Source organism: Pseudorca crassidens, chromosome 12, assembly GCF_039906515.1.
Source record: "Pseudorca crassidens isolate mPseCra1 chromosome 12, mPseCra1.hap1, whole genome shotgun sequence".
Lineage (NCBI taxonomy): Eukaryota > Metazoa > Chordata > Mammalia > Artiodactyla > Delphinidae > Pseudorca > Pseudorca crassidens.
Window position 1 is genome coordinate 91,869,450 of NC_090307.1, and position 288,358 is coordinate 92,157,807.

General features: G+C 43.6%; 5 protein-coding genes and 1 pseudogene across 33 annotated transcripts; 4 read left to right on the forward strand and 2 right to left on the reverse strand.

The window, feature by feature from the left end:
* The first annotated feature begins 5,591 nt into the window (after nt 1-5,591).
* Nucleotides 5,592-100,661, forward strand: LOC137204017 (zinc finger protein 26). 12 transcript variants are annotated; one of them, XM_067701334.1, is made up of 7 exons: nt 46,486-46,546; nt 47,047-47,282; nt 48,056-48,113; nt 51,264-51,450; nt 65,598-65,724; nt 66,552-66,647; nt 68,803-74,614. In XM_067701334.1, exons 4-7 carry the CDS (start codon nt 51,436-51,438, stop codon nt 70,785-70,787), a joined length of 2,223 nt encoding a protein of 740 aa, XP_067557435.1. In that variant the 5' UTR covers nt 46,486-46,546; nt 47,047-47,282; nt 48,056-48,113; nt 51,264-51,435; the 3' UTR covers nt 70,788-74,614. The 12 variants fall into 12 exon arrangements, with proteins under 12 accessions (XP_067557439.1, XP_067557437.1, XP_067557435.1 ...); XM_067701333.1 differs by having other exon boundaries at nt 46,509-46,634; XM_067701345.1 differs by lacking the exon at nt 46,486-46,546 and adding an exon at nt 99,006-100,661 and having other exon boundaries at nt 46,715-47,282; nt 68,803-70,780.
* Nucleotides 100,662-100,747: 86 nt separating this feature from the next.
* On the reverse strand, nt 100,748-126,881 carry ZNF891 (zinc finger protein 891). Of its 5 annotated transcripts, XM_067701363.1 has the most exons (5): nt 126,747-126,881; nt 110,508-112,894; nt 106,764-106,830; nt 105,680-105,745; nt 100,748-104,150 (listed from the first exon to the last, which is right to left on the reverse strand). In XM_067701363.1, the coding sequence occupies exon 2, from the start codon at nt 112,777-112,779 to the stop codon at nt 111,142-111,144; it is 1,638 nt and encodes a 545-aa protein (XP_067557464.1). In that variant the 5' UTR covers nt 112,780-112,894; nt 126,747-126,881; the 3' UTR covers nt 100,748-104,150; nt 105,680-105,745; nt 106,764-106,830; nt 110,508-111,141. The 5 variants fall into 5 exon arrangements, 4 of the variants coding, with proteins under 4 accessions (XP_067557464.1, XP_067557466.1, XP_067557465.1 ...); XM_067701365.1 differs by lacking the exon at nt 105,680-105,745; XM_067701364.1 differs by lacking the exon at nt 100,748-104,150 and having other exon boundaries at nt 105,423-106,830; nt 110,508-110,672; nt 111,103-112,894.
* A 118-nt stretch (nt 126,882-126,999) lies between these two features.
* Nucleotides 127,000-191,503, forward strand: ZNF10 (zinc finger protein 10). Of its 13 annotated transcripts, XM_067701332.1 has the most exons (11): nt 127,000-127,202; nt 138,024-138,110; nt 139,620-139,746; nt 140,092-140,187; nt 144,484-144,670; nt 146,902-146,904; nt 154,059-154,140; nt 167,956-168,156; nt 180,261-180,387; nt 180,682-180,768; nt 187,183-191,503. In XM_067701332.1, exons 1-11 carry the CDS (start codon nt 127,125-127,127, stop codon nt 189,657-189,659), a joined length of 3,552 nt encoding a protein of 1,183 aa, XP_067557433.1. In that variant the 5' UTR covers nt 127,000-127,124; the 3' UTR covers nt 189,660-191,503. The 13 variants fall into 13 exon arrangements, with proteins under 13 accessions (XP_067557433.1, XP_067557430.1, XP_067557431.1 ...); XM_067701320.1 differs by lacking the exons at nt 127,000-127,202; nt 138,024-138,110; nt 139,620-139,746; ... (1 more) ...; nt 144,484-144,670; nt 146,902-146,904 and adding an exon at nt 153,564-153,599; XM_067701323.1 differs by lacking the exons at nt 127,000-127,202; nt 138,024-138,110; nt 139,620-139,746; ... (1 more) ...; nt 144,484-144,670; nt 146,902-146,904 and adding an exon at nt 153,566-153,903.
* A 13,646-nt stretch (nt 191,504-205,149) lies between these two features.
* ANHX (anomalous homeobox) lies at nt 205,150-218,735 on the forward strand. Of its 2 annotated transcripts, XM_067701446.1 has the most exons (9): nt 205,150-205,398; nt 207,579-207,706; nt 209,642-209,765; nt 210,650-210,863; nt 211,284-211,404; nt 212,557-212,849; nt 216,193-216,340; nt 218,003-218,087; nt 218,348-218,735. In XM_067701446.1, exons 1-9 carry the CDS (start codon nt 205,150-205,152, stop codon nt 218,432-218,434), a joined length of 1,449 nt encoding a protein of 482 aa, XP_067557547.1. In that variant the 3' UTR covers nt 218,435-218,735. The 2 variants fall into 2 exon arrangements, with proteins under 2 accessions (XP_067557547.1, XP_067557548.1); XM_067701447.1 differs by lacking the exon at nt 212,557-212,849 and having other exon boundaries at nt 216,212-216,340.
* An 8,666-nt stretch (nt 218,736-227,401) lies between these two features.
* On the forward strand, nt 227,402-228,787 carry LOC137204074 (zinc finger protein 384-like; annotated as a pseudogene).
* A 769-nt stretch (nt 228,788-229,556) lies between these two features.
* LOC137204075 (zinc finger protein 26-like) lies at nt 229,557-240,755 on the reverse strand. The gene is given in 5 exon segments (XM_067701399.1): nt 229,557-229,954; nt 230,168-230,662; nt 239,190-239,424; nt 239,506-240,032; nt 240,201-240,755. Coding segments are annotated over 5 exon segments (2,166 nt in total). The 5' UTR covers nt 240,712-240,755.
* Between the last annotated feature and the right edge of the window lie 47,603 nt (nt 240,756-288,358).

Below are 288,358 nucleotides of genomic sequence, written 5' to 3' on the forward strand. Positions count from 1 at the left end.
TCCGAGAAGAAGAAGAGAAAGAAAGGACCCGAGAAAATATTTGAAGAGATTATAGTTGAAAAATTCCCTAACATGGGAAAGGAAATAGCCACCCAATTCCAGGAAGAGCAGAGAGTCCCAGGCAGGATAAACCCAAAGATAAACACACCAAGACACATAGTAATCAAATTGACAAAAATTAAAGGCAAAGAAAAATTATTAAAAGCAACAAGGGAAAAATGACAACATACAAGGGAACTACCATAAGGTTAACAGCTGATTTCTCAGCAGAAACTCTACAAGCCAGAAGGGAGTGGCATGACATATTTAAAGTGATGAAAGGGAATAACCTACAACCAAGATTACTCTACCCAGGAAGGATCTCATTCAGATTCGATGGAGAAATCAAAAGCTTTATAGACAAACAAAAGCTAAGAGAATTCAACGCCACCAAACCAGCTCTACAACAAATGCTAAAGGAACTTCTCTAAGTGGGAAACACAAGAGAAGAAAAGGACCTACAAAAACAAACCCAAAAAAATTAAGAAAATGGTAATAGGAACATACATATCAATAACTACCTTAAACATGAATGGATTAAATGTTCCAGCCAAAAGACACAGGCTCACTGAATGGATACAAAAACAAGACCCATATACATGCTGTCTACAAGAGACCCACTTCAGACCTAGGGACACATACAGACTGAAAGTGAGGGGATGGAAAAAGATATTCCATGCAAATGGAAATCAAAAGAAAGCTGGAGTAGCAATACTCATATCAGAAAAAATAGACTTTAAAATAAAGAATGTTACAAGAGACAAGGAAGGACATTACATAATGGTCAAGGGATCAATCCAAGAAGAAGCTATAACAATTATAAATATATATGCACCCAACATAGGAACACCTCAATACATAAGGCAACTGCTAACAGTTATAAAAGAGGAAATCGACAGTAACACAATAATAGTGGAGGACTTTAACACCACACTTATACCAATGGACGGATCATCCAAACAGAAAATTAATAAGGAAAAACAAGCTTTAAATGACACAATTGACCAGATAGATTTAATTGATATTTATAGGACATTCCATCCAAAAACAGCAGATTACACTTTCTTCTCAAGTGTGCATGGAACATTCTCCAGGACAGGTCACATCTTGGGTCACAAATCAAGCCTCAGTAAATTTAAGAAAATTGAAACTATATCAAGCATCTTTTCTGACCACAACGCTATGAGATTAGAAATCAATTACAGGGCAAAAAAGATAAAAACCACAAACACATGGAGGCTAAACAATATGTTACTAACTAACCAAGAGATCACTGAAGAAATCAAAGAGGAAATAAAAAAATACCTAGAGACAAATGACAATGAAAACATGACGATCTAAAACCTACGGAATACAGCAAAAGCAGTTCTAAGAGGGAAGTTTATAGCATTACAATCCTACCTCAAGAAACAACAAACATCTCAAATAAACAATCTAATCTTACACCTAAAGGAACTAGAGAAAGAAGAACAAACAAAACCCAAAGTTAGTAGAAGGAAAGAAGTCATAAAGATCAGAGCAGAAATAAACGAAATAGAAACAAAGAAAACAATAGCAAAGATCAATAAAACCAAAAGCTGGTTCTTTAAGATAAAAAAAATTGATAAACAATTAGCCAGACTCATCAAGAAAAAGAGGGAGAGAAGACTCAAATCAATAAAATTAGAAATGAAAAAGGAGAAGTTACAACAGACACCACAGAAATACAAAGCATCCTAAGAGACTACTACAAGCGACTCTATGCCAATAAAATGGACAACCTGCAAGAAACCGACAAATTATTAGAAAGGTATAACCCTCCAAGACTGAACCAGGAAGAAATAGAAAATATGAACAGACCAATCACAAATAATGAAATTGAAACAGTGATTAAAAATCTGCCAACAAACAAAAGTCCAGGACCTGATGGCTTCACAGGTGAATTCTATCAAACATTTAGAGAAGAGCCAACACCCATCCTTCTCAAACACTTCCAAAAAATTGCAGAGGAAGGAACACTCCCAATCTCATTCTACGAGGCCACCATCACCCTGATAACAAAACCAGACAAAGATACTACAAAAAGAGAAAATTACAGACCAATATCACCAATGAATATACATGCAAAAATCTTCAACAAAATACTAGGAAACAGAATCCAACAACACATTAAAAGGATCATACACCATGATGAAGTGGGATTTATCCCAGGGATGCAAGGATTCTTCAATATTCACAAATCAATCAATGTGATACACCATATTAACAAATTGAAGAATAAAAACCATATGATCATCTCAAGAGATGCAGAAAAAGCTTTTGACAAAATTCAACACTGATTTATGATAAAAACTCTCTAGAAAGTGGGCATAGAGAGAACCTACCTCAACATAATAAAGGCCATATACAACAAACCGACAGCAAACATCATTCTCAATGGTGAAAAACTGAAAGCATTTCCTCTAAGATCAGGAACAAGACAAGGATGTCCACTCTCACCACTATTATTCAACATAGTTTTGAAGCCCTATCCATGGCAATCAGAGAAGAAAAAGAAATAAAAGGAATACAAATTGGAAAAGAAGAAATAAAACTGTCACTGTTTACAGATGACATGATACTATACATAGAGAATCCTAAAGATGCCACCAGAAAACTACTAGCACTAATCAATGAATTTGGTAAAGTTGCAGGATACAAAATTAATGCACAGAAATCTCTTGCATTCCTATACACTAACAACAAAAGATCAGAAAGAGAAATTAAGGAAACAATCCCATTCACCACTGCAATAAAAAGAATAAAATACCTAGGAATACACCTACCTAAGGAGGTAAAAGACCTGTACTCAGAAAACTGTATGTCACGGATGAAAGAATCAAAGATGACACAAACAGATGGAGAGGTATACCATGTTCTTGGACTGAAAGAATCAATATTGTGAAAATGACTATACTACCCAAAGCAATCTACAGATTCAATGCAATCCCCATCAAATTACCAATGGTATTTTTTACAGAACTAGGGAAAAAAATCTTAAAATTTGTGTGGAGACAGAAAAGACCCCGAATAGCCAAAGAGGTCTTGAGGGAAAAAAACGGAGCTGGAGGAATCAGACTCCCTGACTTCAGACTATACTACAAAGCTACAGTAATCAAGACAATATGGTACTGGCACAAAAACAGAAATATAGATCAATGGAACAGGATAGAAAGCCCAGAGATAAACCCACGCACCTATGGTCAACTAATCTATGACAAAGGAGGCAAGGATATACAATGGAGAAAAGACAGTCTCTTCAATAAGAGGTGCTGGGAAAACTGGAAGCTACATGTAAAAGAATGAAATTAGAACACTCCCTAACACCATACACAAAAAAAACTCAAAATGGATTAGAGACCTAAATGTAAGACTGGACACTATAAAACTCTTAGAGGAAAGTACAGGAAAAACACTCTTTGACACAATTCACAGCAAGATCTTTTTTGACCCACCCTCTAGAGTAATGGAAATAAAAACAAAAATAAACAAATGGGACCTAATGAAACTTAAAAGCTTTTGCACAGCAAAGGAAACTATAAAGAAGATGAAAAGATAACCCTCAGAATAGGAGAAAATATCTGCAAATGAATCAACAAAGGATTAATCTCTAAAATACATAAACAGCTCATGCAGCTCAATATTAACAAAACAAACAACCCAATCCAAAAATGGGCAGAAGACCTAAATAGATATTTCTCCAAAGAAGACATACAGATGGCCAAGAGGCACATGAAAAGCTGCTCAACATCACTAATTATTAGAGAAATGAAAATCAAAACTACAATCAGGTATCACCTCACACCAGTTAGAATGGGCATCATCAGAAAATGTACAAAAAACAAATGCTGGAGAGGGTGTGGAGCAAAGGGAACCCTCTTGCACTGTTGGTGGGAATGTAAAGTGATACAGCCACTGTGCAGAACAGTATGGAGGTTCCTTAAAAAACTGAAAATCTAATTACCATATGACCCAGCAATCCCACTACTGGGCATACACCCAGAGAAAACCATAATTCAAAAAGACACATGCACCCCAATGTTCATTGCAGCACTATTTACGATAGCCGGGTCATGGAAGCAACCTAAATGCCCATCGACAGACGAATGGGTAAAGATGTGGTACATATATACAATGGAATATTACTCAGCCATAAAAAGGAACGAAATTGGGTCATTTGTAGAGACGTGGATGGACCGAGAGACTGTCATACAGAGTGAAGTAAGTCAGAAAGCGATAAACAAATATCGTATATTAACGCATATATGTGGAACCTAGAAAAATGGTACAGACGAACCGGTTTTAGGGCAGAAATTGAGACACAGATGTAGCGAACAAACGTATGGACACCAAGAGGGGAAAGTGGTGGTGGTGGTATGATGAATTGGGAGATTGTGATTGACATGTATACACTAATATGTATAAAATGGATGACTAATAAGAACCTGCTGTATAAAAAAATAAAGTAAAATTCAAAAATAAAATAAAAATTAAAAAAATAAAAATAAAAAAATCTCTTCCTAATGGTAAAAGTTACCAAAACAAATAAATAAATAAATCTCTTCCTTATGGTAAAAGTAACAACAACAACAAGAAAAAGCCCTGAATTCCTTAACTTGAGATGTGTGGTTTTCTTTAATCAACAGTAATCTTTTGATGTTCCGACTACCTGCTCTTTGTTGCAAAAACTCCTATAATATCCTGGCTTCCCCATTTGCCTCTTTGGAGCAGCCCCTCAGAGCTAAGATGCTGTGTCCCAAGATTAAGTCCTCAGTTTTGGCCATAAAATAAAACATTAAGTCTCAACGTTTAGGTTGTGCGTTTTTTTTCAGTCGGCTATTGTTTGCTCTGTCTCGGACGGAGAGTTAGCATGTTCATGTCTCCCATTAGTGATGTACTTCTATTTCTCTTTTCATCTACCGATATTCACAACTGTTTTATAACCCTGTGCACTGCAGCTTGCAGCCTCACACGGTGTTCTTCTCCGCTGTGCCCTCCGGTCGGAACTCTACCCGGTGTGGCGTCCAAACCCGAGCGCCAGCCCCTGCACGGAGAGGGACTCTGCCCGGGAAGGCGCTGGCAGGGAGGAACACCGGGCTCTTGCAAAGCCAGCCAGCCCGCCTTTCCCGTCAGCCTCCGCCGCTCTCCCCAGGCCCTCCGCCTCCTCCGCAGAGTGTTCTGGGAGATGTCGTTTTCTGCCGGCCGCTCCTGGTCGCGTGACGTACTTCCGCGTGCGCCGCACCCCCGCCTCAGCGGAGTACGCGCCTAGCGGGCTGCAGCCTGCGGGGCGACTGTGCACAGAGGCGGGCCGGGGACATACTGTTTCCTTGGCCGCGGAGCTGGCGGAGACGCGAAGGTACCCTGGCCCGGAACGTCTTGTGCGCACCAGGCTCTTGGCCGCCTGAACCCCCACGGTCGATCCGGGCGTAGAGGCGGCCAGCCCGGCCTCGGTCCCTCCCGCCTCACGGCTGCGGAACGGTACAAACTCATCGCCCCGGTTCCCCCCGCCCGGTCCCGGAGCCCGCGTCCCTGCGAGGGACTCAGCCCCGACGGGCAGGTGCCTGGTGCCCGCGGACCCTCCCTCCGTGGGGCGCGAAGCCCCTGCTGGGTGGGCGGGGTGGGAGCAGCCGGGAGACCCTGCACGAAACAGCGCGGGATGGCCAGCAGGTCCCGGACAGCTTCGTGTTGGGTGAGTCGGGACTTTCTCCCTTGCGCAAGCTGACTGGGCCGTGAGCGTAGCCGTGTTCATCCCGTGACGGCCACGCCAGGGCCTGAACTCGCGTGTTCGCCGCCGTCCGCCTGGGTCTCCAGGAACGTTCCTCGTCTTCGGGCATTTTGTGTCCGGTGCCCTGTCCTTCGGCAGGTACCCTGTTTTATGGTCTACAGCGGCCCCTGAATTCTGAGGGCAGCGAGGGTCCTCGTGAAGGAAGTGATCCTCTGTCGTTTCAGGTTTCTCACACACAAGTACGGAGTTGTCTTCGTGTCCAGCCCTTTCGGGCCCCATCAGGGAAATTAACCTCCTCTTTGTTCATTCACTTGTTGAGATGCTCATACACCGAGTGTCTTTGTGTGCTGACGCTGAGACTGGCGCTGGCAGTGCGAAGAATTACGTACGTTTCTTGCTTTCGAGGAGCTGCGGTCCCTTGTGGAGGGTGGTCGCTGGGCAGGGTGGCGGGCGGGTTCGAGGGCTCAGAGCCGGAAGGATCCGCGTCGCGAGGGGAGAGGGCCAGTGGACCGAGCCGTTGGCGCGCTGCTCGTGTTTCCGGCCTGGAGAACACTGTTGGAAGAGGTATCCGGGGGCCGAGCGGGCTTGTAGGTGTTCGAAGCGCAGTGCCTGTCGTCGGGTCTGTAGGCTTGGGTAGGGGTTTTCAACTAACATGTGCAGATTAAAGGCGCCTGTGTTCGGGGGAGCGCAGGGTACGACGAGTAGAGCCCCAGGAGGGACCAGTAGAGGACTCGGGGGCAACCAGGACGGCGGTGCCGAAGGGCTGGGGTGCAAGGGAGGTGACAGAACATTTGGAGAGTGGTTTCTTCCGCTGCAAATTTGAGAAGAGAGCTTCCTAGAAGCCATGATACGAAATGCCTCAGAAGTATTTCATGAGGCCGAAAGGTGCCGCCTGGACTTCAGAATGTGGGTCTTAAGCAGCTTTTCCAGAGCAGAGAGAATGTCGGGGGTGGTGCAGGTGGTCAGTTCCTGAGAGGCGAAGGGATTGCATGCGACTGTGGGCAGCAGGATGTAGAGAAGCGATTAGTAATAGTATAGACACTTTTTCAGGTGATCAAGTGTGACAGGAAGAGTTTGGGTGTCAGGGGAGAAGGGATTTCACCGGGGCGGCCGGAGGGGTACAGTTAACCTCAAAATCAATGAACTTTTTGCTTTTAAACAATAACTATACAGAGAGTACAACGAGAGAAAACGTATTTGCAATAGCAATTGGAAAAGATAAAATAAGTGACCATAAGGGTACAGGACCTGAAAAAAGAAGACTTCACAACTGTTGAATAATATTAATAGGCACCACTCTTGGCCTAGCCACTTTGTGTGTGTGATGTCATTAGCACCTCACGGCCCTGTGAGGCAAGTATGTCCCCATTTTACAGCTGAGGAAACTGGGGAGCCTGCCAGGTCCCAAACTAGTAAGGGAAACAAGGACACGAGGGTGGCAGAGCTGAGATTCAGACCCATGCAGAGTGTCTTCAGAGCCTGTGCTCTTATTGCCTCTTAAGACCTAAAAGACTTGAACAAATGTAGACAGTATTTCCTTGTTTTTGAGTGCACGTGTTTAGCAAGCCTTTATTGACTATTATGCCAGGTAATTTTCTAGGGCATGCAGGGGTGAACAAGACTGACAGGGCCCATGACCCCGTGAAGGGTATGGGAGACGGTAAGACATACCAGGGGAACACCATGAACAAAGTTGTGGATGCTCATGCACTGAGAGGCTGGGTGGCTACTTCAGACTGGCAACCTTGTCTTGAGGCAGCATTTAAGCAGAATCTGAATGACAGCTGGATAATCGTGGGAGTATGGGGGCACAGAACAGGAAGCAGCTAAGTCAGTGGCCTTAAGGTGAGAACCAGCAGGTGCCCTGTCTAGTGGAAAGAAGGCGTGCGGCAGGAATGGGGAGGGAGCGTGCGAGAGCAAGGCCAGATTGTGTAGGGCCCTTTCAGTAGGCAAAGGATCATCTGGAAAGCCCTAAAGTTTATTACATTTTATGTTTTATTTTGAAATAATTTCCAAACTAGAGAAGTTACAAGAATAGTATAAAATAATCTGTATTGTATTAAAAAAAAAACACACACCCTTCACCCAGATTCCCCAGATTAGCTCTGTCATTCTCTCTTTACTTGTGTGTGTGTGTACATGAATTGGTATAAAGGGAACAGCCACAGAGACTGAAGTTCAATGTTACTTTCTACCAGAGCCTCTTTCCCCTCTCCTCTGTTGTGCAGTTGGGGAGTGACTGATCACCTCATCTAAACAGACATTGAGCTGGTTTGGGGCTGGGGTGCTGCTTTAGTTCGACTCGGTTCACCTGTATTTTCAGCGGGGTGTGCCGATCGCAGGCTCCTCCCTCGCAGTACTTTGTGTCCTAAGTGCCTTGAGACTATGGGAGAGTCAGTCTGCCATTCCCGCCCAGTTCCTGTACTGACCGCACTCAGAAAATGCCCCAGGGGGACAGCCTGCTGTCCAGGGGGCATCGAAGGCTCCACTGGTTTCTCTTTCTCCTGGTGTCGTCCTCTGTCTCAGCTGACCCCGTCCCACCTGTTCTCAGGCTGGACAAATGCCCTTGGCGAAGTAAACAGCCAGCCAGCTCTTAGCTCACCTGGAAAGAGCTCTCCTCTCTCTGAAATTTGGTTCATTTAGTCCTCCTTGCTTCCGTGGGTCTCTGATGTTCATGAGGATTGTACTTTACCATTAATTTTTTAGTTGTAGCAGCGGTAGTCCAAACGTATGATTTTATTTATTGTGAATAAGTGTTAGAAAAGAAATATCTTCTTAGCATTTTGATTGAGAATTCATTGAATTTATAAATTAATTTGTTGAAAATTAATATCTTTATACCACATTGAGTGTACATATCATAAATGTTACTCGACTACTCAGGCCTCTGTTTTTTTTTCTTTTTTTAAAAAATATAAAAATGTTTGAAATTTAGTTGATATACAATATTATGGTAGCTTCAGGTGTACTACATACTGATTTGACATTTACATACATTATGAAATGATCACTGCCCCAAGGCTGGTAATTGTCCCAGTACAAAGTTATTACAGTATTATTGACCATATTCCTTATGCTGCATCCCCGTGGCTAATTTATTTTATAGATGAAGGTTTGTACCTCTTAATCCCCTTTACCTATTTCACTCACCCTTCTACCTCTGGCAACCACCCTTTTGCTCTCTGTGTCTATGAGTCTGTTTTTGTTTTGTTTATTTGTTCATTTAATTTTTTAGATTCCACATATAAGTGAGGTCATATGGTATTTGTATTTCTGTCTGATTTATTTCACTTAGCATAATACCCTCTAGTTCTAGTTGTCACAGATGGCAAGATTTTGGGTTTTCCTTAATGGCTGAGTAATGTTCGTGTGTATGTGTGTGTGTGTGTGTGTGTGTGTGTGTGTGCTTGTGTAGCACATATTCTGTATCTATCACTGGACACTTACGTTGCTTCCATATCTGGGCTATTGTGTTTTCTTTGCCTCTGCATTTATGTATTTTATCACATGTGTATTTTTCGTTGTTTTTCTCTATTTTTAAGCTTTATTCCTGAGTACTTTCTAGATTTGTTGTGGTTCTTATTACATTTTCAAGTTGGTTACTGTTGATGTATGAAAGAGCTGTTACATGTTGATTTTTTTTTTTTTTTAACTGCCACCCTGCTGATGTTTCTTATCGGTTCTCATGTTATGCCAGCTGTTTCTGTTAGGTTTTTTAGTCAGAAAATCAGATGTTTGTAAATAATGACAGTAGTTTCTTCTCCTTGCTTAGTGTTTATCGCTGGCATTTTGCTTTGTTCCTGCTGTGCTGGGTCCTCTGGGACAGTGCTGACTAGCAGAGTTGATGTGAGCGTCCGTGTCTTGTTCCTGATTTTAGTTTCACACAAAGTATGATTTTTTTTATAGGCTTAGGGAAATTACTTTTACCTGTAACAAACTGAATTCCGATTTTTAAAAGCGTTAAATTTCCTCATAGTACTTTATTTCATCTATTGAGATGATTGTCCTCCATTAATGTACTAACGTTACTTATTTCTTTGATACGGTTGTGTTTTGTTTTTTTAAAGTTTGGACTGTCCTTTAAATTTCTGGATAAACTTCATTCATAGTTTGCTATGTATATATGTACAGGATTTGTTTTACTCTATTAGTGTCTTTATCTAGGTATTTTTAATAAATGAGATTGGACTACAGTTTGTGCGGTCCTTGCCTGCTCTGTAGGGTTATACAGGTTTTGTGTGATGGGTTTCCTATCATTTCCTGGCTCTACATCAGGTTAGATATGGGAGAAATTTTCTGTTCCTTGGATGCTGATAGAACTTACTTTTCAAGATAGTGTGGGACTGTTGTGTTTATGGAGAGGGTATACCTTTGATTACTGTTTCAGTTTATTTTATGACCATGGGCTAGTCAGTCTGGTCTTCCTAATTCTTTCTGGGCAAATTTTGGTTACTTTTATTTTCCTAGGAAATTTTCCATTTCTTCTAAGTTTTCAAATTTACTGGAAGAAATTTGTAAATACAGTCAGTTCTGCTATCATGTTTGCTTTAAGGATGTAAATTTGTTTCAACATGATTGATATCTTAGGGAACAATGTGAGCTTTCTGACTGATTTCAGGCAAGCCTCTTTTCACCACTTTGTACTAACCTACGGCCCTTCTGACACCCAAACGTCAGGCGTTTTTCAAGGTACAGTGCCATATTTATGGTAGTATTTCTCAAATCAAACATGTATAAAACTGCTACTGTTTTTATTAAGGTTCCTGATTTTCTTTTTTCATGTGTGCTACAAAGGTGTCACACCCCAACCCTGCTCTTCCCATAAGCCGGAGACTTTGCATAGTGGTGATTTTTTTTTTTTTTTTTTTTTTTTGGTAACATCACATTATAGCAGAACTGCTTGTGTATAGTGATCGTTTATGAATTTTAAAATCCCTTTTCTATCTTAGAGTTATGCACCCTGTCTTGGTCATTCCCTCTTTTCTTTCTTTTCTTTTTTTAAAATTTATTTATTTATCTTTTTGGCTGCTTTAGGTCTTAGCTGCGGCATCTTTCATTGTGGGGCAGGCTCTTCCTTGTGGCACGCGGGCTTCTCTTTTTTTTTTAAATTTTATTTATTTATTCATTTTTGGCTGCGTTGGGTCTTCACTGCTGCACAAGGGCTTTTCTTTAGTTGCGGGGAGCAGGGACTATTCTTCATTGCAGTGCGTGGGCTTCTCATTGTGGTGGCTTCTCTTGCTGCAGAGCATAGGCTCTAGGCACACGGGCTTCAGTAGTTGTGGCACACGGGCTCAGTAGTTGTGGCTCACGGGCTCTAGAGCGCAGGCTCAGCAGGTGTGGCACACGGGCTTAGTTGCTTCGTGGCATGTGGGATCTTCCCCGACCAGGACTCGAACCCATGTCCCCTGCACTGACAGGCGGATTCTTAACCACTGTGCCAGCAGGGAAGCTCCCGGGCTTCTCTCTAGTTGTGGTGCGAGGGCTTCAGGGCACGCGGGCTCTGTAGTTGCGGAGCTCGGGCTTAATTGTCCCACAGCATGTGGGATCTTAGTTCCCCGATCAAGGGTCGAACCCACTTCCCCTGTATTGGAAGGCGGATTCTTTACCACTGGACCACCAGGGAAGTCTCCTCATTTCTTGATTATGCTTGCCCAATTAAATTTTTTTGTAGTATTTCCTTTGTATTTTGTTTTTATTCTTATCAAGCTTAAAAATAGCAAAAGGCTTAAAATAAAATACACTCTCTGCTCTACCCCTTTCTTCTTCCATCCTGTCTCTTTGGTCTGTGTTTGCTCTTGTGGCATCTGCCTCAGGCCTTGCTTCCTGTTTCTCCTCCCCCCTGCATGAATGCCCTGGGCTTGATGTCATGGCTTCATTTTTCTCCATCACGACCTCAGACGTGCCCTGTCAGCTGTCCCTCCCCGGCCCTGGCAGTCATCTTGGCAAGAGCCAAGTATTTGGATGTCAGTTAACTTCGAGGCGTTGGAAAGTCCAGGCTACACTCCAACCCCTCTTCTTCCCCGACTCAGGCTGTGGGAGATGGGAGGCTCTTCTCTTTATTCCCACTTCACTTTTTGTCCCTGTGGGAGTTCCTCGTGGGTTGGGATGGGAAGCTCCTGTCATCTGGCGGTCAGTCCCCAGCACGACAGGGATCGCTTGGAGCCTGTGACAGGGCTCTACCCTGTATTTCCACTGGCCTCTGAGGCTCCCCCAGAGTTGCACTCACTGTGTCTTCCCCGGGGTCCCCCTCGCTGCAGGCAGCGCTCTTGGGGAGGAGCCTGTTAGGGCGTCAGTCGGGGCTCCTCTAGCTGCTGCTTCCTTGTCTTCAGCCCCCATCCCTCCCTTTCTCGTCCTGCAGGCTTCCCAACCTGTAGAGGGCAGTGTCTTCCGTTTGCTTGGCCAGATCCTTGCCTTCTCCTCGACGTCCTTCTCTCTTTCTCTGCGCTGTCGTCTCCACCGGGGCGTCTCTGCCTCTGGCTTCACTGGATGCCTGGGACCCAACCACGGCTCCTTACCCCAGTGCTCTTACTCCAGCCCCAGGGACCTTCATCTTTCACTGGAACTAGGACCCCTGCCCTCTCCGTGGCAGTCAGAATGGTCTCAGGTGGGGGTCAGAGCACACCACCCTTTCCAAGGCCTTCCGGGGGCTTCTCCTCCTGTGGAATGAAATCCAAGTCCTTACCACGTCCTTGAGCCCTGCAGGCCTGTGCCTTTGTTTTCATGCTGCGTGGAAGGCTCTTCCCGAAGAAATCTCAGAGCTCGTTCTCACACTGCTTGTGTTTCTGCCCAAATGTCGCCTCAGCAGGGGGCTCCTGATGACCCATCTGAGATAGCGCCTGTGTCTTCCTCCCCGCCTCTCTCCCATGAAGCTGCTGGAGGCCTGTCAGAGCACTGTCACCGCTTGCGTGCTAGGTGGCTGTGTGTTTACTGGCATCTCCCCTGCAGGAATGGAAACCCACTGAGGACAGGGACTGTGTCCACAGTTGGTGCCTAATAAGCACTTATTGAATGATCCCCTGAGGGTCTGTGGCTTCCTGCTATCTTTTGGTCCTGTGAGAGGAATTTATTGTGAGTACACTGGGTAGTTCTCAGAGGCATCAAGCACCAGTCATGCAGGCTGCACGGCTGACACTGCCGCAGGGCCACCTGGTAGGACCCGCGCACCTCGGGGAGCAGACCCCCCTGCACTGGTTTGTGGCCTGTGGCTCCGCGACCTGGGCTTTAGGTTCACAGTCTGTGCTGGGTGTCCCCTGGTTGACTCGGTTGTGGACCACTTATTTTCTTGGAAGAAACCTGGGAAGTCACCTATTTGACACGTTTTCTTTTCTTTCTTTCTTTTTTTAAAAAATTTATTTATTTTTGGCTGCGTTGGGTCTTCGTTGCGGTGCACAAGCTTTTCATTGTGGTGGCTTCTCTCGTTGCAGAGCACGGGCTCTAGGAGCGCGGCTTCAGTAGTTGTGGCATGTGGGCTCAGTAGTTGCAGCACGCGGGCCCTAGAGTGCACTGGCTTCAGTAGTTGTGGCATGCGGGCTCAGTAGTTGTGGCTCGTGGGCTCTAGAGTGCAGGTTCGGTTGTTGTGGCGCACAGGCTTAGCTGCTCTGCAGCATGTGGGATCTTCCCGGACCAGGGCTCGAACCTGTGTCCCCTGCATTGGCAGGGAGATTCCTAACCACTGCACCACCAGGGAAGTCCCTGGAATGTTTTCTTCATGTGCTCGCTCCCACTGAGACTCAGGTGGGCTGAGCAGCCGGCCAGATGGCAGGCACTTCCGGAGGGTCAGACCTGTGTGTCTGGTGCCTGTAGTTTGAGTCGTGCTCACCACCCCGTGCAAGGTCTCCCTGAATAGGTTCTTATCAGACTGGAAACACCTTATTTTGTCTGCATGCATAGCTGTTCATTTCCCTCTACAAGACTAAAAGCTTCTGAAGGCCAGAGTGGGCTTCACTCATCCTGAAGTCTTCAGGACCCAAAAGAGTATCTAGCACACGGAGGCTCACTTATTATTATTATTTTTTAATTCTCTCTCAAAGCAAGTGGTGGGTTCAGGATGCAGTCTGTGGAGGGACATTCTCCTTTCCTGGGTCCTCTACATCTTTTCCATGTCTCCCAGTATAATTGCAGCCTGTGGAATGGTGTGTGTATTGTTACAGGGATTGTCGTCATTCAAGGATATATCTATGGAGTTCACCTGGGAAGAATGGCAGTTATTGGATTCTGCGCAGAAGCACCTGTACCGGGATGTGACTCTGGAAAACTATAGTAACCTGGTGTCTGTGGGTAAGTACAGCTTCTCTTTTCGGCTCAGGTCGTGAGTCATAAGTTGCCACTGCTTTTTCTTTTGTTGTTCTATCCCGGGGTCTCTGAAGTAATTAATGATTATGGACTTGAGCTCTGGAGGTCATACGTTCTTAGTCCCTATTCTGTCTTCACCCCCTCATTGTAATCTTTCTGCAAGTGCAAACGAGCTGCTTCCTTTCTGAGCTCCTAGCTTCCTTTTCTAGTCCCCAGCAGTTTGGCCCACATCCTTTGTGATTTTCCCTTAACAGGGTATCATGGTACCAAACCTGATTTAGTCTTCAAGTTGGAGCAAGGAGAAGAGCCATGGATAATAAACGCGGAAGTTTCCCGTCAGAGCTGTCCAGGTGGGTGAGCAGAAACCATGGAGAGGGGAGGTCTGGAGTGAACCGGGGCTGGCACTCAGGGAGTGTTGTGTGCGCGAACTGTTCTTTGAAGTCCTTGAACCACCGGGTGGACTCGGGATGAGCCCGTGAGTCCTCAGGTAAGGATGGGGCCCTCGGTTTCCTCCCGTGGCTCTGAAAGGTTGCTTTCTGGGTTAGTTTCCTTCCTTCTGGCACCTTTTTTCTCTGCCTTCCTTCCCGTAGTCAAGGGCCTTGTTTTCTCTCTTGCCTCTGCAGTTAAGTCCCTTGACTTTACCCATAGTTTTTCATTTCATTCTCTCCCCTTGACTGTTTTAGGAGATTTCATTGCTTCCTTCTCTCTTCTCACACCAGTCACTTGGAAATTACATCTGTTACTTTCTTGGGCACTTTTCTTTTTCTTTTTTTGGCCACACCGCACAGCACGTGGGATCTTAGTTCCCCGACCAGGGATGGAACCCATGCTCCCTGCAGTGTACGTGCAGATTCTTAACCACTGGACCACCAGGGAAGTCCCTTGGGCTCTTTTCTTAAAAGAATTCTGAAACCTAGCCTAATCTCACCTGTATCTTAGGTGGTTTTTATTACCCTGCTTTTATTTCCCTGACCCCGCTTACTCTTCCCTTTTGAGTTGTCCAAGTTTGGGCTTCTCTTCTATATTGTAACTGTGGAAAGGCTCTTCTGTCCTGAAAATCAAAGCTTTTTTCCTCCCAGTGTTGTAACAGCAGAATCGCCATCCTCCTTCTCCTTTCCTCGTGTGCTCTGGTCCCAGCTTTATATGCTTGCAGGAGAGTGCCCCTGGGCTTTCCCACTCTGCATTCTCAGTGGCAGAAATGGGAAGGCACTTCTGAAATTGCTCTTCTTCCTCCAGTTTCCCACCACTTTGGGGAGAAAAGTGTTTAGCAAGCAGTCCTGAGAAAGCAGGACAGCTACTGAGGCCCCCAGCACAGCAGTCGTGTACGGGGGTGACTGAGGCTATGTGTCTGACGGGTGCTGACACACAGACAGTGTGTACGGGGCCTTGCCTAATCTGGTTCCTGCCTTCACTCTGTTCACTCAGAGTCACTCTGTTCACTCAGGGGGTCTCAGCTGTCCTGGCCTTTGTTCTGTTCCTTAACCATGCCACGCAGGTTCCTTCCCCAGGAGCTTTGCACTTGCTCTTCCTTCTGTTTGGAATGCTTTTGCCTTACTTTCCTTATGGCTCACTCAGTCTCTCTTTTAATGTCTCTTTGTACCTACCTACAGGTCATGCCTAGCTATTCTGTATCCTGTGAATTAACTTTATGAGTAAACTCCTGCAATAATAAAATTGGCATAAATAGTTGGCATTGGCTTCTAAGTGCAGGCTAAATTTTTTAAACTTCTATTTTTAAAAAAACATTTTTGATCACTGCTAATCGGCTACCCATTTCTGTAAAGGGACTTATTTTGGTTTGATTCACTTCCCCTTGCCCTCATGCTTGGTTATGTGATGTGTGTGCACTTGGCAAGTGTTTCTTTTGAACCAGTGTGTCAGAGGCCTGGACCAAAAGAAAAACACTCATTACATGGCAGTTCTAAAGCCCTTTAGTTCTATATTCGGTTTGTGTTATGATTTTAAATATATGGTGTTTTTTTTTTTTTTTTTCTAGAAGGTTGGAAAGAATGGTACCAGAAAAATCAAGATGAACTCGAAAGTGTTGAGAGAAGCTATGCTTGTAATGCATTTGGAAAGCTTCATCTGAGCAAAAGCCACATTTCTTCAAGACAAAGTCTCCTTAAATATAATACACTTGGAAAAAGCTTGACACAAAACTTAGCTTCAGCCAGAAGCTATCTAAGACAGAATCCTGATCAGTTTCATGGGTATGATGAATCATATTTTCTTAAGCATCAAAGAACTCATAGTATAGAAAAAAACTGTGTATGTAACGAATGTGGGAAAGCTTTTCGTTGTAAATCACAGCTCATTGTACATCTCAGAATTCATACAGGAGAGAGACCATACGAATGCACTAAATGTGAGAGAGCCTTCAGTGCCAAGTCAAACCTCAATGCTCATCAGAGAGTCCACACAGGAGAGAAGCCCTACTCCTGTATCGAGTGTGGGAAAGTCTTCTCATTCAGGTCACAGCTCATTGTCCATCAGGAAATTCACTCAGGAGGGAAACCTTATGGTTGCAGTGAATGTGGGAAAGCCTACAGCTGGAAATCACAGCTGATTTTACACCAGAGAAGCCATACAGGAGTGAAACCCTATGAATGCAGTGAATGTGGGAAAGCCTTTAGTCTGAAGTCCCCATTCATTGTGCACCAGAGAACTCACACAGGAGTGAAACCCCATAAATGCAGTGACTGTGGGAAAGCCTTCAGGAGTAAGTCGTATCTCCTCGTTCACATCAGGATGCACACGGGAGAGAAGCCCTATCAGTGCAGGGATTGCGGGAAGGCCTTCAGCATGAAGACACAACTTGTTGTGCACCAGGGAATTCACACAGGAAATAATCCTTATCAGTGCAGTGAATGTGGGAAGGCCTTCGGTAGGAAGGAACAGCTCACCGCGCATCTGAGAGCTCATGCGGGAGAGAAGCCCTATGGGTGCAGTGAGTGTGGGAAAGCCTTCAGCAGCAAGTCATACCTCGTTATACACCGGAGAGCACACACAGGAGAGAGACCCTATGAGTGTAGCTTCTGTGAGAGAGCCTTTTGTGGGAAATCACAGCTAATTATACATCAGAGGACTCATTCAACAGAGAAGCCCTATGAATGCAGCGAATGTGAGAAAGCCTATCCTAGGAAGGCGTCACTTCAGATACACCAGAAGACTCATTCAGGAGAAAAACCCCACAAATGCAGTGAATGCGGGAAAGCCTTCACTCAAAAGTCGTCTCTCAGTGAACATCAGAGAGTTCATACAGGAGAGAAGCCATGGAAATGCTCTGAATGTGGGAAATCCTTCTGCTGGAATTCAGGGCTTCGTATACATCGAAAAACTCACAAGTGAGAAATCAGAGCGGAGTAGATGTTAGAATCATTCTCACAGAAGCTGATCCACAGGAGACTTCAGAGGATAATAGAGGCAGGAAGTCCTAAAAATACTCTTTTATCAAATTAGTCATACGAGAGAGAGGCCAATCATATTTGGAATGAATGTGCAAAAGCTTTCAGAAGTAAGTCATACAAATCTTTATATACAAGAGAATAGTTGCAGGAGTACAGAGCAGTAACTGTATCAGAAGTGGTAGCCTGATTATGAAGATTTAACATGGGGAATCATATTGAGAAACCCTTGTAACTTTAATAAATCAAGAAAGCACTTCCCGTGGAAGCTGTGTTACATGGGGAGTCGCATTCCAGATGTGGTGCTGAAGAAAGTCTTGGTAGAGAGTAAAGTTGTTTTTTATTTTAATATGTATCTAGAGTAATAGCAGGAAAATGGCAAGGAACATACTCTGAAGGTTAAGGGGTATGGAGTGTGACTTTCCTGAGTAACACTGAATAGTGTTTTAAAAATTTTTGGTATTTTATTTTAAAATGTAACTTGTTATATTTGATAGTTTGTGGAATAACACCCTCTAATATTCTCCACATTAAATGCTAAGGATCAGTGTTGTCTCTTTATTTCTTAGCAATATAACTAAAATAATATAGTTTTTAATAAATGAAAGGATTCAGTTCTCATTCCAAATGAATTTACATATCCAGCAAGTGGGTCTGGCAGTTGTTAACAGGGGTGCTTCCTAAGAGCACTCACCATAATGAACATTGATTATATTTACCAGTTCAGTGTCTGTTCTGCAAGATTTGTAAGAGCGGCTTAGATCTCTCTGGAGAAATACCCCTCCTGTGTGTGTGCACCCTTGCGGTGGGTCTTTCAGGGTGTCCTTTCCACCAGTCACAGGTGAGCACTCTGCCGTTGTTGGGAAATGGGAGCCTCTTTTCCAGGAGTTTGCATCTCGATTTCAGTCTCCCATGAACCAGCAGGGAAATATTGGAACCCATTCTTGTCCCAGAATTCTACTGAGACCATCAGTTAGTTCTTGCTATTTTGATTTCTCAGAATAACTTTGGATACAGCCCCTTTTGAACCTGGTTTTCTGGTCTTCTGTGTGCTTCCTCATCTTTTCAATAAATATTGTTTTCTGCTGAAGTTAAGTAGAATGAGTTCCTATTTTTTGTCACTGAAGGGCTTTAACTGGTAAGTCGTTGTTCTGGAGTAGCTGTAGGTAGTAAACTGTTGAAGAACAGCTGGGTGTGTGGTTTAGGTTTTTTCCTGAGACAAGAAGAAAGTCTTTCCGATTCCTGTTTATATTCCAAGGTGGATACTTTTTAGTACATAGTATGAAATAGTGTTATTGCTTGTGTACACCAAGAACCTTGTGGCCCCTGTTGGTAAGATTCTGGGAATACTGAGGAACTATTGTCCTAGAAGAGTTTTAAATTAATGAGGAAATCTGGGGCAGGAGATGAGATGGCTCATTCTGGTTACATCGGCTCTTAAACACAACAAGGACAGACTTGAAGGCCTGGAATCTCATCTCAAGGCAGAGTACTGAACTCAGCCATGCTCTGACATTGCTGAAATAATTGCTTACTCAGAGCTGTAGCGTTGAGATGGTGGACACCAAATACACAGTTGGCTTGCTGAATTAGAGTCATCTACCTTAAGTGCGCACTAATCCCTTATGTAAACATGCATTAGAAAAGTTGTCTCTTGATAATTGATAATTGGAGTAGCGATATCTGAGAAGTATCCGAGGACTCAGCCTAGCAAACTCGTGGTATACTTTGCACTGTATGCTCTTCACTCGGGGATATGGTCTAGATGTTGGCAAACTACAGACTGCAGGCCAAATACAGATTGCAGCCCATATTTGTATGGATGGCAAGTAAGAAGCTTTTACATGTTTAAATGGTTAAAAAGAGCCAAACTTTTATGAAATGAGAAAATTATTTGAAATTCAAATATCAGTGTCCATCCATCAAGTTTCCTTGGACCACAGGCAGACACAATCTGTGTATTGCTGTCCGGCTGCTTTTGCACTGCAGTGGCAGAGTTGAATGGTTGAGGCAGACACGGTATTACCCACAGAACCCACTAACTCCTGATGTAGAGGCCCTTCCCTTCAGTGAAAAAGTGAACCATACCTTGTAGGAGGCAGCTTATTCTTGCAGTACCCCATGCCTCGCTGTTACCAGCTCTGTGTCCAAATTTCCTGTTCTTTTAAGGATGCCAGTCATATTGGCTTAGTTCTCACCCTGTGATCTAATTTAAACTTGATTATCTCTGTAAAGACCCTGTCTCTAATTAACTTCTCATTCTGAGATACTGGGGGTTAGGAATCCAGCATCTTTTTTGACAGGATGCAATTCAACCCATAACAGTCTGCCCTCCTGCCCCTCCCCACCCCACCAAATTCATATGCTTTTCACATGCAAAATACATTCACCCCTGCCCAACATCCCCCCAAATCTTAATCCACTCCAACATCAACTCTAAGTCCATAATCTCATCTAAATCAGGTATGGGTGAGACTTGGGATATGATTCATCCTGGGGCAATATTCCTCTTCATCTGTGAATCTGTGACACCAGATAAGATATCTGCTTCCAAAATACAATAATCAGATAGGCATGGGATAGACATTCCCATTCCAAAAGGAAGAAATCAGGAAAAAGGGTGTTATGAGTCCCAACCAAGTCCAAAAACTAGCAGGGTAAATTCCATTAGATGTTAAGGCTTGAGAATAACCCTCTTTGGCTAAATACTCTGTCCTCTGAGCCCACTGGGGTGGTGGCCCTGCCCCTTCAACCCTGGATGGTGGGCCAGCCCTCTGGAATTAAAAAGGAGGCTTCACCTTCTGGAACCAAGGAAGTGGCCCTGCCCTCAGGGTCATTCTTCCCTTTGCTTTAAGGATAACCTATGTTCACAGCCTGTTTCCAGCCTGTTTCCTGCCTGTAGAATCTCAGAAGTTTGACAAAGTTCCTTCATTTCAACCTTGCTCTGTTCCCTTCAGTCCAAGTTGGTAGCATTTCTGCTGAGATGATTAATTGGATTCACAAGCCATACACCCATAATCTCTTGAGCAAGCAGCGTCTGGCCACATGCTTGGTGTTCTCTCCTGAGCTTGCTTTCTCGTTTTTTGCGATATGAGTAAGCTGAGAGTCTTCCAGATCTTCATGATCTAGTTCCTTTATGTTTAACAATACATTCTCAGAAGAAGTTAAGTCATGCCTTCAACACTTTGCTTAGTAATCTCTTCAGCTAAATATCCAAGTTCATCACTCACAAGTTCTGCCTTCCATTAAACACTAGAACACAAGTCAGCCGAGTTCTCTGCCGCTTTTCTCTGATTTCCAATAACACGTCCCTCATTTTTGTCTGACACCTCACCAGTACTACCTTAACATTCGTATTTCTACCAACAGTGCCCTCAAGGCAATCTGGGCTTTTTCTATCAAGTACCTCAAAACTCTTCCATCCTCTACCAATTCCAAAGCCACTTCCACATTTTTAGGTATTTGCTAAAGCAGCACCCTGTTTTCCAGCCAAAATCTTCATTTGTTTGCAAGGGCTGCTGTAACAGAGTACTACAAAATGAGTGGTTTAAGTAACAGAAATTTATTTTTTATATTTTTCATAGTTCTGGAGGTCACAAGTCTGAAGTCAAGGTGCCAGCAGGGTTGATTCCTCCTGAGGGCTGTGAGGGGAGAATCTGTTCCAGGATTCTCTCTTCAACTTCTAGGTCTCCGTCTTCTCCCATTGTGTCTTCACATCATTTTTCTCCTTATGTGTGTCTATTTCGTGTCCAAATTTCTCCTTTTTATAAGGATACCAGTCCTATTGGTTCAGGGCCCACCCTAAAGACCTCATTTTTTTTTTTTTTCTCTACGCGGGCCTCTCACTGTTGTGGCCTTTCCCGTTGCGGAGCACAGGCTCCGGACGCGCAGGCTCAGCAGCCATGGCTCACGGGCCCAGCCGCTCCGCGGCATGTGGGATCTTCCCGGACCGGGGCATGAACCCGTGTCCCCTGCATCGTCAGGCGGACTCTCAACCACTGCGCCACCAGGGAAGCCCCTAAAGACCTCATTTGAACATAGTTATCTCTGTAAAGACCCTGTCTCTAAATAAGGTCAGATTCGGAGGTGGGGGTTTAGGATTCCAACATCTCTTTTCGGGGGGAAACAATTCAACCCATGACATTCAGCAAGGAAACAGGCAATTTGAACAACACTCTAAACCAGCTGGACCTAGCAGACATGTGGAGCACTCTACTCCACTGCAGCAGACTCCCCAAGCACACATGGAACTTTGTGCCACACAGAGCACATGCTAGGCCACAGAACAAGCCCCAAAGGACACTGCAAGCAGCTCTAACACACTGGCCAAAACTGGGACCAAATAAATAATGATAACAGGTTACAACCCAAAGAATAAAATAACAATCCATATATCCATAATGATATATAGATATATAAATGTATAAACAACTAGGGAAGAGGGGGAAACTCTTTTAAACAGTTGAATATCAATAAATACGAAAGGAAATGACCATTTGGTAGCCAGCACAGTAATACTTGTTTTAGGCAAGAATCATTAATGAATGCTAAAACTGGGTGAGTGACAGTTTTTTGGGTTTTTTTTTTTTTTGAGTGACAGCTTTATGAGAGGTTATTTTATTAGGTTCAGAACATCTGCCCACAAGACACTTATTAATTACAGTTGGAAAAAGAAATCTGGCATTTACCACCTTAATTAAGCAATCAAAACTAATATTGCCACTACTGGTACAAACAAATATCAGGGAACTGTTGCTGTAATTCTCTGAGAAGGACACAATGTCACTTCTGTAGTATTCCTGCCCCAAATGCATAACCTGAATCTAAATTGTGAGGAAATATCTAGCAAACAAAAGTTACGGCCATTTACCATGAAAATGGCATGCACTTTAAAAAACGTTGAGGTTGTAGAAGAAAAAGGCTGAAAGGCTGCTCCAGTGAAAAAAGAGCTAAAGAGACAGGGCACTGCACACCAAACACAAATTTTGTTTCTTAGACATTATCTGGGCAATTGATAGAATTTGTATAAGTTTTGTGTATTAGGTAATAGTACGACATTTATGTTAATTTCCTCAATTTGATAATTTTATGGTCACTAGATAATAGAATGACCTTGTTGGAGATACTGAAGCACTGGGGAGTATAGAGGACTCACATGTGCAACTCATGCTCGTACCTTTCACGAAAAATATGTTCTTTTATAGAGAAAGCAGATGTGGTAAAGCAATAAAATTGGGGAAGTATAAGTAAAGGGTATTTAGGAATTCTTTACAATTCTTTTTTTTAAACTTAATTTTATTTATTTTATACAGCAGGTTCTTACTAGTTATCTATTTTATACACATCAGTGTATACATGTCAATCCCAATCACCCAATTCATCACACCACCACCACCCTCCCCCCACCACTTTCCCCCCTTGGTGTCCATACATTTGTTCTCTCCATCTGTGTCTCTATTTCTGCCTTGCAAACTGGTTCATCTGTACCATTTTTCTAGATTCTACATACATGTGTTAGTATAAGATATTAGTTTTTCTCTTTCTGACTTACTTCACTCTGTATGACAGTCTCTCGGTCCATCCACGTCTCCACAAATGACCATTTTCGTTCCTTTTTATGGCTGAGTAATATTCCATTGTATATATGTACCACATCTTTATCCATTCATCTGTCGATGGGCATTTAGGTTGCTTCCATGACCCGGCTATTGTAAATAGTGCTGCAATGAACATTGGGGTGCATGTGTCTTTTTGAATTATGGTTTTCTCTGGGTGTATGCCCAGTAGTGGGATTGCTGAGTCATATGGTAATTCTATTTTTAGTTTTTTAAGGAACCTCCATACTGTTCTCCATAGTGGCTGTATCACTTTACATTCCCACCAACAGTGCAAGAGGGTTCCCTTTGCTCCACACCCTCTCCAGCATTTGTTTTTTTACATTTTCTGATGATGCCCATTCTAACTGGTGTGAGGTGATACCTGATTGTAGTTTTGATTTTCATTTCTCTAATAATTAGTGATGTTGAGCAGCTTTTCATGTGCCTCTTGGCCATCTGTATGTCTTCTTTGGAGAAATGTCTATTTAGGTCTTCTGCCCATTTTTGGATTGGGTTGTTTGTTTTGTTAATATTGAGCTGCATGAGCTGTTTATGTATTTTAGAGATTAATCCTTTGTTGATTCATTTGCAGATATTTTCTCCCATTCTGAGGGTTATCTTTTCGTCTTGTTTATAGTTTCCTTTGCTGTGCAAAAGCTTTTAAGTTTCATTAGGTCCCATTTGTTTATTTTTGTTTTTATTTCCATTACTCTAGAGGGTGGGTCAAAAAAGATCTTGCTGTGAATTGTGTCAAAGAGTGTTTTTCCTGTACTTTCCTCTAAGAGTTTTATAGTGTCCAGTCTTACATTTAGGTCTCTAATCCATTTTGAGTTTTTTTTGTGTATGGTGTTAGGGAGTGTTCTAATTTCATTCTTTTACATGTAGCTTCCAGTTTTCCCAGCACCTCTTATTGAAGAGACTGTCTTTTCTCCATTGTATATCCTTGCCTCCTTTGTCATAGATTAGTTGACCATAGGTGCGTGGGTTTATCTCTGGGCTTTCTATCCTGTTCCATTGATCTATATTTCTGTTTTTGTGCCAGTACCATATTGTCTTGATTACTGTAGCTTTGTAGTATAGTCTGAAGTCAGGGAGTCTGATTCCTCCAGCTCCGTTTTTTTCCCTCAAGACCTCTTTGGCTATTCGGGGTCTTTTCTGTCTCCATACAAATTTTAAGATTTTTTTCTCTAGTTCTGTAAAAAATACCATTGGTAATTTGATAGGGATTACATTGAATCTGTAGATTGCTTTGGGTAGTATAGTCATTTTCACAATATTGATTCTTTCAGTCCAAGAACATGGTATACCTCTCCATCTGTTTGTGTCATCTTTGATTTCTTTCATCCGTGACATACAGTTTTCTGAGTACAGGTCTTTTACCTCCTTAGGTAGGTGCATTCCTAGGTATTTTATTCTTTTTGTTGCAGTGGTGAATGGGATTGTCTCCTTAATTTCTCTTTCTGATCTTTTGTTGTTAGTGTATAGGAATGCAAGAGATTTCTGTGCATTAATTTTGTATCCTGCAACTTTACCAAATTCATTGATTAGCTCTAGTAGTTTTCTCGTGGCACCTTTAGGATTCTCTATGTATAGTATCATGTCATCTGCAAACAGTGACAGTTTTACTTCTTCTTTTCCAATTTGTGTTCCTTTTATTTCCTTTTCTTCTCTGACTGCCATGGCTAGGACTTCCAAAACTATGTTGAATAATAGTGGTGAGTGTGGACATCCTTGTCTTGTTCCTGATCTTAGAGGAAAAGCTTTCATTTTTTCACCAATGAGAATGATGTTTGCTGTCGGTTTGTCCTATATGACCTTTAGTATGTTGTGGTAGGTTCCTTCTATGCCCACTTTCTAGAGAGTTTTTACTCATAAATCAGTGTTGAATTTTGTCAAAAGCTTTTTCTGCATCTCTTGAGATGATCATATGGTTTTTCTTCTTCAGTTTGTTAATATAGTGTACCACATTGATTGATTTGTGTATTTTGAAGAATCCTTGCTTCCCTGGGATAAATCCCACTTGATCATGGTGCATGATCCTTTTAATGTGTTGTTGGATCCTGTTTGCTAGTAATTTTTTTTTTTTTTTTTTTTTTGGCGGTATGCGGTCCTCTCACTGTTGTGGCCTCTCCTGTTGTGGAGCACAGGCTCCAGATGCGCAGGCTCAGCGGCCATGGCTCACGGGCCCAGCCGCTCCGCGGCATGTGGGATCCTCCCAGACCTGGGCATGGATCCATGTCCCCTGCATCGGCAGGCAGACTCTCAACCACTGCGCCACCAGGGAAGCCCCTGTTTGCTAATATTTTGTTGAGGATTTTTGCATCTATATTCATCAGTGATATTGGTCTGTAATTTTCTTTTTTTTGTAGTATCTTTGTCTGGTTTTGGTATCAGGGTGATGGTGGCCTCATAGAATGAGGTTGGGAGTGTTTCTTCCTTTGCAATTTTTTGGAAGAGTTTGAGAACAATGGGTGTTTGCTCTTCTGTAAATGTTTAATAGAATTCACCTGTGAAGCCATCTGGTTCTGGACTTCTGTTTGTTTGCAGATTTTTTTTTTTTCTGGCGTTACGCAGGCCCCTCACTGCTGTGGCCCCTCCCGTTGCGGAGCACAGGCTCTGGACGCGCAGGCTCAGCAGCCATGGCTCACGGGCCCAGCCGCTCCGCGGCATGTGGGATCTTCCCGGACCGGGGCACGAACCCACGTCCCCTGCATCGGCAGGCAGACTCTCAACCACTGCGCCACCAGGGAAGCCCTGTTTGCAGATTTTTAATCACAGTTTCAATTTCATTATTTGTGATTGGTCTGTTCGTATTTTCTATTTCTTCCTGATTCAGTCTTGGAGGGTTATACCTTTCTAAGAATTTGTCCGTTTCTTGCAGGTTGTCCATTTTATTGGCATAGAGTTACTTGTAGTTGTCTCTTATGATGCTTTGTACTTTTGCAGTGTCCATTGTAACTTCTCCTTTTTCAGTTCTAATTTTATTGATTTGAGTCCTCTCCCTCTTTTTCTTGATGAGTCTGGCTAAAGGTTTATCAATTTTATTCATCTTCTCAAAGAACCAGCTTTTAGTTTTATTGATCCTTGCTATTGTTTTCTTTGTTTCTTTTTCATTTTTTTCTGCTCTCATTTTTCTGATTTCTTTCCTTCTACTAATTTGTGTTTCCTTTGTTCTTCTTTCTGTAGTTCCTTTAGGTGTAAGGTTAGATTGTTTGAGATTTTTCTTGTTTCTTGAGGTAGGATTGTATTGCTATAAACTTCTCTCTTAGAACTGCTTATGCTGCATTCCATAGGTTTTGGATCGTCATGTTTTCATTGTCATTTGTCTGTCTCTCGCTGTTTTTTGATTTCCTCTTTGATTTCTTCAGTGATCTCTTGGTTATTTACTAACGTATTATATAGCTTCCATTTGTTTGTGTTTTTTTATTTTTTTCCCTGTAATTTATTTCTAGTCTCATAGCATTGTTGTCAGAAAAGATAATTGATATGATTTCAATTTTCTTAAATTTACTGAGGCTTGATTTGTGACCCAAGATGTGATCTATCCTGGAGAATGTTCCATGTGCATTTGAGAAGAAAGCATACTCCACTGTTTTCAGATGGAATGTCCTATAAATATCAATTAAGTCTATCTGATCTATTGTGTCATTTAAAGCTTGTGTTTCCTTATTAGTTTTGTGTCTGGATTATCTGTCCATTGATGTAAGTGAGGTGTTGAGAGTCCCCCACTCTTATTGAGATACTGTTGCTTACCTCTTTTATAGCTGTTAGCATTTACCTTATGTATTGAGGTGCTCCTATGTTGGTTGCCTATATATTTATAATTGTCATATCTTTTTCTTGGATTGATTCCTTGATCATTACGTAGTGTCCGTCCTTATCTCTTATAACATTATTATTATTATTTTTTTTGCAGTACGCGGGCCTCTCACTGTTGTGGCCTCTCCCATTGCGGAGCACAGGCTCCAGATGCGCAGGCTCAGCAGCCATGGCTCATGGGCCCAGGCGCTCCGTGGCATGTGGGATTTTCCCGGACTGGGGCACGAACCCACGTCCCCTGCATTGGCAGGTGGACTCTCAACAACTGCGCCACCAGGGAAGCCCCTCTTATAACATTATTTTAAAGTCTGTTTTGTCTGATAGGAGTATTGCGACTCCAGCTTTCTTTTGATTTCCATTTGCATGGAATATCTTTTTCCATCCTCTCACTTTCTGGCTGTATGTGTCCCTAGGTCTGAAGTGGGTTTCTTGTAGACAACATATATATGGGTCTTGTTTTTGTATCCATTCAGCAAACCTGTGTCTCTTGATTGGGGCATTTAAGGTAATTATTGATATGTATGTTCCTATTACCATTTTCTTAATTGTTTTGGGTTTGTTTTTGTAGGTCCTTTTCTTCTCTTGTGTTTCCCACTTAGAGAAGTTCCTTCAGCATTTGTTGTAGAGCTGGTTTGGTGGTGCTGAATTCTCTTACCTTTTGCTTGTCTGTAAAGCTTTTGATTTCTCTGTCGAACCTGAATGAGATCCTTGCCAGGTAGAGTAATCTTGGCTGTGGGTTCTTCCCTTTCACCAATTTAAATATATCATGCCACTCCCTTCTGGCTTGTAGAGTTTCTGCTGAGAAATCAGCTCTTAACCTTATGGGAGCTCCATTGTATGTTGTCATTTTCCCCTTATTGCTTTAAATAATTTTTCTTTGACTTTAATTTTTGTCAGTTTGATTACTGTCTGTCTTGGCGTGTTTCTCCTTGGGTTTATCCTGCCTGGGGCTCTCTGCACTTCCTGGACTTGGGTGGCTATTTCCTTTCCCATGTTAGGGAGTTTTTCAACTATAATCTCTTCATATATTTTCTTGGGTCCTTTCTCTCTCTCTTCTCCTTCTGGGACCCCTATAATGTGAATGTTGGTGTGTTTATGTTGTCCCAGTAGTCTCTTAGGCTGTCTTCATTTCTTTTCATTCTTTTTTCTTTATTTTGTTCCATGGCAGTGAATTCCACGATTCTGTCTTCCAGGTCACTTATCCGTTCTTCTGCCTCAGTTATTCTACTACTGATTCCTTCTAGTGTATTTTTCATTTCAGTTATTGTATTGTTCATCTCTGTTTGTTTGTTTTTTAATTCTTCTAGGTGTTTGTTCTTTAATTCTTCTAGGTCTTTGTTAAACATTTCTTGCATCTTCTTGATGTTTGCCTCCATTCTTTTTCCGAGGTCCTGGATCATCTTCACTATCATTATTCTGATTTCTTTTTCTGGAAGGTTGCGTGTCTCCACTTCATTTAATTGTCTTTCTGGGGTTTTATCTTGTTCCTTCATCTGGTACATAGTCTTCTGCCTTTTCATTTTGTCTGTCTTTCTGTGAATGTGGTTTTTGTTCCATAGGCTGCAGGATTGTAGTTCTTCTTGCTTCTGCTGTCTGCCCTCTGGTGGATGAGGCTATCTACGAGGCTTGGGCAATCTCCCTGTGTTTCTCTGGTAGGCAGAGCTCTGTAAAACTTTAATCTGCTTGTCTGCTGTTGGGTGGGGCTGAGTTCCCTCCCTGTTGGTTGTTTGGCCTGAAGTGACCCAGCACTGGAGCCTACCCAGCTCTTTGGTGGAGCTATTGGCCGACTCTGGGAGGGCTCACCGCCAAGGAGTACTTCCCAGGACTTCTGCTGCCAGTGCCCTTTTCCTCACGCTCAGACATAGCCACCACCCGCCTCTTCAGGAGACCCTCCAACACTAGCAGGTAGGTCTGGTTCAGTCTCTATGGGGTCACTGCTCCTTCCCCTGGGTCCCGATGCACACACTACTTTGTGTGTGCCCTCCAAGAGTGGAGTCTCTGTTTCCCCCAGTCCTGCCAAAGTCCTGCAAGCAAATCCCGCTAACCTTCGAAGTCTGTTTCTCTGGGAATTCCTCCTCCCGTTGCCAGACCCCCAGGTTGGGAAACCTGATGTGGAGCTCAGAACCTTCACTCCAGTGGGTGGGCTTCTGTGGTATAAGTGTTCTCCAGTTTGTGAGTGACCCGCCCAGCGGTTATGTGATTTGATTTTATTGTGATTGCACCCCTCCTCCTGTCTCATTGTGGCTTCTCCTTTGTCTTTGGATGTGGGGTATCTTTTTTGGTGAGTTCCAGTGTCTTCCTGTCGATGATTGTTCAGCAGTTATTTGTGATTCTGGTGCTCTTGCAAGAGGCGGTGAGTGCACGTCCATCTACTTGAACCAATCAGACATTCTTTACAATTCTTTAAATTCTGTATTTCTGTGACATTTTTTCAACTTTTCGGCAGCATGAAATCATTTATAAATAATACAGTTAGGAAGAAAAAATGAATTTAGCAAGGTCACTGGATGTCAGGTCCGTATATCCAAGTCAGTTCTACTTCTACACACCAGAAAAACTTTATAAAATAGGATTTAATAAAATGAATTCATTTTCAAAAGTATCAAATTACACAATAAATTTTCTGTGTGTTGGAACTGTTCTGTATCTTGACTATAGTCATCGATATATAAACATACACAGGTGATAAAATCAAATAGAACTTGATACATATACACATACAACTGTGTGTAAGTAAAACTGGGGAAATCTTAGTAAGTCTTGTGGATTGTATCGATGTCAGTACTCTGGCTGTGATATTATACTGTAGTTATGCAAAATGTTAACGCTGGGGGTAAACTGGGCAAAGTGTATTAGGGATCGCTTTGTATTTTATTTTATACTGGAGGTGAACTTGCAATTATCTTGATAAAATTTTTAATTAAAACAAAATAAATCTAATAAGGATGTAAAAGTAGAATGAATAAACTATTATATACAATCAATAGAATACTATGCTATAACTATGAAATAAACTACAATTGAATAAACAACATGTTTACATCCTAGATACATAGTATTGAGTAAAAAAAAAAAAGTCATTCTCAGAAGACTGTATATAATATAATACCATAGTTAAAGACCAATAAAGTGAAATGGATTATATATTATTTAGACACACATGTGTAGGTGATAAGATGATGAAATGAAAAAGCAAGATAATGATAAGCAAAATATTTAGGATAGTGTCTACCTCTGTGGAGAAAGCAGTGAGTTGGAAAGGAGGAACAGCAGACAGAGACTGCAAGTGATTTGTAATTTTCTGTTTCTCAGACTGGGTGATAGATTCATGGACATTCATGAGAAAGTACTTGTAACTAATATTAGATAAAAAAGGGGACATAAACACAGATAATTTAGATTTTTTAATTATATGAGAATACTAAGAATAACCATGTGCCACTAAATATGAAAATTTAGATTAAAATTTTCAATTTTCTTGTAAATTATACATTACCAAAATTGACCAAGCAGGAAAAAGTGAGATTGATTAAATCAATCACAAATAAAGAAACTGAACTGTAGTCAAAATCCCCTCAATGAAAGAAAAAAAAAAAACCCTCAATGAAATGTAACAAGCCTAGATTGTTGAACAGTAAAATTTTACCAAACAGTGAAGGACTTGATCATCATTATGTTATACAGCAGTGCTAGAAAAATGTTAAAGGATAGATTACTCTCAAATTCATTTACAATCCTGTATAACCTTCACACCGAAATTGGATAGACACAGTAGAAAAAAAAGTAGAGGTCAATCTAATAGATGAAAAACTGAATAAAATGGAATCCAGGTTTCTTCCCCCACACATTTGTATATGTCTGTATTAGGTGGAACTATATGAAATCAACAATGGACCCGTTATTGACACATGTGGCAGATTTTGTTTTCCAAAGTTGACTGTGACAACATGTCCCAGCTGGCATCCTCTTCTACAATGTGACTGTGACACTCCCCCCACCGAGAGTCCTGTTGGCTGGTTACTTGTTTGTAGCTAAAAGAATGTGGAGAAAGTGCTTCTGCTTTCCTTGCTTGAACACGTGTTCTTGAAGCTTTGGCGGCCCTGTGAGCAGCCTGTCAGGCTGTGGTGCTCAGAGAGAAACCGCAGAGAGTGCCGGTGGAGAAACTATGTAGAGAGGCTCTGAGGCTCCATGGAGAAAAAGAGATGCCCATCCAGCCCCACATCTTCCAGTGCCACCCTTTCCAGCTCCAACCACCAGGGGACAGCAATTGCACGAGGAGCCCTGAACCAAAAACCAGCAGCCAAACCCTCCAGGGACTCCTGACCAACAGAAACCGTGAGAGATGTAACATCTTTGTTGTTACATATGCTATAGTTTGGGGACATGCTTTAGGCAGCAGTACTGACTGGAATAGAAATTTGGTCTTGGAAGTTGGGTGCTACTTCAACAAAACCTTAAAACATCTGCCACTGGTTTGGGCACTGGGTGGTGAGCAGAATCTGGAAGACTTTTGAGGAAAATGTTAATGAAATCCTGAAGGGCCCTTAGGAGGGGTGTTAGCAGAGCCTGAAGGTCATCAAGGAAGTTGTTGATGGGGGCTTGAAGGGACATAAGGAGAGTGTTAGGGGAACATGGGCAAAAGGAGACTTTGTTATGAGTGGCAGAAAGTATCTCAATACTGTCGCCTAATGGACATGGAAAAGAGATACGCACCCAATCGTAGCCCGGCAGGAGCCTGTGGGACCTCCCAGAACAGGACAGCACCCCGACCAGTGTCCTGCCTACCTCTTGTCTGTGCAAAGCCTTTAGCCTCCTAGGCCTTCCCCAAGTTCCAGAGAACAAATGCAACCAGAGAAGTGAGAAAATGCAGAAAGGAGGGAAAACAGTCAAGCAAGACAAAATAATAATACTTTAGCTGTTCAAGTCAAAGGTCTTTAGTTCCTCCTCAAGGGCTGTAGATACTATGCTGAGCCGTGTCCTTGAGCTGCTCTGCAGATACTGAGACCCCCACCAGGTGGGAGAAGTTAACTGTCTGCTGCCCACAAGTACGCAGACCCCAGAACGGCTGGAACCTGAAGGTTGACGATGCCGACTCCTGATTACCTCACCACCAACCGATCAGAAGAAGGTCCACGAGCTGATCACACCCCACAGCCCCCCTCCCTCATCCCGTCTTTAAAAACCTTACCCTGAAAGCCATCAGGGGTTGGTGTCTTTCAAGCACTAGCCAACCTTGCTCCTTGCTTGGCCCCATGTTGGGCGCCTGCAGTCAGCGCTGCCCTTTCCTTCACCACAACTGGTGTCAGAAGATTGGCTTTGCTGTGCGGGGCAAGTGGACCCAAGTTTGATTCGGTAACATAATGACCTCAAATGGTAGAGCTAAGAGTTTTCTTTCTTTTTTAAAAAATTAATTAATTAATTAATTAATTTTTGGCTGTGTTGGGTCTTTGTTGCAGTGCGCAGGCTTTCTCTAGTTGTGGCGAGTGGGGGCTACTCTTTGTTGTGGTGTGTGGGCTCCTCTTTGCAGTGGCTTCTCTAGTTGCGGAGCACAGGCTCTAGGCACGCAGGCTTCAGTAGTTGTGGCACGCGGGCTCAGTAGTTGTGGCGCATGGGCTTCGTTGCTCTGCGGCATGTGGGATCTTCCCGGACCAGGGCTCGAACCCGTGTCCCCTGCATTAGCAGGTGGATTATAAACCACTGCGCCACCGGGGAAGTCCCAAGCTAAGAGTTTTCTACGCACAGTGTTACTGTGCTACCTGGTTTATTCTCACTGCTTATAATAAAATGAGAGAGGAGAGAGAGGAGCTAAAAAATGAACCAGTCCATGAGGAAATGACAGTGGCCCAGTACAGTCTTTTCAGCCAGTTAAAATGTTCTCAAAGTGAGAAAAGTCCTCAGGGACTGTAAAATCCTTAGGCAAGGTTTCAGAAAGACCTAAGGGGATGCCTCGTGTACCCCTTCAGAGAAAAGAGAAACCTTCTAAGTACCTTATGGGAAAGCCTCTGTGAATGCTCTCATAAAAAACAGAGCTTCTGTCAGTGTTAACACAGAACCTTCACAGAGAGCCCAAGGCAGACAAAGTCTTATCTTTAAGAGATATTTTGAAGATGTGGCTTTTGCCAAATTGTTATATTAAAAAGCGCACAAAAATTTCCCCCCCATTTCCTATGTATCCTCCCAACAACTCATGTGTACATCCATGAAACTCCTCAAATACTCTCAAAACAGAAATTTGGGAGCTTCGTCTTTAAGAATTGAGGTAAGTCAACAAGCTCTCAATGAGGCAAACTGTGGAGTCAGCTGGTGAATTGTAAGGTCCCAGTTGCAGATCTGGAGAGAACCATTTTGAGGAAAGTCTCATTATAGCCTCAATTCCCAAGAATATTTTCCATTACTTGAGGTTGCAAGCATGCTAACTAAAGAGATAACATGAGTGTCTAATAAAGAAAAATGGTGAAATTGGGACATGTTTGAGTAGAAAGGAAAATACAGGACAAAATTAGGATAGAAGCATGGCTAATTGTAGGGTTCCCAGCAAGAAGTGGGAAAAGTGAAGGCTACTTGTAAACTGAAAGATAGTATAAACACATATATACACACCACAAAGTTTAAAACCAGCCATAATTGGAGAGGGTGTGGAGAAAAGGGAACCCTCTTGCACTGTTGGTGGGAATGTAAATTGATACAGCCACTATGGAGAACAGTATGGAGGTTCCTTAAAAAACTAAAAATAGAATTACCATATAATCCAGCAATCTCACTACTGGGCATATACCCAGAGCAAACCATAATTCAAAAAGACACATGCACCCCAATGTTCATTGCAGCACTATTTACAATAGCCGGGTCATGGAAGCAACCTAAATGCCCATTAACAGATGAATGGATAAAGAAGTTGTGGCACATATATACAATGGAATATTACTCAGCCATAAAAAGGAACGAAATTGAGTCATGTGTTGAGATGTGGATGGATCTAGAGACTGTCATACAGAGTGAAGTAAGTGAGAAAATGATAAACAAATATCGTATATTAACGCATGTATGTGGAACCTAGAAAAATGGTACAGATGAACTGGTTTGCAGGGCAGAAATACAGACACAGATGTAGAGAACAAACATATGGACACCAAGGGGGGAAAGGGACAGGGGGTGGGGTGGTGGTGTGATGAATTGGGTGATTGGGATTGACATGTATACACTGATGTGTATAAAATTGATGACTAATAAGAACCTGCCGTATAAAAAAATAAATAAAATTCAAAAAAAGAATATATGTATGAATATGTACATATAGAGAACAGTCACTTTGCTGTACAGCAGAAATTAACAGGACATTGGAAATCACTATACTTCAATAAAATAAAATTTTTATAAAGGTCTCAATGAAACTAGGAGATCAGGGAGGGGGGCAGGTGCAGAGCAGAGCCTATAAAAGACACGAAATACAGTCTTGACGTTTTGCAGGGATTTCGCATGCCTGTCACCACAGTTGGACAGAGGGTGCCCAGGAAGCAAAGGAGGTGGCTACGGGGCTGAGGTTCAAGGGTCAGGGTTCTGAGCTCTCCAATAACTCCTCCTTTAATCCCCCCATCTACTCTGTAACACTGCAGTGAGCAGGTCTTACAAAAAATAAATAAAATAAAATATACTTTGTAAAAAAAAAAACCCCAAAACAAAAAAAAAACCCAGCCATATTAACTTGAAAAGACAAACCCTGGACAAAATAAAAAGAGCTCTTTGGGCTCCCAACGTCGTCTGGGCAGGAAGGAGGCTGAGAAGGACACTCTGGCAAACGTGGATGTTTAGGATAAGGAAGCGTGGCTCAGCAGAACCAAGCCCCAAGGTGCCGCTAAGAGGTACAGAGAGCTCCACGCGAGCAGGACCGGACCCTAAACAGGTAACTGGTAACACGTACCCAACAGGATTTGGAATTTCTGTGGACCAGCGGCTGCTGTGTGAGGACTCATGTTGTCCCCAGTTTGGAATAGGAATATCTATAGAAGTCTTCCTCTGTCTGCCCCACTATCATATTTCAGGTTTGTAAGACAAAGACTGAGAATAGCACGTAAAGAGCGGTACCCAGGGGAGCAGTCCTGAGGACCCTCACCTGCCACAGGGCCTGATTTCCAGAATGAGGTCTTGGACTTCAACCTTACACCGCAATGGAATGAGACGTTTGGGGTCTTGGGGCAGGAGGTGGTTATGGTTTGCGGAAGTCAATGGTCAAAGCCAGAGGGCGGTCTGTGGTAAGTTTTGTTTCCCTAAGATGGCTACAAGAACACCTCGCACACAGCATCCTCTTCTACAAGGGGCAATGTGATTTTGCCACTCCTCCCACAGGGAGGAGAGGTCTACGCACCCTGCCCCTTGAATCCAGATGGGCTGGTGACTTGTTCACAGTCAACAGATTGCAGCAGAAATTAAGCTGTGTGGCTTCCAAGCCCAGGTCATGAAAGGAAATGCAGCTTCACACGTGGTTCTCAGAAGCTCTCCCTGATGAAGATTGCAGCAGCCGGGTAAGCAGTCCAACTGCCCTGAGGCTGCTGTGCTGTGATGAGGTTCAAACAGCTCACACGAAAAGACCAGTGAAGAGGCCTGAGGCTACGGCAAGAGCAGGAGCCGCCTACACCACCCGGATGTTCCAGCTCCGGCCATCACCTGACTGCAACCACATGAGAGACCCCCAAGACAAAACTGCCTAGCTGAGCTTGTCTTGAATTTCTGACCCAGGAAACTCTGCGATATAATAAGCCATTAAATTGTCATCTATTATGCAGAAGAGGAACTGGACCAGCCCACAAAAGGACAATTTCATATTGTTCAACCTTATAAGTAAATGAATAATATGTTCAAGATAATACTAGACTTTATTAATGTATGCATCATTTTAATCTTAACGTAGAAATCGGTTAATAAAGAAACATAACTACCTATGTAGCTAAAGAAAAATATTCAGTACATTTCAGCAATTCTTAATAATCAAGTCCTTAACAAACTCAAAATGGAAACTAACTTCCTTTTAAGATAATAAAGAATAGCTACCAACCCCTACAGGAAACATCGTACTTAAAGTAAAACTTTAGGAACATTATAAAATCAGGAACAACTGAGTTGACCCCCCTACTTCTCATACTCTTAAGCATTGAACTGGCACCCTAATCAATGCACTAGAAGACAAAAAACGAAAATTAAGAATTATACGGACTGGAAAGAAAGAGGAAGAATTGTGGTTATTAGAAGCAAGATCTGAAAAGGGATTTAGCACTGTTGCTGGGTACAAATCAGTTCTCTTCCTGTACACCATCTCTCTTAGTCTGATCTGGCTCCTGTGACAAAATGCCACAGACTTGGTGCCTTAAATAGCAGAAATTTATTTTCTCACAGTTTTGGAGGCTACATATCCAAGATCAAGGTGCCGGCAGGGTCGGTTGGGTGATGCCTCTCTTCCCGGCTCGTGAATAGCCGCCACCTCCTCACTGTGTCCCCACATGGGTTTCCTTGGTGTGCGCGCCAGTGAGGCAAGAGACAGACGGACCCCGAGCTACGCGTTTGCAACTGGCCCCCCGTTTACATTTCATGGGGCAGGAAAACGTGGCCTTCAGGCCGGACACTTACAACTAGCCTCCTGTTCGCAGTTCCTGAGATAGGAGATAGGTGGGCTCCAGGTTAGACATTTAAAATCAGCCTCCTGTTTGCTCTCTGAAATGGAAGTAACAACAGAAACCGGGTAAACAGCCAGGCTTCGTCTCCTGTGGACGCCTTAAGATAACAGTCGTGGCAGGAACAGAGAGGGGCTAACCCCTGTTTGAGTAATAGATCAAGAGGTCATACATTTCCCATCCTTGGGACAAGGGAGACACTGCACATGCACAGAAAGCCTCCGTGGGTGTCAAAAGGAGGGGGCACCACCCCATAATAGGTGATGTTAAGGCCGTCCCATAGGCCTCTGGGCTAGAATCCATGTTGGAAAGAAGCTGCGCACACATGCTGGGGAGGGTCCTAGGGCAGGGCAGGTGTGGAGAAAGAAACCAGATAATTGGCCAGAGGTGAACAGAGACCTGGAAGACCTGCCCTATATAAGTGACTTTACCGCCTCTTTACTGGGCTTCTCCTTGTTAGGGGGGACGACCACACCCTTGCTCTCCGGGTGTGCGTCTCTGCCCTACTTCTGTCTTAACTGAACAAGCTGTTTCTCTGTGTGCTCTCCCACTTGTTGTACTGTGTCTCTAATAATAAACTTTGCACCTGTTTTTACAGTTTTGCCTCCATGAGAAACGCGTCTTTCACTGGGGCCAAGAGCCAGGGGGTGTGGTGGCTGGGATTCCTGTTATATATTTTTTTAAATAAATTTATATTTATTTATTTATCTATCCATTTATGGCTGCGCCAGGTCTCTGTTGCTGCGTGTGGGCTTTCTCTAGTTGCGGCGAGCGGGGGTTACTCTTTGCTGCAGTGCACGGGCTTCTCATTGTGGTGGTTTCTCTTGTTGAGGAGCACGGGCTCTAGAGCTCAGGCTTCAGTTGTGGCACACGGGCTCAGTAGTTGTGGCTCGCGGGCTCTAGAGCGCAGGTTCAATAGTTGTGGCGCACGGGCTTAGTTGCTCTGCGGCATGTGGGATCTTCCCGGACCAGGGCTCAAACCCACGTCCCCCACACCGGCAGGCGGATTCCCAACACCTGCACCACCAGGGAAGTCCAGGATTCCTGGTTTTCATCCAGGCTACCCAGGTTCAATTACTGGGCAGGGAATTAAGATCTCGCTTCACACCACCACTCACTGCTGCCTCTCTGAGATTACCAGGAGAGCCAGCTCCCTGGTGTTTCTTCTTATAAGGACATTAACCTTATGGGATCGGGGTTATGACCTTATGACCTCGCTTAAGCCTCATCTCCAAATACCGCAACATTGGGGGTTACGGTTTCAACAAATGAATTTTGGAGGGACACAAACATTCAGTTCATAGCACAATTAATAGGCAATAAGAAATTATACTGGGGGAAAAAAGCTTGTCTTCATAATATCACTGGGAATGATAAACTACTTAGGAATACATCTGATACAATGTTGAATTTAAAATTAGAACTATCTAGGAATAAATCTTTAAAAAATATTTATTTATTTATTTACTTTTGCTGCACCTGGTCTTAGATGTGGCATGCGGGATCTTTAGTTGTGGCATGTGGGATTTAGTTACCTGACCAGGGATTGAACCCCAGCCCCCTGTATTGGGAAGGCAGAGTCTTATCCACTGGACCACCAGGGAAGTCCTTCTAGGAATAAATCTTTAAAAAACTATATAAACTGAGAATTTATTAATAAAATAATAAAATTAAAATTCTATAAAAGTTCATAAAAAACTGAAAATTGAAAGATATAGTATCTTAATGGAGTAGAGTCAATATCGTAAAATATTAATTATTATACATATATATTTAATATAATTTAAATCAAAACAAAATATTTTTTTCTTTAAATGTGATAAACAAATTCTAATATTTACATTAATGTTTACAGGTCTCAGATATACACGACAATAATGAACATGCATAACAATCAGTGGAGCTTTCCCTCCTAGATACAAGAGGACAAGAGGTTTTTATTAAGCTAGAATAGTAAGACAATGTGATATTCACATAGAACTTCTCAGACAAGCAAAAACTGAAAGAGTTCATCAATACTAAAACGACCCAACAAGAGCTGTTAAAGGGTCTTCTCTAAGTGGAAAAGAAAAGGCTAAAACAAGAAGTAAGAATTTTATAGGCAAAGTAAAATTCCACTGGTAAAGGCAAATGTATAGTAAAGGCTGAGGATCAACCACTTAAATAAGTTAGTAGGAAGCTTAAAAGACAAAAATTGTGAAATCAACTGTAAGTACAGTGAACTGTTAAGGGATAGATATGAAGATGTAACATATGACATCAAAAACACAAAATGTGGGGGAAGGGAGTAAAAAAATGTAGATCTTTTAGAATGTGTTGAACTTAAATGACTATCATTTTAAAACAAGTGGATATCATTATAGGTAACATATATGAACTCCATGGTAACCACAAATCAGAAACCTACAAAAGATAACAAAAACTAGAGAGAAAGGAACACACGCATACTACAAAATAAAATCACCAAACCACAAGGAAAGAAACTAAAAGAAAAAAATACAAAATAATTTGAAAAACCAGAAAACAAATAACAAAATGGGAATAAGTACAGACCTATCAATAATCACTTTATTTTTTACTGTTTGTTTATATTTTTGTTTCATTATGTTTTGTTTTTATTGAGATACATTTGATTTACACTATTACTTTAGTTTCAGGTGTAAAACATAGTGACTAAAATTTTTTGTAGATTATACTCCACTTAAAATTATTATAAAATATTGGCTGTATTCCCTGTGCTGTACAATATATCCTTGTAGCTTATTTATTTTATACATAATGGTCTGCACCTCTTAATTCTCTCCCCCTATCTTGCCTCTCTCCCCGCCCTCCCACCACTGGTAACCACTAGTTTGCTCTCTGTATCTGTGAGTCTCTTTCTGTTTTGCTATATTCATTCATACTTTAGCTTCCATGGATAAGTGATAACATACAGTATTTGTCTTTCTCTTTCTGACTTATTTCACTAGGTATGATAATACCTTGTATTTCCATCCATGTTGTTGAAAATGGCAAGATTTCATTCTAATTTTTATGGCTGAGTAATATTCCAGTGTATATATCACATCTTCTTCATCCTTTTATCTACTGATGGGCACTTAACCTTGCTTCCATATCTTGGCTATTGTAAATAGTGCTGCTATGAACATTGGGGTGCATGTATCTTTTCAAATTAGTGTTTTCCTTTTCATCAGATATATACCAAGGAGTGGAATTGCTGGATCATATGGTACTTTTCTTTTTAGTTTTTAGAGGAACCTCCATACAGTTTTCCATGCTGGCTGTACCAACTTACATTCTGACCAACTGTGTACAAGGGTCCCCTTTTCTCCACATCTTCACCTACATTTGCTATTTGTGGTCTTTTTGATGATAGCCATTCTGACAGGTGTGAGGTGATATCTCATTGTTGGTTTTGATTTGCATTTCACTGATGATTAGCGATGTTGAACTTCTTTTCATGTGTCTATTGGCCACCTGCATATCCTCTTTGGAAACATGTCTATTCAGGTCTTCTGCCCATTTTTTTTTTTTTTTCTGCCCATTTTTTAATTGAGTTTTTTTTTTATGTTGAGTTTTACAAGCTGTTTATATATTTTGGATATTAACTGCTTATCATATCATTTGTAAATATTTTCTCCCAGTCAGTAGACTGTCTTTTCGTTTGATTGATGGTTTTCTTTGCTGTTCAAAAGATTTTAAGTTTAATTAGATCTCATTTGATTATTTTTGCTTTTGTTTCCTTTGACTTAGGAGACAGATCCAAAAGAATATGCTATGATTTACGCAAAAGAGTGTTCTGCCTATGTTTTCTTCTTGGAGTTTTATGGTTTCTGGTCTCACAGTTAGGTCTTTAATCCATTTTGAATTTATTTTTGCATATGGCATGAGAAAATATTCTACTTTCTTTTATATATAGCTGTCCATTTTTCCCAGCACCACTTATGAAAAAGACAGTCTTTTCCCCATTGTATATTCTTGCCTCTTTTGTCATAGATTATTTGACCATAAGTGTGTGGGTTTATTTCTGGGCTTTGTATCCTATTCCATTGATCTATATGTCTATTTTTGTCCCAGTACCATACTGGTGTTTTTGTTTTTATTTTTTGAGGGGCGGTGGGAGCTACGCTGAGTAGCCTTGACCAGGGATTGAGCTGGGCCCTCAGCAGTGAAAGTGTGGAGTCCTAACCAGTTGACTACTAGGGAATACCCTACCATATTGTGTTTTTTTTTAATTAAAATTATTTATTTATTTTTTGCTGCATTGGGTCTTTATTTCTGCACACGGGCTTTCTCTAGTTGTGGTAAGCGGGGGCTACTCTTTGTTGTGGTGTGTGGGCTTCTCATTGCAGTGGTTTCCCTTGTTGTGGAGCACAGGCTCTAGGCATGCAGGCTTCAGGAGTTGTGGCACGTGGGCTCAGTAGTTGTGGCTCATGGACTCTAGGGCGCAGGCTCAGTAGTTGTGGTGCATGGGCTTAGTTACTCTGCAGCATGTGGGATCTTCCTGGACCAGGGCTTGAACCCATATCCCCTGCATTGGCAGGCGGATTCTTAACCACTGCACCACCAGGGAAGCCCTACCATATTGTTTTGATTACTGTAGCTTTGTAGTATGGTCTGAAGTCAGGGATCGTGATTCCTCTAGCTCCATTCTTCTTTCTCAAGATTGTTTTGGCTATTTGGGGTCTTCTGTGTTTCCGTATACATTTTAGGATTATTTGTTCTAGTTCTGTGGAAAATGTCATGGATATCTTGATAGGGATTGCATTAAATCTGCACTGTGTAATGTTAACAGTATTAATTCTTCCAATCCATGAACACAGGATATCTTTTCATTTTTTTGCATCCTCTTCAATTTCCTTCATCAGTCTTTTATAGTTTTCAGCGTATAGGTCTTTCACATCCTTGGTAAAGTTTATTCTTAGGTATTTTACTCTCTTTTTTCTTTTTTTTTCTTTTTTTTGTGGTACGTGGGCCTCTCACTGTTGTGGCCTCTCCCGTTGTGGAGCACAGGCTCTGGACGCGCAGGCTTAGCGGCCATGGCTCACGGGCCCAGCCACTCCGCGGCATGTGGGATATTCCCAGAGCAGGGCATGAACCTGTGTCCCCTGCATCAGCAGGCGGACTCTCAAGCACTGCACCACTAGGGAAGCCCTACTCTTTTTGATATAATTTTATTTTATTTATTTATTTTTTTGGGCTGAGTCAGGTCTTATTTGTGGCACGCGGGATCTCCGTTGAGGCATGTGGGAACTTTCGTTGGGGCGCGCAGTCTTCTCTCTAGCTCTGGCGTAGGTTTTCTCTTCTCTAGTTGTGGCATGCAGGCTCCAGGGCACATGGGCTCTGTAGTTTGTGGCACATGGGCCCTCTAGTTGAGGCGCATGAGCTCTGTAGTTGTAGTGTGCAGGTGTAGCTGCCCCGCAGCATGTGGGAACCTAGTTCCCTGACCAGGGATCGAACCTGCGTTCCCTGCATTGGAAGGTGGTTTCTTTACCACCGGGCTACCATGGAAGTCTCTTGATATAACTTTATTTTATTTTAAAATCTATTTATTTATTTATTTATTTTTGGCTGCGTTGGGTCTTTGTTGCTACACGTGGGCTTTCTCTAGTTGCGGCGAGCAGGGGCTACTCCTTGTTGCAGTGCACAGGCTTCTCATTGCAGTGGCTTCTTGTGTTGCGGAGCACGGGTTCTAAGTGTGCTGGCTTCAGTAGTTGTGGCACGTGGGCTCAGAAGTTGTGGCTCTTGGGCTCTAGAGCACAGGCTCAGTAGTTGTGGCGCACAGACTTCGTTGCTCTGCAGCATGTGGGATCTTCCCAGACCAGGGCTCGAACCTGTGCCCCCTACATTGGCAGGCGGATTCTTAACCACTGTGCCACCAGGGAAGCTCCTTTGATATAATTTTAAACAGGACTGTTTTCTTGTTTTTCTTTCCAATAGTTAATTATTAGTGCATATAAAAGCATCAGATTTTCTGTATATTAATCTTGTCCTGCCACTCTTCTGAATTCATTTATTAGTTCTAATAGTTTTCTTTTTTTTTCCTTCAAAATGGCAAGGGAGGTGGGGGAGGCTAGAAATAGGTGAGGGAGATTAAGAGGTACAAACTTCCAGTTACAAGATAAATCAGTCATGGTTATGAAATATACCGTGTGTGGAATATAATCAATAATTATATAATGTGCTGTATGGTGACAGATGGTAGCTAAACATATTGTGGTGATCATTTTGAAATGTATAGAAATATAGAATTGAGACAGGCTGGCACCTGGGATCTGGGACCCTTTGCTGCAGTGCTGGCACCTGGACAAACATTTCCTTGAGCAACAGATACAAAGAAACCATAAGGAACTAAAAATAACTGCATGCATGCACAATTGGGGCAAATTATGAATAAGACACTAAAAGGCTAAAAACCACCTGATGCTTCTGAGGTGCAGTGAGCAAAAGCAGGGTACTGTGCATGATCCCTGCACCAAGGGGGTGGGCAGACCACCTATGCCACTCCTCTGGCCCGACCCACTGATCTGCCCCTACCCTCACCCTATTTAGGGGACAAGCTTGCCCCACCTCAGAAAGCAAGCAAGGGCACCTGTTTCTTGTTTTGCAGAGTCCCAGTAAAGCCTTGTTTGTGAGTTGTTCTTGTTCTTGTTTGTGAGTCCCAGTAAAGCCTTGCCCGAATTCCTCCTCTGGCCACTTACCAATTTCTGTTTATTAAAGTGTCCAAGGACTGAAGTCAGTAACAGAATCACTGTGTTCTGTAACAGAAACTAACTTATAACTTCCAGTTATAAGACAAATAGGTACTAGGGATGGAATGTGTGACGCGGTAAACAGAATCAGCACCGCTGTGTGTTGTGAATACTGCTCCAAGTCGCTAAGAGAGTAAAGCCTAAGAGATCCCATCACAACGAGAACAAATTTCTTCTATTTCGTTAAATTTGTATCTATATGAGATGATGGATATTCACTGAATTTATTGTGGTCATCATTCCATGGGTTAAGTAAGTCAAATTATTATGCTGTACACCTTAAATTTATACTGTGCTGTATGTCCATTATACCTCAATAAAACTGGAGGAAAAAAAGAAGAAGAGATTAGGACGCAGACATGCACAGAGGGAGGACCATGTGAAGACACAGGGAGAAGACGGCCACCTGCAAGCCAAGGAGAGAGACCTTCGAAGAAATCAAACCTGCCAACACCGTGCAATCAGACTTCTAGTCTCCAGAATTGTGACAAAATACGTTTCTGGTGTTTACCCCACCCAGTCTGTGATATTTTGTTATGGCAGCTCTAGCAATTGAATGCACTTGGGATGAGGAAATTGGCTTCCCATGTGGAAAGAAAATGAAATTACAGGGACTTCCCTGGTGGTCCAGTGGCTAAGACTCCGAGCTCCCAATGCACCGGGCCCGGGTTCAATCCCTGGTCAGGGAACTAGATCCCAGATGCCGCAACTAAGGGTTTGTATGCTGCAGCTAAAGATCCTGCATGCTGCAATGAAGATCTTACACGCGGCAGTGAAGATCCCATGAGCCGCAACTAAGACCTGGTGCAACCAAATAAATAAATATTTTTTAAAAAATGAAATTATATCAATATCTGCACTACATGCACACAGACAACTTCAGACAGATTCCAACTTAAATATGAAAGCAAAATGCTGAAACTATTAGAAGATAATACGTGGAAATCTTTTGTGATACCAGGATGTAGAAAGATTTCTTAACAAGACACATAAGTAAACCACAAATGAAACCATAAAGGAAAAGCTAGATAAAATTTATGTCAAAAATAAAGCCTATGGGATCAACTATTTTATAAACAAAGTTCAAAGACCAGGAATAGACAGAAAAAAATTAAAATATATATTGCATACTGAGGATTAGTAAACAATATACATTCGTCTCCATGAATAGATAATACAATAGAAAAATGGCAAAGATAATTGACAATTTATGGAATAAAACCCCCAAATGGTGTAAAAATGTGTCTACTTCAGCAGTGATCGTTGACACACATCCTTGTATCATAGGGAAGAACAAATCTGACTCCATATTTGATCTGTTTCTTTTACTTTAAGCTTTATATTCTATTGCTTTTGCCATAATACAAGTTAAGAGTGTGGCCTATAGCCTGAAATTTACAGGATAACCCTTTCTCAAGGTTCTGAGAATTAAGAGTATAACATTGCTATACTTATTAAGAGTGTAACACTGTTCCATTCATATAGAGATAAAAAGTTGCAGAACAGAGAATAACATTTGTCTTGTTGGGGGTTTAAAGGAACATTGTGACTGGACCTAGGTGGACAGCTGCAAGAACAAAGGATTCGGGCACCAAGAAGTTTGCAGCAACCAACCACACTCCTCCCCTTTTAGTATAAAAGAAGCCTGAATTCTAACTCGGGGAAGATGGTTCTTTGGGACACTAGTCCACCATCTTCTCCATCTGCTGACCTTCCAAATAAAGTTGCTATTCATTGCCCCAGCAAATCACCTCTGGATTTACTGGCCTGTCGTGTGGTGACTGGCATGAGCTTGGACTCGGTAACACTTGTGTTCTGCATTTTAAGTATTAGTCCATTTTATTTGTGTGTTTTTGTTTTTGTTTTGGCTGTGCTGCATGGCCCTGGGATCTTAGTACCCCGACCAGAATTGAACATGTGCCCCTGCAGTGGGAGTGTGGAGTCCTAACCGCTGGACCGCCAGGGAAGTCCCAACGTTAGTCCAGTTTTAAAAATCTTAATCCTTGGTATTAGTACCTTGTTCCTAACTCCTCCTTATATTCCACACTTAAGCAGCATACTGGCTTCATGGCTGAAGTCTGTATCTTTCATAAGGCTAAATTAGGAGACAACTTTTTCTGATTTTTTAAAGTCTAGAATGTATTTTTTCAGTTAAAAATTTTTTTCATTTTATTGAGGTAATTCTATTTCCCCTTATTTATTTATATTAACGTATATCCTGATCACCCTCATATTTCTAGAATAGAATCCACTTGGTTTCTATTCTACAAAAATATTTCTATTTCTACAAAATATTGCCAAATAGTCGACAAAAATTATCCGTTGATAATTTCTCAGTATTTTTGCATGGCCAGCAATAATCAAGTTTTTTCTGTGCTTCTTTTTCAAATTATACATCTGTCCATTTTGGTGCCTTTATGCTATTACATAAATAGAAGATTTCCCTTCTAATTCCTCTGTAACTATTTAAATACGAGTTCTCTGATCACTGGATGTTTGAAAGAATTCACTGGAAACTCAGCGAACGATGCTTTTCGGCGGAGAATCTCTGACATTGTCTTCATTTCCATTCACGTTTGGGTTTTTTTGTTTCTTGGGTCGAATTTGACACATCTACCCTTTAAGAATCATTTGTGTCACAGAGAATTTCGAATTTATTAACACAAATCGGATTTTCATTCAATCTCCTATGTATCTGTGATTGTTCCTCTTTTTTCATCCTACCCTTCACTCTCTTTTTAAAAAAATTAGAGTGACTTATAATAACTCCCCCCCCAACCCTTGAATTATAAATTAACGTCCCTTTTTTTCTTCTTTACTATCTGCTTTTTTTTGTTTTCTTCAATTGAATTATTAAGCCAATTCTCTATCACATCTGTCTACATACCTACCTATCTCTTATCAATCTCCCTGATTTGGATTCCCGGTCTTTTAAAAATCCCGGTCTTTTAAAAATCTTTACGTTTCCCCCGAACGCGCATTCCCACAGCTCGCTCTGGCTGCGGCCGCCCGGGTCTCTAGGCGACCAGCGCTCCTACGATGCCGCACGCCGCGTGCCGCGGAGCCTCCTGGGAAGTGTAGTTCGGAGGCTCCTCCCCTTCGCGCACGCGGAGCGCACGGAGCAGGTTTGGCCCTTCTCTTTGTCCACCGCCACGTGAGAGGCCAGTGGGCGCGTGTCCGCGTGCTCGTGCGCGCGCGCTGTCCCCCAGCCCAGCTCCGGGCCGTTGGGATCCCGCGGGTCCGCCCGGGTCGCGCAAAGGCTGGGGGCGGGGCGGTCACGTGGGTCCCGGTCCCGCGCGTCCGTGGTTCCGAGGCCTTTTTTGCAGGTTCCGGGGCTGGATTCCTGTGGGGCGGGCGGCTGGGGCTGAGGGAGCCCGCGGGGGAGGGGCTGGGGTCGTGCCAGGGCCGCCAGTGGGCGTCAGCGCTTGGGCCGGGGTCTCCGCGGCTGGGGTGCGGTGGGCACCGGTGGCCCCCGGGGTCGGGGGGAGGCCCTTCGTCCGCGGCGGCTGGTGCTTGTCGCGCCGGGGCCTCTCCTGCCAGGCCGGCTTGGAAAGGCGGTGCCTCCCCACGCGCGTCCCTGCGCGTCCCCGGCCGCGAGCCCTGGGCGGGCGCGGTCGGAGCGTCGGGACCCACGGCGGGTCGGGGAGCGTCCGGAGAGTGTCCGCGGCGTGACCCGGTTGCAGGGCCTGTGTCGCCCCTCCACCCTGGCTCGACTCAGCTCGCCTCTGCCTTTATCAGGAGGGTTTTTCCGAGGCTCCTCCACTAACGAGAACCCCCAAACAACTTCGACAGTAGCTGGCGGGGTGGGCACCGCGTTGGCTCAAGGCCTTGTCTCTGACCTGGACCCACGTCTGCTCCTTGGAACAACAGCCCACTCACGATTTCTGGGTCTCAGGCTTTTCATCTGAAAATGAGGGAATGGAAAGAAGTGACCTTTTCTGCCCTAGTCCGGTGGATTTTGCTGTCATCAAAACGTACATTAGTTTATTTTATTTATTATTTACTGTTTACTTTGTTTCAACCACGTGGTGCTGGACTGAAACTGCTCTGTTTGCCTGTTTTCTTGGGTTAAGGACTTTAAAATATGTTCACTGTAGTTAATTTAGAGTATCTTGATAAACAGATTCAAATGAAAATCATTCATGATCCCATCAACAGGAAACAGTCACTGCTAACATTTTGTGCATTTATTTTAGTCAAGAAACGTGTGTATGTTTTGAATACACCTTACGTGTTCCCTTAAAAAAAAAACAAAATTGGGAATATGCTGCAAATCCTGCTTAAAGCCCTTAGAGTATATCACAGATATGTTAAGTTGAAATATTTTGTCCCAAGTGGGCAGTTTAAACTTACCAGGGGAGTTTTTTTCAACTTGCCCCTGAGAACTTATCTTTCTCTTGTTATTCTCCTTAGTCTGCCCTGGTGCCGTCATTTCTGGACAGGGGACTGTGTCATGCATGTACTGGGACTATAAACAGGGACTCCCAAGGCCTTTGCCCACCCCTCCCAATACAGTTGTTGAGGGCCTGTGATCACAGGCTCTGGAGTGGGCTGCATGGGACCACTTCCTGTGTATGTCATCTGTTTTTGGCATGTTATTGAACTTCTGTGCCTTATTGCTTCTTCTGTGATGAGAACTGAATGCATCAAAAAAGACAGTACGGTGTGTAGAACATCTGGCACATAGTAGGTGTAAGTTAACGTTATTTTTTTCATTATTCTTTCCCTTTCCTTTACAATTCCACAGAATTTGATGCTGAGTGGGAGCTACAGGATGATGATGAAGGTGCCCCTTCCCCCTGCAGGTAAATGTGAGTGCGTGGCAGGGAGAGCTGCAGTGCTCTGCAGGAAACTGCCGAGGTAAAGTCACACCCGTGAAGTTAAAAGGGGCCAAATTGTACAACGAAGGGCGGGCATAGGCTTCCATTTGCTGAAGGGACACATAAGAGTCAAGTGTAAGAGCATTCAGGGAGAACTTCTCCCTCCAGGGCCAACTTGCAAAAACATTTGTTTAAATTAAAGGAAAATAAGGTCCAATCTGTACTGTGCTGAGCAAGTAACATATCAGAAATATTTTAAAACTACCACACTGATGGCGTGTCACACTCTGTCCACCTCACATTCTCAACTCTGTGTTCTCCGCAAAATCTGCCTCATTTTGACATAAGTGTCTCTACTCTTGATAAGTTTTTGCTGAAATCCAGCTAAACTTTACCAAATAGTTTTTGACAAAGCTACAAAGGAAATTTAAAAATCACACTGTGAATTTGGCTGTCTGCTTAAGGAAATAGTTTGAATGTAAACGTAGTTTTATTTGTCAGAATGCCAGAGTTTTTATTACATGAGATGACGTGAAAGCATAATGCAAAGGAAATGACATATTCACTGTAGGTATATTTTCCTTGTCTGGGGGGTGTGTGTGTGTGTGTGTGTGTGTGTGTGTGTGTGTGTTATGATTGATTTTTCTTGAACCACTCAGAGTTTATTATGTTTTTTAATGGTTAAATTTATTGACTTTTTAAATAAAATTGTATGGCTTTTGCCTTTGTATCATGTGTTGGGGAGACATTTCCCCCCAAATTATACAAATATTCACTTGTGTTTTCTTTAGGTACTATCATGGTTTCCGTTATTTTAAATTCTGATCCATCTGGAAGTACAGTTGACCCTTGAACAATACGGGTTTGAACTGCATGGGTCCACCTATATGCAGATTTTTTTCAATAAATACTACAGTACTATACGATCAGAGGTTGGTTGAATCTGCAGATATGGAACCTCTGATACAGAGGGCCAACCATAAAATTAATTATATGAGGATTTTCGAATGAGCGGGTGGGTCGGTGCCCCTAACCCCCAAGTTGTTAAGGGTCAACTGTAGTTTGTTGTAATGTATGAGATAGATAACTAGCTTTATTTTCTCTCAAGTGTTAATCACTTCTGTTCATTAAGTAATCCAGTTTTACTTTGCGTGTGAAATGCCACATTTATTGCATGTAAATCCTGACATATTTGGACCATTATGCTTTATTTATCTATATATCTTTTCTGGAGGCAGTGTGAAATACTTTTTTGATAATATAATTTTATAATATATGTTAATATTACATGGGCCTGTTTACACTCGTTATTTTGTATTTCCAAAAGTGTCCAAAGCTGTTCCTGAACCTTTTTTTTTCCAGGTGAACTTTAGAATTGCTTGTTAAAGAAAAGCTTTTTGAAATTGTGATTGGAGTTGACTAAAGATATAAATCATTCGGGGCTGACTTCTTTTTAGTGTATGAAATCTTTCTGTCCCAGGACAAGACCAAATTGTGCGTGTACGAAGTCTCTTCTTACAGCCCTCATTGGTGTTTTTAGTTTGTTTCCTATGAACCTTACATATTTCTTGTCAAGTATATTTCTGCATGTTTTATGTATTTTTTTCTGTTATGCGTAGATTTGACTTTCTACCTTTTTATTTGTTTAAATAAGAAAGTTGTTGATATTAACAGAACTATGTCTGTTGATCTGGAAAGATGCTTTGCATAGCGGGAAGAAAACAAAAACAGTTTTTAAATGTGACCATATACCTCTTAAGAGTGGTTATGTGTGGTCATAGGTTATAGTTGTTTCTTTTTTAGCTTACATACATTTCTAAGTTTTGCCGTCATGTTTTACTTTTGTAATAATAATTATGGCTTATATTTGTTTAGTGCTGATGTGCACCAGCTCCAGTTCTAAGATGAGTATATTTTCACAATTTAAGATATATAAAGGAATCATTTCTTATGTAACCGGGAGGAACTTCAATATATGTTTCTGAGTTGGCACTGAAGGTTGAATCACAGGAAGACATGAAAGGGAAGAGCTTGGTGTTTTAAGTGCTGCTTTTTAGTCGTAGGGATGAGCAGGCTGTTCTTCATTTGTATTTCTGTGGAACTAAGGGGACCGAATGTCTGCATGGAAATAAGAGCTAATTCCAGGATATATGGTGTGTGTGTGTGTGTGTGTGTGTGTGTGTGTATACATATGTGTACATGAATACACACAACTGACATGATTTTGGTACTAAATACCTTGAACAAGAGGTAGCAAGAAAGAGAAATAACATTCCATTTCTGATGTTTAATAATTGTGCAATTATGGGCACATTCTAAGTCTCAGTTTTCTTTCTATAAGATGGAGATTTTGTTAAATGCCTTTTGGGTTGCCTGTGAGGGTTAAATTGTAAAGTGCTTAGTATTTTGTCTTATATATAGAAAGCACTCAGATGTTAGCTATTATTATTACAAGGAACTAGTCACTTTGCTTTTAATATCTTATTTATTCCTCAGAATCCCTGTGGCATTACATAATGATTAAAGAGTAACCCTCCAGAAGTATATAACCTCTGTGCATCAAACAACATAGCTTTAAGCATACAATCAACAGAATTGCAAGGAAAAACTGACCAATCTGTAATCATACTGGGAGAGTTTAACACACTTCCTTCAGAAAATGATAGGATTGGCAGACATAAATTAGGAAAGTTATAGAAAATTTTAATAGGAAACTAAGGCTCAGAAAAATGAGCCTTAGTTTCCTATTCGTTTTCCCCCAAAGTCACAAAGCCAGCAAAGGGAAAGGGTTGATTGAAACTCAGATCTGTTATAATACAAATCACATAAGCTTTCCAAAATTCCATCAGCCTAACACAGAGCTGTCATGTCCTTCACAGCACCTGTTCCGCACTGTCCTCAGTGCACACTGACTGGATCTCAGAATTACTTACTTCTGGTCCTTCTTTATTTGTGTGTAGAGACTTTTGCTGTTCTTTTACGTTACATTCTGTTTCTGTCCCTGGTAGTCCTGTTTCAGTTATATAGGAAACACAGTCTGGCCTTAGATGATCATGAATTCCTAGTTCCTAGTAAGAGAGGAAAGGATTTTTGGTGCAGCGTGAATATACCAGTTGAAGTTCGTTTGTCCCCAAGTCCACAGATCCTGGTTCCACACAAATAAGGCTGCTCGTGTGAGATAAGAAACGCGTTCCCAGAAGCAGAAAGTCATTCCTAGTGTAAAAGACCTCACACCAGAGCTTCAGGGCAGAAGCAGAGGCTGCAGGACAGAACAAATCTCAGACTTGCTACTCATCTTGCAGCAGAAATGACCATGTTACAGGTGAGTTCATGTTTATTTCTCATTATTTTTCCAGGGAATTAGAAGAGGTGTGTAAGACCACTAGTGAAAAAGGAAAGAATAAATGGTTAAGAAATCAGGGGAAAATACCCTCAGAATGGAAGATCCAAGTTGGGACAAAATTGAAGCAAAGATATGTTAACTATAGGGCCTCGAGAAATTCTTTTTTTTTTTTTTTTTTTGCGGTACGTGGGCCTCTCACTGTTGTGGCCTTTCCTTTTGCGGAGCACAGGCTCCGGACGCGCAGGCTCAGAGGCTATGGCTCACGGGCCCAGCCGCTCCGCAGCATGTGGGATCTTCCCGGACCGGGGCATGAACCCGTGTCCCCTGCATCGGCAGGCAGACTCTCAACCACCGCGCCACCAGGATAGCCCGAGAAATTCTTAAAGTTTCAATTTTTATAAGCCTTACTGTCCTACATAATTATTGAATTTGAGCTGTAAACCTGGTTCTCAAATTTTTGACAGGTGTAATGAGTATGTTTATATGAATTGCATTATCCAAAGAAAAAAACAAACTGATTTTTCATAGAAAGTAAATGTTTCTTGGTCATTCCTTGGTGAAGCCTTTGAATAAATGATATAGTGGGTAATGTTCTTAGGAGAAAGATTGTAATAGATACATGGTATTATAGCCATTTTTCATAGTTTTCCACAGAGTGTGACCCACGGGGAAAATGCCAAAGCAGAATTTAGTCCCCGTAATTATTTAAATTATTCATTTACCTCTTTAGTTGTGAAGCAGAATTCACATGGAGAAAAGTTCATAAAATGTAAAAGTACAGCTTAATGTATTATCAAATGAATACCCATGAAGCCACCATTTCATTTCAAGAAATAGAGCATTCCCAGCCCAAATGAGGCCCTTCCTGTGCCCCCTTCCCAATCACAACTTCTCCCTCCTGACAGACGGAGCCAGGACTCCATCTTTTGTAACGATTTCCTTGCTTTTCTGTATAATTTTACTCCTAAGTGTTTATCCTTAAACACTGCCATTTGATTTTGTCTGCTGTTGTGTATACTCATTTGTGTTTTGCTTCTGTCACTTAGCAATTGCAGCCTTCTCTCCAATTGAGGTAGCTTCTCAATATCACCAAATCCAGCCATTATCAAATTTCCAGTTGTCTCATAAACTGTCCTCTGTTTGAATCAGAATCTAAGTAAAGTTCATACAGTGCAGTTGATTGATCTGCCTCTGAATCTTGGCTCTGCCTATTTTTTTCTGTCCAAACTATCTGTTGAGGAAGCCAGGCCGTTTATCTGTAGTTTCCCACGGTCTGAAGGCTTTGACTAAGTGGCGTGGTGGATAATGTCCTCGTTTGACTGATTAAACCCCCCAGTGTTGTTGGTGTGTTCTGCCATCTGTGTTTCCTGTGAATTGGTAGATTCAGAGCTGCGCTTTCCAGTCCCGAAGCCACCGGCCACATATGACTGTTTGAACTTAAGTTAATTCAATGAAATCCCTTTGTCACAGTTGCCACGTTTCAAGTGCTCCGTAGCCACAGACTGGACAGCCACGAATTAGGTGGCACAGGTAAAGAAAATTTCCATCACCACAGGAGGTTCCACTTTGAGGCTTGATCAGATTTAAGTGTGACTTTTTGGCAAGAGTGCTTCAGAGGTTGTGGTTGTACTTCTTTCAGGAGGTGCATAAAGCCCACTTGTCTCTCTTTGTCTTGCTGATGGCTTTATTCTCCTTATTTTTTTTGGTTGTGTTGGGTCTTAGTTGTGGCACACGGGCTCTTTGTTGAGGCATGTGGGATCTTTTTGTTAGGGCGCTCGGTCTGATCGGGTTTCTGTCTGGTTGTGCTGGGCAGGCTCCAGGGTGCGTGGGCTCTGTAGTTTGCAACATGAGGGCTCTCTCATTGAGGCGCATGAGCTCAGTAGTTGTGGCGCACGGGCTTAGTTTCTCCGTGGCACGTGGGATCTTAGTTCCTCGACCAGGGATCGAGCCCGCGTCCACTGCATTGGAAGGCAGTTCTTTACCACTGCACCACCAGGGAAGTCCCTTGTTGATGGATTTAAATGATCGTTGCCCAGATGGATTATTTCATTAGGGGCTGCAAAATAGTAACACCCTCCTTGTAACATTTCTTTATTAACTAGAATGCAGCTTTCTAGCATGCCAAGATATATCAAGGGTCAGTTTGTACATTTTCTGCCCCAGAACTGCAATTAGTATCTTAAAATTTAGTCATTAGTTTTAAAAGTGTTTGTTGCCAAAACATGGAAATATACTAGATTTTTGCATATTGACTTGGTATTCAGGAACTTTGTAAGCCCATTTACTAATTCTAATAATTCTTCTTTAGATTTGTTTAGATTTTCCATGTTTATAAAAATATCAGCAATACTTTTTTTTTAGTAAAAAGAAATTCCACTGACTTCCTAGTTTGATGAGACTTTCTATAACAAATAATTGTTGATTATTTTTCAATTTTTGGTGTGTTCATTTGTTCTTTGTTTCATCTGTTTGTTCTTTTTCATACTTTTATATTCTTATGAAATCTAGTCCTTCTTTTTGAAAACTGTAAATGTGCTTTTTAATCTAACTCTGTTGGATTTTTCTGTTATCTGTAGTTCTTGTTATATACATTCTTCCATTTACAGATATGCTTTATCTGCATCTATCGAGGTGATACTATGTTTTTTCTTAATCTGTTAAAGTAGTAAATATCTGTGACTTTTTAAAAAAATGTTAAATCAACCTTGAATTTTTGGGATAAACTCCAGCTTGGGCTTGATATATTTTTTTCTTTATGTTTTGCTTAATATAGTAGTTTGGTAACATTGTTTAGGATTTTCACATCAGTGTTCATGTGTAAATAGGCCTTTGCTTTTCCCTTCTTGCAATACCCTTATTGGATTTTGTTATCAAGGTCATGTTAGTATCGAAAAGTTTATCAAAAGTTGCTTCCATATTCTATAAGAGTTTAGTAAAATTGGAATTATTTCTGCATTAAATGTTTACAGAATTAACTGGTAAAGCCATTTTTTTATGAGAAGATGTAAACTCAGGGAACCAGCGTTTTCCACATGACCAATGCATGATTTATAAAATCATTAGTGGGTAAATGATCCATTTAAGGAGGAAGATAAAACAATATATTTTAATGTAACAGTGTGAGAAGTTCATTGATATAGTTGAAGGTTCTACATTGTAGCTTATCTTTGTGAGACCAGTTGACTAGTTTTGATGTTTATGAAAGAAGAATATCCACAGTTAACTAATTCTAATTGTTTTAAGGTCTTTTGGATTTTCTTTATGCAGTCATACCATCTATGACAGTTTTACATCTTCCTTTCAATATTTATACTCTTTCCTTGCATTATATTGTACTGACCTCCTGGCCAGTACTGTACCTGCAGTACCTTGTGGACTAGAGGTGGCGTTGGGAACACCCTTGCCTCGTCCTAGGCCTGCACTGTCCACTGCATAGCATATCACAGCTGCTCACCTCTGACACCAGTCACCTGGAGTTAGTGCAGACTCTGCAGGGTGAGGGCACCATCCCCAACAAGAGTGCTTTCACTTCAGTTGCCAGCTGTAAGTTTCGGGGTCCCCAGGCCACCTGCACTTCTGACCAATAGGCTGCAAATTTGAGGGGTTCCTATGACCCCCTCAGGTTCACTGGAATTGTTCACAGAACTTAGGAGAGTGCTATACTTAAAACTGCATTTTTTTTTTTTTTTTTCTGTACGCGGGCCTCTCACTGTTGTGGCCTCTCCCGTTGCAGAGCACAGGCTCTGGACGCGCAGGCTCAGAGGCCATGGCTCACGGGCCCAGCCGCTCCGCGGCATGTGGGATCTTCCCGGACCGGGGCACGAACCCGTGTCCCCTGCATCGGCAGGCGGACTCTCAACCACTGCGCCACCAGGGAAGCCCCTGCAGTTTTATTATAAAGGACACAAGTTGGGATCAGCCAAATGAAGAGACACACAGGGTGAGGTCTGGCAGGGTCCCAAACATGGAGCTTCTGCGCCCTCTCCCCATGGAATCAGGGCACATCGCCCTCTTGGCCCATGTCTGTTTACCACCCAAGAAGCTAACATGAGGCAGCAGTATCCAGAGTTTTTACTGGGTATTCATTTTGTAGGTGTGATTGATAAAATCACAGCCATGTGACTGAACTCAGCCTCCAGCCTGGAGGTTGGGCTGATAGCGTCTGCCTCAAAGCCCCAACCCTCCAAGCAAATGGTTGGAACTTCCAGCATGGGCAGTGCCCACCTGGAGACTCCAGGAGCCCACCATGAGTTATGTGTTCCGTAAACTCAGGAGGGGCCCACCACGAATTACAAAGGAAGCTCCATCGCAGGAACCTGGGACAAAGACCAGACAGTCTTTATTATCCAACAGGTAGCCATTAGCTACACATGCTCTTTACATTTAAATTAATTAAAATTAAATAAAATAGAAAAGTCAGTGCCTAGTCACCTTTGAAGTGTTCAGTAGACACTGGTGCCTAGTGGCTACCGTATTGGATGGTGCAGATATAGAGCATTTTAGTCGTCACAAGAAATTCTGCTGGACAGTGCTGTTCTGGTCCTCAGAGAGCAAGTACTCAGTGTTTTACCATAAAGTATGATGCTACCTGTACGTATTTTGTAGATTATGATTATCAGATTAAATTTCTTTCTATTCCTAGTTTGTTGATAGTATTTTACACTGAATAGATTTTTACCGTATACCTTTTCTTCATTTTGAGGTGATAATGGCTTTTCTCCTTTATTCTGTTAATATGACAGGGATTTCTGAATCGGTATCTTGCACAGCTGAAGGAACCCTCATTTGGTCAGGCTATGTTATACTTTTTATGCATGGCTAGATTCAGTTTGTTAATATTTTGTTAGGAATTTTGATTCTATGAGTTATTTGCTTGTAATGTTCTTTTCTTGTTGTGTTCCTATCTGATTTGGGATTAGAGGTCTGCTGGCCGTATAAAATGAGTTGAGAAGTTTGCACTCTTTTCTCTGTTCTCTAAAAGAATTTATGTGAGATCATTTTATTTGTTCCTTAAATGTTGGGAAGAATTCACCTTTGAAGCTATCTAGACGTTGAGTTTTCTTTGAAGGAAGGTTTTAAAATGTGAGGGTTAATTCCTTTAACAGTTACAGACTAATTCAGACCTTTTTTCTTGTGTCACTTTTTTTTTTTTTTTTTTGCGGTACGCAGGCCTCTCACTGTTGTGGCCCTTCCCGCTGCGGAGCACAGGCCCCAGATGCGCAGGCCCAACGGTCACAGCTCACGGGCCCAGCCGCTCTGTGGCATGTGGGATCCTCCCCGACTGGGGCACGAACCCGCGTCCCCTGCATCGGCAGGCGGACTCTCAACCACTGTGCCACCAGGGAAGCCCTCTTGTGTCACTTCTGAGTAGACTATTTTTCAAGAAATATATCTGTTTCATCTAAGTTGTCAAATATGTTGGCATAAATTTATTAATATTATATTATCTTTTTAACGGCTTTATTGTACTATGATGTCAGTAGGATCCACCTATTTTAAGTGTACAATTCAGTGATTTTGTTTTTTTTTAGTAACTTTATGTTGTGTAACCATCATCACAATCCAGTTTTAGAAGGGTTCCATCACCCCAAGAGGATCTTTGTGACATTTGCGTCAGTTCCTCTTCCCATCACCAGCCTGAGGCAGCCACTAATTTGCTTACTTTCTATATAGGTTTTCCTTTTGGGCATATCATATAATGGATTTATATAAATGTGTAATCGTTTTGTGTCTAGCCTCTTTCAATAAGCATAGTACTTTTGAGGTCCGTCTATGCTTTAGCATATGTCAGGAATTCATTCTTTTTATTGTTGAATAGTATCCCATTGTAAGGATATACCACTTTTTATTTATCCATTCACCACTTGATGGATTTGGAATATTTACACATTTTGTTGGTTTTTTTTTAATTGAAGTATAGTTGATTTACAATGTCGTCTTTCAGGTTACAGCAAAGTAATTCATTTATACGTATTTGTGTATATATATTCTTTTTCAGAATCTTTTTCATTATAGGTTATTACAGGATATTGAGTATATTTCCCTGTGCAATACAGTAGATTCTTGTTAGTTATCCATTTTATATATAGTAGTGTGTATCTGTTAATCTCAAACTCTGAACTTATTCCTCCCCTCCTTTCCCCTTTGGTAACCATAAGTTTTCTATATTGGTGAGTCTATTTCTGTTTTATAAATAAGTTCACTTGTATTACTTTTTTTAGATTCACATATAAGTGATATCATATATTTGTCCTTCTCTGTCTGACTGACTTCACTCAGCATGATAATCTCTAGGTCCATCCATGCTGCTGCAAATGGCAGTATTTCATTCTTTTTTATGGCTGAATAGTGTGCCACTGTGTGTATATGTACCACATCTTCTTTATCCATTCATCTGTCGATGAACATTTAGGTTCCTTCCATGTCTTAGCTATTGTAAATAGGGCTGCTATGAACATAGAGGTGCATGTATCTTTTCAAATTAGAGTTTTCATCTTTTCTAGATATATGCCCAAGAGTGGGATTGCTGGATCGTATGGTAACCCTGTTTTTTGAGGAACCTCCATACTGTTCTCCATAGTGGCTGCACCAATTTACATTCCCACCAACAGTGCAAGAGGGTTCCCTTTTCTCCATACCCTCTCTATCATTTACTCTTTGCAGACTTTCTGATGATGGCCATTCTGACTGGTGTGAGGTGATACCTCACTGTAGTTTTGTTTTGCATTTCTCTAATAATTAGCCTTTTTGAGCATCTTTTCATGTGCTTTTTGACCAGCTGTATGTCTTCTTTAGAGAAATGTCTATTTATGTCATTTGCCCATCTTTTGATTGGGGTGTTTGTTTTTTTTCAGATGTTGAGCTGTATGAGCTCTTTGTATATTTTGGAAATTAAGCCCTTGCCAGTCACATTGATTGCAAATATTTTCTCCCATTCTGTAGGTTGTCTTTTTCTTTTTAATTAATTAATTAATTTTTGGCTGTGTTGGGTCTTCGTTGCTGCACGCAGCCTTTCTGTAGTTGCAGTGAGCGGGGGCTACTCTTCATTGCAGTGCATGGGCTTCTCATTGCAGTGGCTTCTCTTGTTGTGGAGCACTGGCTCTAAGTGCGTGGGCTTCAGTAGTTGTGGCACACAGGCTCAGTAGTTGTGGCTCGTGGGCTGTAGAGAGCAGGCTCAGTAGTTGTGGCACATGGGCTTAGTTACTCTGTGGCATGTGGTATCTTCCCAGACCAGGGCTTGAACCCGTATCCCCTGCATTGGCAGGAGGATTCTTAACCACTGCGCCACCAGGGAAGTCCCAGTGGGTTGTTTTTAATTTTGTTTCTGGTTTCCTTTGCTCTGCAAAATCTTTTACGTTTAATTAGGTCCAATTTGTTTATTTTTGCTTTTATTTCCATTACTTTAGGAGGCAGATCCAAAAAAATATTGCTGCGATTTATGTCAAAGAGTGTTCTGCCTATGTTTTCCTCTAGGAATGTTATAGTATCTGGTCTCACATTTAGGTCTTTAATACATTTTGAGTTTATTTTTGTATATGGTTAGAGAACCTAATTTCATTCCTTTACATGTAATTGTCCAGTTTTCTTAGCACCACTTATTGAAGAGACTGTCTTTTCTCCATTGTATATTCTTGCCTCCTTTGTTGTAGATTAATTGACCATAAGTGTGTGGGTATATTTCTGGGTTTTCTATCTTGTTCCATTGATCTATATGTCTGTTTCTGTGCCAGTACCATACTTTTTTGATTACTGTGGCTTTGTAGTATAGTCTGAAGTCAGGGAGCATGATTTGTCCAGCTCTGTTAAAGATTCTTTACTGGCTATTTGGAGTCTTTTGTGTTTCCATACAAATTTTAATACTAATTTGTTTTACTTCTGTGAAAAATGCCACTGTTAATTTGATAGGGGTTGCATTGAATCTGTAGATTGTCTTGGGTAGTATGGTCATTTTAACAACATTGACTTCTCCAATGCAAGAACACGGTATATATTTCCATCTGTTAATGTCACCTTCAATTTCTTTCATCAGCATCTTATAGTTTTCAGATTACAGGTCTTTGACCTCCTTAGGTAGGTTTATTTCTAGGTATTTTATTCTTTGTGATGCGATGGTAAATGGGATTGTTTCCTTAATTTCTCTTTCTGATATTTTGTTGTTAGCATATAGAAATGCAAGCGATTTCTGTGTACTAATTTTGTATCCTGCAACTTTACTGCATTCATTGATGAGTTCTAGTAGTTTTCTGGAGGCATCTTTAGGACTTTCTATGTATAGTATCGTGTCTTCTACAAACAGTGACAGATTTACTTCTTTTCCAGTTTGGATTCCTTTTATTTCTTTTTCTTCTCTGATTGCCGTGGTTAGACTTCCAAAAGTATGTTGACTAAAAGTGGTGAGAGTGGGCATCCTTGTCTTTTTCCTGATCTTAGAGGGGATACTTCCATCTTTTCACCATGAAGTATGATGTTAGCTGTGATTTTTGTCATATATGGCCTTTATTATGTTGAGGTATGTTCCCCCTATGCCCACTTTTTGAAGAGTTTTTATCAAAGTGAATATTGAATTTTATCAAAAGTTTTTTCTGTGTCTGTTGAGATGATCATGTTGTTTTTATTCTTCCATTTGTTAACGTGGTATATCACATTGATTTGTGGATATTGAAAAATTCTTGTATCCCTGGGATAAATCCCCCTTGATCATGTTGTATGATCCTTTTACTGTTTTGTTGGATTTGGTTTGCTAGTATTTTGTTGAGGATTTTTGTGTCTATGTTCATCAGTGATATTGGCCTGTAATTCTCTTTTTCTGGTGACATCTTTGTCTGGTTTGGGTATCTGGGTGATCATGGTCTCATAGAATGAGTTTGGAAGTGTTCCTTCCTCTGAAGTTTTCTGGAATAGTTTCAGAAGGATGGGTATTAACTCTTCTCTAAATGTTTGATAGAACTCACCTGTGAAGCCATCTGGTCCTGGACTTTTATTTATTGAGAGTTTTTAAATTACTGATTCAATTTCATTACTTGTAGTTGGTTCATATTTTCTATTTCTTCCTCGTTCAGTCTTGGGAGATTGTACCTTTCTAAGAATTTGTCCATTTCTTCTATGTTGTCCATTTTATTGGTATATAGTGGCATGTAGTAGTCTCTTATGATCCTTTGTATTTCTATGGTGTTGGTTGTAACTTCTTTTCCATTTCTCATTTTATTGATTTGGGCTCTCTCCCGTTTTTTCCTGATGAGTAATTTTATCTTTTCAAAGAACCAATTTTTAGTTTCGTTGATCTTTTCTATTTTTTTTTAGTCTCTGTTTTATTTCTGCTCTAATCTGTATGATTTCTTCCCTTCTACTAACTTTGGGTTTTGTTTTTCTTCCTCTAGTTACTTCAGGTGTAAGATTGGGTTGTTTATTAGAGATTTTTCTTGTTTCCTGAAGTAAGCTTGTATAATTATAAACTTCCCTCTTAGAACTGCTTTTGCTGCATCCCACAGATTTTGGGTTGTCGTGTTTTTATTTTCATTTGTCTTTATGTATTTTTTCATTTCCTCTTTGAATTGTTCAGTAATCCGTTGACTGTTTAGTGGCATGTTGTTTAGCCTCTATGTGCTTGTGTTTTTTTGCTGTTTTTTTCTTGTAGTTGATTTCTAGTCTCAACAACATTGTGGTTGGAAAAGATGCTTGATATGACTTCAGTTTTCTTAAATTTACCCAGCTTGTTTTGTGGTCTAGCATGTAGTCTGGAAAATGTTCCATGTGCTTTTGAAAAGATTGTATATTCTGCTGCTTTTGAACAGAATGCTCTGTATATATCAATTAAATCCATTTGGTCTAATGTGTTCTTTAGGGCCAGTGTTTCCTTATTGATTTTTTTAGTCTAGATGATCTGTCCATCGATGTAAGTGGGCTGTTAAAGTCCCCTACTATTGTTGTGTTACTGTCGATTTCTCCTTTTATGTCTGTTAATATTTGCATTATATATTGAGGTGCTCCTACGTTAGGTGCATATGTATTTACAATTGTTATATCTTCTTTATGGATTGGTCCCTTGATCATGATGTAGTGTCCTTTTTTGTCTCTTATAACAGTCTTTATTTTAAAGTCTATTTTGTCTGATATAAGTATTACTACTCTGGCTTTCTTTTGATTTCCATTTGTGTGGAATACCTTTTTTCATCCCCTCACTTTCAGTCTGTGTGTGTCCCTAGATCTGAAGTGGGTCTCTTGTAGACAGTATGTATATGGGTCTTGTTTTTTTATCCATTCAGCCACTCTGTGCCTTTTGATTGGAGCATTTAGTCCATTTACACTTAAGGTAGTTATCAATATGTTTGCTCTTATTGCCATTTTGTTAATTATTTTGGATTTGTTTTTGTAGGTCTTTTTTTCCCCTTCTTTTGTTCTCGTCTCCTGTGATTTGATGACTGTCTTTAGTGTTATGCTTGGATTCCTTTTTCTTTTTTGTGTGTGTATCTATTATAGATTTTTTGGTTTGCAGTTACCATGAGGTTTTTGTATATCAGACTGTATATATATGGGATTGTTTTAAGTTGCTGATCTTTTAATTTCCAATGCATTTTAAAAACCCTGCATTTGGGGGCTTCCCTGGTGGCACAGTGGTTGAGAGTCCACCTGCCAATGCAGGGGACATGGGTTCGTGCCCCGGTCCGGGAGGATCCCACATGCCGTGGAGTGGCTGGTCCTGTGAGCCATGGCCGCCGAGCCTGCGTGTCCGGAGCCTGTGCTCCACAACGGGAGAGGCCACAACAGTGAGAGGCCCGTGTACCGCAAAAAAGAAAACCACCCTGCATTTGTATTCTCCTCCCCTCACGATTACTGTTGTTGATATCATATTTTACATCTAATTGTTTTATGTATCCCTTAACTGCTTGTTGTGGATATAAATGATTTTACTACTTTTGTATTTTAACCTTCCTACTAGCTTTGTGTGTAGATGATTTCCTCCCTTTACTGTGTGTTTGCCTTTACTGGTGAGCTTTTTTGTTTGACAATTTTCTTGCTTCTAGTTGTAACCATTTCTTTTTCACCTAAAAATGTTCCTTTTACATTTGTTGTAAAGCTGGTTTGGTGGGGCTGAATTCTTTTAGCTTTTGTTTGTGAAGCTTTTGATTTCTCCATCAAATCTGAACAAGAGTGTTGCTGGGTAGAGTATTCTTGTTTGTAGGTTTTTCCCTTTCATCACTTTAAATATATCATGCCATATATGACCTGCTGAAAAATCTGGCCTGCTGAAAAATCATCTCATAGTCTTATGGGAGTTCCCTTGTATGTTATTTGTTGCTTTTCCCTTAATGCTTTTAATATTCTCTCTTCATCTTTATTTTTTTGTCAGTTTGATTACAGTGTGTCTTGGTGTGTCCCTTTTTGGGTTAATCCTGTATGGGACTCTCTGCACTTCTTGGTTTAGGTGACTGTTTCTTTTCCCAGGTTAGGGACATTTTCAGCTGTTATCTTTTCAAATATTTTCTCAGGTCCTCTCTCTCTTCTCCTCTGGGATCATGTACAAGTTTTTGTATGAGCGTGTATCTATTTGTCTTGGGTACACACCTAAGAGTGTAATTGCTGGGTTGTATGGTAAAATTATATTTAACTTCTAAAGAAGTTGCCACAGTTCCAGTGTCTGAACATTTTATATTTCTCCCAGTATGAAGTTCCAGTTTCTCCACAACTTTTTGAACACTTGTTATTGTGTCTTTTTGATTATAGTCATTCTAGTGAACATGAACTGGTGTCTCATTGTGGTTTTAATATGCATTTCCTTAATAAGTAATAATGTTGGTCATCATTTCATGTGCATATTAGCCATTTCTATATCTTCTGTATTAAAATGTATTCAAATATTCTGCCTGTTTTTTAATTGGGTTACTTATCTTTTATTATTGAGTTTTTAAAATAAGCTCTTGAGTCAAGTTCTTTATCAGAAATAGGATTTACAAATAATTTTTTTCAGTCTGTGGCTTGTCATTTCATTTTTCAATTACGTTGGTTGAAGTGCAAAGTTTTAAATTTTATTTTGCCACTTCAATAGGAATGTAGAAACCTCACCACTGTCTAGGCCCCTCACCCTCTTTCCTTTATATCGTAACTGTGTTACACAGTTACACCTGCATACACTGAAAACTCCATCAGAAAACATTACGATTTTTGCTGTCAACTATGAAACATATTTAAAGAACTGAAAAGGAGAATAGTGTATTTTATTTGCTCATATATTTGCCATTTCTGTTCTTTCTTCATTCTCGATTTTTTTAAGTTGCCTTCTGGTATCATGTCCATCTGAAGATTTTCCATTAGTAAATCTTTTAGAGCAAGTCTGCTACCTTTGAATTCTCTTAGTTTTTCTTCATAAGAAAGTATTATCACACTATTCCTTTTTCTTAATAGAAATTTATTTATTTTACTTTAGTTATTTATTTTTGGCTGCATTGGGTCTTCGTTGCTGCACACAGGCTTTCTCTAGTTGTGGTAAGCGGGGGCTTCTCTTCATTGTGGAGCTCAGGCTTCTCATTGCGGTGGCTTCTCTTGTTGTGGAGCACGGGCTCTAGGTGCTCGGGCTTCAGTAGTTGAGGCACACGGGCTCAGTATTTGTGGCACACGGGCTCAGTAGTTGTGGCTTGCAGGCTCTAGAGCTCAGGCTCAGTAGTTGTGGCGCATGGGCTTAGTTGCTACACGGCATGTGGGATCTTCCTGGACCAGGGATTGAACCCACATCCCTTGCATTGGCTGGTGGATTCTTAACCCCTGCACCACCAGGGAAGTCCCTGTCGTACTATTCCTGATGAATATTTAAGCTGGCTACAGAATTGTGGCTTAGCAGGTCTTTCCTTTCAGCACTTCCTTCTGGCCTCTTTGCTATTTAATAAGACATTTGCAGTCATTTGAATCACTGTTCTCTATAAGTGATGTGATTTTGTCTTCATCTTGTAGCAGTTTGGTTGTGATGTGGTTGGTCATGGATTTCTTTGTTTATCCAGTTGGGGGGTTCACTGAGCTTGTTGGATTTGCAGGCTTATATCTTTTGCCAAATTTGGGGGAGGATTTAGCCTCATTTAGCCCATTTCTTGAAACTTTTTTTTTCACCATGCTCTTTCTTTTCTCTTTCTGGGACTCCCATGACATGCATTTGCTTTGTCTTGCAGTGACCTGAGCTCTGTCCATTCTCAAGTTTTTCTCTCTTGGTTGCTCAAAATGGATACTTTCTATGGACTGTCTTTCAGATTCCCTTGCTACTCTCAAAGTCTGTGGTGTGCTGTTTCTTATTTTCTGATGGTATTCTGGATTTTTAAAAGAGTGTTTGTGCTTTCTTGTCGTCTTAGGAGACTTTGGGACAGAACTCCATCTTGATCTAAAATCCAGATACCTTTCTAAAAGTTAAATTTGGTTGTATCACTTCCATCCTGTAAAAGCTCTAGTGGCTAACTGTCGGCAGCAAGAAGGTGGTGTGGTCACCACGTCTGCCCTGCCTCCACTGTGGCCTGCAGTCCAGTCACTACCCCACGCCCTGTGACCTTGTCTGACTGAACTGTTTGTATCACCTCAGCCCCAGCAGTGCGGGGCCCCATATTGGAGTTGCTGTCTCTCAGAATGCTTTTGCATCCCCTTTTCTGTAGAAAGCACTACTAATTTCCTAAAACTCGTTTCAAGCTTCACCTCTTCAATAGAGGCTGATGTGACCACAGGTGGAGTGCCATGCTCCCTGCTCCTGACCCATGTCATGTCCTCCCTGTCTTTCTGTCTCAGCTCTTAAAGCAGTTTCTTTTATTTATAGGTGTACATGTTTGCAGCTGTCTACAAACTGAGCAGTTTCTTAGGATACTATTTTATTATCTGTCTTTCACTGCCATCTCTTCTGGTGCCAGATTTGAGGTTCAGTAAATATTTTGTTGGTGGTTTGGAAGATTTAAAGTCGTGTATTTCAGTTCTCATGTAAGTGGAAGGATGAAAGAATGCATAATGGCATTTTATCTCACAAAATAAGAGTGCAAAAGTAAGGACCCAGTAGACATTCTGTAACTTGCCTTGGTGAGAATGATGTGCTCAAGCTCTGGTACTTCTTTCCCACATCACCTAGTGATACCTGCTTCTGATTCACTGGGATTGTGCTCTTACAGGGGTCGTTCTCATTTGAAGATTTATCTGTGGACTTCACCCAGAAGGAATGGCAACTACTGGCCCCCTGTCAGAAGGACTTATACAAGGATGTCATGTTGGAGAACTATAGCAGCCTCGTGTCACTAGGTAAGAGAAGCTGCCTAGGAATTCCCTGGCAGTCCAGCAGTTAGGACTCTGTGCTTTGACTGCAGGGGGCAAAAGTTTGATCCCTGTTTGGGGAACTAAGATCCTGCAAGCCGTGAGTGTGGCCAAAAAATGGGGGAAAAAAAAAAAAAAAAAAGGAAACTTGCCCAGAGGACCTCATATTGTGTCTAGTACCTGCTTGTTCTTTTTTAGTTGCTGAGAGCTCTGGGACTTCCAAATTTTTTAATGATTTTGGACCTAAATTTAGGAGATCAAAATTCTTGGACTGTGACTCCAGGGAAAGTATTTGGATCTCACCTTCCAATAATGAAGTCTTAATTTCATTGTGCAGCCTCTGAAGCTAATAGTAACTGGTAGTGGTAGCTCCTGAAGCATGTAATTAACTGCATTTCACATATCGTGCATATATTAGCTCACTTAATCATAAGAGCAATCCTATGTGGCAGGTGTGTTACTTTCCTTGTTTTCTTTCTTTTATTCTAATGAGGAAATTGAGGCAAAGGAGGTTAAGTAACTTTTGCAAGGACTGACAGCTAGTAAATGAAAGAGCCCGGATTTGAACCCAGGCAGACCGGCTACAGAGTCTCTGAACGGTGTATGGTTTTGGACTTGAATTATAGAAGTCAAAGATTCTTAGACCTTATTAGCCACTGGGAAGACCATTACCTTTCCTCTGAGAATTACTTACTCTGTTGGTATTCAGATGGGTGGCTTCACTGGGTCAACTAATGCCAAACCTTGCTCATTCTTCAGAGGCCCCAGAGGTCAAGCAGTTGGGGGCCAAGGACTTTGTGATTTCCCCTGAACAGGGTATGAAGTTATGAAACCTGGTGTCATCCTCAAGTTGGAGCACGGAGAAGAGCCGTGGACAGGAGATGGAGAAATTCCAGGTTCAGACTCTTCAGGTGAGTGTTTGAGGACCAGACCGAGGGGAGAAGGTGGAAGTTCAGTCTCAGCTGGGTACGGGTCGGTATCTTTGAAATGTGCCTTAGAGAGCTCGTCTCAAAATCTCCAACCTTTGATGGCGATTCAGAACAGTTGATGTGAGCTACTCAGGTAAAGCACATTTACATGTGGCTTCTTTGCTCATAGCTTGAAGTGAAATATTTCCAGCTGGTCTGGGCCATGATGTTATTCCCTGTCTGTCACATCTGGGACTTTGACTTCTCGTTAGGTGTTCTGTCCCCTGATGTGGTTAAGCTTCTTCTGTCCTCCCTCCTTCTGTGATCAGAGACACCTGTGCTTGTCCATCGGGGCTTTATTTTCCCTCACTTTGGGCATCTCTGGCATGAAGCGCTCTCTGTTCAGTCTCATTATGTCAGAAAATGGATTTTCGTTCCTCCCAAACCATTGGTCCATTTCTTCCCCCTTTTTTTTTTTAAAGGAATGTAGCACAATCATTTTTTTTATTTTTAAATATTTTTTAACAAATTTATTTATTTGTTTATCTTTGGCTGCGTTGGGTCTTCATTGCTGCACGTGGGCTTTCTCTAGTTGTGGAGAGCGAGGGCTTCTCTTTGTTGCAGTGCGCAGGCTTCTCATTGTGGTGGCTTCTCTTGTTACGGAGCACGGGCTCTAGGTGTGCAGGCTTCAGTAGTTGTGACATGTGGGCTCAGTAGTTGTGGCTCGAAGGCTCAGGAGTTGTGGCACACAGACTTAGTTGCTTAGTTGATCCCATGGCATGTGGGATCTTCCCAGACCAGGGCTCAAACCCGTGTCCCGTGCACTGGCAGGCAGATTCTTAACCACTGTGCCACCAGGGAAGTCCCATCTTCCCTTTTTAAATTAGGTTCCGGTGTGCTTTTTCTGTGGCTTAGACACCATGGAGTACCTGGAATTATCTCTTCCTAACATGTTTTCTTATTATTTAAGTTTTTTGCCCTTTGGAAAATATCTTTTTAAAGATTTCTCTATTCCCACTTAAAACTGTGCCTAGGACTTCCCTGGTGGCGCAGTGGTTCACAGTCCGCCTGCCAATGCAGGGGACATGGGTTCGAGCCCTGGTCCGGGAAGATCCCACATGCCGTGGAGCAAGTAAGCCCATGCGCCACAACTACTGAGCTCTCATGACACAACTACCGAAGTCCGCGCACCTAGAGCCTGTGCTCTGCAACAAGAGAAGCCACTGCGATGAGAAACCCACACACCGCAAAGAAGAGTAGCCCCCGCTCGCCACAACTAGAGAAAGCCCGCGCCGCGCACAGCAACGAAGACCCAACGCAGCCAAAAATAAATAAATTGGTTAATTTAAAAAAAAAAAAAAAAAAAAAACTGTGCCTAATCTTGAACTTCCCAAATTGCTAGATAGATCCAGGTTCTCATCTCCTTTTGCAAGTTGTCTTATGTGGCACCACCAAGCATCCAGCAGTGCTCTGAACAGCTGTACCTCCCTCCTCTTTCCCTGCTGTGATATTGACTTACTTCAAGGTCCCTCAAAAACAGACCCTGAGATACTTATCTGAGTGCAAGAACTTAGTGGGGCTGTGACCCCACAGTGTTAGTGGGAGAAGGGGAAGTGAGATGGGGCGGGGGAGGAATGCACAAAGGGTGTGCTGCTGGGAACCCTCTGAGGGACCAGGAAGCTGGTATCACCGTAACCCTCCTGTCTCTCAGTGACTGAGCACTGCTGCAGGGAACATTAGGGCTCCAGAGTGTTTAGCATGCCTGCACACGGCCCAGACGTGCACTTGCAGCCCATGGAAGGTCTTGGTGGAGAGATGTGGGCACCTGGGGCGGGCCCCACAGTCAGCCCGAGCTGCAGTGTCCTCTGAGTGTAGCTGAGGGAGTAGGTGAGGCTGAGGACCCACGGAGTGAACCCATGTGGCCTGTTCATCTGTTTCCTCCTTCCCCCCCAAGTTGGTGGTTGAGTCCATTCAATCTACTGTCTGCTTTCTGTTCTTGTTTACAGCATTTAAATTTTTTTCAGTACCTAGAGGATAGACATTGTATTCAGACTGGGAAACTAAGCTTTAAAAGGCATTCATTCCCTCAGATAGCATTTCTAGGTTTTATTCAGTAAGCACAACTATAGAAGGGTTCACAGGGTTTTTTTTTTCCTAGAACAAGTCTTGCAAGTAAATGGTCACATCACTTGGCACAAGGATAACCAAGAGAAGCTTAAAAATATGAAACAAGATCAAGAATGTGATGCACTTGGAAAAAATTTCAATCTGAGCATGAACTTTGTTCCTTTAAGGAAATCAAACAGTGAAGGTGATATAGGTGGATTAATTTTAAAACATCATATAGATTTACTTATTCCAAAAGCAGATTATGGAAAAACAGAACCAGCTGACTTAAATGTATTTGATAAATTGTTTCTCCATACCAAGACTGAGGAAACTGATACTTGGTTAAAATACTATGAATGTGATAAGTATGATAAAGCTAGCTGTAAGAAGTCACAGATTATCATATATCACAGAACCCATTTAGGGGAGAAGCTCTATGAATGCAGTGAATGTAGGAAACGCTTCAGTAAGAAATCAAGTCTCATTAAACATCAGAGCAGACACGTAAGAGAAATAGCCTATGGCTGTGGTAAATGTGGCAGAACCTTTCCCCAGAAGTCACAGTTCATTACACATCACAGAACGCACACAGGAGAGAAACCTTACAGTTGCAGCCAGTGTGGGAAAGCCTTCTCCCAGAAGTCACAGCTGACATCCCATCAGAGGACACATACAGGAGAGAAACCGTATGAATGTGGTGAGTGTGGGAAAGCCTTCTCCCGGAAGTCACACCTCATATCACACTGGAGGACACACACAGGAGAGAAGCCCTATGGATGCACTGAATGTGGAAGAGCCTTTAGTGAAAAGTCAAATCTCATCAATCATCAGAGGACTCACACAGGAGAGAAACCTTTTGAATGCAGAGAATGTGGGAAAGCCTTCAGCAGGAAATCACAGCTCGTCACACATCACAGGACCCACACAGGAACAAAACCCTATGGATGTAGCAATTGTAGAAAAGCCTTCTTTGAGAAATCAGAGCTCATTAGACATCAGACAATTCATACTGGAGAGAAACCCTATGAATGCAGTGAGTGTCAGAAAGCCTTCAGAGAGAGGTCCAGTCTCATTAACCATCAGAGAACACATACAGGAGAGAAGCCTCATGGGTGTGTCCAGTGTGGGAAAGCCTTCTCCCAGAAGTCACACCTCTTATCACATCAGATGACACACACCGGAGAGAAACCCTTTGTATGCACTAAATGTGGGAAGGCTTTCAGTAGGAAATCCCAGCTTGTCAGACATCAGAGAACTCACACAGGTGAAAAACCCTATGAATGCAGTGAATGTGGGAAGGCTTTCAGTGAAAAATTAAGCCTCACTAATCATCAGAGAATTCATACAGGAGAGAAACCCTATGTGTGCAGTGAGTGTGGGAAAGCCTTTTGTCAGAAGTCACATCTCATTTCACATCAGAGGACTCACACAGGAGAGAAACCCTATGAATGCAGTGAGTGTGGGAGAGCCTTTGGTGAGAAGTCAAGTCTGGCAACTCATCAGAGAACACACACGGGAGAAAAACCTTATGAATGCAGGGATTGTGAAAAAGCCTTCTCCCAGAAGTCACAGCTCAACACTCACCAGAGAATTCACACGGGAGAGAAACCTTATGGATGCAGTCTTTGTCAGAAAGCTTTCTTTGAGAAATCAGAACTAATTAGACATCAGAGAACTCATACAGGAGAAAAACCTTATGAGTGCAGTGAATGTAGGAAAGCCTTCAGGGAGAAGTCAAGTCTCATCAATCATCAGAGGACACATACAGGAGAGAAGCCCTTTGAATGCAGCGACTGTGGCAAAGCCTTCTCTCGGAAGTCGCACCTCATACCACATCAGAGAACCCACACAGGAGAGAAACCTTATGGTTGCAGTGAATGTAGGAAGGCCTTCTCTCAGAAGTCACAGCTTGTTAATCATCAGAGAATTCATACCGGAGAGAAACCTTATCAATGTAGTGAATGTGGGAAAGCCTTCTCTCAAAAGTCACAGCTCATTAATCATCGGAGAACTCATACAGTAAAGAAGTCCTAGGAATGGCATTAACACTAGTTTTTGACAGAGATCTTAACTGCATTGTACTTCAGAGGATGCAGTTATGGTAAATCTTCCAGGTAATAGTCGCATCATGTTACATGTCTGAGTCCCCGTTTAGGGAAAGGACTCTAAGTGAGGTTCAGCAGATTAACGTGTTTATTATTACATGTTAAAATGCATAGAGGAGAATGACCCTATGAAATGCAGTGGATTTTAAAAACCTTTCAAACCATACTCAAACCTTACACAGCAGAGAACTAACAGCAAAGAAGAATGCTGTGAATATCAGGAAGGCTTCCAGAGATCAGATCTCATTAGCTGTCAGAAACATCCCCACTGGGAATGAATCCTAGTCCAGTGAGTTAAGGAAAACTTCATGAACACAGCAAGTGAGGTAATATTTTCATCAAGAAATGAAGCTCATTGTACACAAAAAGATGCCCTCAGGAATGAAAATCGATGAAAATACTAAATATGGGACAATCTTCAGCAAGTAACCCCACCATATTGTATTCTGTGGGTAAACCTAACAATTTAAAAACATTAGGAATATGTGCCCCTAGAAATAATGCTATAATGGAAAGCCATGCATTCTTTATAGACATGGGTACCAAAAATACCCAATTCTAAATGATATTTAGGCAGAAGTATGTTTTTAAAAATATGTGACTAAATTGAGTCACTGGAATATCTAAATGAGAAATTTCTCCGTGGTATGTAATTGTGGCTTATTTTCCTGTGTCACATAATGTGTTTTGTATTTAGGAATTGTGTATGGTAATGTAATTGGGAGCATGAGATGCACATGCCTTGTAGTGCCTCTGATGTCTTTTAAGACACACCACATACCACTGGTTTTTCTATTTTAATGTTACTATAAAAATAGTAACTCATACATGTCTTGTTTTTCAGTAAGTAGCATGGGTAGTATCACCACATTTCCTTTTCCTTATGATTTGTTGGTTTATAAAAGGGTCTATTGTTGTTACTGACCTTTCTCTTTAGTAACAAAAGCCAACATTATATAAAGTCTTTTGCATCCCCAGAGTCTGAGAAGCAGTTTATACAAAAACCTGGTTAACAAGTATTCAAGGGCAGAACCGCAGAACAGCACAAGTGACTCGTGAGCAGAGGAGAGGAGGTGTGTGGACTCTGCGCTCACCCTAAACGGTGGGACCCTCTCCTCACAGAGTGCGGTGCCCCCTGGTATCGTAAGTGCCATGTCACCCAAGTACAACTTGTATTTTAACTTACTGTGATGAAATAGCATGGATACTGTGTGCTGCTATTATGTTTTTTGTGTTCTGTAAAATATCTTGTAAAAGAATTAGATGCAGAAACCAGTTATTTGAGAATTTTGTGGTGAGAAGTATATTTTTGACGTATTCAAGGAAGCCTATTTTGCCTTCCTGCAGATTTCTGTGATTAGTGGACAAGTATTAGGAAACAGGTTTTTTATTATTTCATCATTTGAAATATTTGTGTTTCACTGGCCTTTCACCTGTTACATCATGCACACGGGAAAGTTACCATTGCTATAAGTGTGGTTCCTTTTGAAAATGCATGAACTATTCCTGAGCTTATTTAGAATTTTGTAGTAATCTCTCTATAATGTTGCTTGACAAAGTCAACTGTATTTTTTGTGTGATGGTGAAATTCAGAAAAGTCCAGGATTGGCCTTGTTTCCAAACTTGTAAAAATCAGGCCTTCTCTCATGCATAAGTTGTTTTATCAGTGTGGTGTATGGTACCTTTGATTCTAGCAGTATTTTCCCCTCTAATTACCAATTTTACATCATGGTTGGAAAATTCGGACTTTTAATAAATGATAATAATTTTGTGACCCATTGTTCCAGAATTTCAACAGCCAGATTATCCTTTTTTTCCACATGGTAATTTTTAAAAGTCCCATTTCCCAAATTTTTATTCATACTCAAATTTATGGACTTCCTACTTTTCTCCCTAATACCTGAAGGTCATTTTACCAGGTGGGGGAACAAGTAGTTACACTGTGGTGTCTTACTTTGTGGTTTTTTTCCATTTTTTCCTTTCCATCTATCCTGGGTCTCTTTCCTCAGCCTAGAGGTTGATTTGTTAGGTCTTGGATTGAGCTCAGGAGTCTGTTGTCTAAAAACTTTCTAATTTTGCTCACTCCTATTCTAGATTATTCTGTTAACTACTAAGTACTTAAGCTTAGAACTTCCTTTATGAGTTGATGGAACTTCAGCACTAACCTCTTGATTGAATCCCAAGAGCAAATGTGTTTTCTAAGGGTCTGTTGTTAGTCATCAGGAGGGCTGATGTTGGCAGCAGAGGTTTTGTTTATCAAAGTACCTGAGGTGGAGACCCAGGTGTGCTGTGTAGAATTCACTGGGAGCTCTCTCTTCTGAAGGGTCACAAGAGGGCTCTGATTCTGAAATTGGAGATTCTTAGTGTCGTGTTTTAAAATTACCTTGGTAAACCAGAAAAAAATGTGTCTCCACATTTCCTGTCATTGAGTCCTACCACAAACTCCACATCAAGAGGAAAGTCACTTTTAAAGTTAGACTGGATTTACTTGCAGTTTCATGAAGCACAATAAATTACAGTGAGATTGAATACATGAGGGGGAGCATCTCCTTTCCTTTCCTCTTTCACCACCCAGTTCCCTCCACTGGCCTGGGGACGATCCTGCAGAGCACAATTTCTCTTGTATCCCTTTTACTAAGTAGTGGATCTTCTGGAGGTCCCATCTGTGAATTTTGAGACCTGTCTCAGGACTGCCTTGTGTTCAGCCTTTCTTTGTGGGCTTTGATATCTTCTGACAGTTATCTGTATGGGTCCATGTGTTCCTGACATTTTGGTTTCAAGAACAGCACTTGTAGAGCCCCGAAATAAAATGAACCTGAAGAATGCCAGATTTATCTACCAATACCTGTATTACATAGCAGAATACACATTCATAGACATTTGGATTCCACACTTGAGACCTCAGTCATCTGGCCATTTATTCCAGCAGCATGTGCCCAGGATGTCAATTTCAATGAGTTTGTTAGTCTACAAACATGGTACCAACAAGCTTTCAGATGTTGAGCACCTAGTCCTGGCCTACATGCTGATAAACTAACTCAACCATGACCCTTGCAGCTGTATGCATATTTTTTGCCCCTTTACTTTCATCCTTTTTTAGTCCATTTTCCACACTTATACATAGTAGTTATTTTAAGATGCAATTCTGATTATATACTCCTGTGCTGAAGTGTCGTGTGGCTAATTGTGGACTGAAGGTGTAATATCCTGTGGTGCATGAGGACTTTTACCCATCATTTCTGAATACTTCATCTTTCCTCTTACACAGTAGTTTTTTGGCTTTCTTGAACTACTCGCAGTTCCTTGAGACTTCTACAATCTCATCGTATGCTTTTTGCAAATCTACTGCCAGTGAAATGCCCTTGTTACTTGTTAATGCCTATTCAGCATATGTGAACGTGTACATGTATTTGTCACTGGTGATATTATCATTACATGTTTTATCTTTTCCATTAGAAAGCTTCTGGAAAGCTGGGACTATCTTGTTTGTCTGTATAATTTTAGCAACTGAAGCTTTAGTACATAAATGTGGGTGGTGTCAGTGGCTGTGTTTTCTACCACATGGGGAAGTGTAGTCTGCAATGAGAGAGAAGAGTGAAGCCACCATGGAAGCAAAGTCATGAGCACCCTGGCTGCGCCCCAGGATCTGGTTCTTGTCTTGATGTCCGGGTTCATCTCTGCCCTTTTTCCTGCCTTGGTTGTTGGATTGTCCTGTGAGATATCCCAAACATCCTTCTAATAAATCCCCATGTTTGCTTCAGCTGGTTCAAGTTGTGTTTGTTACAACCCAACTAACAGCGAGGTCAGGCCGTGTTGTAAGTTTGGGCTTCTGGAAGCAGATACTGAGATGAAGTTTGGGGTGCAAGATGTTTATTGAGGATCAACATGAAGTGATGGGAGAATAAAAAGGAAAGGATTGGTCAGAGGAAGAAGTGACACTGCACTGCAGGTTGTGGAGACCTTGGCCAGGCCAGCGGGGGTGCTGAAGCAAGCATCACTTGTAAGAGCATCTCACATTTGGCCAGGATGCTCAGGCCCTTACAGCCCTGAGTGGTCAGTCAGCAGAGGCAGGCTGCCCTGGGAAGGGAGTGACCTCAGATGAAGCGGCTCTTTTCCCCCTGAGGCCAACTCTGGACGCACTGGCGAGGGAGGAGGCGTCCCTGCCGCTGAGCAGAAGGTCGTTCCCTGAAGAGGGACCTGGGTGGTGCATCTCCATGACTGCACAGAGCATCCCTTCCCAGTGCTGGGCGTGTCTAAAGAGGGACGAACAAAAGGGAGATCAGGACAAACTACAGCTCTCCTGTTGCAGTTGTTTCCTCTCATCTGTTACCCATTCCAGATTCTCACACAGCTACAACCCATGCTGGCGTCAGCATGAGCCAGGTCCTCGAGAATCTGAGGGGCATCTGAGGCCTGGTCACCGTGCCCTTCTCATATCCCAGCTGCTGAGTTTCTCCAGGTACCTTCACAAGTGGGCAAGGAAGCCCCAAGAAGCCCCTCGGTGGGTCACCCGAGTCCACTCAGACTCCTCTTGGCCCAGCTGTAGCAGCAGCCTGTTCTCCCCATGGTGTGTCACACACCCCTGCAGAGACCACGGCTTCACTCACCTGATGGTCCCTGGGTACAGGCACACAGTCCCCAGGTCGGTCATGGGCTTCTTATAATTAAGTGGAAGATGCTCTGTCCCTGTGAAAAGTGTGTCCCTTTTGGGGTTCAAGACCTCTAACTCTGCAGAGCCCGGAGTGGACGGTACTGGAAGCACAAAGGCCCCTGGAGGGTCGTTGGTAGCGGTGGTAGGTGAGGCCTACCCTCACTTCAGCACCCAGACCCATGGGTTCTTCTACTTTGAGGACACAGCACCGTATAAAGGGCTTTTGTCCAGTTCATAGGCTGCACTTTGAATGGTGGCACCCTGTCCTGACAGAATATTGCTTCTGAGCTGGGGCTTCAGCTGTGCTTTCACTAGGCTGTTCCAAAGCTCTCTTGCACAAGCAGCTACAGGTGCACCCAGTGGGTCCTTTTGTGCTGGGCATAGTCTTGCACACCCTTTGGCTGCAAAGTGGGTCCTCTGGTCTGATGCAGCGTATGTGGGATCCCATACTGGCTGATCAGACATTTCATAAGCCTCTGGATAGTGGTGCTGGCTGAGGCCCTGTGGGCAGGAAAGAAACCACATACCTGGAATATGTGTCTCTCCTATGAGAAACACACCAGCCTTTTGAGGGTCAACATAGTCAAGTGCCAGTTGGTCTCCCCAAGGAATGGTGCTGTACTGGGGCTCAGTCTTGGTCTCTTATTTTAGACACTCTGTAGTGGCCAAATCAGCCATGGTGAGAGAGGCTCTGTGCTGTTGGACGGGGTGGACATTCTTGGCAATTAGAGTAACCCTTGCATTGGATCCCTGGACTTTGGTTAAGGGCCACCATGGTGGGGAAGGCCAGATGGATGGCTCTGAAACTTACTCCCCAGATAAGATAGTAAATAAAAACAATACTGGGACTTCCCTGGTGGTGCAGTGGTTAAGAATCCTCCTGCCGACGCAGGGGATACGGGTTTGAGCCCTGGTCCAGGAAGATCCCACATGCCGTATAGCAACTAAGCACGTGCTCCACAACTACTGAGCCTGCGCTGTAAAGCCCGCGAGCCACAACTACTGAGCCTGTGCTCTAGAGTCCGCAAGCCACAAGTACTGAGCACGCGTGTCACAACTACTGAAGCCCACGTGCCTAGAGCCCGTGCTCCACAACAAGATAAGCCACCACAATGAGAAGCCCGCGTACCGCAACGAAGAGTAGCCCCCACTCACAGCAACTAGAGAAAGCCCACGTGCAGCAACGAAGACCTAACTCAGCCAAAATAAATAAATTTATTATTTTTTTTAAAAAAAACACTACTGCCTTCCAGGTAGGGGCTGAGAGAGAGGGTGGCAGAGATTAGTGCTGTTCTTAAAGACCTGAAGGGTGCCTGGGGGGGTGTCCCTATCATGTCCCTGTTTGGTTCGGTAGCATAGCCCGGGTAGAAGCCCGATGTATCCTAGAGAATGGCTACAGGCTAAACACTAAGCTAGACCATAGCCAACTTGCACACATGGCCTTGTTTCTATAGCAGATTTACGTGCCCTTGGGTACATGGCATGCAGCCTTTGATTTGACAAGAGCACTCTTTTTATCCTGCTCAGGAAAAAGGATCAGAAAATGTTTGCATTACCATGGAGCAGACAGCATTACACATTCACAGTTTTATCCCAGGGCTGTCATAGTATAGTCTGAAGAGATCCAGACTATCTGGACGTGCATAGAACATCAGCGTGCTCCACTGAGGCAGTGAAATCACTCCAGTCAAGCAGGATGCACATGAGGTGGCCAGCAGCCTGGGAACCTGATGCACTACACGCATCCCAGAGGCTGTGCGATGCCCTGTGAGCGGTTAGCAACTTACCACAAAGGTAGCATAGGACTCACTTTGCTACACACTACTTTATAGATTATTCAGGAAGTTTGGGGAGGCTGGTTTTCTAGTCATTTACACATTTATTGACATCAAGTTACAGGTATTTTCTTACTAATTTTGGAATCTTTGTATCTAGTTATGTTGATTTTTCTTTTTGAAAAATTCCTCTTTTTTTTTTTTTGGCTGCGTTGGGTCTTTGTTGCTGCACACAGACTTTCTCTAGTTGCGGTGAGCAGGGGCTACTGTTCATTGCGGTGTGTGAAGTTCTCACTGTGGTGGCTTCTTTTGTTGCGGAGCATGAGCTCTAGGCGTGTGGGCTTCAGTAGTTGCGGCACGCGGGCTCAGTAGTTGTGGCTCATGGGCTCTAGAGCACAGGCTCAGTAGTTGTGGCGCACGGGCTTAGTTGCTCTGCGGCATGTGGGATCTTCCTGGACCAGAGATTGAACCTGTGTCCCCTACACTGGCAGGCGGATTCTCAACCACTGCGCCACCAGGGAAGTCCTGAATTTTTCATTAACAATATTTGTGAATTCCCTTTTATTCTTGTTCCATCTTGGCAGAAGTTTATTTATTAGCTTTTACAATGAACAAGATTTTGATGTCGTTGATCTGTCAGTACCTTTGTTTCTGTTCAGTTAATTAGCTGAAAGCTGGACATGGTAGAGGCCAATCCTAAGGCAGCAGAAATTCCTTGCATAAGTATTTAAAGAAATATGATTGTTGATCTAGATTTATCACGAGTAATTCACTCACCAATTCCTCCAATTTTGACCCCCAAGAGGGACCAGAAGACACTTCTTTTACCCGGACACTGAGACACTACGGGGAGATGGGAGTCCCAGCATCCTGTAACAATGTGCTTGTTTTCCAAGCCACCCCCATACCAGCCCTAACCACGCATCTGCTTGCTTTAACGTTATGCCAGGTCTAGAATTTTTGATAAATTGAATCTTATAAAAGAAAATGTGCTTATCGGCTAAGGGAGAAGAGGGAAGATGCTGCCGCTGAAGTGAGACCCCTGCTATCAGAGGGGAGTGTAGGATTCTGCGAGGGAGCAGTCCTGGTAGCAGAATTTAGTTTTGAGAAGCCAGGTGGGCATGGTTACTGTGTCACCAAACATAAGTCAATGTACCCGACAGCACAGTGAGGCCAAACAATAACAAAACGTCAGAATTTGGAGCAGAGGAAGGTTTATTACAGGGCCAAGCAAGGCGACGGGTGGCTCATGCCTTAAAAACCCTGAACTCCTGGAAAGCTCTCCCCAAAGCCCTTTTACAGGAAAGGTGAGGGAGGGGCCTGGGTAGCTGTTGCAGACTTCTTGGTGTCAGACCCTTTGTTCTTGAGGTCAGGTCACCGTCAGGTCATGATGTTCCGGTAAACTTCTAACAAAACAGAAGCTAGCTAGTCTCTGTTCTGTTTCTAAGCCTCCTGGCGGCTTTTAACCCTTAACAAATCCCATGAGCAAAGCAACATCACTATCCCTCGTTTACTTGTTCAAAGTCCCAAGGCTTGACTTTCGCCCCCAAGGCCCAGGTCCTGCCTGTGAGCAAAGGGTCCCTGCACGGGCTGGTCACCCTGCCCTGGCGTGCTCGTCCAGCACCCGGTCTGGGTCCTCCCGCCGGTACCCAGGCCCGGCTGAAGAGGCAGATCTCAGCTGGTGGCGCCCTCAGGGCCAGGTCCCCAGACCCTGCCCAGCCATCATCACCGAGGGAGCCAGGCTCCCAGGACCCAGCTGGCCCTCAGCTCACCCACCAGCCCCAAGGCTGGAGGACCCGGAGAGCCCTGGGGAGAAGGCTGCGATCCACCTCTCACCGCACTCTCTGACCCATGACCCCTGCGCGTCTGACTGTTGGCCCAGTGGGACCTCGAGCCGCCAGGCTGACGGTCCCGAGCTAAGGGTCTCTCCGTTACGGTCATTCGCTAATGGCTGCTCCCCCACCCCGCCCCTCTTATAACTGCAGTGGGTTCAGGCCATGATGGTAGTCAGAATTGCTGGACCTATAGAGACCTTTGGAAGTGGTTAACTGATCATGGGATCTTAAGGTCCAAAATAAAGGGACAGCTTATGAAGGTCTTATCTTTGTAATAAAAAGTGTAGAAGCTGGATATCCTTGAGGATAGACCCTGTCATTGGGTCACAAGTACATACTGTAAAACTTAGGAACTGTCCACAGGCCATTTTACTGACTTTCTGTGTAAGCAGATAAATGTTAATACTGGTGGACTTACCCGTGATCACCATCCCATTATTACACTATCTTTGCTTAAAATGGGTCATTGGATCTGCACAAGATGAGTCACCCTGTCCCATTTTCTTTCTCTGCCTCTTCTCGGCATCAGTGTGAAACACAAAACCGCACATGCTTGATGTCCACGAGCAAAGTGCCGAGCTCAACCACATGGCCTTTCCCTCATATTTCCTTGTCCCTGCTGTCCCAGTTTTGTTCCTGTTGGGATTCTAACAACCAGCTGAGTCAGTTACTTCTACCAAGCAATTGGTCCATATCCACGTTCCCAGCCACCCCTCCTCCTCCATGAAGCACGGTTCCAAGAGTCCTGCTCACAGCTTTGACCACTGGGAAGTTTTCCCTTAAAACTGTCCTTTAGGGTCTTCACAGAATGGGGGCTGCACATCAGTGGTCCCTTCAGATGGTGCTGATGCATCTGTGAGCCAGGCCTGAGTTGTCTCCTCCTCGGCCAGTGGCCATAGGGAGCCCCCCCACGAGGGACACAGGGGTCTGGACTCCCCATTTAAACCTTTTACTTTTGGACTTTCCAGGGCCCGATCCCAAACAAATCATTTCCACAAAACGATGAATTGCAGCAGCAGTCCACGAACCCGATAATCCACCTGAGGATGGCCGTCACTGGTCAATGACTGCACAGCAGTGAGGCTTGGTGTCATTAGAGCATGCCGACGTGGCATGCCGGAATCTGTTTCTCCAAGGCAGAGTCGTTCTCTGCCACAGAAGTCATGGCCTTGCTACTGAATCCGAGGGTTTTGTAGCTCTATTGGAGACTGAAGAAGACTCCTCACAGCATCCCATCTGCCTCGGGTCCTAACACAGCAAGAGCTGCGGCATCATGTGGCTTCATCTGGAGGATGAGGCCCTGGGCCTTGCTGCCGAGCTCTTGCTCTGGGCTCCGCTCAAAACTGGAAGCATTCCAAGATACCCACAAATTATTCACATAGAATTTCCAAGCGTGTCCCCAACTGCCTTCCACATTCAAAGTGTTGTGGTGTGGGGTTGTGAGTATTAGTACCTCATCCCTTACTTTAGAGGGCTGTCCCAGCATTGCTGGTTCACTAAACTTCTAAAAACGTCACTGATATCAGGCTCCTAAGTCTTTGGGGGCTTTACCTCCCACCTTTTGGGGCATGTGTGCATTATCAGGGCATCTTGGGTACTTGCTACCTCTTATAAAACACGATAGATCTGTCCTCCACAGGGCCCAGGCTCTGATCAATTGCTGCTTTCTACGGGGTTAGACCTGCTATTTTAAAGATTGTCCCTTTAACAAATTTTAGTGTATCCATCTTCATTCTTTCTTCAGAACCACATTTTTAAAATAAATTTTATTGATAAAGTGTACCTATTTTAATGTAGAGTTCAAGTTCCATGCTTTTTTGTTCTTTTTTTGCTGCACCACGTGGCATGCAGGATCTTAGTTCCCCGACCAGGGATCAAACCCGGACCCCTTGCAGTGGGAGTGCAGAGTTCTAACCACTTGACCACCAGGGAAGTCCCAAGTTCCATGCATTTTGATAAATATCTGTGCCTGTATAACCACCACTCCCACCAAGATGTAGAACATTTCCATCACTCAAAACGTTCCCTTATGCCTCTTCCCAGTCAGATCTCACTCCCACCGCTGACCCCAACGATTGATCTCTCATCCAACGCTGTAGATTACTTCTGTCTTTTCTAGAATTTCATATGAATGGAACTATACAATAAGTAAGCCTTTGTGTCATCCTGATGTGTTTTTTTTTTTTTTTTTTTTTTTTTTTTTTTTTTTTTTTTTTTTTTTGCGGTACGTGGGCCCCTCACTGTTGTGGCCTTTCCCGTTGCGGAGCACAGGCTCCGGACGCGCAGGCTCAACGTCCATGGCTCACGGGCCCAGCCGCTCCGCGGCATGTGGGATCTTCCCAGACTGGGGCACGAACCTGTGTCTCCTGCATCGGCAGGCGGACTCTCAACCACTGCGCCACCAGGGAAGCCCCATCCTGATGTTTTTGAAATTTGTGCATGGTGCTGTGTGTATTGGTAGTCTGTTTTTTTTGTTTCTTTGTTTGTTTGTTTTTTGTTTTTTGCGGTACGCGGGCCTCTCACTGTTGTGGCCTCTCCCGTTGCGGAGCACAGGTTCCAGACACGCAGGCTCAGAGACCATGGCTCACGGGCCCAGCCGCTCCGCGGCATGTGGGATCTTCCCCGACCGAGGCACGAACCCGCGTCCCCTGCATCGGCAGGCGGACTCTCAACCACTGCGCCACCAGGGAAGCCCCGGTAGTCTGTTTTTTAATTGCTGAGTAGTCCACTGTATGGTTATGCCAGTTTGTCCATCCATTCACCTATTGATGGACATTTGGATTGTCTCATGTTTTTAGAAGAAACAATTAAGCTGAGAATGGCCAGACATAAAAGACTCCAGTACAGAGTGTTGGCAGTGATGTGAGGAACCAGAACGCTCATACATCGCTGGTGGGAACGTAAAACAATGTACAACCACTGTGGAAAAGAGTTGGGCAGTTTCTTAAAAAGTTTAATGTGTACTGACCACAGGATTCAGCAGTATATGCCCAAGGAAAATGAAAACATGCGTCCATAAAAACGTGTACACCGTGCTCATAAGGTTTGGTTTGTCTCTTGCTTCTGATCCCTGCTGCTGAAACTATGGCCATAGAACAGGAAAAAGTTAGTCAATAAAAGGAGAAACCTGAGGGGGATATATTTATATTCTTATTCTTAAAAAATATGTTCAAAAGTTAGCTTCATGTGACAGAGTCTGGGAGCCCGTTTGAACAGAAGACTTCTGGTTTGTCCCTATGTGATCTCTGGGCCACTGAAGAAATTTGATTTAAAAATTAAGAGCAGGATGTTTTATTCAATACATGTTTTGGGGACCTACAACCAAACATTTTGGACAAAACAATAACACAGCATCCCTACATCACACTAAAAAATAGAAATTCCAAAAGGGATAATTTTATAATTGCAATATAAGAAACAATAAAAGCATCATATACAATTATATGAATACTTTTAATATCATGGATGAAAAAGATTCTTCAAACATATATTGAGATCAACTATAAAGCATAGATTTCACCTCATAAATTTAATGTTATAGATTATAAAATTGTCTTGTTACTTGCCTATAGTTTTATTTTTAACATTTAAGTCTTTTATCTATTTGACTAACCTATGATAAATTGATACAATGCAAGCATGCACATTTACAAAGATACTTACTGAATATATTCAGTTATGCAAAAAATATTTTATGAGCCTATACATACCATGTGCTACCTATCATGTACCACAGTTTTAGGCAATGAGGTAAAGGTCCAAATAGGTTTCTGTTCTCAGGAGCTTATATTCTAATGAGGGGAGGTAGACAATAATCATTAAAAAATTTTTAAAAGAAGAAGATATCTAGTAAAGATAAATACTATGATAAAAACAAAACAGGCCAATATGATGTAGAATAACTTGAGTGTGAGAGAAGCTGCAATTGGATGGAGTAGTTCTGAAAGGACTTTGTGAGAAGATAATTTGAGTGGAGACCCTACAGAGTGCTGTAGGCAGAGGAAAGAGTAATCAGTGAGAATTTTTAGTACGTTTGTGAAAGAGAAGGAAAAACAGCAAAAAATATATAGTATAATCACATCTAAATAGGTGTGTGTACTGTTTCTGTACATGAACATACGTTGGGACTTTTTACAATTTTTGTTTCCTGTTTCTCATACCTCTTCCATTTTCTTGCTTTTCTTTGGGTTACTTGAACATTTTTTAGAATTCTATTTTTAATCATTCAAAGTATTTTTGAGTGTGTCTCTATGTATTGTGTGTGTGTGTGTGTGTGTGGTTTCACTAGGTATTACAATATACACACCCTACTTAACACAGTCTACGGGTATTGACATTTTACCATTTTGACTGACGTGCAGAAACCTTACCTCCATTTAAGTCCCTTTACCCTCCCCATGCATTAATATAACTGTCTTAAGTTCCACATCAGATGGTATTATAATTTTTTGTTTCAACCATCAAATGTGATTTTGAAAACTCATGAGAAGGACAGTCCATTATGTTTACCCTTATTTCCACTGTTGTTTTTTCTTTTGTTACCAGTTCCTTTATAATTGTAGAACCTCTTTAGCCAGTCTTTTACAGTTAGGCCTTCTGGTGACAAATTCCTAGCTTTCCTTCATCTGAAAGTCTTCATCATCTGGACGTCTATGTTTTCCCTTCATTTCTGAAGAGCATTTTTGCTAGATAGAGAATTAGGGGTTTACAGTTTTGCTTTTTTCTTCAGCATTTGAAAAATGTTGTGCCATCTCTTTCTGGCCACCATGGTTTCAGATGAGAAATCCACCGTCATTCAGTTGTCCCCTTATATGGAATGCATTGTTTCTGTCTTCAGATTGAATAGTCACAACTGAATTTCTAGTGAATTTGCATAGGGAATTAGGCAAGATGATTCTAAAATTTACCCAGAGAGGCAAACTCATAACACTAACCTAGAAAAATTAGAAAAGAGAAAAAGAGGGTACATGCCCTCCCAGAAAGCTATAGTAATTAAAACCATATGATATGTACAGGAATAGAAGAACAGATCAGTGGAACAAAACAGAGGAAAGAGACCCAGATATAAGGGGATTTAGTATTAGAAGAGTATAGGGTGTATTTTAAAATTTGGTATGTGGATACCCTTTCTAAATAAGAGAAATTCAAAAGTCAGAAGGGAAAAGACTGATAGATTTGACTGCATAAAAATTTCAAATTACTGCATGTACACACACACACACACACACAACCCCAAAGGGAATATACAAGGAATGACTTTTGAGAATATGCTGTATCTGAAACATACATATGAAAGTTATAAAATCCCACCACACTAAGAACTCCTACAAATCAATAATAAAAACACAGGGATCCTAATGGAAAAACAGGCAAAGGACATGAACAGGTATTTCACACAAGATAAATAAGACCTAGTCAATAAACAGTTGTTTAGTATCGCAAAAAGTACATTAAAGCAAGATATTTTCACTCACCATGCAACAATATTAAATTTTGGTGCTGTCCATTTGTCATTCATTGAGCCCTCTGTGGCAAGCAATGTGCTAGCTATGGGTGTATCTCATAGTGCTTATAAGCTAGTGAGGAAGATAATTACTAACAAATAATCATAAATACACATAAATAATTACAAATACAATTGCAAATTATTGTAAATGATAAAGAGAATAAGTATAGGATTCAAGGAGAGTTTACAGTCAAAGGAACCTTATTCGGAGATCACACTGGGATCAGAGAACACTTCTCTGAGTAAGAGTTGCTTGAGCTGAAATATGAAGGATAAACTGAAATGTACTAATTATGTTATTGTATGAAGGGATAGATAACCTTTTCAGGGTTAGAGAAAATTAACATGCTCAAAGGTCCTGCGATGTATAGTATATAGGGAAAGAAGGTTAGCACAGTCAGAGAGGAGGGAAATACCATAAGAAGAGCTTGACAAGACAGGGGTAAGATCATGCTGAGTACTGAGGACCATGTTAGGGACTTTTTCCTTTACTTCAGACCAATCAAAAGCCATCGTATTATATTAAGCAGAGGAATATATTTGGAATTGCTTTTATAAACGTGAGGCTGACTTCTGTATAAAGAAAAGATTTGGAGGAATTTGATGTGAAGTTATAGCAAGATTGCAGGTGAGAAATAATATTTTGGACAAGATTAGTAGTTAAGATTAAACACGGACACGCTGATCTCAACATGTCCCGAATGAATCCATTTCTTCTATCCTAAACTTGTCTTATCCTGTGTTTTATCGTCATAGTGAAATACGATGATTAACCAAAATATCTGGGCAAGTTGTATAAGTGGAAGTTGAAGTCATGAGAGTGGATAACAGTGGTAGAAGCGGTTTTAAAGAATGTACTTCTGGAAGCATTTCACCCAAGCAAGAAACCTAGTTCCTCCATGTATCCAATTCATTACCAGGTCCTTTACAGTCTTCTTTTAAATTGTTTCCTGAATCAGTCTTCCGTAGCCCCAGTTCCCGGGCCCCAGGATACAGAAGCACTGCCTTCAGTGGCCTTCCTGGCTCAAGTCCTTCTTCCTGTTGGTTCACCCTTACCACTCTGCACCACACTGCACATGAGACGTCACAGCCTCTTTAAAACTCTTCATTGTCTTGTCACTTCACAGCATGAACATTCCTTCACAAGGATGCTTACTTTTTCAGTCTCTTCCTTTCATGCCACCTCTCCTTTGACCTTTTTTCACCAGGCCAGTGAATTTCTTTCTTCCTTTTTTCTCTTCCAGCTTTTATACTGGACTGTAACCAAGCAGGACCCCATGGGGCCTTCCCAGGACAGACTCTCCCCGCCCCACCTCATTCTCCACCTGCCTCTTATTTGTAGAAAAACTTTAGCCTCCTAGGCCTTCCCCAAGTTCCAAAGAACAAATTTAATCAGAGAAGTGAGAAAATGCAGAAAGAAAGGAAAATAGTCAAGCAAGACAAAATAATAATAGTTTAGCTATTCAACAAAGTCAAGGAACTTTAGTTCCTCCTCAAGGGCTGTAGATACTATTCTGAGCCGTGTCCTTTGAGCTGTTTTGCAGCTCTGAAACCCCTACCAGCTGGGAGAAGTAAACTGTAGGCTGCCCACAGTAGACCGAAGAACAGATGGAACCAGAAGGTCAATGATGTTGACTCCTGATGACCTCCCCACCAACCAATCAGAAGAAGGTCCAAGAGCCGATCACACACCCCACAACCCCCCCTCCCTCATCCCGTCTTTAAAAACCTTTCCCTGAAAGCCTTCTGGGAGTTCAGGCCTTTTAAGCACTAGTTCCCTGGACTCCTTCTTGGCGCCTGCAATAAACGCTGCACTTTCCTTCATCACAACCCAGTGTCAGTAGATCGGCTTTACTGCGGGCAGGTGAGTGGACACAAGGTTTGTTTGATAACACATTTTCCTTTGTTGTCTCTAATCTTTTTTTCATAAACTCATAAACTGTTGGCTCCACTTAGAACAATATTCCATGATTCAGCGGGCCCAGTCTCTCTCCTAACCCTTCCATTTCAATACAAAGCTTGCACCCGGCCTCCCATCCCTTGGGCTTGGAGCTCTGTAGGTGCTTAGTCCCCAGACCTCCCCCGTGCTCGGGACCGAGCCACCAGCGCAGGGAGAAGGAAGCCCCCAGGAATCGCGGACTCCCACGGCAGGGCTGCAAGGGGAGCCCGGCTGCCTCCTCTGCTCATGCGGACAGGTCGCCAGTCTGGCCTCAGCGTGCGGGCGGTCGCCGTCCAGGCCGCCATGGCTGGGCCGCCCCGCGGGGCTCCAGGCTCTGAGAGTAGTGACTCCTCAGGGCTGCGTGGGCTGCTACTGCCGTGGCCAGGGCTGTAGGTCCTGAATGGAACGGCTGGGGCCGCAGTCGGTTCTGGGAGTTGTAGTCCGAGCGTGGACGGCTAGGCCTCAGTTTGAGGCCGCAGTGGACCCTGGGAAGTGTAGTTGTCTGAGACCCCCGTTCTCCCTGTTACGGGCGCGGGGTGTCCTGGGAGTTGTAGGGAGTGGGGCGGGCACTCTGCCCGCGACGCGCCGAGGCCGCGGTGGGTCCTGGGAAGGAGAGGTGTCTGAGGCCCGCGGCCTGGTCGCGGTCGGTCTCTGAGGCTCCGGAAGGCGCAGTTTGCGGGACGCTGGTTCGGGGTCCCCGTCGCAGAGCCGAGAGCCTTGCTTGCGCGGGCCGAGGTAGGGGAAGGGCCCGCCCTGCCCGAGCCTGTCCCCGCCGGGGCCCGGGGGGCCGGGGGCGGTGGTCCTGCCCCGAGCTTGGGAAGCCTTGGTTGCCCGGCCAGCAGCGCGGAGGAGACGCCCCAGCTGCGGCTCCGTTAAAGGCAGCGGCGCTGGGGGCGCGGGTCGGGCCCAGGCTCGGAGCCCCCGCCGCGGCGGGGAGGGAGCTGTCGCGGGCGTCCCTGACCCTCGTGACGAGGGCGGTGGATGCGGAGCCCGGGCGCCGGCCCGCGCGTCAGCTTGTCGCTCTCCCCGCCAGCTCCGCCTTCCACGCTCGGTTCTCCGCGGGCCCTGCCGTGAGCCATGTCTCAGGTGAGCTGGTGTTTCCTTTCTTCCTCAGCGCGACTGTGTTTTCCGGACAGGGAACACAGGCTTTCCTCCCCCTGCCGCCCTTCTGGCGCCTAAGAGGACGTGGGAGGGCAGGCGGGGCCGGTCGCGGGGCGGGCGCTGACCGGGCGGCCGGGTCTTAGAGCGGGCTGTCCTGCGCCTCCTTTCCCCGGAATTGGAACGTGGAGGGCTTCACTCTCTGCCCTCGCCCCCGCTGCCGTTCATTCGCTGACTCCTGCTTCCGTTGGGCGTCTCCTTTCACGCCTGCATCAGCGGTCTCAGTGCGTGATCCTGGATCAGCTCTGTCGGCATCACCTGGTAACTTGCTGGACTTGGGTATTCTCGAGCCTCACCCCAGCCTTGTGAACCCGAACCTGTGCGTGTGCGGGTTGGCAGTCTGCACGTTAACAGTCCTTCCACGTGATTCTCCTGCACGGCGCTTCCTAGGTCCTGGGGATCAGCGGGGAGCAAAACAAAATCTCCGAACTCACCGAGCTCATTTTTTAGGCAAGACGTGAAGTTTCTCTAGCAAGGAACCCTGATTATTGTTGTTTTGGTGGAGGCTAAATGCGTGGCTGGCAATTGTGCTTCACAGAGGTCGGGGATAAGAAGACCAGCCCTTCCAAATTAGTCCATCTGGTTTTAGTGTCACTTCTCTGTCCTACTTTCTGTCATACTTGTCTCCAAAGCCAGAGGCACTTCAACTTTTGCTGGAAGTCCAGTTTCCTTCCGTTCTGGAGAGCCTACTGTTTACATTAGGAAACAGCTTCTTTTATTAGTCAGTAATCTATAACAGATTATAGGCACTTAAAATTTTTTTTAAACTGTAAAATATAACTCTGTCATACCTCTGGGGCTGTTACTAGCTTGGGACTTTTAAAAATCCCTGTTCATGCCTAACAGCTATGTGGGTCACTCAGGTGCTGCAAAACCAGGCTGCAAACAGGGGCTTATTACTCATCCTGAACCCAAGGGAAGAAGCTGCAGGTTCCACCCTGGGAGGCCCTTGTACTGTAGCCTTCAGCGTCTTGTTCGGCGACATTGCTAAGTATCACAGCTATTTCTTCAGAAACGGGGTTAGCTGTGGTAAACTTGAATGTGTACCCCTTAATCGGGAGCTGCTGCTGTCTGCTACAGCCAGTTGTGCCTACGAAGAAATTCTTGCCAGATCATATTAAAATAGGCTGGTATTAAGGAAAATATACTCTCCCTATTACACGTAAAGGGATTGTCTTCATTATTCATAAAGCGTGGTGAGATCTTAAGAATTTTTGCAACCAAAGCCAGAAATTCATGTTGTTCACATGTATAGTCCTTTATCTTCCACAAAATTGTAAATTATCTCAGGACAAAGCATGTATATTTTTTCGTCTTTTCTCCAATTATACAGTAAAACAAAACAACTAGTCTCTTCCTTATACTCTTAATAATTACTCAGAATCTTGAAAACTGTCATTGCGCTACTTGTATACACTGTCCACCATACACAGTGGGACTCATTTCACTCCTTGATCAGAGCCTTTGGGAGCATGGGTGCTGGTTGTGCAGATGTCTGTGTGTCATTTCAGGGGTCAGTGACATTCAGAGATGTGGCCGTAGACTTCTCCCGGGAGGAGTGGGAATGGCTCCAGCCTGCTCAAAGAGATTTGTACAGACATGTAATGTTGGAGAACTATGGCCACCTGGTCTCACTGGGTAGGTATTTCTTCTCATCTCCCCTCAGTCAGAATTTGACCTTTAGGATGGCTGTTGCGAATCTTGATTACCTGGCTGAACATTCCCAAGGGAGGTAAGTTTTTTTTGTTTGTTTGTTTGTTTTAGCTTTTCTTTTTTTTTTTTGGCTGCACTGCATGGCATGGGAACTTCCCTGACAAGGGGATCGAACCTGAGCCCCCTGCAGTGGAAGTGTAGAGTCTTAACCACTGGACAGCCAGGGAAGTCCTTTATTAGCTTTTAAGAGGGGAATTAGAACTTCACCTAATCTTTAGAAATCTTTCATACTTACATCTGGCATTTCTAATAACGGCCCCTCTTTCGTAAGGATTCAGGGACTAATTGTGAATTTATTTCATTTCCGCAAGCAGGTCTTAACATTTCTAAGCCACATGTGGTTTCCTTACTGGAGCAAGGGAAAGAGCCGTGGCTGGGGAAAGATGCGAGCAGAGGTCTGTTTTCAGGTGAGTGAGTTAGAAGCTGGTGGGGAAGTTTTTAAAATAACAACCCACCCAGTCAATGAGAAAGCAGTACTTTGTTATATGCTGGATGGAAAGTTTTCCTTTAAAGGTACCGGAGATACAGGGACTGTAAAGTCTTGCCCACAGCAAGGGGACCACTCACACCCACTTACCTGTCTGCCTTCAGTTCTCATCCTTTCCTCACTTTCTCACAGATAGATGTGTCCCTTCTTTTCATTATTAGCTCTGTCTGGACTCTGAATTTTATTTCTCTTTGGTTTCTCTTCCCTTTCTTTTTAAAAATTGACTTATATGTTTCCATTGTCTAAATTAAAAGGTATATATATTTTTCTTTATACTGCTGTTCTAATCCTCTTGAAAAAGTGATTCATTACACTTTGGTTAATTGATGGGTTTATTCTTTCAGTCATGTGTTATTTTAACAATTTTTTAAAAAGGTTTATTTATTTTTGGCTGTGTTGGGTCTTATTTTGGCATGCGGGATCTTCGTTGAGGCATGTGGGATCTTTCGTTGCAGCACCTGGGCTCATCATTGTGGTGCGCGGGTTCCAGAGTGCGTGGGCTCTGTAGTTTGCGGCAGGTGGGCTCTAGTTGAGGCGCGTGAGCTCAGTAGCTGTGGCGCGCAGGCTTAGTTGCCCCGCGGCATGTGGGATTTTAGTTCCCTGACCAGGGATCGAACCTCACGTCCCCTGCATTGTAAGGCGGATTCTTTACCACTGGATCACCAGGGAGGTCCCTATTTTAATGATATTTATTGAAGTTTTAATATTGTTAAGACTTTCTCTTAGGTGGTATGCCTCAGAGAGTAGAAGGCATGGCATAGTGAGATAAATTGGGTCTGTAAATAACTTTGTTAGAGGTCCTCAAGTTCGCAGTTCAACGATGAGAAGAAAGGAATTTCCAGTTGGTGTTATAGACCTGGGTAATTTGGATAGGGATAGTAGTAATAGAAATATAAAAGACAGGAAAAGGGTCAGTTTAAAACAAAACATGGTGAATTAGTTTGAGATATGCATGGTGTGAGTAGAGGATGGTATTTCCAAGTGAAGAGGTGCAACAAACCATTGGAATATATCTTAGAAAAAAATTCCAAGTAGGGATGTGGGAATCTTATATTAAGAAAGAAAAACAGAAGCAATGAGGTTGATTGAGAAGGGCTCTGAAAGCCTTCTTCACCTTAGGTTGAAATAAAATTGCTGGTGAAGCTCTTTAAAAATAAATACGGCCATGCACCGTGCTTGAAGATTCTGACATAGAAGGTCTTTGGAGCCTAAATTATATGTGTTTATGACAATTTCCATAAGTTCTATAGTTGATTCTGAAGCAAACCTCTAATGGAAGTATACTGGCCTTTAGGGAGTGGTCCTCTCGAGATAACAGGGGAATACTTATGTTTATGGAGAAGCAACTAATGGTAGGACTAGTGAGGGAACAGAGGATGCCTTGAAAACCAAGCTCTGGCTGTGAGAGCGAGACCTTCAGGAGGAAGGATGTGGAAAGAGCCCTGTGTGAGCTGAAGTCACGAGGTGGGACAAGTGCCCAGAGACTTCCTCGTGAAAGAATGAGTTGAAGAAAAATGTTCTTTTCTAAATGTTTTGAAAGTAATAAAACCCATAAAACTATGTACAAGGGAAGTGAGGTAAAGGGGAAACATGGAAAAATTGCCTCTAATTCTACTACTTTAATACAGCTCTTAGAATTTTTGTGTGTTTCTTCCAGTACCTTTTTGGAAAAGGGAAATAGCTCACAGACAATGCATAAAACGTAAATGTGCAGCTTAAATTATTATAAGGCACCCATGTAACCACCACTCAGGTCAGTCGACACAGCACTGCCAGGTCCCTAAGAGCTCTTCGGGTGCTTGTCCCAGTCACCCACCCCCCCACCTCGCCCCCTGCAAAGGTAATCTTTAATGGTAGTAGCTTCCTTGGTTTTCTTTATAGCTTTATCAACTGTTGGTGTTTCTAGTCACTAGTTTAGGTTTGTATGTTTATGAACTTTATATAGAGGGGATCATAATGTATATATTAATTTGCTTCTCTCAAAATTATTTTTAATATTCATGCATTTTGCATACTCATCTAGTAGTTTGTATCCATTCTGTTATTGATGGCTTTTTGGGTTGTTTGCAGTTTAGGGCTATTGTAAGCAATGTTGCTCTTGTCCTTGGGTCCTGGTACCTCCTGGCACAGGGTTCCTCTGGTTTATGTCTAGGACTGGAATTGCTGAGTCAGAGGATAATGTATCTCTTTCACACATTAGATGATGCCAGAATGTTTTCCAAAGTGCTTTTACTGACTTACACTTCCACAGACACAGTAAGGGGGTTCCTCTTGCTGCTCCCCATGTTTACCAAATGCCCTGTACTGCCAGGCATCATGCTCTTCACCCATCAGGAGAGTGTGCAGTGGTAGCTTATTCTGGTTTAAACGTGCATTTCTCCAGTTACTAATGAGGTTGAGCACCTTTTCATATGTTTATTATTTAGATACCCTCATTTATGAAGTGCTTCTTGAAGGTTTTTGCTCATTTATCTATTGGATTCTCCATCTTTTTCTTGTTTTGTAGGAGTTGTATGTTTTGGATACAAATCATTGTAATTATATTCACTACAAACACCTCCTCTTACCTGTGGCTGGCTTTTCTCCTTAAAACCTCTTTTAATGAACAGAGACTCTTAATTCTAGTATAGTCAGATTTGTCAGTCTTTTCCTTTATGATTAGTATTCTTTTTTTTCGGCTGTGCTGTGCCGTGCAGCATGCGGTATCTTGGTTCTCTGATTAGGGAATCAGACCCTTGCCCACTGCAGTGGAAGTGCGGAGTCTTAACCACTGGACCGCCAGGGAAGTGCCAATATATATATATATATTTTTGATCTGTTTAAGAAATCTTTCCCTACCATGAGGTCATGATGACATTTTCCTAGATTTTCTCTTTAAAACGTCACTTTGCATTCACATTTAGATCCATGGTCAACTTTGGATTTATTTTTGTGTGTCATGTGACTTAGTGGTCAGTTTTGGTCTCTTCTGCATGGACATCCAGTTCTCGAGACACCATTTATTGACATGTCTGTCCTTTCCTTCACTGGTTTGTCATAAGTTAAGTGTCAGTTTTTGCGCATGTTTCTGGGTTCTCTAGTTTTTGTTTTTCTATTTTTCTATCTTTGCATAAATCTATACAGTCTTAGTTATGGGTTTAATAATGGATAACATTTTACTGTATTTGCCTCACCTCATCCCTTTTTTTGCTGAATAATGTAATTTACAGATACCTTGATATTTCACTACACAGTACTTCACTATCATGTATAAAGTATAGGGATGTTTTCTACATCACTGAAATATTTTCTCATCAAAATTAAGTTTTGCTTAATTTCATTTTAATGCACTGTCCATATATAAATACTCCATAAATTTGTTTTATAATTGGATTGTCTTTCCCCTGTGGGATGATGAAATTCTTGTTTCTCTCTATGTCCTATAACTTTGACTTGTAACTTTTTTTTTTAAGTATGAAGACTTTGGGTCTTATTTAAATCCTGTTGAGATGTTAACTTTAAGCAGGCTGTCGATATGCATAAGTTGAAGCCACAGTTCTAACCTGTCTTCTGTGAATGTGGTTCCAATGACAGTCCAGTTTTCAAAGCCTTCTCAGGTCTCTCTTATTTGTCCCCATATGCACCTCCTAGTGGTGTTGGGCACTGGGTTCCCCTTAGGCAGCGGGTTCCCCTTTGTTTCAGTTCTCACAGCTTTAGGTGTGCTGTTTAGGGTCAGATCCATGCATGCACAGCTCAGGGAGGAGCCCAGAATTTCATACACAACTTTATGGGATCATCTTCTTGCGCTCCCTTTTTCACCATGTCCCCTTTCCTTTTTGGCTCCCAGGCCCCCTCTTTCAGGCCTTCTGGATAGAAAGGCAGGCCTGTAGGTTCCCCTCTGCACTTCCTGCAAGTTTGTCTGCCTCTGCAGCCATGCAGCGAGGGGATGGAGAGAAAAAGAAAAAAGGGGGGGTATTACCTCTCTGCTCTTGGGACCATTGATCTTTCTGCTGAGGGAGGAAGGTTACCCTGCCTTAGAGGTTTAATTGCCTGTATGGCCACAGCTGCTGCAACATGCTTTGGGTTTGGGCAGAAGAGAATCAGAAATGAACAAACAATAAGATTTCTCTAACCAGTATGGACTCCCCTTTCCCATTCCTAAGAACAGAAATAGAGGCTTCTCATGGAGCTCTTTCTTCTCACACCTGCTGCCCAGTTCCTGCTTTCAGGCTGCATTTGAGTTTAGGCCTGGAGAGACTGGAGGGGGGGGAAAAAACCCAAGAAACTCATCACCATTTCAGTGTTACTTTGTGTTCTGGCTTCCTTCTGCAAGCAGCTTGCTACTGTTTACTTTTTTTAAAATAGATTTTTAAAATTTTTTAATTTTATTTATTTATTGTTGGCTGCATTGAGTCTTCACTGCTGTGCATGGGCTTTCTCTAGTTGTGGCGAGAGGGGGCTACTCTTCAATGTGGTGCGCAGGCTTCTCATTGCAATGGCTTTTGTTGCGGAGCACGGGCTCTAGGCATGCAGGCTCAGTAGTTTTGGCACCCGGGCTCAGTAGTTGTGGCAGATGGGCCCTAGAGTGCGCTGGCTTCAGTAGTTGCAGTGCGCGGGCTCAGTAGTTGCGGTGCACGGGCTTAGTTGCTCCGCGGCATGTGGGATCTTCCCGGACCAGGGCTCAAACTTGTGTCCCTGCATTGGCAGGCAGATTCTTAACCACTGCGCCACCAGGGAAGTTCCCCGTTTACTTTTTAGAGTTCTCAGCTAGCTGCTTTATGCATTCTGTTCATGATTTTCACTTGTATTCAGTGGGAGAGCCAGGTTGGAGTGTACTTACTCCATCTTTACAGGACTGGAGCCATTCATATTTTATAACTGAAACAAAACCGCAAAGTTACAGCATGTATAAAGATCATACTAATAAAATGAGAGTATGAAGTTCAGTCTAGATTGAGCAAAAGTATAAAGTGTAAGGAGGAAAATGGTGGGAATTAAGGATGGTTAGGGAAAGCACTGGTCAGATCATGCAGGTGTTTTATAGGTCCTATTAATGAACGTAGAGTTCATCCGTAGGCTAATAAGGAGTCATCAAAAGATTTTAGGCAGGCAGGCGAGCATTTTAGTAAGGTCATTCTAGCTGCAGTTTGGAAAACAGATTTATTGGAAGTGAGACTAGGAAACAGCACAGCCATTTAAGAGTTGTTGCCATAACCTAGGCTAGATGTAATCATCACCTGAACCTTGGAGGTGTCCAGGGAATGGAAGAAGGTATACAGACGGTAACAACGTAAGGAAGTGGACTCAGAAAGACCTGGTGATTGACTAGATAAAAGACATTAAGAAGATTGAGGAATTGCGGTTGACACCACTCTTTTTGCTGGTATTATTAGCTCCTTAAAAAAAAAAAGAAGGATGAACAAGTTTGAAGGGGAGGGAAAGATTATATCAATTTGTGACTTACTGAGTTTTGGGTCTCTGGGATAGTCGAGTAGCAATTGAGTATCATATTCTGGTGCTTAAGAGAGATATCACAGTTCTTCTCAAAGTTTAGTCCTTTGGATCATTTTAAAATACATATCCCCAGGCCCCACTCCAGAAATTCTAAGTTACTAGGTTTGGGGTGGAACTCAAGAATTTACATTTTAACAAGCTCCCAGGTGATGCTGAGCTAAAGTAGGATTTAGGAGTTATCTGCACAGCTTCTTAAGACTTTGAATTTTTTTTGTAAAATCCCTGTACACCTGTTGTTGAATTAATTCTTAAGCAACTTTCTTCAGTTTCTTTTCTAAGAAGTTATATTGTTTTTCTATAGGGATGCTAGTGAATTTGTATATTTATATCTCTCAGTCTTTACTGTAGCAATTAAAATACTCTAAACCTTCCCTGAAAATACTGTAATGATTTTTTTAAATTAATAAACTTTATTTTCTTTCAAGCAGTTTTGGGTTCACAGCAAAATTGAATGGAAAGTACAGAGGGTTCCTATATATCCCCCTGCCCAGTCTTCCCCACTGTCAACATCCCACACCACAGTGGTACATTTTTCACAATTGATGAACCTGCCTTGACACATCATTATCACCCAAAGTCCATAGTTGACCTTAAGTTTCATTCTTAGTGTCGTACATTCTATGGGTTTTGACAAATGTGCAATGACATGTATCCATATGTTAGTATGATACAGGATAGTTTTACTGCCCTAAAAAGTCTCTGTGCTCTGCCTATTCATCCCCCTCTTCCCACTAACCCCTGGTAACCACTGATCTTTTTACTGTTTCCATAGTTTTTCCTTTTCCAGAATGTCATATAGTTGAATTCATAGGATATTTGCCTTTTTCAGATTGGCTTCTTTCACTTCATATTATGCATTTGAGGCTCATTCCTTTATATCTTTTCATGGCTTGATAACTCTTTTTTTTTTTTTTTAGTGCTGAGTAATAGCCCATGGTCTGGATGTACCACAGTTTACTTTTCCATTCTCCTACTGAAGGACATCTTGTTGCTTCTAAGTTTTGGCAGTTATAAATAAAGCTGCTATAAACTTCCACATTCAGGTTTTTGTGTGGATGTAAGTTTTAATTCACTTGGGTAAATATCAAGGAATGTGATTGCTGAATTGTATGGTAAGAGGATGTTCAGTTTTATAAGAAACTGACACACTGTCTTCCAAAGTGGCTGCACCATTCTGTGTCCCCACCAGCAGTGATGAGAGTTCCTGTTGCTCCACATCCTCACTAGCATGTGTTGTTGTCGGTGAATTGGAGTTTGGCCATTTTGATAGGTGTGAAGTGGTGTCTTATTTTAATTTACAGTTCCCTAATGACATGATGTTGAATGTCTTTTCATATTCTTACTTGGATCTGTAAATCTTCTTTGGTGAGGTTTCTGTTCATGTCTTTTGCCTGTTTTTAAATTGAATTGTTCATTTTCTTATTGTTGAGTTTTAACAGTTCTTTGTGTATTTTGGGTAATAACTTGTCAGATGTGTATTTTGCAACTATTTCTTCTCAGTCTTCTCATCCTGTCTTCTCATTCTCTTGACATTGGCTTTTTTAAAAAAAACTTAATTAATGAATGAATTTTATTTATTTTTGGTTGTGTTGGGTCTTTGTTGCTGCACGTGGGCTTTCTCTAGTTGTGGCGAGCAGGGGCTACTCTTCGTTGCGGTATGTAGGCCTCTCGCCGCAGCGGCCTCTCCTGTTGCGGAGCATGGGCTCCAGGCACTCAGGCTTCAGTAGTTGTGGCACACAGGCTTAGTTGCTCCATGGCATGTGGGATCTTCCCTGACCAGGGCTTGAACCTGTGTGCCCTGCATTGGCAGGCGGATTCTCAACTACTGTGCCACCAGGGAAGCCCTTGACATTGGCTTTTGCAGAGCAGAGGTTTTTAATTTTAATGAAGTCCAGCTTATCAATTATCTCTTTCATGGATTGTGCCTTTGGTGTTATCCCAAAAAGTCATCACTCTCTAACATCATCTAGGTTCTCTCCTTTGTTAACTTCTAGGAGTTTTATAGTTTTGTGTTTTACATTTTTGTCTGTGATCCATTTTGAGTTAATTTTTGTTAAGAGTGTAAATCTGTATCTAGATCCACTTTTACGCACGTGGATATCTAGTTGTTCCAGTACCATTTGTTGAGAAGACTGTATTTGCTCCCTTGTGATGTCCTTGCTCCTTTGTCAAAGATGAGTTGACCATAATTATGCAGGTCTGTTCTGAGCTCTGTACTCTGTTCCACTGATCTACTTGTCTAGTCTTTCACCAGGGCTGCACTGTCTTGATTACTGTAGTGCTACAGAAGTCTTGAAGTCAAGTGTCAGTCCTCTGACTGTTCTTCTCCTTCAGTGCTGTGTTAGGTATTCTAGGTCATTTGCTGTTTTGTATAAACTTTAGAATCAGTTTGTTGGAGATCTGTGAAATAACTTGCCGGGATTTTGATTGGGATTTTGTTGAATTTATATACCAAGTTGGAAATAATTTTAAACTTCCAGAAAAGTTGCAAGAATAGTGCAAAAATACCCATATGCCCTTTACTCACATTCACCCATGGCTAATATTTTGCCCTGTTTGTTTTGTCATTTGGTATATGATTTTTTTTTCCTGAAACATTTGGGAATAAATTGTATACATCATAGCCGTTAACTCCACATATTTCCTAAGAATAAAGATATGTTTTTTAAACTTTTGTATATTATAAAACTCTGTTCTCCCAAAATGATAAAATCCTTTACTAAAATTTAGCCTGGAGAAAATCCTGTGTTTATCTGTCAAAAGCATCTGATGGAAAGACACTGTTATCCCTAAATTGAGCTTCACATGTCTGTTTAGAAGTTAGAGGTAGAGTGAGGATGCTAGAAGATATTCAGAGAAACCTTTTTATTCATTCATTCAGAATAAGTTACTGTAAGATGTTCCAAAGGCACTAAGTGAACACAATCTCATTTCTTTGTGGGACCTGAGGAACGCTTGTAGTCTATTAGCATCATTATGAAATTGTCATTTTCAAGTCATTCTGGCAGCAAATAAAGTTTACCTGGAGGTGAGGAAGATTAACCACCTATCCTTTACAATTACTTATCTTCCTGATAGTTCTGTTTTTCCCTCACCTTCAGTTTCTTATTTTTAATCTTCTCCTTATTCACCTACAGCTCTCCTCTGTTTGATGTCTTCTGAATTTCTGGATCTACTGCTCAGATTTCAGAGTCATATATGATAACTGTAAAAGCAATGCAATGCTAAGATTTTTTTTTCCAATGTAATTCTCATTTAAAAATGGAGGAGTGGCTTTTATTTTACTCAACACAGAAAATAAGAAACATTTGCTTTGTTTTTTCAGCTTCAGAGTCAAATGGTGAGATCAAAGAGTTTTCTCCAAAAAATGTCATATACGAAGATGATTCATCCCAGTATTTGATAAGATCTTCAAATCTTTCATTTGAAAGATTTCTAAGCCAAGGCCTTGAGTATTCCAATTTTAAAGAAGGCTGGAAATGTGAGGGTGATACTGAGATGCTGCAGGGAAATCAGGGATATATCAGGCAAGTGACAGTTTCCCATCAAGAAGCCCTGTCTCAACATATGAATGTTAGTACTGTGGAGAGACCCTATGGATGCCATGAATGTGGAAAAACTTTCAGTCGGCGCTTTTCCCTTGTGTTACATCAGAGAACTCATACTGGAGAGAAACCATACGTGTGTAAGGAATGTGGGAAAACCTTTAGCCAGATCTCAAACCTCGTAAAACATCAGATGATACATACGGGAAAGAAACCCCATGAGTGTAAAGACTGTAATAAAACATTCAGTTACCTATCATTCCTCATTGAACATCAGAGAACACATACTGGGGAGAAACCCTATGAATGTACCGAATGTGGAAAGGCCTTTAGCCGTGCCTCAAACCTCACTCGACATCAGAGAATTCACATAGGAAAGAAACAGTATGTATGTAGGAGATGTGGGAAGGCCTTTAGCAGTGGCTCTGAACTCATTCGCCATCAGATTACACACACTGGAGAGAAACCTTATGAATGCATTGAGTGTGGGAAGGCATTTCGCCGTTCTTCACACCTTTCCCGGCATCAGAGTGTCCATACCTCCAAAACCCCCTATGAATGTAATGAATGCAGTAAAGCCTTCCGTTGCCACTCATTCCTTATTAAACATCAGAGAATTCATGCTGGAGAAAAGCTCTATGAATGTGATGAATGTGGTAAAGTTTTCACGTGGCATGCATCCCTTGTACAACATATGAGAATTCATACTGGAGAAAAGCCCTATGCATGTACTGAATGTGACAAAACCTTTAGTCGGAGCTTTTCCCTCATTCTACATCAGATAACTCATACTGGGGAGAAGCCCTATGTATGTAAGGTATGCAATAAATCCTTCAGCTGGAGCTCAAACCTTACTAAACATCAGAGAACACACACACTAGAGAACCCCTATGAATATGAAAATTCATTTAACTACCACTCATTCCTTGCTGAACACCAGGGAATTCACACTGTAGAGAAAACCTAAGAATGTATGGATTAAAAAAAAAAAAAGCAGCTAATGCCTTACTTTGACTTCAGAGAACTCTTGGAAAGAAGCCTTATGTGAATGTGCTTATTGTGATGAAATGTGGTCTCTGCTTTATTCAGTATTCTAGAGAAAAACCCAAGGAATGTATGGGAAAGCCATTAATAGCTGCTCATTCTTTTTGTAATACCAGAAGATGGAATCAAACAATACTAAGAAGACTCTTCATCTGGTAGGATTCCCTTAATCTACATTTGTAAATTCCTATCAGGAAAGGATACATGTCCAATAAATGTGAGAAAACTTTTAGAGATTAGGTCTCATTCTGCATCTGTCAGCTCAGGACAGGACAGAACACATGGGTAAGGGTGTACTTTTTCCTGGACATCAGAAAATTCATAATGAAGGAAAGTCATACAAACAATGATTTGGGAATGCCTTCATGTACCATGCAATATTTATTAAATTCTTAAATACTCTTCTAAGGAGAAAAAGCAACCCTATAAATGAACTTAACATAGAGTGACTTTCTGCAGTATTTCAAACCTACAGAATTATCCTGGGGAAAAACTACCATTGTAATGAGCGTGGCAAAGTCATAAGAGTTCTGAGAAGTTATACTGGAGAGAATCGGTGTGGGAGGATTTTTTACAGGGGGATGTTTGTTTGGGTTTTGTTTTTTTGTTTCAAAGCAAATTCAGAAAAGCTACGAATAAATCTTGATTCATGGTAAATTAATGTAGTATTGGCTGAATTTTTTTCCTACAGCATGTGTGATTCTGAATATGCAACTATCACAATATTGACATCAACAATGAGGAGTAGCATGCTTTTTTAAAAACATACAGACATTATAGAAACATCTTTAGATATATTATGGTTTTAATTTTGAGACAGAGTTTGGACTTAAGGTTATGCTAACTCATGTTTACCCTTGAATCTGACTAGATGTCTTAGTCTGAAATAAATGTAAATAAGGTACATCACAGGAAAATGTCAAGGTTGTTTACCTCTTTTGTTCCATTTTCAGTAAGAACATTTCTTCTGTAAGCACATATTTGTCCAAATAAATCAGATTGTTTTCATCTCCACATACACCTGCCCAAACTTTATTTTCCCATTGTAAAGGTTATCTTACCTTTAAAGCATCTGATTGCCTCCTTTCAAGAACTTCTCTTGCGTTTAGTACATGAAATATGTAATTTAGAACTTGAATGAGTGCCTTATTTAAGCATATTTTTTCACGCATATATAATTGTTCTTTTACAAAGTGAGAGGCTGGCATATTTCTTTTCCATTCAATGTAACAACAAAACACACAGCTGTTGCCTAATATTTACTTTTCTAGAGCCATTCAAAGCCTCAAACTATCAGAACAACTCCACTGTATAAATCCCCTCTTTCCTATAGTGGTGGCCAGTATTAATAATTTCCCTCACACCCTGTGGCAGTCTTTGGTGAACAAGAATGTATTTGTCATCTCAGAGGTGTGTAACATTCAGAGGTGTGGCCATAGACTTCTCCCAGGAGGAATGGGACTGATTAGACCCTGCCCCCAGTTTTTTATATAGGAATGTAATGATGGAGAACTATGGGACTCTGGCCTAAGGAGTTTACCAATCCTCCAAATTCAGAATCTGAATTTAGGTATCTGCCTTCTCCATAGGAAGTATCAGGGGGTGGGCTGTAAGTTGCCTGGCTGAATTTGTACTCCATGTTCTTGAGGGAATGTTTTAAAATTGGCCCAAGTAGGAAATGGCATGCATTCTTCTGTTTTTGTTCTTCGTGTAATAGCGTCTCTTCCCTAGGGTCTAGGAAAACCATAATATTTTGAATTATCTATTTTCTCCTAGTAAGCAGGACTTTTATTTCGAAAGCAAATGTGACCTCCTTAATGGAGCAGGGGAGAGTGAAGTATGATGGAGAAAAAAGTGGGAAGAGGCCTATGATCAGGTGAGTGAGGGGCACTCAGGAAAGGGAGTGCCTTTGCAGGTAGCTCACCAAATATGTTGCTTGAATCATTTTTATCAAAAATAAGAAATTTCCCCTAAAATTTACTTCATGCAACATCATTCTGAACTATGTAACTCACCAAAAAAGTCCTCTTGTTCATTTGTGGTAAAATATTTCACAAAATAACTATGCTATTATTTTTAATTTAATTAAAATACAGATAATGTATTAAATACACTACATCAAAATACAGTTAATTCCTAGGCTATACAGTAAAAGATATGTCAAAACACTGTTGCCACTGAAAAAACAAAGTGAATAGTTTGTGGATATTTTCATTTATACAGTATGCTTTCTTTGTCATAGCAAGTCAGTGCTGGCAAGGTTCATAGTTGCTTTCAGTCAATTTCAGCACACAAGTCTGTGTTATATCTTTCCGTATTTAACATTTATAAGCTGTGGCACTTTTCAGAGGTAGCAGAAGACCAAAAGTAAAGCTTCCTGTTTTTCAAGATGAAATTCAGTAGCAATAGCCAGCCAGACACATTAAGGTATAAAAGCAAACAGAATAAAGCATATGATGTACTTTAAATTACTTGTATAATACATTATTTCAGTTCCAATTGGTTTGACAAAGAGATAATGGTGATACATAGTGTGACCATCTCAATACGTGTGAAGGGCTAAACATCCAATTTGAACATTTTGATCTAGGAGTTTATAATATAAACTTACAACAAACTTATAAGGAGTTTGTATTACAGACACACAATTGTCTTAGGTTTGCATATTCAAGTTGTGAAAACTTTGTGTGAAACATAGGAAGGAAACCATCATAGCTCTGAAACAGTTATAATATTTTTATTACTCTGTTGTCATGATTATCTAATTATCCATACTAAACAGAAGGGAGAAGGGGAAAAAAGATGAGTGTAAGACATAGACATTTAGGACAAACTCAAAAGTTCTAATGTGTTTAGTTAGTCTTTTAAGAAGAGGAATGACAGAACAAATATTTGAGGAGTTAGTGAAGAACCTTGCAAAGAGATGCAAGATATCAGCCCTCAGGTTCAGGAAGCTCAGCAAGTTCCAAGCAGGCTAAAGTGGGACATCACCACAACTATGCACATTGTAACAAAAGATAAAGCCTGGTTATCAGAAGCTGGTACAGAGTAGGGGAGAGACTACTTTCACAGCAGCAACAGGAAGACTGCAAGTTTCCATCTTAAATGAAACGATGGAAGAAGATAATGAAACAACACCTTTAAAGTGCTGACAAGGAAAAAAAATATTCGACCAATCTAGATGTCTATACCAAGCTAAAAGTCCTTTAGAGATAAAGCAGAAATAAAGATGTTTCAGATAAACAAAAATGGAGGGAACTTGTGTAGCATGCCTGTGCTAAAAGAAACATTAAAGATGAGTTCTTCAGACAGTATGAACTGGTCCTAGATGGAAACCTTGCAGTGCAGGCAGTAAAGAACACAAGGGGTAAATATAAGTCAAGTATTGGGAAACTAAGGCCCATGGGCTATATCGGGGCCTGTAAGCTAAGAAAGGTTTTCACATTTTAAATGGCTGTTAAAAAGATGACTCCGCAAGAAATACAAATGAATATTGTCAACACAACAATTATAATATCAGCTGGAGTTTAAAATATACATGAAACTAAAGAAGCATGACAGTGACACTTGATAGGAGGGGATGAATGGAGTTGAGTGTAAGATTCTAGTAGCATCAGTGAAAGTACTCATTTCGTTTTCTCGATCTAGGGGCCGACTAAATAGGTGTATTCTATTTGGGGAAATTCATTAAGCTGTACACATTTCTCTATGTATTATGCTTCAATAAAATTTTTACAAGTTTCCCAAAAGATTATTACACTTCAACATTAAAACAAGAAGTTACTATAAATGCAGAAGGATAAGGAGATGGAGCAACAGGTACATTCAGTACTAGTGATGTAAATATTAGTTGTTGCAAGAACAATCAGAATTCTATATTTTCTTAGAAAGCAACAACCGGTGCTTCAGGGGACTTAAAATAAGATACCCACATAGAATTCAGGCTGGGTCAAGTTTTGTTACTGAGAAATGACCCCAAAGAATTTTCTATTGAATATTATACAATGCGTCTCAGGACAGGAAACTGTTAAATCCTTCTGAAGAGATGGAAGAAATTTCAAAGCAGAGAGGCAGCAAACCTTGCAGATTGGGTGTGAATGACTTGGAAGAAAGAGGTAACACTTTCAAAAAGTCTGCCTTTAAAGCCTGGGAGAGAGAAAAGTTAGTAAAGAAAAGGGTAAACAAATTAGTTATCTGATATTTTAAAAAAATTTTTAAGAAATGAATTTTAAGAAAAGTATTTAAGTTTTAAGAAATTCTGCATCACCAATACTCTCAATATCACAGAGAACAATATTATGTAGAAAAATGGAAATTGATCAGAAAATAGAAATTTCAGATTCAATGTGAAACTTTGCTGATGGGTGAAAAATATAATTTTATCTGTTTGCTATGCCTTAAATTACAGGTGAGTTTATGTCGTGACATTTATTAATCTGTGAATTTCCTGTTCATGTTAAGTAAATATCTCATTTTATTTGTTGTCTTAAAAGAACTCTGTATGCTAAGGAAATGACAGTTTTCTGTAATCCAAATTTCATACATGAACTGCTACAGTAGCCTCCTAAACTGGTCTCCCAAGATTTTTCTATACAATAGTCAGTGTAATTTTCAAAAAATAATCTCTTATGAAAGATTCTTAAAGAGCTTCTGATGGCTCTTCAAATAAAATATAAACTCGTGCTGGAGCTGGTAAGGTGTTTTCTAAATCCGGCCTACTCTCCAGCCTGGTTTCATATATGCTTCTCTTTACCACCTTGCCTGGCCACGTTCCAGCCACTGGCCTAGGACTTTTTTTTTAAACAAACATGTCAAGATCTCAATGAGGACTTTTGTTCTTGCTGTTGTACTTACAAAGCTCTGTGTCCCTCCACCTCTCCAATCCTCTGTGGATGACTCCTTTCCTTCAGATTTCAGCTTGTATGTCACCTTCTCATGGAGGCCCTCCCTGACTGCCTTATCGAACATATGTTCCTCTAATCATAGCACCTTATTTGTTTCCCTCATATTTTGAATTTTGCCTAGAGGTCAGTTTAGATGAAGTCTAAAAAGAGCCCAGGCCCTTTAGCAACATTTTCAAAAAGTGCCTTTAAAAAGCTGTAGATAGAAAAATTGGCTTAAAAAGTGTAAAAAAAAATTATCTGAGTTTTAAAAATGGCTAGAATTTATATATCTAACAATAGCCTGAGCAAATCTATATACAACTTTGAAGATATTAAAATCATGCTTTTGAAAATTATTTAAGTAGTTCACGATGGAATTGTTTACTATTTAAAAAAATAGACAACTTAGCTCTATTTACTATGTAAACTAGAAAATTTAGCAACAAGTAAAAAAATTACGACTCAGAAATGACCACTGATAACGTTTTGGTATATAATCTTCCAGGATATTTCAATGCACACACATACACACATATTTACAATATACATTTTAATAAAAACATGGTTATACTCTGATATTTTATAATTGTATTTAAAAATCACAGTACAGTAAGTCCCCTACATACAAATGAGTTCCATTCTGAGTCCAATTTGTTCGTTAAGTCCAACAAAGTTAGCCTAGGTACCCAACTAACAAAATTGTCCATATAGTACTGTACTGTAATATTTTTCACACAAATACGTAAAAAACAAACACAAAAAGTAGAAGTTTTTAATATTATAGTACAGTACCTTGAAAAATACAGTAGTACAAGCTACATCACTGCTGCTTTTATGCTTGCTTCCGGACATCCTGGGCTTGAAGTAAAGACACTGTTACTGTATTCTATACAGTACTGTAAAGTACACAAAAGCACAACCACTTGTAGAGGATGCATGCACGTGACAATGTACACTATATACATGAACTAATGTGATTGGATATGCGAACGTAGGTTCGTATCTTTGAAGGTTCGTATGTAGGGGACTTACTGTATATTAGATACATCCCCATTTGTCAATAAATACATAATAACATTTTAATGACCACATTACATTCCATTTTATGGTCATACATAATTTTTAAAAACCAATTAGCTATTATTGGGAATTTAGGAATTTTAGTTCTTCACTAGAGTATGAAACTCAGATGACTATTGTTACTTATACATGTTTGAATGAAGGGTTCTTTTATAAAAGCTAAGAAAATATTGCTAGGTTAAAGGTTTAGAATATTCTCGCTTTGGACACATACTGCTTACCTGTCCCCCAGAAAGATTGTGTGAATTTATGTTTCCATCAGTAGCCTAAAGAACATGGCACCCTCACCAGTACTGGGTCATTTCACTCCTTTTAATGTAATACACACTGTAGCAGCATATGAACAGTGGCCAAACAAGGTATATGAACTTGAGGGTGGTAGAGGCAGGGCAGGGTATATGAATAATTAAACCTCACTTCTCTTAACAGTCTTAGTTTCTGCATGCCTGTCAATTGTTAGAATATCTTGCTATGCTGAGTGTGACTCCAGCGCTTGGAAAAAATTTTTGATTTTATGCAATTTTTGCCTTATACAATCACTTGAAACCCAATTCTTATTTTAAGTTCAGCCTCCACTGAAATACTAAGTAAACAAATAAAAGGCACAAAAGTTTGGGAAAAACCATACATGTTTAAATAAGTACCTATTATGGGACAAGTACTAGGAATAAGATAATGAACAATTTAGAGTTCCTACCTTACCAAAGCTTAAAGTTTAGAGGGCAAGACACATAATTAACCAGGCAATACTGTGAAGGTGTGAAAAGCATGTTAAAGCAGATGTAGGATACAATACCTAAAGGATGAACAGGCCAGGTTAAGGTCCAGAGAGAGTGAAGAGATGGAGCAGCAAGGGCTGTGGCCTGAAAAGACAGGTAAGAGTTTAGCATGAAGGGTCTTGTAGAACATTTAAGGTAAAAGGAGGGAAGTCCGCTTGAGGATTTAGAAGTGAGATGTAATATAACCTGATTAGTACTTGAGACGAATAACCCTGGGAGCAGTATGGAGAACAGATGAAAGGAAAGCAAAATATATTAACAATATTGCTTATGCAGTGTTCGTTGTTATTATGAAACATCTGGAGGGGAAAATGGATTAAATGTACATTATAGTCCATCCACATAATCAAATACTAAACTATTTCAATGAAAGAATGAAACAGAACGACATATACTGACATAGAAAGATATGATTAAAAAAAGATGGAGGGCTTCCCTGGTGGCGCAGTGGTGGGGAGTCCGCCTGCCGATGCAGGGGACACGGGTTCGTGCCCCGGTCCGGGAAGATCCCACGTGCCGTGGAGCGGCTGGGCCCGTGGGCCATGGCCGCTGAGCCTGCGCGTGTGGAGCCTGTGCTCCGCAACGGGAGAGGACACAACAATAAGAGGCCTGTGTACTGCAAAAAAAAAAAAGATGGAATGAAAGTTATGACTCAATTTCTGTACAAAGAAATCTATATTTGTATGTACATGGAATGTACATAAAGTGCACTCATCCACAATATTAAATTTCTAAGGCAGGAGGATGACTTTCTCTTGTGTAGGGCTGATGTTGTTTACATTTTTTCTCATATGCATGTATTACTTTTATAATAAAAAAACACCAAGAGTAATAAAAAGTAATAGAAGGATACTGGGCTAGCTGCACAGGAAACATACTGGAAGAAAGTAAGGTCTGAGTCAGAGAAACCCATCACAAGGCTGCTGCAGTAAAAATCCAGGTGAGACACCAGGTGAGACTGCTTGAGCCCACAGCTGCTGGTGTGCCAAGTCACTGGTGAGCCAAAACTAGTGCATAAATGCCAGCGCCCAACCAAGCAGAGCACGCCCCCTTCCTGAATGCCACTCAAGATGATCTCCTCGCACAAACGCCACATGCATTTGGGATTCTTCTCTAACTGCTGCCTGCTACTGCTGTACCCTGGAGGGCCGCAAACACCTAATGAACAATGGGAATATTTGGTGCCATAGCATGACTGCAGGTGCTCCTTTCCAAGCTACGTGTGAATCTTACTAGACTAGGAATCTATCATCTTAGAACCTGCTGGGATTTAATCTAGGCTCCCTCTAAATTTTGTTTTCACTGGTCACAGCCTAGTGTCAACCCACCCTCAGCTCTGATCTTACATTCTCTGTCAGTACTGCCATCATAAAAATGTTCTGTATTCCTCATATCCCAGCCACAAACCCCAAATTCCTACCCTTGTGGAAACTGTTTCCATGGTGCCCTCTGAGATTTCCCTGAGTGACAAACTCCTTTATGTCTTCAACAACTTCCCTAAAAATTCCCATCATTTCTTTGCACTAACTTAAACTTGGCTACCCCTGGGAAAAAACCTACTCAACAGCAGTCACATCAAAGAAGGGCTGTCTATTCGCATGCACTCCATATCTATAGGTTGGCGTGTAGGATCAATGTCCCCCTTGCTCACCAATATTATTTCTAACCAATTGCAGCCCCTTGTAAAAAGAAACAGAGACTTTCTTTGAGGCTCATACCAGCTAGTTTCGACTTTCCAACTCTCTTCTTCGTTGCTATCTTATATTCAACTGGACTCTCCTTCTTATTCACTTAGACTTTGCTATTTGCTTTGCTGTCTTCACAGGAGGCCCTACCGGTAACCTGGGGGGACTTTCACATGCATAGAGTCTTCCCCAGTAAAACCTCTGACCAGTCTTTTATCCATCTTACTCTTGGCAGATAATCTTAGCATGAAACCTACAGTCTCATGTCTATATTCTGTTGGCCAAGAACAGGGGGGATGACTAATCTTGGCCATGGAGGCTGCCTGGGATAAAGAGTTTTGTAACTGGACACACTGCTACTCTAAGCAAAACTGAGGTACTATTAGTAAAGGAGAAGTAGGAAACATGTATTAGGTTAGCAACTAGCAGTATCTGCCACACTGGGCCAGAAAGTTGCTCTTAAGAAACCAAACAGGGACTTCCCTAGTGGCGCAGCGGTTAAGAATCCGCCTGCCAATGCAGGGGACATGGGTTCGAACCCTGGTCCAGGAAGATCCCACATGTCGTGGAGCAGCTAAGCCCGTGCACCACAACTACTGAGCCTGCACTCTAGAGCCTGTGAGCCACAACTACTGAAGCCTGCACACCTAGAGCCTGTGCTCCGCAACAAGAGAAGCCACTGCAATGAGAAGACCACACACTGCAACGAAGAGTGGCCCCTGCTTGCCGCAACTAGAGAAAGCCCGCGCGCAGCAACAAAAGACCCAACGCAGCCATAAATAAATAAATAATTTATATTAAAAAAAAAAAAGAGAAACCAAACAAGCAGTATTGTATAGCTCAGATACTCTTAGCTCAAGTAACTTAGATATAAGTAAATAAAGAGGTAATTAAAACCAACCCACACAGTCCTCCTTTCCTTCTGAGAGAATGGTGGAAGTATTCCTTCTTGCAGCAAACATCAGTCCTTCTATTTGTGCTCCAGATACCTCCATCCCCTTCTCAGGAACTTTATGGTACTGACTGTCCCTCTTCTTATGCCTGCACATTTAATCTCTCCATACTGGATACATCACATTAGGATTTAAATATTTTCTAGTTTTTCATTATTTAAAACATATTTTCCCTTGACCAAATCTCTCTCCAGCTACTTCCCCATCTTTCTCCTACTATTCAAGCTTGTCTATATTTACTCTTTACTTCCTCGTCCTTTATTATGAAACTCATCCTAACCTACCACCAATCCTCAACATACCATTATCTCCACCTAAGTTCAGCAATAACCTTCACGTTGCCATACGTCTGCTTTTGAAGACTTCATCTAATTTGACCTCATAGCATTTAAAACAACCGGTTTTACCTTCCTTCTTCAAACACTAGTTTGTCTTGGTTTAGTAAAACTCCATTTTTACTTACTTTAAATATAGGAGGTCTCCATGGTCAGTGGTAGACATTCTCTTTTCACACCATCCATTTTCCCTATACAATCTTACTCACCTCCACACAACCCAGTACAGTCTATCTCCTGATGTTGCTAAAATTATATCTCTGTCCTAGACACCTCTTCAGGTTCAGAACTACACATCAGCCCGTTCATCTAGATATCTCACAACTCTATATAAACAGGACTAAAACTGTGACTATTGCCTTTTTCTTCCATCATAGTTTCTTCCTTCCATATTTTGTTTCTTAATAAATTAGAGCTAATCTCATCAGTGTCTGTAAAACCAAGTAGCAAAATCTCACGGGCTTCATTCAGCATTTAAAATTGGTACTTCCCCTCTACTTGAAGACTCTTTGGTTTTCTCATGCTGAAATGTTGGGATTTTCCTCCTGCTTCTCTGACACCTGCTTTCAATGACCTCAGCTCCATCCTCTCTAGTCTAAGCACAAAAGTCCTATCAATATTCCTCTTCCATTCCTCTCTTTTCTATGTTCTTATCCAAATTTGTACACCCAACGTAAAATATTTAAGTCTACATATCTTGTGATCTTTTTCTTTTTTAAAACGAGGTTACTGTATTGACTGTATTTACATACTGCTCTTAAAAAAATCAATAAGCTTATTTTTCTCACATAAAAAGATGCACAGATATAAGCAGCGCAGTGCTGGTACAGTTATTTGAAGATATCTTTGGGAAACCAGGATCTCTTTGACACCATCCTTGTCATCCTCATGGTCACAAGATGGCTCATTCAGCTCCATGAATGCAAAATCCAAAGGGAGAAGACTGGGGAAGGCTGAAAGACAAAGTGCAAAAGGCAAAGAGAAAACACTAGATAGGTCTGTCCCAGTGATACTATCCACTCCCTACGGGGAGGGATGAACTGGATGCTTGATTGGCTACTAACGATACCTGTCACACCAGACCAGAAAGCGACTCTCAAGAAAATAACAATGAAGTAGTATCATATTGTCCAGATACCTTGAAGATAATGCAATTAACTTAGAAATCCATAAGGTAACTGAAAACATATTTAAAATAACTCTAAACAGCTATGGATCTGAAAGTCATAAAGTCATAATAAATATTAGACAACAGAGTTAAAACAAAATAAATTATCATACACCAAATGTGTTATATAACTAAAGGGGTGTTTATAGGACTATTTATAGCCTTAAATGCTTATTTTAGAGAACAAAGACTGAAATAATGAGCTTGGAATCCACCTTAAGACACTGAAAAATGCAACTCCATGTTCTTAATAGTTACAAGGTTTCTCTCCCAGTATGAATTCTCTTGTGTATAGTAAGTGAAGAATTCTGACTGAAGGTTTTTCCACATTGAATACAGCCATAGGGTTTCTCTCCAGTGTGAGTTCTCACATGTCTCCTAAGGGAAGAGGAAACACTGAAGGTTTTCCTGCATTCCTTACATTCATAGGGTTTCTCCCCAGTATGAGTTCTCACATGCATTCTAAGAGATGAGAGACCACTAAAAACCTTCCCACAGTCAGTGCATTCATAAAGGTTCTCTCCAGTGTGTGTTTTCTTGTGAACTTTAAGGTGAGAGCTTGTGTTGAAGGCTTTTCCACAGTCATTGCATTCATAGAGTTTCTCCCCACTGTGTATTCTCTTGTGCACTATAAGGTAAGAACTTGTGCCAAAGGATTTTCCACAATGATTACACTCATAAGGTTTCTCTCCAGTGTGAGTTCTCACATGAACCTTAAGAGATGTTTTTTGACTGAAAGCTTTTCCACATTGATTACATTCATAGGGTTTCTCACCAGTGTGAGTTCTTATATGTCTTCTTAGGGTTGAGGAATCATTGAAGACTTTCCTACATTCTTTACATTCATATTGTTTCTCACCCATGTGACTTCTCTTGTGCAAAATAAGATTAGAAATCCTTTTGAAAGCTTTCCCATGCTGATTATGTTCATGATTCTCTTCAGTAGGAGTTTGCTCCTGTTGCTTATGGGATGAATGATGACAAAAGGTTTTGTTTTTATTACACTCATAGGAATTCTCCCCCATATGACAATTGTTGCATATAGGAAGCATATTATTATGTTTAAAGTGTATGCCATGTTCGGAGCATGCGTACTCTTTTTGTGCTGTTTGAGTTCTTTCAAGATGCCACAGAGCTCTGTCATAGTCATGACTTTCACAGACCCTCTCACTTACAGAGTTTTTTTCATAACTGTTTAGGATTGAATTATGCTTCCAACACTCAATATCTAAGTAACACTTATGGCAATGTTTACTGATGGAAACTCTCTTTGAAAAAACAAGTTTTGATCTGAGTTTAGAGTCCTTCTTTAATTCATGATAGTCATACAATCCCTCCTGAGATGCTGCCTTCTTTTGAGTAAATGTCACTTGCCTCAAAATCCCCCCTGGGATCTTGTGCTGTTTTCTGATTTTACGGCATTCCCAGTCTGCTCTTAATGTGGGAGACCAATCATCCGTTGTGAATCTTATCATTTTCTTGCCACTAGATGATTTTCCCCAAAAAATATTCTGGTTAGAAGTTGATTCTTTGGTTTTCAGTTGAATCTCCCAGTCTAGACAGGTGCCTTGGGGAATTCTCCTTTTCACAGTTCTTATGTCTTCTTGACCCGACAGGGAGATCACAGGCTTGCATAACTGATATTCCACTAAGGTGAGATTCATATAGTTTTCCAACATTACATCTCTGTACATACTTCTCTGAGCAGAGTCCAGCATCACCCACTCCTCCTGGGTGAACTCCACAGTCACATCCTCAAAGGACACTTGTCCCTGTAACCAGGTTGCTGGGAATCCAGGCACTATCCTTTCCCCCTCAGTACTTCTCACATAGAAACAGGCAGAGTCCTGTGTAGGTAGAGCCCATATCGGGCATAGGTCAATGGCTGCCATCTTGAGAGCCTGAATGTGACATCCGCCTGCACAATAGGGCTGAGAGAGCTGGATACTTCTTTTCTTGTTTTTCTGATCCAATCAAATCAGGGATGCATTTCACTGGGTGTCCTTCCTGTAGCCAAAGAGGCAGGTTCAGGTAAAAGAAGAAAGGTGAAAATAGGGCCCCATTGGAGGCAAGGTTAAAAAAAAATTGTAGACCCTCTCTTTTACCTTCCAGCAAGGTCTCACCTGCTTAAAATATTTATTGGGATTTGTACTGACATGCAATATAGTCATCCTTGGCCCTCTACTGTTATCTTGGTTATTCATACTGGCTTCTCCTGTAGACTACTACTCAGCTCTGGGTAGAAAAAGCATGCATTATTTTAAAATACTAAAGTCAAAGAACCAGTTTAAAAAGACATAGTTGTTTGAATTTCATGCATACTTTGCTACTTTTTAGTTTAGTTTTTAGAATAAAGAATTTTTTTCTAATTACAACTGTTTTAGGTAAATTTATTTGTTGTATATGTAACTTGGTATTTACCCAAATAACCTCACATATAATTAATAGGACTGATGATTTGGCTGCTACCCTACTTAGAAATTTTATTGGAGTTGTTAAAAGTAAATATGTGACTTTGAAACAAACGTTCATTTGATTACCTGCAATTTAAACTCTATCCTCAAAGTCTGTATTTCCTTATGATGATTCATTCTATCTAAAACTTGAATGGGATCAACAAAGAGGCATGAGCTATGTTCTAAGCTTTGAGACTGAGGCCTTTACAATTTTAGATGGTATAATACTTTCCTGAATAATTTTCATAATGGCCTTAATATAAATATCAAAACAATTGACACAGTGTGAAAGAAAAGAGGTATGCTTGGAGACTTCAAGGACCACAACAAATCACGCAATAATGTATTACACTAATATTTTTACAGATCTCAATTTTTTAAGATTAGTTGATACCTTCAAATATAAGACTTCTATCTCAGTATTATACTTCAGTAGAGTTCAGGTTTAATGGACAAAATTAGAGAAATGGCATTATTATTTAGACAAAGATCTTCAACAGGTAGATTTTATGCCCCTAATCCAGAAATGTATATAAGCCTGCCACTTTAGTGTAAATCAGATGGAAATATTTGTCTGATTTGTCCACTGCTTGTATTCTGAATACCTAGAACACTCCCCAGCACATGGCAGACACCCAAAAAATGTTTGTTGAATAAACTGAATGAATCTATGGCAATTAAGGTTTTGTGGAAGAAGTATTTTTTTCACATCTATACTCTACTTATAGAAAACAAAACCCCACAAAATCAGAAAGTTAGGCTTCCTCTTCAAAAAAGAACTTAGTTTGCCTTCTGGTTAAAATTATTAAGCTGAGAATTGTACTCTGGGTTCATTTCTTCATTCCCCATAGTTTTATTTCTTTCTTAGTTACAGAACTAATAAAAAACTGGACAACTTTACCAAACAACAGGAAAAAATATCTGAATAAATGGAGAGATTCACCATTTTAATACCATTCAGTATTAAAAGATTTCAATTTTTCTCAAACTAGAATTGCATTGGGATTTTCATTAAATTCATTCCTTCATGTTCAATAGGAACTTCTTGAAACATGACAATTTGTTTTATAAGTTTTATAGAAAAATTAAGACATGAATAACAAGGCAGTTATTAAAGTAATGCTTTGCTCTACTATATTACTTCAAAATGCATTATAAATCTCTATTAATTTAAACAGAATGATAACAGGGCAAAAAGAGAAAATAAAACAGAATAACTTCATGTACTTCCCTGGTGGCACAGTGGTTAAGACTCCACATTCCCAGTGCAGGAGGCCTTGATTTGATCCCTGGTCAGGGAGCCAGATCCCACATGCATGCTGCAACTAAGAGTTCACATGCCACAACTAAAGAGCCCGCATGCCACAACAAAGGAGTCAGCAAGCCACAACTAAGACCCAGTGCAAACAAACAAAAAAACCAGAATAACTTCAGAAACAGATTCATGTGTAGCTAGACATTTAGCGCATGATAAAGGCAGCACTATTAATCAGTGGGGGAAAGGATAAACTAGTCATTAAATGGCATCAGGACAAATGGCTGTCAGGGAAAAGCATAAATCCTACTTCACACACTCACATTCCCAGGTGGATGAAAGACATAAATATGTACCTGATAGGAATTCTAGAAGAGGAAGATAGAGAGAATACAAAAAAAGAAAAAAATTAGAGAAAATGGTTGTTTTTATCCAAAGCTGAAAGATAGAAGTCCTTGATCTGCAAGTGTATACACCACATGTCACACTGAATAAATGTTTTAAATCCACCAGATACACGAGCAAAAGCTGCAGAATACCAGGGATAATGAGTAAATATTTAAAGTTACTGGAAAGAAAAGGCAAATTACCTACAAAGGAATACCAATTATACTGACTACAGACTTCTAAGCTACAACGATACAGGCCAGAAGACCACACAGTAATATATTCAAAGTACTAAAGGAAAACAATATAAACCCAGAATTCAATAGTGTGCTAAAGAGAGCAATAAAAAGACACTGACATATTTCAAAGTAACAATAGCATCCTCAAAAGATGGTCATAATAAGAGAAATGCAAACTGAAACACTGAGACATAATCTAAGGCACACCTTAAATTAAAAGAGGCCTAAACTTGCATAAGCCTTATTTGGACCATGATGTAAAGAAATTGTTTTAAAAAAATAGCCTTGTTGAAATAATAGAAAAATTTGAACACTATCTATATATTTGATATTAAGGAATTAATCCTAATTTTGTAGGTGTGATAATGATATCCTGGTTATGACTTTTAAAGGAGTACTTATCATTCAGAAATAAATTCTGAAATATTTACAAATAATGAATCATGTCCTAGATTTACTTCAACATACAGTGACAGGTACAAATGAGGTCATTATACTATTCTGATTTTCTATGTTTTGAAACTTTCATAATATAAATTTTAAAATCACCAGAGAGGTATTTCATTTGTAAAACATGATGTTTTAGGATGTTACAGTTTTTTAAATCACAAAATGAGAGTTCTTAGGAAATTTTAGAAAATTTTAAAAATTATTTATTTATTTTTTTGGCTGTGTTGGGTCTCCGTTGCTGCGTGCAGGCTTTCTCTAGTTGCGGTGAGCGGGGGCTACTCTTCATTGCAGTGCGCGGGCTTCTATTACGGTGGCTTTTCTTGTTGTGGAGCACGGGCTCTAGGTGCGTGGGCTCCAGTCGTTGCGACACACGGGCTTAGTTGCTCCACGGTACGTGGGATTTTCCCGGACTAGGGATCGAACCCATGCCCCCTGCATTGGCAGGAGGATTCTTAACTACTATGCCACCAGGGAAGTCCCAGAAATTTAAAATTTTAATAACAAAACCCAAAAAATGTTGAAGGTTTAAGGATAAAGAACTTTTCCAGAAAGCTGACCTTCCCTCCCCCAAAAAAGATAAGCAATGAGACAGAAAGGATAAGAAAACTATATGAACAATTTCAAAGGTTCAACACCAGATTATTCAGAGCTCAAGAAAGAAAAGAGAAAATGGGAAGAAGACAGAATCAAACACAGAGAAAATTCTTAAAAATAACACTATCCAGGTACTGATCCATCAAATGGGTAATTTCTTAAAAAGACTGGGAATAAACATAACATCATGAAAAATTTGAATACCAAAGATAAACTGATGAATGTAAAGGTTTCAATGATGATAAACAGGTTACATACAAAAGAACAATGGAATAGGATTTCTCAACAGTAACACTGCTCCATTTTCTACCTAGCTCTGCCAGCTTTCAAAGTTCTGAGGGAAAATAATTTCCTATCCAGGAAATTATACTAGTCCACAGTACCATGCAAATATGAGGACAAAGTAAAATAATTTCTAGTCATACACAACCTTAACATACACCCCTTGTCGGAAAGATAATAAGGTTATCATCCATTAAAAAGGGAAAATAGAAGTTTCCAGGAAACAGGAGGTCCAACACAGAGATGAGATGAGGGAATTGGTGAGGAGAAAGGGAAGTCCCAGCATGCCAGTGTGCTGCAGCCTAGAGAATAACTGATCAGTCTACACTGCAGCATGATGGAGGGCTCCTGGGGATGTGTGTTCAGGAAAAGAGAAAAATGATTAGATTGTGTGACAGGTTTGATCTTGAGGAAAATGGAATTGAGAGACATTTTACATAGGTTTAGGGAAAACAAAGCAAATAAATAAAAAGGCAATTATTCAAAACAGGAAGAGTAAAATGTATACAAGAAAGGAACTTATTACGGCTCAGCAATAGAGAATACTTATATAGTCATCACAATGGAAACACTGAACATGAATTTAGCCAAAATTTTTGAGAGGAACTACATTACAATACTTGCAACATAATCACATTGACTTAAGGATGTAGGAAGGCAGGCAGGTATAATAGTCAAGATTCTTATTTAACACCTAAGAAACTAAAAAACGTCTCAAATTGATTAACTGCTTAAAAATTTTAAACTGGTTGCCACCATGAAATTAATAAACAGAAACATGAATTAAATAGAGTTGGGAGACCAGAATGGGGAGCTCTCACGTCCTGTGATCATAGAAGAGCCCAACAGGAAGAAGACAGACTCCTCTTCTTTCCTGGCGAGGACTCAGCCAATGAAAAGCCACAGACTGATTATTTACTATCACCCTCCCAACTTCCTTTTTCCTCTCTATAAAAGCGCTATTCTTCCCTTGCTGTGGGGGATTTCCATGGTAGCTGACCTTGAATTGCAATTCTCTGCTGATTCCCAAAAAGCCATTTTTGCTGGAGAAATACATGGCAGTCTATTTATTTCAGGTCAACACTACGGAGAAGAAACACTCCTGTTTTTATTATGAGGCTTTTAATATCTAAGACTTTTTTAAAATGTATGTACACATTTTTCAAAAAGTAAATAAGTTACAGAGAAAGTAAATAAAGCAATCAAATCAAGTAGAAAAATAGCAAAAAGGAAAGGAAAATTTAAAAATAGAGAGCAGGGCTTCCCTGGTGGCGCAGTGGCTGAGAGTTCGCCTGCCGATGCAGGGGACATGGGTTCGTGCCCCGGACCGGGAAGATCCCACATGCGGCAGAGCGGCTGGGCCTGTGAGCCATGGCCGCTGAGCCTGCGCGTCTGGAGCCTGTGCTCCGCAACGGGATAGGCCACAACAGTGAGAGGCCCGCGTACCGCAAAAAAAAAAAAAAGAGAGCAAATGTTACTCTAATTGAAAACCAAAAACAAGGAACATAAGACAAAACCAAAACACAGCACAGATTACCAAAACAACCCAAATCTGCTTCTTTGAAAAGATTAATGTAGATGTATATCTTGCAGAGCCAATCAAGAAAAAAGATGGCCCTAATAAATATTAAACTCAAAAAAGAAAAGAATATCTACAATTTGAGCAGTGATTTTAAAATATCACTAACAAACAGCAATTTAAAGAATCACCAGAAGGGAATTCCCTGGTGGTCCAGTGGTTACGATTCTGCGCTTCCACTGCAGGGGGCATGGGTTCAATCCCTGGTCAGGGAACTAAGTTCCCACATGCTGCACAGTGAGGCCAAAAAAAGCAAAAAAAAAAAAACACCAAAAAAAAAATCACTAAAAAAGAATAGTATGAACAACTTTATGTCAACAAACTTGAAAACTTAGATGAGATGAACAATTTTCTAGAAAAAAATGTGCCCCAAATTGACTCAATTAAGAACTACAAACTGAAATTAATCACTACCATTTAAAATGGAATCAGAAGTCAAATATCCACCCCAAAAGATTTTGAGCCCAAAACTTTCAAGGGAAAAATTATTTTACCAGGTAGAAGAAAAACAGTTATGCTTCCCGAATTACTCATGAGACTTGTAAAATCTTGCAAGGATAGTACAAAGAAAGATTAAGATGCAATCTTAAGTCTGAACACTGAAAAAGTCCTAAGTAAAATATTAGTAAATTGAGTATGGCAGCGTATTAAAGTAATAATACAATGTCATATTCAAGCAAGGTTTAACCAGGAACGCAGGATGGTTAAAAAGCAGAAAAACTATTACTGTTATTATAATGTCATGGTATAATGAACACTCTTGTATCCATCACTCTATTTTGAAACAGATCTGGGAATGATGTATTAAGGTTAGCCTTAGAGAAATGATATCTCATTACTGTGATGCAATCCATTAACAGATTAAGGGGTGCAGACCAAGAATGTCGCCTGCCATATCAGTAAAGGATGTTGTGGCCTTCAAGCCACCAGCCACTGCAGCCACTCCGGACTGTGCACCCTGAGGGGATTCAGGATGCAGAAAAGCAGAATATGGCCCTAGATAGTTAAGATGTGTATCAAAGGAATGATTTCAATGAGCCCAGACTCTTGCATTTTCCCACACATAGAAAAGTGCTAAACTCATTAATCTGAGATGCCTGGTTCTCTTTAATGAACAGTCATCTCTTGATGTTCTGACCACCAGGTCTTTGCTGCAAAAACTCCTGTATATCCTGGCTCCCCCATTATGGTTTCAGAGCCGTCCCTCAGAGCTATTCAGAAAGTCCACTGAATAAAACACAATTCTCAACTTTCAGGTTGTGTATTTTTTTTCAGTCGACAGTTTTGGCAAACAACGAAGGGACCCAGAGCTGACTTCGCTCCTTCGCATGAAATCTACAATGAACCAGAGCCTTGGTAGAGGCCTCCTGCATCCGTCTGCCTCCTCAGACAGTTCAGATGAATTTGGGTGAGTCTCTCCTGGATCTTGGATCTCCCAACTATTGATGGATGATCCTGTGTTTTATTTGGTGGTGTATAACAGGTGCTTGGCTCCCCAGGTGACAGATTCTGGGAAAAAGAACCCCCTCACAACAGTTGAAAGACACTGAGCGGTCTGGGCTGAGTGGTTAGGTAGGAGGCTGACCTGGCATTCTTCTTCAAATGGCTATCTTAACAAGAATTTGTCGGGATAAAAGTGAAAATATTACATGAGAGCTTTCAGCACTGAAGAAGGGAATCTCATGGCCAGCAACGGCTTTTTTCTCAAGTTTCTCAGAAACTTGCAGGAGTGGTAAAGGCAAGTCCTCATAACATGCAGCCATCCCTATAAGGAATCCCACTCAATTTAACTTAAAAAAACTTGCTCTGCTTGGGACACAAATAAGAACTGGCCACTCTGTGATCCAAGCACCCACGATGGTCTTATACTACCAGAGGGAGAACCTAGACACATAAGACGAGCTGAAAAGACTCTAGGGTAAAAACCTAGAGAAGTCAAGCTCACAAGCAGCACACTGGGCCACCATGCAATTTCACTAGTAAATTTTATCCCCAACGAATTCAACTTTAAAATCGGAAATAGATTCTCTCAGATAAACTAGGGGCATCAGAAAGCCAACCTCCGACGAACACCCCAGCCAGGTGCATGTACGTATAGAGCTCATACTTGCAAGGATCTACTTAATTGGGAATTAAAGGAAATCTCACCCTGAAAATGACTAAGATGGGGCTCTTTTACTGCATACACAGTTAAGTTAGAGAACACTAGCTTGATAAAACATCTTTTCAGAATTCTGATCTTAAAGAAACAAAAGCCCTTCTGGGGGAACTTGCATTTCTCTTCCTGTGCCTTTGAAATGTAAATGCTCTGCCTGATCTCCTTGGGTATTGTGTGTGTGTGTGTGTGTGTGGTTTGAGAACTTGGTCTCTGCCGTCCAAAAGGTACACATATTGTGTACATTTGGATGCAATCGAATAGACTGGGATTCTGAGCAGTCATTTGTCTGACTATACCAATTCGCAGGGTCTTTTTGCCACCTTAACCTTCATTGTGTCAGCCTGTACAAACGAAGGCCTTTACTTTCTTAAACTATTTTTGGGAGTAAACTTTCTGGGTCTTGTTTAGGTGGCATCCTTTGCACTGTCTTGTGGGGAAGCCTCTTGCATCTTATTGGTTTGAGTCACTAGTATGATATATCTCATTAATGGCCAGATGATGGATCCTTCAAATGGGAGAAACTTCTAAATTGGTAAATTTTTAGAGAGCATTCATTATAAACAGCTGTTTTGTTGGTACCTATGGGGGGGAAAACATATTAAACAGTGGAAAAAATATATATATATAATGGTTAATCTAAGAACTCCTTTAATTTAAAACAAACAAAAAACTGGCTTGGGAAGTCTTATTTGTGGTCTATGCTTCCCCTCAATGGGTCTTACAGATGCTAATAAAAACATTAGAATAATTAATGTTAATTAGGTTGATTAGTAGGGAAATTAAAAAAAAAACTGAAGGGAAAGTCTAGAGATTTTTTCCCAACCAGGTGGAAATTTTAAAGTGACTCATCCCCAAAAGATAAAGAAATCTCTAGATGGTTATTAAGAAATGGGATAAATAAAACAGATGTTAATAGGATTAAAACAAAAGGTTTTGGTACAATACTACCTAAGGTTGGATGGGCCAAAGGGACCCATACAAGTCCACCCTATTTACCCGAGTTAAAATATATATGTTTAAAGGGCTAAGCCATCCCTGGTGGCGCAGTGGTTAAGAATCTGCTTGACAGTGCAGGAGACATGGGTTTGAACCCTGGTCCAGGAAGATCCCACATGCCATGGAGCAACTAAGCCCATGTGCCACAACTACTGAGCTTGTGCTCTAGAACCCGGAAGCCACAACTACTGAGCCCGTGTGCGACAACTACTGAAGCCTGTGTGCCTAGAGCCCATGCTCTGCAACAAGAGAAGCCACCGCAGTGAGAAGCCCGTGCACCTCAACGAAGAGTAGCCCCCACTTGCCGCGACTAGAGAAAAGCTTGTGCACAGCAACGAAGACCCAATGCAGCCAAAAACAAATAAATTAATTAAAAAATTTTTGTTTAAAAAAATAAAATAAAGGGGTGGAAGAAAATTACACTGAGATAGCTGACCAACAATTACTTGGGGCAACAGTTAGGCCAATTAATCAAGTTAAAAGACTGACAAAAGGGCCTGAGTCCCTTGGTTCAACCCCTCACTGGGGACCCCAGAGCATTTTATACAAAATAGATAAAATGGTTGAGGGATAAATGAAAGGAAACTTTCTAGGACTCCTTATAAGACCAAGACTTGTTGATAGGAGTCCTTTAATGTTGGTAACCAATGAGTAATGCTTCCCCTGCTTGGTATTGGTATTATAAGACAAAGCATGTAGATGTGCCCCTCAGGAAATATTAATTAAACATACAAAAGGAGGGCTTCCCTAGTGGCGCAGTGGTTAAGAATCCACCTGCCAATGCAGGGGACACAGCTTCAAGCTCTGGTCCAGGAAGATGCCAAATGCTGCAGAGCAACTAAGCCTGTGTGCCACAACTACTGAGCTCATGTGCCACAATTATTGAAGCCCATGCGCCTAGAGCCCGTGCTCCGCAGCAAGAGAAGCCACCATGATGGGAAGCCCACGCACCGCAACGAAGAGTAGCCCTCACTCACCGCAACTGGAGAAAGCCTGCACACAGCAATGAAGACCCAACGTAGCCAAAAATAAATAAAATTAAATCTTAAAAAAAAAAAAAATACAAAAGGAAACCAATAGAGCCGTACAATATAAAGTAAAATCTGGGAACAATATTCAGGGGCTAATAAAACTAATAACCGAGATTTTGCTCTGGGTCTAATCTGTGCAATCAGAAAAAGGGCCTTTGTTGAATGCCTTATACAAGCCTTTGAAGATATGATAAACTGAACCCTAAACTTCTGGTACATAGAACTCTTAATTTTCAGTTTAGTTGGAAATCTTCTCTGATATAAAAAAGCAAATTAAAGAAAATATAGTTGGGCAAATCAATCTTTTAATATCGTTTAACTGACAAACCAGTTTTTTTGAGAATTAAAAGCAGCTGTCTTTGTCTTGCAAATCTCTACAAATCAGAAATATAAATACAGCCCACAGTGACCTGAGACTGAGCCCAATTAACTCACTCAGGTAAAACCTGAAACAAGTGAATAAACAAAACAGAAGAATGGCCTTTTTAAACTCAAACCACTGGAAAGGCTCCCTCACCCAAAATCTAATTCATAACCTACTTAAGGACAAATAGAAATTTTTTAAAAAAAATAAATTTATTTATTTATTTATTTTTGGCTGCATTGGGTCTTCATTGCTGCACGCAGGCTTTCTCTAGTTGCAGCGAGCAGGGGCTACTGTTCGTTGTGGTGCGCGGGCTTCTCATTGCGGTGGCTTCTCTTGTTGTGGAGCATGGGCTCTACGCATGCAGCCTTCAGTAGTTGTGGCGTATGGGCTCAGTAGCTGCGGTGTGTGGGCTCTAGGGCACACGGGCTTCAGTAGTTGTGGCACACGGGCTCAGTGGTTGTGGTGCACGGGCTCAGTGGTTGTGGTGCACGGGCTTAGTTGCTCTGCGGTATGTGGGATCTTCCCGGATCAGGGATTGAACCTGTGTCCCCTTCATTGGCAGGCAGATTCTTAACCACTACGCCACCAGGGAAGTCCCAGACGTCGTAGTTTTATTGTACTTGCTTTACCGAAGGTCAGTGTGTTCACGTTATTTCTGTTGCAGTTTGTCAGCAAAAAATTAACTTGGTATGATGATATTTTCATAACTTATAAAATAAAGGTAAATGAGATAAGAGTTTTCAGGTGAACTCTTTAGGAATAATTATGTGTTGGGTACGTCTATCTAAAATAGGTTCTCCAGGGACTTCCCTGGTGGTCCAGTGGTTAAGACTTCACCTTCCAATGCAGGGGGTGTGGGTTCGATCCCTGGTCAGGGAGCTAAGATCCCACATGCCTCATGGCCAAAAAAACCAAGACATAAATCAGAAGCAATATTGTAACAAATTCAATAAAGATTTTTAAAATGGTCTACATCAAAAAAAAATTCTTTAAAAAATATAGGTTCTCTAGATTTTTGGTAACTTGAGTTTTGCTAAGTTAAGTTAAATTATGGGAATTCATTGAACATCCAGGTTATTTCAAATAAGATAAAATACTGGACCATTAACTGCTAAACAGGTCTAAATTTATCTCCTTTTGTCCCCTTACAAGAGGGAAACTAAAGATGTGTGGGTTTATTAGACACACGTCTTGCACCACAATGAAGAAAGAAGTCAGAAGGTGTATGTTACTAGGGGTTATGGAATATTCCTAAGTTTGCCAACCAGGAAATGCTGGTATGACAAACAGTTCACAACTACTTGCTGCTTGTCAGTTTTCACTAGAGATTAAGGTTTTAAGGGTTAAAACTGTAATATGTAATTAAAGCTACTAAAAATATTAAGGGAAATATTTTAATGTGCAAGGAAGGTAGGATGTATGTTTTCAGTAAAAGAAGGTATGCAGAATAGAAGTGAATTTGTTGGGAAAATAAGGGTGATTTTTGTCCTAGAGCTGGCTATTTCCAGATTAAAAATAAGGGACAAACTAATATGGATACAGAAAGTTTTGTAAGTTTGTAGAAAGGGAGCCCTGAAAAAGTAGTTTTGTACATGGTTAGGATTGGATTAAATTTAATTAGGTAAATGGATTTTGTTATTAAAAATAGGCTGGTGCAAGACTTGATTTGGTTCCTCTCTGTTAAGAGAACAAAGTTTTCTTGGAATAGTGCTTTTGGTAACACATTGCGTGAATTTCTTTGCCTTTAAGTGATCTTTATTTGTTTTTGTAATCTTTTGTCACTTTGGTTAAGTGAATAAGTATTGTTTCACAGTGTCCTATGATCCTATTTGACCAAGTGCTTTGAAAGCTTTTTGATATTTTTGACAAACTTCCCAAATATCAAATTCTAACTAAAGTTCTTTTGACCTTCAGCCAACTCTGGGATGCTTCAAAGGAGCCCTGAGACAACTCAGAGAGGAATATTAAACTAATTAGTCTTATTTGGTATGTTAAATTACTTGAGAAACATTGTCAAGTGTTTGGAGATAAACCTTAGGTTATATTGTATGGATAAATGTCATTAATATAGATATTCCAAAATTTATACGGAATTCCTAAAAAATGTGATCTGTCCTTGTATAATGTTATCAGTCACAATTCTAGTTATTATCTTAAAATGTTGTATGTCACAGAAATATCCAAGTTTCTTGTCAACTGCCTTGGAATCAGATCTTTGACCATGTCATTTTAAGTCTTTTGTCATTTATAGACAATCATTATTTTATACTGATGCTTTCATAAAATGAAGATCTTCAAGAAGATTCATAAGAAGGATTTTTGACAAATGCAAGTATAACTTTTAAATCATACCACTGAAATGGGTAAGAAATTACAAAACTCTAATGGAAAACCTGATGACTTCATCCAGAATAACAGGAATTAATTACATGGCTGAATGAACTGATAAATATGATTCATAATTTTATGACATTTTAATGAAATATACTGGCTTTTAATCTTCGTTTTCCAGAAAAAACTTTCCTTCTATGCTATGCCCTACAAGTTGATAAGTATGCCTTTGTAAACAAAGATGAAACATTTATCTTTTTCTTTCTACCTGATCCTTCCAGATTTTGGCTTCTCCAGCTGGCTGCACTGTGGACTTGATGGCCTGTGACCAGATTACAACTAGTTATACTAATCATTATTTTAATTTGCTCTCTCTCATTTTCAAATTATTTATGCCTCGTTTCTCTCTCCGCTACACTATAACTTTATTAATGTTACCAGCTGTCATATTCTGTCTGTTTTCTAAGATTGTTGGCTCTTGAATTACCCAATGTGTTAGCAGGCCTCCAACAAAATTAATGATGTCCCAAGAAGTTAACCATATACTTAACTCTACATAGAATAATTGTAATAGTACAACTCTAAATACGGTTAGAAGCAACAAGGAAAAACATCTACTGGATCATATAAACTAGTAAGACAAGCGATCCAGAGAATTTTAGATTCTCAACAGGGCCTAATCCAACAAACAAACAAAAAACAAACACAAAAAACCCAGCGCATCGAATGGCCTATCAACAGAAACTTTGCCTGATCTAGGAACGAGCCTTCCTAGTGCCATGGGACAAAACTGGTCATGGGCACTTCCCTGGTGGTCCAGTGGTTAAGACTCCGCGCTTCCACTGCATAGGGCACGGGTTCAATCCCTGGTTGGGGAACTAAGATCCCGTACGCTGCAGCGCAGCCAAAAAAACCCCCCAAACCAAAAACTTGTTATGAAATGCCTCCCAAATATTAGCCAAATTTATGACCAAGAGGAGGCACTGTGGAACAAGAATGTCACCTGCCACATCAGCAAACTAAGGATGTTTGCAGCCTTCAAGTCATCAGCCACCGCAGCCTTCCTGACTACACCCTGAGGGGATTCAGGGTGGAGACAGGCAGGATACTGGCCCAGGAGAGTTAAGATCCTTATCAAAGGAATGACTTCAATGAGCCCAGACTCTTGCATCTTCCCACACACAGAAAAGTGCTAAGGTCATTAACTTGAGGTGTTTGGTTCTCTTTAATTGACAGAAATCTTCCGAGGTTCTGATTACCTGGCTTCTGTTGCAAGCCTCCTGTATACCCTGCTCCCCCTTTACCTCTGGGGAGCGGTCCCTCAGAGCTCTGGGAGAGGCTGAGCCCGGGCTACGGCCTCAGAAAGTACGCACAACGTAATGGAATCGTCAACTTCTGGCTTCTGCTTTTTTTTTTTTCATTTGACCGGGGTTAAGACAGATGCAAGAACAGGTCCTGGATAAAGTAAGACGTACAAGCAGGGCATCCCTCCTCCTCTCACTCACGGGGTAGAGTCAGATTCCCTACCTGCTCCTGGCCTGCTCACCCCCCGGCGCCCGCTCCGCCCCAGGGAACCCACGGCCCCAGGAACACAGCTTCCCGCCCCCGCCCCCGCCCGCTAACACCCACCCCCAGTTGGGGAGAACTCCGAGGAGGACCCACCGCTCGGGTGCACGCTCCCCTCGCCCTCCCCCCTCCCGCGTCTCCTCAACGTCCGCGCGCCTGCGCGCTCACCTGTCCTCGGGGTGCCTGCCTCTCGCGTGGGAACGACCGGGCTGCAGCGGGAAGGGAGGCGAGAGCGCGCGGAGCAGGCGGCGGCGCCGAGGGCCCTTAGCTGGGAGGCGAAGAGCAGAGCCGCGCGCTCCCCAGGCCCGCGGAGCCAGGGCCGGGACTCCACTTCCCAGGAGCCTCCGCGCCGCCCCGCGGAGCGATTCTGGGCTTTGCGTCCGGCTGCGCTTCTCGGCGGGTCGTGAGTGGACGTGGAGCGCGTGCGCGTGCGCGAGGGCCCGGGGCGCGGCGTGGGCTGTGGGGACCGGGTGGGCGCAGGAGGCCGGGCGGGGACCGAGCTGTCGCCGCCCGCCCTGCGGACCCGCGCGGGACGCGGAGGCCCGGATGTGGGCGCGCTCGCCGAGCCGCTGCCTTTGTGACGGTGCCGCCCCGTCGGCGACGCTCCCGGTGCTGCGCCTGCAGGTGCCGATCGCAGGTACACGCGAGAGGGCTGGATGTGGTTTCTTCCTAGCGGGAGGCGGCGGCGCCGCCGTTTCCTCGTCTCCTCGCCGAGGCGGACGGTTTTCACCAACAAATGGTTTTTCTTCCCTGTGGTCTCCCGGCCTGAGTGATCCCCACTGCCACTTGGATTCGCTCGCCTTCGCGTTGGTGGGACGGGACCCTGACGCCCGTACGCGCCGGGCGGTGGTGGGGAGTTTGAACCACATATTCTCAGCGATGCAAAATAAGATTTCTTCTGTTCCTGTTTTTTTTTTTTTTTTCCTTCCCAACTGGGGCCAGATGTTTAAAACTTTGCATATGGCCTTTCCAGCATCTGCTAAACGTGATCATGCTCTTTTTCGTTAGAGTAGGAAATTTCTTTACAGTAAATGTCCTAACGTTCCTAAAAGACATCCAACGTGGTTATACTGGTTTTAAAAAATATATACTTCTGGATTCTATTCCTGGATATTATAGAAGTTATATGCTGCAGACATTGATGAAGTGGGTATACTTTTAAGAAGTTTGGTGGCAGAAAGGGCTGGATTGATTTCTATTTCTGGCTCCAGTCTAAAAATATTCATTAAAAAAACTTATTACTTATTGAGACTTATTTTGGCAGTTATTTTCCTCAGAATTGCCTGTCTTATCAATATTTTCAGTGTTTAAGATCCAGCAGGTTCGGCATCTCTAGCTCCTGGCTTCCTGATCTTCAGTTGTTGGGTTTTCTTTTTTAATCAAATAGATTAATTGAGGGTGTGTGTGTGTTTAACCAGTTTGACTTTTCAGAGATAGCTCATAATTATTATATTTTTATTTTCTCTTGACAGTTAAACGAATCAAATTTGTACATAATCTAACACCTGGTATGAATGTGAAAGATGAGGTTGACATCAAAATTACCTAGATCCCACCCAAAGTATATGGAGAAGCAGAAGAATTTAAGTTCTATCTTTACTTCATATACAGAATATACTGTTAAAGAAAAAAATAAGAAGTAAAAGGGAAGACAGGTTGTCATCCACAGTGCTAGCTAAAAAATATTAGTCACCTTACCAGTGTTGACTAACGTTAACCTGGGACATAAGTAGCACAACCCCTTCCTGCCCCTTTTTAAACTACCTCAATACTGCAGTAATTTTCTTCGGCGACCTAACTAATCTCCTCTTCTCTTGTTTCATTAAAATTGTCCCTCTGTCTTGCAAAGCCTCCTGGACAAGTGGATGGCACACATTCCTGCCCTTCTTGAAAATTGTTCATTTGTTCTTTCATTCCCTCTCTCAACACATATTTCTTGAGCTCTTAGCATGTGCCAGTCACAGGGCCAGTATTTGAGATATATATCATAAGTTAAATGATTAAGTCTGTTTATCAGTATTTTATATAAACATCGCAAACTTTTGTTTAGGACAAGATATTAATAGTGTTTACATAGATACAAGGTGTACCTTCTGGAAAAGAGATGACAAAGTATCTTATTAATTAACTGCATCGCCAGCATGTACAAGAGATTTAGTTAATATCAATGAGTTTAGTAAAGGGACTGGAAAGAGCATATATATTAACAGATTGCTTAACTGTCCTCAGTAACAAATTTGCAAATACCTTTGTAGAAGAAAGTCTGTTCACAACAGGAAGAAGATACCTAGTAATTTTAGCTAGAAATGTATCTGAATAATAAGAGAAAACTTTAATATAATCCTAGAGTCATAAATAAGAATAAAGATTGAGTAGGAATGAGAGCAGTTCTGTTTATGGATTAAATGCACTTGTCAAGAAAATATTATTGGGATTGTTTTTTTAAAGAACCCCATGCAATTTGTTCTTTCTTTTATGTCTCCATCTTCTTAAAAATGTTATGAAAGTGACTCCTTTTCCTTTTAATTAGATGAGAAAATGTTTCTGTTAAAGGAAAAATACTCCTAGAAATGATGAGTTCCCTTGGTTTTCATCACATAATTCAAGCACTGAAAGCTTAGTAGCATATAGTTTAAAAAACATTTTAGTTTTAAAAAATTTTTGTTTTAAGGAAAAAGACGTTTCATTGTGTGATATCTCCGTTTTGCTTACAATAGACTTTCACCTGTAGTTTTCCTTATAGCATGACTCAGATCAGCCAGGGTCTTAAATCTTCTGGCTCTGAAGCAAGGTCAGGACTGGTGTGTCACCGGCTGTATATGCATCTCTGGCTTAGAACCGACACCAGGAGCATAATTTTTGCCTCTTTCCACACAATACCTTTCTGCTGTCTCATCCTTACCTTTTCTGGTCAATATTTTATTATGAAAAAGTTTGAACATACAGCTAAACTGAAAGAAGTTTACAGTGAATACTTGTAACCTCCCCTCCTAGACTCTACCATTAACATTTTACTATACTAATTTGAACATATATCTGTCTGCCCCTTTCTTCATCAGTCCCTCTTTTTTGGGATGCATTTCAAAGTAAATTGCAGCCATCAGTATGCTTTCCTGAAATACTTCTGAATGCATGTGCATTGTTAACCAGAATTTAATGTTTGTTTCGCTTATGCTTTTGATGTGAAATTTACATAAAATGAAATGCACAACCTGAGAGTGTCCGTTTGTTGAGTTTTCACAGATGCACAATCTTTGCGGAGTATGGCTTTGCTGTCTCTGCTGCTGGGTCCTTTTGCTGATGATCCCTTGTCCTTCACAGATGCCAAATACCAGTGAACTTATTCAGAACCTTAAGAGATCTGTTCTCTTTTATTAAGAATTACACACTCCATATGCCCAAGCAAAACGCTATCCCCTAGAAGGTCTCGCCGGTCCCTGGGCTCTGGTCCTCAAGCACTGGGTCTTCCAGTCTCCACTGCTTGCCCTGAGGGCAGACATCTGTACAAACCACAGGTTATCGCCAAGTGTTTGACAAGTGCCGGAGTGAACAAATACAAAGCACTGTGCTGGCCTCTTTCCAGGTTTTGGAGTGAGGTTATCCCAGTTCTCAAGAAGTTCTTCATCTTACAGGGAGGTGGGCAAATGAGCCGGGCGTTGAAGTGCTAGGAGCGTGGGCAAAAGGCTCCAGGGATTTTCTCTGGGACGATGGGAAGGCTTTTGGAAAAGGTGGCATGTGAATGAGGCTTAGAGAACATGGGGCAAGTGCAGTAGGATTGAAGGTTGAAAGGTTGTCAGGGCCCAGAATGTGGATGGTTGTGATCAGAGCTGTGCCTGGAACCTCTGTGCCTCATATGGTAACTTCCATAGCCTTCTTGCTGGTGCTGGAAGCTTCTTTCAGGCCATCTCTGCCCTGGTGGTTTGCAGAATAGCAGCTCTCAAAAGACATCTGAGTCCTAACTGCCAGAAGCTGTGGCTGTATCAGCTTATTGGCAACAGGAACCGTGTAGATGTGATTCAGCTGAGCACCTTGGAACGGGGAGCCTGCCCTGGGTTATGTGGGTGGGACAGGGGGGCAGAGGGTGAGGGTCGGAGGACTTGTGACATCGGAGGCAGCAGGGCACAGGGGGCAGTGACCTTGCTGCTGCGGGCTTCCTGCCTGCAAGTCTGGTCCCTCCCTCCGAGCTGTTGAGCCCACCCCTGCCCTGCTTCATGCCTACAGACACGCCCAGGTCCGCATTTGATCCTACGGCCTCTTCTAGCTCCGCCCTTTCACTGCTGTTCTCGCCTCCAAACTTTTCAGCCCTATTGTGGAATTTGTCTGCTGTTCCCGCTTTAGCGAACCTTCATCTAGCCAGTCAGGGCACTAGAATCCCTAATTCATCTGAACTCTGTTAATCCTCCCTTCCTTGAAGTTCTCCCTTCTGGCTTCTGATATACATCTCTACAGCTCTTCTACAGATCTGTCTGTAGATCTTCTCATTCTCTGGTGGATCTTTCTCTGCTTCCTTTTTGGGCTTCCTTTTCTCCTCTGTTTTCTTCCTAGATACTAATTTATCCCACAATTTTTTTCCCTTTTAGATCCCCATGATTTTTTAAGATTAATTAATTTATTTTTGGCTGCGCCAGGTCTCTGTTGCTGCGCGCGGGCTTTCTTTAGTTGCGGCGAGCAGGTGCTGCTCTTCCTTGTGGTGTGCAGGCTTCTCATTGTAGTGTCTTCTCTTGTTGCGGAGCACGGGCTCTAGGCGCACGGGCTTCAGGAGTTGTGGCACGCAGGCTTCAGTAGTTGTGGCTCGCAGGCTCTAGAGCACAGGCTCAGTAGTTGTGGTGCACGGGCTTAGTTGCTCCGCGGCATGTGGGATCTTCCTGGACCAGGGCTCGAACCCATGTCCCCTGCATTGGCAGGAGGATTCTTAACCACTGCGTCACCAGGGAAGTCCTATCCCACAATTTTCTGGTCCTACAGTTTATTTTACTCTCCATGGTATCTTTGGTTGATTTTATACACTGCCATGGTGTCATCTGATAATGCTGTTACCCAGCTTTACCAGATGTTCTGTCTCCTGGTGAGCTTTATAGGAATCATGGCGCAGGGATGTATAATCTCCCTTAGACCCCATCTGTCTCCTTCACCTGCATCAGAGTAGATGAATACGTCACCCCCAAATCTGTGACTAAAGATCCACCCCCACTCCCCGCAAGAAGTTGTTCTGTTTGAGAATATAGCTGTGCAGCTTGAGTAGATCCAGGTAGAGCAGAAATGTGGATGGCGGCTGATACAGCTGGATAACCCTCACAGCTAAACGTGTCCTTCTCCCTCTCCCTTCTCTGGCTCACGCACCGTGTGCACAGCCAATCCTACCCCCAGACATTATTGTCCATTCTGTCACCCAGAAACCTGGGGTCACCTTGAACCCTTAACCTGTATTCCCATTCACATCTAATCAATTCCATTGCTGCGCTCCTTTGTGCTCCTGTATTCTGGATCACAGTTTCCCTCCTGCCTGGTTTCTTTGCAGGTGTTTCATCCCCCTCTAGTCCATCACACAACTACCTCAAAGGCAGACACATCTGTTGTCATTGCCCAGCTGACAGCATGTGGGCAAGAGCCTGTTTCTGAGGACGGCACTTTGGGCCTCTGTGACCTCGACCTGGCCTGTTTCTGGCTGCTCCCTGCCCTGCACCACATTCGACGGCCACACTGAGCTTCTCCCCCTACGTCACCGTCGAAAGCCCTGCTTTTGTTCATGATTCCCCACCCTCGCTTATCTGCCTGAACTCAGACGCGTTCTGGACTCAGCCTTAGACCCCCAGCTCCTGCTGGCTGCTGTCTGTGTTCCATGGAGGTTGGTTTCTTCAGCTTGCCTTAGCTGCTGAGGGCAGGGATAAATGCTTCGCTCACATTTTATCCCCTGGGCGTGGGACACAGCCGGGATCATAGTAAAGTGTTCAGCAATGATTTAGAAAAATGACAGAAGATCACAATAGTTATCAGCTTACCTGCTGTTTCCCTAAATACAAATGAAAACCCATCCTGGTGTCCCTCCCCTGGCAATATCGGTTGTTACGTTAGAGAAGTCAGTTTTGTTCAGTTGCATAAGAATATCCTTTGTAAATCTGGTGTCTGATGGAAGGATCTGATTACCCCCAAGAAATGGTAGAAACTGAGAATTAAATAGACTCCATGACAGCTGGGGTCAGTGGCTGCCAACCGTGGTGCACGTCGCACGTCAGAAGCACCTGCAGTGCTCCCTCCCCAGGGAGTTAAATGAGAAGCTCTTGGTGGGGGAGGGTGGCGTGGGACCCAGGTATTAATAACTTATTAATATAGGGGGAAAGGCCAGTGTGCAATCAGGGCTATAAACTGTCAGTTTAGATAAAGTTTTAAGTAAATTATCTAGAAGTGGGCGTTAAGGGAAATTAGGGTGACATAAGACTATTTGCTTTAAATCATAAAACAGGAGAGTCACTGGAATGAACCTTAGATGTCCATGTAAACTGGAGGCTGTATATAGTTGTTTTTTTTTTCTTTTTAAATAAGATCCTATTCAAAGTTTATCAGTGACCAGAAATTTCCTGCCTCTTTCCGTGACCTGATCTGTTACCAGGTGTTGTTTGATTAATGGTGTCTTATTATTGTTGACTTGTAATTGACTTCTTTGTGACTCCACACATTTCTCCTAATTCTGCCCTCTGGAACAACTCAGAATAAATATTATCCCTGTGGACTTCCCTGGTGGTGCAGTGGTTAGGAATCTGCCTGCCAATGCAGGGAACACGAGTTCGATCCTTGGTCTGGGAACATCCCACATGCTGCAGAGCAACTAAGCCCGTGCACCACAACTACTGAGCCTGAGCTCTAGAGCCCGCGAGCCACAACTACTGAGCCTGCAAACCACAACTACTGAGCCTGTGCTCTAGAGCCCACGAGCCACAACTACTGAGCCCGTGTGTCACAACTACTGAAGCCTGCGCGCCTAGAGCCCGTGCTCCGCAACAAGAGAAGCCACCGCAGTGAGAAGCCTGTGCACCGCAACGAAGAGTAGCCCCTGCTCGCCACAACTAGAGAAAGCCCACACACAGCAACAAAGACCCAACGTAGCCAAAAAAAGAAAACATAAAATGTTTAAAAATATATATATTATCCCTGTTCCACAGGACCTGTAAATGTGTGAAGACCATTCTCTTGCTTCACCCAAGTAATTTCTTATGCAGGCTGGACGTCCGTGGTTATTTCAGCCTTTACTCACCTGAGCTCAGTGAGGGAGGGGCCTGTCTGAACAGCTGTTGCTCTGGGCTCAGCCCCTGGAATAGTACTTGGCATGTGGTTCATGAGCCCTTGGTTAACATCTGGATCAAGAAGGTGTGAACAAGGAACACACGCGTTCATCCCACCTTTCCATCCTGCTGACTGGATTCTGACTCCTGGAAATGAGCCTGTGCTCCTCTGATGATACCCCACAGAGAACACGTGTCTGCTTCTGTGTCTTAACTCCCACAGCTGGTGTGTTCAGCTAAAATTACTCAAGTTTCTGGGGAAGGGTTAAAAGAAGTAAGGACGGACCTGTGCCTGGCATCAGAGACCTCACCCCAAGCAGACATGACCTTGGGCAGGTAGCTGTGCTCTCTGGCTGTACTTTTGTTCAGTTCATGTTGCTTCCTGTCCTAGGGACTGTGGGAGCACAGAGGTGAAAGAACTAAACCTTCCTGGAGAAGTTAGGGAATGACACAGGAAAGGGTGATGTTTGATCTTGCAGGATGGGTAGGATTTTACCAAGCGGCACGAAAGGGCAGAGCCTTCCTGGCCTAGGACTAGGGCGTGTGAAGAGGTTGGGCAGTTCAGGTGGTGCAGCATGGATGGGTGGGTGGGGGGGTTGTAGTTTGATGGGACATTTAGGGCTAGTGAGGGAGAAAAGGGCCCGCCACAAAGAACCCTAAATCCATGCTGAGGACTTGGTCCATTTTCCTGTGAGTACTGGGAGATCAGCAGAGAATTCTAATCAAGAAGCGCAGCTTACGTGTTTTAAGAGATGATGCTGATGTGGACACTCATCGGAGTGAGAAAGTCCGGAGGCGGAGAAGCCAAGCCCGAGCCAAGGCCGTGGGATCTGGAGGGGTGGGAGCTAGAGAAACGTCTAGGAGGGGATTTACAGGCTGTAGTAACTGATTGGATGTTAAGAGGACAGGGTCTAGAAAGATACTTGTGTTACTTGTCCCTAGATATCGTGTATGTTTTTAATTAACAAGCAGATAATCCTTACCGTGTGTCAGGCACTGTTTTCTGTGTTTCACAAATATGGACTCATTTAAGTCTCGTAATAACCTATGGTAGGCACTATTTAGTCCCCACTGTACAGATGAAGAGACCGAGATACTGAAAGGTTAAGAAGCCACCTGTGAGCAGTGGAGCGGGGTCTGAACCTAGGCAGTCTGGCTGCAGAAGCCATGCTGTTAACCACAGTTGGGAATATTCAGTTGAGGTTGGGGAAGACGTAGGGGCAGAGGACAGAGTGATCTGTTCATTCCAGCCCAGCACTGAGCCTGTCGTGAGCCAACAATGGGATGGACCATGGGGTAAAACGAGTAGGTGTGCTCTGTGCTCTGTAAGTGCCCAGGGGGCCATTGAAAGGGCGGAGACTGGGAAAGACAGAGAAGCAACAAAGGGTGACCTACATTTAAGCTAATCATAATTTTAAATTTTTATTAGTATTTTTAATTTTTAAAAGTGGATGTATAGTTGATTTACAGTGTTGTGTTAATTACTGCTGAACAGGGAATTCCCTGCTGGTCCAGTGGTTAGGACTCTGTGCTTTCATTGCTGAAGATGTGGGTTCAATCCCTGGTCGGGGAACTAAGATCCCACAAGCCATGCGACGTGGCTAAAAGACAAAAAAAAAGTTACTGCTGTACAGCAAAGTGATTCAGTTATGTATGTGTGTGTGTACATTCTCTCTTTTCATATTCTTTTCCATTATGGTTTATCATAGGCTATTGAGTATAATTCCCTGTGCTCTACAGTAGGACCTTGTTGTCTGTCCATTCTATATATAACAGTTTGCATCTGCTGACCCCAGACTCCCAATCCTCCCCTCCCCCTCGGCCACTGAAAGTCTGTTTTCTATGTCTGTGGGTCTTTTTCTGTTTCATAGCTAAGTTCATTTGTGTCATATTTTAGATTCCACACATAAGTGATATCGTATGGTATTTGTCTTTCTTTTTCTGACTTACTTCACTTAGTATGATAATCTCTAGTTGTATCTAATCATAATTTTTTAAGTCATTAGAGAAGACTAAGAAGTACCAAGCTGTATAGAGGAAAACTAGGTGAGGGGCTACCAAAGTCAGTAAAGAGGTTCAAGAACAATTGAGAGGCCAGCAGTGCCTCTATAACAGGTGTCATTGGTGAAAACCAGTTTAGCACTGGTGAGGGGGTCAGAAACCGTAGTGCTTTTATTCATGTACAATAAGTATGGGTAGAATTGAAATGGAAATCCTTAAGATCTCCAGAAGACAAAGGGGCAAACAGTGTAAAAGAAAGCAAATACAAAAGAGCCATCAACATGAACATATGGGAAATAGTCAGACCTAGTATTCAAGGGTGGAAATTAAAGATACAATCTAAATTTAAAACAAGTTAAAAGTGCAGTGTTTATAGACGTCTACTTCTGTCCAAGATGGAGTAACAGAGAGGGGATTTACCTATCCTCTTGCCCGAACAAACAGCAACAACAACAAAAAGACAAAATACATGAAACAAACGTTTAAAGACATTCGATATCAGACCACAAAGGACAGTTATCCCTGAGAGATGGAAAACCAAGCAGGTTAGCCCTCTGACTGCCCCGGTTTATTGCCTTGAGGGGGTTTCCAGGTTACAGCAGAGGTAGGGGAAGCTGAGAGGGGCTGAGCAGACCCTGAGTCCAGAATGCAGAGCTGAGGCTGGGGAGGGCAGGGCAGCAGCCTTCACAGAGTGCAGAGGGTGCCCTCGAGTGATCACACAAAGCACACACGGGGGAGGAAGCTGCAGGGAACAGCATGTGGTGTTCACATGGGGGTTATGGCCATTACTGCTGGCCAGGCTGGAAAGCTCTTCTGATTCCTGGAGCATTGGGAGTGGAGCTCTATGAAGCACTGAAAAGAAAAATACCTGTCTGCTTAGTATCCTATATTTGGCAAAAGTATATTTCAACAACAAAGGCAAGACAACCTCCAGAATGGGAGAAAATATTTGGAAGTTATATTATCTGATAAGTGTTTACTATCCAGAATAGATAAGGAACTACAGTTCAACAACTAAAAGACAAACGTCCCGGGCTTCCCTGGTGGTGCAGTGATGGAGAGTCCGCCTGCCAATGCAGGGGACACAGGTTCGAGCCCCGGTCCGGGAAGATCCCACATGCCACGGAGCGGCTGGGCCCGTGAGCCATGGCCGCTGAGCCTGCGCCTCCGGAGCCTGTGCTCCGCAACGGGAGAGGCCACAACAGCGAGAGGACCGCGTACCACAAAAAAAAAAAAAAACAATGACCCAATTTAAAAATAGGTAAGGTACTTGAACATACATTTCTCCAAAGAAGATACACAAATGGCCAGTAAGCACATGAAAATAATGCAAATGAAAAGCACAGTGAGATACCACTTCACCCCTACTAAGATGGCTATATAATTTAAAAGATGGCACAAGTGTTGGCAAGCATGGGGGGAAGTTGGAACCCTTGTACATTACTTGTGTGAAAGTAAAATGACGCAGCCACTATGGAAAACAGTTTGGTGGGTCCTCAAAAAGCTAAACATAAAATTACCGTATGAGCCAGCAATTCCACTCCTAGGTATACCCGTCAGCAGATGAGTGGATAAACAAAATGTGGTGGGTCCATACAGCGGATTATTATTCAGCCATTAGAGTGAACTACTGATACAGGCTACAACATGCATGAATCTTGAAAACATGATGCTGAGTGAAATAAGCCTGACACGAAAGGGCAAATATCGTATGATTTCCTTTTAACCTATAAGGGAAAAGAATCTGAAAAAGAATATATATATATATATATATATATATATATATATATATATATATATATATGTAAAACTGAGTCACTTTGCTGTACACCTGGAACTACCACAACATTGTAAATCAGCCATACTTCGGTAATAAAAGGGATTTCTAAAAACTAAGAGGATTTGATGTAGTATTAGAAACATTCAGTTCCAAATGAAATTTAACACGGAACTCTAGAGGCTGCAGGGTGTGGGAGAGGCAGTCTTCGGAGCTCTTTTCTTCCTACTCTCGGGGATTCCGGGCACTATAGGTGTATTTCTGGAACAGTCAGATGTCATCTGGTTGTGTGGATATATAGGTACAGCAGTTGGTCTGAGGGAATCTAGACTCGCGATTAATGAGAACCAGGTCACAGCATCTCTCCTCAAGTTTCTGCCTTTTCCGCAGCTTCACCTGCTTGGGATCTCCTGTTACTCAGGAAGCGTCAGGAACGAGGAGGGCATGGAGGCCGAGTTGCTAACTGCCCGGTCCCACGTAAGTTGGGCTGCCTTCATTCTTTTTTGTTTTCCGACTGAGAATCCCTTTTTAGTTAAGGGTTCTTAAGGGATCCGTATCTCAGACACTTCCTCCAATAGACTAGCACTGTTTGTTTGCTTTATTTATAGCTGTAGTTTTATTTCCTTTCATATCAAAGAAACACAACTTGAACAGAAATGTGTGAAATATTGAGGACTCTGATGAGATGCTCTTTCGTCTACAATGAGGAATGACTGAGCACACAGCAAGCTTTCTCCCTTCAAGATGATGACAGAACTAGGATGTTGGTGCCTTTCTGAAGGATTCTCTGGTCCCTGGTGGTCTTGGGTGTGGGGCTGGTGTGTTAATTCCTCCCTGGGGACTGCCTGTGGAGGAGCTTGGGGACAAGTTAGGTAATTATCCAGGAGTAACTGCAACCAAGACAGGAAGAGCCCCGGGAGAGGGTGGGTCCTCTGGGGACAGAGAGATGGGTGGGGGACCCTCCTTCAGCCTCACTCAGCTTCGCCCCTAGGTGATCCTTCATACTTTACTTCTACGTATTCAAAACCCCACCAGAAAGCACAGTCTTTGCTTTTGGCTGTCCTACATATTTTGAAGGATTTACGGGAAGAAAAGTAGTCTATTGTATTTACCCAGATATTTACCCTTTTTCTTTCTCATCCATCATTCCTGAGATTTAAAGTTTCTCTCTTGTGTCATTTCCCTTCTGCCTGACGAATTACCTTTAGCATACTTTTAGAGCAGGTCTGCTGGTAACAAATCCTGTTTGTTTAACTTTCTTTGAGAATGTATTTTTCATCATTCCTGAAAGATATTTTCACCCAATAATTGAAATTCTGGCATGACAGTTCTTTTCTTTCGGCATTAAAAAATCTCCACTATTCCACTGTCGTTTTACCTTCACAGTCTTTGATGAGAAACGCTCAGTTATTCAAATGGGTTTTTTTCTGTGTCATCTATAGATCCCTTTGATGTGTCTAATAAAGGCCTTGCTTCTGTATCTATTGTTTTATTACTATTAAAATATAATCTCTTCTCTATTTTTTAAATGCCTACCAATATTTAGGAAAAATGTTTTGGAAATTTATTTTAGGTCATAAAACATGGCTAGGTTGGTCTCTTAAGCATAAAGTTGCACTTGAGCTCAAGACTGTTTTTCCCTTCTTCTCCTGCCTTGTATTAGGTTCTAATTATTTTACATAAGTGTAGATTAACTGATTCTCCTTGCTTTAGCTGTTTACAACATACTTGATTTAAATGAAGTGTTTCTGACAGTTTCTAAACTGAAAGCATAACATGGAACAGGTTTCTAGACAGTACGTACTTAATACCATTCCTTTTAGGACTTGTCCAGAATTCAATGTAAATACTACTCACTCCTAGAATGAGTTCTATTCTGTCCTGTTTCCCTACCCAAGTGCTATCTGCCTAATCTCTCTTTCTGTCAATATTCGGGAAAGGGAGGGCAGAGATATACATCAGGCTCAAATTTGCTTTGTGTTGTAGACACTGGTGACCTTCAAGGACATACTTGTGAACTTCACGAGGGAGGAGTGGAAGCTGCTGGACCCTGCTCAGCAGCTCATGTACAAAGATGTGATGTTGGAGAACTACAGAAACCTGGTGTCCTTGGGTGAGATGGACCTCTGTTTGGGGGTTTTGGGTTCCTCATTGATCAAAAGGTATGGAGAGCCTGAAGCATACATTGGAGTGTGAGCTTGGGGCCAGGGACCTAATTTCTTTGGGGCATGGAACAGGGTTTTCGTACTCCTGCTTTTATGAAAAAAAAAATTGTTTTCGTTTGTTGAATTTTAAGAAATGTGTATTTTGCTGCCTCTGTAGCCCTACCTTGTCTACTCTTCAGAGCCCCCCAGGACTATTGAAGGGGCCCGGGGTTGGGGGTGAACTGGGATGCTTCTTTGTGTCCAGCCCAGAGCTCCCAACCCTCGCCCAGTTCTTTATCTTTCACTGGGAACAGGGCATCAGCTTCCCAAGCCAGAGGTGATCCTGCAGTTGGAGAAGGGGGAGGAGCCATGGCTGTTGGAGAGAGGGATTCACCAAGAGACCTATCCAGGTGAGAACCAGACCACCCGTTTGGGGGAGGAGTCCCTGGCGAGAGTGGTCACTAGTTCTCTGCATTTCGAAGGTGAGGACTGGGTTTATTTAGCTTCGGTTTCCCCACTGCTAGTCTGCTTTCTAGTCTTGTCACACTTCCATTTGCATTCATTAAAATTATCTTTCTGATGTTTCCATCTCCGGGCTATTGTATAAAGAAGATGTGGCACATATATACAATGGAATATTACTCAGCCATAAAAAGAAACGAAATTGAGCTATTTGTAATGAGGTGGATAGACCTAGAGTCTGTCATACAGAGTGAAGTAAGTCAGAAAGAAAAAGACAAATACCGTATGCTAACACATATATATGGAATTTAAGAAGAAAAAAAAAAATGTCATGAAGAACCTAGGGGTAAGAGAGGAATAAAGACACAGACCTACTGGAGAACGGACTTGAGGGTATGGGGAGGGGGAAGGGTGAGCTGTGACAGGGCGAGAGAGAGTCATGGATATATACACACTAACAAACGTAAGGTAGATAGCTAGCGGGAAGCAGCCACATGGCACAGGGATATCGGCTCGGTGCTTTGTGACCGCCTGGATGGGTGGGATAGAGAGGGTGGGAGGGAGGGAGACGCAAGAGGGAAGAGATATGGGAACATATGTATATGTATAACTGATTCACTTTGTTATAAAGCAGAAACTAACACACCATTGTAAAGCAATTATACCGCAATAAAGATGTTAAAAAAATTATCTTTCTGTTTCAGTGCTTGGTTCCAGCCCTGTTCATTTTGCTTTCCTGATTATTACTACTAACTCAAGCATCTGTGTCCTCTTATCTTTCATAGAATTATTCTATTATCTTTGCCTGTCTTTTCCCTGTCCTGTGTCCCTTCCCACAGCCTTTGATCTGCTGCTCTGTGTAAGCTCTGCCATGGGACCCCATCGCCTGCCCCTGCTCTGAGTTTGTTTTTTGCCGGTTAGCAAATTGCAGCAGAGGCATCACCAATCCCTGTTGACTTAACCCTCCTTCCTTTCCAGAATTGCTGCTCTCAAAAACACCTGTTTTCTCATAATCTGGCTCTTTATTTAATTTTTTTTTCATTTTAATCTTAATATCTGTAAAATGCAGACCACTGTGTGGATTTCTAGCGTCAGTCCTTTCCCCAGCTCCCCTGTGTAGAGAAGATCAGCCTTCTGGGTCAAGAAATGAAGGCAGTGCTTCATCTTCCTCCTGTTCTGTTCTCTCTGAGCAATGCTGTCTCTGACCCCTGTCTCTAAGCTCAGTGCTCTGATGTCTTTCTCCTTAGCCCAGCCATCTGGGGCGTTGCTGTCTGGACCTTGCTGCTGATGGCCAACCCTGTGTGCTAGTGACCCACGTTGACTCCTGGGGACACATGGCCTCCCAGGCCCGGTGCAGTCTAGGCACCTCGTAATCCTCTGGCACTCACGTCCACTCATGCCAGGCATTTCCCTGAACCTCAGGCTGTGAGTGTGATGTGAATGAAGTCGTTAGCGTCTCAGTCGTCCTCTATGTTTCGCCTCCAGTCCTTTTTTGTGAAACCTTTTGGCTTATTAAGTACAGGTTCCTTCTTTTTCTGAGCTTCCACTTTGTTTCTACTTTTAAATGTCATAAATTTTGTTTTTGACTTTTTTTACATTGGGCCTCGTAGGTGACTGTAGCCCGTACCTGTCTCAGGGCAGGTCCCTCAGACACTGGGAAGTACTTGATCAGTCAGCTGCTTTGGGGCCATGGCAGGAAAGACTGTTCTCTGTTTCCTTTCATTTCCCTATTTCTTCCTGTCCTTATTTTTTCCATTCATGTGTTCAGTTTAGCAGGCTTTCCTGGATGTCTGTTGACAAGTATCCAAAAATAACTGACTATAACCAGCAGTTTAAATTTTTAGTGGGAAATTTGTTGTCAAAAGAAATACTGAAATTCCATGTATGTGCTTAATCGACTGGAATTTAAGGGAATCTACAAGCTCTGGGAACTTCATTATCAAAATGAAAAGTATAATGGGTGATGGCTTTAAAAACTCAGTTGATGAATTGATTAATGGATGCTGCAGATTTTGAAGATAACGCACCTGAGTTATCTTCCACATTACAGAACACATGGAAGATTTTTAGGACTTTAATGCGTCCGTGTTTTCTGTCGCTTTCTCCAGACTTGTCTTTCCATACCCAGCCCTACCCCTCATCACACATGTTCATTCTAGAATTTTCCAGTTGGCATTAGTAGTTTGAAAAACTTCTCCATGGGATTCTGATGCACTGGGTGGAGGAGAGGGAAAAGATGGCATATGTCCTGTCAAAAACTCATCAAGGTAGAGGTGTGTGTATATGTAATGGAGTATTATTTATCCTTAAAAAGGAAGGAAATACTGCAGTTTGCTACAACGTAGATGAACTTTGAGGACATTATGCTGGGTGAAATAAGCCAGTCTCAGAAGGACAAATAGTGTATGATTCCACGTATGTAAGGTACTTGAAGTAGCCAAAATTATAAAGACACAAAGTATAATGGTGATTGCTGGGAGCTGGGTTGAGAGGAGATTGGGTCCTTATTGTTTAATAGGTATGGAGTTTCAGTTTTATAAGATGAAAATGGATGGTGGTGATGGCTGTACAACAATGTGAATACACTTAATACTTGAATTGTGCACTTAAAAATGGTTAAGATGGTGCATTTTATGTTATATGTATTGTTTTAATCACAATTTTTAAAAAAAGAAATCAGGGTGGGGAAGAAACTAGCAACTAACAGAGCTGGGAATGAAAATGAGGACTGGGAAAGGGGTTTGGGTTGTACAAAGGAGGCAGTTAGGAGCCTGGCACAGGGATTGTTTACCAGGGATTGTTTCCTGTGGCAGCCAAAACAAAGTTCCACAAACTGGGTGGCTTAAATCAACACATTTATTGTCTCACAGTTCTAGAGGTCAGAAGTCTCTAGAACAGTGTGGGCAGGCCGTGTGCCCTCTGGGGCTCCAGGGGAGGGTCCTTCCCGCCTCTTCCAGCTCTGGTGCCCCAGGTGCCCCTTGGCTTGTAGACACATCACCTCACCCAGCCTCCATCTTCACATGGCTGCCTCCCCTGTGTGTCTGCCTCTGTATCTTCTCTCCTTTTCTTGTAAGGACACCAGTCAGACTGGATTAGGGCCCTCCTACACCAGTACTACTGCATCTTAACTAATTACATCTGCAATGATCCTATTTCCAAATAAGGTTATAACCTGTGATATTGGGGGTTAAGACTTCAGCATATCTCCTCTGGGGTACACAATTCACCCCATACATCAAGTAAGAGTAGAGTATTGCCCCACTTATGTAGGAAGAGGTGGTATTGGGTAAATAGTGGATTTTTTTCTAGATTTCAGAACCAAACATTTTAGCTGAAAGGCATTGAGAAACAAACGCAGGCTCTGAACCAGGGAAAATAATTTGCAGTAATACGCATGCATATAAACAGAAGGGCGAAAAGTCCAGGAGAATGTGAGTTAGGGTTCAGGTTCTGAGTTAGTGTCCTGCATTAGTCCTGTCAATTTTAATTAAGTCTTGGTGTCTCAGAGCAAAGGAATCAAAGTAGAAGATGGGGATGATGATACCAGTGAGCATTACAAACCGTACTGCTTCGGTGATGAGCTCCCACCTTATATGATACTTAGGATAACCTTATAGGTCCTTAAACGACAGAGAAGCAATATGATTTTTGAAAACTTTAGCAACTTGTCTAAATTCACCACTAGTAGTAGCAAAGTGTAGGTTAGAACCTGTATCTGGGTCCCTTCTGTGCAGTCACCCTGCCAGCCGACCCCATGGCCTTTCTGAGAGGTTTGCTCTGTCAGTCACATGTAATCATTCTGTACCGCTTTGGTGGCATAGATAGAAGCCATTTCCTGCCACGTGGCTGCTTTCATGGTTTAGGAATGTGAAGAGTTCATGTCGGGGAAGGGCCTGGCAGCAAGGAGACACGTCAGGTTCTTTTATCATTAATAGGTTAGATCGTGGCAGTGCAGCGCTTTCTGGGTTTCCTTAATTGCCACCCCAGCACTGAATATCCTGATCCCATGTGTCGTAGTCAGTCCTGTGGCTTCTCTTACCCTCTTTGCTCCTTTTATGTGCATATTATAGCCCGGCCCATTTCCTGTTAATGGGCCTTCCTTCCCTTTCTCACTCTCTGTCAAGGTTACAAAACCATATTTAAAAGCAACTCTGCATGACTTACATACTTTTTTCTACACATATCCTACCATTCTGACCTTACTACTTTTTTTTAGTTATGTAAAGCTTTTCCATTTCTTTCAGATTTGGAGACTGCAGTTGAAGTTAAATCATCAGCTTCCAGTAAGAGCATTTCTAAAGATAAACACTCCTGTGATGTTAAAATGAAAAGAATGGCAAAGAGTGATCTCTGGTATTTGTCACTGGAAGAAGTCTGGACACGTGAAGGTCAGTTGGACAGGCCCCAGGGCAGCCAGGAGAGACATCTGAGGCAAGTGGCATTCACCCAAAAGAAAGCACTTCCTCAGGAGAGAGTCTGTGAAAATGGGAAATACAGGGGAAACTGTCTTCTTCCTGCTCAGCTAGTACTGCGAGAGTATTTCCATAAACATGACTCACATCCTAAAAGTTTGAAACATGATTTGGTTTTCAGTGGTCATCAGGAAAGTTATGCAAGCAACAGTAATGACTCTGGTCAAACCTTCTGTCAAAACATTCACCTTCTTCAATTTGCAAGAACTCAAGCAGGAGATAAATCATACAGATGCCCTGATAACAACTCTCTTACTCATGGTACATCCCTTGGTATATCAAAGGGTACACATAGAGAGAAACCCTATGAATGTAAGGAATGTGGAAAATTCTTCAGCTGGCGCTCTAATCTTACCAGGCACCGGCTTATTCATACTGGAGAAAAACCCTATGAGTGTAAAGAATGTGGAAAATCTTTCAGCCGGAGTTCTCACCTTATTGGACATCAAAAGACTCATACTGGTGAGGAACCCTATGAATGTAAAGAATGTGGGAAGTCCTTCAGCTGGTTCTCTCACCTTGTTACCCATCAGAGGACTCACACAGGAGACAAACTGTACACGTGTAATCAGTGTGGAAAGTCTTTTGTTCATAGCTCCAGGCTTATTCGGCACCAGAGAACTCATACTGGAGAGAAACCTTATGAGTGTGCCGAATGTGGGAAGTCTTTCAGACAGAGCACGCATCTCATTCTGCACCAGAGAACCCATGTTAGGGTGCGGCCCTACGAATGCAGTGACTGCGGGAAGTCTTACAGCCAGAGGTCTCACCTTGTTGTCCATCATAGAACTCACACTGGGCTGAAGCCCTTTGAGTGCAAAGATTGCGGAAAATGCTTTAGTCGAAGCTCTCATCTTTTCTCACATCAGAGAACCCATACGGGGGAGAAACCATATGCATGCCATGACTGTGGAAAATCCTTCAGCCAGAGTTCTGCCCTCATTGTGCACCAGAGAATTCATACTGGAGAGAAACCATATGAATGCTGTCAGTGTGGGAAAGCCTTCATTCGGAAGAATGACCTTATTAAGCACCAGAGGGTTCACATTGGAGAAGAGACCTATAAATGTAATCAGTGTGGGATCATCTTCAGCCAGAACTCTCCATGTATAGTATATCAAATAGCTCACACCGGAGAGCAGTTCCTAACATGTAATCAGTGTGGGACAGCACTTGTTAATAGCCCTAATCTTATTAGATACCAGACAAATCATATTAGAGAAAATGCATATTAATGTAATAAATATGGAATTCTTCACAAAGAGCAATAACTTTATTTAGCATTGGAGAACTCCTTCTGGAGAGGAGCTGCTTTCAGTCTTGTTACTACCCTTTCGTGCACTAGAGAATTGGTCCTGGAGTGGGAAAAACACACAAATTTCACTTTAGTATATCAGATTGTCTTCTTTTCCCAAATTCCCACAAAAGTAGTTGGACTGGGAGCATTCTTCCCCCAGCATTAAATGCTAAAATCTGAGAAGGAACGATTAAGTAAGTGAGTTATTGATAGATGATCCAGCTTTGTTTCCTTCAAAAAAATAAATGAGAGTGCTACCTCAAAAAGGCAAATAAATGAGAGTTGCTGCTGAGGGGAATAAAAAATGGGTATAGTTATTGTAACAAACAATGGAAAATGATATTCCAGTGAATTAAGATGCCATTTTTTACTTGATTGTCCCTCTCTCCTGGGACACTTCGTAGTGTTTAGTCTGTTTTATGTGTCTGATATAAACCACATTTTGGCTAGCAGCAGGGAAAATCTTATCATGTGAGGCAGAGAAGGAAGAACACATTTACTACTATTAGTATCCAGTTTAAATATATTTGCATGTGGGTAACAATTGAAAATGTATCTATGGATAAATGAACAAAATTGACTTGTTAGATAAGGGAATTATGAGTGAGTTTTATAGTCTATTAGGTGTCACTGTAATAATTATTTGAAGACGCTTTTAAATATTAAAAAAGGATATACGGTTTCTCCTATTCTACTATGAAGGAAGTTTGAGAACCTCCTGCTAGCAAACTTTCCCATTAATTCTAAGTTGTTTGGGGTCATAGAGTTGTGGTCCTTGGGACAGGCTACTAAAGACTCTTGGGAGGTTAAACACAATGATCCTCTGGATGTTGGGACCTAAAGGAGCATTGGATACTTGAACATGCCAGGGAGAGGCTCCATTTGAGTGGGAGCATGTACCCGGGCAATACTTGGAGCAAGTATGCTCCTAAAATAGACACAGCACTGCTTGTATCTTTATGAAGAAAACAGTGGTTAAGAGTATGCGTCTGAGCTGGGGTCCGCAAGTTGAACTCCCACCTCTGTCCTTCCCTTGCTGGGTGAAATTGGGCATGTTGCCTAGCTGCTCTGTACCTAACTAACAGATGTCCTCCTCTGCAAATTAGGGATAACATTACTTACCTCATGGGATCGTGGTGAGGAGCAAACAAGTAAACATATAAAGAGCTTAGAACATGCCTCATGTGTATGAAGTGCTTTATTACATTAGGTGTGATTGTTAACATTACATTATTGCCCCACTCTAGTGTCTGTCATTCACTTTAAACTGCTTGATTGCCAGTAAGAACTGATGGAGTTCTCACTTCGCTTCCAGTCACACATGTTTTCCCCTTTACCTGCATCAGAACTTACCAACCAAGGAAATCACTGACCCATAGTGGGTATATGGATGCATTTCTGAGGATCAGTAAACAGCTTTTAATATTGCATTCAAAAGCATTCTCTTTGTACGGAGGTTTTCCCTTTAAGAGAGAGGAACCTAATCTTCAGATTCTCTGGTAAGTCCATGACCCAAAAAAGATTTAGAAAGAGAATCTGTTTTAATCCTCTGTTTCATTCTGTAAATGGATCTTGTGTGTGTAGGAACTGACCATTATTTGCCACTTTCCAGCAAACAATGTGTATATGTTAGATGCTCACTGATTGTTGAACGATATAAAGATTGTTGAGAATAACAGGACGACGACCTTGCTGTCTCTCCCAGGACTAATCTAGAAATGCTTGTTAGACTCAAGAGACCTGAGAACTGCAGGAGCAAGAGGCCACAGCTCACTCTTCTGGCACAGTTGGGATGAAGGCCTCACGTTTTGAGAACCTCCTGGCGCCTCAGTTATGGCTGAGTAACTCCTCAGTGATTACACACCATTCACGTATGTAACATACTCCTACCAGAAGTGGTTTTCATTAAAAGCAGTGGTTCTCTCTGGGTGTAAAAGACGAGCCCCGTAGCTGGGCCTCTTAGAATTTCCGATAACGTATGGCTCAGTTTTCCTGAACTGTGTAGTGGAGATACTACTGCTGGTACCTATGTCCGAGGATAGTTGTGTGGATTAAGTGAGATACTGTGTAAAGTACTTGAAACAGTGCCTGGCACATAGGAAGTACTGTATGTCTTAGGTATTAATAATAATAATGTTACTATTATTCACACTCTAAGGAATGTATTTCTGTGGATGATCACTGAAACAGTACTTATAATACTGCAAAATTTGTAATATTAAAAATGTATAATAGAAAAATTTTTATTTATAGACATTAAGGTTACACAAACAGAAAGCTTGGTAACATAAAAAATGTCCTTGTGATGTACAAAAAATGCATGATAAATAATTGTCAATACCAAGTAAGCTCAGATATGTAAAAATAAATGAATTTCAAAAAACGGAAATGAATCTTGCTCAAAACTCTAAGGAGATTTGTCAAAAGATTAATAGCAATTAACCTACATATTGGGAGAATTGGTGTTTGCTTTTCTTTCTTTCTTTCTTTTTTTTTTTTTTTTTTTTTTGTACTTTTCAAAGTCTCTTCAGAGAATATATATTACTTTTAGGATCAGGAAGACAATCTTTTCAGTGATGGAATGTTTTCTCTTCAAAAGTTCTTGTCTACAAATAAGCTACTGGAACTTTAATAAGGGAATTTGGCAAGGTTGCAGGATACAAGATCAATATACAAAAATTGATATGTACAAGCAGTGAACAATTTGTAAATGAAATCAGAAATACAATCTCACAATGATACAAAAATATGAAATACTTAGATATGTTTAATGAATTGAACAAGATCTGTACAGCGAAGGTATAAAACATTGCTGAAAGAAATTCAAGAACACATAATAGAGAGCATGTAATAAATATTATAAGTGAAGAAATACACCATGGTCAAGGATGGACAAACTCAATATAGTAGGAGTGCAATTCTCCGCAAACTAATCTTTAAGTTCAGGGGCATTTGTGTGGAAACTGACAAGCTAATCAGGAAGTTATATGGAAATGCAAATGACCTAGAATAACCAAAGAAATTTTTTTAAAAGGATAAGGTTGTAGGGCCTACAATACCTAATTTCAAAGTTTACTATAGAACTATACTAATAAAATGATGGCATGAGGGTGGATATAGATCAATAAAACAGGACAGATAGTTCAGAAATTGACCTACACATATATTGTCAATTAAATTTTGACATGAGAGCCAAAATAACTCAATGTGGAAAAGACATTCTTTTAAATGAGGGGTGGTGTGACAACTGGATATTTGTATGGAAAAAACCCTCCCCTTATCTCACATCACATCCAGAAATAACTCAAAATGCATTGCAAACCTAAATGCAAAAGCTAGAAATTTTCAATATCTGGAAGAAAACATAGGAGAAAATGTTTATGTGTATAAGAAAAGATAGAACAAAATGTATGAATCATAAAAGAAAAATGATAAATTGGACTTAATAAAAATTTTAAAACTTCTGCTCTTTTGAAAAGAACATGAAAAGGCAATCCATAGGCTGGTATATTAACAATATGTATATCTGACAAGGGCTTGTATCCAGAATACAAAGGATGCTCATAACTAACTCATAAATTATACAGTAAGAAGGTGAACAAAAAAATGTGCAAAATGATTTGCCAGATGCTTCACAAAAGAATGTGTATAGATGGCCAGTAAACCCTTGTAAAAATGCTCGACAGCATCAGTCATTAGGGAAATGCAAGTCAAAACCAGGAGGATATAGAACTTCATATCTAGTAGCATGACTAAGATAAAAAAGATAAGGCTAGTTATTGAGGATTGGAGAGATTGGAACCCTCACACGTTGCTGGTGGGATTATAGAATAGTACAGCCACTTTGGAGGACAGTTTGGCATGTCTTCAAAAGGCTAAACATACAGTTACCACGTGACCCATCAATTCCATTCCTAGGTAAATAACCAAGAGAAGTGAAAATATGTTCATGCAAAAATGTGTGCCTGAATGTTAAGCATTGTGATCGCCTAAAACCAGAACAAACACAAATACAGTAAACTCAACAGATGTCATGTATAATAATTCACAGCATGTGAGTAGATAAAACACATTGTAGTCTAGCCCTGCAAGGCTAAATGGTTAAATCTTAAAAGCATTCTAAGAATTCAGACACAAAGGAGTACATACTATATGACTCCCATGTATAAAGTTCTAGAAAGCGTAATAGATAAAGGAGAGAGGTCGGGGGTCACCTGTGGCCCGGGTGGGAGAGCAATTGACTGCAAACAGGACCATAAGGGGACCACTGGGGGTGACCTGTGTCTTGGTTGTGGTAGTGGTTCCATGACTGTCTTCATTTGTTAAACTCATTGAACTGGACACTTTAGCTGGATCCAGGTTGTTGTGTGTAACTTTTAACCTCAATAAAGTTGTTTTTAAAAAATCGGAAAACCAAGGATTTCTGGGAAACAAGAAAATCTGCATCTCGAAGCGAACGCTAATAACGAATGTATGGTGGTTTTTATTTTTGTAACGCATCTTCATCATAGACAGCTTGATATGAGATAGCCAATCTGCGAAGCCCCTTAATGCATTAGGTTTTTCTCTGTCTATAGCCCTATGAGGAGCATAATATTATTCCCCTACAGTTAAGGGCACTAGAGTTTGGAAATTTTAAGTAATTTGCCCCAAATCATGTAGCTAGTAAACGGTAGAGCTTCATTTGAAAAACAGCCAGCAGGGACTTCCCTGGTGGCTCAGTGGCTAAGAATCCACCTGCCAATGCAAGGAACACAGGTTCGAGCCCTGGTCCAGGAAGATCCCACATGCCATGGAGCAACTAAGCCCGTGCGCCACAACTACTGAGCCTGCACTCTAGAGCCCACGAGCCACAACTACTGAGCCTGTGCTCTAGAGCCCGCATGCCACAACTACTGAGCCCGTGTGCCACAACTACTGAAGCCCACGTGCCTAGAGCCCGTGCTCTGCAACAAGAGAAGCCACTGCAATGAGAAGCCCGCGCACTGCAACAAAGAGTAGACCCTGCTCACCACAGCTAGTGAAAGCCCGCGTGCAGCAACAAAGACCCAATGCAGCCAAACAACAAAAAAAGAAAGAAAAACAACCGGCAGATCTTAAAATAGAAAGATTATCCTGGATTGTTGTGTGGGCCTAATGTCATCACACAAGTCCTTAAAGGTGGAAGAGGGAGACAGAAAAGGAGACCAGAGCGACGCAGCGCGAGGAGGACTCAGCCCTCTGTTGCTGGTTCTGAAGGTGGAAGACGGGGGCCTGAGCCAAGAAATGCTCTTGGCCTCTAAAGTCTGGAAAAGGCAAGGAGAGGGTTTTCCCCAGCAGCCTCCAGAAGGGCATGCAGCCCTGCCAACGCTTTGCTTTAGCCCGGGAAGACCTGTGTCGGACCTTCGACGTTCAGAACTGTAAGATAATAAATGTGTGTGGTTTTAAGCCACCAAGTTTGTTTTGTTACAGCAGCACAGAAAACTAACACAACATGAGAACTTAGCAGATAACAGGGATTGGTTAACAAATCAGTGGGCAAAGGATGCTAACTCTACATTTCAACCTAAAACCTGTAGAGCCTTCCTTTCCACGTTTAATATTTAATCTATTTTTTTAAAATAAATTTATTTATTTTTATTTTTGGCTGCGTTGGGTCTTTGTTGGTGTATGCGGGCTTTCTCTAGCTGCGGGGAGCTGGGGCTATTCTCTGTTGTGGTGTGCGGACTTCTCATTGCGGTGGCTTCTCTTGTTGTGGAGCATGGGCTCTAGGTGCTCAGGCTTCAGTAGTTGTGGCACACGGGCTCAGTAGTTGTGGCTCACGGGCTTAGTTGCTCCACCGTGTGTGGGATCTTCCTAGACCAGGGCTCGAACCCATGTCCCCTGCATTGGCAGGAGGATTCTTAACCACTGCACCACCAGGGAAGTCCCATATTTAATCTATTTAGAATTTATTTTAAATATATTGTGAGACAGCAGTTTTTTTTCTATTCTTGTATAGCTATCTCATTGTTCCTGCACAATTTTTATTTATTTATTTATTTATTTATTTTTGGCTTGCACAATTTATTGAAAAGTTTGTCTCTTCCACAATATTTTCCTCCAATATTTTATTATGAAAATTTTCAAACATACAGAAAAGTTGAAAGAGGTTTGCAGCGAGTACTGATATTCCAAACTCAAGATGTTGCCTACTGTGTTGAACTTGCTCTGACGGTGCAAAAGCCACAGGGGTACCGCTATGGGCACTCCCCATGCATCCAGGAAGCGGCATCAAAGACATTTATTAGTCGTCATTATGTTCTTCATCATCACATTCACAGTTAAAAAAAGAAGAGAAAAGGACCAATTTTGTTCTGGATGTCCTTGATGGAGCAGTGAAAACTAACTTTATTAAATCTTAACTCTTGAGTCCATATCTTTTCAGTATCTATGCAACAAATATTCTGTGCTGCATCCTGAAGTTCCATATCTGTCTCCAGAAAATGCACTTCTGTGATTATGTGAGTTGGGAGCTGAACTTTGCGTGAAAGCAGGACTGAAATATGAGGCAGACGTGGGCGAGGCAGACACATTCTCAACTGCCAACCAAGTGAGCTGTCACACAAAGGGAACAAGTGCCAGCCAGCATTGTCTGCCAATACAAAGCTAGAGTTTTCAGGTGCAAACAGAATTCTGGAATCTTGTATCTGCCACTGTGAACTTCACAGATCCCCAGTACTTAAGATCAATAATGATATTGATGAATGCGAGCTCTCATGTTGTATAAGGAGAGGTGTCAGCGTTTGGAAGATCTGCATCAGTCAGTGAACAAACATTTTCCAAATGACCAATGCATGCTGTTGCAAAATCGTGCCCGATAAAACCATGCACTCAAAGTGCAAGACAGACCAATGGGCTTTAATATAATAGAGCAGAGAAAGCTCGCCTCTCTGGCTTCAGACCACACACTGAAACTGACCATTCCTTGTTCAGCTTTTACTGCAGAGAACATGCAGTTATCTAAGCACATTAAAATACCCCGTCCTTTTCCAACTATTGATACATACCTATGTGAGGCCAGATTTTTTCATATATTGATACTTACACATAAGAAACACATGCAACAGAGTGAATGCAGAAGCACATATGAGACTGCAGCTGTTTTATATTAAGCCAGACATTTAAAGGATTCCCCCACCCCCATCCCCAAAGGAAGACAATGCCACTCCTAATTTTCCTGGAAAATAAATGTCACTTATACAACGGAACGAATCTTTGCGTTATTAAATTATAAATTAGGACTTTTACCATTTGGAAAAGCAGGAACCTTAGAACACTTTTAACTGAATTTATATGCCTCCAGCCTTTGCGCTATTGCTGTCAATTATTTTAATCCTCTGTATCACTGAAAGCCTGCGCGCCCGCGCCCAGAGGTGGGGCGGGAAGGGCCTGCCCTTCGCGGCCGCAGCGCTCCCTCCCGGCTGCCCTCGGCTGGAGCCGCCCCGCGCAGGAGGAACGCCCGCAGAGGCTTCCGGGAGTTGTAGTTCGTCCTGCCCTCGGGTTGCCCTGACGCGTTTCCTGTGCGTCCCTAGCGGCCGCCGTCGGCTCGGCACCAGCCGGGAGAGTCGTGGTGGGTGGTTTGCGTCCCCTGCCCGTAGTGGGGACCTGAGCTGGAGCGTGCCGACCTCGTCTGCCCGAGGGCCGTCGCCGAAGCACCCAGAGCGGGCGCCGCACAGTCGAGAGCGAGGATTGAGCGGCTCTGGCTGCAGATCCGGGAGGTCGGCTGCGGAGCCGGTCTCCCCCGCATCTCCCGCTGCCGATTCAGGGCTTGGGGGAGCCGCGCGCGCCGAGTCCCTCCCGTGTCGGGGCGGCGGGACCGTGCAGACTAGTCTGGCCTCCCCCGCGCCTGCCCTGAGCCGATCGCGTGTGTGTAGGTGGGGGCGGAGCTGGGGAGCCCCGCCGCTGCGTGAGGGAAGGAGGCCCGGCCGTGGGAAGGGAGGGGCGGGTCCTCGGGGGGTGGCAGGAGGGTCCCGCGTGGGCGTGGGAGTGGCGGGGAGACTGGTTCCCTCACGGTTCTCTTCTCGCGCAGCCGTCGGGTCCTGCCACCCCCCTCAGGGCGCACAAAACTGGCCGTGAGGATGGCCACCAGGGTCCGGACGGCTGCCGTCTGGGTGAGTCGGGGGGTTTTCTCTCGTTTATGAAAAGCGCCCTGAACACCGACGTGTGCTCATCCATCTTTTCCAGGGTTGGAGCTTGCGTGGGGCTTCCAAGCCACTGCGCCTCCTTTAAGATGACGTTGAGCCGTCCGGAAGTGCTTCTTGTCGTCAGACTGTTACTTTACTCCTTCTTTCAGTCTCTTTTCTGCCAATTCTGTACCTCGAGCCTTGAGTTAAACGAGGGGTCATGATGCATTTTCCAATTTCTTCGACACATTTTCTTAGTTTTTTCTTTCCGTGTCTTAAGATTTTGGGGCCTCATTTGGGAAGTTATGCATTTGTCCCTTCGGTTATTCAACAGTTTTGTTTATTGTCTTTTGTTGAGCACCCTGGGGCAGGTGCTAAAGGTGCGAAGGTAGGTCGTTCCTGCTTTGGAAGAGCCATGGTCTGGTGGGAATTGTGGGCAAGAAAATGTATGAGCACAATGGCACGTTAGGGGTCCTCCGAGAGTCGGCCGTGGAAGTGTATGGAGACACACAGCACAGGGCCAGTTTTGGAAGTAACGACACCCCAAGAAATGCTTTAGGGATTAATAAGGGAGTCTTAAACTGAGATTTGAAAGGTGAATGAGGTGAACAAGGGACTGAAGGTCAGCCTAGGAAAAGGAAGCAATGTGCAAATTTGAGAGGCTTAAAGTGATGTAGTATGTTGGTGACCTTGGAACACTTTACAGTTGCTGAAATGTAGAGTTTATGGTTTTGTAGGTGACGGTGGTGGTGGAGTGTGTATTAAAAAATGAGGCCAGAGCCATAGGCAGAGATTGGATCGTAGAGGGCTTTGAGGATCACATGAAAAACTTGGATTTGGGGACTTCCCTGGTTGTCCAGTGGTTAGGACTCGGTGCTTTCACTGCCATGGCCCCGGGTTCAATCCCTGGTCGGGGAACTTAAATCCCGCAAGCTGCACGGCACGGCCAAAAAAAAAAAAACACTTGGATTTTATCCTCTAGGGAGAATAAAGGGTCAGAAGCAACTGGACTTGGTAACTAGTTGGGTGCTGGTGGTGAGCAAGCCAGCAGAGCCAGGCATAAGTGCTGGAGGTCTGCCCTGTGGGCCTGGGTTGGGAGTGGCGCCATTACCTGAGTTAGGGAAGACCGTCAGAGTTGTTACGGAGGGCTGGGTGGACATTTCCTTTAGATACGGTGGGGCCCTGCGGGTGCCGGTGGGCACATGGGTAGGCATCTGTCTCGAGAGAATGGTCTGGACGGGTATCACTGAGTGTGGGTATAGCCAGATTAGCTCAAGGAGCACATGTGCCCTGGGAAGAGCACCGAGGGCAGTGCTCGGGGGTGGGCAAGGGAAGGTGGCGGAGGAGGGGCTGGAGGTTGGGCAGCCCCATAGGAATGAGAGAAATGGAGAGACTTGTGTGTCAGAGTCAAAGAAAAAGAAACCTCAAAAATGGTTGCCATGTGAGATGCCCCAGGGAGGTCAAGTACTGTTGCGTCACAGAAGTCCAAATCGGACTTGGTGGTGATGGTGGTGGTGGGTTTTGCTGTGATGTTTCCAGAGCAGAGTGTGAGTAGGTGTTTGCTGGGCAGGAGAGGAAGGAGTGGGGTAGAGGGAGCAGCGGTCCGTCGCAGATATGGGAGTGAGGCAGGAAGCCAGCCATGTGGGCTGAGTCAGTGTGCCCTGTGGTTGCGGGAAGAGAGTGGTAGCCTGAGGAGAATCCAGGAAGATTCCTCGGTACAAAATCAGTCTAAAAGTCGGTGCGTTTCCTGTTTATAAATTGTATCTGTTTAGAAGTTATAATGAGGGAGATTAGCCTATTTACAAATGGCAGTAGAGCAGGTGAAAGTACTAAAAACCTGAGCAATGCAGAGGACTTGTATAAGGAAAACTTTACACCTTCAGTAATACTAGTTAACATTTCTACAGTGTCTCCTCTTCCTAGCCATGGGTCTCAGCACTTTACAGATACAAACTGATCCTCACAGCAGCCTCATAGGAAGGTAGGACTCTTAGCCCCATTTAAAGACAAGGAAAGGTGACAAAGAGAGGCAGGCAGTCTGCCAGGATCATTCAGCAGAAGACAGAATTCAAACCCAGAATGGCTGCGTTGGGTCTTTGTTGCTGCACATGGGCTTTCTCTAGTTGTGGTGAGGGGGGGCTACTCTTCGTGGCGGTGCACGGGCTCTAGGCGTGCGGGCTTCAATAGTTGTGGTACGTGGGCTCAGTAGTTGTGCCTCCTGGGCTCTAGAGCTCTGGCTCAGTACTTGTGGCACACGGGCTCAGTAGTTGTGGCTTGAGGGCTCTAGAGCGCAGGCTCAGTAGTTGTGGCACACGGGCTTAGTTGCTCCTCGGCACGTGGGATCTTCCTGGCCCAGGGCTGGAACCCGTGTCCCCTGCATTGGCAGGCAGATTCTTAACCACTGCGCCACCAGGGAAGCCCTCCCTGCTCTGAGTTCTTAACAGGGCAACATGTACCGTCTCGGGCGGAAGAGTGAACTGATAGATACAAATCCCAGGCTTTGGTCTTTGAAGTGTTCATCATGTTTCCAGTCTCCAGGTATTTATTGAGCACCCACTCTGTGCCAGGCCCCCTTCCAGGTCCAGGCATGTGGTGGTGAACGAGATTGACAGGATCCATGCTTTGGGGAGTTTGCACTCTGGTGGAGGAAGGCAGATGCCATGTAAATGATGGAGAAACTACTTACAAGTGAACAGGAAACGTCGTTGTCGTGTTGTACATGGAATTAACATTGGTTGATGTGAAAGATTGGGTGTTTGGGGAAGGTCCCATGGAGGAGGTGACGTTTGCAGGTGTGAGTTACCAGAGTAGCCAGACTTGGGAAGAGCAGGTGCATGAACATGCAGGGTGGGAACAGCCATCGCCAAGGACCCGAGGTGGGGGAGGGTCCGTGCCTTTGTAGCAGGGAAGGAAGGCCTGTGTGGCCCGGGTTGGCGGGGAGGGGAGGGGAGCAGACAGACACGGAGGGGGCCAGAGGCCCGATCAGGCTGGGAAGCTGTTGTGTTAGGAAAGGGGGTTGGGCTTTTCAGAGCCCCTCTGGCTGCTCAGTGGAGAATGGTCGACTGCAGGGGTGCAGACGAGAGGCGGAGGAGGTGTTGCCTGGAGCAGTGGAAACGGAGATGTTTGAAACATGAGTCCTCTTTTCTGACAACCAGCTTATGCTTTTCACCTAGTCCGTTGTCACTTTTTAGAGTGGTTTATCTTGTGTAAGTAGTCGTGTATTTCTTACCATTCCAGCCCAGTGTGAATGCTCAGCGCTCACTGTGCGTGGGGTTCTGTGCTGCATCTGGTGCAGGCATTCATCAGTACCTCTTCTTGGGACCAGGTTACACTGCTGGTTTGTGTAGAGCCAGGATTTGAACCTGCGTGGGATGGCCCTACACCCATTTCCCTGGCCAGTGTACTCTACTGCCTCAGGGTATAGCCTGAGAATTTCTCAAGAGACAGAGATTCTAGCCTCCTGGGCCCTAGGAGTAGTTATTGTTTACCCAAAATGGGTCACTGATCAGCTGCTCCTTGGACTCAAGAGTAGTTAAGTCCCTTGCCGTGCCCTGGTCGCAGTGGGTGTGTGTGGCCCAGTCCCTGGGGAATGAGAGATGTGGATGACCCCACTCAGGGATGCGCTGAAAGCGGAAAGGATATCATATGCAAGACATTTTAAAACTGTGCAACATAGGGGTCCCTTTCCTGTGGCCGGTGACATCCTCGACCCATATTCTGGGTGTCCCCTCCTGGGTATCCAGGGTGATACCTAGTAATTAGAAGGCTGTAGACGAGTGTGAATTCAGAGCAGAGGGAGGTGGTCCTCGGCGGTGACGTACGTTGCACTGAGGCCTGTGAGCCCCTAAGTCTCTGCTTCTTTCCTCGGAGGATGCTGGGCACTTACTGGCAGGTTTTCTTTTTTCATTTTGGCTACTTTCTGCTGTTGACACTTCCCTCCCTTAAATGTGTCATTACAAATTCACTTCAGGGAGTCTCCATTCCTAGGGGCTTGGAAAGATTTTCTGTGTCCTCCTCTCCTGTAGGAGTTGACTTATTTTATTTATTTATTTATTTATCATTTATTTATTTATGGCTGTGTTGGGTCTTCGTTTCTGTGCGTGGGCTTTCCCTAGTTGTGGCAAGCGGGGGCCACTCTTCATCGCGGTGCACGGGCCTCTCACTGTCGCGGCCTCTCTTGTTGCAGAGCACAGACGCGCAGGCTCAGTAGTTGTGGCTCACGGGCCCAGTTGCTCCACAGCATGTGGGATCTTCCCAGACCAGGGCTCGGACCCGTGTCCCCTGCATTGGCAGGCAGATTCTCAACCACTGCGCCACCAGGGAAGCCCTAGTTGACTTATTTTAAACCAGGGAACCTTGTTTCCCTTTTTCTCCAGCGTTGGGCAGGGCCTCTGCTCCCATGGACCACTGCCAAACACCGTCACCACGGTCACCACCACGACATGCTAATAGCATAGTTTGCAGTGCAGTGAGTTGGGGCTTCAAGACTGATGCAAGGGGGTGTGGGAGAGAGAAGGGAATTCTGCCTGACGGGGCCTTTCTGAGGAAGGTTGACCCGTGCTCCCGTGCATACCAGGCTGGGTGTCTTCAGCTGCGCCCAGACTGACCCTCTTGGCGAATTAAAGGTTAAAATGATAATTCCCTGGTTTTTTTTTATATAAAGTTTTATTTATTTTATTTATTTATTTTTGGCTGTGTTGGGTCTTCGTTGCTGCGCGCGGGCTTTCTCTAGTTGTGGCGAGCGGGGGCTACTCTTCGTTGAGGTGCGCGGGCTTCTCACTGCGGTGGCTTCTCGTTGCAGAGCATGGGCTCTAGGCTGCGGGCTTCAGTAGTTGTGGCTCGTGGGCTCAGTAGTTGTGGCGCACGGGCTTAGTTGCTCCGCGGCATGTGGGATACTCCCAGACCAGGGATTGAACCCGTGTCCCCTGCACTGGCAGGCAGATTCTTAACCACGGCACTACCAAGGAAGCCCCGATAATTTCCTGTTAAAATGTGGCAGTGTTCATGAATTAGTCTTTCAAAACTAACAACCCTCGCGCACCCTCGTTTATATATTCCAGGTACCGGTTAGGCACGGAGGATACACGGGTCAAAGGCAGCCCTGGGAGTTGAGAGAGGGCACAGAGGGCAGGCCGGGTGGCCACGGGATTCGCGCTGGGGCAGAGGGAAGCCCAGGAAGTGACCTTGGCAGCTGCTCTCAAAGGACCTGTGGAATCAGCCGTGTGAAGCCGAGGGAGAAGGAGGCTGCGGGCAGAGGGAGCCCCTGTGTGCTGCCAGCAGTGGGCCGGGAGTGGCCGGCCGCCATCAGCCCTCTGGAGCTGGCTCAGCACTCAGCTCTAGGGTCTGGGGGGGAGGGGTGTCAGGTAACGTGGCGGCCTGTCACCCGCTTGGCTGACTTGGAGCAGGCTGCTCACCCCTTCCAGACAAGCTGAAAACTACATTGTCCTTGTGACTCGAGCCTTTGATGATTGTGGAGTCACCTTATGTCCAGGAATCCTTTTTTTGTCTCAAAGTCTGTTTTGTATTCTTACAGCTGTAGGAGCCTCCTTTTGGTTAATTGCTTGTCGTATATTTTTCTTTAACTTTTGACTTTTTTGTATCTTTATCTTTTAGATGTGTTTTTTTAAATAGCATCATTTTTTAAAATCAGTCTGTCAGTCTTTGTACTTAACTCAGACACTTGGTCTGTTATGATTGACGTAATTACTGTTATATTTGAGTTTATATCTACCATCTTACTGTGTTTTTCTATACTGTGTTTGCTGTACCTGATCTGTTTTTTTTTTTTCTCCTCTCTTGGCTTTTTTTGGACTGATAATTCTTATTCTTTTTCTTTCTGTAAAGATGTTTGGGCATTATACACATTATTTATGCTGTAAATTTTTTAAATTTCACTTATTTTGACATAATTTTAGATCTTAAAAAAGTTGCAGGAATAATACAAAAGTTCTTCTATACCTTCATCCAGATTCCTCAAATAGTAATTTTGCTGCACTTGCTTTATCAGTTTCTCTCTCACTCTCTGTTCTCAGCTCCTCTCCTCTTTCTCTCTCCATACACATTTTTTTTCCTTAACTGAAACCAATTTGCAGACATGATGTTCCTTTACCCCTAAATACTGCAGTACATCTCACAAACAAGAACAGTTTTTTACATAACCACTGAATCAGGAAATTGACATCAATACAATGCTGTTATTTCATTTACAGGTCTTATTGTGATTTTGCCAATTGTTCCTTTATAGAAAGTTTGGAAATACCGTCCTTTATGCGAGAAGAGTAACTTGAATCATGTGTTGCGATGGGCTGTGCTGGCTCTTTCATCTAACCCGGAACAGTTCCTCAGTCTTCTTTGTCATGACGTGGTGTTTTCGGAGCCCAGGGCGTTCTGTGGAATATTCCTCAGTTTCCGGTTGTTTGCTCCTCCTCCTGATTCGTTTCAGAAGTGCTGCATTCTTCCCTGCATCACATCCGGGGCACTCGTGGCTGCTGATGTGAACTTGCCTCACTTGGTGAAGGTGGTATCTGTGTTCTCTCCCCTGTAGTCACTCTCTCTTCCCTTTGTAAGTCAGTATCTGTTGGGAGATACTGAGATGAAATAAATACCTTTTAGTCCTCAAACTTTCACCCACTCATTTAGCCTGCATGGGTGATTCTTGTGTGCGTTTTTATTATGCTAGTTGACAAATGAGTTTTATCTAATTTCATTATTCTTTCTATGTTCATTAGATACCTGCCTGCTGTCGGAAAGCTGTGCCCCACCCCCCATTTTTAAATGTGCTCTGTTGTTTCCTTTTAGACTCTAGTGCAGCTTATGATAGACCTTCTCAGTCTGTGTGTCACTGCTCTCCTCTCTTGCCCATCTGTCTCTCCATACTACTTTCTAGATAATTTCTTCCGGTTTGTCCTTTCGTTTACTAATTCTTCCTAACCTGCTGTTAAAGAGACTTCAGTTGATGTGTTTTTATCATTCCTATAAATTCTTTGTAGTTCTTTTTCAAATATGCTTGCTAAGTTATTTGTCCAAGTCCTTGGCAAGTCATAAGGCTTGCCTTTCTCTCCTTGAATATAATATTTGATTTATAATGAGTGTCCATCAATTGCACTGTCTGTTGGCTACAAGGTTTTCTTTCTGTTGTTTTTCATTGGTTCTTGTTCATGTTGTCTTGTTTTCTGAAAGCTTTATTTTCTTGTGTGGTGGTCACTGTTCTTGAAAAATTCTTCAAAGGAAAAATTTAAGGCGTAGGATAAAGGTACCTTACTCCAAAATACTCTGAAGTATTTTGAAGCAGATTCAGTTCTCATGTTATTTCATCCGTACATCACTAGGCATTAAAAACATACATTTTCTAATATAATTATAATACCACTATTACACCTAACAGAATAATTCTTTGGTATCATGGAATTATTCCATGTTCAGATTTCATTTTCCTTTTTAACATTGGCAAGTTAAAATCAAAATCCAAACAAGGTACACATTTCTTACTGTTACATACTTTAAGTCTCTTTTAATCCAGAGTAACCCATCCTTCTTTCTTTTTTTTCCCCCATTGACTTTTTAAAGATGTGGAGCCATTTGTCCTTTAGAATGTCCTTCATTTTAGATTTATTTCTGTTTCCTTGTGGTCACATTTAACATGTTTTCTGTCACCAGTATTTCTGGTAAACTGAAATTTACCTTTAGAGACTTTAGATTGATTTATTAATGTTTTTGGCAAGAATACTTGATAGTGCTTTGTCTTGTCACCTCAGGAGGCACGTATGTCTCATTGACTCGCTCTAGGTGATGCAAAGATCGATTGGTGGGGTCAGGGGTGGCAGTGTGGTATTGTTGTGAAGTTTCCCATCAGTCCTTCTAATGGTTTCATCAATTATGACCTTCCCCTCGGCCAGTTATTTCACAGCATCTACAAAGTGGTGACTTTCTAACCCTATCATTCTTTCCATTTTTGTAGCAGGAATTCTCTGAAAGAATTTACAGAATCCTTCTCTAAAAAAGAACATTTCTTCATCAACAGAACCATTTGGTTACCCAGAGACACAATTTGTTTAGGGATGGCAGGTCCATGCTTAACTCTTTCTCTTTAATTGCCAGTTTTCACTAAGGAGATGATGCCCTAGTTACATCCATTGGTGACAGCAGTGAGTTTTCATTTGATTTTTTTTCTTTTTGCTAATTTGAGTATGTTTAAAAAACTCGTAAATCTTAATACTGTTTACAGTTAGTTTCAATCATTTGCAGTCAGTATTCTTTTAGAGGGTTTCATTGTCCCAGCCTTAGCCAAAGGGAGCCTTTCAGCTTGGCTCTGAGGCTTTTTGGAAAGACTCTGTTAGTCTTAGCTGGCTTCCTGGCTTCCTTGCTTCAGGGCCCAAGAAGATAGTCTCTGCTCATTTGAGTATTTCCCGTCCCAGATCTGGAATCAACCTTTTCTCCAGGAGCCTGTATCTTTTCGTAGGGAGTGTGCTCAGGGACCACAGTTGATACTGGGATGTCATTACTTCTGGGCTGTTTCAGCAGGCAGACCTAGGGATCTTCGGAAAGGAAAAAAGTTTATTATTCATGTTGATATTTCCAATTCAAATTACAGAGTTTAAAAGATTTATTTTTTTGAAATTACTCTTTTTTGGGTGGAAGTAACCCAGTTGTTCACTAAGAGATGAATGGATAAACAAAATGGGGTGTGGGTGTGTATGTATATATTCAGTCTTAAAAAGAAATGAATTCTGACACATGCTACAACATGGGTGAACCTTGAGGACATTATTTTCAGTGAAATAAGCCAGTCACAAAAGGAAAAATACTGTAAGATTCTACTTACGTGAGGTTCTGTTACTGAACCAGGTTTGTTCACCCAACACGCAGCAAGCCAAATGCTGAGACGCTGCAGTTTGTAGCAGAGAAAGAGTTTATTCACGAGACAGCCAAGTGAGGAGATGGGAGAACAAATGTCGGATCTGTCTCCTCGCAGGTGAGGGACTTGAGATATTCACGGGATAAAGAAGCAGGGAGGTCTTAGGTGTGGGGAAGTGATTGGAAGTAGGGAAAAGGTGAGGTAATCAGTGTTCTGTGCAGGCGTATCAGGGTACATGCTTCTTCGTGGGATATGTGTTCAAAAATGGAGACACTTAGCATGATCCGAGGGTGGAGGTTTTGGCCCTCTGACATCAGGCGGTCATTCATCAGACACGTGTGCAGGCCCAGTTTTTAGGGTCAGCGGTCCCAACCGGTCTTGGCTGCCTTGAACTGGACAAGAGCTGACTCTAGGTTTCTGGAAAACAGCTTAAGTGCCCATTGATATAGTGACCCATACGTCCGAGGTGTAACCTATAGGGGACAGTTAGTAACTCAGGCAAAGCTTGGTCACTGAGGGCGGGTTCAGGCGGGGGTTTACCAGGCTGTCCCTGGGCTGCTGCTCTGTAAGACGAGCTCGAGAATTCCTGTTAGTCAACACTGTCTGCTAACCCTGTGGAACATGGTTTCCGTTCCTAGAGTAGTCAAGATCATAGAAAGTGTGGTCCATGCTGGTTGTCAGGGAGTCGTGGTAGGAGGAGGATGGGAAGTTACTGCTCAGAGGATATAGAGTTTCAGTTCTGCAAGATGAAGAGTTCTGGAGATGAATGTGACTGCTGGGAATGGTTACACAGCACTGCGAAGGTACTGAATTCCAATGAACTGTAAACTTTAAAATGGTTAAGATACTAAGTTTATGTTACGTATTTTATGTTATCACAAGGAAAAATTTTCTAAGATAAGCTGTGACTCTTACCTCACCCAATACCAAAAGATTACCTCAAAATGGAACATAGACTTTAAGAGCAAAAGCTATAAAATTTCTGGAAGAAATCATAGAGGAAAATATTCATGACCTTCTCTTAGGCTAAAGTTCTTAGAAAGCTCTTTCATAGGTTGTGCTTTTTGAGATAGAAATTGGGCCACATCAAGATTAAAACTTTTGAACTTCGAAGTCACCATTCAGAAAATGAAAACACAGTCCCAGACCGGGACTTCAAGTGTTTAAAGTCCGGGAGATAGTATTTGCAAATCATGTACCTGATAACAGGGATATATTCAGAATATATGAAGGATGCTTACAACTCAGTAAGAAAACAGACAACCCAATTTAAAACATGGGCAAAGGATTTGAACAGACACTTCACCAAAGAAGATGTATAGATGGCAAGTAAGCACCGGAAAAGATGTTTAACATCATGAGTCACTAGGGAAATAAAATTCATATCATAACGAAGTCCCACTTTATACCCAATGGCTATAACCAAAAAGGCAGACAGTAAGTGTTGACAAGGATGTAGAGAAATTGGAACCACTGTAGACTGCTGGTGGGAGTATAAAGTACAGTCACCTTGTAAAGGTTTCGGCAGTTTCTTTAAAGGGTTAGATGTAAACTTACTGTACAGAGCAGCAGTTTTACTTCTAGGAATTTACCCAAGATAAAGGAAGACATGTTCACACAAAGACTTGTATAGTAGCTCAAAACTAAAAAGAATCTAAATGTGGATTAAGTGGTGAACGTATAGACGAAATGGAACACTATTCAGCAATTAAGGGGCAAACCGCTGGTGTGTGCTGTAACAAGAATAAACCTCCAAAGTGTTGTGCTGAGCGGAAGAAGCCAGACGCAGTACCTAGTGTGGTCCCAGTCGTGTGAAATGTCTGGAACAGGCAGATCTGTGCACAGGAGCAGAGCAGTGGTTGTCTGGGGGTTGGGGGTGAGCGTGGGCCTCAGCTCCAGAGGAATCTGTCTGAGGCAGTAGGAACGCTGTAAACCTGGATGTGTGGACTGTTGCAGAACTTTCAATTTATTAAAAATCATTGAAGTTAAAAAAATTACTCTATATAGAAGCATTATTGAGGTATAATTTATATACCATAAAATTTACCCTTTTAAGGTGTACCTTCAGTCATTTTTAGTATTCACAGTGTTGCCTAAATATCACCGTATCCAATTTCGGAACATTATCATTACTTCCAGAAGAAACCCTGTCCCCATTCACAAGCCACTCTCCATCCCCTCCTTCCCCTATCCCCTGACAGCCATTTAATCTACTTGGGGTGTTCAAGAATTTCCCTATCCTAGACATTTATATAAACAGAATCATGTCAGAGGTGGCCCTGTGTATCTGGCTTTTTCCATTTAGCGTAGTGTTTTCAAGGTAGTTTTGTGTTGGTCTCAGCCTGGCAGGAATGATGCTGTGACACAGAGCGCCTGGGGTGGGGCTCGCCGGGACCCGTGCTGCTTGTGGCAGCCCCACAGACATTTCCCTGACTGGAGCCAGCGTCACGGCTGGACCAGCCCTTGTGGTTCTTACTGTGACTGCAAGGCGCCTCTCATCAGCAACCATCGGGGAACTCTGAAAACATAAGGTTTACTACTCACAGACCCTGCGGGGTACGTGGCACACCGGGGGCCACACAGCAGAGAGAAGGAGAGGACGAGAATGCGGACCTGGGGTTCTGCCTTTACTGGGGTCAAGGGGGGGTGAGGTTCTGCCTTTATTATTGGGGTCAAGGGGGGGTTGCAGGTTCATTATTTATTGGTGAATTTAAAATAAGGCTGAGAATTCAGGCACTGGAAGGGAAGAGCGGGGTCACTCAAGTGAGCAGTTATCTAGGTCACCCAGGGCTTTCTGGGAGGAGAACGTCAGGTGGGGCGGCCTGTCTCCTTATCTAGCTGTGTGGCTGGCAGTGCATTTATCTAAGACGGATGACTTTGAAGTGGTGCCTCAGAAATCAGAAGCTTTCAGTACGATCAGGCACTTGCATTGCAGTCAACAAAAGCTAATTGTCAGGTACCTATAGTACAAAAGTTCATCATGTAGCATTTTTCGGTGCTTCATTCTTTCTTATGGCTAAATAACGTGCCTTTGTATGTATAGATCACATATGATTTATCCCTTCATCCACTGATGGGTATTTGGCTATTAGGAATCAGGCTGTTAGAGACATTTGTGTGCAAGCGTTTCTGTGGATGTAGGCTTTTAATTCTGTTGAGCGGATAGATAAGAATGGGATCGCCGGCTAATACAGTAATTCTGGGTTTAACACTGAGGAGCTGCCAAGCTGGGTCCCAAGTGGCTGCTCCACTTTACATTCCCACCAGCTCTGCATGAGGGTTAAAAGCTTTACTCTTGCAACTTTTTGTCACGTGCTAGATATCTTTGTTCTTAAAAAGAGTGATATAACTGTCATGTCCTATAGCATACATAAGACGGTTTTAAAATAACAATTTGTTACCATTAACAAGGGTGCTAAATGAGGTTCAGTCTGTCTTTGTAGCCCATTTTATCCAAAGAATGCACAGTTAAATACCGCATGTTAAGTCAGTTGGTAAAATGATTGTCTGTTGTAGTTTTGTTTCCAATTGTATAAATAAATGTATCTGTTGACATTTATTTTCAATGTTAGGGATTGCCCTCCCTCCTCTTTTAGATCATGTGAAATATTTACGTGATTCAAAGTAGAAAGTGTGTAGCGTCATTCAGACAAGCCTCCGTCCCTCCTGCACTGTCCCTTCCCGCCCCCGGAGGGAACCATTTTACAGTTCCTAGTTCATCCTCTCAGTGATTCTTTTGGAAATACAAGCAAACACACACACACACATACCTGACCCGACTCAACGCTAAGCCTTGTCAGGAAGCCTTTCTTCTGCCTCTAGCCCTGTGTTTCCTAGAGCTCAGCATGCCTGTATCCTAACATGTTTCTCTCAGTTTTACCCCTTGTATTTTGTTGTTACAATAGCTTCTGGAATGAGCATCCTCTGGACCCTTCCCCCTGACTGCCGAGTGCCTTTCTCTCTTCCCTTTTCTCTCCTTCCCCTCTCATTCTCAGAATCTCTTTTCTCTTGTCCCTCTCTTTGCCTGAATCTTTGTTTGCTCACTTCTTGTGCTGATCAATTTGGGCTCCATTTCCAGCAGCTTCCCCTCGCAGTGAAGACCCGTCCTTGTAGAAGGGGCGGTTTGCCCGTTATTTCTCAGACCCTCGTGTTCCTAGGTGACCACAGTGCTGTTAGGTCACTTAGCGACTTTGGGAATGTCTTTTTTAGTCACCTGCAACTCTGAGCCTGAGAGGCTCAGATTCCCCTCGGGAGGTGCTCTCCTGTTGGGGGTGACTTTGGAGATCGGCAGCATGTGGCCCCCGGTCCCCCGTCCCAGTTCTGCAGTTAGGTCACATCTGCCTGGATCCTGGGTTTGTGAGGAACCCTGTCACCTGGGTCCATTTGTCTGTCTGTGGACATCTCTGGGCTTCTTCTTTTGCTATTCTGGTAGGCCACTTTTGTTTTTATTTGGAGATTAAAAGACTACACTGTTCCCCTGATCTCATCCTACTCTCAATGTTTAACAACAAAAGTAGGACTCAGCGAGAGAGATGAAGTGAATTGTTCACGGACATCCAGATTTTGAGAGAAGAAGCTCTACTGAGACAGACTGTTTTGTCCACAGCCCATTTCTCGTGTATGTCGCCTCCAGCAGGGTCGTTCCCTCCTTACCATCTGGCGTCATGTTCTTCTTGAGTGTCTGCCCGGAGTTGTTTAAATCTCTGGGTGGTTACCGCACTTTCGGGGATCCTGGGGGCCTGTGCAGAGTCTGGGCGGGGCGGGGGGCTGTGGTTGTGTGCTGGGTTCCCCACTTTGTTTCCTCTCACTTGTGCCCCCCAAGCCGCCCTGACCACAGTCCGCAGAGCCCCCAGTCCAGCCTGGGTGAGCACGTTCACCAGCAAAGGAGACCGAGGTTGGGGCCCAGAGGAAAAGTGCTCGCAAAGGTGAGCTTGCTCTTGTGTCTGCAGGTCCCACCTCTCCAGGAGCAAGAGAGCACATGCGATGGCACCAGAAAGCTCCAGGGGGAGAAATCCATCCTGGGTCAAGAAACCCCTGACCAGAGGCCTCTCCCTGGAGGACCCCGGCAGAGGCACAAGAGTCCCGGGACAGAGCAGGTCCTAGAGTGGCTGTTTATTTCCCAGGAGCAGCCGAAAGCGAAGAAGACCTGGGTGAGTTACTGGTTTGTTCATTTCCACTTCTTTTCTTTATTTCTTTTTCATTTTTTTGGTGGGGAGAGGGATGGAGGTCCTCAGGTGGGAGGTCGTGTAAGGTCCCTGAGGTCCCTGTTTCCTGGTTTCCCCAGACTCAATTTTCAGCTCCTTTTCCACACACACCCCCCCCAATTTTTTTTAATGGATATTTTTCTGTTTAAATGTGTTTACAAACTGTGTATTGTTTCTGGTGTGAATGCATTTTTAATTTATGTTGGTGGCGTATACGCATGTGTATCCTGCTGTATTGCTTATATTTTTCGTTAAGCACCATCCTCTTGTATGGCCGTCAGCAGTGTCTTGGTGTCCACTTGCCTCACGTTCTCTGCCAGCTCTTAATTACTGTTGTTCTTTTTATTTGAGCCATTCAGGTATGGTGGTGTCTCTGTATGGGCTTACTTTGCATTTCCTGCTAGCATGCTTTTTGGACATTTTGTTACCTTTTGTGGGTGTTTTCTGTCTGTTTCTTATTGACAGAAAGGAGTTATTTATTTTCTGGAAGCGTGCCAGAAATGCTGTTTCAGGCCGCACCTCAGTCCTGTTATATCAAGACTTTTCATCTTAACAAAATTCAGTGATTCATGCACATTGAAGTTTAAAGCAAACTTGATACCAAATCCATATTTACCTGGGGTGCTTCTCTCACCTCCAATATTTTGTTATGACAGTTTTCAAACGCAGGGCAAAATCGAAAGGATTTTGCAGTGAACATCTGTATACTCATCACCTTGAATTTACCTTTAACATTTTACTGTACTTGCTTTATCACATTATCCATCTTTCCATCCCTCTGCATCTCTTACCCCATCTTATTTTTGCTGTATTTCTTAATATATTTTAGACATCAGCATGCTTCCCTCTAAATACTTCAGTATGCACAGCATTAACTGTTGTTCAGTGTTTGTTTACAAGCTGGGTTTTTTTCCCCTGTCTTGCCTTTTCATTCTGTTAATTAATGCTGCCTTTTGATGAACAGCTACTTCTAATTTTTACTTAATTTAGTTTCTAAATTTTTTCTTTTATTACTGGTGTTTTTTGTGTCCAATCTAAGAACGTTTTTTGTTATCCAGAGCTCATGAAGACAGTTTTCTTTGTTCACATTTACCTTTCACATGTAGATTCACAATACATCTAGAATTAATATTTATGTTTAGTGTTAGTAGGAGTCAAGCTTTATTTTTTTCATCAAGTTGCCTAATTGCCCCAGTGCCACTGAAGTGATTGACCTCTACCTATGGCTCTGCGGTGCCACCTTGTCATATATCAGGCGTCCATAAATATAGTTTGGTTTCACAACTCTTTATTCTGTTCCATTGGCCTACTTTTCCATCCTTATGCCAGTTTCACACTGTCTTGATTTATAATAAGTCTTGATATCTGGATGCTTCCAGTTTTTGGTGATTATGAATGCTGTCAACACTCACATGTGTGTTTTTGTGTGGACATGAGTTTTCATATCAGTTGGGTAAATACCTAGGAGCATGATTGCTGGATTGTATGGCGATTCTATGTTTAGCTTTGTAAGAGACTGTCTTCCAGAGTGCCTTGCAGTTTTGCATTCCCACTTGCAGTGAATGAGCGTCTCTGTTCCTCATCCTGACCAGTTGTTGGTATTGTCAAGTTGTTAAAAATTTTGCCATTCTGATAGATGTGAGGTGATATTTCACTGTAGTTTTAAGTTGCATTTCCCTAATGGCTAGGTAGTGGTATTGAGTATATTTCTATATGTGTTTTATTCTTTCTATATCTTTGGTGAAGTATCTGTTTTCTTGTCATTGATTTTTTAAAAATTTAATATTAAACAAAAATTTTATTGGCGTATAGTTGATTTACAATGTTGTGTTAGTTTCAGGTGTACAGCAAAGTGAATCAGTTATACATATATCTACTCTTTTTAATTTAATTTTTTTTTAAGATTTTTTTTTTTGATGTGGACCATTTTTTTTTTAAGTCTGTTGAATTGGTTACAATATTGCTTCTGTTTTAGGTTTTGGTTTTTTTTTTGTTTTTTTTTTTTTGGCCCTAGGCATGTGGGATCTTAGCTCCCCAACCGGGGATTGAATCCGCACCCCCTGCATTAGAAGGTGAAGTCTTAACTACTGGACCCCCAGGGAAGTCCCTCCATTCTTTTTTAGATTCTTTTCACATATGGGCCACTACAGAGTATTAAGTAGAGTTCCCTGTGCAGTAGGTTCTTATTAGTTATCTATTTTATATATACTAGTGCGTATATGTCAATCCCAATCTCCCAGTTTATCCTTCCTCCCATCCCCTGGTACCATAACTTTGTTTTCTACATCTGTGACTCTGTCTCTGTTTTGTAGATAAGTTCATTAGTACCATTTTTTTAGATTCCACGTATAAGCAATATCATATGATATTTGTCTTTCTTACTTCACTGAGTATGACAATCTCTGGGTCCATCCGTGTTGCTTCAAATGGCATTATTTTGTTCTTTATGGCTGAGTAATATTCCATTGTATATATGTACCGTATCATTAAAAAAAATGTTTTTTAAAATTCTTTATCTTGTTTATTTTGTCTTGAGAGGGCAGAAGCCAAACTTACTGAGTTTGATGGGCATGACATTAAGATATTACATACGGCTCTTCAGGATTTGGGGCTACAAAATCATGCTTTCTTATTCTTTTTTTTAAAAAAATATCATTATTGAAGTATAATTGCTTTACAATGTGGTGTTAGTTTCTGCTGTACAACAAAGTGAATCAGCTACATGTTTACATATATCCCCATATCCCCTCCCTCTTGAGCCTCCCTCCCACCCTCCCTATCCCACCCATCTAGGTCGTCACAAAACATCGAGCTGATCTCCCTGTGCTATGTAGCAGCTTCCCACTAGCCATCCATTTTACATTTGGTAGTGTATATATGTCAGTGCTACTCTCTCACTTCATCCCAGCTTCCCCTTACCCCCGCTGTGTCCTCAAGTCCATTCTCTGTCTGCGTCTTTATTCCTGCCCTGCCACTAGTTTCATCGATACCATTTTTTGAGATTCCATATATGTGCGTTAGCATGCGGTATTTGTTTTTCTCTTTCTGACTTACTTCACTCTGTATAACAGTGTCTAGGTCCATCCACCTCACTGCAAATAACTCAATGTGTTCCTTTTTATGGCCAAGTAATATTCCATTGTATATATGTGCCACATCTTCTTTATCCATTCATCTGTCAGTAGATATTTAGGTTGCTTCCATGTCCTGGCTCTTGTAAGTAGTGCTGTAGTGAACATTGTGGTACATATGTCTTTTTGAATTATGGTTTTCTCAGGGTATATGCCCAGTAGTGGGATTGCTGGGTCATATGGTAGTTCTGTTTTCAGTTTTTTAAGGAACCTCCATAGTGTTCTCCATAGTGGCTGTATCAATTTACATTCCCACCAACAGTGCAGGAGGGTTCCCTTTTCTCCACACCCTCTCGAGCATTTATTGTTTGTAGATTTTTTGATGATGGCCATTCTGACCAGTGTGAGGTGATACATCACTGTGGTTTTGATTTGCATTTCTCTAATGATTAGTGATGTTGAGCATCTTTTTATGTGTTTGATGGCAAGCTGTATGTCTTCTTTGGAGAAATGTCTATTTAGGTCTTCTGCCCATTTTTGGATTGCGTTGTTTGTTTTTTTGATATTGAGCTGCATGAGCTGCTTGTATATTTTGGAGACTAATCCTTTGTCAGTTGCTTTGTTTGCAGATATTTTCTCCCACTCTGAGGGTTGTCTTTTCGTCTTGTTTATGGTTTCCTTTGCTGTGCAAAAGCTTTTAAGTTTCATTAGGTCCCATTTGTTTATTTTCGTTCTTATTTCCATTACTCTAGGGGGTGGGTCAAAAAGGATATTGCTGTGATTTATGTCATAGAGATACCACATCTTCTTTATCCATTCCTCTGTTGATGGACACATAGGTTGCTTCCACATCCTGGCTATTGTAAATAGTGCTGCAGTGAACATTAGGGTGCATGTATCTTTTCAAATTGTGGTTTTCTGTGGGTATATGCCTAGGAGTGGGATTGCTGGGTCATATGGTAGTTCTATTTTTAGTTTTTTAAGGAATCTCCATACTGTTCTCCATAGTGGTTGTACCAATTTCCATTCCCACCAACAGTGTAGGAGGGTTTCCTTTTCTCTACATCTTCTCCAGCATTTATTGTTTATAGATTTTGTTGTTGTTGTTGTTTGTTTATAGATTTTTTGATGATGGCCATTCTGTGACTGGTGGGAGGTGATACCTCATTGCAGTTTTGATTTGTATTCTCTAGTAATTAGTGATGTTGAGCATCTTTTCATGTGCTTTTTGGCCATCTGTTGTCATGGATTTTTAAGAATTCTTTGTTATTCTAGATTTAAATCCTTTATAAGAAAAGTGATTTGAAAATATTTTCTCCCAGTCTCTGGTTTGTGTTTTCATTTCCATGACACCAACTTTCACAGAGCAAAATGTTTTAATTTTGATAAAGTTTATTTTCTGAATTTTAATTTTTTAAAATGAGTTTTGCTTTTGGTGTCATATCTAAAATTTCATTGCCCAAACAAAAGTGCACAAATTAAAAAAAAATTTTTCTCTGGAATTTGTAAAGTTTTAGTTTTCACATTTAAGTCTGTGATCCATTTTTAGTTAATTTTTGTATAGAGTGTGGGGTATGTGTTGAGGTTCATTTTTTATGTGTATGGATGTGCAAGGGTTCCAGCACCCTTTGTTGAAAAAGGTGATCCTTTCTCCATTGAATTTCTTTTGTGTTTTTATGAAAAAAAAATTTTTTTTTCAAGAGACAGTGTTTATATGGGTCTATTTCTAGGCTCTCTTTTCTGTTCCATTGATTTTTATGTCTAATCTTTTACCAGTATCATGCTTTCTTGCTTTTATAGGAAGTCTTAAAGTGGGCTAGTGGGAGTGCTGCACCTTTGTTCTTCAGAATTGTTTTGGCTGTTCTAGTTTTTTGCCTTTCTGTATTAATTATAGAAGAGCTTGAGGATAGCTACAAAAAAGCTTGTTAGGATTTTGATTGGAATTACAGTGAATCTATGAGTCAAATTAGGGAAAACTTACATCTTAACAATACTGAGTTTTCCAATCCATGAACACACTATAGCTTTCCATGTTTTAGATCTTTGATTTTTTAAACCACTGTTTGTATTTTGGAGCATACGTATTTCTGCACACATATTTTCTTTTATCATCTTAACCATTTTAAGTGACAATTCAGTGGTATTAAACACATTCATAACATTGGCAGTCATAACCACCATATCCGTCTCCACAGCACTCTTCCTCTTGAAAAACTGAAGCTCTATACCATTAAACAATAACTCCCAACTCCCCCCTCCCCATAACCCCTGGCAAGCGCCACTCTACTTTCTGTCTCTGATTTTGACTACGCTAGTTACCTCATATAAGTGGAATCATACAGTAATTGTCTTTTTGTGACTGGCTTATCTCCCTTGACATAATGTTCACAAGGTTCATCCTTGTTATAGCATACTGCAAACTTTCTTCCTTTTTAAAGCTGAATAATAATTTGTTGTATGTATATACCTCATTTTGCTTATCCATTCATCCATCCATGGACACTTGGATTGCTTTCATGTTTTAGCTACTGTGAATATTAATGTTGCTATGAACATGGATGTAGAAATATCTCTTTAAGACCCTGCTTTCACTTCCTTTGGGGATATACGCAGAGATGAAATTGCTGGACCATATGGTAATAATAATTTTTAATTTTTTGAGGAGCCACCAAACTGTTTTCCACAGCAGCTACACCATGTTGTATCCCCAACCAGCAGTGTACAAGTGTTCCCATTATTCCACATCCTCGCCAACCTTTGTTATTTTTATGGTTTTTGATAGCCATCCTAATGAGTGTGAGCAGAAACTCATTATAGTTTTTTTTTTTTAATTAATTTATTTGGCTGTGTTGGGTCTTTGCTGCTGCATGGGCTTTCTCTAGTTGTGATGAGCGGGGGTCACTCCTCGTTGCAGTGCACGGGCTTCTCACTGCAGTGGCCTCTCTCTTTCAGAGAGTGGGCTCTAGGTGCGCGGGCTTCAGTAATTGTGGCACGTGGGCTCAGTAGTTGTGGTTCCTGGGCTCTAGAACACAGGCTCAGTAGTTGTGGTGCACAGGCTTAGTTGCTCCGTGCCATGTGGGATCTTCCTGGCCCAGGGCTTGAACCTGTGTCCCCTGCATTGGCAGGCAGATTCTTAACCACTGCGCTGCCAGGGAAGTCCCTCATTGTAGTTTTGATTTGCATTTTTGTTATGATTAGTGATGTTCAGCATCTTCATGTGCTTATTGGCCATTTGTATATCTTCTTTGGGGAAATGTCTATTCAAGTCCTTTGATTACTTTTGAATAGGTTGTTTTTTGTTGAGTTTTAGTTCTTTATATATTCTAGATATTAATCCCTTATAAGATATATGACTTGCAGATATTTTCTCCCATTTTGGGAGTTGCCTTTTTACTATGTTGATGTTGTGTTTTGATGCAAATTTTTTTTTAATTTTCATGAAGTTCAATTGGTTGGTTTTTCTTTTGTTGCTTGTACCTTTTGTGTCATTTTCAAGAAATCATTGCCAAATCTAACATTGTGAAGCTTTTGCCCTATGTTTTCTTCTTATATAGTTTTAGGTCTTACATTTAGGTCTTTGATCCATTCTGAGTTAATTTTTATATAGTGTTAGATGAGGGTCCAACTTCATTTTTTTTAATGTGGATATCCAGTTTTCCCAGTAGTATTTGTTGGAAAGACTTTCCCCGTAAATGGTCTTGGAACCATTGCCAAAAATCATTTGACCATATATGCAGGGGGTTATTTCTGGGCTCTGTTCTATTCCATTGTCACCTTTATGTCAGTACCACATTGTTTTGATTACTGTAGCTTTGTAGTAAGTTTTTTTTAATGTTATTTATTTATTTGGCTGCATTGGATCTTAGTTGCGGCATGCAGGATCTTCATTGTGACATGCAGGATCTTTTTGTTGTGGCATGCAGTCTTCTCCAGTTGCAGTGTACAGGCTTCTCTCTAGTTGTGGTGCGCAGGCTCCAGAGTGTGCGGGCTCAGTAGATGTGGTGTGCTGGCCTTGTTGCCCCACAGCATGTTGGATCTTAGTTCCCTGACCAGGGATCGAACCCTCATCCCCTGCATTGGAAGAAGGATTCTTAACCACTGCACCACCAGGGAAGTCCTGTGTAGTAAGTTTTAAAATCAGGAAGTATGAGTCCTCCAGCTTTGTTCTTTTTCAAGATTGTTTTGGCTATTCAGGGTCCCTTGAGCTTCCATATGCATTTTAGGGTGGGTTTTTCTATTTTTGCAAAAAACATCATCGGAATTTTATTAGGGATTGCATTGAATATGTAGATCACTTTGGGTAGTGTTAACATTTTAATATTAAGGAACATAGGGTATGTTTCTGTTTATTTATGTGTTCTTTAATTTCTTTCAGTAAGGTTTTCAGTTTTCATTCTACAAGTCATTTACGTCCTAGGTTCAGTTATTAATTTTTGATGATGCTATAAATGGAATCATTTTCATAATTTGCTTTTCAGATTGGTCATTGTTAGTGTATAGAAATGCACCTGATTTTGGTGTGTGACTTTGTATCCTGTTATTTGCTGAATTCATTTGTTCTAACTAGGTTGTGTGTGTGTGTGTGTGTAATCTTTAAGATTTTCTATATATAGGAAGACATTGTCCATGAACAGAGATAATTTTACTCCTTTTTTAATTTAGATGCCTTTTATTTCTTTTTCTTGCCCAATGGCTCTGGCAAGAACTTGAAGCACTATGTTGAATAGAAGTGGAGAAAGAAAGCATTCCTTTTTTTAAAAAAAAAAAATTTATTTGGCTGCATCGGGTCTTAGTTGCAGCACGTGGGATATTTCATTGTGGCGTGCAGCCTTCTCTCTAGCTGTGGTGCATGGACTCTAGAGTGTGTGGGCTTAGTTACCCTGCAGCATGCAGGATCTTAGTTCCCTGAACAGGGATTGAACCCACGTCCCCTTCATTGGAAGGCAGATTCTTAACCACTGGACCACGAGGGAAGTCTTGAAAGCAGGCATTCTTGCCTCATTCCTGATCTTAGAAGAAAAGCTTTTAGTCTTTCATCATTGAGTATGATGTTCACTGTGTGTTTTTAAGATGTGGGTTTTATTATGTTGAAGTACTTTCCTTCTATTTCTACTTTGTTGAGTGTTTTGATCATGAAAGTGTGTTGAATTTTGTCAGATCCTTCAATTGAGGTAATCTGCATCGAGATAATCATTTTTTTAACTTCATTCTGTTAGTGTGATGTATTGCATTGAGCAATTTTCAAATGTTGAACCATCCTTGCATTCCGAAAATAAATCCCATTGGTCATGGTGTATGATCTTTTTAATAAGCTGTTGAATTTGATTTGCTATTATTTTGAAGATTTTTGCATCTATGTTCATGAGGAATATTAGTTTGTAGTTTTCTTACAGTGGCTTTGTCTGGATTTGGTATCAGAGCCTTAGGAAGTGTTCCCTCCTCTAGGTTTTGGAAAAGCTTGAGAAAGATTGATGTTATTACTTCTTTAAATATTTGTTAAAATTCACCAGTGAAGCCTGGGCTTTTCTTTTTTGGGGGAAGATTTTTGATTACAGACCCAATCTCCTTACTAGTTATAGATCTGTTCAGATTTCCTATTTCTTTGTGATTTGATCTTAATAGAAACACAAATGGAATTCATTCCTTTCAACTAAGTTATCCAATTTGTTGACATACAATTGTTCATAGTACTTTCCAATAATCATTTTTTATTTTTGTAGAATCAGTACTAATTTCCCCACTTTCATTCTTGATTTTAGTAATTCTAGTCTTCTCTCTTTTTTTTTTTTCCTCAGTCTAGCTACCTGAAGCTTTATCAAAATTTGTTTATCTTTTCAAAGAACTAAGCTCTGGTTTCATTGATTTTTTTCCTATTGTTTTTCTAGTTTCTATTTTGTTTGTATTCTAATCTTATTTCCTTCTTTTTGCTACCTTTGTGTTTAATTTGTTCTTTTTCTGTTTCCTTAAGTTGTAAAGTTAGATTATTGATTTGAGATGTTTCTTGTTTTAAATATGTTTGGTTTTTTTTTTTTTTTTGAAGATGTTGGGGGTAGGAGTTTATTAATTTATTTATTTTTGCTGTGTTGGATCTTCATTTCTGTGCGAGGGCTTTCTCTAGTTGTGGCAAGCAGGGGTCACTCTTCATCGCGGTGCACGGGCCTCTCACTATCGCGGTCTCTCTTGTTGCGGAGCACAGGCTCCAGACGCGCAGGCTCAGTAGTTGTGGCTCACGGGCCTAGTTGCTCCGCGGCATGTGGGATCCTCCCAGACCAGGGCTCGAGCCCGTGTTCCCTGCATTAGCAGGCAGATTCTCAACCACTGCACCACCAGGGAAGCCCCTAAATATGTGTTTTTAACTGTAAATTTTTCCCTTAACACTGCTTTTGCTGCATCCCAACAACTTTATGTTGTGTTTTGTTTTCATTCATGTCTAAGTATTTACTAATTTCCCTTTTGATTTGTTTGATCCATTGGTTGTTTAAGACCATGTTGTTTAATTCCCACAAATTTGTGAATTTTCCCTTTTTTTCTGCTGCTTTTAGTGATTTTTAACTTCATCCTATGTGGTCAGAGAAGATACTTTGTATGATATTTATCTTTTAAATCTATTGAGATTTAATTTGTGGCCTAACATATGGTCTGTCCTGGAAAATGTCTCATGTGTACTTGAGAAGAATGTATATTTTGTTTTTGGGTAGAATATTCTGTATATGTCTGTTAGAGGTAGTTTATTTAAATTCTGTTTCCTTACTTATTTTCTTTCTCATTGTTCTATGCATTATCGGGAGTGGGATATTGAAGTTTCCAACTATTATTATAAAACTATTTCTCTCTTCAATTATGTCAGTTTTTGTTTCATGTATTTTGATGATTTGTTATTAAGTGTAACTGTTTATAATTTTCTATCTTCTAGCTGTGCTGAAACTTTAATAATATGTAATTTCCTTCTTTGTCTCTTACAACCTTTTTGATTTGTCTGATGTTAGTATAGCCACCCCTGCTCTACTTCGGTTACTACTTGCATGGAATATCTTTATCCATTTTTTCACTTTTGATCTGTTTGTGTCTTTGGATCTAAAGCGAGTTTCTCATAGACAGCATATTTGAATCATGTTTCTTAATCCATTTTGCCAAACTCTGTCTTTTCACTGGAGAGTTTTATTGATTTACACTTACAGTAGTTACTCATAAGGAGGGATTTATTTCTGTCATTTTGCTGTTTTCTTTATACCTTATAGCTTTTTGGTCCTTCAGTTCCTGCAATCACTGTCTTTTGTGATTAGTTGAATTTTTATAGTGAAATGTCTAAATTCCTTTCTCATTTGCTTTTTGTGTAAGTTTTATAACTATTTTCTTTGTGGTGGCCATGGGATTACATTTAACTTCCTAAAGTTATAGCATTCTGATTTGAATTTATACCAGCTTAACTTCAATAACATACAAACACTATGCTCTTTTACAGCTCTGTCCCACCCCTTTTGATTGCTGATGTCTCAGAGTTACATCTTTATACATTGTGTGCCCCGAAATGTAAACTAATAATTATTTCAAATGCATTTGTCTCTTATAATTATGTAGAGAATGAAATGTAGAGGCACAAATATACTACCATTATAATTACCCAGATATTTACCTTTATTCAGATCTTTATTTCTTCAAACAGCTTCAAAATATTGTCTAGTGTTCTTTTATTTCACATACATGACTCCCTTGAGCAACTCTTGACAAGCAGGTCTAGTGGTAGCAAACTACCTTTTGTTCTTCTGGGAATGTCTTCATTTCTACCTCACTTTTTACTTAATTAATTTATTTATTTTTGGCTGCATTGGGTCTTCATTGATACATGTGGGCTTTCTCTAGTTCCGGCGAGTGGGATCTACTCTTCATTGCAGTGCACATGCTTCTCATTACTGTGGCTTCTCTTGTTGCAGAGCATGGGTTCTAGAGTGCAGGCTCAGTAGTTGGGGCCCACAGGCTTAGTTGCTCCATGGCATGTGGGATCTTCCTGGGCCAGGGCTCAATCCCGTGCCCCCTGCATTGGCAGGTGGATTCTTAACCACGGCACCACCAGGGAAGCCCTCTACCTCACTTTTGAAGCACAGTTTTGTCAGATACAGGATTCTTGGCTGGTAGTTTATTTTTCTTTTAGATCTTTGAATATATGGGTTTATTGCCTTTTGGTCTCCAAAGGTTCTGATGAGAAGTCTATTTATAATCTTACTGAGGAGCCCTTGTAGGAAACAAGTCATTGCTTTCTTGATGCTTTCAGGGTTCTCTCTTTGTCTATTGAAAATTTGAGCATGTGTGTTTCTTTGAGTTCATTGTTTTTGGAGTTTAGATTCTTGGATGTTTATATTCATGTCTTCATCAAATTTGGAATTTCATTTTCAAATTTGGTGTCCATTTTTGAAAATCTTAGCCATTCTAGATGTGTAATGGTGTCTCACTGTTTTAATTTGCAATTCCCTAATGATATATGATGTTGAGCATCTTCTCATATGCTGATTTACCATCGGTGTATCTTCATGTTCAGATCTGTCGCCCCACACCATGGTTGCTACTTACAGCTGTTGCCTTTTTTATTTCACGAAATTTTAACGTCTTCTCTTCAGTGGTACCTCCTGGTGCATTCAAGCAGTATTGCTTGCTTCCCCCTTTGTGCCCATGTTCTTTTCTCATAGCATCTTTGACTGCCTGTTACATTTTTATGGGTTTAATCTTTGCTGTTCTCTGCAATGCTGAACACTTCTGTCTTTCATCCATTTTATATTACCTGCTCCTAGTTGAATACCTGGCACATGGTATTCTTATATGCTGAAAGACAGGTTAACTGCTTTAATGCATATTGATGGGATATTTTCAGTAAACGTTTGCTTTTCTCCCAAAGTACAATGTAAATAATGGACACCCTTAGCAGCCTTTTGTTTACTACAAACTCAGTAAAATGATTTGCAATTGAATGGAGATATGCTGTTTCAGGGACCATTGTCATTCATGGATGTGTTTGTGGACTTTACCTGGGAGGAGTGGCAGCTGCTGGACCCAGCTCAGAAACACCTGTACAGGAGTGTGATGTTGGAGAACTACAGCAACCTGGTGTCCCTGGGTAAGTACCACTTCCCTGAAAGGAGTGTGTGTCATCTCCAGGCTTCCCCTTCTTGGGTGCTGAAAGCTGGGGCACTTTCGTAAAATGCTTGGTGATTTGCGGCTTATATTTAGAGGCCAGATTTTCTTATTCTCCCTTTGGCATCAAAATCTGCTGGTTGAATGATGTTCATTTTGCCAAAGTGCAAAAGGGCAGCTTGATCACGCCGCCTCTAAACCGAGTCTTCCCCATTCTGCTGAATCCCATGGTCCTAGGCACTTTTGGGCCAGGTTGTCTGTAATTTTCTATTCACAGGGTATCAACACACCAAACCGAATATCATTTTCCAGTTGGAACAAGAAGAGCTGTGGATGATGCAAATTCGAAGTGAGGGCCATCTGGGTGAGTCGTCAGAACATTTAGATCTTTTCCTCCTTAGAATTGGTGAGTTCTGACGGGATGTTCCCTTTGTGTTTGTACTTTTGGGTCATTTGTAACCATTGTCTCTTAGTTAATCTCCTCTGTGGCATTCTCAGCTTCCTTCTTACTTTCCCGTGGTGATAGATGCATTTCATTACGCATTTAAGCAAGCTTCTCCTCTTTACCTCTTTTCATGTGACTTTCACACCCCTTCTGCTTTTTTTCTATTTTTCTAAACTTACTTACATTCATATTCAACACAGCTCCAATTTCCTTCTCCTTGAAACCTACGTGTTAGGAGATTCTACCCTTTCTGCTTCTCCTTCCTAATGGCTTTGTCATCACTGTTCTTTCTGAGTGTATTCCTGCATCATTTGATAATATCAGTTCTCCTGCCTGAAGCCTTTCCCCCACGCCTTACCCAAGTGAACCCCATGGAACCCACTCTCACACTGCACGACACAGTGCTTATTCTCCTCATGCTTTACTGCCCTCGCATGCTCTTTCCTCTGAGTCCAAAGGGGTCTTTCTTATATTCCCCACTTTCCTCGTACATTGTAAGTTTTAAAAGACTTCCACTCTGAAGATTTACGCTTTTTCTTTCTGTATTGGTGACTGACAGCCCCATCCCTCTTTCATCTGCCCTTTGGTACTGGGTTTGATTGTTCCACCGGGCATCTTCCCTGCATGGGCCACTCCCTTGTCTCATTTTTCAGAAACTGGAATTGGAATGTCTCTTCTGCTGCCCCATAGCTGTATGATAACTTCTTCTCACCTTCCTGGTTGTTAGTTCTGCTGTGCTCCTGGTTCTTCCTGGCACTGGGGCGTGAGCCTAAATATCCTTTTTATGCAGTTCTCATCACTAGTCTTGCTATAATCTGTTACTATTTTGGTCCTTCAAAAATAAGTCTTTTAAGGCCTCCATCTTCTCAATTCCCACCTCCTTCTCATTGGGAATGAGATCATTCCCAATATTATCTTGTTTTTTCTTTTCTTTTCTTTCTTTTTTTTTTTTTGGCTACACCACACGGCTTATGGAATCTTAGTTCCTGACCAGATATTGAACCCGGGCCCTTGGCAGTAAAAGCATGGAGTCCTAACTACTGAACCGCCAGGGAATTCCATTATTTCATTTCTTGCTTATTCTACTTATTAGCAAAATTTATACCTTTTACTCTTTTTATACTGTGAGTTCATCCTGATGTTACTGTCAGATATATTTCCCTAAGCAACTACATATTCTGTCATAAGTGTGGCAGGATGAATCAACAGTTAATCTTTGTATTATTAGGATGGTTTCAGCTGCAATTTTTGATTAGTCCAAAATCAAACTATTTAGGCAGAAGTGATTTATTACCACACATCACAAAATGTCCTGATGTGGGACTGCTTGACTTACTAAATCCCCAAACGTCTATCTCTGCCTCGCCATTCTAACTATGTCAGTATTTCTCAGATTTCCTCCCCTCATGGTCACCAGATGCCTCTTACAGTTCCAGCCAACACCTGCAGATATACCAGTGGGCAGTGGAATAAGAAAGACTGTTTCTTTCCACATGGTCCTTTTAATTAGGCATTAAAATCTCTTTCAAGAAACCCCAGCAAACTTACCATGTTGAGCAGGCTAGATTTTTATCACATATCCCTGTGTAAAGAAGACTCTGGTGAGGGAAACAGGGTCATCACTGTCGGCTCAGCTATATCATGCTTCACTCTCGGCAGGGGTATGGAAGTGGGTCCCATTTTCCTAACTGCAGCACATGGCCTTACAAATGGAAGTAGGAAATAAGATCAGGTTTCTGCCAGCCAGGAAAAGGGCAGCAGAACGGCTGGGTAGGCAGCACTGTCCACCTCCATCTACCTCTCTGGTTAGGCATCATCCAGTCGCACCCTTCTTTCCATTCATTCATCTTCAAAAATATTCTGTCACCCCTCTTGTCATTCTTCTAGTATATTAATGGAAGTCTAGGATCCTTGTTTCTATTCAGACGTGGTGGTTCTTCATGGTCTGGTGATCTATAATTAAAGATAAGTTATCCACGTACAACCAGCCAGACAGGTAGAGTGGCAGAGAGAAGTACAGGGTGGGTACAACAGGAACCTCGTTCTGGGAGAGCAGCAGGAGTGGCACAACAGAGAAGCATTGGAACCCGGGCTGGGCAGGCTGTGCCGGGGCTTCCTGCTGTGGCCGTGGCCTGGTGAGCCCGGGTTCTGCTGGCTTAGCATGATTTCCTCTTCCATTGTCTTCTGTGGCTAAACTCAAGATGGGCCACAGCCAGTAATCATGTTTAATACAGTCTTGGATCATATTTAAATAATCTTTAATCTTGTGAATTCCTCTCTTCTACTCACTGGCTCTGGTATTCTGTCCTTATTTCTTGAATTCTTTGTGCTCTTCCTTGAGATACCAGCAATGATTAATTTCCCGCAATTATTGTTGTAAAGAAAATGCTTAACAGCAAATTCATTAGATTTCCTGGGAAATCAAATGAAGGAAGCCAGAGATGTGGGAACCAAGGGAAAATCAGCAGGAGTGTGGTGCCAGCAACAGAAGGATTGGAAGGGTGAAGTACAGAAACTGACAGATTCAGTATCCATGAACTTTCAGAGTCTACAGGGACAACACTGACAGCCAAACATGAGCAAATATGATTTGAGGGCAAAGGTTAATTACTCACTGGCCTGTTTTCTTCTTGATGGAAACACTTCTGACTTTAAGACCATGTATTGGGTTGGCCAAAGGTTCATTCAGTTTTTTCCATAAGATGGCTCTAGTAGCACTTAGTTGTCTTTAACTTCATTCAAAACAGTTTTGTTAGATTGTATTGTGACAGCTGTTGTATCGGTGTGCATTAAAAAAAAATTATCAAAATTGGTGAATATTTCTGTAGCCCTTTTAATATTGAAGATGGAAGAAAGCAACATTTTTGGCCTATTATACTGTATTATTTCAAGAAAGGCAAAACTGCAACTGAAATGCAGAAAGGGATTTGTGCAGTATATGGAGAAGGGGCTGTGACTGATCTAACATGTCAGAAGTGGCTTGTGAAGTTTCATGCTGAAGATTTCTCTCTGGATGATGCTCCACGGTCAGGTAGACCAGTTGAAGTTGATAGCAATCGAATTGAGACCTTAATTGAGGACAATTAACGTTATATCACAAGGGAGATAGCCGATATATGCAAAATCCAGATCCAAGTCAAGGGTTGAAAATCATTTGCACAAGCTTGATTATGTTAATTGCTTTGACGTTTGGGTTCCATGTAAGTTAAGCGAAGAAAACCTTCTTGACTATATTTTCAAATGCGATTCTCTACTTAAATGTAATGAAAACTTTCAGTTTTTAAGACGAATTGCGATGGGCAAATGAAAAGTGGATACTGTACAATAATGTGGAACGGAAGAGATTGTGGGGCAAGTGAAATGAACCACCACCAACCACACCAAAGGCTGGTCTTCATCCAAAGAAGATGATGTTGTGTATAAGGTGGGATTGGAAGGGAGTCCTCTATTATGAGCTTCTTCTGGAAAACCAAATGATTACTTCCAACAAGTACTGCTCCCAATTAGACCAACTCTAAGCAGCACTCGAGAAAAAACATCCAGAATTACTCAATGGAAAACACATAATCTTCCATCAGGATAATGCAAGACCACATGTTTTTTTGATGACCAGGCAAAAACCGTTACAGCTTGGCTGGGAAGTTCTGATTCATCTGCCATATTCACGAGACAATGCACCTTTGGATTTCCATTTATTTCAGTCTTTACAAAATTCTCTTAATGGAAAAAATTTTAATTCCCTGGAAGACTGTAAAAGGCACCTGGAACAGTTCTTTGCTCAAAAAGATAAAACCTTTTGGTAGGATGGAATTATGAAGTTGCCTGAAATATGGCAGAAGGTAGTGGAACAAAATGGTGAGGGCTTCCCAGGTGTTGCAGTGGTTGAGAGTCTGCCTGCTGATGCAGGGGACATGGGTTCGTGCCCCAGTCCGGGAAGGTCCCACATGCCACGGAGTGGCTGGGCCCATGAGCCATGGCCGCTGGGCCTGCGCGTCTGGAGCCTGTGCTCCGTAACGGGAGAGGCCACGACAGTGAGAGGCCCGCGTACCGCAAACAAAAAAGCCCAAAATGGCTAATATGTTGTTCAGTAAAGTTCTTGGTGAAAATGGAAAATGTATCTTTTATGTTTACTTAAAAACCAAAGGAACTTTTTGGCCAACCCAGTAATAGCCAGTAATATTCCCTCCAAAGCCACTGTAACAGTCAAACATGCTCCTGTTCATTTCTCACTGCATGGGGGTGGGTACTGTCCCAGTTGGGAATTGATGTTTGGGAAAATATAATTTGGAGTTTGTGTACAAAATGAATAAGAGGGTTCAGATTTAAGATGTAGGGAAACCTGAAATGGGGTGTTAAGATCCTGTGATATTGCTGTCTTCAAACCTGACCTGCTTCTGTGTTCTCTTAATACCCTTTTCTGTCCATTGCCTTGGTCAGCAATAACTTTGGGACATCTAGGTCAACTCTACCCATTCTCTCTTCTGTTCAACCTCCAGATATTTCTGATTATGACTGAGGACTTAGTCTTGTGTCTAGTTCCCTATCCACTTTGTATTTTTGGAATTTGGTTGGGGGGTGGGAGTTTGGGTTGGGTTTATGTTTAAAAGCATTCTGGCCACCCTGCCCCGTCTGTTTTTCATTCCCCTCAGAGAAAACCAATTTCATCTCTTTAGCTCTTTCTTATGGTATTTACGTCCATGTTTTTCTAAATAACCAACTTATTCCCTTGCACCTTGATTTCCTCCTAGTTACTTAGTGTGAAGGGTAAAGATTTAATTCTCTTTCATCCTCCTTCCCTCATACTCCCCATGATATACACACTGTCTCTTTCCATACTTCCATCATCCTAATCAAGCTGTTTCATACTTAGATCAGTCTTCAGTTTTTATATCTTTACGACCATGTAATTTCTGTTCACAGGTAAATCATGCAAGTGTACAATGTCTAGTTTTCGTTCATAAATCATTTTTTCTCTTGAGTTGTTTTACTTCCGTGCCCAGTTTTCTGTGTTATCATTAATGTATTTATAATTAATTTAACCCCAGACTCTTCTTCACATGTCTAAATATTCTTTTGGTACATTCAGCTAAATTAGTGATTCTGTCAATTTCATCTTCCTGGTGACATCACTCCCATGTCTTTTGACTTGCTCCTGTGTAAGCTGATTTTTCTCAAGACCTGGTTGTACAGTTTTTAACCTGGAATCTCCTTTCAGATTTTCTTTTCTATTTTTTTGTGTCATCTTTTTTCTTGGTTTGTTTTCATAGTAGTTTCCTGTGAAAGGAACACCTTTCATAGTAGCTTCCTGTGAAAGGGTGCATTTGATATAAAATTTGAGACATGTGCCGCTGAAAATGTTTATACTTTACTCCTGAATGCTCTGTTTTTTTCTCTCCTAGCGATGCTAATGAGTAGTCAGATCCATTCTAAATTTTGACCCATTATATGAAACTTTTTTGGTTTTTCTGGAAGCTTTATTAGCTGCTGATTGTCAGCGTTCTGAAACATCTCGATGATGTTTCTTGTGAGTTTATTTTCATCTATTTGGGTATTCAGTGGAACTTTATTCCCAAGAAGACTGTAAACCAATCTGCAGTGGTTCTGCTCTTTCTCCTGAGCTTAGCACAGTGTTTGGCACATAATAGATATTTAACGATTATTCGTCAACTGAAGCTAATGCTCAGAGATCCTTTCCCACCTCTTTATATATATATATTTTTAAATAAATAAATAAATAAATTTATTTATTTTTGGCTGCATTGCATCTTCATTTCTGCACACGGGCTTTCTCTAGTTGTGGCGAGCGGGGGCTACTCTTCCTTATGGTGCGCAGGCTTCTCATTGCAGTAGCTTCTCCTTTTGTGGAGCATGGGCTCTAGGTGCACGGGCTTCAGTAGTTGTGGCACATGGGCTTCAGTAGTTGTGGCTCGTGGGCTTAGTTGCTCTGCAGCATGTGGGATCTTCTTGGACCAGGGCTTGAACCCATGTCCCCTGCATTGGCAGGTGGATTCTTATCCACTGTGCCACCAGGGAAGACCCCACCTCTTTCTGTTTTGCTCATTTCTCTTTTGCTTTCTAAAGAAGGCATTTTGCAAAATTTTGTAACTCAAGACTACCTTTATTGTCAGTTCCCTTTGCCTCATACGTGTTTTGATTTGCTTTGTTTTCCCGAGTGCCCAGGAGTTTGGGTACATTTACACTTGAGATTTTATTTACATTCAGAACTGATATCTGAAACTAAGAAAAACCTCATGATATGGCATTTTTAAGGCAATTTTATGCTATACTAGGATCATGTTACTATTTATAACATATGAGTATTTTCATTTCTAGACGAAGTCTGGGAAATTGATGGTCATATGGAATGGCATAAGGAAAATCAAGGCAAGCTAAGAAGTATGTCAAAAGGCTATCAGTGTACTGCATTTGGAAAACTATGTCTTCTTAGTACAGATTATGTTTCTTCAAGACAAAAACTTCATAAATGTGTCACAAATGGAAAGAGTTTGAAATATAGTACAGATTTCGGTAATAATTTTTCCAGAAAGAATCCTAATGGGTTTCATGCACATAGGGAATCGTCCTTCCATTCTAAATGTGAGCAAGCTGTTATTGGGATAAAATACTGTGAAAGTAATAAATCTGGAAAAACTGCCAACAGAAAGTCACAGCTCATATGCCAGCAAATACGTATGGGAGGAAAGCCCTTTGAATGCAGTTACTGTGGGAAGGCCTTCAGTAGCAAGTCATACCTTGTGGTGCATCAGCGAACTCATGCAAAAGAAAAACCCTACAAATGTAATGGATGTGGGAAAGACTTCAGCAGCAAGTCCTACCTCATTGTTCATCAGAGAACTCACACAGGAGAGAAACTACATGAATGCAGTGTTTGTCAGAAAACTTTCAGTTTCAATTCACAACTTGTTATACATCAGAGAATTCACACGCGGGAGAATCCCTATGAATGCTGTGAATGTGGGAAAGTCTTCAGTAGGAAAGACCAGCTTGTTTCACACCAGAGAACTCATTCAGGACAGAAACCCTATGGGTGTCATGACTGTGGGAAAGCTTTTGGTTTGAAATCACAACTCATTATACATCAAAGAATTCACACAGGGGAGAAACCCTATGAATGCAGTGATTGTCAGAAAGCTTTTAATACAAAGTCTAACCTCATGGTACATCAGAGAACCCACACGGGGGAGAAACCCTATGGTTGTAGTGAATGTGGGAAAGCCTTTACTTTCAAGTCACAGCTCATTGTACATCAGGGAGCACACACTGGGGTAAAACCCTATGCATGTAATCAGTGTGGAAAAGCGTTCAGTTTGAAGTCACAACTCATTGTACATCAGAGAAGTCACACAGGAGTGAAACCCTATGGATGCATTGAATGTGGGAAAGCTTTTAGGAGCAAGTCCTACCTCATCATACATATGAGGACTCACACAGGAGAGAAACCACATGAGTGCAGTGAATGCGGGAAATCCTTCAGTTTCAATTCACAACTTATTGTACATCAGAGAATTCACACGGGGGAGAATCCATATGAATGCAGTGAATGTGGAAAAGCCTTCAGTCGGAAATACCAGCTCATTTCACACCAGAGAACTCATGCAGGGGAGAAGCCCTATGAATGCAGTGACTGTGGGAAAACTTTTGGTTTGAAGTCACAGCTCGTGATACATCAGAGAACTCATACAGGAGAGAAACCCTTTGAATGCAGTGAATGTCAGAAAGCCTTTAACACAAAGTCGAATCTTATTGTTCATCAGAGAACCCACACAGGAGAGAAACCCTATGGTTGTAGTGAATGTGGGAAATCCTTTACTTTCAAGTCACAGCTTATTGTACATCAGGGAGCACACAGTGGGGTGAAACCCTATGGGTGTAATCAGTGTGGAAAAGCCTTCAGTTTGAAGTCACAGCTCATTGTACATCAGAGAAGTCACACAGGGTTGAAACCCTATGGATGCATTGAATGTGGGAAAGCTTTTAGGAGCAAGTCCTACCTCATCATACATATGAGGACTCACACAGGAGAGAAACCACATGAATGCAGTGAATGCGGGAAATCCTTCAGTTTCAATTCACAACTTATTGTACATCAGAGAATTCACACGGGGGAGAATCCGTATGAATGCAGTGAATGTGGGAAAGCCTTTAATAGAAAAGATCAGCTCATCTCACATCAGCGAACTCATGCTGGGGAAAAACCTTATGGGTGCAGTGAGTGTGGGAAAGCCTTTAGTAGCAAGTCATACCTCATTATACACATGAGAACTCATTCTGGAGAGAAACCATATGAATGCCACAAATGCGGGAAAGCCTTCATTTGGAAGTCGCTACTCATTGTACACGAGCGCACTCATACAGGGGAAAACCCTTATAAATGCAGTCAATGTGAGAAGTCCTTCAGTGGAAAATTACGGCTCATTGTACATCAGAGAATGCACACAAGAGAGAAGCCCTATGAATGCAACGAATGTGAAAAAGCCTTCATTAGGAAGTCTCAGCTCATTGTACATCAGAGGACTCATTCAGGGGAGAAACCCTATGGATGCAGTGAATGTGGAAAAACCTTCTCTCAGAAATCAATTCTCAGTGCACATCAGAGGACTCATACAGGAGAGAAACCCTGTAAGTGCAGTGAATGTGGGAAGGCCTTTTGTTGGAAGTCACAGCTCATTATGCATCAGAGAACTCACACAGATGAGAAACATACTGGTGAAGTAAATGTAAGAAACTTTCTCTCAAAATTCAAGTCACAGGAATTCCCAGAAAATTTGTACAGGAGAGAAACTCTGTAAATGGAATCATCTCATTGTACACCATGTATATGTGGCATGTGGAACGCTGTTTTTTATACACACAAAAAATATCAGTACATGTGCACAAGGGACTCTATGAATTCAGTGAACCCTGTGAAAGTTCTTAGCAGGAAGTCTTGTAAGTTTGTGCAGGTGAGGAACATTATGAATGAAATGAATGTCAGAAAGCCATTTTTTGATATGCTAACATCCACAAAGAGGAAATTCCATAATGCAAATGAATATAGAATACAGTCCTTTGAAATTCATAGTTTATTAAGAATTAGGATTTTAATGAGAGAAAACACAAATGAATGAATTGCAGGTATCATAAGCTCATACCTTGGAGAAACCATGCTATAAGTTAGGGAAATTCTTCATCTAGAAGGACAAACTTCTAGTAAAAAAAAAAAAAAAAAGAAAAAATATTTGAATGAATGAAGATCTATGAATATTTCAGATGGGGTAAAGCCTCAGCAGGAAGGTTTACTTACTATTATTTTGATTCATTTGGAAAAAAATAATTTCCTTTACAAATTAAGGGAAATTATGTTCCAAATGTTCCAAACTTTTAGGAAACGATTGGAGAAAGTATTCAACTATCAATGATAGGTATGTTCATAGTAGAACATAAAGATTTTTTAATCTGTGTAAATAAATGTAATAATCAGGATAAGAATAAGGATGACATCATAAGACCTGCAGGGATATTTAGGTGTTATCTTCGTTTCTGTACTATAAAATATGTTTTGTGTAGCTTTGCATATTCTTGTGAATGCCACATTTGGTAGATAAATTAGTTAGATGACAATACCATTTTCTAGGGGTTTCTACTCTGCATAGAGGCATTCTTATTTAAAAATACGACTTCTTACTAGAATAATATGGCATTAAAATGCATTTCCATACTTTAAACCTTTTATTTTGTACCCTTTGTAAATGGTCCTGAAAGCTACCTCTTTAGTTACATAATCAATATAGTGCAATATAGTTTCATGTGATTGTGTATCTGCAATCTGTTCTACCTTCTCTGGTTAGAACACCTTGATTTCCTTTAAGAGAATTCACAGTGTATGCAGTCATGATGGGATCATCATTCAAGGTGCCCTGCCAGGAGTTGGCTGAGATAGTTCAGAATATAAATTTTTAATGGACTCCTTAGTACAGAAAATCAAACTTAGCTTTTGTTCTCAGGTAGCATCTTACTGCTAGTATTAATTAGTTCCTTCTATATAGATTACACAGAATAGCTTTAGTTATTGTCCCTTTTTAATCCTAGTTCACTTCTCTGTTAATTTGAACTATCTTGTATCCTCTCAGTACATTTAAGTGATACCTTTAAGTGATGCTGCTGAAATGTGTATGTATAGCTATAGATTCAGGATGGTGAAAAGTCATTCTACCAGTTGCTTACTTACAGTTTTTTTCACAGCCTCACCAATTACCTTATGTGAATGAGCATTAATCTGAAAATTAGGTTACGCTATCTTGGAGGAATATGAGGATTCAAAACTGCAAATATTTCTGAAACACCCACTACTTTGTGCTCTTTACTTCAGTGGGGAATCCCATCTCTTACCCAAAGAAACTGCATCTTCCTTGAAGGACGCAGTCAATGATTTCTGAATCCCAAGTCCTTATGTGTTCAGCTCATTATTATTATCCAATGTCAACAGACCTGGGGTGAAGAATGATGATTTACAGAAGGGAAGAGAAGGCTTGCATAAGGAAAGAATTTCAGATATCTGCTACAGTCTATCCCATAAACCTGGAAAATATGAATATGTATTTTGTCATTGATGTTCCAAGGAAGATATATACACAAAATAAAGAATAAACACATATTCTGTTTCCTACTATCCAGGGTCAATTAGATTTCAAAGGTTCTGTATTGTGTGATGCAAATCCACATTCAGCCTCTCCCAGTAGAAGCCAGAGATGTCAGCATAATGTTGAAGGTATAAATCAAACACTGTGTGAAAGGATAATGATGGATTGGGTCTGATTTTAAATGAAATGGAAAATTTTCCAGATAAATGAAACTTAACAAAAATCAGTAGATGAGCAACCAGTAAAAAACAATAGGAAAGTTAAAAATTGAATTTCTGGCTTGAAAATCTACCTAGTTCCTCTAACTCTGCCCCAGCCCCAGAAAAGAAAGAGGTTCCAGAGACTTTCAGTAATAGTTGATAATTTTCAGGAAAGTTAAAGGAAAGATAATTCTAACATTTTACAATATTTCACAGGAAGTAGACATTTTGGGGGGAAATGACAAAGTCATTTGTGAACATAGATTTAAAAATTCTAAATGGAATTATAGCAAAAATGCATCTAGTAATGTAGAATTTTTATTTTTTTAAGTCATGACATTATTAAGTGTAGCAGACTGTTAGTAGTGAATCCAATATTTCTTTATTACCAAGCAGTATCATTGTATTTTTCATAATGGTGATGTGCTCAGCTAAAAAGCTGCATTTTTCCATTCTTTTTGTAGCTAAGTGTGATCCTGCTGCTAATTCTGAGTAATGAAATGGACATAGAAGCTACCGAGAGGGATAATGGGAAGGTTTTTCAAAAGGAAAACAAGTGGGGAAAGCCCCCTAGTGTGCTTTCATCTTTTCTTTTTAATATGCAACATGCTGGATGTTTGCAGACTCAGCAGTCATCTTAGAGCCTGAATTCCTCTTGAGGGTGGAAGCTGTCTGCTTGAGTGCAGTAGAGAGATAAGAGTGATGTGGCTCTCTGGTAATGATGGAGCTTCTGTGCCAGCCCTAGACCACCACGTCTGGGCATATTTTTACACAAAAGAGAGATGAACTGTCTTGTTCGTGGCATCTTTTCTTTTTTCGTTGGGAGGAGAGTTGGTTCTGTTATGTGCACCTGAACCTGATCCTAATTAAAACTCATTAGGGTGTTTGGAAGATTTAATATTAAAAATTCTTTTTGTAAAATTAATCACACTACCAGAAAGAAGCCATATGAGTATCTCAGTATGTGTAGATAAATCATTTGATGGGCTATAATACCCATAGATTATTTTAAAATGTTATTAAATTAGAGATAGAAATTAACTCCTTTAACTTTGCAAGGAGTATGTTCCAAAAACTGACAAATGTCATATTTAATGATAAAACAGTAAATGTATACCTTTAAATTAAGAAAAAGAATGCCCATCAATTTTATTGAGCAATATAATGACAGTTCTAGGCAATATGTGAGAACAGAAAGTTGTAAGGAATTGGGGTTTGGGGCAGAAACAAAAATCGTATTGTTTGCACATGTGATTGTCTATTTAGAAAAACCAAAATAAACTACAGGCAAATATTTAAACTACAGGCTGTAAGGCAAGGAGTTGTTTCGCATAGCTCTGAGAGCTGGCAGCTTGGCTGTGAGCACAAGCAAATCTCTACAATGTCTCCATGCTCAGATTCCAGGCCCTGCTGAGGGAAACATTCTGATTTGCCCTCAAAATATCTGAAGGCAGTTTTGCACTAACTCAACCAAAAGCTTCAACAAAGCTCAGTCAGTTGAAATACAGATCAGATTGATTCAGCCCCACCTTATCTCCCAGCCTAAGAGCTGTCATTAGAAAATATGTACCCTTTTCTGGAAGTAAATATATATTCAAAGAGCAAAGAAAATTATCAGGAATATGTAGGTAACTTATATAATGAAAAGCATCATTTTGCCAAAAAGACAATCCTAAATGTGCATGCACTTAACAAGAAAGCTTCAAAATCATGCAAAAACAGAGGTGAAATGAGAAATATACTCTACCATTTTAGTTGGACACTTCAACAGTTACTTCGCAGTAACATAAGTTGGAGACCAAAAATCAGCAAGGCTATAGAAGCACTGAATAATGCCATCAATAAACTAGACCTGGTAGACATGTCTAGAATATCCAACAGCAGAGTATGTATTCTTTTCAATTACACGTGAAGCATTCATCAATACAGGTCATGTACTAAGTCATTAATCTTAACATTTTTTAAATAATTGAAACCTTTCAAAATTTCTTCCATCTATAGTGCAGTTTAACAAGAAACCAATTGCAACAAGAACAGAAAAATTGACAAACACTTGGAAATTAAGCAGCACAATTCTAAGTAATTCATGGCTCCAAGAAATTTCAAGAAAAATATGGGAAATATTTTGAATTATTATATACAACATGTATAAATTAAAATACAACATATCAAATTTTTTGAGATGCAGAAAAAGCAGTGTATAGAGGGAAATTAATGGCACTAAATACTTACATTAGAAAAGAATAAAGGTCTCACATCAATAATCTAAAGTCCTACCTTAAGGAACTAGGAAAAGAAGAGTAAAGCCCAGTGTAAATAGGAATGAAATAGTAAGGATAAGATCAGAAACCAGTGAAACTAAAACAGTGGAACGGGTAAGCAACACAAAACAAATTGACAACTTTGATGGACTAAATTCTTGAAAGACACAAACCACCAAAACTTAATATGAAATGGGTAACCTGAATAGTGCTACATTTATTAAAGAAATTAAATTCATAGTTAAAATTCTCCCAAGAAAGAAAAATCCAGGCTCAGATCATTTCACTGGTGATTTCTATCAAACATTTAAGAAAGAAGTAATAGCCATTCTATACTAACTCTTCAAGAAAATAGATGACAAATACTTCTTAACCGATTTTATGAAATCAGTGTCACACTGATTAAAAGAAAAAACTACAATTTCTTAAAAAACTACAAATGTTCTTCATGAACATAGATGTAAAAAGCCTCAATATTAGTTAATTAAATCCAGTAATATATAAAAGGGTAATACATGAAGGCAAATTTGAGTTTATCTTGGGAATACAAAGCTGAGGCTGACTCAATATTCAAAATCCAATCACTAATTCATACCTGACCAACTAAAAAATAAAAATCATATGGTTACATCAACAGGTGTAGTAAAAGCATTTGTTCAAATTCCACAGCACTCATGATAAAAAAAACCTGAGAAAACTGGGAATAGGAAGCAGCTTCCTCAAACTAATAAAGCACATCTGAAAAATGTCTACAGCAGGGATCCCCAACCCCCAGGGGGCACCACAGTACTAGTACTGGTCTGCGGCATGTTAGGAACTGGGTCACACAACAAGAGGTGAGTAGCAGGCGAGTGAGCGTGGCTTCATCTGCTGCTCCCCATCACTCCCCATCAATCGCATTACCTCCTGAAGCATCCCCCCCGCCCCCTGGTCCATGGAAAAATTGTCATTCGTGGAACTGGTCCCTGTTGCCAAAAAGGTTGGGGACCGCTGGTCTACAATTAATGTCATAATGGTGAAAGAGTGAATAGCTTCCCTTAAGATTGAGGACAAGTCAATTATATCCACTCTCACCACTCTATTTCAGCATTGTACTGGAAGACTTAGCTGACTGCATAAGGCAAGAAAAAGAAATTAAAAAGATACAGATTGGAAAGGAAGAACGACAACTATTCAGAGACAGCATGACTGCCTTCACTCAAACTCCATTTAAAACTTTACACACACACTAAAAAAGCCACCATAACAAGTCAATTTAGCAAGACAGCAAAATATAAAATCAATATTCAAAAATCAGTTCTATTTTTACATACTTGCAATATAAAATGGAAAATTAGGGTTAAAATGCACAGCTATTTATGATAGCACCAAAAACCATGGAATAGTTAAATGTGAGTGACATGAAACGTATGCTGAGAACAACAATGAAGAAGGGAATAATAATGACCTGGACAATGGGAGGAGGTGCCCTGTTAATGGATTGGAAGATTCAATGTCGTTAAAGTGTCAGTGTTCTCCACACGGATTTTTAGACTCAATCCCATTCCAATAAAATTCCCAGGAAGATTTTCTGTGAAAACTGACAAACTGATTCTAAAATTTATGTGGAATAGCAAAGGAACTAGAATACTCACAATTTTGAAAAGGAAAAACAAAGTTGCAAGACATATACTCTTTGATTTCTAGGCCTGTCATTAAGCTACAACAGCTATGACAGTGTGGTATTATGAAAGGACAGACATACAGATTAGTGAAACAGAAGAGACTCCTGACTAAAACTACACACTACGTAGTGAACCGATTTTTGTCAAAATTACAAAATCAATTCATTGGAAAGAGAATAGTCTTTACAAAGAAAATGGTGCTGAAACACTTGCACATCTGTTTGAGAAAAATATGTGTCTTGGTCTATACTTACACCATATACAAAAATTAATTTTTTGAGGAATATACTAGAGGTTGAGCTTCCAGCTAAAGGGCTGATGGTGAGCATTTAATATATTTAATTTTACATCTAAGACTAAAATGAGGGTTGAGCGAAGATGAAGAATACTATATAAAGATATTTTCTGGTAAAGTAAGAATATGAAGTGAGCATAAGAAGAAAGAGGGTTGGGGGAAGTAAGATACTGCCATTGATATTAGGAGGAAAGCAAAGGATACCACTTTAACTCTTAGGCTGATAATAACAGATGGAGAAAAGTGGGATTCAGGGCACTATAAGAAGATATAAAAGTAACAACTGGAACAATATGAAGCCTAAATTACAAAAGAAATTATTTGAAAGAACAAAGAACCACACAGAAGAAAAAAGTAAATATAAATAGGTTACACTGAAATGATGGGAGGGGGCCGGAGAAAAACCATTTATGGCAGGTGAATTCCAACTGATAAATGTAGAAGAAATGATGAAATTAGAAAATTGTCATTGGACAGCCACTATAGTAAAGATTGTTTCAGGCAGGAATTAATACTAAAACTTGTAAGCAAAAGTATTATGAGGAACAAATATTAGTCTCAAAGCTCAGATACTTCTTAATTACAAAAACAGTAATGTTAGATTGAGAAATTTCAGAAATTAGGAGATATTTTTACATAAATGGTGGTAAAATACAATGGTAAAAAGTGAAGGAAAATGTATAGTTTTAATGTAATAAGAAAAAGGTTGAAAACCAATTATCTAGCCTTCTATTTCAGGAAGCCACAAAAGAAAAGCAAATTAAACTCAGAGAAAGTAGCAGGAAGGCAATAATGGAGAGCAGAAATTGATTAAATAGGAACCAAATGTACAAAAGAGAAATTGCCACTGAAATTTGATTCTTTGATTAATAAAATTCACTTCTGATCAAGACAGAGCAAGACAGGGAAGCAGCCGCATAGCACAGGGAGATCAGCTCGGTGCTTTGTGACCACCTAGAGGGGTGGGATAGGGAGGATGGGAGGGAGATGCAAGAGGGCAATATGGGGATATATGTATATGTATAGCTGATGCACTTTGATATAAAGCAGAAGCTAACACACCATTGTAAAGCAATTTTACTCCAATAAAGATGTTAAAATAAAATACTGGGAAAAAAAAAGAAAAAGCAAGAAAGAGGAAAAAAAATACATTGCCAGTATCCAATATGAAATGGGATATCACAACAGATTTTACATGAAAGTAAATAAAGTAAACGTAAAAGAAGGTTATGTAATAGGCAAACACATTTGACAGTTTAGATAGTAAGGACAAATTCCTTAGAAATCACAACTTAAATTCGATAAAAGAAGAAATAAAAAATCAGTCCTAAATCTATTGAAGAAATTGAATCCAAAATTAAAAACCTTTCCACAAAGAAAGCTTGAAGTCTAGATGTCTTCCCTAGTGAATTCTTCCGAAATGTAAAGAAGAAATAATTCCAATTCTATAAAATTTTCCAGGGAATAGAAAAAGTGAGAGAATGCTTCCCAATACTTTTTTTGAGACCTGCATAACTTTGGTGCCAAAATTCAACAAACACACTAGAAAAAAAGAAAATGTAGACATTTATTTCTCATGAACAGAGATGCAAAAATCCTAAACAATGAATTAACAGATGGAATCTAGTGATATATAAAAATTATATCATGATCAAGTATGGTTTATTGTATCCATGCAAGGATGGTTTAATGTTACAAAAACAAACAAACCCAAAAAACAGGGGATTTCCCTGGTGGTCCAGTGGTTAAGACTCCATGCTTCCAGTGCAGGGGGCACGGGTTTGATCCCTGGTCAGGGAACTAAGATCCCACATGCCGCGTGGTGCAGCTAAAACAAACAAACAAACAAACAACCCACACACACTGAGATCCATCACAGTTACAGAATAAGGGAGAAAAACCAACCCGAGATGCAGAATAAAAGTAAGTGATGAAATTAAACAGGTATTTATAGCAAAAGCTCTTAAATCTAGTAATAGAGAGGAACTTCCTTAATCTGATAAAGCATATTTACAAAAGAAATCTATCACAGACACTTCATGTTGCAGACACATCATGATTTCATTTCAGGTGAAATAATGCTCTCTCCTTGCATATAAGAATAGAAAAAATTACACTATTACTTCTTTAATTCACCATTGGAAAGAAAGAAAGAAAACTTATCCATTCCTATACAATATGTTTATGTACTTAGAAAACCAAAAAAAAAACCCCTGAAGATAAACTGTTAGAATTAAGTAAATTTAGCAGAGTTGCTAGGTAGAATGTCAGTATACAAAAGTCAACTGTATTTCTGTATATTACAAAACAATTAGATAATTGAACTAAAAGTACCATTGACAATAGCATCAAAAATATTGAATGATTAGAAATAAGTCTAAAGAAAGGTGTGAAAAGCCTCTATACAGAAAACTGCAAAATATTGCTTGCAATTTCATAAATGAGATCTATTTTGTATTTGTGGATTGGGAGACTCAATATTGTTCTCAAACATTTCCCAGGGACTTCCCAGTGCAGTGGTTGAGAATCTGCCTGCCAATGCAGGGGACACGGTTTGAGCCCTGATCTGGGGAAGTCCAACATGCTGCAGAGCAACTAAGCCCATGCACCACAACTACTGAGCCTGTGCTCTACAGCCCACGAGCCACAACTACTGAGCACGCGTGCCACAACTACTGAAGCCCACGTGCCTAGAACCCGTGTTCCACAAGAGAAACACCACAATGAGAAGCCTGCAGAGCACAACGAAGAGTAGCTCACGCTCGCTGCAACTAGAGAAAGCCCGTGCACAACAACGAAGAACCAAGGCAGCCAAAACTAACTAACTAAATTTATATTTAAAAAAATTCCCAAATTGACCTATAAATTCAGTGCCATCTCAAAGTCCTAGTATATGCATTTTTGTCAAAATTAACGAGCCAATTCTGAAATTCCTGTGAAGATGCAAAGGGTGAAGCATAGCAAAGACAAAGAGGAGGAAAATTGAAGGAGACACACTGAATATCGACTTATCCCATGATTAAAATAGTATGGTTTTATGTAAAGCAAGACAAACAGAACAATGGAACAACAGATCAGAGAGCCGAGAAGCAGACCCACACATGTACCATCATCTGATTTAAGACAAAAAGTGCCACTGCAATGCAATGGTGAAGACTCTTCAATAAATCAGGTGAATTGGATGTCCTATGGGGTGTGTGTGGGGTTAACACACCCATACCTCGTACCATAAGTTAAAATTATTTCCAGATTAATTGTACACCTAAATGTAAAGGGGGAAAAAATAGACCTTCTAGAAGGTTACATGGGGGAAATTTGGTAGCATTTGAGAAGGCAGATCAAGTGCAAAAAAGGCAAAGCTAACATTTGGAGACTTAAGTCCAGGGTGGTCACCGTGGGGGGATAGTGACTGGAAACCAGCATGAGAGAGCCTTGAAGCGTGCTGGAAATGGTGAGGACACAGTATCTGCATGTATGGGAAAATCAGAGGTAAACCCTAAAGATCTGTGCACTTTATGTAACTTACAAGGATAGAAAATCAAATTCATCAAGAACTTACACAATGTGCTTTCATTTTCTTGGACTTGTATGTTTGTTCAAGTTTTCACATGTAATATTATGTTAATTTAAAATGCTCTTGGTTAAGTATCTATTTAGGCTTGTTTCAACGACAAAATAGATTGATTTTTTCCAGCTCTTCACAGAGTAGGCAATCAACAGGTCCTGAGAGGATGGATTCCTCAAACGGAGGGACACTCACTCATCTGTGATGTCAGTGTGCAGCCTGGGCCTGGAGTGTAACAAGCATGCTTACTGAGTAACGAGAATGTAGTGCGCAGCGAGACCTCCCTCCTTCTCTCCCACCCTCCGAGTCAGTGTGCTGCTGGGTGACGTGAAAACCAACACTTGGGGGCCAGATGGGAGCGGGCTAACCTCAAACCCACCCTCTACCAGTTCTGTGACTAGACCAGTGACTTAACCTCTCTGACGGGCATCTTGTCATATGGGAATGACAGCAAAATACCCACCTGAGTGCCGCATGCTCAGTAAATAGACCCTGGGCTCTGAGTCCCTGTTCCCCCCCTGCACCTGACCTACCACCAGAGGGAACGAAGGTTTGTAGCAGGTGAAGTGGGTCTTGTTTGGGCACAGCACCACTGCCCAGCCACCTTTGAGCCTGAAGCAGAAGGAAAAATCGATAATACTCATCTTTAAAAAAATTTTTTTAAATATTTTCTCTAAAAAAAAAAAAAAAAAAAAAGCATTCCTAGTGCCTCTGGGTCAGTATGTTGGGAGGGTTTTCCTGTGCCCTGCCCCACCTGCATCTGCCATCTTCCAAGAAAGGAAGGACAGCTGAGCCACTCTTTCCAGCTCTTGTTACGTTCCCTCTGTCCTTCTCATCACTCTACCCAAGACGTCACACATCCCCTCTCTTTTTCTGTCAGGCATCGGTTTCCCAAGGGTGTTCCCCAGACGGCCTGCTCCCCGTAGTTCTGTGAACCCACGAACGGCCCAAAGGACTGGTCTCCCATGGCTACAAGCACCCCAATATACAGACAGATTGGGCTTCGAGAAGGCTTCCTGGGGCAGTGCAGGTGGGCAAGCAGCTCCCTCAGGGGGACCTCTGGGAACGAAGGTAATTCCCTGGAGGGAAGAGGGGTTCAGGGTGAAGTAGAGGTTCTTAGCAGGCTGTATCTAGATGGGCTTGCAGCCTTCCGTGGATCAGGGATTTTTAAAAATGTGTTCAGCTACTCATTATGGGGGAAAGTACATGAGTGGCCAGGACATTTCTGAAAAGGAGAAGTCCTAAGGGGGAAGTTCCCTTAGGACTAAGGGGGGAGTTCCCAGATTTTGAACGTGTTAAAAGTGAACAACGCCGGTAAGAAACAAAATGGTAAAGAAGATAGCGCGTGCAGAGTACTGACTCATTTAATGATCTCAAACCAAAGAGGAAAGAGGGCCTGTTATTATTACAAATCATAAACTTTACCAAGAGGAGAGAAGGTACAGGATCAGTACCTTGTCCAAAGTCACACAGCTATTAAGCAATTAAACTGGGAGTCCGCCCCAGGTAGCCTGGGTCCAGAGAGAATAGAAAATCCGGAAATAGCAGGTAAGTATGCCTTAGGGTGCTTTATGTGGTAATGATTGCATTTCAGACTAGTGAGCATGGAAGAGAGAGGCAGCCTCTATTTACAGTGGGTGTTGGATAATTACCTTTTGGCCTACCTTTTGTTGGAAGATCAGACCTCTATTAAAAATGAAGCTTATGGGGCTTACCTGGTGGCGCAGTGGTTGAGAGTCTGCCTGCCGATTCAGGGGACACGGGTTCCTGCCCAGGTCTGGGAAGATCCCACATGCCGCGGAGCTTCTGGGCCCGTGGGCCATGGCTGCTGGGCCTGCGTGTTCGGAGCCTGTGCTCCACAACGGGAGGGGCCGTGGCGGTGAGAGGCCGCATACTGCAAAAAAAAAAAAAAAAAAAAAAAAATGAAGCTTATGAAGAGTTTCCCGATTTAGAATACTTGAAATTATTATGTGCTTACGTTAAGAACGTATGCTTTTGAGTCTGACAGTTCAAGGAGGCCACTTATTGGTTGGAAGTGTTTTAAATGCACTTGGACCTATTTCCTTTTTAGTAACAAGGGAACATAACTCGCTCAGAGGTGGCTTGGGAGGCTCAAATAAGACAATGTGTGTAAACAGTGACTTCTCACCTGGCAGCCAAAAAAAGTAACTGATTTTATAACAATGAACTAGAATCATAAAATTTGTTGAATTACATTTAAATTTAATAACGTAGGTACTTGGACATTTTGGTTTCCATTGAGGTTTTAACTTCATTGATGCTTCATGGGTGGAGCGCAACCAGGAATATTCTCACTGAGCACCAGCCGGTCCTGGAGAAAGGGCCTGTGATCACCTTCCCACAACAGGAGGGTTTCCTGCAGCAAATCTCCAATTTCCTCTCTGTTCACCCATATCCGCCTTAGTATACTTGGACGGTGGGGATTGCTTCCCCCAACCCTGTTGTCAATGTTTTTTCTCCCACTTCTTGAAAAGAACCTTAAAACGAGAAAAACAGAAGATTGTCTTTTTATAAAAATTAGGAAACATGGATAAGCAAGAGAAGAAAATTTTAAAGCCAAATAAAAGTAATACAACAATAATTTTGTCACCCGGTGGCAACCAGGGTTTAACGATGTGGCATACATCATTTTGTGTCTGTACTTTTCAAACGGGCTCGTCTCACTCACATTGCTTTGTAACAGCCGTTTTTATTGTACAATGTATCACTAGTCCGGTCAGGAAGCATTCTTTCTCCCGGCAACTACTAATTACCCTCCAGGAGCCCATCCTGTTTCTGAAGTGTGATGTGTTTAGCAATATTCCACCGGACTCTTGGGTCGTTTCCAGATTTTCAAGTGAACAAACGCTGAAATGTTTCTCTTTCTGCCTAAGTCTTTTGCATACGTTCAGGCATGAGCTTTGACGTCAGAGAATTTTTGCCCTGACCACCCTTTCAAAAGCAACTCGAAACCCTCCTGGTCTCCTCTCTAGAGCGCCTTCCGGCTCGCTGTGTGCAACATCTCCCCAAACTAAACTGCACAGGGGAGAGGCCAGACCGTGTCCGAGCCAGGACGGCGGCACTTCAGAGGCTTCCCCCGCGTGGCTGACCAGGGTCACCGAGAACTCGGGTCCCCAGGCCTCCACCGTCGCGAAGGCCTCTCCGCCGCGCGCAGCTGCGCCCCAGGGTCAGGCGGGGGTGGGATCACCGGGGGCCTCCGGCTGGGGCTGCGGGGGCACGGGAGGGGCGGGGGTGTCTGCCCCCTGGGCTACGACCCCAGCCGGGCTTTGTCTCCGCAGAGCTCCAGGGCGGTGGCGTGGGGTTAATCCAGGGTCACAGCTTCCTCCTGCTGCAGGGGCGGGGGTCGTGGCGCCCTCTCCTCCACCCCAGCCCAGGACCCCCAGGACCCCGGCTCTGCTCCTTCTGGGGCCTGAGGACGCGCAGAACCAGGCTGCATGGCGCCTCTGACGCCCCGCCCTCGCCCCCCAACCTGTCGGCTCCCGTGCAGCCCCCCGAATGCCACGGACCCCCGAGAACCTCTCGGCTCCCCAAGAACCACCGGAATGCCCCGAACCCAGGTGGGCGGAACCGCAGGCCCCGGGACTTAGGGGGCGCAGGGCACGGGCGGGGGTCATCGGGCGGGGCCCTTGCAGGGATTGGCGGAGGCCTGGATACTCTGTATCAACCGCGCCTTCCCGCCGCCTCCCCGGACGTGCGGGCGGAGCACGTGCGCGCCGAGCGCGGAAGCGGCCCCGGGCGCCTGGCTGGGGTGTGTTGGTGGCGTGCGGATGAAGGTGAGTGAACGAGGGGGTCGTCCGGGCGACGGTGACTGAGTCCGGCGTCCGGGGCCGGCCGCCGGGGAGGCTTCTCGGGCCCCGCGGGGAGAAGGGCGCCGGGAGAGGTCCGGCGGCGCAGGGCCACGGCCAGACGGAGGTGTCCGGGCAGGACGCAGGGCATAGCCGCCTGCCCCCCGCCCCCTCTGTCCCCGCCGGGCCGGGTCCCCTCAGTGTTCGGGGTGCCCCCCGAACCCACTTCCTTCCCGAACTCCAGGACCCTCTCCATGAGCTCGGCCCTTGGCCTCCTTCCCGCCCTTCCTGGAGCAGCGTGGGGCGGGGCTGTCGGCGCTGGGGGACACCCGGGTCGCTCGAAGGGTGCGGGGTCGCGGGCCTCCTGCCAGTGGCGACGGGAAGAAACGTGGGGCCCCGAGGCAGGAGCCCGTGACGAGGCGCTGAAGCCCGGAAGCGGCGGCGAGAGCGCGTCTCCTGGCGGGCGCCCTGGAAGCCCTGCCGGGAGGAAAGAGCTAGAAGCGGGCCAGACCCTCCGCCGGGAGCGCGGCAGTTCTCTGCAGGTTGTCTCAACCCTTGCGGACGGCGGTTTGGCAGCATCGACTGAAAACGCGCCCTAACCCTCGCCTCCAGGATCCTGTTCCACAGAAGTGAGGTAGTTGTGGACACAGGTCTGCACGTGCTGTTTGAAAAAGCGATCGCCAGCCGCCTCAGCGGCCGCGGCTGGCAAGCTGCCGGCGCCCGTTATGGCCGCGCCTCGCACGGGTGCTTTGCAGGACCCGGCGCAGACCGGGAGTCATGCCTGCGGTGCTGGGCCGACTGAGTATCGCCATAAAAAAAACTCCCTCTGCTGTTAAAACTTGGTGTCTGTTTGCATAGTTAGACGGTAATTTTTTAGAACACTGCAAAGCCTTCGGTCCAGCTTGCCGTGGCTCACCTGTTTGTGTCGGGGTGGGAGGGCGGCAGAGCGGGCTTTCGGGGTGCAACGGGCCGCACGGAAGCCAGTCTGGCCAGGCCCCCGCCCTCGGGCCTTTGCAGGTTACCTCAGCTCTCAGCCTGTGCCCTCACCGGGCAGAGCGGGAAGCTTGGTGCCCGAGGCGATGTGAGGGCAGGGAGCCCAAACTGCAGCAGGACTGTGCCGGAGGCCGGCACGTGTTCGTTTCTTTGTCTCGGTGCCTTCCCTCCCTCCATCCTTTTCTCTTTCTCTGTTTCCTTGTCTTCGTCCCTCCTTCTTTCCTTCCTCCCTTCTCTTTCTAATTTTATTAATTTTTCAGACTAGAGCAACCCTTAAATGTTTGTGGTTTTCAAATATAAGGGTTTTTTTCCCCCCAAATTAAAATAGTTAAAAGCGAATTTTGCTGGTCCTGCCTCAGCGGGCCTCTGACTCCCCTCCGAAGGAGCGCCTAGGGCGTCTGCACAACCCCTGGCCCGCGGCTCTGCCCACCCGCTCCGAGAGGCCTTGCTCTCCGTCTGGCAGATGCTGGGGGGATCTGATGACCCCAGTGCAGGTGGGCCTGTCCCCCATAGACCCTGGAGAAGGAAGGAGGAAATGCAGTGACAAGCGGTGTGAGAAGTGGGGGAAACAGAGAGGTGGCGCGGCGGGTGAGGGGCACGAGGGCACCAGATAGAGGTTCCAGGCGTGCGGAGTGAGAAGTCTGGCAGCGAGCTGGGCCTTGGTGCACCGCCAGGGTCTACGCTGTTGTGGGGACTACAAGGAAGGTCTGGCGGGCCCTGACGCGCCGCCCTCTCTCACTGCTGCCATGATACAAGTACCTGTGGTGGGAGAGGCCTCGCATTGTTGGTCTGAGGATTGATGTGCAGTCAGCCCATCAGCGCTGGTGGTGGTCCTGACTTCCGTCTTGTTTTCAGAGGAGTCCAACCCGACTCGGGATGCAGAGCTTCCTGCAGCTGCTGAGGGGAAGCGGAGGTGCTGGCCTGCCCTTGGCGGACCTGGTGACCCTCGCAGGCAGGCTGTGCCGGGAGGTCCAGGACGATCCCGCCCAGGTGCAGACCTTGGTCACGGCCGTGCTGGACAGCCAGCTCCGCCTGTACCTCTTGGACAACGCGGATGTGGCCCTGGTGTGCGCCAGCATGCTGGCCCAGCAGGAGCAGAACCGGGCTGCCTGCCAGCTGCTAGAGGTAGGACCGGGGTGGGGCGGGGAGAGGGGCAGCAGCCCACAGCAGCCTGAAGATGACAGAAGTGCCCAGGAGTCAGCAGGAGCCTGGGGAGAGCTGCTATAAGCCGAGCCAGGGCCGTTCACTCTCACTGTACTAAGTTCTAACTTGCCTGCTAACCCGAGACAGAACTGACCATCTGTCGGATCCCTCTGGTCCTGGACCAGTGGTCCTGGCTTGGAAAGTTGGCACTCCGGTTAGTGAGGCAAGCAATCAAACAGACCCAGGACCGCAGTCCCTTAGCTGCGGGTCTGCATCCGGGAACTCTGAGACCACAAGTACCTTTGTCACTCCTCCGGTGGTACTTTGAACCTCAACTCAGTTGGCATCAAACCTGAGCTGCATTGATGGGAAACTATTTTTGTCTTTATTTATCCACTTAATGTTACTGCAGTACGTTTTGCTACCCAAATCCTGGGGTGTTTGCTTGCAGGATGCTTCCTGCCCTAGATCGTACTGGGATAGTGCAAATTATGTAGTATATGCCTGTGTTACTTCCTAAAGTGTGAGGAATTCTGAATTCCAAAATACATCTGGCTCAAAAGGTTTTAATAAGAGATTTGGGGGCCTGTGTTTCCCTTTTTCACTCCATAATACAGTCCATAATACAGTCCATGCATAACTCATGCTGAGTTTACCTTCAAGATACTAAACTCTGCCCAGTTCTTTGTCTTTGCTCCCTCTCCCCCAAGCCCTGCGGCACCCTCCTGGCGCTCACGCCCCGCCACCGTGTCCTCTCCTGCCCCCTCTATTAGTCTTCACGTAGCAGCCAGAGGCAGTTTTAAAACTGCAGATGGGACCACGGTACGCACCGAGGCGCGGGCCCAGAGCCTGCCATCCCGTCCTGGCTCCCGCACAGTGGCTGTGCTGGCTGCTTGCCGTTCTCCTGGAGCTCCCGAGATCTTTGTCTTTTGACCTTTGCGCATGCCGTTCCCTCTGCCAGAGGCTGGACACCACTCTGTGTGGCTGGTGCCTTCCTACCTGTCTGGTTTCTGCTTTAAACGTCACCCCGTCGAGCTAGGACTTAAGGGAGCCCTCATCCCCCTCTGTGGCTCCTTCCTCAGCTCACGGTTAGAAACCTGTCTATTTCTCGATCTGTGATCCACCTCCCCTCCTGCACTGCAAGCCCCAGGAGCAGGGGCGTGTTAGTTCTGCCCATTAAAGGATCCCCAACACCCAGCATAACACCTGGAACATAAGAGGGCTCAGCCTTCCAAATGTCAGAATAAATGGGTGAACACACAGAGTTGAAGTAGCTGCCGTGAAGGCAGTCAGTGATGGAATGTGAGCGTGACATCAGTGATGAAAAACTCCCGGGATGGGAGTAACTCAGGATGGTCCAGAAATGTCTCTGAGGAAGTGATGTGTTCTGAGACCTGAGAGAAAGGATGGGGCTACCACATCAAGAAAGGGCATTTCCCGCCAAGGGCCACTCCTGCAGGTGGGGAGGCTCCAAGTGGGTTCCCTGTCTGACAGTTGTGCTGACGTCTGCATCCTGGCAGGAGACTGCAGGCCTCTCAGCCCAGCAAAATGGGCTTTTTCTGATGTTGTTGAGAGGAAGCTAAATGATTCTCAGCACCTCCCTCACCAAGATGGGCCTGAGAACACTGGGGTTAGAGGCACGAACCACATACTGACCACAGGGGCTGTGTCCAGGGGAGGCCCTCACTCAGCGTCCTTGGCCATCTCTAAAGTCTGGTTACATGACCAAGCCACACTGAGTTGGGGAGCTGTCACTGGCACAGACCGGGACCCCTTCGTCCCCCTCAGCTCAGATTGAACTCACTGAGCCCCAGGGGCCCGCCCTGCTGGTGGGAGAGAAAGGCCTTTCACGCAGGATGGGGATCAAGCCTCAGGCCGCTCAGACCTGACCACGTGGTTCTCAGCATGGCTCGGCCTCTGGGTGCTATAGCCACAGCCCGGAGTTGGCCTTCCCCTTGCCTGGCCCTCACCTGGGGGGCGAGGGAGAGCTGTGCCCACCTCCCATTCGTGGGAGGGCCTGCTGGGGACAGGAGCCCGGCCATGGGACTTGTGCCCTCGCCACGGGGCACCAGCGAGCGGATGTTCTTAGCGGTCAGTCTGGGTCTACGGCAGGGCTCCGGGGCAGGCGAGCGTGCCGGGTCTCAGCAGGCTCTTGTCCACAGGGATGCCGGGTGCCGGGTGGCAGCCTGAAGCTGGTGCAGCTCTGGAATGACATCCACTACCGTCTGGTCATGAAGAGGCTCGGCGTGGCCACGCTGACCCCGGTGCAGAAGTTCCGGTGCAGGAAGAGGTATGCACCAGCCTTTACTGGTGCTTATTCCCCGGGGCTCCCAAGGGATTTGCCCTCCAAGACCACAGAAGGACTTAGGTGAGTAGAGGCAGGGAGATAAGAGGTAGCAGTGATAGACAGAGGGTAATAAGCTCCACAGCAGCAGGTGCCCTCCTCTCCACCGTTCGGCTGGCTGTGGGGACGCTTTCCGACCTGTGCCCGCAGGGCGAGGACGGGGAGCTGTTCCCAGGACCCAGGCCGAAAGCTGAAGCTGCAGCAGGAGCCACTGCCTGTCGGTGAGGGCCCTGCAGTGAAGGAGGCGGCAGGTGGGCACCCTGACCTCGCTCGCTTCCTGCAGGCTGGGTGCCCCTCAGCTCAGCTAATGCCCATGGTCAGGCTCTGCAGGTGCAGATCCCAGCACGGCCCCTCAGGGCTGCAGGACCGTTAAAAGAGAGAGAAATGTGAGGGTCTGCAAGCACCACATGAGATACACATAGCGCTTAGAAGGCCGTCTGGTACACGGTGGCTGCTGGATGGATGTTGATAATAATTACCACGATGACCATTGTCAGCACTAAGTACACGTTACGACTACTAGTTATCATCATCACCGTTCGTGGATGAGGACACCAAAGCACAGAAAAGTTAGTCACTTACCTGGTTACACACTACAGAGATGCAAAGGCAGGATTCCAGCCTAGACATCGAGACTGGAGAGCCTTTGTTCTTGACATTGGGTGTCCCCCATTGGCCAGGAGGAGCTGCAGGTCTTGCTCTGAGCTCCTGAAAGCCCAAGTGACAGGAGTTTCTGAGCCATGGGCCTGGTTGATGGAAGAAGAGATGGATTCCTTTTGGATCAGACGGAATTTTTCTCACGGTGCGCGCCAGATATGCCCTCAAAGCCCAGCAGTTAGTCAGCCTTGAGGTCTTCAGGGATGCAGTCAGGTCCCTCCATATAGGCTCTGACAGCCTGCCAGAGGGTGGCTCAGCAAAGTAAATGCCTTGGGGACCAGCATGCAGTGTTTGTGAAGAGGCCCCTGGTTGCTGCGCGTTACTAGAGGTGCTGGGGCCCTGCTGTCCTGGAGCTGCCTGCAGGTGTGGATGATGGACAGTAGACCAGGAAACAAAGCAGATCCTGTAATTCAGAGCAAGGAATGCTAGACGGAACTCGTTCAGTAGAGGACTGTGACTCACTGGTCCTCCGCTTGTGGTCGGGCTGCAGCACAGGGCTGAGCCTGGGGGAGGCCTGAGCACAGGGAAGGCGTGCTCTGGGCATAAGGAGGGGTGACACTGGAGTCACAGCAGGTGGTTAGTGCAGGAGCAGAGGTGGGAGGTTCTTGGAGTTTCTGGGAGTGGCCATGGCTGGGGAAAGGGTTGTGTCAGGATTGACTCTAGAGGATTTAACGATAGGTTGAATGTACTGGAGAAGGTAAAGAGAATAAACCTGGCTGCAGGGCTCTTGGCCTGATTGGCAGGGACGTGGTGGTCTCTCACTGGGATGCGCAGGATGGGCTGGGGGACGGTGTGGGGAGCAGGAGATTGAGCTCCACTGGGATGTGTGGGGTGTGTTTTCGATGTTCATGGGGGTTTGTTCAATTGGCATTTGGCTAGCAAATCTTGTATAGACCGGTGCTGTTTGCTTATATGTCACTTTTTTCTTTTGGAAAAATTCCAGTATACACTCAGTAAAGAGGGTAGCATAACCAACCTCAGTACCCTCATCCCCCAGCTTTAACAGTCATGGCCACTGGTCAGTGAGTGGTACTGGAAACCCTGGTGAAAGTGTGGGGTGTGGGCCCAGGCAACACGAGACCCCACCCTTGTTCAGGGGATGGACCCGGGGACTGCAGCACAGAGTCCTGCAGGGGAGGCGGGTGGCCAGTGAAAGGACAGGAAGTCCAGGGGAGCACAGCAGGTACAACAGAAGAAGCCAGGGGTCTCACTGTTCTCATCCAGGAACCCACCGCCCGCCTCCCTCTGCCCTGACGGCCTCAAGAGCCGGAACTTCCCCAGAGAAGTTCGCCAGAAGCTGCAGGAGTTTGCTTCGGGTGTGAGCACCAACCCCAGCAAGGCCGAGCGGGTAAGAGCAGATGAGAGCGAGGCCCGGCAACCCTCCCCTTAGCCTACCCTCCCCGGTCCTTAGGGGACTCCCACCCTTAGGTGACATCACCACCGTTAGGGGATTGACCCGCATCCTCAGCCGCACCTCCCCGCCTCCCCAGTGGCCTATCTGCCAGGGCGCTGGCGCTCTTCGCCTGCCCTGAACTGCTCTGGGGACGGCGCTCTTTGGCTGGCAGCCGCCTGCACACGTGGCGGGGTTAGTTTCATCACGGGAGTCTTAATACCCCGTCATCCAGTGTGGCTTCAGCAGGTGCTCACTGAGCACTTACCGCGGCTGGCACTCCAGCCGGAGGGATGCACGGGTGAGCTCTCGGGAGCAGGTGGAGGGGGCAGCAGTAAGAGCCTTGCCGCTCATAAAGCTGGCGTGCTCCCTTCTCTCCCGGTCCAATCAGCGGGGCTCTCCCAATGATCGCCCCGCCCCCCTCTCCCGGGTCCAATCATCAGCAGGGCTCTCCCAGTGATCGCCCCGCCCCTTCTCTCCGGGTCCAATCAGCGGAGTCCTACTGGAGCTCCGTGCTGTGGCCCGTGGTGGTTCGGATCTGGCTCCTGAGGAAGGACAGGTGCCTGATCACAGGGTCGGTCGAGGCCGACGCGCTCTCGCACCGGCCCGGCGGGCGGGCGGTCAGTGGTTTGGTGGCGCCTCGGGAGGGTCCGGTTTGCAAGCCCTGCCGAGCCCTCCCGGCTGCGAGTGGCTGTCGGCCGGGCGGCGGCTTGAGGAGGAACAAGGCCAGAGGCCACGGCGCCGGCCCGCATGATGCCCCGGCCGCCCTGTGTCCCGGCCCGCTGGTCCCGGCCCCGCGTCTCAGGAGCGGGCTGGGCAAGCGGCGTGTTGTTTCGGCGCAGGAGGACCTGGCTTCGGAGACGCGCTTGACCACTGAGCAGATCTACAACTGGTTCGCCAATTACCGGCGGCGCCAGAGGGCCCTTGTGCAGCGCGCGGCGCTAGCCCGGGACTCGGCGGAGGACCGCACCGCGAGGGAGGCCGGCCCGAGCCCCCCGCAGCCCACAGGCCAGCCCCACCTTGGCTCTGGGTGCGTGGACAGGCCTCAGTGGTCGGGTGAGTGACCCCTCTCCCAAAACCTGTGTCTAGGGCTAGGCCGAGGTAGGGTCACTGGTTACAGGACAGGGTCCTCTCCGCCAGCCCCAGCCTGCACGTTTGGTACTTCACCCTGTGGGAAGCGAGATCGCTGAAGCTGAGGGTCAGGTTGGACTCAGGATGGGCCCAGGTGGGGCTGCAGCAGCGTTTTGCGTTGAGAGGTTACTTTGCGGCCAGGGCCAGGAGTCAGTGGGAAGGGAGCCAAGCACTAGAATTTAGGGTGTTCTGGGTTCCTAATTACGGGTGTTGGTTCAGACCAAAGACAGATCGGGGACAAACAAAGAATACTGGGCAGCCAGCGTGGCTGTTCTTAACCTGCTGGGAAGGAAGCTGGGACCCTGAGCATCACCCAGCTTCTCCTCCTGTCTGATCGGTTTTTAGCAGGACCTGAGGAAAGTGGGTCTGTACAGACCCAGGAGACCACCCAAGGGCCGTGGGAGCCACTGGTCCTGGCCCCAGACTTCTCTGGAGACGAGACCATGCCAAAGTCACTGGCTCCCAGGTACTGCCACCCACGTGGGCCATGGGACCGTTCCCTGTTCAATTCCCCATCTTCAGTGGGAGACCAGGCCTGGAGTGGGCGTAGGAATGCCTGCCGGGCACTGGGACCAGCTCAGTGATGGCGGAGGGCAGATTCAGCTGAGACCCCAGGTACAGGGGAGCCACTGGCAAGGAGCCCACGTCATGGACTCCAAACTTGTTTCCTGGAGCCTGACTCACAGCCTGACTTCACGTAAATTTTGGTGACTGGGGAAAACAGAAAGAAAAACGTGCAGACCTATCTCCTAAAGGCAAACCCGCTGTCCTCGTGGTCTGTTTCTCTCTAGCGTTTGGTATGGTTGGTATATCATTAGGTTAGTAACAGCCAACATTTCTTGAGTTCCTGCTACAGACCAGGCCCTGCCTAACCGCTTGCCCTCACCCTGTTGCCCCTGTGGTGCCGCACAAACTGCTGTGAAGAAAGTGCCGGCAGCAGCGGGACTGAGTCTGAGTGTGGGACCAGGTCCACGTCTGCGTAAACATCAAGCGGTGCCCACTTTTTCCATTTACACTTGTGTTTTAAGCATCTCTCCTGACACTACCTGGGCTGGCACCTCACGTCCAGGCTGGCACTACCCAGGTGTGTGGCCTTAGGCAGGTTCCCGTGACCTCTCAGTGTTGCTTTTTCTCACCTGTGAAATGGGGATAGTGATGGACCCTGCCACGCATGTCATTACACAGATTACAGGGGCGGGGGGTTGTTAACAAAAGCCCAGGAGCACCATCTGAGACACAGGGAGCATTTGGGGAATATTTTAATTCTTTAAATTATTGATTGCTGCCTAACACTCCTTTAAGATCCACCTTCATTTAATCATTCACCTATTAGGTTCTTGCTAATCATTTTCAGCCTTCAATATTGTGGAGCAATGTTTCATTGAAGGGCTTTGTAAATAAACTGCTAATGTATCTTAGGTTTCCAGGGATAGTATTTTTTGTGTCTCTGGAACCCTTGTAGCCTCAGGGAGAACTGTGGAGGCAGCGTGATTGGGGTGGACCCCACAGCCATCTGTGGCTGCGTTGAGTCCGGAGCCCAGATTCCCAAACTGGGCTGGAATCTCCTCCCAGGCCCCACTACCCCAGCCTGAGGGATGGTGTTCACTTTGCTCCCCAGGTCTCTGCAGGGTGGTGAGATGTACCAGGAGGGGCCTAGCCACGATCCTGCCACTCTTCCTCCCGTCTTCCCTGGCTCTGGTTTCTGCCCTCTGGCTGCTGGCAGCGACATGCTGGACCCCTCTCTGGGTGCCCCCGTGTCGTGGCTGACATCTCTTGCACTGGAATCCTCCAAGGAAGTTTCCTTCCAGACTAGGCCACTGATCCATAGTCACGGGCTGGACCTCACGATGCGCCCTGCAGATGCTCCTCTGGCTGTGTCCATCACCGCCCTTTGTGAGGCCAGCCCCACAGGTGGGTCTATGCTAGACAGACTATGTGTTTCTACATCAGATGCTTCAACTGCTTGTATGTTATTTGACGGGGAAGAATTTTGAGGGGCCAGGACTTTCTTCTTGAATCTCTTATATTTGATTAGACCCTAAACCAGTGCAGTTGGAACAGGCTCTTCCCACCAACAGCCTGGATAGTTTTCATTTTATTTTTGTTTTCAAAATAAAATGTGCATGTGACTGAAAAAATAAGATGGTGAGGAAAGAGTTAAAATGAAATGAAATGGCTGCCACCCCTGTACTCCAGTCCCTGTAACTAACCAGTCAACATCTGCTACAACGGAGGAGGGCTGAGCTGTTCAGACCTCTAGCTCTCTCTTCCTAGTTTCTTCCTTAGTTGTAACTGTCGCTATAAATACCTTTGAAGAATACGTATTCAGGTATATATTTTGTGCACCAAACACGATAGCATCTTGTGACATCCCAGCTTCTAAGGAGGATGTTGGCGCTGAACTCAGCCTGTCACCTAAATTTCTTAGTCTTCTGTGGTCCCATACAGGTCGTCTTGTAGTTTGTCATTGCCTCCCTTTTTTCTTACATTGTCTGCTTTTATCACATTCCTAACTTCTTGCAGTGTCTTAAGCATCCCCTTTGAAGACTTGCTGCCAGGGCCTCCTTCCTGCTCCCAGTCCGGTGTGGAGCCGTCATCCCAGGAGCACCTTTAACTGCTTCCCTGGGTTTGCTTCAGCGTTTCCTTAATTGCAAGGCTTGTTCTTTCTTTCTTGACTCTTGTTATGTTAGAGAATGTCTTTAATTAACTCTATAAGAAAGGGTGCCTGCAAGGTAGTGTCTGTTTCCTTTCATCTTCTGAAATTGTCTTTAATCCGCCCTCAAGTTTGATTAATGACTTGTCAGGGACAGAATTCTGAGTTTAAAATACTTTTTACCTTAGAAATTTGAAAGCAACATAGCATCCAATTATAGCATCCAATGTTGTCATTTTAAGTTAGATGTCATTCTGATGTTCACGTATTTTTCCTTTATTGGAGCTTTTTATTTTTGAAGTCTTGGTGTTCTGAAATTTCACAGTGATGGTCCCAGGTGTGAGTCTTTTGAATTCACTTTGTTGTTAAGCTTTTCGATTTAAAGAACCAGAGAACAAGGTATTCTTTAAGCTCTGGGCACTTTTTGTGATTTTCTTTGATAGTTTCCTCCTTCCAGTTCTCTCTTTAGAGCACAAATGTTATTTGGATGTTGGAAATCCTGGACCAATCTCCCAAAATGCTTACTTTTTTAAAAAATTTCTTTTTTATTGTATGTGCTTTTGTCTTAAACTTTGTCTTCTGATATTTTGACAATTATACATTTTAAGAGAACTCCAACCTCTCTTTTCTTTTTTTTTAAATTTTATTTATTTATTTATTTGGCTGTGCCGTGTCTTAGTTGCGGCACGTGGGGTCTCTAGTTGTCACCTACAGGCTCTTAGTTGAGGCATGAGGGATCTAGTTCCCTGACCAGAGATTGAACCTGGGCCCCCTGTATTGGGAGCATGGAGTCTTAATCACTGGACCACCAGGGAAGTTCCCCAAGCTCTCTTTTCTTATTTCTGATTTTCCTTTCTTCATAGATCATGTTACTTGTTTTTGTTTTTTTAATAAGTTTTTAAAAATAAATTTATTTATTTAGTTTTGGCTGTGTTGGGTCTTCGTTGCTGCACACGGGCTTTATCTAGTTGTGGCAAGCGGGGGCTACTCTTCGTTGTGTACGGGCTTCTCGTTGAGGTTGCAGAGCATCTGCTCTCGGTGCATGGGCTTCAGTAGTTGTGGCTCGCAGGCTCTAGAGCACAGGCTCAGTAGTTGTGGCGCACGGGCTTAGTTGCTCTGCAGCATGTGGGATCTTCCGGGACCAGGGCTCGAACCTGTGTCCCCTGCATTGGCAGGTGGATTCTTAACCACTGCACCACCAGGGAAGCCCCGATTATATTACTTTTTATAGATGCAGTATCTTATATTTCTCCGAGTATCCTAGTTAGTAGTTTCAGAAAATGTGCTTTCTTGCCTGAAGGGGGGAATGTTGGGGTTGTGGATTCAGGCCCTTCCTTGAACAGAGGAGGAAGAGGTGCCCCAAAGAGGAAGAGCCTGGAGACTCATTTCTCTGAGGCAGCTTTTCCATCTGATCTTTGGTCTTTGATTTCAGAGACCTTTTCCTGTCCATGTTTACTAACAAGGCTGGAGCTGGGATGGGCAGTGGCCAGCCTCATACTGGGAGGAGGGAAGCTGGTCTTCACACCGTGTCCAGCCTATGTGAGGGGTGTGTTCTCTGGGAATTGGAGAGCTCCCTGCTGGTTGCCTGAGCACCTTGCTTTCCCTCCCTCCCTGCAAACCTCTCAGGGTCCTTGGCCCCTGCTTATGCCCCAGCTTCCCTTCAGACAGCCCCCACCATGGGATCAGACCTGTGCCCTGCATCTGCAGAACATGGACATCTCCCACCTGCCAATTACCCTTCCCATGACACTCCCTTTGTTCTAGGCTTCAGGCTTTTTATTTCTGTTTTTCTTGGAGGAAGAAGATAAAACCCACTGATCTATTCTGTGTAAACTGGAAATGTTCAAATTAGCAGTTAACCATATTTCCTGGACCTCAGACTATCTGTAAAGTTCTGCAGGAAAGGGGAAACAGCAGAAGGCGGAGGTAGAGTCATGTACCAAATGGTTAGGAAGATCTCGGCTCTGGCAGACAGGAGGGAGGACTGTTGTTTGGGGTCTGAGATCGGGGATGCATGCTAGTTTTACCACCTGGATAGACTTAGGGCAGCAATGGACCTTCCTTCTTACCTCACTTTGCTCCTAAACGTCTGTCGACCCAGAATTGATCACGTCCACAGGGGCTTGCCTTTTAGGGTGAAAGACAGACACGCTGAGAGATTTTCTACAATATTTTAAGTAGAGAAAAAAGGCAAGGGAAGGTAGTAACACCTGGCACTGCAGTGAAATCATGGTGAAACCCAAGGTGAAAGGGGGGGCAATGGCCGTGGGCTGGGCCAGCCTGTGGTGAACGGGGGACACCGCGGGGTCTCCTCAGACAGCCGTGGTGGGCGTAGGGCGGACTGGGGTGCTGAGTCTTGGTTTGGCACTGGGGCTGGCATGAGATCTAGAATGACAAAGGGAAATTTGAGGTCAGCAAAACTTGACCTTGTTTTGGTTTTTGGGAGCCTGCAGAGGCCACTGAGATCAGCAGTGGTGGCTGTTTTCCCTCAGCGCAGGAGCCGAGGCTGGGGGCTGCCTCTCCACGGAGGCCTGTGTTGTGCTGCACGTAGACGGTGCTCCCTTCCCCCAGCACTGGGTTGTGGGATTGCTTCCCGTGCAGGATTAGCTGACCCTCCCAGCAGCAACGCCCGGAGCACATACCTGGAGGAGGGTCCAGGTACCAGCGGTGGCCAAGCGGAGCCACAGGCGAGCGGCTTCCTGGTGCCCCGGCTTCCACTGCAGGCTCCCGAGTTCACCCTCACCCAGAGGTAAGCTGCAGAGCCACAGGGCTCAGGTGACACTTCCTATGGGCCGTGGGCAGGGTGCCTGGTGCACAGACTCACCATCTCCAACGGTGCAGAGTGCGTCCTTTCCTTATGGATTTCTGGAAACCTCAACAGTCCCCCATCCTACATCTACTGAAAGAAGGTGGTACTCTCGCCCTCAGACAAGCATTGGAGCAGATACGGGCGTCCGTTCTGGGGAGGTGCTTAGACCTTCCCGCGTCCCCAGAGCTCTCCCTGGGCCCCAGCAGCCTCTTTCAGGCATTTTCTTTTCCCCAAAGGCTTTTAGCTTCTGGACAGCATCAAGATCCTGATTGTATATTCCAAATTGGAGTTTTAAAGGGGCTTGGGACAGCCATGGCAGCGTCCAGAGGCTTCACAGGAGGCGATGTCGGGCCAGGGGTCCTCCGGTGGAGAGGGAATCTACGATGGGGACCGCAGGACAGGGTCCCCAGGGTTCGGGGTCTCCCAAGTCTGGGAGCAGAAGGCCAGGTACCCAGTGAGGGAAGAATTACTGGGGGACATGGGAGAGAAGGGGAGGAGCCTCCCAAGTCAGAGGCTCTGCTTGTGGAAACAGCCAGATGGTGGGAAAATTCAGACCATGCTGATGGACTCACTTTTCCATTTATGACCGGGAGCCACACAGAGCAGCCACAGGGCCGCTCATGGCCTGCTGGGCCCCTCCACTGGCTGTATCACCCTTGGACTCCAGTGCCCCAGCTCATCCTTGCTTTGATCTGGTAACCTTGATTCCTTGTTTAAAAACTGCTTCATTGGGATGTAGTTGGCATAAAGTAAACCAACATGTTTAGACGGTGCACAGGACAGTTTTCCGAGCGTGCCTTACGTATCCTACAAACCATAGCTGTGCTGCCAGTCATGGGTCACGGGGCTCTTCCCACCCCTGCCACCCCAGGACCGAGGGCCTGCTTTCTTTAGCTGCGTTTTCTAGAGTTCCATATAAGTGAACTCATACAGCGTAGACTCTTTTTTGGGGTATGGCTTCTTCCACTCAGCCTGACTCCTGTGAGACCTGCCCCTGCTGCCGTGTGTGTCCGCACCCCTTCCTCTTCATGGCGGAGGCCGAGCCCTTGGTGTGGGCTGTCGTCACCTGTTGGCGGGCATCTGGGAGCTCCTGGTTTGGGACTGCTGTGCACGTTCCCGACGCGTGGTGGCCTGCGTGTTTGCCCTCGTGTCTCTGGGGATGTGCACGTGGCGGTGGGATGAGTAGGTCACAGGGTGGGTGTGGTCTGACTTTGAGGGACCGCATGATATTGTCCCGAGCGGCTGCATCTGCGTCCCCTGCCGCCTCCCCGGATTTGGTCCTAAGGACCTCTGGGCTCCGTCACACCTCAGGCCTGTTCCTTTTCTTCCTTCACATCTCTGCTTACCATCCCGTCCTCCGTGAGCCTGCGCTGATGTGCTCTCTGACTACCTGAGCCACCTGCTCAAGGTGTCACACAGGCCCCTCCAGCACCCTGCACACCTGAGGGCCCTGCAGGAGGAGGCCGTTCCCAAAAGAGAGTCCGGCACCAGGAAGGGCTTCTGATGGGCAGAAAGCTCTCAGGGTGTGGCGCTCACAGTAAACAGTGTGAGCCTCAAACAGGGCCTGGAAAAGGGCCTGTCCTGACACTGTCCCTTTTCCAGCCCCCCGGAGCTGGCCCCGGCCCCGCCTGCCTTCCCTGGCCCCGTGCCGGCCATGGACCTGGGCCAGCCCATGCCCTCCAGCCAGGTGAGGCCTTCCTATGAGGTACCGTGGGTTTCCCTCCTAACTCCTGGGTCCTCAGCTTGGGACTTTGGAGTGAATAAAATGGACAGAGTTGAACATGGGGCAGGGATTCCTCGAGGCTGGACTTCGGTGGAATGAGAACTGGAGGCAGGTGCCATGGGGTGGAGTCCAGAGGGGGCGGGTCCCAGGATCAGGGTGACCCGGATGGGAAGGCAGAGCCCACAGAGGGCACCTCCATGTGTGATGCTGTGTTGGCATTCCAGGTGCAGTGGCCCGATGGCCAGACCTCCAGCGACGCCTTCTGGGGAGCCAGGATGCTCCTTGAGCTTTCAGGGGGCAGCCTGGGCTGAGCTGCCCCTCGGGAGCCTGGCCAGCGCTCCAGGGGAGCAAGTGTGGAATCTGGTAACACAAGTTGCAGAGCTCTGTCCCTACAGAAGAAGGACGTCCCCAGAGTTCCCTGGGGGTTCTGCTGAGAAGCACTAAGGGCTGCCATGTTTGAATAGTTTGGTTGGCAACTCCCTGTACTGCAAGAAGCATCTGAGGAACATTTGTGAAGTCAGAAGTCCAAGGTGGGTCTGTTCTACTCAGGCAGCAGCAGTTTGCAGTCAAGCTCCTGGGCAGGCAGGCCCCTCTCCAGAGAGGAGGGTGTGGCACTACAGCCACCCTCCCGCCCAGCCCCGTGGTGAGTGTGGCCCACAGGCACGTGCACCGCAGGAGAGTGCTGGGTGGGGCGCGGCGCCTTCCCCTCGCTGTTGTGATCCGTTGTGTTTGCCGACCAAGTGTTCTGTTCAATTAAAGTTTATTGTTCTGACGCGCCCCTCCCCCATTCACTTAACTGTCCCGGACACCTGCCCCTGCCAGGCCTGGCCCCCATTGCACAGCGCGAGGGCACTACTCCACGCATCAGGACCTGGTGAGGGATATTCGGCTCCTTTCCACCAGCTCCGTGTTATAAGCAGCGTCCCGTGGGCATCTCTGCGCTCTGCCCCTTGCCTGGTCATTTTGCCCCGGGAACGAGGAATTGCCCCCAAGGTGGAAGCGGTGTGCTGAGCGCACAGGCCAGGGGCTGAGCTTTGGCACCCGGGACTGTCCTCCCCGGGGATGGGCCCTTGACCCTCACCTCCCCATCCTGTTGGTCGACAGAAGTGGTACAGCGACAGAAGTGGTACAGCGGGGAGCAAAGTCAGGTTTGTGCCCTCGGGGCTCACAGGAGAGTGGGGAGGGGCAGAGGACCACGGGGGCGCTTCCAGGTGCTTGCTGGGGAGTGGGATGAAGTGGGAGCAGCTGAGAGCCTGGGACGCCTGAGCGGACACTGAGAGCTCCCCGGGAGCGGTGTCTCAGCTGAGACCACCAGCACTCCTGCATCCCGTCACGTCCCACCTTCCTTGCCAGAACCACAAGCAGGGCCGAGCATCACGAGTGACAGGGGTGCCACGTGGACGGCCACTCACATTCCAGGTTCCCGGAAACTCGGACCTTTCAGTTTGAGAACATTTTCCTATTTTGAAACAATTGAAAACTGGCCAAAAGTTGAAAATGGGGTACAAAGATCTTTTTTCCCTTGAGCCATTTGAGAACAAGTTACTGACCTGCTGCCCCATCATATTCCCCTAATACTTTTATGTGCTTCCTTCAGATAAGGAATTCTACACGTGCACAGCACCTCCATGGAAATCAGGGAATCAGTCCTGGTGCTTTACTGCCTCCTAATTTGCCAGACCCCATGAGAGTTCAGGTCGTCATCCCAGTAATGCCCTGGATGTGAGAGAATCCAAATCTGCCCCCATAGCACTGGCTGCCTCTACTCAACAGGGCTTTCAGTGCCCTTCAGCCTGGGACAGTCCCTGGGTTTTCCTGGCCTTCCATGACCTCGGCTTGAGTATTGCAAGCTGGTTACTCTGCAGAACGTCCCCCAAAGTGGCCATGTCTGACGTTTCCTTGTGATTTGGGGTTTGCATTTGGACGGAAGATCCCAGAAGTGACGCTTGGTCCTTATTGCGTCTTCTGGGCGGCGCGTGTCCTTGTCACTCACCCCACTGCTGATGGTGCGCATCTCCATCACCTGGTTAGGGTGTTGCCGACCAAGCTTCTCCACTGTAAAGTTCCTCTTTTTCTCTTTGTGTAAGTATTTTAGGGGGTGGTTCTTTGAAGCTATGTAAATAGCCTGTTTCTCATCGAATTTTCTATTAACTAATTCATTGGTTTCCCTCACGTGCTTACCTAATTCTCAGAATTCGTGAACACTTTACTCTCCCTTTTACCCCAGGTGTGGGATCTCAGACGTCACCGACGTTCCCCGCACATGCACACAGTGTACACCTCGCCACCAAGAGTCACTCTCCAACTTTATGACTCACCCTTCACCCAAAGGGTGATTGATGTAAATAACGGAGCTCCGCAATGCGTTGTGCCCACTCTTCACCCACACCGCCTGCCCCCGCGTGAAGCACGCTCTTCAGACGCACTCGCCCTCATTCAAATTCTGCACGACATGTCGGCACAATTAGTGAACGTGCTTTAGGGTTAGGGGTTAGGGGTTATGATGCCCTGGGCTGCTATAGGCTGTGCCCTCCTCGACCTTCCCAGGACACATGTAGAGCTCTGGGCCTGTCCTGGTGTCCTGTGGCCAGCAGACCCTGGTTTCCCTGGGTGGGGACTGGTCACAGTCAGAGGCGGGACTCTGGTGAACGGGTCTCATGAGGACCCCCAGGGCATTTTCCTCCCTCCTACCCTTGGCAGACACTGGGCTCCATCCTGAAAGTCCCAGAGTCCTGACTCAGCCAGCCGCATCAGGTCTGCTTTGGAGGAAATGGACTAAAGTCTCTGGAGCTGACCCTTGACAGAGCGGACCTCCTGCGGAGGGCCACCCATGCCGCGTCAGATGTAGGGAAGGAGGCAAGAGGCTCGCCCCTCCTCCACAGAGCACCTGGAGGGAGGGGGCCCTGCCCTCCGCGTCCTGCCAATCAGGCCTCCTGCCCACCACTTCCCTTCCTGCTTCCTGGCTTGACCCCAGGCCCTTCTGAGGAGAGGGTGTTGGCCCACAGTCTGTCCTGCTGGCCCTTCCTGAAGGGCCAGCCTAAGCCAGGGGGCATTGGTGAGATGCAGTGACCAGGCAAGGGTGCCTCTTTCTGTGTCTCCCCTACTGAGATGAAGACGCAGATAGCGGCCATTCCAACCTGCTGATGGCTGGGGGCGGGGCCCAGAGGACGGTGAGGGGTGGGGTCTGGCTACTCCCGGGCTTTCTGGGCTCCAGGAACGGGGTGGGGGGGCGCAACCAGCTCCAGGGAGCCCCCTCATCCTCCCATGGCCCCCGGAGGCCGAGAGCTGTGTCCAGAGCTCCCAGACAGGGCCAGAGTGACCAGCCAGCGGTGGCCTTGGTCTGTCTGTGAAGGGCCCTGCCTCTACCCTCACCCACCGCGGTCTGGAGAGAAAGGGACAGAGCAGAGGGTGCCTGTATCCGTCCCTTAGGGCTGTTGTAACAAAGTACCACAAGGGACTTCCTCGCGGTCCAGTGCTTCGGACTCCACACGCTGACTGCTGAGGGCCCGGGTTCAATCCCTGGTCGGGGAACTAAGATCCCACAGGCCGTGCGGTGCAGCCACAAAACGAAACAACGAGGTGTCACAAACTAGGTGGCTCAGAACAACAGAAATCTGTCGTCTCATGGCCCTGCAGACTGGAAGTGTGACATCTGGGTGTTGGCAAGGCCTTGAGGGCACCAGGGGCAGGATCTGATTCAGGGCTCCCTCCAGCTTCTGGTAGCTCTTGTCTTGGGACAGCATAGCTGCGGTCCTCACTCACAAGGCATTTTCTGTGTGTGTGTGTTTGTGTGCGCGAGTGTAGTGTGGATCCGCTTCTGGAGCCGACCCCTGGGGAGCCCGGGCCTGTGTGTCTGTAACAGCATCCGCGGGGCTCGTGCGGCTTGACCTGGGCCCCTGCGGGATTACACAGCTGGGAGCCCTTCTGTGTGGCCGGACCGTGTTCATCTGAGTCACGCATTTGGTGCTGGTGGCGCCTGAGCGCCACGCCACTCCAAGGCTGTGTCGTTGTGGGTGAGCCATGCCTGCCCTCACTCGTGGTCCCGAAGACACCGCAGTGTCCTTCCCCTGAGCAAGATGCCACCCTCTGGTGGCCTGCGGAGCCCGTGCTGTCCCCAGCCGGGACTCGGGGGACAGGGTCCGGGAAGGCAGAGCGCGGGCGTCGGTCTTGGACACGGGCACGGAATCTCGTCCTCGGGGCTTTGCCCCAGGGTTTCTCTTTATTTTCTCACTAGAATTTCATCAGGGCTCCAGTCGACCCTTGAGCCAGCGGGGCTGGGGTGCCGACCCTCTGCCGTCAGAATGGAGTATGACTGACGGTCGCCCTCCATCACCCTGGTTTCGCGTTGGTGGATCCGGTCTGCAGCATTTTCTATTTAAAAAAATCCACACGTGAGTAGATCCGAGTGGTTCAAACCCGAGTTGTTCAAGGTTCAACGGTATTTTACGAAAAGCATCCCCGCATTAAGGCACTGTCACTCAGGGCACACAGCATTTTTCGTACAGAAGAGGGTCATAGTGGTACTTCCGAAGGGCGGTGCGTGCTCCAGGGACCGGCCGGCCCCACCAGCCACCCGAGGGCCAGCGCCCCTGTGTTCTTGCCCTCGTGAGTGTTCTGATGGCCCTTTCTTGTTACAGTGTTGATGCCGTTGAACACGTTAATCGACACGTTGAAAAGGAGGTGTGTTAAAACTCACAACATTAAGTTTAAATACAATCTTTACACCAAAACGAGAATATATGAACATTTTTCCTTTCTGGCTTTAATGGAAGTAAGCTCATTGACAACTTTTTCCTTTTGTTGAGAAAGTCAGTTTAATAGGCAGCATATTTGTAATATTACATAAAGTATGTCTGTTCTGTAAACAGTGACATCCTACACTAAATGAAATACGTAAGCATATCAGACTTTGTTATTAAAATCAGAATTTGTTAAAGGTCACTTAACACTCAGCTATTAACTGTGAACCCAAATGGTCCGGGGTCTTTTCTAGTGGGAGATTTCTAAGCACCATTCCTAGCTTTTCTATGCTAATTGGTCTGTTTACATTGTTCTTATTTTTGGGTCCATTTTGTTACTGTGTATTTTTACTAGGAAATCACCAATTTCTTTTAGGTTTCCAATCTGAAGCAACATTTCTTTTATTTAACTTTAATTTTCCCTCTCTTTCTAGTTTTCTACAGAATTGTCACAATTAATGAGCACTACTGAAACATTATTATTAACTGCAATCCATATTTTATTCTATTCAAGTTCCCTTCCTTCTACCTTTTTCTGTTCCAGAATCCCATCCAGGCACCACATGACATGTGATCATCATGTCTGTTTAGGCTCTTCTGGGCTTGGACAGGTTCTGAGACCCTCCTTGTTTCGATGACCATGACAGGGTGGAGGAGGGCTGGGCAGGTACTCTGTAGGCTGTCCCGCACTGGGATTTACTTAGTGTTTTTCTCATGGTTAGAGAGGTGTTATGGGTTTTGTGGAAGCAAATCACAGAGGTCAGGGGCTTTCCCATCACTTTATATCAAGGCAGTAGGCTCTCGAGACACGTATCACTGTTACTGTTAACCTTGGTCACCTGGCTGAGGTAGTTTGTCAGGTTCCCGCTGCGTTTTGGAGCCTTTCCTGACAGCTCCAGCCAATCCTGACCACTCCCCTCTCTGAGTTTCTGTAGCTCTGATCTTCAAGTCACATGTTGCTGGTCTGCTTCCTTCCTGTAGTATCTGTTCTCTTGGAATCCCATGGCTGGGAGTCTCCAGAAAGTTGACAGTTTTCAGGAGGAGAGAATATTCTGCTGTACCCTCCTGCCCCTAGCTCGGTACTGGACTCATGGTAGGAAGGTGATGTATTTAAATCAAGCTTCTGATACCAAGTTCCCCTGCTGAGTTTATGATTAACCTTTCTTTACAAAAGTGTATCCCTTTTCTTGTCCTGCCCCTGTTCCCCTCAGGATTGAGGAGTATCAAAGAAAAGGGGTGGGGGGCGGGAACTGGTCAGGACCCTGCAGAGCCCTTCTGGGTTCAAAAGACCCTCCATGTCCCCCATTTCTTGTTTGCAGAGAAAGGCTTTACTCTCCTAGGCCTTTCCTGAGTTCTGAAGAGCGGACACATGTAGTTACTAATTAGGGAAGATAGGGAATGCAGAAACGAAGTTAAAGCAGGCCCAGATGGTGTCAGAGGAAACACCAGGGGCCAACCAGGAATTAAAATTGCTAACCCATCACATAGGCTCTAAGTAAATAATAAAATGCCTCAACCGTGGCCTTTGTTCTCTCCTAGAAACAGGTTAAAGAACGACGAGACCATGATTTTCTAGTTTGCTTTTCAGGGACATGAAGCTCAATCACAATCACCAATGACACATCGAGTCATAGGATGGCGCCGGGAAGCCTGCAACTGAGGTCTCATCAGGAAGCTGAAATCACCAAGACCCCCTCTCATTTACCCTTTTTGCCTTTAAAGACCTTGCACCTGGCTAGCCAGCAAGATGGACCTGAGACAAACCTGCATCCCCCATCTTCTGGACTGGTGCACAGCCCAGGTCTGGCCGCTTGTCAATATTCCAGAGGCAAGTGCTGGTCGGAACAGAAAAGTTGCTTTAATAAGAAAGCCGGCAGTCTAGGGAGAAGGCAAACTCATATCCAAAACCAACTCCAAAGAGTTTGCTCAGCCACAAAAAAGGTGAAGTGATCTCAGTTAATCACTGAGGTAGGGGGTCCGAGTCATCCCACACCCCACTGTGTGCAGGCGTGTGGACTCCTTGTGACCTTTCTTTAGATGCTATCCTGCTCAGTTTGCTCGTGAGGTTACTGAAGGCCAAGCTGGGGAAAAGGTCCAATCATCTGTTGATTACTTATTTATTTATATTTCTTTAATCTAAGGAAAGAACCAACAGGTTAGGCAAAGTATTATGTGATCAAAACATTTGGAAGATGTGCTTGGGTTAGTTAGAATATAGCTTTGCTGAAGTGGTAGGACAAATGGGGCCTCCTGCAGAGAGCTCTTTCCTGACAAAAGCTGCTTACGGTTAATAGAACTCTCTCTGCTCCAGACGCGGGTGTTTCCATTTGTTTGGCCTCATTTGTGCGTCAGGCACACGAAGTTGGGTCCAACACTTCTGGGTCAGTGGCTTTTGACTAGGAGATGGCACGCTTTTCTCATGTCATAATCCGAGGGCATGGAGCACGTCTGATAGGCCAGAGACCAAGAGGACAGATTGGGCAGGTCCCTTTGGCAGATGTCGTGCTTTGCTTTCTTTTAAGCAGAATCTCTTCCTGACCCTTAGCACCTTTACCCCACTTCGCTCACTCTGCCCGCAAAGGATCTGCCCGGTGAAATCTTTGATCAATTGTTTGGGGACAGAAGGGCGAGAACCTTCTCTTGGTGCACACGACCCCCCAAATGCTGATAATCCCAGAGCAGCTGTCTTTGAAGCAAGGGCATGAGGAAGGCCAGCCACAGAGGGCTTTGTTTTGTTGAGTGGAGTTGACGTGGCCCAGCAGTGGGCTCGTACGTCTGTGGCACAGAAAGCCCAACCCCTGCAGCGGGAGTTTGCAGCAAAGTAAGGGCTTATGGCACCAAGCAAGAGAGTGGGCGACAAGCCTCGGATCCACTCCAACTTGACCGTTTTTAAAGGGGAAGAAAGGGGGTTAATTATCATCTTGTGACACATTTTTTAAAAAATATTTTTTATTTAGCTGCTCTGGATCTTAGTTGCAGCACACGGGATCTTCGTTGCGGCCTGCGGGATCCTTAGTTGCGGCCTGCGGGCTCTAGTTCCCTAACCAAGGACCGAACCTGAGCCCCCTGCACTGGGAGTGTGGAGTCTTAACCACTGGACTACCAAGGAAGTCCCCTTGTGACAGTTCTTAGTCGTAGTTTCGGGGCTCAGGATGTCTCTGGTTTGCCACTCTGGAGATCCATGGCTTGGCCGTCCGTGAGCTCATTTTGCCCTGGAGGAAAACAACCACGACTTTGTATGTTGATGATGAGACCTCATCTGACTCTGGGGGGTGAGTGCTCAGTGAGCAAAGGATTAGGTCAGAGGGGACAAGAAAGGGAGTAAAGTTTTGGACAGAGAGGCTTATCATCAGCATGGCAGGGGAGCTCGGTTTTAGGGGGACTTGGTTTCACAGAGAGCTGCTTGTGAGAACAGAGATGAAGGGGGACTGCAGGGGAAGACAGAGGGAGACCCAGGGTTCTGGTAGTGGGAGAAGAACTTTTGCAGGTAAGACCTTGGAGAACTAAGGAGGAGAATCTGAAAGCTTCGCTGATGTTGTGGAGGGAGGAATTTCCCTCTACGCTTCTAGGTTCTTCTGGCTGGTCTAAGATTTAAACTGACATGAGACAGATTAACAGGAGAAAGTCACACAAAAGTTTAATAAAACGTATGCTTGGGAGAGACCCAAGAAAACTGAGTAACTCTCCAAAATGCTGGAAACCATCACCTTTTTTTCCCCCAGAAATAATGTATTTATAAACACAGAAATGGTTACAACAAAGATGGCCGCGACGAGTGGGTACGTATATATTTATATATATATATATATATATATTTATAAATAAATCCTCGTCCAGCAACTGACTGTGGCACCTAAGGAGGTAAGTCCAGTCCTTGCATTTGCCCCAAACCCTCCCTTCTCTGCAGCCCCCCCGGTTGTGGGGTTTCACAAAAAACCCGCAGCTCCTCAGGCTGGGGACGGGGACACTTAGCACAGGGCCTCGGCTGGCAGAGAAGGGGAGGAGCTCCAAGGAGAACCATCACCCACACTTCTAAGCCACCCTTGACCAATTTGGGGATCTCCAGCCCTTGGGGACCACATCCCAGCCCTTGCCCCTTTAAGAATAAAGGCAGTCTGACTGCCTCCATGTCCTTCCAGCATTAGGTAGGAAGTGACTGGAGATCACGAGGGGAGGGAAGCGGCTCCCAGGGACGGGCACAGCAAGAACACAACAGGAGGCTGCTTGCATTTAGGGCTCCCTCCTCTCTGACGTCTGGGAGTGCCAGCCTCTAGTCCTCCATCAGCCCGAGCTTGGAGGATTACGAGGGTGAGGAGAGAGAAAGTGCCCACGCTGGAAAAGTCTCTATGAGGTCACAGCAAACCCTTCCCCTGAGCACCAACCCCAATGTTAAAAGCCATGCTTGGGCGGGGAGGCTGCCGGATTTCCCTACCAGCTCAGTACTCCACAGCCATTCAGGAGGGCTGACGTTCCTTCTGAGAGAGGCTGAGAATAAGGATGGTATCCTGTGGGGGAAGGCCGTGCCTGAGGCCCAAGGAGATGGAGCCGTGGCCTGTCAAGGAAGAAGAGGACTTTTCCCACCGAGAGGAGCTGCAGAAAGAGGGGACCAGAATGGCTTTCCCCTCTACCTGGCGGACGCAGCACAGGTCTCCACGAGCTGGCCAGGTGCTCCAGCTGGACGGTGCTGCTGGTGACAATGAGGCAGAGGTCCTCGTGACGCTCCGCCGTCTTTAGGGGGTTGGGTCAAAGGAACACTGCGGGGAGGGTTGGGGGGCTGCGGCGCTGCGAAGCCTGGGGGGCCTGGGCCTCAGGGCAGGGCAAGAACAGATGTGCATCAACAAGGGCGAGGTCAGCTGTCCCCGGAGAAGGGCTGAGGGGCTGGCTCCACTCCCTGCCCCACCTCGCTGGCTGTGCGGCCTCGGCGCGCCTGCCCTCGGGCATCAGCGTGGACAGAGTCCAAGTCAGAGCAGCTGACCCCACAGAGCCAGGCGTCCGTTACCCAGAATATCACGGTGGTACCCGTGCCGTGGACAGGACTGCGGACTGCTGGAGTCTTCTGTTCTCAGAGGTGGAGGAGAGAAGGGGGTCAATCAAGGGCTCCCGGTTTGGTCATCACGTCCCTCTCAGGATCCCTGCGACAAAAGCCTCGTCAGCTCAGACCTCCCGAGCTTCAGCTCCCGTGAGTGTCTCAGCTCTTGCCCCGCTCACAAGCCCTGCAGGTGGTCCCTGACCTCTCTGAGAAGACAGCATTGACCCTCACAGAGGAAGGAGGTGGTGGTGGCTATTGAGGTGGCACCGTGGCCACTAAGAACCCCTGGGGCCGAGAAAAGAAGCGGATGCTGGAACCAGGGCTCCCTCTGTCCTCTCCCCGGACGATGACGACGACCGTCAGAGACAGCCGGATGTGCTCCCCGACGTTCTACTCGAAGGCAGAGATGCGGGTGCCCTCCAAGTCACACACCGAGACCAAGCCCTACAAGTGCCCATGCTGTTGCAGCCCCTCGCCAGGAGCTGCTACCTGGCTCAGCACGCGTGTATCCACTCAGGGACCAAGCCCAGGGGTGTCACTTCCGTGAGAAGTCCTTCCCGCAGCCCTCTCACTCCAGCCGCACGCCCGCAGGTGTGCACACCCAGGTGTGCACTGCCAGGATGTGAGAACACCTCCACACAGCTCGAACCTGCAGTCCCACGGGCCGCGGCGCGACAAAGGTAAACCCTGCCAGGGCCACAGCTGTCACCGGGCGCGCTCGGACACAGCCTTGCTGGAGACGCCCCCGTCCACGCACACCGTGAAGCAGGGTGTACACCTGCGCAGTCTGCAGCCGGGCCTACACGCTGGAACCACACCTGACGCAACACATGATGCGCAAACACATCCCTCCTGATTTCCTCCAGCGGTGGCCCAGGCCCAGGCCCTCACCCTAAACACCATCCTCGGCTAAAGACCAGAGAGCCCGTGGGAGAGGGTGATTCGCGACCTCGAAAGGGAGGAAGGCAATTCACACGGAGATAGAAAAGCAAACGCTTTGTAAACAAACCGCTGGGCTGCACTCCGCAGGCCTGCAAGCCCTGGGCCTGCCCAGCCTCAAGACCAAAGAGCGAGCCTGGAGTCAGCGACCGCCGCGGAGACCTCAGTGGTTTACTGGCTGGGGGATCTCACACGTGCAAAGCAAAGTCCGGGAGCGACACCCCTCCGTGTGCAGCAGGCGGCGGGCAGGACAGGCACCAAGCTTCCCGCTCTGCCCGGTGAGGGCACAGGCTGAGTGCTGAGGTAACCTGCAAAGGCCCGAGGGCGGGGGCCTGGCCAGACTGACTTCCGTGCGGCCCGTTGCACCCCGAAAGCCCGCTCTGCCGCCCTCCCACCCCGACACAAACAGGTGAGCCACGGCAAGCTGGACCGAAGGCTTTGCAGTGTTCTAAAAAATTACCGTCTAACTATGCAAACTGACACCAAGTTTTAACAGCAGAGGGAGTTTTTTTTATGGCGATACTCAGTCGGCCCAGCACCGCAGGCATGACTCCCGGTCTGCGCCGGGTCCTGCAAAGCACCCGTGCGAGGCGCGGCCATAACGGGCGCCGGCAGCTTGCCAGCCGCGGCCGCTGAGGCGGCTGGCGATCGCTTTTTCAAACAGCACGTGCAGACCTGTGTCCACAACTACCTCACTTCTGTGGAACAGGATCCTGGAGGCGAGGGTTAGGGCGCGTTTTCAGTCGATGCTGCCAAACCGCCGTCCGCAAGGGTTGAGACAACCTGCAGAGAACTGCCGCGCTCCCGGCAGAGGGTCTGGCCCGCTTCTAGCTCTTTCCTCCCGGCAGGGCTTCCAGGGCGCCCGCCAGGAGACGCGCTCTCGCCGCCGCTTCCGGGCTTCAGCGCCTCGTCACGGGCTCCTGCCTCGGGGCCCCACGTTTCTTCCCGTCGCCACTGGCAGGAGGCCCGCGACCCCGCACCCTTCGAGCGACCCGGGTGTCCCCCAGCGCCGACAGCCCCGCCCCACGCTGCTCCAGGAAGGGCGGGAAGGAGGCCAAGGGCCGAGCTCATGGAGAGGGTCCTGGAGTTCGGGAAGGAAGTGGGTTCGGGGGGCACCCCGAACACTGAGGGGACCCGGCCCGGCGGGGACAGAGGGGGCGGGGGGCAGGCGGCTATGCCCTGCGTCCTGCCCGGACACCTCCGTCTGGCCGTGGCCCTGCGCCGCCGGACCTCTCCCGGCGCCCTTCTCCCCGCGGGGCCCGAGAAGCCTCCCCGGCGGCCGGCCCCGGACGCCGGACTCAGTCACCGTCGCCCGGACGACCCCCTCGTTCACTCACCTTCATCCGCACGCCACCAACACACCCCAGCCAGGCGCCCGGGGCCGCTTCCGCGCTCGGCGCGCACGTGCTCCGCCCGCACGTCCGGGGAGGCGGCGGGAAGGCGCGGTTGATACAGAGTATCCAGGCCTCCGCCAATCCCTGCAAGGGCCCCGCCCGATGACCCCCGCCCGTGCCCTGCGCCCCCTAAGTCCCGGGGCCTGCGGTTCCGCCCACCTGGGTTCGGGGCATTCCGGTGGTTCTTGGGGAGCCGAGAGGTTCTCGGGGGTCCGTGGCATTCGGGGGGCTGCACGGGAGCCGACAGGTTGGGGGGCGAGGGCGGGGCGTCAGAGGCGCCATGCAGCCTGGTTCTGCGCGTCCTCAGGCCCCAGAAGGAGCAGAGCCGGGGTCCTGGGGGTCCTGGGCTGGGGTGGAGGAGAGGGCGCCACGACCCCCGCCCCTGCAGCAGGAGGAAGCTGTGACCCTGGATTAACCCCACGCCACCGCCCTGGAGCTCTGCGGAGACAAAGCCCGGCTGGGGTCGTAGCCCAGGGGGCAGACACCCCCGCCCCTCCCGTGCCCCCGCAGCCCCAGCCGGAGGCCCCCGGTGATCCCACCCCCGCCTGACCCTGGGGCGCAGCTGCGCGCGGCGGAGAGGCCTTCGCGACGGTGGAGGCCTGGGGACCCGAGTTCTCGGTGACCCTGGTCAGCCACGCGGGGGAAGCCTCTGAAGTGCCGCCGTCCTGGCTCGGACACGGTCTGGCCTCTCCCCTGTGCAGTTTAGTTTGGGGAGATGTTGCACACAGCGAGCCGGAAGGCGCTCTAGAGAGGAGACCAGGAGGGTTTCGAGTTGCTTTTGAAAGGGTGGTCAGGGCAAAAATTCTCTGACGTCAAAGCTCATGCCTGAACGTATGCAAAAGACTTAGGCAGAAAGAGAAACATTTCAGCGTTTGTTCACTTGAAAATCTGGAAACGACCCAAGAGTCCGGTGGAATATTGCTAAACACATCACACTTCAGAAACAGGATGGGCTCCTGGAGGGTAATTAGTAGTTGCCGGGAGAAAGAATGCTTCCTGACCGGACTAGTGATACATTGTACAATAAAAACGGCTGTTACAAAGCAATGTGAGTGAGACGAGCCCGTTTGAAAAGTACAGACACAAAATGATGTATGCCACATCGTTAAACCCTGGTTGCCACCGGGTGACAAAATTATTGTTGTATTACTTTTATTTGGCTTTAAAATTTTCTTCTTTTGCTCATCCATGTTTCCTAATTTTTATAAAAAGACAATCTTCTGTTTTTCTCGTTTTAAGGTTCTTTTCAAGAAGTGGGAGAAAAAACATTGACAACAGGGTTGGGGGAAGCAATCCCCACCGTCCAAGTATACTAAGGCGGATATGGGTGAACAGAGAGGAAATTGGAGATTTGCTGCAGGAAACCCTCCTGTTGTGGGAATGTGATCACAGGCCCTTTCTCCAGGACCGGCTGGTGCTCAGTGAGAATATTCCTGGTTGCGCTCCACCCATGAAGCATCAATGAAGTTAAAACCTCAATGGAAACCAAAATGTCCAAGTACCTACGTTATTAAATTTAAATGTAATTCAACAAATTTTATGATTCTAGTTCATTGTTATAAAATCAGTTACTTTTTTTGGCTGCCAGGTGAGAAGTCACTGTTTACACACATTGTCTTATTTGAGCCTCCCAAGCCACCTCTGAGCGAGTTATGTTCCCTTGTTACTAAAAAGGAAATAGGTCCAAGTGCATTTAAAACACTTCCAACCAATAAGTGGCCTCCTTGAACTGTCAGACTCAAAAGCATACGTTCTTAACGTAAGCACATAATAATTTCAAGTATTCTAAATCGGGAAACTCTTCATAAGCTTCATTTTTTTTTTTTTGCAGTATGTGGCCTCTCACCGCCACGGCCCCTCCCGTTGTGGAGCACAGGCTCCGAACACGCAGGCCCAGCAGCCATGGCCCACGGGCCCAGAAGCTCCGCGGCATGTGGGATCTTCCCAGACCTGGGCAGGAACCCGTGTCCCCTGAATCGGCAGGCAGACTCTCAACCACTGCGCCACCAGGTAAGCCCCATAAGCTTCATTTTTAATAGAGGTCTGATCTTCCAACGAAAGGTAGGCCAAAAGGTAATTATCCAACACCCACTGTAAATAGAGGCTGCCTCTCTCTTCCATGCTCACTAGTCTGAAATGCAATCATTACCACATAAAGCACCCTAAGGCATACTTACCTGCTATTTCCGGATTTTCTATTCTCTCTGGACCCAGGCTACCTGGGGCGGACTCCCAGTTTAATTGCTTAATAGCTGTGTGACTTTGGACAAGGTACTGATCCTGTACCTTCTCTCCTCTTGGTAAAGTTTATGATTTGTAATAATAACAGGCCCTCTTTCCTCTTTGGTTTGAGATCATTAAATGAGTCAGTACTCTGCACGCGCTATCTTCTTTACCATTTTGTTTCTTACCGGCGTTGTTCACTTTTAACACGTTCAAAATCTGGGAACTTCCCCCTTAGTCCTAAGGGAACTTCCCCCTTAGGACTTCTCCTTTTCAGAAATGTCCTGGCCACTCATGTACTTTCCCCCATAACGAGTAGCTGAACACATTTTTAAAAATCCCTGATCCACGGAAGGCTGCAAGCCCATCTAGATACAGCCTGCTAAGAACCTCTACTTCACCCTGAACCCCTCTTCCCTCCAGGGAATTACCTTCGTTCCCAGAGGTCCTCCTGAGGGAGCTGCTTGCCCACCTGCACTGCCCCAGGAAGCCTTCTCGAAGCCCAATCTGTCTGTATATTGGGGTGCTTGTAGCCATGGGAGACCAGTCCTTTGGGCCGTTCGTGGGTTCACAGAACTACGGGGAGCAGGCCGTCTGGGGAACACCCTTGGGAAACCGATGCCTGACAGAAAAAGAGAGGGGATGTGTGACGTCTTGGGTAGAGTGATGAGAAGGACAGAGGGAACGTAAACAAGAGCTGGAAAGAGTGGCTCAGCTGTCCTTCCTTTCTTGGAAGATGGCAGATGCAGGTGGGGCAGGGCACAGGAAAACCCTCCCAACATACTGACCCAGAGGCACTAGGAATGCTTTTTTTTTTTTTTTTTTTTTTTTGAGAAAATATTTAAAAAATTTTTTTTAAAGATGAGTATTATCGATTTTTCCTTCTGCTTCAGGCTCAAAGGTGGCTGGGCAGTGGTGCTGTGCCCAAACAAGACCCACTTCACCTGCTACAAACCTTCGTTCCCTCTGGTGGTAGGTCAGGTGCAGGGGGGGAACAGGGACTCAGAGCCCAGGGTCTATTTACTAAGCATGCGGCACTCAGGTGGGTATTTTGCCGTCATTCCCATATGACAAGATGCCCGTCAGAGAGGTTAAGTCACTGGTCTAGTCACAGAACTGGTAGAGGGTGGGTTTGAGGTTAGCCCGCTCCCATCTGGCCCCCAAGTGTTGGTTTACACGTCACCCAGCAGCACACTGACTCAGAGGGTGGGAGAGAAGGAGGGAGGTCTCGCTGCGCACTACATTCTCGTTACTCAGTAACCATGCTTGTTACACTCCAGGCCCAGGCTGGACGCTGACATCACAGATGAGTGAGTGTCCCTCCGTTTGAGGGATCCATCCTCTCAGGACCTGTTGATTGCCTACTCTGTGCAGAGCAGGAAGAAACCTCAATCTATTTATCTATTTTTGTCATTGAAAAAAACCTAAATAGATATTTAACCTAAAGCATTTTAAATTAATATAGTATTACATGTGAAAACTTGAACAAACATACAAGTCCAAGAAAATGAAAGCACATTGTGTAAGTTCTTGATGATTTTGATTTTCTATCCTTGTAAGTTACATAAAGTGCACAGATCTTTAGGGTTTACCTCTGATTTTCCCATACATGCAGATACTGTGTCCTCACCATTTCCAGCATGCTTCAAGGCTCTGTCATGCTGGTTTCCAGTCACTATCCCCCCACGGTGACCACCCTGGACTTGTCACCAAATGTTAGCTTTGCCTGTTTTGGCACTTGATCTGCCTTCTCAAATGCTACAAAATTTCCCCCATGTAACCCTAGAAGGTCTATTTTTTCCCCCTTTACATTTAGGTGTACAATTAATCTGGAAATAATTTTAACTTATGGTACGAGGTATGGGTGTGTCAACCCCCCACACACCCCATAGGACATCCAATTCACCTGATTTATTGAAGAGTCTTCACCATTGCATTGCAGTGGCACTTTTTGTCTTAAATCAGATGATGGTACATGTGTGGGTCTGCTTCTGGGCTCTCTGATCTGTTGTTTCATTGGTCTGTTTGTCCAACTTTACACAAAACCATACTATTTTAATCATGGGATAAGTTGATATTCAGTGTGTATCCTTCAGTTTTCCTCCTCTTTGTCTTTGGTATACTTCACCCTTTGCACTTTTACATGAATTTCAGAATCAGCTGGTTAATTTTGACAAAAGTGCATACTAGGACTCTGAGATGACACTGAATTTATACATCAACTTGGGAAACATTTGAGAACAATATTGAGTCTCCCAATTCTCAAATATAAAATAGATCTCATTTATTTAATATCAAGCAGTATTTTGTAGTTTTCTGTATAGAGACTTTTCTTTAGTCTTATTTCTGATGTTTATGATGCTATTGTCAATGATACTTTAATTCCATTATCTAATTTTTTTGTAATATATGGAAATACCATTGACTTTTGTATATTGACATTTTATCAGTATCTAGCAACTCTGCTAAATTCACATAATTCTAACAGATTCTGTAGATTTTTTGGGGGTTTCTAGGTACATAAACATATTGTGTAGGAATGACAAGTTTTCTTTCATTCTTTCTAATCTTCACACTTAAAAAAAAACTTACTGCACTGGTTAGGACCACCAATATTCAGTGTTGAATTAAAGAGATAATAGTTGGGACTTCCCTGGTGGTCCAGTGGTTAAGACTCCACGCTCCCAATGCAGGGGGCCCAGGTTTGATCCCTGGTCAGGGAACTAGATCCTGTATGCTGCAACTAAGACCTAGTGCAGCCAAATAAATAAATATTTTTTTAAAAAGTAACACTATTAGTTAAAAATTGTATTTTGCTATCTTGCTAAATTGACTTGTTAAGTGGCTTTAAAAATTCTTTTTATTGGAGCACAGTTGATTTACAGTATTGTGTTAGTTTCTGCTGTACAGCAAAGTGAATCAGTTATACATATATCCACTCTTTTTAGAGTCTTTTGCCATATAGGTCATTACACAGTATTGAGTAGAGTTCCCTGTGCTATACAGTAGGTCCTTATTAGTTACCTATTTTATACATAGTATGGTATATATGTCAATCCCAATCTCCCAATTTTTCCTCCACCTGCCCTCCCCAAGGTGCCTTTTTTGAGGGTAAAGTTTTAAAAGGAGTTTCAGTGAAGGCAATCATGCTGTCTCTGAATAAAGTTGTCATTCTTCCTTTCCAATCTGTATCCTTTTTTATTTTGGCCATGCCACGTGGCTTGCGGGATCTTAGCTCCCCAACCAGGGACTGAACCCTCGCCCTCAGCAGTGACAGCACGGAGTCCTAACCACTGGACTGCCACGGAATTCCCACCAATCTCTATCTTTTTAATTTCTTTGTCTTGCCTTATGTAGTCAGCTAAATCTTCCAGTACAGTGTTGAAAGAGAGTGGTGAGAGTGGATATATTTCACTTGTTCTCAATCTTAGGGGAATCTATTCACTCTTTGACCGTTACGACATTAACTGTAGACATTTTTCAGATGTGCTTTATTAGTTTCGGGAAGATACTTCCTATTCCTAGTTTGCTGAGGTTTTTAATCATGAATGTTATGGAATTTGAACAAATGCTTTTACTATGCCTGTTGATGTGACCATATGATTTTTATTTTTTAGTTGGTCAGGTATGAATTAGTGATTGGATTTTGAATATCAAATCAGCCTCAGCTTTGTATTCCCAAGATAAACTCCCATTTGCCTTCATGTATTACCCTTTTATATATTGCTGGATTAAATTAACTAGTTTTGAGGACTTTTACATCTATGTTCATGAGGAACATTTGTAGTTTTTTAAACAATTTGTAATCCTTTTTTTTAAAAAAAATCAGGGTAATACTGACTTCATGAGTTAAGAATTTGTCATCTATTTTCTGGAAGAGTTTGTATAGAATCGGTATTACTTCTTTCTTAAATATTTGCTAGAAATCATCAGTGAAATTATCTGAGCCTGGATTTTTCTTTGTTTGGAGATTTTTAACTGAATTTAATTTCTTTAAGAACTGTAATAGGTTACCCTTTCTTGAGTAAGCTTTGGTAGTTTGTGTCTTTCAAGAATTTAGTCCATCAAAATTGTCAAATCTGTGTTTTGTGATGCTTACCCCTTCCACTGTTTTTGTTTCACTGGTTTCTGGTCTTATCCTTACTATTTCATTCCTATTTACATTGGGCTTTACTCTTCTTTTCCTAGTTCCTTAAGGTAGGACTTTATATTATTGACGTGAGACCCTTATTCTTTTCTAACATAAGCATTTCGTGCTATTAATTTCCCTCTACACACTGCTTTTTCTGCATCTCAAAAATTTTGATATATGTTGTATTTTAATTTGTACACATCATATATAATAATAATTCAAAATATTTTCCATATTATGCTTGAAATTTCTTGGACCCATGAGTTATTTAGAATTGTGTTGCTTAATTTCCAAGTGTTTGGAGACTTCTCTGTTCTTGCTGCAATTGGTTTCTTGTTAAACTGTACTATAGATGGGAGAAATTTTGCATGGTTTCAATTATTTAAAAAATTTTAGGATTAATGACTTAGGACATGATCTGTAATGGTGAATGCTTCACATGTAATTGAAAAGAATGTCTATTCTGCTGTTGGATGTTCTAGACATGTCTACCAGGTCCAGCTTGTTGATGGCATTATTCAGTGCTTCTATAGCCTTGCTGATTTTTGGTCTCCAACTTATATTACTGAGAAATAACTGTTGAAGTGTCCAACTAAAATGGTAGAGTATATTTCTCATTTCACCTCTGTTTTTGCATGATTTTGAAGCTTTCTTGTTAAGTGCATGTACATTTAGAATTGTCTTTTTGGTAAAATGATGCTTTTCATTATATAAGGTACCTATACATTCCTGATAATTTTCTTTGCTCTGAATATATATTTTCTTCCATGAAAGGGCACATATTTTCTAATGTCAGCTCTTAGGCTGGGAGATAGGGTGGGGCTGAATCAATTTGATCTGTATTTCAGCTGTCTGAGCTTTGTTGAAGCTTTTGGTTGATTTAGTGCAAAACTGCCTTCAGATATTTTGAGGGCAAATCAGAATGTTTCCCTCGGCAGGGCCTGGAATCTGAGTGTGGAGACGTTGTAAAGGTTTGCTTGTGCTCACAGCCAAGCTGCCAGCTCTCAGAGCTGTGCAAAACATCTCCTTGCCTTACAGCCTGTAGCTTATTTTGGTTTTTCTAAATAGACAATCACATCTCCAAACAAAAGGATTTTTGTTTCAGCCCCAACCCCCAAGTCCTTACAACTTTTTCTTCTCACACATTGGCTAGAATTGCCATTACACTGCTATAATTAAAATGATGAGAATTCTGTAATTTGATAATTTGATTAAAAAGTGGCAATAACTAAAGCTATTCTGGGTAATCTATGTAGAAGGAACTAATTAATAATGGCAGCAGACTACACAAAGCATATTTTACAGTACAGAGAAAGATAACACCTAAACATCCTAGGTCTTATGATGTAATCCTTATTGTTTTCCTGGTTATTACATTTACTTACACACTTTAAAAAATCTTTATGTTCTATTATGAACATGCATATCACTGACATTTAAACATTTTCTCCATCTTTTCCTAAAAGTTTGGAACATCTTTACAACTTTTTTTTTTTTTTTTTTTTTTTGTGGTACGCGGGCCTCTCACTGTTGTGGCCTCTCCCATTGCGGAGCACAGGCTCCGGACGCGCAGGCTCAGCGGCCATGGCTCACGGGCCCAGCCGCTCCGCGGCATGTGGGATCTTCCCAGACCGGGGCACGAACCCGTGTCCCCTGCATCAGCAGGCAGACACTCAACCACTGCGCCACCAGGGAAGCCCCATCTTTACAACTTTTAAGTAATTTGTAAAGGAAACTATTTTTTCTAAGTGAACCAAAATAATAGTGAAGTAAACTTTTCTGCTGAGGCTTATCCCATTTGAAACATTCATAAAATCTTCTTTTCTTGTATTTTTTTTTCTAGCTTGGTTTCTCCAAGGTATGAGCTTCCAATACGTGCAATTCATTCGTTTTATATTTTCTCTCATTAAAATCCTAATTCTTATTAAATTATGAATTTCAAAGGATTGTATTCTATATTCATTTGCATTATGGGATTCCTCTTTGTGGATGTTAGCATATTAGAAAATGACTTCCTGACATTCATTTCATTCATATTGTTCCTCACCTGCACAAACTTAAAGAAATGGTATGACTTCTTGCTGAGAACTTTCATAGGGTTCACTGAATTGATAGGGTTCCTGTGTACATTTACTGATATTTTTTGGTGTACATAAAAAACAGTGTTCTTTGGATGCCCCTCCACATACTATACATACACGGTGTACCATGAGATTTTTCCATTTATAGAGTTTCTCTCCTGTACGAATTTTCTGGGAATTCCTGTGAATTGACTTTTTTAAAAAAAATTATTTATTTATTTATTTTTGGCTGCATTGGGTCGTCATTGCTATGCGCGGGCTTTCTCTAGTTGCATCAAGTGGGGGCTGCTCTTCATTGTGGTGCGTGGACTTCTCATTGTGGTGGCTTCTCATGTTGCAAAGGATGGGCTCTAGGCACGTGGACTTCAGTAGTCGTGGCACATGAGCTCAATAGTTGTGGCTTACGGGCTCTAGAGCACAGGCTCAGTAGTTGTGGTGCACGGGCTTAGTTGCTCCACAGCATGTGTGATCTTCCTGGACCAGGGCTCGAACCCGTATCCCCTGCATTGGCAGATGGATTCTTAATCACTGTGCCACCAGGAAAGCCCTGAATTGACTTTTGAGAGAAAGTTTCTTACATTTACTTCACCAATATGTTTCTCATCTGTATGAGTTCTCTGATGCATAATGAGCTGTGACTTGCAACAAAAGGCTTTCCCACATTCGCTGCACTTACAGGGTTTTTTTCCTGTATGAGTTCTCTGATGTGCACTGAGAATTGATTTCTGAGAGGTTTTTCCACATTCACTGCACCCATAAGGTTTCTCCCCTAATCAGTTCTCTGATGTACAATGAGCTGAGATTTCCTAATGAAGGATTTTTCATACTCATTGCATTGAGAGGGCTTCTCTCTTGTGTTCATTCTGATGTATAATGAGCCGTAATTTTTCACTGAAGGATTTCTGACATCGACTGCATTTATAAGGGTTTTCCCCTGCATGAGTTCACTCATGTACAATGAGAAGTGACTTCCAAATGAAGGCTTTCGCGCATTTGTGACATTCGTATGGTTTGTCTCCTGAATGAGTTCTCATGTGTATAATGAGGTATGACTTGCTACTAAAGACTTTCCTACGCTCACTGCACCTATAAGGCTTTTCCCCAACATGAGTTCGCTGATATGAGATGAGCTGATCTTTTCTGTTAAAGGCTTTCTCACATTCACTGCATTCATAGGGATTCTCTCCTGTGTGGGTTCTCTGATGTACAATAAGATTTGACTTTGTATTAAACACTTTCCGACATTCAATACATTCAAAGGGTTTCTCTCCTGTATGAGTCCTCTGATGTATCAGGAGCTGTGACTTCCAACCAAAAGTTTTCCCACAGTCATTGCATTCATAGGGCTTCTCCCCTGCATGAGTTCTCTGGTGTGAGATGAGATGATATTTCTGACTGAAGGCCTTCCCACATTAACTACAACCACAGAGTTTCTCTCCTATGTGGGTTCTCTGATGTACAATAAGGCTTGACTTTGTATTAAACGCTTTCCAACATTCACTACATTCAAAGTGTTTCTCTCCTGTATGAGTTTTCTGATGTATCACGAACTGTGACTTCAAACCAAAAGTTTTCCCACAGTCACTGTATTCATAGGGCTTCTCCCCTACGTGAGTTCTCTGCGGTGAAATGAGCTGGTATTTCCGACTGAAGGCTTTTCCACATTCACTGCATTCATACGGATTCTCCCCTGTGTGAACTCTCTGATGTATAACAAGTTGTGAATTAAAACTGAAGGCTCTCCGACATTCACTGCATTCATGGAGTTTCTCTCCTGTGTGAGTCCTCTGATGTATAATGAGGTAGGACTTTATCCTAAAAGCTTTCCCACATTCATTGCATCCATAGGGTTTCCCTCCTATGTGACTTATCTGATGTACAATGAGCTGTGACTTCAAATTGAACGCTTTTCCACACTGATTACATGCATAGGGTTTTACCCCAGTGTGTGCTCCCTGATGTACAATGAGCTGTGACTTGAAAGTAAAGGCTTTCCCACATTCACTATAACCATAAGGTTTCTCTCCCATATAGGTTCTCTGATGTACCATGAGGTTTGAGTTTGTATTAAAGGCTTTTTGACAATCACTGCATTCATAGGTTTCTCTCCTGTATGAATTCTTTGATGTATAATGAGTTGTGGTGATTTCAAACCAAAAGCTTTCCCACGTTCATGACACCAATAGGGTTTCTGACCTGAATGAGTTCTCTGGTGTGAAACAAGCTGGTCTTTCCTACTGAAGACTTTCCCACATTAACAGCATTCACAGGTATTCTCCCGCATGTGAATTCTCTAATGTGTAACAAGTTGTGAATTGAAACTGAAAGTTTTCTGGCAAACACTGCATTCATGTAGTTTCTCTCCTGTGTGAGCTCTTTGATGAACAATGAGGTAGGACTTGCTGCTGAAGTCTTTTCCACATCTACTACCTTTGTAGCGTTTTTCTTCTGAATGAGTTTGCTGATGCACCACAGGGTATGACTTGCTGCTGAAGGCCTTCCCACAGTAACTGCATTCAAAGGGTTTTCCTCCCATACGTATTTGTTGGCATATGAGCTGTGACTTTCTGTTGGCAGTTTTTCCAGATTCATTACTTTCACACTATTTTATTCCAGTAAGAGCTTGCTCATGTTTAGAATGGAAGGATGATTCCCTATGTGCATGAAACCCATTAGGATTCTTTCCAACATTATTATTACTAAAATCTATATTATATTTCAAACTCTTTCCATTTGTGACACATTTATGAAGTTTTTGTCTTTAAAAAATTTCTTTTTTTGGTTGTGTTTGATCTTCGCTGCTGTGCATGGACTTTCTCTAGTTGTGGTGCATGGGCTTCTCATTGTTGTGGCTTCTCTTGTTGCAGAGCTTGGGCTCTAGGCACGCAGGCTTCAGAAGTTGTGGCACATGTGCTCAGTAGTTGTGGCTTGCAGGGTCTAGAGCTCAGGCTCAGTAGTTGTGGTGCACAGGCTTAGTTGCTCCACGGCATGTGGGATCTTCCCAGGCCAGGGCTCGAACCCATGTCCCCTGCATTGGCAGGCAGACTCTTAACCACTGCACCACCAGGGAAGCCCTAAAGTTTTTGTCTTGAAGAAACATAATCTGTACGAAGAAGACATAGTTTTCCAAATGCAGTACACTGATAGCATTTTGACATACTTCTCAGCTTGCCTTGATTTTCCTGATGCCATTCCATACAACCATCAATTTCCCAGACTTCATCTAGAAATGAAAATACTCACGATATAAATAGTAACATGATCCTAGTACAGCATAAAATTGCCTTATAAATGTCATGTCCTGATGTTTTTCTTAGTTTCTGAAATCAATTCTGAATGTAAATAAAATCTCAAATGTAAATATACCCAGACTCCTGGGCTCTGGGGAAAACAAAGGAAAACAAAACATGAAAATAGGCAAAGGGAACTGGCAATAAATAAAGGTAGTCTTGAGTTTCAAAATTTTGCATAAAGTTTTCTTTAGAAAGAACAAGGAAAAATGAGCAAAATCTAAAGAAGTGGGAAGGGATCTCTGAGCATAGGCTTCATTCGACAAATAATTGTTAAATACCTATTATGTGCCAAACACTGTCTAAGCTCAGGAGAAAGAGCAGAACAATTGCAGATTTGTTTACAGTCCTCCTGGGAATAAAGTTCCACTGAATACTCAAAGAGATGAAAATAAATTCACAAGAAATATCACTGAGATGTTTCAGTACACTGACAGCACCAGCTAATAAAGCTTCCAGAGAAACGAAAAAAGTTTCACATAATGGATCAAAATTTAGAATGGATCTGACTTCTCAGTAGCATCACTAGAAGAGAAAAAGCAGAGGATTCAGGAGTAAATTAGAGGCACAGGTCGCAAAATCTATATCAAATGCACCCTTTCAAAGGAAGCTACCGTGAGAGGTGTTCCAACAAAAGAAACCAAGAAAAAAGGTGACACAATAAAAATAGAAAAGAAAATCTGAAAGGAGATTCCAGGTTAAAAACTGTACAACCAGTTCTTGAGAAAAATCAGGTTACACTGGGGCAAGTCAAATAACGTGGGAGTGATGTCACTAGGAAGATGAAATTGACAGAGTCACTAATTTAGCTGAATGTACCAAAAGAATATTTAGACATGTGAAGACGAGTCTGGGGTTAAATTAATTATAAATACATTAATGATAACATAGAAAACTTTGTAGGACAATAAAACAACTCGAGAAAAAACGAGTTATGAACAAAACTAACCATTGTATACTCGCACGATTTGCCCAGGAAAAGAAATTACATGGTCGTAAAGATATAAAAACTGAAGACTGATCTAAGTATGAAATAGCTTGATTAGGATGATGGAGGTATGGGAAGAGAGTGTGTGTATATTGGAGAAGAGGAAATCTTTACCCTTCATACTAAATAATTAGAGGAGAAAATCAAGGTGTAAGAGAATAAGTCGTTTATTTAGAAAACATGGAGGTAAATACCATAAGAAAGTGCTAAAAGAGATGAAATTGTTTTTCTCGGGGTGGGGAGAAATGAAAAACAGAAGGGGCAGGGTGGACAGAATGCTGTTTAAACATAAAAAATCTCCAAAATCCAAAAATACAAAGTGAATAGGGAACTAGACAGAGGACTAAGTCCTCAGTCATAATCACAAATATTTGGAGGTTGAATAGAAGAGAGAATGGGTAGACTTGGCCTAGGTGTCCCAAAGTAATATGCTGACCAAGGCAATGGACAGAAAAGGGTATTAAGAGAACATAGAAGAAGGTCAGGTTTGAAGATAGCAACATCACAGGATCTTAATACCTCATTTCAGGTTTCCCTATATCCTAAATCTGAACCGTCTTATTCATTTTGTACACAACCTCCAAATTATATTTTCCCAAACATCAATTCCCAACTGGGACAGTACCCACACCCATGCAGTGAGAAATGAACATGAGCATGTCTGACCATTACAATGGCTTTGGAGGGAGTATTACTGGCTATTACTGGATTGGCCAAAAAGTTCCTTTGGTTTTAAAGTAAATATAGAAGATACATTTTTCATTTTCACCAAGAACTTTACTGAACAACATATTCACCATTTTGTTCCACTACCTTCTGCCATTTTTCAGGCAACTTCATAATTCCATCTTCCCAAAACTTTTTATCTTTTTGAGCAAAGAACTGTTCCAGGTGCCTTTTACAGTCTTCCAGGTAATTGAATTTTTTTCCATTAAGAGAATCTTGTAAAGACCGAAATAAATGGATATCCAAAGGTGCAGTGTCTGGTGAATATGGCAGATGAATCAGAACTTCCCAGCCAAGATGTAACAGTTTTTGCCTGGTCATCAAAAAAAAACATATGGTCTTGCATTATCCTCATGGAAGATTATGTGTTTTCTGTTGACTAATTCTGGATGCTTTTTGTCGAGTGCTGCTTTCAGTTGGTCTAATTGGGAGGAGTACTTGTTGGAAGTAATCATTTGGTTTGAAGAAGAAGAAGCTCATGATAGAGGCCTCCCTTCCAATCCCACCATATACACAACATTATCTTCTTTGGATGAAGACCAGCCTTTGGTGTGGTTGGTGGTGGTTCATTTCGCTTGCTCCACGATCTCTTCCTTTCCACATTATTGTACAGTATCCACTTTTCATTCGCCCGTCACAATTCGTTTTAAAACTGGAACGTTTTCATTACGTTTAAGTAGAGAATCGCATTTGGAAATATAGTCAAGAAGGTTTTTTTCCCTTAACTTATATGGAACACAAACATCAAAGCAATTAACATAATCAAGCTGGTGCAAATGGTTTTCAATGTTTGATTTGGATATTTTGAGTATTTCGGCTATCTCCCTTGTGATATAACATTAATTTTCTCAATTAATGTCTCAATTTGATTGCTATCAACTTCAACTGGTCTACCTGGCAGTGGAGCATCATCCAGAGAGAAATTTTCAGCATGAAACTTCACAAACCACTTTTGACATGTTAGATCAGTCACAGCCCCTTCTCCATATACTGCACAAATCCCTTTCTGCATTTCAGTTGCAGTTTTGCCTTTCTTGAAATAATACAGTATAATAGGCCAAAAGTGTTGCTTTCTTCCATCTTCAATATTAAAATGGTTACACAAAAATTCACCAATTTTGATGTTTTTTTTAATGCATGCTGATACGACAGCTGTCACAATACAATCTAACAAAACTGTTTTGAATGAAGTTAAAGACAACTAAGTGCTACTAGAGCCATCTTATGGAAAAAACTGAATGAACCTTTGGCCAACCCAATACATGGTCTTAAAGTCAGAAGTGTTTCCATCAAGAAGAAAACAGGCCAGTGAGTAATTAACCTTTGCCCTCAAATCATATTTGCTCATGTTTGGCTGTCAGTGTTGTCCCTGTAGACTCTGAAAGTTCATGGATACTGAATCTGTCAGTTTCTGTACTTCACCCTTCCAATCCTTCTGTTGCTGGCACCACACTCCTGCTGATTTTCCCTTGGTTCCCACATCTCTGGCTTCCTTCATTTGATTTCCCAGGAAATCTAATGAATTTGCTGTTGAGCATTTTCTTTGCAAAAATAATTGCGAAAAATTAGATCATTGCTGGTATCTCAAGGAAGAGCACAAAGAATTCAAGAAATAAGGACAGAATACCAGAGCCAGTGAGTAGAAGAGAGGAATTCACAAGATTAAAGATTATTTAAATATGATTCAAGACTGTATTAAACATGATTACTGGCTGTGGCCCATCTTGAGTTTAGCCACAGAAGACAATGGAAGAGGAAATCATGCTAAGCCAGCAGAACCCGGGCTCACCAGGCCACGGCCACAGCAGGAAGCCCCGGCACAGCCTGCCCAGCCCGGGTTCCAATGCTTCTCTGTTGTGCCACTCCTGCTGCTCTCCCAGAACGAGGTTCCTGTTGTACCCACCCTGTACTTCTCTCTGCCACTCTACCTGTCTGGCTGGTTGTACGTGGATAACTTATCTTTAATTATAGATCACCAGACCATGAAGAACCACCACGTCTGATTAGAAACAAGGATCCTAGACTTCCATTAATATACTAGAAGAATGACAAGAGGGGTGACAGAATATTTTTGAAGATGAATGAATGGAAAGAAGGGTGCGACTGGATGATGCCTAACCAGAGAGGTAGATGGAGGTGGACAGTGCTGCCTACCCAGCCGTTCTGCTGCCCTTTTCCTGGCTGGCAGAAACCTGATCTTATTTCCTACTTCCATTTGTAAGGCCATGTGCTGCAGTTAGGAAAATGGGACCCACTTCCATACCCCTGCCGAGAGTGAAGCATGATATAGCTGAGCCGACAGTGATGGCCCCGTTTCCCTCACCAGAGTCTTCTTTACACAGGGATATGTGATAAAAATCTAGCCTGCTCAACATGTTAAGTCTGCTGGGGCTTCCTGAAATAGATTTTAATGCCTGATTAAAAGGGCCATGTGGGAAGAAACAGTCTTTCTTATTCCACTGCCCACTGGTATATCTGCAGGTGTTGGCTGGAACTGTAAGAGGCATCTGGTGACCATGAGGGGAGGAAATCTGAGAAATACTGACATAGTTAGAATGGCGAGGCAGAGATAGACGTTTGGGGATTTAGTAAGTCAAGCAGTCCCACATCAGGACATTTTGTGATGTGTGGTAATAAATCACTTCTGCCTAAATAGTTTGATTTTGGACTAATCAAAAATTGCAGCTGAAACCATCCTAATAATACAAAGATTAACTGTTGATTCATCCTGCCACACTTATGACAGAATATGTAGTTGCTTAGGGAAATATATCTGACAGTAACATCAGGATGAACTCACAGTATAAAAAGAGTAAAAGGTATAAATTTTGCTAATAAGTAGAATAAGCAAGAAATGAAATAATGGAATTCCCTGGCGGTTCAGTAGTTAGGACTCCATGCTTTTACTGCCAAGGGCCCGGGTTCAATATCTGGTCAGGAACTAAGATTCCATAAGCCGTGTGGTGTAGCCAAAAAAAAAAAAAGAAAGAAAAGAAAAGAAAAAACAAGATAATATTGGGAATGATCTCATTCCCAATGAGAAGGAGGTGGGAATTGAGAAGATGGAGGCCTTAAAAGACTTATTTTTGAAGGACCAAAATAGTAACAGATTATAGCAAGACTAGTGATGAGAACTGCATAAAAAGGATATTTAGGCGCACGCCCCAGTGCCAGGAAGAACCAGGAGCACAGCAGAACTAACAACCAGGAAGGTGAGAAGAAGTTATCATACAGCTATGGGGCAGCAGAAGAGACATTCCAATTCCAGTTTCTGAAAAATGAGACAAGGGAGTGGCCCATGCAGGGAAGATGCCCGGTGGAACAATCAAACCCAGTACCAAAGGGCAGATGAAAGAGGGATGGGGCTGTCAGTCACCAATACAGAAAGAAAAAGCGTAAATCTTCAGAGTGGAAGTCTTTTAAAACTTACAATGTACGAGGAAAGTGGGGAATATAAGAAAGACCCCTTTGGACTCAGAGGAAAGAGCATGCGAGGGCAGTAAAGCATGAGGAGAATAAGCACTGTGTCATGCAGTGTGAGAGTGGGTTCCATGGGGTTCACTTGGGTAAGGCGTGGGGGAAAGGCTTCAGGCGGGAGAACTGATATTATCAAATGATGCAGGAATACACTCAGAAAGAACAGTGATGACAAAGCCATTAGGAAGGAGAAGCAGAAAGGGTAGAATCTCCTAACACGTAGGTTTCAAGGAGAAGGAAATTGGAACTGTGTTGAATATGAATGTAAGTAAGTTTAGAAAAATAGAAAAAAAGCAGAAGGGGTGTGAAAGTCACATGAAAAGAGGTAAAGAGGAGAAGCTTGCTTAAATGCGTAATGAAATGCATCTATCACCACGGGAAAGTAAGAAGGAAGCTGAGAATGCCACAGAGGAGATTAACTAAGAGACAATGGTTACAAATGACCCAAAAGTACAAACACAAAGGGAACATCACGTCAGAACTCACCAATTCTAAGGAGGAAAAGATCTAAATGTTCTGACGACTCACCCAGATGGCCCTCACTTCGAATTTGCATCATCCACAGCTCTTCTTGTTCCAACTGGAAAATGATATTCGGTTTGGTGTGTTGATACCCTGTGAATAGAAAATTACAGACAACCTGGCCCAAAACTGCCTAGGACCATGGGATTCAGCAGAATGGGGAAGACTCGGTTTAGAGGCGGCATGATCAAGCTGCCCTTTTGCACTTTGGCAAAATGAACATCATTCAACCAGCAGATTTTGATGCCAAAGGGAGAATAAGAAAATCTGGCCTCTAAATATAAGCCGCAAATCACCAAGCATTTTACGAAAGTGCCCCAGCTTTCAGCACCCAAGAAGGGGAAGCCTGGAGATGACACACACTCCTTTCAGGGAAGTGGTACTTACCCAGGGACACCAGATTGCTGTAGTTCTCCAACATCACACTCCTGTACAGGTGTTTCTGAGCTGGGTCCAGCAGCTGCCACTCCTCCCAGGTAAAGTCCACAAACACATCCATGAATGACAATGGTCCCTGAAACAGCATATCTCCATTCAATTGCAAATCATTTTACTGAGTTTGTAGTAAACAAAAGGCTGCTAAGGGTGTCCATTATTTACATTGTACTTTGGGAGAAAAGCAAACGTTTACTGAAAATATCCCATCAATATGCATTAAAGCAGTTAACCTGTCTTTCAGCATATAAGAATACCATGTGCCAGGTATTCAACTAGGAGCAGGTAATATAAAATGGATGAAAGACAGAAGTGTTCAGCATTGCAGAGAACAGCAAAGATTAAACCCATAAAAATGTAACAGGCAGTCAAAGATGCTATGACAAAAGAACATGCAGAGAACATGGGCACAAAGGGGGAAGCAAGCAATGCTGCTTGAATGCACCAGGAGGTACCACTGAGGAGAAGACATTAACATTTGGTGAAATAAAAAAGGCAACAGCTCTAAGTAGCAGCGACTTTGTGGGTGATGGATATGTCCATGAAGATACACAGGTGGTAAATCAGCATATGTAAAGATGCTCAACATCATATATCATTAGGGAATTGCAAATTAAAATAGTGAGATACCATTACACATCTAGAATGGCTACAATTTTCAAAAATGGACACCAAACTTGAAAATGAAATTTCAAATTTATTTTTTTTTAATTTACTTATTTCTATTTTTAAAATTTGGAGTATAATTGCTTCACAATGTTGTGTTAGTTTCTGCTGTACAACAAAGTGAATCAACCATATGTATACATATACCCCCTCCCTCTTGGAGCTCCCTCCAACTGCCACCCCCTTCCACCCAGCTAGGTCACCACAGAGCACTGAGCTGAGCTCCTGTGCTTTATAGCATGTCCCCACGAGCTATCTGTTTTACACATGGTAGTGTATTTATGTCAAACCTGATCTCCCAATTCATCCTACCCTCCCTTTTCTCCCATGTGCACACATCCATTCTCTATGTTTACATCTCTGTTCTGCCCTGGGACTAGGTTCATGTGTACCATTTTTCTAGATTCCACATATCAATACATGCGTTAATATACGTTATTTGTTTTTCTGTTCCTGACTTACTTCACTCTGTATGACAGACTCTAGGTCCATCCACATCTCTACAAATGACCCAATTTCGTTCTTTTTCATGGCTGAGTAATATTCCATTGTATATATGTGCCACATCTTCCTTATCCATTTATCTGTCGTTGGACACTTAGGTTGCTTCCATGTCCTGGCTATTGTAACTAGTGCTGCAATGAACATTGTGGTACGTGTCTCTTTTTGAATTATGGTTTTCTCAGGGTATATGCCCAGTAGTGGGATTGCTGGGTCATATGGTAGTTCTATTTCTAGTTTTTTAAGGGACCGCCATACTGTTCTTCTCCATAGTGGCTGTATCAACTTACATTCCCATCAACAGTTCAAGAGGGTTCTCTTTTCTCCACACTCTCTCCAGCATTTATTGTTTGTAGATTTTTTGATGATGGCATTCTGACTGGTGTGAGGTGATACGTTATTGTAGTCCTGATTTGCATTTCTCTAATAATTAGTGACGTTAAGCATCTTTTCATGTGTCTCTTGGCCATGTGTGTGTCTTTTTTGGAGAAATGTCTATTTAAGTCTCCTACCCATTTTTTGACTGCGTTGTTTGTTTTTTTGATATTGAGCTCATGAGCTGTTCGTATATTTTAGAGATTAATCCTTTGTACCTTGCTTCATTTGCAAATATTTTCTCTCATTCTGAGGTTTGTCTTTTCGTTTTGTTTATGGTTTCCTTTGGTGTGCAAAAACTTTTAAGTTTAATCAGGTCCCACTTGTTTACTTTTGTTTTTATTTTCATTACTCTAGGAGGTGGGTCAAAAAAGATCTTGCTGTGATTGATGTCAAAGAGTGTTCTTCCTGTTTTACTCTAAGAGTTTTATAGCGTCTGGTCTTACATTTAGGTCTTTAATCCATTTTGAGTTTATTTTTGTGTATGGTGTTAGGTAGTGTTCTAATTACATTCTTTTAGCTGTCCAGTTTTCCCAGCACCACTTATTGAAGAGACTCTCTTTTTCTCCACTGTATGTTCTTGCTTCCTTTGTCATAGAGTAAGGTGACCACAGGTGTGTGGGTTTAGATGTGGGCTTTCTCTCCTGTTCCATCAATCTATATTTCTGTTTTTGTGCGAGTACCATACTGTCTTGTTGGCTGTAGCTTTGTAGTGTAGTCAGAAGTTGGGGAGCCTGATTCTCCCTACTCCGTTTTTCTTTCTCAAGATTGCTTCAAGATATTACCTAGTGTTCTTTTATTTCACCTGCATGACTCCCTTGAACATCTCTTGCCAAGCAAGGTGTAGTGGTAGCAAACTCCCTTTTGTTTTCTGTGAATGTCTTCATTTCTACCTCACTTTTGAAGCACAGTTTTGTCAGATATAGGATTCTTGGCTGGTAGTTTGTTTTTTTTATTTTAGCTCTTTGAATATATGGGTTCATTGCCTTTTGGTCTCCAAAGGTTCTGATGAGAAATCTGCTTATCATCTTACTGAGGAGCCCTTGTATGAAACAAGTCATTTCTTTCTTGATGCTCTCAAGGTTCTCTCTTTGTCTCTGTCTATTGAAAATTTGAGTGTGTGTGTTTCTTTGAGTTCATCGTTTTTGGAGTCTGTTGAGCTTCTTTGATGTTTATATTCATGTCTTTCATCAAATTATCTATGTATAGTATCATGATATCTGTAAAGAGTGACAGTTTTACTTTTTCTTTTCCAATTTGTATTCTTTTTAGTGTATAGGAATGCAAGAGATTTCTGTGCATTTTGTATCCTGCAACTTTACCATTCTTCTCAAGTACACATGAGACATTTCCAGGGCAATCCACAAATTAAGTCTCAATAGATTCAAAAGACAAATATCATTCAAAATATCTTCTCTGACTACACAGGATGAAGCTAAAAATCACTATAAATGGGGAAAAAATGAAAAATGCACAAATTTGTGGGAATTAAAACAACACAGTCCAAAACAACCAATGGATCAAAGAAAACAAAAGGGAAATTAGTAAATACTTAGACTTGAATGGAAACAAAACACATCATAAAACCGATGGGATGCAGCAAAAGCAGTGTTGAGGGTAAAATTGACAATTATAAGCACTTATATTTAAAACAAGAAACATCGGGCTTCCCTGGTGGCGCAGTGGTTGAGAGTCTGCCTGCTGATGCAGGGGACACGGGTTCATGCCCCGGTCCAGGAAGATCCCACATGCTGCGGAGCGGCTGGGCCTGTGAGCCATGACCGCTGAGCCTGCACGTCCAGAGCCTGTGCTCCGCAACAGGAGAGGCCACAATAGTGAGAGGCCTACGTACTGCAAAACAAAACAAAACAAAACAAACACAAGAAACATCAACAATCTAACTTTACAACTTAAGGGAATAGAAAAAGAAGAACAAACTAAACACAAAGATAGCAAAAAGAAGGAAATAAAAAGATTAGAACACAGATAAACAAAATAGAGACTAGTAAAACAATAGAAAAAAAATCAATGAAACCAAAGCTTGGTTCTTTGAAAAGATCAACAAAATGGATAAAGCTTTAGGTAGATGGACTAAGAAAAAAAAGAAGACTTGAATTACCAAACTCAGAAATGAAAGTGGGGAAATTAGTACTGATTCTACAGAGACAAAAATGATTATTGGAAAATACTATGAACAACTGTATGCCAACAAATTGGATGACCTAGTTGAAATGGATACAATTCCATCTTCATTTGTATCAAGATTAAATCACAAAGAAATAGAAAATTTGAAAAGATCTATAACTAATAAGGAGATTGAGTCTGTAATCAAAAGTCTCCCCCAAAAAGAAAAGCCCAGGCTTCACTGGTGAATTTTACCAAATATTTAAAGGAGTTATAACATCAATCTTTCTCAAGTTTTTCCAAAAACCTGAAGAGGAGGGAACACTTCCTAACTCATTCTATAAGGCCAGCATTACTCTGTTACCAAAGCCATACAAAAACACTATAAGAAAACTACAGACTAGTATCCCTTATAAACAGAGATGCAAAAATCCTCAATAAACTAATAGGAAGTCAAATTCAGCAGCTTATTACAAAGATTATACACCATGACCAATGGGATTTATTCTTGGAATGCAAGGATGGTTCCACATTTGAAAACTGCTCAATGTAGTGCATCACGTTAACAGAATGACATTTAAAAATGATTATCTCGATGCAGAAAAAGCATTTGATAAAATTCAACACCCTTTCATGATAAAAACACTCGACAAAGTAGGAATAGTAGGAAAGTATCTCAACATAAAAGCTGTATCTTAACAACCCACGGTGAACTTCATTGTCAATGGTCAAAGACTGAAACTTTTCCTCTAAGATGAGGAACAAGGCAAGGATGTTGGCTTTCACCACTTCTATTCAACATAGCACTGGAAGTTCTAGCCAGAGCAGTAGAAGTAAATTTATCTCTATTCACGGCCAATATGATCCTATATGTAGAAAACCTTAAAGATTCAAAAAACAAAGCAATCCAACAAAAACAGATGAGTTCAGCAAATAGCAGGATACAAAGTCAAAGCATGAAAATCATCTGCCTGCCTTTCTTCCCTCCCTCCCTCCCTCCCTCCCTCCCTCCCTCCCTCCCTCCCTTCCTTTCTGGCTGCATTGGGTCTTTGGTGCTGCACGTGGGCTTTCTCTAGTTGCGGCGAGTGGGGGCTACTCTTCGTTGTGGTGCACGGGCTTCTCATTGCAGTGGCTTCTCTTGTTGCAGAGCTCGGCCTTTAGGTGTGTGGACTTCAGTAGTTGTGGCACACGGGCTCAGTAGTGGTGGTGCGTGGGCTCTAGAGCGCAGGCTCAGTAGTTGTGGCACACGGGATTAGTTGCTCTGTGGCATGTGGGATCTTCCCAGACCACGGACCGAACCTGTGTCCCCTGCATTGGCAGGTGGATTCTTAACCACTGAGCAACCAGGGAAGTCCCCAGTTGCATTTCTATACAGTAACAATGATCAATCTAAAAAGCAAATTATGAAAAAGATTCCACTTATAATAGCATCAAAAAGAAGTAATAACTTAACCAAGGAGGTAAATGACTTGTAGAATGAAAACTAAAAGCCTTGCTGAAAGAAATTAAAGAAGACATAAATAAATAGAAACATACCCGATGTTCCTTAATATTAAGATGTTAATACTACCCAAAGTGATCTACATATTCAAAGCAATCTCTAATAAAATCCCAATGACGTTTTTTGCAGAAATAGAAAAACCCATCCTAAAATTCATATGGAAGCTCAAGGGACCCTGAATAGCCAAAATAATCTCGAAAAAGAACAAAGCTGGAAGACTCATACTTCCTGATTTCAAAATGTACTACAAAACTACAGTAACCAAAACAATGTGGTACTGACATGCAACAATGTGGTACTGGCATAAAAGTGACAACAAAATAGAACAGAGTCCAGAAATAAACCCTTGTGTATGTATATGGTCAAATGATTGTTGACAATCGTTCCAAGGCCATTTATGGGGAAATAAAACTCTTTCTAACAAACGCTGCTGCAAAAACTGGATATACACATGAAAAAGAATTAAGTTGGCCCTGTACCTAACACCATATATAAAATATAACTCAAAATGGATCAAAGACCTAAATGTAAAACCTTAAACTACATAAAGCTCGTAGAAGAAAACAGGGCAAAAGCTTTACGATGTTAGATTCGGCAGTGATTTCTTGAATATGACACAAAAGAAAAAAGTCAACCTATTGGACTTCATGAAAATTAAAAAAAAGTTTTGCATCAGGGACTTCCCTGGTGGCACAGTGGTGAAGACTCTGGGCTCCCAATGCAGGGGGCCAGGGTTTGATCCCTGGTCAGGGAACTAGATCCCACATGCATGCCGCAACTAAGGAGCCTGCCTACCGCAACCAAAAAAAATTTTTTTTGCATCAAAACACAAGATCAACAGGGTAAAAAGGCAACTCACAGAATGGGAGAAAATATCTGAAAGGCATATATCTTAAAATGTATGAATATCCAGAATATATAGAGAACTAAAACTCAACAACAACAAAACAACCTATTCAAAAGTGGTCAAAGGACTTGAATAGACATTTCTCCAAAGAAGATACAAATGGCCAATAGCACATGAAGGTGGTGAACATCACTAATCATAAGGAAAATGCAAATCAAAACTATGAGATTCCACCTCACACTCACTAGGATGGCTATCAAAAAAGCATGAAAATAACAAGGGTTGGCGAGGATGTGTAATAAATGGAACACGTACAATGCTGGTGGGGATATAACGTGGTGTAGCTGCTATGGAAAACAGTTTGGTGGCTCCTCAAAAAATTAAAAATTAGAATTACCATATGGTCCAGCAATTCCACTTCTGAATATATACCCAAAGGAAGTGAAAGCAGGGTCTAAAAGAGATATTTCTACATCCATGTTCACAGCAGCATTATTATTCACAGTAGCCAAAACGTGAAAGCAATCCAAGTGTCCATGGATGGATGAATGGAGAAGCAAAATGTGATACATACATACAAATTATTATTCAGCCTTAAAAGGAAGAGAGTTCTGCAGTATGCTATAACAAGGATGAACCTTATGTCAAGGGAGATAAGCCAGTCACAGAAAGACAATTACTGTGTGATAACACTTATATGAGGTAACTAGCGTAGTCAAAATCATAGAGACAGAAAGTAGAATGGTGCTTGCCAGGGGTTATGGGGAGGGGGGAATTGGGCGTTAATGTTTAATGGTATAGAGCTTCAGTTTTTCAAGAAGAAGAGTGTTGTGGAGACGGATGGTGGTTATGATTGCCAATGTTATGAATGTATTTAATACCACTGAATTGTCACTTAAAATGGTTACGATGATAAAAGAAAATATGTGTGCAGAAATAAGTATGCTCCAAAATAAAAACGGTGCTTTAAAAAATCAAGGATCTAAAAAAATGGAAAGATACAGGGTGTTCATGGATTGGAAAACTCAGTATTGTTAAGATGTAAATTCTCCCTAATTTGATTCATAGATTCACTGTAATTCCAACTGAAGTCCTAACAAGTTTTTTGTAGCTATTCACAAGCTCTTCCATAATTAATATGGAAAAGCAAAAAACTAGAACAGCCAAAACAATTCTGAAGAACAAAGGTTAAGCACTCCCACTAGCCCACTTTAAGACTTCCTATAAAATCAAGATAGCATGATACTGGTGAAAGGTAAGACACAAAAATCAATGGAACAGAAAAGGCAGCCTAGAAATGAACCCACATAAACACTGTCTCAAATTTTTCCTTCTTTCTTTTTTTTTTTTTTTTTTTTAACAAAGACACAAAAGCAGTTCAATGGAGAAAGGATAATCTTTTCAACAAATGGTGCTGGAACACCTGCGCATCCATAGAGATAAAAAATGAACCTCAACACATACCCATACCCTATACAAAAATTAACTAAAAATGGATCATTAACTTAACTGTGAAAGCTAAAATTACACAAGTTCCAGAGAAAAATTTTAAAATATTTGTGTACTTTAGTTTGGGCAATGAGACTTTAAACATGACACCAAAAGCAAAACCCACTTTAAAAAATTAAAATTGAGAAATGGACTTTATCAAAATTAAAATATTTTGCTCTGTGAAAGCTGGTGTCATGGAAATGGAAGGACAAACCAGAGACTGGGAGAAAATATTTGCAAAGCATTTTTCTTACAAGGGACTTTAATATAGAACAACAAAGAACCCTTAAAAAATCAATGAAGGCGGAGTCAAAATGGAGGACAAGGAGGACGCGGAATTCGCGTCTCTGCACACGTAGGGCACATGCCAGGCCCCGGACACCTAAGGGGACGGAGGAACCCCCAGCGACCGGGTAGGACGTGGGGAATGGGGGGAGTGAGGGGGGAGGAGAAGTGGAGGTGGGACGGGACTGGTGCCCCTGAGGGGCGGCTGGGGGAGGGGAAGGGATCCCACGCCCGAAGGGGGAAATTTGGGGACCTTTGGAAGGGCAGAGGATCAAAAGAGAGTATGGCCAGGTTTCCCCTGCCCACTTGGGTCCCCAGGAGCCTGCTGAGATCCCAGGCCTGATCCTCTGCCCACCAGGTCCCCCCAGCCAGGCGGATCCTGAGGGAGTGGGAGGGAGGGACGGGGGAGCAAAAGTAAAGGCCAGACTCAGGGACCGGCACACATGAGGGGCGGCTGGGGGAGGGGAGGAGTTCCTAAACTGAGCAGGACCCACCCGTGGTTAGGGGTCCAGCGGCGATGGGGGAGACCCGGGGGCGCAGTTAGGGTTAGGGTTAGCATTTTAGGGTTAGGGTTAAAGTTAGGGGTTAGGGTTAGGGGTTAGAGGTTAGGGTTAGGGTTTAAGGTTAGGGTTTAGGGTTAGTGGTTAGGGGTTAGGGTTAGGGTTAGGGGTTAGGTTTAGGGTTAGGGTTGGGTTAGGTTTAGGGTTAGGGTTGGGTTAGGTTTAGGGTTTAGGGTTTAGGGGTAGGGTGTCCAACCTTACGTCCCATCCAGCTGCGGGTCTAGATGTGGTCAGTCTGTTGCATCACAGCACCTGATCGAATTTTGTAAGAATTCCTCTCTCAAAAAAAAAAAAAAAAAAGAATTCCTCTCTCTCACTGTCTTTTTTTTCCCCGTAATTTATTTTTATAATGGAGTGTAGCTGATCTTCAATGCTGTGTTTCTTGCTGCTGTACAACCACTTGATTCACTTACAGAGAGACATCAATAAATTCTTTTCCAGTTTCTAGTAGTCAGATATATTTTTTTTCTGTGAATAGAGTGTGCTGAGTTCAGTTCCTTGAGCAGTGAGTAGGTCTTGGCGATTACATTATTGGTTTATGGAACGGTATCTGTGCCAATTCCAACCTCCTGGTTTATGCGTCGCCACACCGCACCTCTCCCCTTAAGCAGCCATAAGTGTGTTTTGTACATGTGTGACCGTGCTCTGTTTGTAACTCAGTTCATGTGTGGCGATGTTTAGGTTCCCCCATAAGTGATATCTTATGATAAGTCTCTTTTGCTGTCTAACTTATTTCACTCTCAATGACTGTACAGAAGTCCCCCCGAGTTGCTGCAACTGGCCTTATTTCATTGATTTCAGGGCTGAGTAATATTCCGTTGTGCATAAGTACCAAATCTTTATCCATCTTTTCCTTCCAAGGACGTTTAAGTTGTACCCAAGTCGAGGCTCTTGTAAACAGAGCAGCACTAAACGTTGGGGTGCCTGCGTCCTGCGGATTTTTGGTTTTTCCAAGATATGCGCCCATGAGTGGAAGTCCCGTGTGCTTTGTTGGCAATTTACGTCGCCTCCATCAGCGCAGCAGCGCTCCTTTTCCTCCAACACCCTGTCCTGCATATCGGTTTTTACCCTTTGTGAGGATGGCCCTTTTTTCTGATTCGAAGTGACACCTCTTTGTAGTGTTGGTTTGCATCGCCTGCTTGTTTGGTTGGTCTAAAAGGGCGTATGCGTTTTTCCTGAATATATTCAGGAAAAACGCATACGCCCTTTTAGGCCAACTGCATCCTTGGCGAGGTTCAGCCGATTTTCATGTGCTTTAAGGGCAAGTCCAATCTACCTGTTGAAATCCCTTTCCTGCAGTCCTGCCTTGCTTTCAAATCCTTTTCGTTGACTTACCTCAAGATATTTTTCAATGATCGGTATCATTTACAACCCTGCTGGTTTGTGAATTACAGTGCCCCTGAGCTCCATTTTTCAACTTGCTTTCTTGGGAACTGGCCACAAAACAGCAGGATTGCTTCAAACCCTATTCTGGTTCCGGGGGCAAGCTGAGCCTTTGGGCAATTCGTCCTCCTGATTAGAAATTAGAGTGACACGTGCCTGTGCAAACACCTAGGGCTGGTCTCTCATTGGTTCCCCCCCTTCCTCTTCGTCCACCGGACAAATTCGAACTGTTTGAAACAGGATATTGAAGGTGCTGATTCCCCAAGTGGGGAGGTTGTTAGGAAAGAGGCTGGAGGTGGGAACCCGAGGACCAGGAGATGAGGAGATGAGGTGCCTTTTCCAAACTCTTCCCGAACCGATGGCGTGCCATCCTCTGCGTGTCCCATGCATGTTTTAGCTGTATGAAGGGTCCCCTGCACCTGGTGATTTGGGACCCATGGAATCAGGACCAGACAGTATTACTCTAAAGGGCCTGCATTTGCTGACTTATCCTCACCAAGCCTCTCAGCCCAATGAGTGTCCAGCCTTAGGGCCCATCCAGCTGTGGGTCTAGATGTGGTCAATCCAAGTTGCATCACAGCCCCTGAACAAATTTTGTAATAATTTCTCTCTCTCTCTCTGTTTTTGGAATTTATCTTTATAATGAGGTGTAGGTGATTTTCAGTGCTGTATTTCTTGCTGCTGTACATCCACTTGATTCAGTTACAGAGAGACATCAATAAATTCTTTTTCAGATTCTTACCAGTCGTATATATTCTCTTCCGGTGTCTAGAGTGTGCTGAGTCCAGTTCTTTGAGCTTTAGAGCATGTATTGTTGATTCGCTCTTCGGTCTATGGAACGGTACCTGTGCTCATTTCAACCTCCTGTTTTATGCCTCACCTCACCCGACCTTCCCCTTTAGCAGCCATAAGTGTGGTTTCTAAATCTGTGACCTGCTTCTGTTTTGTCATTTAGTTCATGTGTCGCCATCTTTAGATTTCACCTGTAAGTGGTATGGTGAGTCTCTTTTTCTGTCTGACTTATGTCACTTAGAATGATCGTATGTATGTCCACCCGAGTTCCTGCAACTGACCTTATTTCATTGATTTCATGGCTGAGTAATATTCCATTGTACTGAAGTACCACATCTCCTTTATCCATTTTTTCCTTTTAAGGACATTTAGGTTGTATCCAAGTCGAGGCTTTTGTAAACAGAGCAGTATTAAACGTTGGGTTGCCTGTGTCTTGTCGAATTTTGGTTTTCCCAAATATATGCCTATGAGTGGAAGTACCTTATGCTCTGTAGCTCTGTTTCTTAGATGTTTCAGGAAACACAATACACTTCTCCAGAGTGCCCTTGGCAATTTACATTCCCACAATCAGCGTAACAGGTCTCCCTTTTCTCCACGTCCTATCCTGCATTTCTTCTTTTTACACTTTGTGAGGACGGCCCTTCTGATTGATACGAAGTGATACCTCTTTGGATTGTTGATTTTCACTGCGCACCTGTTTGGTTGGCCAAAAAGGGCGTATGCGTTTTTCCTGAATACATTCTGGAAAAAACGCATAAACGCATACGCCCTATTTGGCCAACTGCATCGTTGGCGAAGTTCAGCCCATTTTCATGAGCTTTAATGGCGAGTCCAATCTACCTCTTTAAATTCCGTTCCTGCAATTCTGCCTTGCTTTCAAGTCCCGTTTCATGACTTACCTCAAGGCATTTTTCGAAGTTAGGAATCTTTTACAACCCTGCAGGATTGTGAATTGCAGTGCCCCTGAGCTCCATTTTTCAACTTGTTTCTTTGGGATCTGTCCACAAAACAGCAGGATTGCCTCAAGCCCTATTCTGGTTCCGGGGGCAAGGTGGGCCTTTGGTCAATTCCTCTTCCTAATTGGAAATTAGAGTGACATGTGCCTGTCCAAACACCTAGGGCTTGTCTCTCATTGTTTTCCCCCCCTTCCGCTTCATCCTCTGGACAAATTCCAAACTGTGCGAAACAGGATGTTGAAGGTGCTGACTTCCCCAAGTGGGGAGATTGTTAGGAAAGAGGCTGGAGGTGGGAACCCGAGCACCAGGAGATGAGGAGATGAGATGCCTTTCCCAAACTCTTCCTGATCCGATGCTATACCATCCTCTGTGTGTCCCATCCATGTTTTAGCTGTACGAAGGGTTGCCTGCATCTGGAGGTTTGCGACCCACGGAATCAGGACCAGACAGTATTACTCTAAAGGGGCTGCATTTGCTGACTTATCCTCACCCAGCCTCTCAGCCCCACGAGTGTCCAGCCTTAGGGCCCATCCATCTGTGGGTCTAGATGTGGTCAATCCAGGGTGCATCACAGCCCCTGAACGAATTTTGTAAGTTTCTGGGGTTTTTTTTTTGTAATTTATTTTTATAATGGGGTATATCTGATTTTCAATGCTGTCTTTCTTGCTGTTGCACATCCACTTGATTCACTTACAGAGAGACATCCATAAATTCTTTTTCGGATTCTTACCAGTCGTATATATTCTTTTCTGGTGACTAGGGTATGCTGAGTCCAGTTCTTTGAGCTATAGAGTAGGTCTTGTCGATTACCTATTTGGTCTTTGGAACGTATCTGTGCTAATTTCAACCCTCTGGTTTATGCTTCGCCCCACCCCACCTTTCCCCTTTAGCAGCCATAAATATGTTTTCTAACTGTGTGACTCTGTTTCTGTTTTGTAACTTAGTTCATGTGTAACCATTTTTAGATTCCAACTATAAGTGATATCTTATGCTAAGTGTCTAACTTATGTCACTTAGAATGATCGTACCTAAGTCCACCTGAGTTGCTGCAACTGGCCTTATTTCATTGATTTCATGGCTGAGTAATATTCCATTGTACAGAAGTACCATATCTTCTTTATCCATTTTTTCCTTCCAAGGACATGTATATTGTTTCCAAGTCGAGGCTCCTGCAAAAGGGCTGCACTAATAGTTGAAGTTCCTGTGTCCTATGGATTTATGGTTATCCCGAGATATACACCCAGGAGTGGAGGTGCCGTATGCTCTGTAGCTCTATTTTTAAAAATTAATTAATTATTTTTTTTTGCCTGTGTTGGGTCTCTGTTATTGCACGTGGGCTTTCTCTAGTTGCAGCAAGTTGGGGCTACTCTTCATTGAAGTGCGTGGGCTTCTTATTGCAGTGGCTTCTCTCCTTGCAGAGCATGGGCTCTAGGCGTCAGACTTCAGTAGTTGTGGCACACGGGCTCAGTAGTTGTGGCTCACGGGCTCTAGAGCACAGGCTCAGTAGTCGTGGCGCACGGGCTTAGTTGCTCCGCGGCATGTGATATCTTTCCACACCAGGGCTCGAACCCGTGTCCTCTGCATTGGCAGTTGGATTCTTAACCACTGCACCACCAGGGAAGTCCCTATAGCTCTGTGTTTTAGAATTTTTAGGAAACATCTTACCCTTCTGCAGCGTGGCTGTTAGCAGTTGACATTCCCACCATCAGCGCAGCAGCGTTCCCTCTTCTCCACGTCCTCGTCTCCATTTCTGGTTTTTACACACTGTGAGGGCGGCCATTCTGACTGGGCAAAGCCATGCATCTCTGTAGTGTTGATTTGTATTTCCCGCATGTTTGGTTGGCACAAGGGCGTATGGATTTACACCTTTACGCCCTTTTTGGCCAACTGACTCGTAGGCAATGTTGAGCACCTTTCATGTGCTTTAACGGCGAGTCCAGTCTACGTCTTGCAATTCGGTTCCTGCAATTCTGCCTTGTTTTCAAGTCCTTTTCAGTTACTTACCCCAAGACGTTTTCCCACCATAGTTGTCATTTACAACCCTGCAGGCGTTGTGGATTGCAGTGCCCCTGAGAAACTGTCTTCAACTTGTTTCTGGAACCGGCCACAAAGTGGCAGAATTGATTCAAGCCCCATTCTGGTTACAGGGACAGCCTGAGCCTTTGGGAAATTCCTCTTCCTGATTGGAAATTAGAGTGGCATGTGCTGTCCAAACACGTAGAGCTTGTTTCTCATTCCTTTCCCCCCTTCCCCTTCATCCTCCGGACAAATTGCAAGCCATGCACGACCGGCTGTTGAGTGTGCTGACTCCCCAGGTGGGGAGACTCTAAGGAACGAGGCTGGAGCGGGGACCCCTCCCCCAGGACATGTGGAGATAAGGTGACTTTTCCAAACTCTTCCCGCCCATCCGGCTCCCCATCCTCTGGGGTTCTGTCCGGACACCGCGGGGTTTCCAGGGGTGCGGGACTCTGGCGCCGCCCTGCAGGGAGCAGCCCTGCTACCCGCGCCTACAGTGCCGCCTGCTGGTCTCTCCGTCCTCCCATCGGGCACAGTCTTCCACCTTACCCGCTGCCTCGGATGCTCTGTCTCCTCGCTGTCCTGTGATCAGCCCCTCGTCCCCACCGCCGTCACCCCCAGCTCCACACCCCTCCTCCAGCCTCAGGGATGACCCAGGACTGGGCTCCCCACCTTCCCACCCTCGGTCTGTGTCTTCAGTCCACCTGTGCAGACAGGTGAGGATCCCCTCCAGAGGCTCCCAAACGCTTCACCCCTACCTCCTCCCCGGGGTCAGCCCATGTCCTGTCGGAATGTTCCACCCTCACCAAGCCCCCAAGTACATGGCAAGGGCAGGCATCAGGCCTGCTGCGTGCACTGCTGTGCGTCCTGCTGTATACACAGGCATGACACTGCCCAGGGTGCAGGAAAGGCAGCCTTACCTCGCGACGTGGGGAGAGGGGCTGCCCACAGGGTGGACGTCAGCTCTCGGCTCACCAGGCAAGGGCAGCCGGGTTCTTGCTCCTTGGACTCTTTCTCACCCAGCCGGACCCGGCTTTGTTCCCACCCCCGTTGTCCCTCCATTGGCCTCGCTCTTGTGAGCAGAGCAGGACAGTGTGGTCTGTGGTCACAGGCTGAGACACACAGACACTGGCTGACCCGCGTGCACCCAGCTGACCACGTGGAACGGGCACTGCACCAGGACCCATGCAGTGTGGTTCACCTGCCCACAGAGAGGCCAGGCTTCTGTCCTGGCTCCAGAGGTCACCTTGAGTCTGATGGGAGTCTCCGTGCACCGTGGGTCTCACTCCAGGCTGGTCTGTGCTGACGGCGTGATACACAGTGGGGCTTCCTGGGTCTCCCGGGGGCTGGAGGCCAAGGTCAGGCACATGGCGGTCCCCACACTGACGTGATAGACCCCAATAAACCCTGCACTTCAGGACTCAGGTGGGCTTCCCTGGGCTGCCACAACCGAGGAGGCTGGACCCTGCTCGTCCCCCTGTCCTCGCTGATTTTAACTTGCATCCTTCACCATAATAAACGCTGAGTATAACAGCTTCAGGGAATTCTGGGAGCCTCCAAGGAAAAAGAAGCCGGGGAGGGGGTCTCTGGGTCCCCAACTCTGCAGTTGGGGTCAGAAGTTGGTGGGGAGGATCTTGGGGCCCTGGAATCTGAAGGGCCCCCCTACCAGGGGAGGGGTGGGAGACCCTGGGTGGTAGTTAAGCTGAGTCCAAGGCCCTCCTGCGTAGGAGGCTTCCTAGCCCCGGTGATCCTGAAGAGGCCGGCTCCCTCCTCCCCTCCACCTGCAGGCCTGGTCGCTGCTCTTGAGAGATTCCCTAGGGTGGGGTCCTGGTGCTGGAGGTGCCCCGACGCTGTGGCCTCCTGAGTTTCCAGTGAGGATAATGGGAGTGGGGGAAGACCTGTTCACAGAAAGCGAGCTTCTGCCGGAACAGAGCCTGGGTCTGCTGCCCCCGACCCCAGGTGCACTGGGGCAGGAATGTGAGAGCGAGGCTCCCTCCCCTCCCAAGACACACAGGACACATGGACGCTGGTCGCTGGACTCCCGCACAATATTAAAATCTCCCACGCAGGCCTGTTGGGTGAGAGACACTATTTAAAGACTATTAATGGGTCCAGGGGTGCCCAGAGGGTGAAGCTGGGGGTGGGGAGAGTTGGAAAATCACCCAAGGACGCGCTCTCCCTGCAGCGACCCCCCAGGTGAGCTCAGGCGGAGGTGGACCCAGCAAGTCAGAGCCCACATCCTGGGTCTTTTGGGGACAAATAGCCAAGCACCCCCAGTCCTTGCCTTCACCTGCTGCAGTTAGGGCCTGCCCTGTCTTCTTCATGGTCAAGTTCTCACCCCTCCCAGAAGCCCTCTTGGGGGTTAATGCGATGGGGATGTCCATGGCAGGACTGGAGGGTCTGTGGTGGGCTGGAGGCCATGTGGCAGGCAGGCGGGCTCCCACCGATCCTGCCGGTCCACACCTCCTGGTCGTAGGCCCGCAGAGTCCACCAGGCTGTGGATGTGGTAGAAGGTGCCAGGGACCAGTCCAGCCCATGCAGGTGTCTGACCACCGAGCGGTCTGTGTGGAGTATTCCCAGGGAGGCCTGGCCATGCTCGCACCCTCCCGGGAAGGACACGTCAGCATGGTCCCTGGAATGACCGGGAGGTCAGCCAGAAGCGCCCCCCACCCAACCTCACTGTTACCACAAGAAACAAGAGACAACTCCGTGCAGAAAGACAGAACATCACCAGCCTGATGCTGTCCTGAGGAAGGTCGGCTGGCATCTGGGAACTGGGTGCTATGGTGGGTTGAATGGGGAGGTCCCCCCAAAAGTTATGTCCATGTCATGCCCCCCAGAATATGAGAATGGAACCTTATTTGGAAGTAGGGTCTCTGCAGGTATAATTAGTTACGGATCTGGAGATGAGGTCATCCTGGATGCGGGTGGTCCTGAATCAGTGACAGTGTCCTTCTAAGAGACTAGAGGAGAGACATAGACACACAGGAGACACCATGTGAAGATGGAGGCAGAGACGGGAGGGATGAGGCCACAAGGCCAGGGATGCCTGGAGCCCCCAGAAGCTGGAAGAGGTGGGAAGCACCCTCCCCTGGAGCCTCTGGAGGGAGCGCGGGCCTGGGACACCTTGACCTCAGACGTCTGGTCTCCGGGACTGAGAGAGGACAGGTTTCTGTTGCTCTGAGCCTCCATTTGTGGTCGTTTGTCACAGCTGCCCCGGGAAGCTAATGCAGCTGGTGAGCAGCTCCCTGGCCTGATCTAAACCCTCCCGCCTCCTGTTAGGGGCAGCCCCCTGCGCCTGTGCTGTTTGCACAAACCATGTGGCTCATGCTGAACCCCAGCTCCCCTTCTGGGCACCGGCATTTTGGAGGGTGAGGGCAGACAACACCAGGTGACAAGCCCCCAGCCGGGTACCAAGCCTCTAATGAGCTTCCCTGGGGGGACAGGGGTGCGGGTAACTGTCATGGTTCTGCCCTTCCTCGCTGGGGGAACAGACACCCTAGAGACCCTCAAGGGAAGGAGGGGGCATGAAGGGTCACGAGGTGACCGGAGCAGGGGCCCTCCTTCCCGTGCATCCCTACTGCGTGCTGTGACCCATCTCAGCTGTGAGGACACAAGTCACAAGCATGTGCTGGGTCCTGTGAGCCTCCCAGCCGGTCCCTGAAGGTGAGGGCGGCCCTGCAGACCCCAGCCCTCTCCTGCACGCCTAGTAGGTGGAAGACCCACTTCTCCTTGTCATTCCAGAAGTGGTTCTGGAGCTGTCCTGGAGGGCTTCTGGGGTTATGCAGGCTGAGCCCCTGTTGCTACGCCCCCACTTCCCCACAAGAGCCTCCAGAGCAAGCAGTTTGCCCTGTTGCCTGAATGACCGCCCACCAGTTTTCTGAGGAAAGAATCAGGGGTTTCTGTAGCAGCGTCTGCAGGCAGCTCTGCATCTGGGCCCACGTTCACATCTTCTGTGTAAACACCGAGAGCCTTCCCTGACTCGTGCCCCCTGGTGACCCCCTCCGCATGCCGAGCACAGGCCCCAGTGTGGGCGTCAGACTGACAGCCCGTCTCAGCCTCCTGTTGTTGTCAGAGCTGCTCCAGGCCCTGCTCAAGCCCCGTGCACCCACCTTTCACAGGGCTGTCCTGCACCCCCACTTTCAGCAGGAGTTCACCTAAGTATTTAAGTGAAGGGGTCCAGAGATAAGAAAGGATGCTACAAACAAACAGATGGAACCAGCTGGGACCAGGATGGCAACGAGTGTGACCTCCAACCGACCAAGTCTCATCACATGTTGAATTTACTATATCTGCATATTAAGTGACACACCCACCGGCGGCCATGGCTGGACATGAAGGACCAGAAACGGGTAAAAGGAGGTGGTACCCCAGCCCCTTGGAAGAAGCCCCGCCCTTTCCCCGGAAGGCCTCTTCATCCCATCACTAGCCTCCCTCCTCCTCCCTTTGCCTTTACTCTTTAAAATTAAACCACTCTCTCCAGGAGGGCCAGAAGGTGATCTGTGAGCTCAGTTCCCGCTTCTCCACTCTTTGGCCACTGAGTAGAGCCTGTGCTGTGTTGGTCTCGGCTTTGGTTCTGTTCTTTGCCTACTGGAACCCACGTGGGAAAAGGAAACCTTCCCCGCTAAGGCAGAGCGACTCGCGGGCTGGCGTCCGAGCAGGGTCCACATGACTTCACTTGATAACAGTCTGTAAGGGGACGGTGGTCTCTGCCCGCGGGGTGGGGAGGGAACACCTACAGCCACAGCACCGGCTCCGTGGACGGCACGGCGCCTCATGGGCCTGGACCGTGTGCTCTCGTCCCCCCACGCCTGACACCCCCTGACAGTCGTGACGCGGTGACACTGGCTGCTGGGCGCCCAGTCAGGGGGGACCAGAGGCAGCACCTGGTGCCAGGTGAGACGTGCCTTTTCACGGGCAGGGGACATAGGAGATATTAGGACTTTGTGTCTAGAAAACAAACCAAGCGGCCAGAAGGTGATCTGAGCCGTGGACTTGAAACCCACGTGCGAGGTGAGGGCTCCCACTGGACACTGGCTCGGGAGCTTCCGCACAGGCGAGACCACACCCGTGCTTCCCGCTTGACCCCTCCAGGCCTCCCTGTGGGCAGAGCTGGGCCTGCACCCCTCAGGCTCCCCGACCCAGAACCTGGAGGGCTGATGCTGCCAGGGTCTGAGGATACGAGGGGTCCCTCCACCAACGCTGCTCGGCCCCTCCTGCCCAGTGAACAGTGGAGGGAAGCCCCGTGGAGTGTGAGGCCCGGCACAGGCGAAGCTCGCACCCCGTCCCAGGACCCCCGGCCCCGCCCTGCTTCCTCAAGCCCACCGCCTGCCCCTCCCTGTGCCCGCGTCCCACTGACCCCCATTCCCGGTGTGGACGTCCACGTGCACAAGGTGTCCCGTGTCCTGTTCTCACATGGGACACCCCCATCCCTGCTTCTCCCTAATGACGGCCCGGACCCCAAATGTTCTGGGCAGGAAGAGGGCCGAGGAGGACGGCGGGACAGCGCCTGCCTCCCGGGGGCCCAGACACAGGGCTCGAGGCTGCTGGGCCTTGAGGTCTGGATGCTGCCAGGTGTGGGATGAAGCTGCCACTGCCCGCTGGAGCTGCCCCTTCCGAGACTCAGGAAACAGGGGGACGCACCAAACGGAGCCCGTCCCCAGGCTCTGCTGCAAGTCTGCTTGGATTTGCTCTCCCGATCCTGAAGACAGACCTGTGGGAAACAGGGCCTGCGATTCCCACACTGACGGTGTTCTGTGGAATTTCCACTAGACCCCTTCCTACCCTGTTCTGAGCGAATTACTAGTCAGTCCATGCTACCATCACCCCAGGAGCAGACCGGGAAGCTGAGGCTCCGAGAAGCCAAGTAAGCCAGCCGGAAGCACAGCTGTGGGACACGGAGTGGGGTCTGCACCCGCTGCCTGCCCAGGGGGACTGCCCACTCCCCGCAGCTTCCACGCCTGTTCCCTTCACCCCCTCCTGGGACCAGCTCACAGAGCCTCCTCTTGGGGGGATTCACTTACCTTCTTCTAACAGGATCCGTCTCACTGTCCTGTTCTGGGATCACCCGGAAGCTTGTCACTGAAGCAGGATCAGCCTCACGTCACCAGGGCAGCTTTCCTGGATCACACTCACCACCTGCACGTCCACTCTCAGCTCAGACCCAGAAAGGCCCCCTCGGCCCCGAGCCCCATGGCTCTGCCTGGGCTCCCACCTCCTCCTGCCTGGTCTGTCCCTCTCATGTCCCCTGCAGGGTCACCAGGAGCTCCCACCTGCCCCAGACAGGCTGTCTGCTCTGTCCTGGGGAGGCCTCCGTGGTGTCAGGTGGAAGACACAAGAGGTACCCGTGGGGCCTCCCTCATGCAGCACAGTGGCCAGCACCTGCCTACTGACCTCATCACTCTAGATGGACAGGGGTTCAGGGGGCCCGTGGCATCTCCCGGTTCTCATTTCATCCCAGCACTGCCCACAGGGAAGTTGTTAAGCAACTCTGTGCCGGCTGCACAGAGATGACGCTCATACACCCCCCCCCCCAAGCACACAGGGCTCTCGTGGCCAGGCCCCTCTCAGGATATGGGGCTCATCTGGGCAGGAACCCAGCAGCACACGTGGCCCTCGTGGTCAGGCCCCTCCCAGGATATGGAGTTCACCTGGGCCGGCACCCAGCAGCCCACGGGGCTCTCGTGGTCCGGCCCCTCCCAGGATACGGAGCTCCCCTGGGCAGGTACACTGGCAGGGCTGGACACACAGGAACCGTGCACGTAGCCCTCATGGCAGAGCACCCCCAGCCCACCTGTCTGTCAGAGCTGACACAGAGCACCTCAGAGCAGGACCTGAACTAACAAACAGCAGCTCCGGGACACATCTGTGACCCTGGGCTTCACTCTGTGTGGCCTCCTTCTGCCTGGTCTTCCAGAGGCTTCCACTGCAGCCGGGGCACCAGGCCTCTGTCTCCACCCACCACCCCTCCTCTCCCTGACTCCTGGGTTCTTCTCATTAGGAGAGGGTCTTCTTGAAGTTGCCTCCCACTCATGGGCCAGATAAAATGATTAGAAAACAAACCAGAGCTGCAGCCCCTTGTCTATCCTTACTCTCAGGAGCCCACACCTGTTCCTTGGGCCTGGCCGGTTCAGCAAGGTCCATTTTCTGCAACTGTGAGCCCCTGAGGGGCGAGGATTGGCTGACCTGGGCAGCCTTACCGTGCCGGCCAGCCCTCCCCACGTGTGCCTGGGTTGAGGTCAATATAAACAGCGCTCCAGGCAGCAAGAGCCCCTGCAGCTGTGCCTGACGCCATATTCTCTGCCCTGTCAGCAGTGTCGGGGCTGGGCTGGTGGGTGGGAGTGAGGGGCCACGGCTTTGTGGGTGGCCTGGTGTGAGTGGGCTTTGCTGGACTTTCTGCAGGAGTTGCCAAGCTGCTACCTGCTAAAGAAGAGGATGTGTCACCCGTAACTGCCGCTGGAATTTCTCCCCGGGCAGAGGTGAGGAAGGAGAAAAGCAGTGGGGGCCGGGACAGGAGGGGTACCTCAGGCAGGGAAATGGAAAGCTTCCAGAATAGCGCCCGGGGCCAGGACCATCCTGGCTGGCCTGCAGGCACCAAGTAGGCCAGTGTGCTGTCACTGGGGTGGCTCCACGGCCCTTCCTGTAGGCTTTCAAGTCCTTGTACATATTCAGGTGTTTTACCTGGGACGGGTGGGAACAGTTCAGCAGCAGCTGGCCTGGGGCTCAGCTCACGTTTACTCACAGACGCCTCGGCACGGTCCCCCAGCTTTGCAAAGAGGACGCTCCTTGCGGGGTGGGCGGCTGCTGGCTGCATGCGAGACGATTCCCCACCTCTGACCAACTTCAGAATTGTCTACCACTGGAGCAAGTGCCCTGATAGGGTTTTCATCTGTGTAACTGGTGGGTTCTGTTTTTTTTTTCTTTTTTGGCTCAAGGTAGATTTTATTCCCCTTTTTTGTATCTATAGATATAAGCCTGGAAATAATTCATTCATATAAATACATGTATGTGAAGGGAATAACTTTCTTCCGTTTTTTAAAAAATTTTACTTTTCATTTTATTTTATTTTTTATACAGCAGGTTCTTATTGGTTATCTATTTTATACATATAAATGCATACATGTCAGTCCCAATCTCCCAACTCCTCCCACCGCCGCCCCCCCCCCCACGGCTTTACACTCTTGGTGTCCATACATTTGTCCTCTACATCTGTGTCTCTATTTCTGCCCTTCAAACCGGTCCATCTGTACCATTTTTCTAGGTTCCACATATATACATTAATATACAATATTTGTTTTTCTCTTTCTGACTTACTTCACTCTGTATGACAGTCTCTAGATCCATCGACGTCTCTACAAATGACCCAATTTCATTCCTTTTTATGGCTGAGTAATAGTCCATTTTATATCTGTACCACATCTTTTTCCATTCGTCTGTCTGTGGGCATTTAGGTTGCTTCCATTACCTGGATATTGTAAATAGTGCTACAATGAACATTGTGGTGAATGTGTCTTTTTGATTTATGGTTTTGTCTGGGTATATGCCCAGTAGTGGGATTGCTGGATCATATGGTAATTCTATTTTTAGTTTTTTAATGAACCTCCATACTGTTCTACATAGTGACTGTACCAATTTACATTCCCACCAATCGTGGAAGAGGGTTCCTTTTCTCCACATCCTCTCCAGCATTTGTTGTTTGTAGATTTTCTGATGATTCCCATTCTAACAGGTGCGAGGTGATACCTCGTTGCAGTTTTGATTTGCATTTCTCTAATAATTAATGATGTTGAGCAGCTTTTCATGTGCGTCTTGGCCATCTTATGTCTTCTTGGAAGAAATGTCTATTTAGATCTTCTGCCCATTTTTGTATTGGGTTGTTTGTTTTTTTAATATTGAGCTGCATGAGCTGTTTATATATATTGGAGATTAATCATTTGTCCATTGATTCGTTTGCAAATATTTTCTCCCATTCTGAGGGTTGTCTTTTCGTCGTTTGTAGTTTCCATTGCTTTGCAAAAGCTTTTACGTTTCTTTAGGTCCCATTTGTTTAGTTTTCTTTTTTATGGCATTACTCTAGGAGGTGGATCAAAAAAGATCTTGCTGTGATTTAAGTTAGAGTATTCTTCCTATGTTTTCCTCTAAGAGTTTTATACTGTCCGGTCTTACATTAAGGTCTCTAATCCATTTTGAATTTATTTTTCTGTATGGTGTTAGGGAGTGTTCTAATTTCATTCTTTTACATGTAGCTGTCCATTTTTCCCAGCACCACTGATTGAAGACACTGTCTTTTCTCCCTTGTATAGTCTTGTCTACTTTGTCATAGATTAGTTGACCATAGGTGTGTAGGTTTATCTCTGGGCTTTCTTTCTTTCTTTTTCTTTTTTTGCCTTTTACACCTTTATTGGAGTATAATTGCTTTACAATGGACTGTTAGTTTCTGCTGTATAACAAAGTGAATCAATTATACATATACATATATCACCATATCCCCTCCCTCTTGCATATCCCTCCCACCCTCCATATCCCACCCCTTTAGGTGGTCACAAAGCACCGAGCTGATCTCCCTGTGCTATCTGGCTTCTTCCCAGTAGCTATCGATGTTACACTTGGTGATGTATATATGTCCATGGCACTCTCTCACTTCGTCCCAGCTTACCCTTCCCCCTCCCCGTGTCCTCAAGTCCTTTCTCTACATCTGTGTCCTTAATCCTGTCCTGCCCCTAGATTCTTCATAAACTTTTTTTTCTTTAGATTCCATATATCTCTGTTAGCATACGGTATTTATTTTTCTCTTTCTGACTTACTTCACTGTGTAGGACAGACTCTAAGTCCATCCACCTCACTACAAATAACTGTTTTTTTCTTTTTATGGCTGAGTAATATTCCATTGTATATATGTGCCAGATCTTCTTTATCCATTCATCTGTCGATGGACACTTAGGTTGCTTCCATGTCCTGGCTATTGTAAGTAGAGCTGCAATGAACATTGTTGTACATGACTCTTTTTGAATTATGGTTTTCTCAGGGTAAATGCCCAGTAGTTGGATTGCTGGGTCGTATGGTACTTCTATTTTTAGTTTTTCAAAGAACCTCTATACTGTTATCCCTAGTGGCTATAGCAATTTACATTCCCAGCAACAGTGCAAGAGCGTTCCCTTTTCTCCAGTAAATGCCTCTCCAGCATTTATTGTTTGTAGATGTTTTGATGATTGCCATTCTGACTGCTGGGAGGTGATACCTCACTGTAGCTTTGATTTGCATTTATCTAATGATTAGTGATGTTCAGTATCCTTTCACGTGTTTGTTGGCAATCTGTACATCTTCTCTGGAGAAATGTCTATTTAGGTCTTCTGCCCATTTTTGGATTGTGTTGTTTGTTTTTGTGATATTGAGCTACACGAGCTGCTTGTAAATTTTGGAGATTAATCCTTTGTCATTTGCTTCACTTGAAAACATTTTCTCCCATTCTGAGGGTTGTCTTTTCGTCTTGTTTATGTTTTCCTTTGCTGTGCAAAAGCTTTGAAGTTTCATTAGGTCCCATTTGCTTTATTTTTGTTTTTATTTCCACTTCTCTAGGAGGTGGGTCAAAAAGGATCTTGCTGTGATTTATGTCATAGAGTGTTCTGCCTGTGTTTTCCTCTAAGAGTTTTATAGTGTCTGGTCTAACATTTAGATCTCTAATCCATTTTGAGTTTATTTTTGTGTATGGTGTTATGGAGTGTTCTAATTTCATTCTTTTACGTGTAGTTGTCCAGTTTTCCCAGCACCACGTACTGAAGAGACTGTCTTTTCTCCATTGTATATCTTTGCCTCCTTTGTCATAGATGAGTTAGCCATAGGTACGTAGGTTTATCTCTGGGCTTTCTATCTTGTTCAATTTTTCTATATTTCTGTTTTTGTGCCAGTACCATATAGTTTTGATTACTGTAGCTTTGTAGTATAGTCTGAAGTCAGGAAGTCTGATTCCTCCAGCTCTTTTAATTTCCCTCAAGACTGCTTTGACTATTCGGGGTCTTTTGTGTCTCCATACAAATTTTAAGATTTTTTTGTTCTAGTTCTGTAGAAAAAGCCACTGGTAATTTGATAGGGATTGCATTGAATCTGTAGCTTGCTTTGGGTACTATAGTCATTTTCACAATATTGATTCTTCTAATCCAAGAACATGGTTTATACCTCCATCTGTTTATATCATCTTTGATTTCTTTCAGCAGTGTCTTATAGTTTTCTGAGTACAGATCTTTTACCTCCTTAGGTAGGTTCATTCCTACGTATTTTATTCTTTTTTTTGCAATGGTGAATGGGATTGTTTCCTTAATTTCTCTTTCTGATCTTTCATTGTTAGTGTATAGGAATGCAAGAGATTTCTGTGCATTAATTTTGTATCCTGCAACCTTACCAAATTCATTGATTAACTCTAGTAGTTTTCTGGTGGCATCTTTAGGATTCTCTTTGAATAGTATCGTGTCATCTGCAAACAGTGACAGTTTTACTTCTTCTTTTCCAATTTGTATTCCTTTTATTTCTTTTTCTTCTCTGATTACTGTGTCTAGGACTTCCAAAACTATGTTGAGTAATAGTGGTGAGAGTGGACATCCTTGCCTTGTTCCTGATCTTAGAGGAAATGCTTTTAGTTTTTCACTATTGAGAATGATGTTTGCTGTGGGTTTGTCATATACTGCTTTTATTATGTTGAGGTAGATTCCCTCTATGCCCACTTTTTGGAGACTTTTAATCATAAATGTGTGTTGAATTTTGTCAAAAGCTTTTCCTGCATCTATTGGGATGATCATATTTTTATTCTACAATTTGTTAGTATGGTGTATCACATTGATTGATTTGTGTATATTGAAGAATTCTTGCATCCCTGGGATAAACCCCACCTGATCATGGTGCATGATCCTTTTAATGTGTTGTTCAATTCTGTTTCCTAGTATTTTGTTGAGGATTTTACATCTATATTAATCAGTGATATTGGTCTCTAATTTTCTTTTTCTGTAGTATCTTTGTCTGGTTTTGGTATCAGGGTGATGGTGGCCTCATATAATGAGTTTGGGAGTGTTCCTTCCCCTGAAAATTTCTGAAGAGTTTGAGAAGATTGGGTGTTAGCTCTTGTCTAAATGTTTGATAGAATTCACCTCTGATGCCATCTGGTTCTGGACTTTTGTTTGTTGGAAGATTTTTAATCACAGTTTCAATTTCGTTACTTGTGATTGGTCTGTTCATATTTTCTATTTCTTCCCGGTTCAGTCTTGAAAGGTTATACCTTTCTAAGAATTTGTCCATTTCTTCCAGGTTGTCCATTTTATTGGCATAGCGTTGCTTGTAGAGGTCTCTTAGGATGCTTTGTATTTCTGTGGTGTCTGTTACAACTTTTCCTTTTTCATTTCTAATTTTATTGATTTGAGTCCTCTCCCTCTTTTACTTGAGTCTGGCTAAAGTTTTATCATTTTTGTTTATCTTCTCAAAGAACCAGCTTTTAATTTTATTGATCTTTGCTATTGTTTTTATTTCATTTATTTCTGCTCTGATCTTTATGATTTCTTTCCTTCTATTAACTTTGGGTTTTGTTCTTCTTTCTCTAGTTCCTTTAGGTGTAAGGTTAGATTGTTTATTTGAGATTTTTCTGGTTTCTTGAGGTAGGCTTTTATTGCTATAAACTTCCCTCTTAGAACTGTTTTTGCTGCATCCCATAGGGTTTGGATCATCGTGTTTTTGTTGTCATTTTTCTCTAGGTAGTTTTTGATTTCCTCTTTTATTCCTTTAGTGATCTCTTGGTTATTTAGAAACGTATTGTTTAGCCTCCATGTGTTTGTGTTTTTTACGTTATTTTCCCTGTAATTGATTTCTAATCTCATAGCATTGTGGTCTGAACAGCTGCTTGATATGATTTCAGTTTTCTTAAATTTACTGAGGCTTTATTTGTGACCCAAGATGTGATCTATCCCGGAGAATGTTCCGTGTGCCATTGAGAAGAACGTGTAGTCTGCTGTTTTTGGATGGAATGTCCTATAAATATCCATTAAATCTATCTGGTCTATTGTGTCATTTAAAGCTTGTGTTTCCTTATTAATTTTCTGTCTGGATGATCTCCATTGGTGTAAGTGAGGTGTTAAAGTCCCTTGCTATTATTGTGTTACTGTTGATTTCCTCTTTTATAGCTGTTAGCTGTTGCCTTATATATTGAGGTGTTCCTATGTTGGGTACATATATATTTATAATTGTTATATCTTGGATTGATCCCTTGATCATTATGTAGTGTCCTTCCTTGTCTCTTGTAACATTTTTTATTTTAAAATCTATTTTATCTGATATGAGTATTGCTACTCCAGCTTTCTTTTGATTTTCATTTGCATGGAATATATTTTTCCATCCCCTCACTTTCAGTCTGTATGTGTCCCTAGGTCTGAAATGGGTCTCTTGTAGACAGCATATATATGGGTCTTGTTTTTGTATCCATTCAGTGAGCCTGTGTCATTTGGTTGGAGCATTTAATCCATTCACGTTTAAGGTAATTATCAATATGTATGTTCCTATTATTATTTTCTTAATTGTTATGGGTTTGTCTTGGTGGGTCCTTTTCTTCTCTTGTGTTTCTCACTTAGAGAAGTTCCTTTAGCGTTTGTTGTAGAGCTGGTTTCGTGGTGCTGAATTCTCTTAGCTTTTGCTTGTCTGTAAAGCTTTTGATTTCTCCATCAAATCTGAATGAGATACTTGCTGGGTGGAGTACTCTTGGTGGTAGGTTCTTCCCTTTCATCACGTTAAATTTATCATGCCACTCCCTTCTGGCTTGTAGATTTTCTGCTGAGAAATCAGCTGTTAACCTTACAGGAGTTCCGTTGTATGTTGTCATTTTTCCCTTGTTGCTTTCAATAATTTTTCTTTGTCTTTAATTTTTTCAATTTGATTACTGTGTGTCTCGGCATTTTTCTCCTTTGGTTTATCCTGCCTGGGACTCTCTGCACTTCGTGGACTTTGGTGGCTATTTCTTTTCCCATGCTAGGGAAGTTTTCAACTATAATCTCTTCAAATATTTTCTCGAGTCCTTTCTCTCTGTTCTCCATCTGGAACCCCTATAATGTGAATGTTGTTGCATTTAATGTTGTCCCAGAAGTCTCTTAGGGTGTCTTCATTTATTTTCATTCTTTTTCTTTATTCTGTTCCATGGCAGTGATTTCCACCTTTCTGTCTTCCAGGTCACTTATCCGTTCTTCTGCCACAGTTATTCTGCTACTGATTCCTTCTAGTGTATTTTTCATTTCAGTTATTGTATTGTTCATCTCTGTTTGTTTGTTCTTTAATTCTTCTAGGTGTTTGTTCCTTAATTCTTCTAGGTCTTTGTTAAGCATTTCTTGCATCTTCTCGATCTTTGCCTCCATTATTTTTCTAAGGTCTTGGATCATCTTCACTATCATTATTCTGAATTCTTTTCCTGGAAGGTTACCTATCCCCACCTCATTTCGTTGTTTTTCTGAGGATTTATCTTGTTCCTTGATCTGGTATAAAGTCCTCTGCCTTTCCATTTTCTCTATCTTTCTGTGAATGTGGTTTTCCTTCCACAGGCTGCAGAATTGTAGTTCTTCTTGCTTCTGCTGTCTGCTCTCCAGTGATTGAGTCTATCTGAGAGGCTTGTGCAAGCTTCCTTATGCGAGGGACTGGTGGTGGGTAGAGCTGGGTGTTGCTCTGGTGGGCAGAGCTTTAATCTGCTTGTCTGTGGATTAAATAAAAGTTTAATAAAAAGTTTAATCCACTTGTCTGCTGATGCATGGGGCTGGGCTCCCTCCCTGTTGGTTGTTTAGACTGAGGCGACCCAGCACTGGAGCCTACCTTGCTCTTGGTGGGGCTAATCACGGACTCTGGGAGAGTTCACACCAAGGAGTATTTCCCAGAACTTCTGCTGCCAGTGTCGTTGTCCCCATGGTGAGCCGCAGCCACACCCCACCTCTGCAGGAGACCCTCTAAAACTAGCAGCTAGGTATGATCATTCACCTATGGGGTGACTGCTCCTTCCCCTGGGTCCTGATGTGCACACTACTTTGTGTGTGTCCTCCAAGAGGGGAGTCTCTGTTGAGACTCTGAGTCTCTGAGTGCAGTTGAGACTCTGAGTGGAGTCGCACAGACTCTGGGTCCTGTGAAGCTTCGATGTTTTGTGGTTCTAGAAATCCTATAGGAGACGGTCCACAGCAGGTGAAGCTAATGCTGTCATAGAGGTGGTGAAACCAAAGATCTGCAGTTCCGACTAGAGGTGCTGATGTACAAACAGGACAAAATCATCTCATGTGAATGTAGTTCAGGCATGTTTAAAATGAATGCAGTCATGTTAATGCCTAACATCTTCTATCTTGTGCCTCTCCTCAGGGACCCCCTCCTCAGTTCCTGAGGCTCCTGTAAGTCATGTACAGGGGAATGGAGAGTGGGCTCTGTCCAGTCTGAGCCCTGAGTTACCCTGTGTGTATCTTAGGATACTTTGTATTTCTGTGGTGGCTCTTGTAACATCATCTCTTTCAGTTCTGATTTATTTGGGCCCTCTCTTTAAAAAAAAATACTACTGTTGTCTTTTATTCTTTACAGAAGTTTAATAAGTGTTTGATCTACTACCCTTACTCTATGTATACTTTTTGCCATGAGGTTTTTACTTTTGTTTGTTTTCTTGTTACTGTCAATAATTAGTGAGAATTCTTTTAAGCTACCTTCAACATTGCTTATAAAGCTGCTTTATTAGTGATGACAGAGCTTTAATGCAAGTCGTGTTCTGGTTGTAAATTAGAATGCAATGTGCCAGCAAAAAGCCCCTTAAGTGTATGTCTCATTAGTTCTTGTTCTTTTTTCCCCCTTTTTCTCTCTCTTTTTTTTCTTGTTCTTTTTTTAATTTTTATCAGAGCAAATTTGATTAAAATGTTTTGTTTGTTCTAGGTGTGTAAGATGTGGTTCTTTTACACATATACATGTATCTATACTTCTTCAGATCGTTTTCTCATGTAGGTTATGACACAATGTTGAGTAGTCTTCTCTTGGTATTCCGTAGGTCTTTGGTGATTATATATTTCACATGTGTTTCTATATCTATGTTAACCCCAATATCCTAATGTATCCAGTCCTCACACCTTTCCATTTGGTGAACCATAACTTTGTTTAATGAATCTGTGATTGCCTTTCTCTGTGGAAATATCTTCATTGGTATCAATTTTTAGCTAAGACCTATAAATGACATTATAGGATATGTGTCTTTTGCTGTCTGACTTAGTACAATTTGCCTGATTACCTCTAGAATCATCTACGGTGCTGCAAACGGCATTGTTTTATTTTTTTCCCTAGCTAATATTCCATCTGTACATGTACCAGTTCTTCTTTGTCCAGTCACCTCTTGATGGACATTTTGGTTGCCTCCATGTCTTGGCTATTGTAATACTGCTGCACTGCACATTTGCCTGCCTGTGTCTTTCCAATTCTGTCTTCTTATGTTATAGGCCCAGGAGTGGGCCTCCTGTATCATATGGTATCTCAGGGTTTATCGTTTAAATGCACCACGATTCTGTGCTCATTAGTGGCTCTTTCCAGGTTACATCCCACTTAAAGTTGAGGGTATGCATTTCTCCACAACACTTCAGCATTTATTTATTTGTAACATCTTTATTGGAGTATAATTGCTTTACAATGGTGTGCTAGCTTGTGCTTTACAACAAAATGAATCGGTTATACATAAACATATATTCCCATATCACTTCCCTCTTGCGTCTCCCTCCCTCCCACCCTCCCTATCCCACCCCTCCAGGCGGTCACAAAGCACCGAGCTGATCTCCCTGTGCTATGCTGCTGCTTCCCACTAGCTATCTACCTTACGTTTGGTAGTGTATATATGTCCATGCCTCTCTCTCCCTTTGTCACAGCTTACCCTTCCCTCTCCTCATATCCTCAAGTCCATTCTCTAGTAGGTCTGTGTCTTTATTCCTGTTTTACCCCTAGGTTCTTCATGACATTTTTTTCCTTAAATTCCATGTATATGTGTTAGCATACGGTATTTGTCTCTCTCTTTCTGACTTACTTCACTCTGTATGATAGACTCTAGGTCTATCCACCTCATTACAAATAGCTCAATTTCGTTTCTTTTTATGGTTTCAGCATTTATTGTTTGTAGTTTTCTTGCTGATGGATATTCTGACTGGTGTGAGCTGATACCTCTTTGTGGTTGAATTTGCATATGACTCATAATCCTTTGAAATTGATCTTTAAGGCATGTCCTTTTTATTTTTCAAACTGTGATTACAGCTTAGCTCTTCAAAATGTTTTCTTAAAGTATGTGTTACATTTTGAAATTTATTGGCCATTACCTCCCTCAAAACATTTTGAGGGCAGGTTTCATTTACAGCCCTGCAGTACCTGTTCACATGAAGTGACCATTAGCACAGGCTTTAAAGCTGCTTTTGCAGGGAACGGCCAGATTGCGGCAGTCTTTCTTTGTTCCCCATGCTGGTACTAGGGAAACAGAGCTTCCGGCCAGTGGTCTTCCTCGGTTATAAATTAGAGTGGAATGTGCCCGGATAAACCCCCAAAAGCTGATGTCTCCTTACTTTTGTTTGTTTTTTAAATTTAATTTATATTTTTATCGGAGTAATATTCCATTGTGTATATGGACCACTTCTTGGTGCATTCCTCTGTTGATGGACATTTTCGTTGCTTCCAAGTGTTGGCTATATTCAATATTGCTGGAGTGCAAGATTGCCAGCCTGTGACTTTTTGATTCTCATTTTCTCAGGTGATAGGCCCAGCAGTGGGTGTGACTGATTGACTAGTAGCTCAATGTTTACATTTTCAAAGCACCTCCATTGTGTTTTCATTAGTGGCTCTTACCATGTCTCCCTTAGAACCGAGGGTACGAACTTCTCCACAATCCCTTCAGCATTTATAGTTTGCAGCATTTTTGCTAATGGCCAATCTGACTGCTGTGACCTGATAGGTTTTTGTAATTTGGGTTTGCATGACTTTAAAAATTCCTAAAATTCATCATTTTCCACGCCTTTTTCCTTTCTGTTAAAAAATAAAGTGTGAGTACAATATACCTCTTGAAGCTGTCTTCTTGGAAGGTTGCCCTCTTTTGAATTTTTGGTGGATATTCGACCCCAGGATTTTTTTGGAGGGCAGATGTCATTACAGAACTGCAAGTTTGGTGAATATTTAGTGACCATTAGCACTGGGTTTAAAGCTGCTGTTGTGGGAAACGGCCACAAGGAGGCAGCATTTGTCCTTTCCCAAATCTGGGTACTAGGGCAGCAGAGCCTTTCTGGAAGTCGTGGTCCTAGGTTTTAAGTTAGAATGGAATGTGCCAGGAGGAACGCCCATAAGTTTATGTCTCATTACATCTTGGTTTTTAAAATTTATTTAATCGGGGTAATGATTAGGTATTGTTTGTCCAGATGTACACAATCTGGTTCATTTGTACAATATATATGCCTATTCATGTTCAGATCCTCTTCCCATGTAAAATATTACAGTGTCCCGTAGACCTCCCTTGCTATATGGTCCGTCTTTTTGATACATGTTTATTATATGTATTTGTATACGTATGGTAACGTTAATCTTAATTTATCCATTCTGCCCACCTTTCCTTTTAGATAAGCATACTTAATATCTAAGTCTGTGAGTGTCTTTCTCTGTGGAAATATGTTCATTTGTGTTAGTTATTAGATAACGCCTATAAGTGATATCATAGGATATAGGTCTTTTGCTTTCTGACTTACCTCATATTCTGTGATTATCTCCAAGCTCATCTATGGCACCTCAAATAGCAGTGTTTCATTGTTTTCCATGGCTAATATTCTATTGTGTACGTGGACCACTTCTTCTTCATCCATACATCTGTTGATGGACATTTTGGTGGCTTCACTGTCTTGGCTATTGTGAATAAGGCTGCAGTGCAGCTTTTGCAGCCCGCGTCTTCTCGATTCTGGTCTTCTCAGGTGAGAGGCCCAGTGGTGTGACTGCTGCATCGAATGGTACCTCAACTTTTACTTTTAATCGTAGCTCCTTTCTGTTCTCATTATTGGCTCTTACCACGTTACATCTCACCAGCAGCTAGAGGGGACACAGTTCTCTAAATCCCCTTCAGAATTTATTGTCTGTAGACCTTTTGCTGATGGTCAGTCGACTGGTGTGAGTTGAAACCTTTTTGTACATTAGATTTGCATGAGTCTAATAATTCCTGAGGTTGAGCTTTCACCCATTTTCCTTTTTTTAAACAAGAGAGTGAGTCAAACTTACCTCTTCATACTATCGTCTTGAAAAATTTGCCAGTTTTGAATTTTATTGTCCATTCCCTACCTCAGCACAGTTGTTTAGGGCAGGTGTCCTTTGCAGGCCTGAGTCCTTGTGAACGTTAAGAGACCATTAGCTGTGGGCTTAACGCCGCTCTTGCGGAAAACGGCCACAAGGCAGCAGAATTTCTACATTTCCAACTCTGGGTTTTTGGGCAGCAGAGCCTTCCTGGAAGTCGTGTTAGTAGGCGGCAAATTAGAGTGGAATGTGCCAGAGCACATCCCCAAGAGCTTATATCTCCTTACTTCTTGTTTGTTTTATAAATTTAATTTTTATTAATTATCAGAGCAAACTTGATAAAAATATTTTGTTTCTCCTAGGTGTACAGAATCTGGTTCATTATATCAATGTATCTGTCATTTATCTTTGCATTCTTTACCGTGTAGGTTATTACAGAGTGTTGCCTAGACCTCTCTTGGTATTCCATAGGTATTTTGTGATTATATATTTCATGTGTATTAGTACATGTCTGTTAACCCCCATATCCTAATTCACACATTCCTTACACTTTTCCATTTGGTTAAACATAATTTTTTTTTCTTAATCCATGCTTTTCCTTCTCTTGGAAATAAGTTCATGAGTATCAACTTTTAGGTAACACCTAGAAGTGATGTCATAGGATATCTGTCTTTCACTTTCTTTCTTACTTCAAGTTGGGTGATTATCTCTAGGTCTTTATATGGTGGTGCAAATGGCACTGTTTCATTGTTTTCCGTGGCTAATATTCCATTGTTTACACGGACCACTTCCTCTTTGTGCATTTTTCTGTTGATGGACATTTTGGTTTCTTCCAAGTCTTGGCTCTGTTAAATGTTCCTGCAGTGCAGGATTGCCAGCCTGTGTCTTTTCCATTCTGCTCTGCTCAGGTGATAGGCGCATCAAAGGACCTACCAGATCACATGGCAGCTCAATTTTTACCCTTAAACGCACCTCCATTATGTTCTCACTACTGGCTGTTACCAGTTTACATCCCCCCCCAGCAGCTGGAGGGTACACAGTTCTCTGAAACCCCTTCAGCATTTATTCTTTGTAGACTTTTTGCTGAAGAACATTCTGACGGCTGTGAGGTGCACATTTCTGCAATTGGATTTGCATGGCTTTATTCGTTGCTGATGTTGCGCATTTTCAATTCCCTTTTATTTTAAAGAGAAAAAAGAGAAAAGACAAAATGTGCGTAAAATATGCCTCTTGACATTGTCTTCTTGAAATGTTGACGTCTTTTGAATTTTCTGGTCGATTACGACCCCAGGACATTTTTTGAGGCCCGGTGTCCTTTACAGTGCTGCACATATTTTGAATATTAAGTGACCATTACCTCTTGGTTTAAAGCTGCTGTTGTGTGAAACAGCCACAAGGCGGCAGCATTTCTCCTTTACCAAATCTGGTTACCAGGGCAACAGAGCCTTAATGGAAGCCCTGTTCTAGGTTGAAAATTAGAATGGAATGTGCCAGGAAAAATTCCTTTCAGTTTATGTCTCATTATTTCTTGTTCATATTTTTAATTTAATTTTTATTTTTTATCTCAGCAAATTTGGTTACAATGTTGTTTTTTTTTTGTTCTAGGTGTGCAAGATGTGGTTCTTTCACACATATACATATACCTATTCTTGTTCGGAACCTTTTCCCAGGTAGGTTATGACACAATGTTGAGTAGTCTTCTCTTGGTATTCCGTAGGTCTTTGGTGATTATATATTTCACATGTGTTTCTATATCTCTGTTAACCCCAATATCGTAATGTATCCAATCCTCACACCTTTCGATTTGGGGAACCATAAGTTTGTTCAATGAATCTGTGATTGCCTTTCTCTGTGGAAATATCTTCATTGTTATCAATTTTCAGGTAACACCTATAAGTGATATACGTTAGGCGTCTTTCGCTTTCTCACTTACTACAAGTTGCATGGTTACCTCTAGACTCATCTATGGTGCTGCAAATGGCATTGTTTCATTTTTTTCCCGAGCTAATATTCCATCTCTACATGTAACAGTTCCTCTTTGTCCACTCATCTGTTGATGGACTTTTGGTTGCTTCCATGTCTTGGCTATTGTAGTACTGCTGCAGTGCAGATTTGCCTGCCTGTGTCTTTCCAATTCTGTCTTCTTATGTTATAGGCCCAGGAGTGGGCCTGCTGGATCATATAGTAGCTCAATGTTGACCTTGTAAAGGCGCCTCCACCCTGTTCCCATTAGTGACTCTTACCAGGTTACGTCCCACTTCAAATTAAGGGTATGCATTTCTCCACAAGCTCTTCAGCATTGATCGTTTGTAGTTTCTTTCCTGATGGTTATTCTGAATGGTGTGAGCTGATACCTCTGTGTGGTTGGATTTGCATGTGTCTCATAATCCTTTGAAATTGAGCTTTCAGGCATGTCCTTTTATTTTTCAAACGGTCATTACAGCTTAGTTCTTCAAATGGTTTTCTTGAAATATGTGCCACATTTTGAAATACTTTGGCCTTTACCTCCCTCAAGACATGATGAGGGCAGGTTTCCTTTACAGCCCTGCAGGACTTGTTCATATGAAGTGACAATTAGCATAAGTTTTAAAGCTGCTTTTGCAGGTAATGGCCAGAGGGTGGAGCATTTCATAATTCTATGAAATGTAACTGAACACACAATATATATTTTTTCTTTTAAATTTCCATTGTTACTTTTTAAAATTACAATTATAATTGAAGTTCTTTGTAACAAGTGAAATTTAAAAAATTAAAGGAAAAGATAATATTTTACCACTTGCCATCCTTTCCCATTTACTGAAACGACCAGCATAATGTGTAGATTTCTCATTTTATCCAGGTGTTCCATACATCTGGAATATCATGCTTCTCACTGTAGAAAAACAGATTTAGCTCTCACACTTTTTATAGGCTACATAACAGTCCATAGAACAGAAGTACCAACTATTTCAGACTTAGCTTTTTGAGGGACACTCAGGTTACTTTCTGTTTTATTTTGTTCTTTTGTTTTTGGGGGTAGGAGTTTATTATTTATTTATTTATTTTTGTTGTGTTGGGTCTGAGTTTCCGTGTGAGGGCTTTCTCTAGTTGTGGCAAGTGGGGGGCCACTCTTCATCTCGGTGCGCGGGCCTCTCACTATCGCGGCCTCTCTTGTTGCAGAGCACAGGCTCCAGACGCGAGGGCTCACTGGTTGTGGCTTATGGGCCTAGTTGCTCCACGGCATGTGGGATCCTCCCAGACCAGGGCTCGAACCTGTGTCCCCTGCACTAGCAGGCAGATTCTAACCACTGCACCACCAGGGAAGCCCCCTATTTTGTTGTTCTGCTAGTTTGTTTTAATCCAAGAAAATATGTTTTTAAATACAAAAAACAAAATTAAGCTAGGGGTAAGGATTAGGGTTTAGGGTAAGGTTTAGGGTTAGGATACGGGTTAGGATTATTGTACGGCTTAGAGTATGGTTTAGGGTTAGGGTTATGGTACGGGTTAGTGTTAGGGTACAGTTTAGGGTATGGCTATGGTTTAGTGTTAGGGTACGGGTTGAGGTATGGGTTAGTGTTAGGTTATGGGTTAGGATTAGGGTACGGTTTATGTTCAGGGTTATGGTTAGGTTTAGTGTATGGGTTAGTGTTAGGTACGGGTTAGGGTAAGGGTTAGGGTTAGGTTCAGTGTTAAGGAACAGGTACAGTTTAGGGTACAGGATAGGGAACAACAAAGGGTTAGGGTTAGGGTACGTGTTAGGGTACAGTTTAGTGTTAGTGTATGGGTTAGGATTAGGGTACGGTTTAGGGTAAGGTTTAGGGTTAGGGTTAGGGAACGGGTATGGTTTGGGGTACAGTTTAGGGTATGACCACGGGTTAGGAATAGGGTAAGAGTTAGGGTATGGTTTAGTGTTAGTGTACAGGTTAGGATTATGGTACGGGATAGTTTAAGGGTTAGGGTTAGGTTTAGGATTACGGTACGGGTTCGGTTATAGGTTAGTGTTAGGGGATGGGTTAGGATTAGGGAATGGGTTAGGGTACGGTTTAGGGAAAGGGTTAGGATACGGGGTAGGGTTAGGATTAGGGTTAGAGTTAGGATTAGGGTACCGGTTAGGTTATGGGATAGTGTTAGGGGATGGGTTAGGATTAGGGGACGGGTAAGGGTACGGTTAGGGAAAGGGTTAGGATACGGGGTAGGGTTAGGATAAAGTTTAGTGTATAGCTATGTGTTACTGTTAGGGTACATGTTAGTGTACGGGTTAGTGTTCGTGTACAGTTTAGGGTAAGGGTTAGGCTTAGGGGTTAGGGTTAGGGTTAGGGTTAGGGGTTAGGGTTAGTGTTAGGGTTAGGGTTAGGGTAGGGTTAGGGTTAGGGGTTAGGGTTAGGGTTAGGGTTAGGGTTAGATGGTTAGGGTTAGGGTTAGGTTTGAGTTAGATGGTTAAGGTTAGGGTTAGTGTTAGGGTTAGAGGGTTAGGGTTAGAGGGTTAGGGTTAGGGTTAGGGTGTTAGGGTTAGGGGGTCAGGATTAGGGCCTTAGGGTTAGAGTTAGGGTTAGGGGACGGGGACGGTTTAGGGTCCAGGTGAGGGTACGACAACGCTTTAGGGGGAGCGTACGTGTGAGGGCGCGGGTTAGTGTCAGCGTACGGGTTAGGATTAGGGGACGGGTGAGGGTCAGGCTTCGGGGAAGGGTTAGGGTTCGGGTTCGGGCTAGGGTTAGGGTTAGGGAACGGGGACGGTTTAGGGTCCAGGTGAGGGTACGACAAAGCTTTAGGGGGAGCGTACGTGTGAGGGCGCGGGTTAGTGTCAGCGTACGGGTTAGGATTAGGGGACGGGTGAGGGTCAGGTTTCGGGGAAGGGTTAGGGTTAGGGTTCGGTCTAGGGTTAGGTTTAGGGGACGGGGACGGTTTAGGGTCCAGGTGAGGGTACGACAACGCTTTAGGGGGAGCGTACGTGTGAGGGCGCGGGTTAGTGTCAGCGTACGGGTTAGGATTAGGGGACGGGTGAGGGTCAGGCTTCTGGGAAGGGTTAGGGTTCGGGCTAGGGTTAGGGTTAGGGGACGGGGACGGTTTAGGGTCCAGGTGAGGGTACGACAACGCTTTAGGGGGAGCGTACGTGTGAGGGCGTGGGTTAGTGTCAGCGTACGGGTTAGGATTAGGGGACGGGGGAGGGTCAGGCTTCGGGGAAGGGTTAGGGTTAGGGTTCGGGCTAGGGTTAGGGTTACGGGACGGGGACGGTTTAGGGTCCAGGTGAGGGTACGACAACGCTTTAGGGGGAGCGTACGTGTGAGGGCGCAGGTTAGTGTCAGCGTACGGGTTAGGATTAGGGGACGGCTGAGGGTCAGGCTTCGGGGAAGGGTTAGGGTTAGGGTTCGGGCTAGGGTTAGGGGACGGGGACGGGGACGGTTTAGGGTCCAGGTGAGGGTACGACAACGCTTTAGGGGGAGCGTACGTGTGAGGGCGCGGGTTAGTGTCAGCGTACGGGTTAGGATTAAGGGACGGGGGAGGATCAGGCTTCGGGGAAGGGTTAGGGTTAGGGTTCGAGCTAGGGTTAGGGTTAGGGGACGGGGACGGTTTAGGGTCCAGGTGAGTGTACGACAACGCTTTAGGGGGAGCGTACGTGTGAGGGCGTGGGTTAGTGTCAGCGTACGGGTTAGGATTAGGGGACGGGTGAGGGTCAGGCTTCGGGGAAGGGTTAGGGTAAGGGTTCGGGCTAGGGTTAGGGTTAGGGGACGGGGACGGTGTAGGGTCCAGGTGAGGGTACGACAACACTTTAGGGGGAGCGTACGTGTGAGGGCGCGGGTTAGTGTCAGCGTACGGGTTAGGATTAGGGGACGGGTGAGGGTCAGGCTTCGGGGAAGGGTTAGGGTTAGGGTTCGGGCTAGGGTTAGGGTTAGGGGACGGGGACGGTTTAGGGTCCAGGTGAGGGTACGACAACGCTTTAGGGGGAGCGTACGTGTGAGGGCGCAGGTTAGTGTCAGCGTACGGTTTAGGATTAGGGGACGGGGGAGGGTCAGGCTTCGGGGAAGTGTTAGGGTTAGGTTTCGGGCTAGGGTTAGGGTTAGGGGACGGGGACGGTTTAGGGTCCAGGTGAGGGTACGACAACGCTTTAGGGGGAGCGTACGTGTGAGGGCGTGGGTTAGTGTCAGCATACGGGTTAGGATTAGGGGACGGGTGAGGGTCAGGCTTCGGGGAAGGGTTAGGGTAGGGTTCGGGCTAGGGTTAGGGTTAGGGGACGGGGACGGTTTAGGGTCCAGGTGAGGGTACGACAACGCTTTAGGGGGAGCGTACGTGTGAGGGCGCGGGTTAGTGTCAGCGTACGGGTTAGTATTAGGGAACGGGTGAGGGTCAGGCTTCGGGGAAGGGTTAGGGTTAGGGTTCGGGCTAGGGTTAGGGTTAGGGGACGGGGACGGTTTAGGGTCCAGGTGAGGGTACGACAACACTTTAGGGGGAGCGTACGTGTGAGGGCGAGGGTTAGTGACAGCGTACGGTTTAAGATTAGGGGACGGGTGAGTGTCAGGCTTCGGGGAAGGGTTAGGGTTAGGGTTCGGGCTAGGGTTAGGGTTAGGGGACTGGGACGGTTTAGGGTCCAGGTGAGGGTACGACAACGCTTTAGGGGGAGCGTACGTGTGAGGGCGCGGGTTCGTGTCAGCGTACGGGTTAGGATTAGGGGACGGGTGAGGGTCAGGCTTCGGGGAAGGGTTAGGGTTAGGGCTCGGGCTAGGGTTAGGGTTACGGGACGGGGACGGTTTAGGGTCCAGGTGAGGGTACGACAACGCTTTAGGGGGAGCGTACATGTGAGAGCGCAGGTTAGTGTCAGCGTACGGTTTAGGATTAGGGGACGGGGGAGGGTCAGGCTTCGGGGAAGGGTTAGCGATCGGGCTAGGGTTAGGGTTAGGGGACGGGGACGGTTTAGGGTCAAGGTGAGGGTACGACAACGCTTTAGGGGGAACGTACGTGTGAGGGCGAGGGTTAGTGTCAGCGTTCGGGTTAGGATTAGGGGACGGGGGAGGTTCAGGCTTCGGGGAAGGGTTAGGGTTAGGTTTCGGGCTAGGGTTAGGGTTAGGGGACGGGGACGGTTTAGGGTGCAGGTGAGGGTACGACAACGCTTTAGGGGGAGCGTACGTGTGAGGGCGCGGGTTAGTGTCAGCGTACGGGTTAGGATTAGGGGACGGGGGAGGGTCAGGCTTCGGGGAAGGGTTAGGGTTAGAGTTCGGGCTAGGGTTAGATTTAGGGGACGGGGACGGTTTAGGGTGCAGGTGAGGGTACGACAACGCTTTAGGGGGAGCGTACGTGTGAGGGCGCGGGTTAGTGTCAGCGTACGGGTTAGGATTAGGGGACGAGTGAGGGTCAGGCTTCGGGGAAGGGTTAGGGTTAGGGTTCGGGCTAGGGTTAGCGTTAAGGGAAAGGGACGGTTTAGGGTCCAGGTGAGGGTACGACAACGCTTTAGGGGGAGCGTACGTGTGAGGGCGCTGGTTAGTGTCAGCATACGGGTTAGGATTAGGAGACGGGTGAGGTTCAGGTTTC

Bases quoted from the DNA above. Each gene is read 5' to 3' on its own strand.
- LOC137204017 (XM_067701345.1), top strand. The intron at 65,725-66,551 runs GTAAGAGAAGCT...TCCCCTGAACAG, and splicing joins TAGCAGCCTCGTGTCACTAG to GGTATGAAGTTATGAAACCT. The intron at 66,648-68,802 runs GTGAGTGTTTGA...TTTTTTTCCTAG, and splicing joins TCCAGGTTCAGACTCTTCAG to AACAAGTCTTGCAAGTAAAT.
- ZNF891 (XM_067701365.1), bottom strand. From the start codon at position 112,779: ATGGCAGCCATTGACCTATGCCCGATATGGGCTCTACCTACACAGGAC.
- ZNF10 (XM_067701332.1), top strand. From the start codon at position 127,125: ATGTGGGCGCGCTCGCCGAGCCGCTGCCTTTGTGACGGTGCCGCCCCG. The intron at 154,141-167,955 runs GTGAGTCGGGGG...TTGTGTCTGCAG, and splicing joins TCCGGACGGCTGCCGTCTGG to GTCCCACCTCTCCAGGAGCA. The intron at 180,769-187,182 runs GTGAGTCGTCAG...TTTCATTTCTAG, and splicing joins TCGAAGTGAGGGCCATCTGG to ACGAAGTCTGGGAAATTGAT.
- ANHX (XM_067701446.1), top strand. From the start codon at position 205,150: ATGCAGAGCTTCCTGCAGCTGCTGAGGGGAAGCGGAGGTGCTGGCCTG. The intron at 207,707-209,641 runs GTATGCACCAGC...GTTCTCATCCAG, and splicing joins AAGTTCCGGTGCAGGAAGAG to GAACCCACCGCCCGCCTCCC. The intron at 211,405-212,556 runs GTACTGCCACCC...TTTGCTCCCCAG, and splicing joins CCAAAGTCACTGGCTCCCAG to GTCTCTGCAGGGTGGTGAGA.